This window comes from Anas platyrhynchos, chromosome 1 (assembly GCF_047663525.1).
Source record: "Anas platyrhynchos isolate ZD024472 breed Pekin duck chromosome 1, IASCAAS_PekinDuck_T2T, whole genome shotgun sequence".
NCBI classification, from domain to species: domain Eukaryota; kingdom Metazoa; phylum Chordata; class Aves; order Anseriformes; family Anatidae; genus Anas; species Anas platyrhynchos.
This window is the reverse complement of record NC_092587.1, coordinates 180,569,420-180,857,777: the sequence shown is the minus strand read 5'-3', so window position 1 is coordinate 180,857,777 and position 288,358 is coordinate 180,569,420. Positions and strand designations below refer to the sequence as shown.

The window sequence follows — 288,358 nt, the reverse complement described above, 5'->3', positions numbered from 1 at the left end:
ACACAGATACAATATAAATTAATTTTAATCTGCATATTAGGTATCAGTTTAAATAATCCATTGTTAGTTTCTTATTTCTCCTCCTCAACTTCCTCTTTTGACTGTTGTGCACATCAAAGTTACAATGTTTTCCTCTTTCTTCTTAACATAATTTCAGAAGGCAAATAACCTATGTATGAGAATCTTGCAGCATTATCCATCATGTTATTTTTTTCTCTGACATTCAAATCTCTTATTCTGACCTCAGATCTATCTCATGTCTCTAGGCTATGTTCAAATGCTGCCTGATTTACTGTCTTGAATTTTGAAATTGTACTAACATCATTACTTAGAATGAAAAACTCAGTGGGATGTAAGGTATATATTACATATTTTAAGTTTTACCAGGTTAATTTTTTTACTAAGAATACATTGAGAGTTATAGTCTTATAGGAACTTACAAACAAAATAATTTATAAATTTAATACAATTTCCAGGGTGTATTTTCCACTCTATTTTTGTGGCTTGGGAAAACTAAGTCAGAAACAAGCAAAATTTACTGACAGGAGAGCTAGAGCTGTTTACCTACATTTTCTTTTTTTCTAGGTTCATCCCTTCACTTTCAGTTATCTTCTATATCTCCATGTCTACATTTTGACATTATCAATATTCAGATATTTTTAATTGTTTGTCATGTTCTATTTTTAGTTTTTCCTTAGTCATTCCTATTCTGATTTTTTCTAGTGTTCCACCATAAAATAGTTATTTCTCTCCAGAGTTGATGCCCTTCCCATCAATCTTCAGCTGCTCAGCATCTTTCTAACAATGTGGTATTCAGGAACCAAACCTCATAGCTCTGGGATTTTGTAGTCTTAAGTACACAGTTACTTAGGGCAGTGTATTTTGTCTGCTCTGCTTTGCATGAGACCTTGTAAAGTGCTCAAATGCATGGATTAGAGTTGCAGCCTGTCAGGGAGAAAGCTAAGGGAGCCATCTGCATTCCATTCTCCAGCAGGCACGTGGAGAGAGCTCGTTCAGGCAAGTACGTGTTTACCCTGCATTAGGCACCACACTTGCATGTCAGTTATTAAGGATATCATCAGATAATAATATATGGTGAAGCATGCTTTTTGCAATTATTTCAGAACAAGCATGAAATGATGAGGTCGTGAAATACAATATTGGCTGTGAAGTCACTATTTGGAAACCTTTCAAGAAAAATTGAAGGAGTGTTATTGTCAATTTTAGAGTTAAAAGTCTGAATTTAGTGATATGGTCGAAAAGAAATATTCAGTTCAGCTCTTTATAAAAGGTTTCATGGATTAACTTTTTTTTTTTTTTTTTCAACTGTATTTGTAACTTCCTGAAATCACTTAATCACTTGTCAGCAAAAATGCAGCCCAGTAAAATTACTGGATAGCTTTTGAATTTTTCTTGGATTTCACAAACAGCTTAGGAGTATAATCAGTAAAGAAACAGTTCTATCCTCATTTACAGAACTATGGTAGAGTATCTGAAAAAATATTTTTTCTTTGTGTATGTAAGGTTGTCTCTCTGAAGTGAAATACCAGTGTGCAGCTACCAAAGATAAATGCTGGCTCACATATAGTGGCCAGCATATTTCTTTTCACGGGGAGAAAAAAAAAATAATAGAATCAGCTGAGATTCTGAGATTCTCAAAGTTTTTGTCTGAAAATACCATGATGGATTTTAACAACGTGGTCAACTGTGTGAGAGGTGAGAGGAGTACAGAGGGATACACAGGAAGAAACACATATTCTATTCATTTCTCTGAACTTCAGCAACAGAAATAAGCCAGCTAGTCTAAACTACACATTAAGTCATCCTCTGCAGTTAACATGATTTTGTATCTCTGTAGAACCATTTATCCTATCTTAAGATAAACATCTAAGATTAGTAGGATAACACTTGGAGCTGCTCTGTCTCTGTCTCTGTGTTGACTTTTGTATGATAAGTTTAGACTGAAAACTAGACCTATAGACAACGTTAAGTCATTTGAATAACACCTGTAAATATTTGAGTCTTTTTATTCAGGTATAAAATCTCTTTATTTCTAACATAAAGATCAAAAGCAAAGCCATGTTGGGGACCTTTAAATTCCTGACACTTTAGGAAGTAATTTCATCACATGCACAGTTCCTCAGAAAGGTAGAATTATCTTCTTGGAGTCTGATTAATCAACTTAAATAGATTGACTTTATCAACATTACTGAAATAACTAGGATTTCCAGCTGTGTGCCACAAATTTGTATTGTTCTGACGTACAAAAATAAGAAATAAAAATTAGAAAACAAAATCTGAGACCAAACCAAGAGTTATAGGAAATAAGAAAATAGAATGGTGAATTAGAACTTCAAAAAAAAAAAAAAAAAAAAAAAAAACACACAAAAGAAAAGAAAAAAAAAAAGACTGACTAAGAGATCGATGTTGCCTTCTAAGCACGACATGGTATAATCTATTTTGTACCAGATGCAGAAACAGGCCTATTTTGTTTTCAGTGGTTATACTTTGAAACCACTACTTTTGACAATGAAGGAACCTTTTGCTAGATGTTTCACTTCAGTCCAATGTTTGCAAATGTGATCATTTTATCTTCAAAGTGAAGTGATGGCACCCTATTACAAGACGAACTGGGACGTCAAGAATTGTGGATGGAGGAGAAAGGCTGAAAAATGGATCGTACAGCACACTAATTATTTGGGGTGAAAAAATGAGATGGAGCTTTAAGTGCTAGTCAATTATAACACAGCTGTTGACATACATCCATTTGCTTTCTTCCTAGGCCTTGAAATTCCTTACGCTCAAATTCGAGTATGCTGAGGGAATGGAACATATTTTCTTGTAAAAATGGGACCTTTTCAGCCATTTCAAAGATACCGGGATGAAGCTTATTGGCATCTGAGAAGCATGCAGGCATTTTTTTGTTTTGTATATAAATGCTGGAGTTTAATTCTGCCTTATTGAGCAATGACAAATAGCTGGTGTCATTCAGTAGCTACAAGGCAGTTGTATATCAGCAACCAGGTTTTCAGAGCTGTACAAATTAAATCCCTTATTTTTGGAGAGTCCTCTAGAGAAAACAAACCAAAAATATAGTAATATAAATTTATTTTTTTTTCATCGCATAGACAAATTGACTGGAATAGATTTGATCATGCCTGTTGATCTTTCTCCTGAATGATAAAACCCCTCAAGAAATATTGCAAATCTGTCATTATCTCTCTTGCATGAAAATGAGTATGAGAAGAGTCATTCATCGGCTAGTCACCTATATGCCTGTTCCCTTGAAGCAAACATGTAAAATGAAGCACTTCTTCAAAGGAATTATAGAAAAAGTAACTTTCCCTTTGTAACCCTGACAGTCTTAGGAAAAACATTTTAAAAAAGACTTTTATAATTGCTAGAAAGTTTTAAGTTGGCATATGTGACTTTTTTTTTTTCTTTCTGTTATTCTACCATGACAAACATTCCTTTGGTTAAAGAATGTCATTCATTCATGTATCACCTCAGTTACTGCATGCTTTGGCTATCTAACATTCAATACTTACTGTAAGTACACCTAAAAGGAAACTGCAGATATTTGCACGCTCTGAGATTGCTTATCTGGAGTTCAGGCAAGGTCAAAATATTCATTTTCCACAGGATGCTTTTCCTTGGCAAAAAGGAGGGAGGGAGGTCCATTTCACATGAGCTCCAGAGATGGGTTTTATGATCAAAACAGCACTGTGCTTTCAAACAAGCTCAACAAACAACAAAACAAAACAAGACATGTTTCTAAGTGCCTCTGAAAGATTTCATGGCCATATCAGAGCTTATGCGAGTATCCTGCTTTTCATTACATATAAGGTCAAAGAAACAGTTACTTTGGAAACTAAGGCATTCTTCCACCTGATGATGTGCCAAGGGTATTTCAGAAGCAAAAGAAAAAGCATGGCAAACCAAGTCTTTGCCTACATCTGAACTGAAAGGGGAATGTACAACTCTGCATGATCACAGTACTGGTTCCTTGATTATCCAGACCAAAGACCTGGACAAAACATGTTGTCATCTGCCCAGTGAGACTGTTTTCTTAGGATTTCTATTGGATTTTATGTTTACACAAAGTCTAGTATCTGGATGCTATTTAGATGCAGAATATTTACACTGTTAAATAAATAAACAAAAGCTGTAAAAATTGTTTACGTTCAAAAAGTATATAAAATAATTGCTTCTGTAACCTCTTCAATTTTGATTTTTACAAGGCTGAGAAAAATCATAAATAATCTGCACAAATCCTAAACCGTCTACTACTAAATTTGTTTTCCCCTAGAAATTTGCAGAGGGAATAAAAACTATAAATTCCAGAAATTATGATTAAAGAGTAAATTGACAGTTGTTTTTGTGTGTGTGTGTGTGTGTTTTTGGTTTGTTTGTGGTTTGTTGTTTTTTTTTTGTCCCACAATTATGTGAAATTCTGAACTGATTCACTGACGTAGTAAATGCATCTTAAATTGCACAAGAATGATTTGAGTTTATTTTCAGCACCTTCCTTCTCCAGGCACTCCAGCAAATGTTAGCTGCTGCCATGGTTTACAGACATTACTTGTTCTGCTCTAGGCTATGAAGCTCAGCTGCCACCCTAAAGAAACATGAATCTTTCTAATGATCACAGGCTTTTCCACAGCTCAATGGACTTCTCTATTGCTTGAATGTTTGAGAAACCGGGATGTACAAGACATCCTACCTTCTTCCTACCTCTATGCACAGCACAAGTGGAGTGCAATACAGCCAGACCAGGCATGAGTACTGAACTTTGGTATCTGATGAAAGAGAGCATCTGAATTTGAGTCTATTATTTTATTCAGTTGCTCCACTGAAATCCACAGGTTAAAACCTGCAGATTTAAGATAGCCAAATGCTACTTAATGTTTCCAGTCTGCAGGAAACCCTCAAGAAGTCATGGCAACAAGAATTTAAGTTTACTTAAATACTGTTCCTATTCGTTATCCTCATGAAACATTTAACATGAAATATTGTTTTAAAATCTGAATTAAGAATTAAGGAAGCAAAATCAGAAAAAGAAATAGAAACTGAAATAAAGCAGAGAAAAAGTAGAGTTATTAGAAGTATCATGTTGGCTGTTTAAAAACATCATAATTCAGAGAAAATTAACTTAATGTGCTAAGAATATTTTTGAATAAATTCTGCTTTGATTCTAGGCGATATAAGAAGACAAGCACCTATTCTGAGCACCTTAGTACACTTGCAACCTCACAAAAAAACTAAAGCTGAAACACAAAACACAGCGAAACAATGATGGACTCAAGAAGCACTGATAATAGTTCTGCTTGCAGAAACTTGTTAGTGAAAATGGCACCAACCTTATGGTTTTGTTTTGACAATGTTTGGGGTAGATCAGCAAGGAAATTCTCTGCAAATCCTTTTCTTCTTCCCAGTATGTGGTAACTGTGAGTAGCTCAGATATGGTCTCCGTTTGAGATAATACTTTTATTTTTTATTAACAACCTATTCATTTCCATTTCTGTGATAGCTTCCACCATTGCAAGTTAGGAGTAGCCAGTCACTTATATCAGTAGGCTTGGATGACCCTTTAAGTCGGTGGTGGAAAAAACTTTTCGTGTCACATGAATGCCATGTTCTGTCATATATGTCAGTTCTGAAAGATGTGCTCCCTGTTTGCCTTTCTTTTGCTCTCTGTAATCTTAAATCTGTGACAGGTTTAAATTAGCTAAAGCAGACTAGACCAGAATAAGAAAAAATGAAACTGTTGATTAGCCAGAGTTGGGCTTTTTTCTTCAGTTTTTTAATTAGGAATATTAACACATATTTATATATATTGTTTCTTGTTTCTGTGATTTCTTTTTCTATATATAATTACATAATGCTATTCAATAATTTTACTGCTTCAGACCCTTTGTTTTTACAATTCAAAATCCAAATTAAAAAATAATAGTTACTAAATTTTCTAATGAGGTGGAGAGAAAACCTTGTCAGTGTGAGAGAAGAATACCCTAAAGGCACAATAACCAGTGAGCAGATAATATAAATTTGAATTTTTGTAATAAAAAGCTGATGAGTATTAAATGTGTTTTTCAGTTAAGAGACTCCTGTGCTTTTGACTGCTTAAGGTTGCCAGCATTCAGCTGGCAACTGGATTCAGTTGCTCTTGTGATGGTAACTGATCACTCAACTACTGCAAAAAGGTTAAGACCAGAAATCTAATTTGGGGTTGCAAAATTGCCTGGGTTGGCATCAGATCCGCTATCATCAGAAAGCACAAATCTGTCTCTCTGTGTCTCATGCATTTGCAATTTAGGCAACATAAGGCATTGTTTTGGATTGGCTTCTAGAAATCCCAACAACCAGGGAGGCTAGGCCATGTGTTGTATTCTGTGCTCAAAAGGATGTTAGAGGGAACAAACCCCGGGGAGCAATCAACACAAGGTATATGGTAGGAAAAATTATTTTCTTTTTTTTCTCCTTAGAGTATGGATACTCCTAATCTAGTCCAAGAAGGAAAGTTTCTCTATCCTATGGGCCTTGAGTATGCTGGAAGAGAATTGTGACAGTTGTAGCAGGCTTACATTGGTCATGTGTCTACCCTTTAGTAAAATACCTCCCTTGTGGATAAAGAAACAAGAGATGTTTTACATTGATTTTGTGGCATTCCTATTCCCTTCACAGGCTGGAACAGGTGAGAAAAAGACCATCATGGAAGGAACTAAATGCACTAAGAAGTCAGGCCTAGGTGAAAAGGAGGAAAGCAAAAACAAGAGCAGAAGTTGTTCAGGAAAAAAAAAAAAAAAAGTTCTAGCTTTCTTTGTATACTTTCATCAATGATGCTATAAGCCAAGGATCAGAACCATTGTCTTAAATCAATGGGTTTTCTCTGAAGTCCCAGGAATCTGCATTTTTTTATTTCTCCATTTTTCTTTCTATTTCTGCCTCTATTTCTGTATTCTATGGGAACTGAATGGAAGGTAGGAGAGGATGGGGGCAGGACCTGTGTGAATAATGGGCTCAGATGCTGAAATTATGCTTTCAAAGATTTTCACAAGTCTAAGGAGCTGATATGCAAACCATCTTATGTTTGATTTAGGACTGCCACAAGGGAAAACATGAAAACCAGAGGTGGGCTTGCAGCACACCCAGGCATTCTTCAGTTTACTTTCATTCAGGTTGTACACTAAATTAATGGAAATCTGCAATCACACAAATTTCAACCTGGACAATATTTAAAGTAGTTCAGGAAGCTCTGTTTAAAACATGTACTCTGATAGGTGTCTGGAAAGTAGAAAAGCCAGTTTTCTAAGATTTAATCTTAACATGAGGTATCCAAAAATGGGCCTAATCCACAGTGTGTACAGCCTGCCTCATTTCAGTGCCAGTGTGAAGTGGTAAGCAAAAATAAAATTCTCTCAAAAGCAGAATCATGTGTGCTGCAGAAACTGTGGTGCCTGAATAGTCATAAACAGTTTTGGTGCATAAAGGAAAAAATAAATAAATCCATCCACACTTCTTTTTTTCCTTGAAAAAAAAAATTTATTTGAGGAAAAAACATGCAAAAAAATGTCAAGAAAATAATGAATCTGAGAGTCTGCTTCAAAACATATCTTCTTATTCATTGTCTCCATGTTAAACATGCTCTTTTCTTGGGAAGAGTTTGTTGTGTTTTTTTTTTTTTTTTTTTTTTTTTTTTTCTCCTGGAGATATTAATCTGAAAACAAACACAACCCAGATTCATGAATTGTGTGATTAAAACTACTGATATATTTTGTTTGTGGCCTACCAATGGAAGGTATATATTTTATTGAACAGGGCTAATTGTTGCATTTAGATGCCAGCTCTCCATAATGCAGTGCAAAGCTTTTTCAATGGCAAACTGCAACTGAGTTGCCATAAATAAAAACATTAAAGCGTATAGAATACAGAGGAGGAAAAGTCTTTCCTTTCTCACTTGACACGTGGTGAAGGGCAGTTGTGGAAGTCATTCAGGTCTGCGCATTCATGCATGCATGTTGAGCTCAGGATCCACAACCAGTTCCCATTTCCACCTCCCCCACTGCTGGGGCTGCCTGTTGTGTTTGTGCAGCTCAACAGCAGTTCATAATCCCCATATGCTCTGCTCTGTGCCCCCGGGCTGCAGCCTCAGCTGCTTTGCACTTACCTGGCTTACTCAGCAGCCCTCCTGACACTCTAGTCAAACCTTGTTTCTTACCAACTTAAAAAGACTTATTTTCTCTTTATTTACGGCACACTGTTGCCGCCTCTAGTCAAATGAGAACATATTCCAAAAGTGCCCTGTGTTTTCTGACCCACAACGGTGCCATTCTTCATGTCAGAGAGAAGGAGCCCCCATGTCTCAATCACATGCTCTGATTACTCATCTTATGTGGGAGCCCATAAATGAATTAAAACACATTTTTACTGTCCATACAATCAAAGATAAGCAATTATGGCAAACATTTAAATTAGTTTAAAACATAGGCTCAACGTTTATTTTAGCTCTTAGTGATTTTAAGTAGTTTCCATTGACTTCAAGTCATAACTTTTTTTTTTCCTATAAAAACTCATTTTCATTCCTGTAACTGCAAAGCTCTTCTTCAGAAGCAAATCATGGAACAGAGCAGAAGTGTGCTGTTTGTAAAGAAATCATAAAGACACTGTATTTCCACTCTGAGCTGAGGAAAGTGTTCAGAGATATGCCAGAAGTGCTCAGAGTCAAATGCCCAAATACAGATCAGAAGCTGATGCAGTAGTACCCGTACCCTTACACTGATAAATTTTTGCCTTCTAACAATGCACAGAAGTATCACACACAAATGTCACCACCAATAAACCCTTAGCTTCGGAAAAGATTGAAAACTGCCTGATCATGTTAATTACAGACCACACAGCATGGCTTCATTCTCATTCTAAAGGGAGATTTACTAACACTATGGTCAAATTTCAAAAAACACAGAAAGAAATCCATTTCATGTTTTATGTCCTTTTTTTATGGCTACAGGTCTTGTGGAGCAGGAATTTTTCATCCAGAAGAATAAAGCTGATACAAGATAATTTATCCTTCAGACAGACATCCTCCTTCAACCCTTTCTTAGAAACTTATCTGAGTTGCTGAGGTGATAAACACTTTGGTGTGCCATGGGCCACACTTAGAAACTGAGAATCTCCTTTGTTTGAAGTTAATAGGATTTTTTTTTAATTTATTTATTTTTCTCCCACTAGATGTTTGCTCAGACCATGTTATGGATGACACTGTAGATGACACTGAGTGTCCATGAGGAAAAGTTATTTGAGACTAGAGGAACTTGTCTCACCTTGCTGTTTCTCATTGTCAAAATCAAGGACACCATTCTGTGACCAGGCAAAAATATCTCTAGCTCCCAGACGTGTAGAAAAAGTACAACTTAATAATCTCTGAATTGCACTTGAGCGAATCAGATTCATGTAATGTGACTATGGACAACTGCAAGTCAAAGCCTCTGGGTGGTAGTGAGCTCACAGATCAGTGCCTACAAGAGGTTAGCATGTCCAAGCGTCCCTTGCAGGTAGGGGGAACCTGGTTGTTAATGTCAGTGCATCCTGGAGAGTCATTCAGCTGTGTAGTCACTACTTCAGGAGGAATTTATGTGTTTCTGAGGCTTTAGTGGCTGTATTGACTGGATGGTCCTTGATTATGACTGGAGCTTAAACTCCTTGTACACACGGGAAATTATATATAGACACCAGAATACAGGTGTTTTGGTCCATGAACTTGCCCCAGTCATGGTCTTAAATAGCGTTCTTGACTTCTTCTTTAGTAGATAAAAAGAAGTTCCCTTGGTGTTAACTCAATCTTTCTTAATAAAAGAGGAGTGAATTACCTCTACTGATTATACAGGAAATGTAGGCATGGCTTAGCATTTACACTTGGTTTCTGAAAAGGTACAACTAGGTGAACAGAATCCTAACCCCAAAACTTGTGGAAGATTTGAAAATTGGATAGAGCAGACAAAACTAAGAAAACGATGTCCTAATGACAACAGCCCACTATCTCCAGCATCATTTCCACTGTCAGCTGTCAACTTGTCTGCTCGCTTGAAGTCCAGTTCGCTATGACTCTGTCCCCTACAGTCAGCAGCGCCAGAGGCCAATACAAATGCCTCTGGCACAGATCAGGCTGGTATGCAGGACAGCTGCGGCATCGCCCCATGCCAGAGCCTAGCAAGGCATGTAAAATAGAAAAAATTATTTCCATGTATTATAATGGTGAAACTTTCCACCCTTCTGCTGCCTTCTGTGATTCACAACGCTGCTGTGCTGTGTTATTTCTGGCAGTTTAGGCTAAGACTGTGCAAAGGTATACGTGATCTACAAGGCAAGAAATAACTCCTGGCTTGTATCTGTCTTCATCTGTAAATACTGTATCAAAGATTTTATGTGAATATATAAACAGCATGGTAATTTCTGATAGCAAAGAACTGTTTGGGATTTAATTACTGCCAGCCATTCAGACCTATCTATCAGGTGAATGTTAAGAATGAGAGTCATGCTTGCTCTCAAAGTATTTTTGAGGATCATTAAAAAAAGGAACTGACTTTGAGATCAAGTACAAAAACCATTCCTGAAACTCATCTGCTAGATATCCCTGTCATACCAACACTGTTTGGAACGATAGTGCTCACACTTGCTCCTTCAGAGTGGTGAAGATACTGCTGCAGCTGGATTTTGGCTTGCTAAATTTTGCATCTCTTGCAGAGGTTCTCAGTCTCTTATGAGAATAAAAATTAACTCATATCCTTTGATAATTAGTATTGAAGGTTATCTAATAACAAAGGAAAAAACTTTCTATTTCATAGCATGCTAGGACATTAATAAACTTACTTTTCATAGCTGTATGTGAAAAGACTGACATTGCAGCAATGAAAAGTTAAGGGATAGGGAATTAAAACATTCAAATGTCTCTAAAAATGACTTGTGGAATGCTTCATCTGTTTAAAAGTTAGTCTATTCCCAGCTATCTTAGTTTAATGATTTATCTTTTTTTTTTTTTTTTCCTGAATCATTCATAACTTTTACAAGAGTTATGCCTTGCTTTTTGTATGAATCTTTGTTAAAAGTTGGTAATAGGACAATTTAAAATAAACACACAAATTCATCCTATTCCCACTCTGTGTAGCCAGGGTTTGCTTGGATACACCTGTCTGTTTCTCACTCTTGCTATCACATTTTCCCCTCCGTAACTGATAGTGACAGTAGGACAGCTGTAGGCTGGGCTCCCCCAGAGAAGTCCTATGAGAGAGAGCTTGGTAAAAGTGGCTCCTAATGCCTTGTCTGCGGAAATTATTTCAGTGTTGCTGCTGTCTGTGGAACCTGAACTGCCTTCTCGAGGCACAAGTTCTTATACCAAAACATAGAGTTAGCTAAGCGTGGAAGACCTTGAGACTACCAGAAGTGATGGTCAATTACCACATGTGCAATAGATGTCATACCCCTGCATATCAATACTTACCATGGCATGAAAAAGTAGAAATAAATTGTGGACTGAACTGCCCGTGCTTTTACAATGAAGACTTGCAGGAATCCAGCTGAGTGGTAAACAGAGCTTATCCCTTTTCCTAGAACAGGTTTAGTGTTATGTTCTAATGTCCAGTACTGCAGCTGGAGGATAGGTCTCTAGATTTACCAGTGTATCTTCTGCCCTTCCTGTGATTTGCTTTTTCCACTTCTTCCCCAGTAATAGGAATAAAATGTCCTATAGAAATGGCTTTCTGTGGTGTGTGTGTGTCCACAGACCCCCACCCTTCCTAGGGCTGAAGAATACCCCTTCTCCCCTGGTTCTTCCAAAATCACAAATATGATCCAACCTGTCATACCTTGGATACAGAAAAGCCTGTGAAATGCTACTTGGTTTTGGACTTCCATGGGATGCACTTCAGATGTGAATGAATAACACCTCACTGCTGTGTGAAAAGTAGTCTTCCAGAACTTGCCAGGAATCAGCCTTTTGTCTCCAAGTTTTCATTTACACTTTTCAAGGGCAATGAGCATAAATGCTACTACCCCTCACTAGGCAACTTGCTGCTGACCTAGTGGGGGCAGAAAAACTTCTGTTAAATCTCATATTTTTCTTAAGCTCTTTTAAAGGGGATGAAGGCCTGGAACACAGGGAAAAACAGCTCTGTCTTGCTGATGATAACGATAAGCCATTATGGCTGATGAGCTCAGTGTGGAACTGGAGCGAAAGGACCTGGCTGCTCATCAGACTGAAGGTGCAAGGCATTAGAGGGGATTAAACCTGCACAGTCTCTGCCAGCCTAATCCACTTGGCACCGAGGAGCTGTAGGGAGGCCTGGATGCTTTGTGCTCATGGCATTTAGAAGGAGACTTAAAAGAAAAGAACTAGTCAGTTTAGTTGCTATGGAGGCTTTTGTGGTAATTGACTTTTGTGATCCCTTCCACCCCCCTTCTCTTTTTTTTTTTTGTAATCGTTGATTAGAAACTGTGGTCCACTCCAGTTTAATGACCACAAAACACAAAAAGCCTTTATTTCACAGTGAAAAATCAGAGGGGTTTGTGAGTATGCTATGTATGGTCAGAGCACCGCTTGTGGCATTACCATTTTTCCTAGTCTACCGAGGCAGGTCCAGTTTGTCTGGGCAAGGGACACTGGGACCGGAGCCCCATATGGTTTTCCAGTATCCAAAATGTTGTATACTGTGGCCTCTGGAGTGCAGCTAATGAGTTGTAGTGGTGGCATGTGTCCTACAAGGAGTAGGGCACAGCAAAAGATGTCTTCTTCAACAGATTGGTTGCTTGATGGAGATGGTTTCTGTTCTGAATGTGGCTGATTGACTTCAGCTGGCTCCTAAGCCTGGTCATGCATCCTATCCTGGAGCCCAAAATAAAAGGCTGATTGTGTTTAAAAGGAGAAATAAAACTTTATTCTACATAATCTATGGATAGAGGCAGGGTCCTGCCGGGAAGGTCAGAGGAGAAGCCTAATTTTAGGTGTTCCCCCTTACATGAGGAGAAACTGGATACACCACTGAATATTAAAGAGATGCAGAGAATTTGCATTGAAGTCATCCATAAGGATATATCAAGTAGTTTCTCCAAAAAGAAACATGAAAGCAGATCTTTTTTCCATTTGCAATCATCAGTGAAACATATGTAATGTTCTATCTATTGAATAACAACCGTTTGTGAACAAAATTATTATTTTTTTTTAACACTGAATATTTAGTTTTCATGTTTTTCCTAATTTCTTCACTGCATAAACATGAAGTGTGACATACTTCAGACTAACTCCAGCAAATCTGATGCATGTGCATTTCCTCAATTAGGATGTTGCAATGAACTGAAACTACAGTGTCAGTAGGGACAGGCCTGGAATAATGCAGTATTTGCAGAAAGGTAATTTTTAGGGATTAATGTCACAAAAGCACCTCTTGAATTTTACTTCTGACATTTTCAGTCTGAGCAGAATTTCCTGATTAAGTTTTAAGGGTGTAATACAAAACCAGTACATTACTCCTTTTGAACAGGAAATCTGTTAAAATAAAGCACTGGATATATTTATTGGGTAAGATGAAGAGAAATGAGAAAGACAACATTAAAAAAATAATAATAATAACACGGAGGTAGTGTTTTAGAGGCAATGCCATTTGAAAGGCTTTCATTTTTCTTTGCTTTCTGAGTAACCACTGTGGATGTCAAGATAAGAGATCATTAGACCCACATCAGTATGTGGTATAAGGGCTGCTCTTCTGTAGCACATCAAGCATGCAATAACCCAACCGAAATTCCCACAGAGGTTAAACAATAGCCTCCTGTTTGGGGCTGCCTCCGGTTCATTTAGTAGAAAATGTATAACCCAAGTTTTATCAGATTCAGCTATAAAGACGAGGTGCTCAATATTTCCTGTGCTAAGTGGAGTTCTTTGATCCATTATCCTGCTAATTACCGATGGGGTTGACCTCTTCCTGGATTTAACTGCTCTTGCCCATTTTCTTTTTCTGGCTCCCTGTATTTGCTTAATTAGACACAGCCATGAATGCTCCCACAGTTCAAGCCATCTTGAAGCACTTCGGCTTGTTTGTGCAGATCCTTCACCCTCTGAGCAGAGAGTCAGACTCACTCAAGGACTGGATTCAAAGGCTAGGGAAGTCAAGGGGGGACTTTATGTCAAATGGCCAGGCGCCCGCATGGCAAACAACACCCAGCACAAATCCGCTGGAGCCAGGCCAGTTGTACCTGCTGATAATTTTCCCAAAAGTTTATTTTCTAATCTTCAATTCAAACTAGCATTGTTTGTGTAATGGAAATAAGAAAGGCAGAATCCAGTCTTGTGCCAGCACTGTGTGTGTGACATCTTGAGGAGAAAAGCTTTTCACTGCTTTTGAAAAAGGTTCACTATCTTTGCATGATATATATGTGAAACTTTTAAGAGCACTTATTTTTCACAATGTTTATGGCTGCTTTTTAATTTGTTGACTTGTAGACAGCCGGTCAGGAAGCGACATTGAAAGGTGTTGTAGTCACTCCCACAGCCTCAGGGAAAGTGCAGCTTTTTCTGTGTCTTTTCTGACATATTTCTATGTATTCTGACATTTTCTTACCTTACTCTTAAAAACCATGATAGAGACCTCCTTTCCCTTTAGCAATATATTGCTGTGCTTCCCTGTGCTAACAGCTAGATTTTTTTCTCCACTGCTGTCAGTGTCTCCACAGCTGCAATGTAGTCCCATTAGCTATTATCTTCCCTTTGGATATGGGGAAGGATTTATTCCTTTCTTTTTTTTTTTTTTTATGATATCCTGTTATATGTTTGAAAGTGGTTATCATCCCTTCCTAGGGATGATAACTTTCTTTTCACTTTCTTTTATTCCTAGACTAAACAATCTTCTCAAAGTCATCTTTGTTTCTATCTATCCTGGCAGTGAGAAGGATGAATTTGTAGGATCTTGGTGAGGCAGACTTTGGGACAGACTGAGGCACTTAGGTTAATGTGAAGGTCCTGTCATCTGTGAGAAGCAGAAAGAGCTGCTCCCCAGTGTTGAATCTGTCTGCTAAAACCCGTAGACCATCTGAACCTGCCACAGCCTGGACAGCTGATTTTGCTGACAGCCCATGGAAGAGCCACACGGCTTCCTCCTCCTAGTCTTCATCAGGGCCCTGGACATACTGATGGGTGTAGGAAGGGGGAAACCCTTGTAGAAAGACAGTTTGCAGCCTCTTCAATAACAGACAGTTTGGGGAGTACTGCACAGGGAAGGGCCCTTTCAATGCTCATCGACACTGAAGGACCAGACAGAAGTGGAGTTTGTATCTTTCTCCCATGAGGAGTGCAGCCATGCAGGTCAGTCCTGTGATCAGGAATTGGATGGATTGTGACATGTTTCATTTTAAAGATGGACTATGAGAAATCCTTCCCCAGTTACATTCTGCAAAAAAAAGATCTGAGATTGAGCTGTTACAGCTAAATCTACATTTTACTGGGTGATGGGGCAGATCAGAAGGCAGGGAGTGGAAGAGGAGGGAAGAAAAAAAGCAAAATGCCTCATATTAAATTTTATTTTCTGCATGGTTATGCCCTAGATTCCTTTAAACACATGGAAAATTAGCATTTTCTTTATATGAGTATACAAAGTATCCTTTGTAACCCAATACTTGTTCTGGAACATCTGTTCTTCCTTTCATTAAAGATTACATTTTGTTTTCGTTATCAGGCTTTGTTGGTGCTGGCAAAATAAGGTGTGAGTATTTAATCTGCTTGCAGCTTTGTGTGTGAATTTATGATAGAGAAGAACTTTTCTCCAAGCTTGGGATATATCAAAGGCATTGTTTGAGACAGCCACTTTGCTGAGGGTTAAAAATGAAGTGTTTTAATATCTTCAAAGTACTCCTCTGGTTTATTGTCTCTACAGTATCTCTAAATGGAAGCATGGAAAGTTCACAGTTGGATTCAGTCAGGATTTTTTTTTAATTATTTTTTACACTGACTGAGGTACAGGGATTATTTCAAATGTGTTATTCACTTTATTCATATGTTAGGGAATCCTTGTGATTTGTCACGCCATGTGTTACCTATTTCTTTAGAAAACTACACCTCCCTTTGTGAGATTTCCAGCTTGTGTAAAAAGTTGCTGGAAAACAAAAAGCATATAAGGTTTCACTGTGTGCTTGAAGGACATGGTAAGACATGGGATTCAGGGGACATCTCACTTCCACGAGCAGCTTCTACATACACCCCTCTTTTCATTGTCAGACCCCAGTGCTTACAAGTACAAGATATTCCTTTAGACCTCTCTTGTTTGTTTCTTCTGAATTTTCACTTCAGGAATGGAGTACGTTTCATCATTGTTGGGTTACCAATAGCCAAATATCAGGCACATAAGCAGCACCATAAAGCTCTACAGTGCACATGTGGGTACAGACTCTGTGTTCTCCTGCCTCCAGAAGCCTTCCTGTCCTGGGGAATTTTGATTCTCAGACACTGCCAACCCTCAGAAGATTTCAGAGAGTAGCCTATGCTTATCAGCAAATTTTAATTAAAGTATGCCACGGCTCATGGATCAGCTACAGATACTGCAACTTTGTGGGTCACAGGCACCCCATGAAATCACTGATCCAGACAGCATTTTTATCTGCTAGCCATGGATAGGATGGTGAAAACTTTTATTCCTTTATTAAGCCTTTATTCCTTTTGAGGGGAAGGGAATAGTAGCTATTTTGCACTTTCAAAGCATAGTTCACCAGAGTGTGCCTTTAATGCTTCATCTTTCTTTGGGAAGAGCTGTAATTCTTACTTTTTCATGGATACAGGAACCAATACTGAGAGTTGAGAGACTGTAACTGGATTGAGACTACTGAGACAAATAACGGCGCTACTAAACAGCAGTGAGAGCTTCTGAGAGTGTCTCTTACTTGATAAGCATGCAGCAAAGACTTCCTTCAGTCCAGTCCCTGTGCTGCCTTCCTTGCACAGAACAACCGTTCGTGCCAACACTGGGTCTCTTACAATTTGTAAGTAAAAACACTATATTGCAAGTAAAATCTCCTCCTCCCTGGATAGTTATGTAATATTTATTTTCTGTGTCACCTGTCCAGAACACTTGAGGATCTACCTTCTGAACCATTCTTCTATAGCGCACCTTTATAGCTTGCACATTAACTGCCCGGGCTCTTAGCATCCAAATGGTGGGAGGGACATGCAGTTTCCTTCCTTTCCATAATGTGCTGATGAAATGTTGCATAGTTTGCAGGCAGCCATGCTGTTCTTCACTGTGTAAAATCAGATAATTTTACAAGTAAAGCGCATCTTCCCAGATTAAGCTTTTCTTAAGCTTTGGTTGAAGATACTTAAGTGAAGACACTTAATTTCTGTCACTCAAACAAAGTTAGTGTTAACACACTGGCAAATGTCTGAATGTTTTCATTTCTCAGTTGATAAGAATTTCTTTTGAAAATGATAAATCAGAATTTACTGCTACAGAAATTCATAGAGAATTATAACAATAATCACCCTCAAGACCAACATCCCTGACAGTACTGTCAGCGTCCCTTCCATTTATCTTTTCATTTACTCTAAAATGTAATTCTCAAAATAGCACATGACAAAAGCACTCATCAGCTTCTCTATTTAGCTGAGAGCATTCAGGCAGCTGGCTCACTTTTTCTTTCCCAGATAGCATCTTTACTCTTCTGCAGAGTTCAGTGGGTGTGTAATGTGAAAACATATCCGTGGTATGAGTTGGCATGCAGATGAAGAATTTAAATATAGGTCTAGCTATTCCTGCCTTAAGCAAGCAAATGCCTTGGAACTAACTATATTCAGATACTTTAAAGTGCTGTACTTAGAAAATCTCATTGCTTTATTAAAGGTATAGAAGCAGAAAAAGTTGATTGTGTCTGTGTGCTTGCAGGTCTCCACTGAGGAAGGAGCACTGTCATTGTGCTATACCAGTAGCTAAGAGCACAGAATCTAGCCAAGATTCAGAATAAAATTTTCTTTTTTTTTTCTTTTTTTTTTTTTTCAGAAGTTATAATGTAAATTGCTCATACTGGAAAAGCTACTACATACATGTAAATCCAAATAAAAATAAAAGTAAAAAAGTGATTAAAATGTGGGGACAGAGGTAGCCAATCATGTGAATTGAAAATTACCTTTTTCAATGCAAGGACAACTGAGGATTAAATTAACCCTAATGTTCAAAGCCCACAGTTTTTACAAACCACAAATGTCCGTAGTCCCACCTGGTACATGCAAGACAGACAGGAGAACAACTCATTTTTTATTGTTGTGATTGTTATTTTGTTTAATTGTTTGTTTGTTTACCATTTGTCTGTTATAGGATTGTGATGGGCTTCAAGCTGAAAGGAAATGTCTGAAGGTCCCTATGCTGCTAATATTACAACATCCATGGCATTTTCAAAATGCGGAGATGACAGTCTCCTAATTGCTGTATTCCTACAGCTGAAAAGGGCAAACACTGAGACAGAACTCTTCATGACAGACAGGGAGGCACTGAGCTAACAGTCAGTCAACAAAAGTGAGCATTGCTCAATGATTTTTAGCTATAAAAACAATAAAGCCACAGTGATTAATAGTACTTGAGAAGCTAAGAATGATCATGAGTTGAATGATGAGGTGTACGGGAGGAAGAAAAAAAAAAAAAAAACACTTTGAAAATATTAACATTTTAATTGATATTCTAAAAACAACATTTGGGAAAGCAAGCAAAAGACAAACTTTTTTTTTTTTTTTTTTTTTCTTCCCCCAGGGGTGAGGGGGTGAGGGGTAGAGGGAAAGCCCAATAGCTAGCCTCAGGGAGAAAATGGAAACATGGAACTTACTTAAGAAAGAGAAGTCAAAACTTATAAAAATGGGGGAAAAAGAGAAAGTTGACAGGCTATGAACCTAGTAATTGTGGGAACCTGCCAAGAGAAGCAAATCCAGGTGAGTATAAAGAGCTTGGAAATGTAGATATGAACAATAAGAAGGCTTTGAATTACTTCTCTGTAATATCTAGAATAAAAGGAACCCTAATAGTAGGGTTGCTTTTTTTCTGCAGTAGAAAGGGTAAAATTATTGGTAAGACAGAAACAGCAGTTGTATTCAGGGTAAGTATGCTTACGTTGTCTAAATAAAGCAAGCTTTCTTAGAGCTTTCCTTGGCCCTGAGAAAACAGAGTATTAAAACTGATAGATTCTACTTCATCTATTATGAAGTAATAGATGTTAAAAAGTGATGTTTCAGCCATATGAATTATTCTACATGATAAACCACCTTATCTACATTTGTATGATCAAAGTATTTAAGGACAGCAGTAAGATTGATGAAAAGTTACTGCTTGCATTTGCATTCATGAAATTCTTTTATGGAAACAAAGAAAGCAGATTTAATTTGAATAGATAAGAAAGAAAGGGTGAAAAAAAAAAAGTGAAAGAAGAAAAAAGGAGCAGCTCAAAATGATTGGTACAGAACTCACACACACAAAATCACAATATTATTTATTTATTTATTTTTAATACTGCAGTCAATAGACTTTTCCAGCTTTGATGGTTAAAGACTGAGCATTTAAGAGGTAGGAAATAAAGGTGATAACACAATGCTGCAAGTCCAAGCCAGACAGGAAGAAAAAACTTTGTTCCCTAACTCTTTCAGTAGGACTGCAGAGCTACATTATTCAGTCTGTCATTGGCATTCCCCTTGCAGTTCAGACTTGTTTAAAGTGTTGCTAGAAAAAGACTTGGCACCTCGGTATGATGCCAACTAGACTCAGTAGCACATGTGGAACATCTTTCTGTGAGGTAGCTGCACCTGATCTTCTGTCCGTTCCAGAATTTGTGGTTGTAAAATCAGCTGTATATGCCACGTTCAAATGAGAAGAGCTGAAAGTTGCATTTGATCTGACAATTTCAGTCACAGCAGATATCAAAATAAAATTAATTCTGATATTTAGTATTTTATTTTAGGAAGGGATCTTATCTTGCAGAATGAAGCAGCATTCTTTTGAAAAGGTGGCAAAACCACAGTATTGATTACCTAGGAAGTTTTAGGCTTATCATTTTTACCTGTTACTTGTAATGTTAATTTTTTTGCTGAGAGTGAATAGAAGGACTAGCAGACACATTTCACTGTTTAAAGAAGAATTTAACTAAAGCATTGCTCTGTCTTGTAAACATGTTTGTTCAAATGTCAACCATGAAATGACAGTAGTATGCCTCCACTTTGGCTGAGAATGCCAACAGAGCTGCCATTACAGCCCAGAGCTCAGATGACTGAATCCATCCTTCTTTTTCACCTCCTACTTCTCAGGCTCTGCTCGCCAAAGCTGTATCTACACTGAGAGCATCAGCTCTGGGGAGTGATCGCTGGGTGCAAGGTGAGCAGTGCATGTGGCTCATGTCTGCTCCTATTAGGGTTTGCCCCCTTTACATCAAATTAGCCTGGGACAAGTTACGCAGGCCTTCACCACCATTTTCCCCCAGTTTCATCCTCCAAGCTGTACTATAGGAGGTTCAGACTAGAAAAATTTCTTTACCATGAAGACACTGGAACAGGCTTCCTAGTGATGTGGTTGATGCCCTGAACAGGTTGACGATATTTGTAGGTCCTTTCCAGCTTTAACTATTCCATTCAGTACTTTTATATTAAAATGAACAAGATCATTGTTACTTTTACTCTTCAAAATGTCTGCAATAATAGTGCACCTCCCCTCAAATGTTATTGGATAAGTTTTGCATACTCTGTAGTGTGACAGATGTCATGCAAAGGTGTTTACTGGAAGGGTTCCTGATGTTGAACTACCTCCAAAATCAGGCTATGTCTTGGAGACAACTATTCTAAATTGCTCAGCACAGATCCAGAGAGCCAACAGCTCTGCAGAAGATGAGGCACAATGCCATGCAAGCTCATGGGCCCTTTTATTTTACTTAGAAGCATGAACTTTAACAAGACCAGTTAGTTTCAAATCACCTCAAGTCTCTTGCACCACCTTGCAGCATCTAACATGACTGGTCCCTGCCTTTCAGCATTAAGTGCTGGTTTACATCCTTTCACTTTTGGCTGGCTGACTGACAGCTAGCAGGAGCCTTCTCTACGCAAGTCAGTAATGTTGGAGTTCACTAGTATCCCTGCCCAATATTTCACCTACAGACCAAGGACTTACTGAACATTAAGGATGAGCTTCTCCATTTTCCTAAAGATTTCTTCTACATCTTCCACATCAGCACAAAATATAGGACCAGGTAGACTGTCCTGTTCCTGATGCACCCATTGAGAGAGCAAAATTAGATCTTCAGAGATAAAATGTTTTTTCATCTTTCTCTGATTATAGAAAACATATAATATTTTCCCACAGAGTTATCTTATTTTACCCTTTGATTCTTTGATTTTATTTTTAAAGGTTGTGCAGGAGTTGTTTTTTTTTTTTCTTCTTTTTTTTTTTCATTATTATTATTTATTTATTTATGGCATTACCCTGTGGGACCTAGAACAGGCTCTGTGTGTGTGTGGTGCAAACAGCAAGGCAGCTGAGAAAATGTTTGCTAATCATATCATGTTATGAACTTCTGGAGGGTTCCAAAGTATGTAAGGGCTGTGTTAAGGCTGGGCAGTAATATCATATGCCCCTCCAGTCTAAATAAAGCAATAATGAAAGATCAAAATAAGGCCTTTCAGAATATTGCATTTTACATTTGCTTATCTCTACATCTTGGGAACACAGTCTTTTGTTTCCACTTAAGGGCCTTCCGTTCTTATGCAACCATTTACTGGAAGAGTTCCCATCCCACCACTGAGTTAAATTTCACTCTCACTTGCACACATACAACATTTGTTGTAGTGTACATATTCTTTCTGTCTCCAAAATCATGCTAAAATTAAACAGCAGTGGATATTATTTATAAAACTGCATTCCCATAGATTTTTTTTTCTCTCTCTCAGAATGATTTACAGCGAAATTCAGACATTTATATATGAAGAGTAGTATTTGAGAACATGATTGCAAGCAAAGAACAATTGAACAAAGGAAGAAATCTTAAGAGGGGATTTCAAAGACTGTTGATGTACTGTGAATGAAAGCTGTATAGACTGCATTGGGGACCAGAACTGTCATAAAACATCTATAGGAAGTGCACAGATTTTGACTTTAAAATACCATCGCATGCAAGTAAGTGATAGAACAGCATTTCTGGTTGGGGTACATCCCATATAATGTTGATCATCAAGGAGTTGTATGTGCAATCTAGGCAGGTTGTCTAGATTCAGCTTATCTTATCTTAAAGAGGAAAGAATATTACCCACTGTGAGAATCTCTTTCCACTGAGGGAAGCAAGCGTTTAATACTGTCTAGGTGGTAATTTCTAGATAGATAAAAATGGGCCTGATGTATCCTGCCTTTTGGAATGGGTTACACCTAAACACAGTGGGAAGCTTCCATCTTTCTCTTCCATGTATATGTTTGCATATCCATAAAGAAATGTCTTCCGAGAAAGATAAAACATTGGAATACAATTGTTTATGTAAGACAATGTCTTAAAGGTAGCATGCGTGGGATCCATCCAAGTGATCATGGTTACCTGTATCTAATACATTTAAGTTCCTAATGTAGCCAGTAAAGATCTAACCACTGAAACAAGGTTCATCTACCCAAACGTAGGCATCTATTTTAGGAGACATGAATCCCACTCTCAGTTTTATTAACTGGCTTAATTTCCTTTGACCATCTAACAAACTGGTTTGGATGTGCTTATTTGCACTGCAGAGATCTGCATTTGAACAGGACAGATCTTAATGTTTTAATGTTTTAATGAATTTACCTTTGCTACTTATACTAACAGACACAACACAGAGGAAAATTTGATACAACATAAAATGCACTTTTTTTCCTAGCATCAATTAACTGTTTCCAGCTTCCAAATTCGATAATTTGTTAGTGACACTAGGGAAAAACTGGGAATAGCTGATTTCATTTTGGGATTAAAATGAGAAAGGCCACAATAGTGGCCAGTAAAAATGTTTCCAATTTATATTGAAAGATAAAGATCCAGTCCTTCAAAGTGTTAATTCCCAGCTCTCAGAGGCTCAGCACTTCCCACTGTCTCTTCAGTGAGGATTGTATGTGTTGAATCTTTCCCAGAAGAGATTAAACTTAATTGCTCCAAGGACCTTGGAGTCAGACTAAAAGCATCAAACTGCCCACAGGCCAGTTATAGAGCCTAAATACTAAACTACTAAATCAAATTTGCTTCAGTGACTTGGAAATTCTCGATAGGAGTAACATCCTTTTACCCAGGAAATTAGGCCTCCCAATTTATGACTTTGTTAAATATTTAGTCATGAATTAACAACACATAATACCACACTAAAACATTCAATTTGAGATCAGAGACTAGAAAGTATATTTGAGCCTGCAATCCTGTTTGACAAGATTTGTAGCATGCATTTACAAAGCCAGTAGGTGTATTCCCAATGGTACAAAAATGTTCCCCATTGAACATGGATATGCACACCATCCATCTTATGACACATTTTAATTCTGCTTTTTTCGGAATTTTGTAACTTGATGCCAAAACATGTTTAACATGACCTAGTAGGAAACTAGACATCAAAAAAGCAAAAAAAAAAAAAAAAAAAAAAAAATGAGGTTTTGTCTACCATCACTTTCAGAAAGTTACTTTGGGGAATTTGATCAGTATATTTCAAGTTTTGAAACACATCCATCAAAGAGCATGGCAGCAACTTTTTTGTAGTTATTTGGATTCATCCAAGGATACTTCTGAGGCAAATGGAAGGAAGAAGAGCTGAAACAAAGAGATCACTTGGGCTGTAGACAATTTAGTTATTTATTTCCCATTATTATCTTGAATGAATCTGCGATTGCCCTGTATACGAGGATGTTCTGTTGCAGTAAGTGCAGACTTCCATATCACTTAAGGGCTTTGGTGCAGCTGTTCCCCACTGGTTAGGGGAACAAGCAAGCTATCTGCCTTTAAGTACGTGGGCATGTGGCAAGATCAGCAGAGGTTTCTTCTCCTCGCCTACAAAAGCAATATTCATCTTGGCATTTACTTACTTATGAATGTTTGACTTTGCAGATTTATTTGTCTATTAATCTAGCAAGAGAAGGAGTAGAAGTATCAGAGAGAGGAAAGAGGGAATGTTAATGGAAAATCTTTGGTTTTTGAAAAAGGAAACTAACCTCCTCCAGCAAATCTATTATGTAGCATTATAGCGACCCATACAGTTCATCACCAAAGTTTAGATCTTTGTGTCCTTTTTAGTTAGTAGCACATTTGTCAATTTTTGCATAAATCAAGAGAAAGGAGCAGAGACATATTTGCCAGCAGTAATTAAAGCTGACAATAGACCAGTCTCAGAAATCCTGAATCATCCCACACTCTATTTGTTATAGACCCTTCTGACCACATCCACATTTTGCTCCTCTTCCTCCTTGTCCAGACAGGACAAAAATCTCTATTTCAACACTATTATTTTCTTCTGGTCACCTTCAGGCCACATTTTTCTCCTCTCAGTCCTCACCACTATTTGTATTAGTCATTTTGCTGCTTCATATTAGCTAAGAGCAAAAGAGACTGTCTTCTCATGGCTCTGGTGCCACAAAGGCCCTTATCAACCAGGTGACAACTTGCAGAAGAAACCTAGCTTGCTTTTTTGTCTTTAAGAAGAAATATTCCCTCACCCATCGTCACCCTGTCTCCTCGTATACGACAATGGAAGTTCAATGCTTCTTCAGCCAATCTTCAGAAAAGTTATGCCAGCTTTTGTTGGGGGCCAGAGGGCACCATAACATCCAGCCTCACCCGCATCCCTGCCCATTGCCTTAGGAGCTCCACTGAAACTCAGGTCTGAGCCCCCACCTTGCCTGAGCCATGCTGTAGGTGTGCCTGTCACTGGTCTTGTCTCATAGATGAATCTGGCACCTGTGCTCTACGTACTTTGTCTCTGGTTGAAGACCTCCTATATGTTGTAGATTGACTCCAGCCCTGTCTTGATGTGGCACTTAGGGACATGGTTTAGCGGGTGACATTGGTGATAGGGGGATGGTTGGACCAGATGATCTTGAAGGTCTTTTCCAACCTTAATGATTCTATGATTCCATGACTCCTTGTGCATGACTGTTCTTCCTCAATGGGACTTGGCCCTGGTTCATAACATGCCATGTGGGGAGATGCTGATGGACCCTGTGAGCAGCCTGCTGATGGACCCTGTGAGCTCTGTCTGCTGTGCTCAGCCCCATGGGACTGTGCCACAAGAGCAGCACACAACCCCCCACATACCAAGTATGTGTTTAATGTGGGGTAATGAACCTTTTAATCAGGGTAATGAGCTCAGATGTTATAATTTCTGTTTCCTCTTCTAGAATTTGCCATATATTTTTTAACAAATGAGGAGTGAAACCATCATACCAGAGTCAAAGGTATAACAACCTGCATATATTATTACTGCTGGTGGAGCTGAGAAGAAAGGCTTTATCTGAAGCGGGATACAGCATAAAACACAGGACACAGGTCCTTGACTTAGAGCTGTGGATTGTATTAATCCATCTTAATTTGAGGGCCTTAAAACAACCACCTACATTAAGAGAATAAACTTAATTTGTGTCTCTCCATAAGCAATTACAAGAAGCAGGCATTTCCAAAGACCAAATCAATGCAGTTAAGACTAATTACAGTTAATTGCTTTGTGAAACACAATTGTTCCTCTCCAACTCAGAAGACGCTGACTCCCTGAATAGACAAGGAGAGAAATCATTCCAATGGTGAAGACAGATAACTGTCTTAGCTTACTTGCAGGAGCTTGTCTGAAAATAACCTGAATTATTTTTTTAATCAAAATTTAACATTGTAAAAACTTAGATGTTTAGTCTAGACTAGCTTTGCAGGCTTTTGTATAGTTAATAGAGAAAAATACACACTTTTGAAAGCCCTAATTAAACCCTAAAATTAGTATTATAAACAAGTGGGATGAATTGTCCTCTCAAAGTACCAATCCCCTTTCATTAAGCTGAAAGAATTGAGGATGATTACATTCTTAATATAATCACCTAAAATAAATTGCTAAATTTCAGTGGAATAATCCTGACCAGAGCATGCTGATGTATAGCAGAGTACCCCTGGACATACTAGCTCAGATCTGCAAGCGTGATTACTGCTTTACTGTGGCAAGGCAAAACAAAGTCTGCTATCCAGCTGAGAGAATTACCTGTGCTTAATGACAGAAAGGACAGTGCCCATGAGGATTCTTTCATGCTCTATCAGCTCTTCAGCTTGTTTTGTTGGAACTACAGAAGTAGCTCCTTATAGTTTACTGCTGCATGCTGTAGATCTATATCTAGAGCTGTGACACTCTCCTGACTCCTTTGTGGTGCCAGGAGTGTGATAAACTGAAGCATTGCTGCTCTTGACAGTATGTGCAATGCTTGGGCAATGGTGCCTGACATCAGAAAACATCTGCCAGTTCCCTGCCTTCTCAGTGTGCCCAGGGTAAAGGAAGGAAGCTTTTGTACAGATGTGTTCCACCAGGTATGATACGGTGAATTGGCTCTCCGTGGTCCTCTGTGGTGCTGGTCCACTGCAGACAAAATTTCCTTCACAGTAAATGAAATATATGAAATAGTGCTTAACAGTAACAAATTAAACAAACAAGCAAACAAATTAAAATATACATAAATTACAAGTTATCTTATTCAGAAACACTCTAACACGAGACGACTTGGCAAACTACACAAGATGAATATATTTGTCCAGGAAAATAAGCTTCTGAAGTACTGAAGGTATATTTCATGAGAATATTAAAGGAAATATTTTAGATATGATAAAAAGGACTGTAATGACTGTATGATCATAATCAGACAGACTTCTGAAGGCTATCTCTTCCGTCCATGAAATGAAAGAATAACTCTGAAAGTCTATCTCATTTGCTGTTGTTATTGACACTGCATGTTTGTGTGTGTGTATATGAAATGGTCAACATACTTAAGGCTGGCCACAAGCCAGCACGTGTGTGTACATGAGAAAAAACAGAGCTTCACTCTACAGTAAAGGCACTGGCAAGGTTATCAGCCCTTCCATTTGTTCTTGTGCCTATAAATAGACGGTAACTTTTAGTTACTGTAGAATCCCAACTATTACACAACCTTTGAAGGGGAAACTCAGGAGTAATAGCCTGGGCAGTAACAGCTAAACTATTTTGCCAAATTAGTTTAAAGCACTAAAACACCGTGTCTAGAATTATTAATTCTCAGTCTCTCAGGTAAATGTAAAAAGAAAGCTTTGCTCTCTTTGCTTGGCTTACAAATGTAAGAGAAAATGCAAGCCTCTTTGTAGTCACCCTTGGATTTTTAAAAATAAAATAAGCAGAAACGGGGAATTACTTTTCATTGTAACTGCTATTTCTGAGCCCTCTGCTGGCAAGGATCTTTCTAAAATAGATATTTTCAATTTAACACAAAAAGTGTGGAAGAAACAAATTACTCATACACAAATGATCACTAATGATTCACGTCAAAATCTCACGCTGTCTATGCTGCAATTCCTTTTCCAGGAAAAAGCTATCTTCTTTTAGTTTCCTAAGACACTGTTTGTTTTGTTTTGCTTTTCCTCCCTCCACCCCCAATTTAAAGAACTCTCAACATTTCATAGACAAAAAGAAACCATTGTCTGTTAACACCTCGGGTGCCCAACCCTTACTTCAATTCTACCCTCCCACCTGCCCTGATCCACAGATCCTTCAGATCTATATTTAACAGTCTTTGTTTTGCAGCCTTCAGAAGCCCTCATGCATCTCCACAGAGCATGAATCTGTGTGGTTTATCAAAGGACCACGATCCAGTCAAATCTGAATGCATTATTTCAATTCTTTCCAGCTGTTTCTCATAAAGTGTCAGGAATCCTTATTCATTGCTGGCATTACCAAATCCCAGATCCTACTGAAATTACATGGAATATTTTACTACTTCTCCAATCTTCATCAGGCCCAAGCAGGCTTATCCTTAACATGCAGAGCAAATTAGTGATATATCCCTGGGACAGCTTCCTGAGCAAGAAGGGCTCCTTTGTCCTTTTTCCTTCAGAGCTCAGGTGTCTGACCTCAAGGATCAGGCTTGAGCTGGACTGAGCGCAGAAATGGCTGTACTGCTCATTTCCATGCCTCCTCCAGTTGGTAATGTTTACAGCTCCTGTCTGGATGGACTAGAGGCATAGCAGAGTAGCTGAAGCCAACGGTGGTGTGAGTGAAGAACATGAAGGAAGAATAAGATGATGAGAGCAACAAGTGCTTGCTGCAGGTCAGACACCAGATGAACGAGAGTCACTGGGCAAACTGGCAGCTGAGCTATGGGTTGAGGGTTTTTTGTGTGCTTTCTTGTCTGTTTGTTTGTTTGTTTTTCTTTAACATTGAAGGAGAAGACCTTAGATGGTTGGTTTTGTTTGTTTGTTTATTCCTAGTAGGCTAAGGCAGGAAGGGTCAGAGGATCTTGTTGACTGCTGAATCTGATAGTAGTGAAGAAGAGCTGAGTCCCTGGCCTGAGCTTTTCCTTTGCCAAGAAGGCTGGCTGTGTGTCTTTGGCGGGTGGCTCTATTAGTTGATTTACATTGAACACAGGAAAGGAGGATCTGAGACAATATGAAGGGTGGGATTCTGATGCCTAAACATGCCCAGTGACATTTTTCTTAGATGCCTTTGTGTATTCTGTCTTGCCTTTGCTGCTCTGGAAGGTGGTGTGTACTATTCAATAGGCCCTGTGTCATATTTACTAGCCCAGTATGATGTCTCAAATACCAGAGGCACCTAAGATAGTGCTAGACACTTTTGCTTAGGCGCTTGAATCACTCTCAGGGTCTCTAACAAACAAGTCTGGGGGAGAGGGAACATGGAATCAAGATATAAAATGCTAAATAATTGATTTTACAGCATTTTTACTTTATTTATTTTTAAAGTAAATGAGTTTTTCTATCAACATTTCCCAAGAGACCATACTACCAGCATGACATGCTACATAAGTACTGCCGAAGTCTAACAAATGGACAGACCAACCCTTGAGAGATAACTGAGGGTGGTCTGATCAGCCTCAGATCATTCACTCTGACTGCTTGTTAGGGCAGAAATTTATTGCTCGAAGTAAAAGCAGATCAAATTGGGAGAGTGGGGATGTTTATATGTGTGTGCCCTTGGGAGGAAGGGAAGTGAGTAAAGTTCAATCAGTTCTCTCATGAGCCCTACAGTCTACCGCTCATGTTGGCTCTGGTTTATGATATTCTTCTAGCAACTGTATGCCCTTTTGCTCAAAGTCAAGGTAAAAGGAGGATTTGACGAGCAAATCAGGGTTCATCAAACAAAATACAATATCTCAGCCATCACCCCTTTCCTGAACATAATCTTTCTCAGCTGTGGAGACAAATAGAACTTCCTTAGCAGTCCTCTTTTCTGAGGGCACCAAAATAATCAGACTTGTCACATGAGAATGCTCACATTGGGGCTGGTAGGCAACCAGGCAGAAAAAAAAAAAAAAAAAAAAAAAAAAAAAAGATTATGTATTTTGGCCATATATTGGCAACATTTTGGATGCTTTACAGAAAATTCAGTCAGTACAGTCCTGGAATTACTCCAGGACAGTCTGTGTGACCCCTCCAGGCAAAAAGCAGGATGCCATTGTTTAGTTGGCACATTGGCACATAAGGCAAGAGTTTAGCAAGGATTGCTAAGATATGCATCTAAGAACCTTAAACAGCACTTCTGCAATACAGCTCAAACTGCATATTTGCACTGAAGCTCAGGAAGATTAGGAAACATTTATTTACTCTCCTTCTCTATTTTTTTTTTCAGTGGGAAACACTGATACAGGAAAATGTATTTAGAATGTAAAGGAAAAATTAACAAAACCCTACTATTTAATGAATCTAACTCTGCGTAGTGGGTCCTGTACATTTACTGCTTATAACAAGGAATGTTTCACATAAAGCTGACTTCACTTATTATGTATATGCACATGCATATGTATATGTATATTATTGTATATACTTACATATATATATGTATATTATATGTATATATGTAAATGTATATTACTATGTATTTTGTTTCTTTTGAATCTTCAGATCATGTATTTTGTGGCATTGTCTATTTTCTGTGCAGAAGCCTCTTATTAATACAAGACACCTCCTTAAAAGCCTTTTATTAATACAAGACACCTCTTTAAAAACAGCCAAGGAGCATAGTTCTGATATTTATCATGAGGACAGAAAGCCATATTGCTAATTATCCAGTCAGACAGTCCTGTTTGGAAAGAAATGGGAGTGGATATGAGATACAGCACATAAATAATAAAACAAAAACTTAAAAATGCAATAGCCAAAATCTAGGCAAAAAAAAATACCCACTGATAACACAGTTGTATTATGATTTCTGCAAAGTCCAATTAGGGGCAACATCAATCCTTCATGCAAGAGTAAGCAAGAATATTATAGAAGGAGCCACTCTTGAGTGGCTACAATTTTGATGATGAAGCCACTATTTTAAAAGTAAATGATGGACAAGAACATTCTTTTTGACATGGCCTTGTTTCTTATATAAAGAAATATCCTTTAAAAGTTTATGATATAAATACATTTTAGCATAGGCATCCTTCTTTATCACTGCAGTTTCTCCTGGGCCAAGTCAGGTGGATCTGTTCCCATCAAAGAGAGTTTAACTGACATCTCAGCCTTTAGACTGTATCATTAAGGATATGGGATTTAGCATGTCCCTCCTAGAGGGCACCATGTGTGCATGGTTGCTTAGAGGCAGAGTAGAGGTTTTGATCTGCACTGTCTCTATTTATGATTGACTAGCAGAGATTGCACAGCCTCCCCAGGCAATCCCCTTTGTTGCATTAGACAAATAGGTATTTGGTCTAGGTTGAGTTAATCCCACCCTGGGGCAGGGAGGTGGACTACCTGACCACCTGACATCCTTTTTAGTCCTATTTTTTCCTACAATTTTGTGATTCTTTCCTGATAAGAAGGCTGGTGGGCTCTTCAAAGGGTTAGGCACTGGAAAGAGATGAGGACGAAAGACTGAAGCTGTAATTGTGTTTGGAAGCTTAAACTTCTATTTCTTTGGAAGATAAGTTCTTAAATAGTTCTGTGGAACAAAGACCAAACCCAAATTTGAGTATTACTTTATCTTGAGTAATGTAAGGGAGACAAAAAAAAGACAAAAGGAAGATGTCAGGATCCCTTAACTCTCCTAAAATTTCTGCATGATCCTCTTTCTAAAGGTCTCCATCCTTTGCCAATTTCATTTACTGTTTTATTTCCTATCTGATCCATCAATATGTAGTCTCTATGTCATGACTGATTCAGCTTTTCCCAAATGAAGAAATCCAGTTATTACTAATGTATTCATGCTGCCTAAGTCACACAAACTACCCACTTTAGAAGCCCACCTTAGCCATCACTACCACATCTCCTGTCTGGGTGGCCCTAAACAGTGGGTAGGCCAAGTCACACATCCCTTTCTTAAGCTTATTAATGCTTGCAATAAATAACTGTATCTTGTCTAATTATAGCTATAAATTCATCCCCTACTATTTATTTATTTTCTTCACTTTCTGCAAATTTAAAATCTTATCCTTTAACTAGCCCAAGCAGTGGCCACCAAAACCTACAATTTGGTAGATTACTTCACGGGAAATATGTCATATTTAGGATCTTTCCCTCTATGTTTTAAACTATATTTGTATTTTGTTAATTAAGCCTTTTTTTTTTTCTGTTGTTGTTTTCCTGACAGTTTCCACTCCTCATTGAGTGGAAAAATCCCATACTCCCAATAGCTGTCAACCTATCGTAGTTTTCTCTTTTAGTACTTTTTTTTTCCTATAAACAATTTCATATATCTTATAATTCTATCTGTCACTATTAGAATTCCCTTTATTTTGTCATTGTCCTCGTGGTAAAATGATGTCATAACTTAAAGAAGGATGCAAAAAAAAAAAAAAAAAATTAAAACAAAAATTACCTGAGGTATGGTAAGACCACAAATTGTGCAGAGATAGATACTCTTACCTGTATAGTTCTTGCAGGCTTAAACCTCTGACTATTACAACTGCAGTTTAATTTATGCATTATAATCTACAATGCTGAGTTATGTCTGTCAGCAAGTTACCTGACTAATCATATTTCTATAGAATACTATTAAAGTAGTTACAACTCACTAGGTTTCTTCTGGTGTTGATTCAGAAATAGAAAAAGGTTTCTGAAGGACTTATTTCAGATTTAACACCATTATTATTATAATATAAATTACCATACTTTGGACTGTTACCAATCCTTGAAACTGGGTCCCTCTAAGGTCAGTTCATATTCACAGTTGCCTGGCATATCAAGAGACTTACATAAAAGGTTTTAAGCTTTTATGATCTCTAAAAAAATACTTATCAAGGAAGCTATAATATAAATAAAGCAAAATGCTTCTAATATGAAGATCTGACCATTACAGCATTCATGTAAACGCTTTTTATAGTATTTCAACTATTGTAATTCATAGTCAGAAACTATTTCAAGTATTCAGAGAAGTTATAACGCAATTTTATTGTACATTTACAAATCACTTTTAAATAATTTAGGAGTGTCCAGGGCTGTCTCACATTGAGATCTTTGAGCCACAATTTCTAAGCAATTTCTCCTGATAAATATTCATGTGAAATACATGCATGGAATTCCACTTTTTTATTCAAAGTATATGCTTACAGCTCATATTTAATCTTATCTGTAGGAGTGCAAAGCAGACATATTTCCAACACAATCACTGGTATCAGAGTTAATTTCACAACAATTTTAACATCATTTACAGTGAAGTAAGAAATGGGGGTTACACTGAATTGTCTATGTTTATGGTGAACGTACCCACCTTCCTAAATTTTCATTAATTTATGAAGAAAATATATATATATTTATATATATACCTATTTTAAATTCAATTTCAGGCTCAAATTAAGTGAATTCTAGGAACATTTATTGCATTGACTCTAAAGAGAACCCAGTGTAACTCTCTCTAATGCAGAAACCTACATTCAGTTAGATCAATTTTGTTCCTCAATTCACATTCTCAATTAGAGAAAATTATCATGACATCCAGATGCAAGAGACTGAATAAAATCCAGAAGAGCAGAAAAAGGGCATTCTTGAACTTAGTAACAGAGAGGCTACAGCATGCTGGCACCTTATGGATAAAAAATGTGTCGAATCAGCACAGTTCGTAAGCCTGGGTTCAAGAACTGATCAACCAAGAAGGAAAAAGTTTGCTTTGGCATGGCATAACAAGTTTAGTATGTGATAGTACATCCCCACATGTTATTTTGACTGTATATCTTGATGTCCTTCCCCTTTGGCAGACGGAAGCTGTGTGGTTTCATGTAAAAAGACCTGGTTTCAAGTTACCCAGCATTAGAGAACGCTGATTCAATCAGATGATTATATTACCAGGAGTGAATCTCTGCCAGGAAAATTTTCAAAAACTACCTTTCACAAACTGTCATCATATTTGTTAGGCCAATGTCACATGAATCAAAGCATTTTAGTATTGTTATTTCCAAATAAATTTTATATAATTTTTATACAATATTCAGATATTACTTTTCTACAGCATTGATAGTAAAAAGTGTATTTATTTCAAGTGAAATATTGAGATGTGGCTAGCAGTTAGGAAGGTTGTTTTTAAACTCATCTGTTTACAAATCTGTGGAGTTAGTTGATTATGATCTAGATGTACAGCCTCGCAATAACAGTTGTCTTCATTTTGACTACATTACAACTAGGGTATTAAATTAAACTTAAGATGTTCCTTTCTGAATTAGCAGCATCACTTTTCCAGACTCTTCCTAAGATTTGTCCAATAATAGCAAAATAATGGCTGGACCATTGGTTTTACTGAACCTACCCCTACAGCATTTGTAAATTAATCTAAGATGTGATGTATCTTACAGCATTCATGAAAAGTTTGCTTTTGTACAGTTTGTTAGATTGTATTTCAACATGGTGTTAATCTAACAGAGATGCTATTTCATCCTGAGATTCTGCTTCTTTCCCAAAAGTCGAGTAGATTTGTTAAACTAGAAGGCTATGTAACACCATATGACTGTGTAAATCAGGCAACGCAGGCAGCCTGCACCACTTCCATACAGCTAACCCATTTGGGTAAGCACTAATAAAATTGTATATGTACGTATATACCTATATACACATTTATGCATATGTATATTGATGTCATAAAAGATCACTCTTGGTAGGGCAGGCAGACTGTTCCATTCCATATTCAGCATAGTCTACCGGTGGTCATGCTTTTGTGGTGTGTAATGTGCAAAATTTCAGATATGGTTGCACCCAATATTGAACACAGTAGAAAAGCAAGAACAATATGAAATGTACTGTGTTTCACTGTATTTCACAAGTTACCTTCCAGAACCATTTGTTTCTCTTAAGAAATATTTGTTTTGACTACTGTAATTTCAGGGCACTTCAGAGACTCTGAAATAGTCTCCTGTGTAGAGATTGTGCCATTTCCATCATATAACAAAAAAAAAAAAAAAAGATTAACTGCAAAAATGTAAAAATTAGTCATGTATTATAAATGTTTTTTTTTCAGGCTCCCCACTATATACAGCTAAGCACTGCTAGAGGGTGATTCAGTCCTCTCGTCTTTGATAATCTCATCTTTAGAATCATAGAATATCCCGAGTTGGAAGGGACCCATACGGATCATCAAGTCCAATTCCTGGCACCACACAGGTCTGCCCAAAATTTTAGACCATGTGACTAAGTGCACAGTCCAATTGCTTTTTAAATTCAGACAGGCTTGGTGCAGTGACTACTTCACTGGGGAGCCTGTTCCAGTGTTCAACCGCACTTTCGGTGAAGAACCTCTTCCTGATGTCCAGCCTAAACTAAACTTCCCCTGCCTCAGCTTAACACTGTTCCTGCAGGTCCAATGACTGGTGTTTACAGAAAATAGATCACCTGCCTCTCCACTCCCTCTCACGAGGATGTTGTAGACCACGATGAGGTCTCCCCTCAGCCTCTTCTTCTCCAGGCTGAACAGGCCCAGTGCCCTCAGCCACTCCTCGTAGGTCTTCCCCTCTAGGCCCTTCACCATCTTCATCGCCCTCTTCTGGACACTCTCCAACAGTTTAATGTCCCTGTACCATGGTGCCCAGAACTGCACACAGTACTCGAGGTGAGGCCACACCAGCGCAGAGTGGACAATCACCTCCCTCAACCAACTAGCAATGCTGTGCTTGATGCATCCCAGGATACAGTTGACCCTCCTGACTGCCAGGGCACACTGCTGGCTCATATTCAACTTGCTGTCAACCACAACCCCCAGATCCCTCTCTGCGCGGCTGCTCTCCAGCTTCTCATCACCCAGTCTGTACATATAGCAGGGGTTGCCCCATCCCAGGTGCAGAGCCCGGCACTTGCTCTTGTTAAACTTCATGCGGTTGGTGACTGCCCAGCTCTCCAATCTGTCCAGGTCTCTCTGCAAAACCTTTTCACCCTCATCTGAGTCCACAACTCCTCAAAGTGGAGTGGGAAAAGCTCCTCAAAGTTAGGGTGGAAAGAATCATCTTTTAGGCGTTTCTGCCTAATTTCATCCCTATGGTTCTTCTGCCCTACTCACCCAGGCTTTTCTTGTAGTAAATGGAGATAGAGAGGTTTCCAGAGCATTAATCACTTTTTTATAAAGTAGATATCTAGGGTAGGTCTTTCTTTTCTTTCCATTGATCAAAACAGGAGTTTTGAGCCTGGAGTGACGGGCACAGAAGTATCTTTACTGTAGTTATTAGAAGCTAGGTGTAATGAGATGTTTCCATTCAGGCCTACCCTGTGGGAGTTTACTCATTTGAAAGGGTTTGATATTTTTGTGGACAGCAATAAAAGCTCCTAGGAGTATTTCCTTTCTCCTTCCCATAACTTGTCTAATTTGCAGGGCTGAGATCAAGGCAGCTGAGTCTCCAGTCATTAGATTGGAAGATAATGGGTTCCTCCTTTTGAGCTTTTATTCTTGCATAGAAGGCCCTTTGCTAGTCTAGCTTTACTGGGAAGGACAGAAGGTGTCCCCAAACTGTTCTGTAGCCTGGCAGTTCAGATAAAAGGGAGAAACAGCTTAAATCCCGTTTGACTGCTAAAGGCATAAAATCCACCTCTTGTGGCTCCTCACTGGGGGCTCTACTCCTACATATTAACCTTATCACTTCTTCCTTAAAACAGATAAAAAAGACTTATGGCCTTTATCACTGAGTATCTGTTCCTGGCACCTTCATATAAAAACAGTAGCAACAATGAAGTCACACTGGACAACATTCTGGACTCGCTGACTTCAGACTGGAGAACAAAGCAAGCAGGTTTTATTCTCAGCTTAAAATTTCACAGCTGAAGCTAAGTCCTAATGTGTTCATGGAAAAACAGATATATGAGCAAATTCTGTACTTCCGACAGCTACAGATTTAAGAAAAACGAGGTGTTCAAGTAAGAGAATAAATTTAACTTTTACAAATCCAAAATATTTTATGAGATGAAACATTGTAAAATTTCTGGGACATTTAAACATGTTCTCAACTAAGATTGACCACTCAGGACAACACTGTGTTGTGATCATTACTGGCCTCTTACCAATACATAGTAAGGGGGAAAAAAGCAAACCTAAACTAAAATATGTAATGATAAGAAACACATTAAAGAGATTAAGTTTATCTTATAAAATAATGGCCTGGAATACTGCATGCAGAAACAGTGACTTACTTTGTAAAGATTTTGCTTGGATTCAAATGATTTTGTAGATGAAAGACACTAAGGCAGGAGAATTCTCCTGTGGATACATATGATGTCTTTGCTGCTTATTTGGACCTTCAGTATGGGATTTAATGTAATGTGAACTGACCAAAATAAAATAAAACAAAATAAAATAAAATGTTGTTTACTAGGGCATAAGAATTCATACAGAATACCAAAGGTTTAAACAGTAGTGGGAAAATCTGCCATGTTTGGAAATGCTGCAAAAATACTTGCAAAGTGCAAAGGTGCTTGTCTGGGTACAGGATAATCACAGGCTCTTTCAAACAGCCACCTGTTTTAAGGGTCCCAACATTGTTTATAGAAATTTAGTGACTGTAGAAGCCCTGATAGCAAAGCAGCTCAAAAATCTGTGCGCTATGAATCAAGCATGTACATCAACCATGCATACCTCTCCTTTGAGCTGAGATTCTTTCAGATAAAGCTGCCAATTTTACTTCCCTGAAATATACTATTGGAAATACCACGGATACTGCAAACATGGAGGTTATCTGACTGCAAATACTTATTTAGCTATATAAGGCAATTGGCAAGATCTCTCTAGGCCCTGTTGTGTAGTACCTGTTGGAGATCTTGATTTACCTGCTTAACCACAAATTTAGGTGTTGTAGCAATACTAATCTTTATAGTGGTTCAGGTACTGGTGGCCTCTGCCCCCTCCCTCATTTGTTAAGTGCATGTTTGCTAATTGAGCTGTTAACGGCCATAGCTCTTTTGTTTTTTAAGGAAATGAAGTTTTATAGCCAACATCTTTTAAGAATGGGAAAGGTAGATGCATGCATTGTGAATTCTGTCATTAAGTGGATCCAGAAAGAGACACTCACTGCCAAATACTGTTCGCTTTCTGTAGAGCCTCTTTGGCCATCCATATTCAATTTAACTTCAATGGACTTGGGTCATGAATTTGGCTTTTCCACATCACATAGTACAGGGACATCCCAAGGGTAGGCAATGTTTTGAAAATGATAATTAACTATTTCTACTTGCGGGTAAACAAGCCACTCAGAAATCTCAAGGGTCACATCACCAACTGTGGAGTATGCTGCAACACCTGGGCTTTGGATTCCATTTAGTATCAGCACTGATGAGAGCTGCCATACATGTAAGCCTGAGGGTGCTTAAAAAGAGATTTAGCTTTTTCAGGAATATGTGTATACATGAAATGGCAGAACTTGTGGAAAGAACTCTAAGAATAATGACAAAAAATAAAAATAGAAGCTCTAAAGTCAATAGGTTTAAGGTTTTAAATCTCTGATAATCTGGAGTGGTGTTTATCACACCTTATTTTTTAAGTCTAGGAGTTAAAAACTGAGTCTAAGCCAAGAATTTAAACTTCCGCATAGGAGGGATGGAAGAAGATGAGCACTTCTCAAACATGTTTCAAAGAATGAGATGAATCTAACTCCCACCTCCTTTCATTGATTATAGGAGGAGTCACTCTATGGCATGACATTGTTGAAATTTCTTTATTTCTAATATCACAAGAGAAGTGATTCAAATCTCCTCCTACCAGGTCTGATACATCCAGGTTTAACATACTGTCAGTGGAGGAAGTGAGGCACAAGGACTAAATCAGAGGCACAAAATAAATGGTCTGAATTTTGTGACACAGAACAGTGGTATCACATACGTTCATTGAATATATTTTTGAAAAACTGTCTTTTTAGTGAAATGCCATTAACTCACCTTATTCCAAAACTTAGGTTAAAAGAGGGGATGGACCAAAGGGTCTTTAAGCTTTGGCAGTCATATTCTGTCCCTCTACTATTACATGTTGTGATGGGAAATCTGAAACTGCTTTGCCAAACTTTTCGTGTCCTAACTACATGGTGCACCTTTTTCTCAGAGATGCTTGTGCCTTCACAAATCTTCCCTCTAAAATAAGCTGTAACCTGAAATTATTACTTGTTAACTGTTGGGTTTTGTCAGTGATTAATACCTTCTGCATAACTTGTAATGTACAATAAATTTGATCCAGAGGTTTTATAGCTGTTGCTTAAGAATAGCTCCTATTTTGTGGTGTACGTTGACATTAATTGATGACTTATTTGAATGTGACTACAAGTCTGGAGAACTGGTTTGAAAAAAATTTACAAAAGTGCCTGGAGTTCAACTTGAAACATTACAAATGAATAATTGTAATAGGTAGACAAGCGAAACAGATACCTATATCCATATGACTTGCACATTAATAAAATCTTCATCTGCAATATTTTAAGCTGCCTGTGTTCTTATCTTGGCAGAACTCCTTGAACACAGTATGAACTTTGAGTGGAAGTCTCAGTATCAGATTCAAAAAGTTAAGACCCCTCTGTATTCACCCGTTTTGTGCTTAATCACAGAATCACTGAGCGGCTGAGGCTGGCAGGAACCTCTGGAAGCCCTCTGGTCCACCCTCCCTTCTCAAGCAGGGCCACCTACAGCAGGTTGGCCAGGACCATGTCCATGTGGATTGGACTCAATGCTTAACTCCTAGACTTACTGAATTAGGTGTGATAATGCTTATCCAAGTTATCAGAGATTTAGAACTCTGGTAATATGAGTAAAGTTGATGATGGCTCATTTAGGAAAGTCACTGTGGAGAAAAGAAACATAGTAAGTGGTTGACATCACTACCTGGCTATGGAATTAGAGGGGTTCTTGTCCTCTTTTCAGTCTTAAGACTCAGCTCTCATTCCCTTTCCACCCTGTGGCTGTCTAACATAAAGGCCAGTAGTTTATACTCACAGAAAAAATGTGTGTGTATTTGGCAGCCGTGCTGTTTGAATTACAATACAATGAAACTGCCTGTGTGGGATGGTTTTGTTATGACAAGTGAAGCTACAGAGATTAGGTAAAATTTCTCATATAAAGCAAGAGAGAGAAAATTACAGTGAAGCGTATCATAAGCACTTAAAGCAACAGTTTCTTCAGACTTTGATATGCAATTTTAATAGTTATCTGAGGTCAACATAGAGACAGCAGGATCATCCTTCAGAAGAATTTGTTTCATTTTTTGACACATGCCACAGTGTGTGAATCCTTAAAAGCAGTCAGTTTGGGGATACCTGACAGCTTGTTTGTCTGAAGTTCTGGACCTAGTTTAACAATCTTTGTCATGGAACATGACTGTATACTATATAAAATGCATAGTGTGTTATGTTTATAGTATGGGTGTGTGCAAAAAAAATTTAGTTGATAGAAAATCAACATCTTGTCTCAGATAAATTCAAATAATTCTAAATATTTTAACTAAACGTAACTCTCTGTCAGCTGCAGAATTACTGCATTATTATCAACAATTCAACTTACTCACCCACTGACAAACTACTTCCTTCTTTGGATGGCCTGACCAGCTGCCATCCAAAACAGAACAGAAAGATAGTACTATACATCTAGATATTGCTGCAGTTGTTTTGAGAAGAACATGCTCGTGCTGTTATAGCCTCTCAGTTGCTGAGATCTGTCCTCTAGAAAAAATGGATGGGCTGTTTGAATGAGCTACTTTAAGACAATGTACATACTTAGCGCAATACAATCTCTCCCCAACACTGATCATTCATCTAAACATGAAACACATTCAGAAAGTCATTAACAACTGTAACTCACACTGGAAGAAGACCACCCTCTGAATGAAATTTCAGGATGCATGGCTTCATTCTAGGGGAACGGGCCAACTTTTCTCTCTAATTGATTTCTATCATAAGAAAGTTAAGTTTGGGCAAGTATTCTCAATTTGCTGTTTCTATGACAGGCCAAGAGATAAGACGTCACAGGCTTTTCTACTTTTTTTCCAGTAATTTTCTATTAAAACTGTTAGAATATGTTACTATTATATAAAAGTCTTCCTCTGCTTATTTAAGGAGGTAACACCTAAATAAAAACAGACAAATCTCCCCACTACCAGTCAAAGATGCTAAACTGTAGTCAGTGGACTACTCTAAAGTTTCGCCTCTGCCACCTTTAAGATCTGTTCTAGAATTAAATTAATTTGAATTTTTACTTCTTCTGTTTGCAGTCCACCTAAGGTGGACTTATAATTAGCCCTTCCATGAAAATTAGCATTTAATTCCCTCACACTTTCTGTCCAGTTGAGAATAAACTTAATTCCAGCACTGATCAAGTAATTTTATAACAATGGGCATATATTTACAGATTTAAAAATAGAAGAATACCACCACCAAATATCCCTTAGAAGAAAAGAAGTCTCTGTACCAGTTTAAGAGTGAAGATTGTGATTTAAACTGTGTGAAAGCTAATGCAGAGTCAGTGTTTGAACGTGTTGAGGCTGACCCCAACTTGTTAATTTCTGACCTATCTAAAGCATATTTTTCATAGCATCTGATAGGTAGAAGTGAAAAAAAAAGTTAAGTTTTAGCTGCAAACAATCCTTTTTCAGCAATAAACATGTTTCAATATTTTTTGACAACCAAACATCTAATAAAACAAAATTTTATAAGGGTTTGTTCATTATGAATTTAAGACAAGTGATAAGACAACAGAGGATTTCTGCTATAGCAGTATTTTTTTTTTTTCATTAACACTTCTTTATGATTAGTGTGACATTTACATCACAATGCTGTATGTATCCTAACTAGAAAATACGTATTTGTAGGACATTTGTGAGACAGAAAATGTTAAATTACTTAGCCTGGATATGATCTTGTATCCATTAAATGGACTGTTTCCCTACTGTTCCACCAGGTATTGTGTACCTGTAAGTAATATGTGTCTTACACGTAATGCCTTGTTGATTCACCGATTTTAGTAATGTCTATAACTGGCACAAATATAGCACAATACATATGCATGCCGATACTACTACTACCCAGTCCAGATTACATACTGAGATGAGTTTGTCATTGGTGACAGCATTTAGGCAGTTCCTACCAAGAACATTTCCAACTACTCATCGATTTCGTCCAGAGGAAATCTGACACAGGACTCAAAAAGTCTAGGTCTCTAAATATTTATTTATTTATTTATTTATTAAGTTTTGTTGCCTACTGTATCTTTACTGTTGTATTCGTTATACATCAAAGAATATGCATATAAGTGCACATTTAAAAGTAATGTTATAATAAGTTCCATAACCACAGTAAAAAAAACTTCAAAGAGTCCAAACACAAGACGTAAACCATAGGTAAGGAAGCTCAATGGAACTACTTATTTACTTTAGCAAATTACCAAGTCTTTTCTTATTGTTAATAGGAGATCAAGAAGTTGTATTTTGGCTTTGAAACAAAAAGAGTAAGAGTGATCAAAAGGCAGAGGAGAAATAATGTAAAGGAAAACTTATTGCTTGTGAGGAGATCTGAAGTGGGAAAGAGCTTGAAGGAGGTTGACTTGAAAAGTAGGCTTTCAAAGAGTCAAGGTTGAAGTAAAAATAGTGCTGGGGACATCAAGTGTGGGCAAAAAGCCAGTGCGAGGCAGGTGAAAACAATTACTGGGGCCACAGTGGGAGAAACATCATCAGGTACAAAAGCCTACAAAGAGCTTCAGAAACATGGAGGGTGATTTTGGATGTGGTTTTTAAGTAATTGTAGGCTGGTATATACATGAAGATGTAATAACCAGCATTATATTCATCCCAGCATCAACAGAATACAATTCTGAGAACTGACTGGAAAAGAGTTTCACTAGATAAGGAATGAAAGCTAATCCAGATAGAAGACAGTGAAGTTTCTTCACACTATTGGGGAAAAAAATTACTTGTGGCAGAGAGAAATAAAGCTCTGGATGCAAGATTTAGTGGTGTTAGACCTTTCAGGAACACCTACTTGGATTGCAGCAGAAGTCGTGAAAGAAATGGACAACAGGTTCAAGACAAAAAGTGATAGTAAAGAAGAAATGTCAGAAGGAGGAGAGAAGACTCTTGAGTCAACAATCTGACTCAGATACCTGGCAGAAAATGGATGAGTGAACATCAGGGCTTAGCAATACTCTTGCACATATCCAGGCAGAGGACTATACCCAACGATATACTAAGCAGCCACATATATCATAATTTATTATTGAAATAAGAAAAGAAGAAGGAGTATGGAAGCAACCAGAAGGCTGTGGTTAAGTACAACTATACATAAGGAACTGAGGTGTTCCCTCATCTAGGTGATACAACATTTTCAATTTTTCACTTTGTTATAGCAGACTATTCACTTTGTTATAGCAGACTATAGCATTGATTGGTCTCAAGTCTTTGTACACCAAATCACCTGCCAAGCTGTGGATGATTAATTTTTTTTCTGTGCCACAGTAGGTACTGTAAGCTCCTTTATACCTAGCTTTTACATATGAAGCAAGTAAGCATGAGTTCATGCAGCTTCTCAGAGAAGAGGAACAAGACAGGAGTACAAGGAGTGGCCTTTCAGAGTTTAATTGTAATGCTAAAATTACTTATAACCATAACTATGTGCCTAAATGCTTCTATAAATCTCATTTGCTGTTTCTATCCTCTTCCCTCACTCTCCCAGTTTCCTTGGCTACATAGTTTATATACAGTGTTTGAGAGATAATAAATCTTTTTGTACTTGTAGGTTATGAAACACTGATGCTATCTACTTGGAAACTGTTTAAAAAAAAAAAAAAAAAAAAAGACATTTGGATGTTAAATTTAGTCCCTTTTATTCCCCTTTCCCAGAATTGTCACCAACAATTTTTTGAATTATTTATTTTAAGAGCATCTCTAGAATTAATTCTATAACTAAGAACCAAACCCTCATGAAAGTACTTTAATAATGAAAATCAGACTTGGCCACAGTTAAGATGTTAAGATTGTATCATATCAACAGAGGGCAGGCTTTGATAACGATAAATTTTATGTAGACAGTGAACACTGTTTCTCTTACATGGGAACACAGGAGTTGTCAGTTTCAATACAAAGTATAAATTTATGATTCAGCATCAAAACCAGAAGCCAGTTGCCTTCAGAAAGGGTTGCATTTAAAATAGGGATTGATTTGCATTTGTTTTATAGAAAGCATATATCTTGTATAATAGAGGACTCACTGATTTATCTTGCTGAAATTTTGCAGGTAATTTATTTAAAAAGAAATGTCCATGACTAGATTTCTGTAAGCACACTTTATGATTAATATTCTGTTAAAAGAACAGGTCTTCTTTGTCTTAAAGCTTTCTGTTTCTGTGTACACTCAGAAATACAGCATAGTTGTGCAGTAGAGCTGCAAGCATTCTGAGAGGGTATGCTGACTCTTTTTTTTTCCCAGGCCAAATACCAGTCACTGTATTCACCAGAAATATATTTTAAAAGATTGATGGTCTTGTTATTGGACCTAATTCTGATTTGTTACACCGACTTCCGTGACAACTGGTAGGAAACCACCTTGGATTTACAACTGCATAATTAGATCAGAATTTAGCCAAGATTAATTTCTTTCAAGTATGATTTGAACACAAGTGTTGGCACAAGACAACCAGTTAGCAAGCCAAGGACAATCCCTTCAAAATTCTTATCAACTCCCTGATTCAGAGCACTTTTCATTTCATGTTGTGATTTGAATAATAATATTAATAATAATAATAATAATAACAATAAAACCTATCTAGCACTTTTTAGTTGGACTGAGAAGCAAGAGCTCATTGATTTGTTTGACAAGACAGCTACCACTAAAAATAAAGACAACTTCTGCTTTTGGTACTCAGAGATTTACTTATTGATGATGGAGTTAATAGAGATCAAAGAACTTGAACCTGTATCCACTGAAATTCTGGTAGTGTACAGTAAAGTAGAGCACAGCAAAGTAGAGCAAAGCAGAATAGTTCAGTTGAAAACCTGCAAAGTGCACTTCTCATCACATGCTTTTTTCTTCTGATAGGACAAATAAAAAAGCAGGACACTAATTTCTTACCCTTTTCACTTTCTAATTCAATACATACACACACATGCACATATATACACGTACACATAGAGTTTCAAAGTCTGCAAAAGGAAGTTTATTTTGAAAAGAAAGAAAGTCTTTCTCCCTTGAAATCAATAAATAAGATTCCTACTGGATATTGGTTCTGGATAATATAATGTTATCATAGATAACTTAATGTTGACATTTTAACCTGCTTTGGCAGGGGGGTTGGAGAAAATGATCTCTTGTGGTCCCTTCTAACCCCTACAATTCTGTGATTCTGTGATAGTCTAAATTCGTCATGAAATAAAGATAGTACACACTCCTTTAAAAAGTTAACATATTCTTGTTGTTGAAAACAGACACTCCTTTAAATCACACCAGTCCTCTCAAGTCACTGTGCTGTTTTGTTTGTGTATGTGTGTGCTTGTTTGTTTTAAAACAGACCACCCAGACTTGATCATTACATCAGGGCAATTCCAATCTCTCCATCCCGAGCACTGTCATCTATGACAAGGACAGAGCATGGCTGTGAAATTATGAAATATCTTTGATCCTGAGACCCGTTTTTTTTTTCTATTGAATTATATTAATTTGAGGCTTGGAAAGGAGACATTAACCTGCTGAAATCCAGGTTCATCCTAAGAATAAGGAATGGAGTTACTGTTGCTTAAAGTTACTGGCTAACAAATTACTATTTTCTGCAGCAGCACCCCAAGCAGTCCATGCTTCAGTATAGGCTTGTTGAACAAATTAGCTTTCTGCATGTATGTCAAAATACAGAAATATCTCACAAATTGCTGTAATTCCAGTGTTGCAGGACAGATTTCCACTGCTACCTCCTTGCCCCAAACCAAGCTGAATTGCCTGCTGGAATCGACATTTAGGTGTAGATGTGACTGACCCTGCCTACATCTGAATTTCTAAATTCAAATTTTCAGTGAGAGGAGATGAATAATAAAAACTCATAGCCTGCCATCAGGAATTTGAGAAGGCAGAAACTTCTTCCAGCTCAGCCCCTTTTTAATACGCTTTTAACTGCAGACACAAGAGGGCAGAAATACTTTTATTCCCCCCTTTTGCAGCGACCAGTCGCCTCGGAGGAGTGACAGCGGGGGCGAACCGAGGCGCTGCGCCCCGGGGACATTGATCCGGGGTGTAGCTGAGGCGAAGAAAGGCCGGGGTCGCCCCGAATTTCCTCGGGCACCTTCTTCGGATCCCGTCCCCCCTTCTCTTGGCTCTGGGGCGGCGCTCACCTGAGGGGAGGGGGAGGGAAACCCCACCGCCTACTCAAGGGTTTTTTGGGGAGGGGGGGGGGCTGTCCCCGCCGCGGCTTGCGAGATTGGCACCCATTTTTGCCCAATCCCGCCAACCCGCCTCGCCCCCCGCGGGTGCCTATTGGCTGTCCCGGGGCAGGGGGCGGGGGCCGGGGCGGCTGGCGGGGGTCCCCCGCGGAGCGGGGCGCGCCGGGCTCAGAGCGCGGTGCGGAGCCGAGCGGGGCGCATCGCGGAGGCTGCTGCCGGGGGGTGCCGCCGCTTCCCTCCGCCGGCAGGGACCATGCGGGCTGTGTCCGGCTTGCTGCTGCTGCTGCTGGCCGGCTGCGCCTGGCTCGGGGCTGCGGAGCCACCGCCAGGCAGCGCCGCGGTCCCCTCGCCCTGGGTGTCGGAGCCGTCCCCCGGCGTGGTGGTGGTGGCCAACCGCGGTCTGCGGGTGCCCCTGGGGCGCTCCGCCTGGCTGGATCCCGCCCGCGACCTGGTGCTGCGGGTGCAGCCGGGCGACCGCTGCCACCTGGCCGTGCTGGACGAGGACCCGCTGTGGCAGCGCCCCGGCCGGCTGAGCCCCCGGCGCTTCCCCTGCGACTTCGGTCCCCGCGACGTGCGGTACTCCCACCTGGGCGGCCGCAGCCCCGCCAGGGACCGGGTCCGCCTGCAGCTGCGCTACGACTCGCCCAGCAGCGCCCTGGTGCTGCCCCTGGTGCTGGAGGTGGAGGTGCTCTTCACCCAGCTGGAGATCGTCACCCGCAACCTGCCCCTGGTCGTCGAGCGCCTCCGAGGCACCAGCAACCCGCTGGACGCCCGCAGCTTGGAGTTCACCTTCGAGCCGGGGCGGCAGCGCTGCAGGGTGGGCTTGTTGCCGTCGTTGACCGGGCTGCCCCGCTACGGAGAGATCCTCAACTACCCCTCGGCCTTGGTGGCCAGCGGGGAGGCGGTGGATGGTGGCCCGCTGCCCGCCTCGATGTGGGACTGCGAGGAGTTCCTGCGCCTGGGGCTGCGCTACCGGCACACGGCAGCCGGCAGCTCGCCCAACCGTGACCTGGTGCCGCTGGTGGCCGAGCTGTGGGAGGCAACGGGTGGTGGGGCGCCGCTGAAGCGCGAGTACTTCCAGGTGCTGGTGCGGATCCGGGCGGGGACGGAGAACGTGGCTCCCAAACCCAGCTTCTTGGCTATGCTCATGATGGAGGTGGACCAGTTTGTCCTCACCGCCCTCACGCCTGACATGCTGGCGGCTGAGGATGCCGAGTCACCCCCGGACCTGTTGATCTTCAACATCACCTCGCCCTTTGGTCCCGGCCAAGGGCACATGGTCAGCACAGATGACCGGAGCTTGCCTGTCTCCTCCTTCAGCCAGCGCGACGTGAGGGAGCTGCGCATTGCCTACCAGCCACCCGTGGAGGACTCAGATCGGGAGCGTCTCTTTGAGCTCGAGCTGGAGGTGTTGGACCCCGAGGGTGCTGCCTCAGAGCCCTTCGCCTTCGTGATTGTGGTGAAACCCATGAACACCCTAGCGCCAGTGGTGACCCGCAACACTGGCCTTGTGCTCTATGAGGGGCAGTCACGGCCTCTCTCGGGCCCTGGTCCCAGCCCCAACCTGGTGATCAGTGATGAGGATGACCTTGAGCAGGTGCGGGTGAGTGTCGTGGCAGGGCTGAGGCATGGCCACCTCACTCTGCTGGAGGACACCCCGGCATCTGCTGCTCCTCGCAAACACTTCACAGTGGCTGAGCTGGCAGCGGGCCGGGTCATTTACCAGCATGATGGCAGTGAGTCTCCACTCAGTGACAACCTGGTGCTGCGGCTGGAAGATGGTGGCTCCCGCCACCGTGTTGAGTTCCTTTTCCCCATTACCCTGGTGCCCATTGATGACCAGCCACCCCTACTCAATGCTAACACAGGGTTGGCGATAGCTGAGGGTGAAACAGTGCCCATTACCACCCGCGCTCTTAGTGCTACTGACATTGACTCGCAGGATGCCATCCTGCTCTTCACAGTGGAGGCTGGCCCCACTGCTGGCCAGCTCCTCCTCCGTCAAGCACAGCCACCTCCTGGCTGGGAAGAGGAGGAAGAAGATGAGGGCTTTTCTTGGAGGAGGGTGTCGGGTGTAGCGGGGAGCTCCGTAATCTATGAAAAGCCAGTGAGAGAGTGGCTGCAGCAGGACATTGTGGAAGGGCGTCTCTACTACCACCACTTTGGGCCTCATAGACCTGGCCCTGGGGTTGTGTTGGACCAGTTTGTCTTTAGGGTCCAAGATGACAATGACCCACCCAACCGCTCTGGGCCACAGACATTTGTGATCCGGGTGCATCCTGTGGACAGATTAGCCCCGGAGCTGCACAGCGGCAGCAGCCTGCACTTAATAGTTGCAGAACAGCAGGTGACCCCCTTGCGGAGGAAGCACTTGTGTTACACAGACCAGGATTCAGGAGACCGTGAGCTCCGCTACACAGTAACCCAGCCCCCCACTGACACCGACACTAACCACCCTCCAGATGAGCACGGAGCCCGTCTTGGATCCCTTGTGCTAACTGAGGATCACTCCGTGGAGGTTACCCACTTCACCCAAGCCCAGATCAATCATCACAAGATCTCCTACCGTCCCCCACAGGAAGAATTGGGAGTGGCTCCCCATTTGATTCAGTTTCAGTATCAGGTGGAAGATGCAGCCGGCAATGCAGCCGAAGGAACTTTCACCATCTACCTGCAGCCTGTGGATAACCAGCCTCCTGAAATCACTAATACTGGCTTTACTTTGCCTGAGGGAGGCAGCCATGTCCTTAGCCCAACTGAGCTGGATGCCAGTGATACAGACACTGAGCTAGCTCATCTCCGATTTATCCTGACCCAGGCCCCTCAGTACGGCCAGCTGCAGCTTTCTGGGTACAGTTTGATCCTGGGAGGTGCCTTTGGTTTGGAGGATATCAGGCAAGGGAGGGTGGTGTATGTACACAGTGGAGCTGAGACCAACAGTGATACGTGTAGGCTCGATGTGAGTGATGGGGTTCATGTTGTGCCCATCATGTTAAAAATGAATGTGCACCCAGTTGATGATGAGGTTCCTACCCTACGGTTGCCCCCAGGCACTGTTGGTTCCTACCTGGATGTGCTGGAGAACGGTGCTGCTGAAATCACTGCTAATGTGATTCAGGGCACTGATGAGGATACAGATGACTTAATGTTGACCTTCATTGTAGAGGATCCTCCTCAACATGGGAACATCCTTGTCCAAGGGGTGCCTGCAGAGAGATTTTCCCAAAGGGATCTGCTAGATGGTGCTGTGGTGTATGCTCATACTGGGGGTGAAATAGGCCTTCTGCCCAAAGAAGATACATTCAACCTTACATTGTCTGACCTGTCTGAGGAGTGGAGCATCAGGGGCAATGTTGTTCAAGGAGTTTCAGTCTTAGTGACCATTCTCCCTGTTGACAATCAAGCCCCAGAGATTTTTGTGGGGGAGCAGTTCAGAGTAGTGGAAGGTGACAAGCGCGTCATTACTTCTGCTCACCTAAGGGCTGAAGATGTAGATACTCCTACTGATGATATACTCTGCACCATTGTTGCTCAGCCCACATCTGGGTATGTAGAGAACATCTCTCCAGCCCCAGGATCTGAAAAATCCAGAGCAGGTATAGCTATAAGTGCTTTTACCTTAAAAGACCTCCGTCAAGGGCATATTTTTTATGTCCAAAGTATACATAAGGGTGTAGAGCCTGTTGAAGATAGATTTGCTTTCCGCTGTTCTGATGGCATTAGCTTTTCCCAAAGGTACATCTTCCCCATTGTCATTATGCCAATTAATGATGAAGAGCCTGAAATCTTCATGCGAGAGTTTGTTGTGATGGAGGGTATGAGCCTGGTTATTGATACCCCTATCCTCAACGCAGTTGATGGGGACGTCCCTGCTGATGAGTTAACGTTCACGATCACCAGGCTTCCCAGGCATGGCCACATTGTGAACCAACTGGCCAATGGAACTGTCCTAGTTGAGAGCTTCACCTTGGATCAGATAACAGAGAGCTCCAACATACTCTACGAACACGATGACTCTGAGACGAAGGAGGACAGTTTTGAGGTGAAACTCACAGATGGTAAACATACTGTAGTGAAAACAGTATTCGTCATGGTTGTTCCTGTAGATGATGAGACACCTAGAATGGCTATCAATGATGGCTTGGAGATTGAAATAGGGGAAACTAGAACTATCCATAACAGAATATTGAAGGCTACTGACCTAGACTCTGAAGACAGAACCTTGACATATATTATAAGGTATGGGCCAGGACAAGGCCTCTTACAGAGACTAAAACCTTCAGGTGGAGTTGAAAATATCACCCTGGGGATGAACTTCACCCAAGATGAAGTGGATAGAAACTTAATTCGATATATGCACTTTGGCCGAGAAGGTGTTCGTGATCTTATCAAATTTGATGTGACAGATGGAATAAATCCTCTCATCGATCGCTACTTTTATGTGACAATAGGTAGTATTGACATTGTCTTCCCAGATGTAATTAGCAAAGGAGTTTCTCTGAAGGAAGGAGGAAAGGTAACCCTTACAACCGATTTGCTTAGCACCAGTGACTTGAATAGTCCTGATGAGAACTTAGTTTTCACTATTACCAGAGCACCTGTTCGTGGTCATCTTGAATGCACAGATCAGCCTGGGGTACCCATCTCCACTTTTACTCAGCTCCTATTAGCAGGCAATAAAATCTATTACATTCACACTTCAGAAGATGAGGTGAAAATGGACAGCTTTGAGTTTGAAGTCACTGATGGGTACAACCCTGTATTTCGTACTTTCAGAATTTCTATCACTGATGTGGATAATAAGAAACCTGTTGTCACGATCCATAACCTGGTGGTGAATGAAAATGAATACAAACTGATAACACCATTTGAACTGACTGTAGAAGACAGAGATACACCTGATGCGCTGCTAAAATTTATCATCACTCAAATACCGGTTCACGGTCAGATCATGTTCAATAATTCTAAACCAGTCACCACCTTTACTAAACAAGATCTAAATGAAAATCTAATCAGCTACAGACATGATGGCACAGAATCAGTTGAGGACAGCTTCTCTTTCACTGTTACAGATGGCACTCACACTGATTTCTATGTCTTCCCCAACACTGTATTTGAAACCAGGAAACCTCAGACCATGAAGATTCGGGTGATGGCTGTGGACAACAGTGTACCTCAAATCGTAATTAACAAAGGTGCTCAAACTCTCCGAACTCTGGCCACGGGCCATGTAGGGTTTCTGATTACCAACAAGGTGCTCAAAGTGGAAGACAGGGACAGTTTACATGCTACTCTCAAGATCAGGATCACAGAGGGTCCGCGCCATGGATTCCTGATTCACCTGGGGAAAGGCAACCATAGCATCAGCCAATTCAGCCAAGGTATTACAATACTCCACATGTTCTTTAGTTCACTGGAAACATGATTTTTCTTGTTAAACTCTGTAATAATTGATGGGAGAATCTTTTCTGACAGAAAGTTTATTTTTTAGTGTCAATTATTTTTTAGTTCTGCTTATTTATTGTGTCTGTGATATTTTTAAACAGGAAATTGGGTTTACTGGGTAAGCAATGGATAGAGGAGCATCTTTGCTGTGAAGAGCTTACAGTCCAAATAACCTGGAATAAGTACTTATATTGAGGAGACTTATTTGGAAAACAGTGTTGGCTCCAGATCTTTAGAGGCCAAGTGCCTTCTTTGAGAGTTTTATTTAGAAAATGCTATGGGAGTGGCCAAGCTATTATTAACTAATGGTCATGCCACGACTAGGGTATCGGTTGCTATAAAGCCTGAGTGCACTTAACTGTAGAAGTAAAATCATTTCCAGACATGGAGTGATAATATGAGTGTATTTGTTGCTTTAATTACACAGACCTTAACCACAAAGTGTTTGTGGCAAATTAAAAGGTAATGTAAATGTTTTAAAATTATGTCAGTGGTACTTACTTTTTACAAAGAACTAAAATACTGGGTGGTATAAATAGGATGAAAACCATACGTGCCATATGTACTGAAATAAAGCCTTAACACAAGGCTATGAAGTAACTTTAATTGAAAGGGGAGCATTAACTATTCTCTGAAGAATTTTCCATGTTACTTTGTAATGAGTTAATAACTTGTTAATTAAAAACAAAATGAGTTTTTTGGAGCCTCCTGCAGCTGTGGAGTGTGCAGACTGCCTAACTGCATGCAGACTCAGACTTAAAGTGGCTCAGACAGGCTGGGCTGTGTAGGTGGTAAGGGCAGAGATGAACCTTGATGTATTTGCCAGTATTTAATTTTACAGAGCCTGTACTGGTGTGTATCCCAGGTTACAGTCCTGGCTTTAAGTGATGTTCTTTTCAGATATACCGAACCTTGCAACAGGCCTGATAAACTTTTGAATGGCTCGTATGCCCTGAGTTTTGCTGTGTTAGTATAAAAAAAAAAAAAAAAAAAAAAAAAAAAGATGGGTGGGGGCAGGAGGTAATGAGGGACCAAACATGTCTAAGCTTTGGGAACCAATGCAGCTCCTTAAATAGAAGGTGAAGGTGAATGACAAACAGTATTAAGAGCATCATTGTCAGAGTAAGTGAGAGCCAGAAGAGAAATAAAGTGAACAAATAAACATATTATCAGTTTTTTGATAGGTTTTCTCTTACCGTGGAGAACGTGGAATTACTGAATGGGTGTTCCCTGAAAGCACTCCACTGCATAGCACATTTTTTGGGGGGGCAGTGAGTGATTGAGAGGGTGCCCAAGCTGAGTGAGAAGCCTGCAACCTTAAGGAAAACTGGTTTTAGAGCTGATAAGGATCCCCAGACAGTGTTAAGATTCCACAGGTTCCCTGACAGTACCGGCACAAGATCTTCTAATTTGTATTGAGTTTAAGAGTCTTTTTGAGAAATACATCTTTAATAATTTTCTATTTTGACTCTTTTAAGCAAGTAATACCTGAGCATTTGTATGGCATTTCTGTGGTATTCTCTCTTCTCTACTTTCTCAATGCTTTCTATAAAGGTTTGTATTTTGTGAAGCAAACTCGTTGAAATGTCTTATGAATGCAGGGTCAAGCACTTGACAGTCTGGAAATGCTGCATGAAAGTCAGAAAGCATCAAACTCACACAGGGTAATACATCTGCTGAAGGCAAGGAAAGAGAAGTTACTAGAAGTAACAAAATAACCTGGGAATGAAAGTCACAGATGAAAGAGTGCTGTCTTTTGCTTTCCTTTTTCCTCGGATGCCCTCTTCTCTGTAGCTGTTTTGGATATGGGAGAGGTCGTGAGTGGCAAGGAGACAAAAATTCTTGGCTGGACCTAGAAGGCTGCACTTTTGAGAAGTAATGTGAGATGCTGAGGTCTTTCATTGACCAAGCTCTATCCGCAAAACTCAGTGTGTAACTCAGTTGTCCCTCACCTTGTAGACCTCTGTAATTAGTGTGCAAAGCACTGTCAGATCTGGAATAGTGAATTTATGCATATTTCATACTTATGCTGTAATAATAGACAGATAATAATCTACCATTCAGGGAAAGAGTAAATAAGACTCTGTTCTGTCATAGCCATAATGAGCCTTCCATAAGTGCAGATTTTGTAGCCAGCCACGCACTGTAGTTTTGGCTTTGAGACACTCCTGTACTGACCATTAAATCTGATGTTACTTTATGGTTCTTGATCTTTTCCCTTTTTAGTGATCCCATTTTGCCATGTGGAGGGATCTTTTTCAAACTGCTGAATAGTTCCACATTCATTACATGTGGATCCTGATGGGCTCTGTAAAACATATTTACAATCTTCCAGTATATGTTGGAAGGGGTCTCTGGAAGTCATTTGGTCCAACCCCTACTAAAAACTGTGCCAACTTTGGAGTCAGATCAGGCTGTTAGGGTCATATGCAGTTGAGTTTTGAGAGATGCTTAATGGTGTGCCATCCCTTGGTTTGGGGTCTATCTTTGTGGAACATGCAGACCAACCAATTTGAATGAGGTAACACTGATGAAACAAGATTCCTTGTGCAAGCAGCTTCAGCAGTGCGGTTTATCAGATTGCTTGTAACTGAAAGAGGGGGCAGAGAGATTATTTGTCAAACAGCTTTTTGATTTACCCTTGAGATTGTGTTTCAGTATCTGCCCACAATACTTGAAGTGCTAGAGAGGAAATTAGCCTAGCATTGCAAGGTGAGCTAAAAGCCCCCAGTCAAAATGTAGTTGTGCAGAATGTGGTATGTCCAGATTTGTTCCCTGTTGTGTATATTGTTCAGGAACAATCAGTGTGGGGCTTTCTAATTAGTATACATCAAATATGTCTGTCACAAGTCCAGTAGGTAATCTTTAGCTCATGAGTCTCATTGAGTTAAATGAGATTGCTCAAAAGGGGTATTAGTGCATAGAGGAATTAACTACTTGATAAAAGGTTTCCAAATTCTGCAAATAGTTGCTGCTTGTTATTCTTTTATATTTAATTGTTAAAATAATCTGAATTAGAGAGGCAAGTGATAGTCACAAAATAAAATACTCATAAAATACATTAAGCAGTTCCTAAGTTTATTCAAATTCTATCTATTACTTAAAATTACACCTGAAAGCAAAAATTTTATTTCATTATTATTTCTTTGTGCTTTATATTTACAATTTGGTGATAGTAAATGAAGAGAAAGCTCAAAGACAAACACTTGGCATGTGGTAATTTCTATTTTCTAGTGTCTAGGACAAAAATACATACAAGGAATATTGTGTATGCATAATCACACAGCATTCATCTCTGCAAGTCAGGGCTGGAATCTGTTCATGGAAGATACTCATTAAGATTAGATAATTTGTTTAAAAGTGGGAAAAAATCTGTTAAGAAACTGCCAAGTCTTTCACATTTACAGAAGTTCAGTGGTATATAACAAGTTGTTAGCTGATGCTTGGATAATGTTTTGAATGCACAAACTATGATCCTGAGTGCTGTTTTGGAAGACCCTGGTCCCACGTGGGTAGGTTTGTGAATAAGGGCCAGGCCACATCCCACAGCCCTCCAGGTGTGCTGAGGAGCCAGGAAGACAGGAAAAGGATAGAGGAGAGCAAAACTCTGCCTTGGCAATAATAGAACTTAGTTGATGTCTCAGCACTCCATGTGGCTTCCTGAAGCCAAAGGTACCTACATGGCTGCTCCAGCTGAGTACACAGCACCTTGCAAGCAATGGTTTTACTCAGCATTCATCCCTGATAACGCATTTTATCTTCCTTTTCAGGTAAACGTTTTCAAAAAGATGAGTGAGTTATGTTGTGAAGTACATTTGTTTCTTAAAGATTGTATGTTAACACATGTAGCCTTTAATGACTGTGTCAGCTTTGCAGACTTTTAAATGGAATGACAATTCCCTGATCTAGTGCAGATATTTTTATTTTTCTAAGAGAAAGCTGCTGGATTTCTAGTGAGGGGAGAATTCCAATATCATTTGAATGTTTAGTAGGCAAACCAGTTGCACGGTAATGAATTATGCTTACAATCAGGTCAGCTTTTTTATAGTTAACATAACTTAATCAGCTGTGGAAGAAAAGTATAAAATTACTCAACTGACTTTAAATGTGTACTTAATGAACAGAAAGCCTTTGCAATTCTTTCCACAAAAAAGAGATTTTTTGATGACAAGTGGCTTTTTTGATGAGATGGTCCTGCAAACATTGGCTCAAGTGCTTATCTTTATATATGTTGGAACCATTGATTTTGATAAGGTTACCCGCATAGGCAGAGCTAAGTACTTGTGTAAGTGTTTGCAGGATGAAAGATTTATTTGCTGCACTGGCATAAGAAGGTATTTGTTTGCATCCTCTTTACAGCCCTGTGAATTTTTGATCTTTAACTTTCCTTCAAACATTTATAGAAGAGATTCTTTAGTGACATATCCCTGCTGATAGGGTTCTTAACTTGTTTGCCTTAGAAGATGTCTGGCTGCTTTTGGAACTGAGGACGTTGAGGAGCTCTAATAAAAGTGCTTTTGGCTTGTTTTTACCAACACACTTGGGAATGGAACTTGGATGGTACTTGAGACCTACTTTAATGCTATTAATTTCTAAGACTTTCTCTTAAAAATGAGTGAAATAGAAATTACTCCATGCCATGGTGTGGCCTTTGACTTGGATTTTTACCAACAAGTGACAAAAATTAGTTTGTATATATTGCGTATTTCTTGTCTCTACTTAAGGAGACCAGAAAACATTACATTAATAAATGTTCATTTACCTGTTGCACACTTTTTTTTGAATCGATTAATCACAATTATGCAATTTTTATTTATTTATTTATTTATTTTTGTTACTGAAGTCTTGTCTGTCTACTTAAGTTACATGTCTTTGCTTTCTTAAAACAGGCAATTGCTGTGTTTAAACACTGTTTGTGACAGCAAGTTCATAGAGATTATATGGCATATCATTTGAAAACAGGTGGATAGCAAGAAGAGGGCATTTTGGGGGGACTAAAGAGATTAAGATCTCTGTACTGCAGAATGTGTAGGAATATCTTATCCTAGAGATAGGCTGCATGCCAGAAGTAATCTAGTTCTAGAAGCAGGAGTGGGTTGTGTGAACTGCTTTGTCTTACATCTTGGAATGGAGGGTAGAACTCAGCATAGAAAATAACCTGGGTTTTGTTGCTACTTCAGCCCCAGGTTTCCCGTGACCTGTGATGTGTTATTTAGAGTAGAACACTTTGTACCTCCTTTCAAACATCTGTATGGTTGACAGCTGAATTTGAAGCCAGTGCTTGAACATCTTCCCTAATTATCAGAAATGGCTGAAACAGGAACAAAACCCAGTATATTTTCTCCATTAGAGCAGGCTGCAGTACTGCTCAGGATGAAGAACAGTGACAGAATCAATATCTTGGTGGAGATGCACCTCTCTTTAAGAAAATGCACCACAAAAAATATGAAATAATTCTGATTGTTGAGCCTATATTCTTACACTTCCTTTTGGTTCTGTTTGTACATACATGTCAAATGAAAGAGAGGACTGGGAAAAGGAAAGTAAAAGGAGAGGAAATGATTGATATCTGTTAAAACTTCACCTCTGTTAATACTGAAATTCCTGAGCCCTACTGGAAAGCCTTGATCTTTTTCTGATGAAGCTAAACTATTAAATGCGTGTCATGTTTTTCTACAAAAAAAAAAAGTTTCCGATCTTCAGCATTTAAAATAAAATGTATTTTTCTGACTTTACAGCTGATATTGATGATATGAAGATATGCTACGTTCTACGAGTGGGTGACAATGCCACCAGTGACATTTTTCATTTCATGGTTGAAGACGGTGGTGAGTACTCTAAGATGTGTTTTTGTTGTTCACAAAAGAGAAGGAGTTTAAGTATACTTTAGAAGCTTAAGAACATTGAATTTCACTGAAGGAAGTCTATGTTGTCTCCTGGAATTTTTATTATTATTTTTTAACTTTCCTGTATTTTGGACTACTGATGGTGACTACAAAGAGAGGTTTAGTAGAAGTGGTAATTGCATCTAATGAAAAAATAATCAAGCTATTGAGGAGAGTGAAATTCTCTAAGTCTACTCAGATATCTGAGCTTTCTGTAGTTTTACATTTGTGTTTCCTGTCCAGGCTCTTTATGCATAAATTGTGATAAACCTTTTATCTTGAGAGGCTACAGATTTTGGGTTATTTTTATGATTGCCTACCTCTTTAAAGGTTCTAATTACAAGCCACCATTCCTCTATTCATATGGGCAGATTGATATACATTTTGCTTTCAAGCTTTTGAGTTCAAGTTCTGCCTCAACTTCCTTAGCATAATAGAATCCTTAGTGTCTTGTCACCAATCTTCATCAGGTGATGAATTTTAATGACTGATGATACCTTGCAAGATTTTGGAATATGCAATAGGAAAGGATGAAAACAACTGGAGAATACTGGCACACACTCACTTAAGGAAACAAACATTTAAGGTTTGTTTTGGGGTTTTAAAGAACAAAGAAGGAGCTGTTTGAGGGTAAAAAAAAAACACATCAACAGGCAATTTATTAACATCAAGTGTTTCCAGATATTCATAAATGAATATATTCCTGTGGATGGTAACAGATGACTAGTTTATGTTGCTTTAATACATTTTTATCATATGTGATACATAACTCTATGAATAATGGGCAATAAATGTTATAGCTGATTTCATAATATACTTAGAAAAAAATTCTTCAATCTAGCTTGTTTTCGGCTCATGTGTACTTAGCTCGTGCTTTCTTCACAAGCACAACTAGTATTAAGATCAGTGAACAGGGATCTGTTCTGTCTGTAACAGATCAGTTTGCCACCATTCACCATGGCTGGGAGTGGGCTGTTAAATCATGTTATCCTTTCCATTGTGTTGGACATTACAGAAGAGACATTACCTCTAAAGACTTTTGGAAACGTGCTTGTTACCACAGAGAATAAGTATTGACATAAGAGTTTGTAACAGTTAGCTTATTTTCGTTAAATATTTTATTTTTACTGAAGCATAGGATAGAAAAATTGAAAGCTAAGAAAAGAGAACTGAAGACAGGGCGATATATTTTGTTTTTAATGCCATCATTTTCTTATGTCAGGTGTCACTGTATGGTGATGTTGCTTATGATTTTCAAGTTCTTGTAGTAGGTGAACAAATACTCAGACTTCAGATGTTTCAAGGTTTCATGTGAAGGGAGCAATTAAAGCTAAGAAAGTTTGCTGTCTCAATGAACTGTCCGATTAACATCCTTTCTTAAAACTGAGATGCTCCTTGTTAATCCAACATCTGTGAGACTTCTCTTCATGCTATTTGTACGCTTTCTAGTGGCAAATCTGTGGTTAAAAAAAATTCCACTCCGTATATTCCAACTCTATACCAAGAATTTTTTCTCATATCTGAAAACTGTCCTGCCACATCTGCTTCCACTTGGAAGAGTTGTAACAGCATGTCAATTTTAACACCATGTTATTTTTCATCGTACAAAGATTCATTATGATAACAAGGTGCTTGCTGATTTTTAGGGCCTTTAGAACGTGTGACATTGTCATTTTGCAGACTACTTATCTGGATGGTCCTTGCTTTCCTGAGTCTATTTGTTGACACAGTGAAAAATGAGCTGTGTTGCATTTCAGAGTATTTTTGAATTTCTGCTTGCCTTAAGATGATAAAACTATATTTAAAAGGGATGAAGTTGTGATCAAAACATTAATATTTGTCTATCTGAAACAACTCAAATTTAGTAGCAGTTTCTTTCGAATCTGTAACAGGTGAAAAAGCCAGCAATTTATCTAGTTCTGTTTCCACCCTCTTCAGAAAGACATCAAAGGAAGTGTTTTGCAGCTCAGGTAACTTCTGGCAGAATTTCAGTGGTACTAAGATTATTGTTTTAGTGTTTTTGATTTTAAGCCAGATCATTCTAAGAGACTACACACAAGAGCTGAGTGAAAGCCTCAGCACAGTCTACCAACATCCTCAGCAGAATGGCGTCCTTCAGACTTCCAGCTCCTGTATCAGGAATTTTACTGTAGTAACAAGTTTGTGATAGCTACCACACAGCACTTAATGTTGTGAATGAAATAAGTGGTACTTCACTTAAGATGAATTCTGCCATGCTCCATAAGTGATCTTGTGACCCAAGGATTTTATATCTTCCAGTCCTATTGTGCCTTAGCAAGGGGAAGCTACAACACCAGTCCCTGCTCTCTTTGAACAGTATGAGTTATAAAGTTGATTTTGCCCCAGACTAGTGTCACCTGTAAAACAGAGTTCTGTGTGTCTTGGAATATTTGTTCACGGTCTGCAACTGAGAATAGGACAAAAAGAGCATGTCTTTCCCTATCTTTATTTGATGGTTGATCCTCCCCACTCATTGCGCAGTGACTGATGAGGACAAATCCAGAAGCAGTTTAGTCAGTCTCTTAAATGATCACCTGACTGGGGCTCTGTTACCTCAGGCAATTGCATGGAGGCACAGCAACTACAAGGAGACATCAAACTGCTCCGATGTGAATTTTGTTGTAGATCTGGAATTTTGTTTATCCTCTAAATGTGACCAGCAATTGTGGTAAGCAAGTTAGGGCAGCGGCAGAACAGGTGTGTAAGGGAGTGGAAAAGAGCCAAGTCAGTGCTCTGCCAGCTCTTGCCTGTTAAGTTGCTCACAACAGGAGTGAGGTGACGTGAGTGCCACACTGTGTTACCAAATCATGACCCAAGATCTGAAAAGATGAAATACAGTGCTGGGGGTACTTGTTTACTTTACTGGCCAAGGGAAAAAACTCCAGGCTATATAAATGGACAATAGCTAAAAGAATTATGATTGTTCAATGATGACTTTCTATGAGTAACTAAAGAGTAACTAAATGGGCTCAATATGAAAAGAAAGGAAAGACTAAAGGAAAGAAAGCGCTTAGGACTGTAGTTTACAAGTGAGAGCATAGGCCTGCTGTATTCAAGTCAAAAGAGGTTTCACCAGAAAGAACTGGTTGATATATTAAGTCCTGAAAGACTCTTATTGTCACCATCAGTTACCTACATACGTACAGCTGTACTGCCTTTCTGACTTTACGTAGCTTGTTTCATAAAGATAATTAAAAAGCAAAATTAAAAAAGCGTCCAGCTATTTATCAGCACTAGTATTTTTTTAAAGGTAGAATTAGTTCTAGTTCTTCATGTTTAGGGATTGAGCCTCAAGATGATCAATAAAGTGGATTTACTGCACTTTTGTTTTACTTAGAACAAGATGATGATGTAGTGTAACCCTGCTACTGCAGGGTTAGCTCTATGAGATACTGAAAAAAACTACTGTAGCTGATATTAATGATTTGCTTTCTCATTTGTGTTGAATTTAGATTTTAAAATGACCATGTGGAGACCTGTTGATACTGAAATGTGAGAGTCCATTTTAGAAAAACTTTGCTGAAAGTATGGATTTTTGTTTTTCACAGCAGTTGCAAAATAGTCTCTGTTGAATGTCTTTTCTCAGAAATGGTTTCCACATTCCATTAATGAGGTGAAGAAAAAACACTTCATAGCAAGTGCAAGCATGTGGCAATAGTGAACGCTGATGTTTAAATTATGAAATAATTTAAAGGATAAATAAAGGAACCAATGCTACCAGAAGGCGGGGAAATATATATATATATTTTTTCCTAGTGGAGAGGTAAGAAGAAACCCAGTTGAACTGGACAGTTGAATTCCTGGATGTCTTTGTGAAATGTGAAGTTGCACACTAGTGAGAGAGTTGTGCTATATTTCAAATAATGTGAAATTCGCTGAAGTGGTTTAAGGCAAATTGTTGTCCAGATTCTGCTGATGTTATATAACAAAATAAATATACTCCAAAGTTGGCACTAGACTCAAACACCAGCTCAGACACTGTACTTCAGACATCAGCTTTCCAAATTTGGCAGTGTCAGGGGCAAATACATTCCCTTGCACAAGTACAGCTAGCCAGCAATGGGTATTACAGCCGTGGCACCAGTACTATGGCAGCATGCTGCATGCCAGCTACAGAGAAGTGCTTCTCGGTAAGAGATTGTCACAGCTATGTTGTCTTCATTCTTTTTCTTCTCATAAGAAAAAAAATCTTTTATGTAGGTGCTGTAGATAATCCTGAATTGTTCAAATTCAGACCTTCTTGAAGTGAAAAAATACTCATCTATTCTAAATCTATTCTTCTGCACCAAAATATTTTTAAAATATGACCCACTCTTGCTTAGTTGGTGCTGTGTTTTCTGTTCGGTCTTAATTTGAACTGTAATTTGTCCCTCCATTACCCAATGCCCTTCTTTGCTCAGTGATAGTGGAGCCCTCCAAACACAAAAAGTCCCCCACAAAACTGCTTCTTTAGGACTGCTAAGCAGTGTCTTATGGTAGTGCCTCAAGGGTAGTACAGTGGTTTCAAAGGGGAAGTAATGACAGATTCTCTTGGCTGGCTTAGGAATGTGAGGATCACTAGGGAAGGAAACAAACAAGAATTTTTTGATTTCAGGCTCCCTGGAGCAGCTTTTCTGACTTTTAAGCCAAAACATTGCAAAGCAAAGGCTCACTGAAACTGGTGATTTACATGATTAGCTACATCTCATTTAAACTTTTCATTACAGATCCCTAAATGCCTTAACACAACACTGCATCTTCCTGTACTAACATGTGGTTAAATCTCCATTGAAGCAAGAATCTTTCAAAAACAATTCCTTTAAGTTAGTCTTTAAATCTAATTTCTGGGAAAACTTTGTAGACCTTTCCCAGATACATTCATGCAAAAAAAATACTATCAATTAAAGAAGCATTATTCTACCACTTAGAGAAAACATACATTGTTTGCGAAATTAAATTATTTTATATGTCTTCCTTAATTTCACTAAATAAAAACACATTTTTAGAAATTTCACTGTTCTGGTATGCTTTATTCATTTGCAAGGGAATGATTGATACTCCTGAATATAATTACAAAAATTAAACCATTGTCAGTGCTGCTTTTAAAGCCATACCACTGAAGTGTTTTCCAGGGTGATCTATAATAACAGTGTAGGAACGTACATTTTGTATTCAGTATCTGACAGTTTGTAAAGAAGTAGACTGGTAAAATATCATTGGGAATTGCTTGCAGCAACCTTACTTGACCTCCCATGTGGCATTTGAGCATATTCATCTTGGCAGGAACCATCAACAACGTTTATCTTTGGCTTAAAAATGGGGGCATGGCATGTTGGAGGGATATTCAGTCATTTGCCAAGTACTGTATTGGATCCTGGTCTGTTGCCAGGCTTGTTGCTGCTGTTGGATATACTTGAGGTTGGTGCCCAAACAATTTTCCACATGTCACGCTTCTTACTGTAAGTATTGCCTGGGGATTTAAACAGTAGTTTGATACTACCTTAAAAAAAAAAATGACAAACAAGCAAGCATACAAAAAAAGCCCCCACCTTTCTGTAAATAAAAGATTACTTCACTGGGGGTTGTTGTAAATGTGGCTGCACAGTCTCAGCAAAGTGTGTGTCTAAATGGATCCATGAAAGTGGGTAGGAGTGGTGATGTGTTTTGTGTAGAGATGATTACATGGGGCACACATGAAGTCTAATACCAGCCTTACTGAAATCAGTGGGATTTTTTTTTTTTCTGTGCCATTTTTATTGGTTTCTTTATCCTGGCATTTTAGACAGTTAGAAAGAATTGCTTGTTCTAGCTTGAAAATCACCTTATGCCCTAAATGTGCATGTAGAAAACTGCTTGTAGATTTCTGTCTGTTTTTAATTGTTTGGGTTCAAATGCTAATTTTTGCCAAAATCAAAACTTTCTTCTGCTCCCCGTTCTATTTTTATTTTTTTTTTTAACAAAAGCAAAAAAGTGTAGTTGAAGGGGTGAATTGAGGTCCTGCTCTTCATTAGGAAAGGAGGGGCAATTGTACTGTGAATTACATTTTTTTTGCAGAGGTTAGAGCAATTTGTCCAAACATGGAAGACTTGTATCAAGTTCCTTCCTTCATTTCAGAGTATTTGAACCCATCTTCCCCATAGTGTGCTCTAACACTATACCCCCACTTATATTCTGGCCTGTTTTGTGTTCATTCTTTGTTTGCCTCCCATGTATATGAATTTTTAAATAGTGTTTCAAACATAGCTTATACTCAGATATTCCAATTTCCAGCTAAGTAATGCTACAGTAGGGCCAACACATTCCATCTAATTTTTCTCCCCTTTCTTCCTCTGTTTTTCTTTTTTCTGCTAATAAATGCTGTGTTCCACAAAATAGGAAGTCTTAAACATGCCAATTAGGAGCAGTACATCCCAGTATAACCTCTAGGCTGTTGGTTTAGATCAAGGTTTTAGGGCAAGGAGTTTTTCGGTTCCAGTTCTCTTTGAGTCAGGGCCAATAGCCTTGTCTTCCACGTAGAATGAGCATCACAGCTGTTGGGTTGCTTGGATAAAAGGGAAGTCTCCCCACACCATCATCTGGTAGACTTTTTTTAATAATTTTTAGCTGAGATTATGTGCTGCATAACCAGACTTTTAATGAATAATGATCATTCATTGGCTCTGCTCTTGGAAAATCCCACTTGCCTTACAGAGCTGAATAATGCCATTGATTTCTTTGGCCTGTTCAGGTGAGAGGCAAGGGAGATGATGCTCAAGATTAGCATTATACATACTTAGCAGGCTTTTTACTTAAAAACAATCCATAATTTAGGTTTTAGGTTATTATGATATATAATAAGGCCCTGCTAGCAGCAAAAGAAGCATGCCAAGGAACAGCAAAATTAGGCCCAAATGTGAGAATTAAAGGGATTAAGGAGACACATTAGGCTTAAGTGGAAGAAATGAGAACTATCAAGAATAACAGTGATTGCTAGTGACATGAGAACCTGCAGAAAGACACTAATTCCTAAAGTGATTTGTAATAAGCCTGTGAAATACTATTGGTTGTTAGCTGCAAATGGTTTTGATTGGGACAGACCAAAGAGATCTAGAGAAGAATGAAACAAGAGAAGGGACACCAACTTGATGAGTTCATAGCAGCTCAGCTTGTTTGATTTCATGAACTGTTTCATTGAGGGATTCTAGTTATCATTGAGGATGAGTTAACTATCACTTCACTTGTCAATTAACAGTGTGGAGTCCCTAGAGTTTCCATAAAGATTCATCTGATCAGCAGGTAAAATGTGTGGGGGAAGTTTCTTGATTTCTTGAAAAAGTAGATTACTATTTATACGAGGGGGATAAACACATCTGAGGCAAACTGCTTATATATGTGACAAGCAGTTTTCCACCAAGAAATGGTGGCTCTTAAGTTAGTGACTCTTAACCTTTGGAGATACACTAAGAATGAAGACAAATTAAAAATGGATAAAATGTAATGAAGACACATTTTGTCATTAAAGTTTTGGAAGTTGTACATCTTGATTTAAGACATTTTTGCTATTGTAAGAAACAGGATAACAATGTATCAGCAAATGCATGTTGGATTTTATTGCCTGTTCAGGATGTTGAATCAAAAGCTTATTTGTATTACATTATGTAATTAACTTACATCTGCCAAATCTTCACTGTGGGCTGGCGGGCACTGAGAATGTGCCGAAACTGAAACTTTATATAATCATTGAATGATGAGGGATTAAAAACCTGCTTGAAGAAAAGGGCACTAGTCTGTGTATGTGACCTTCCCAGTACCGAACAGATAGGATGAAGAGCAAAGAGTTCAGATGTGCTAGTTTAGCATTAACTCAGCAGCAAAGTGGAGCTGGTTGAAGACAGAGAACTTTCTTCAGAGTTTTCCTATGGAAGTTAGCAGTCTTCTGACCTGGTCTTGCAAAACGTAACAAGTGTAAAATGGTGCAGGGTGATTAGTGAGTCTGCTGGGAATCAGGAATATTCATTTATTCTTTTTGCTTTGCTAAATCTTACAGTATATGGAACATTCTTTCCTCACAAACCTCTTTGTGTACTTACTGGAAAAAGGAAGACATTAATTTTATTTCATAAACCCAAACTGTGTTTGGATGCTGTTCAAATTTACCCAGAAATTATACAACCTGTTCTTATAATTGGCATTGAAGAATTTAAAAAGAGGAAGTTAAGAGCCAGAAATAATACAAGGAGAGTGAAAATCCTGTTAGAGTAAATTAATGACTTAATTTGACCTGTGTTGATTTTTGTTTGGGTTCAGCCTAGATGAGAATTTCTTAAGTCAGTTTATTGTGGCTTTTTTTTTTTTCCCTTGGGTTTTCTTCAGTTAATCTTTCTTTTACAGATTTAACTAATTAGTTTTTGGTTTTAGGAGTCGAAAGAATTTCATTTAGCAGTAGGCCTTTAGGAAGCTCTTTGAAAAGACAGATTTTTTTTCTCTTTCTGAAGAAGGATTTCAGCTTGTTTAAGTTCAAGTCATTAGTAAAACATTAATGCATTCAACTTGATACAGCATTTCCCTGAATGTTTGCCAGGATTCCAATCTCACTAACTTTTAACTGAAGTACCGGCATAGCACTTCTGTCACTCTGCTGTATAATGTGCATTTTCTTCAAGTCTGTAGGAATGCTGTTACCACACACCTTGCTGCCTCTTTAAAGCTTTGTAGTTAGGGTGGAACATAATAATTATAGAGGGAATCATAAGGATGCCTTTAAAGAAGCATTTGAAGGCCTGATTCAAAGCCCAGTGCCCCCAGTGAGGCCTTTCTGCCTAGAGGTTTGTGGTTTTGCATTAGTGAAATCAGTGAGATTTTATTTTATTTTTTTCACTTACTACTATGATGTTCAAGGGCAGGTCACAGAAGATAAGATTCTTGTAACCAATAGCAAGCTATTATTCGCTACCCCTAAAAATATTTTGCATGTAAAGGATTTTATTTTAGGGCCCTCAAAGTATTGGATTTCTTATTCCAATGACCCATCTTTAGTCAGATCTTGTAAGCTCAGCAGCCTAAGACACAGTAATTGGTTAAAAATAAATAAATAAAAAATCACTGGAGTGCTCTGTATTATTTTGAGAATTATCTGAGTTTTGTGCTGAATTCATTCACCATCTGCACTTTTTAATCTCAGTAGTGGCCTTTAGGCTTGCTTATAATTACAGGAGGCATACCTCCTGAGAGGACTGTACCGAGAGCCTTTTGGATAGAGATGGAAGTTCCTAACAAAGAGGAAACTAGTCACTAGCTGTTTGTTTTTTTTTTTTTTTTTGTTTTTGTTTTTGTTTTTTTCTGAAAGATGCATGATAAACTAAAAAGTGAAGTGTTCTCAGCTTTCTTCCTCAGGGATAGGTGATGCAGCATTGCACATTTAAGATTAAAATGTCAGTGTTTCTCCAGTGGGCACGTTGAGTAGGGTTATGTCCTGGATTCATAGTAATTGAATGTAGATCTGTGAAGTGCTATAGCCACAGTAAATTTAGGTTTCCTCCATAACCAGTTACAAAATGAAACACCTTCAGAGTGTTATTAGATTTAGATGTTGCACAGGAGCAATTGCTCTGCATTCTAATCCAATTTTACCCATATTGCCCTTTTCATGTATATTCAGAATTGCATAAATCATGTGAGTATTAATCAGGGCAGCTTTCAACACCACCAAGATGTATAGGTTAGTTGGTGAAAGGGACATTTTTCAAGCATGTTGACTGAATTGGGCTTTATGCTAAACATACAAAAGGACATGAGATTGCCAGTGTCCCACTTTCACTTAATAAGTCACTGCTTACTGCGTTCGTTGCTGATATTGGAGAACTGTGCTCAGTTTTCTGTTGCCTGAGGAAGATTAAATAGGAATTTCATACACAACTGCTTTAGCCTTTAGGCTATAGGAAATGTAAAGTGAATCTCTCTCATTGGAGCTGTCTCAGTTTGTGTGGAATGATTTAGTGTTTGCCATCAAGCACAGCTCGGGTTTCCTGTCCAAGCTCAACAAAATCAGGCCGTTTTGGGTTGCTGCTCAGCTCTCCTGTGAAAATCTAGCTCCCTATTTTCTCTGGCTCCTAGGAGTTTATCCACTTACCACAGAGTCACAGAATGAGTGGGGTTGGAAGGGACCTCTGAAGAACATCTAGTCCAACCCCCATGCCAAGCAGGATCACCTAGAACACATTGTGCAGGATGGCATCCAGGTGGGGTTTGAATGTCTCCAGAGAAGGAGACTCCATAACCTCTCTCAGCAAGCTGTCTCGGTGTTCTCTTACACTCACGGTAAAGTACCCCCTTATATTCAGCAGGAACCTCCTGTGCTTCAGTTTGTGCTCATTGCCTCGTCCTCTCTCCGGGGACAACTGAAAAGAGACCATCTCCATCCTCTTGACACCCTCCCCTCAGATATTTATATACATTAATGAGGTCTCTTCTCAGTCTTCTCTTTTCCAGGCTAAAATTTAATTTCATTGTCTTCCTGTTTGATGACTCCAGAATGAGTGTCGCTATGGCAGGATTGAATATTTCATTCTAAAGATAATTGCAGAGAGATAATATAATTATTTATTTATTTATTTATTTTTCATAGCATTTAATGTAGCAACACAGGACAAAACTCATATTCAACATTTAGCTAGTACTGAATTTCATAAAAAGTCTGGACAGCTTAAATGTTTCATTGAAAGGATCGTAGATCTTGTCAACTTCCACAAAAGCTGGGAAGTGTAATTTCATTGTTTCATGAAATGGCAATAATGGTAATTTTGCTAAACAAAGATTCTAAGCTGCTCTGGTCTGTTGGCAGCTTTTGAATGCTTGGTTTCTATATTTCACTTATGGTAGGAAGTGCAAGACGGGAAAAGATCTTTTAAGGATTTATCCACTGCACTTAGCAGAATCTCAAGACAAGTGATGAATTCTTCTCCTACTGTCTTAGAGGACAGGTATCTTAGGGAAAAACAAATAAAAACTTGTCAAGCTGCATGCAACACAAAATTACTGGATGGACTTTTATATTTTTAAATACAGAAGGTCAGTCTAAATGATGATAAACACTTTGGGCTTTGAAATCTATGGGGAAATTTACAGAAACTGTCAACTATTACTGATTTTGCATGCAAGTAGAGTCAGCAGCAAAGCTCACCTGGAACTCAGTGAGGATAAACTAGAAAGAGAATATATCACTTGCACGACAATACTGTCAGTGCCATTCTTCCAAATTGCATATTTTAGAAATGATCCTTATTCCTCCCCTGCTCCCCTTCAAGATCTTTAAGGAAATAAAGAAGTGCTCTCGCAAGACTGGTAGAAGAACCTTTAAATCACATAATTGAATTTAGAATATGAAGAAGATTAAGTGAAAGCTGAATGATGCAGCCCTTAAAATCTGTGTATTGTTATGCATTTTCATATAGTTTCTATTAACATAATTTGCTTAGTGTTTCAACATAGTCCTCTCCTTCTCCCACCCACACACATTCTTGCAAAGTATATCTTGTTAATCTCAATGTTATCTTAACAGTTTTTGCCCCAGGGAAGTTTTAACAACAACAACAACAAAAAATTAAAAGTGAGCTGCACATAAATTTTTTTAGTTTGTATTTTAAATTTTTGTATTGTTTTATTTTAAATCCAGTCTTGCTAAATTAAAAGTAAAAATGCAATTTATAATTAAAAAAAAATCATTTGTCCATTTTTATTTTTGATGTTTGAAACTACATCACACACCAACTTCTTCAAAATATTGTTATATATAGGTTTAGCATATATAGTATATCTGCAGTATTTTTCAGAACCATATATAGTATAGCTGCAATATTTTTCAGAATCTCATTGTTTGTTCTGTTCTCTTTAGCACTAGTTTGTTCTTTTTTGTTTATTCTACATAATTCAGCAAAATACCTCCATATTTACACAAATGAAAGTAGAACAAGACTAGCCAGCTTTTTATTTATTTTTTAACCCCCTCTACGAAGTGTTTCCAATGGGGTTTATCCAACATGTGTCCTGCCTGATGAGAATATTGCTCAACTTCAGCAGATTAGAATGAGATGTCACCTTCATCGCACTGCAGGCTTCTCTGTGGGCATGCTCTCACATGGTACAAAGCATGATGGCTTTCTGCTGTGATTAGATGGCTACTGTACCCTGTGCAGTTACTTCACTTTTGCTTAACTGTGCTGACTTGAACTGATGTTCTGTAAGGTAAATGTTTTATAATCAGACAACAACTCCTTTGAGCTAGCTAGAATCTTTGAATATGTATAGCAAGTACATATTCTGATGGGGTATCTTTTTTTTTCTGCTTCACTCCTGTTTTTTCTCATATTAGGCTGAGGTTGCTTTGGTAAGTAGCATGGTTCACAGTTAAGTCTTGAACTTTGAATTCTTGACATGCCTCAACTGGCTTTCTACCTGAAGAAAAGCAAGTATTCCTCTGTCAGTGCTTAGCTGTGCATAAACAGGTCTTTACCCTGACCTTTGCTTATAGATATTGTTATCCAGTCAGCTAGCTGCACTGGAACAAGACAGAGCATACTGTTTCAAGCTGCAGTCAGTTTTAAGATGCATAAAAAATGTGTGTTTCTTCTGCATAGGAAAGACTCCAATTTTAGTGAATTTGGAGGGGGGCCGAGGGAGGGTAAGATGGCCAGAAGATATTTTCGCACTTCCGCACAATAGTTTTTAGATCAACTTTGAGCTCTCATATTCACAAAACTGCAGCTTTCAGGCCCAACCCACCTCTCCACTGTAGAATTGATAAGAGATCATCAAGAAGCTGATAAACACAAGCTTGAGGTTAAGAGTAAAATGAAATATTTGGGTGGGCTTTTAGTGCAAAGTGGTGTCAATGAGTAAATTCAGGCTTTTTTTCTTTAAGTAACTCTCTCTGGGCTTTTGAAATCCTTCAATTACTTACTCTGCAGTTTACTAGTCATTCATTATTCTAGCTAAGACAAAAAAAAAAAAAAAAAAAAAAAAAAAACTCTTTCCCCTCTATACATGAAGTCCTTCTAAGAATTCCCCCTTTGGCAGTGTTGTTCAACTCCATTCCAAAACAGAGGGCTGTGTGCTAAATGATGTTGAATAGAATACACGGGAGGAGCAAAGGATAATTAATTGTATGTTCTAACATATTTGTTTTATTTCAAACTAGCCTCATGTCTTACAGTAATAGCAGAAGTCACAACATGACTTCTAGCATGTTAATCTGAGGACAAACTCTCTAGAGGTTCTTGATGTACATGCTAAAAAAATAACTAGTATTGCTAAAATCCACATTACAGTCGCTTTACTGCTGATGTTTGGGTTCTAACTAGTTCAAGCTACCACAAATACAGTAGCATGTACTTACACACATATCTTAATTTTGCTCTGTAGACTTGTCTTCTATTTAATAATATTTGGCCAAGTTTGGAGGGGATTTGCAGCATGCTTGCATAGGCGGCTTTGCAGGTATTGTTTTGTTTTCTTTAGTTTTGTTTTAATGGAAGGAGCAATATCGTTTAGTAGTCTACCCATTTATGACATCGTAAAAAAGAATGATTCTTCTCAATGTACAGACAAATTCTGCTTTCAGATTCAGGGAGAATATAAAAATGATGGGAGTCATCTTTTTTAACATAGATGTCCAAAATATGTGCTTCCAAGTCTAATGGTAATTTGGGGATCCTTTTTTAGTTAATGGAGTTGTAATCTGATTAAGCAAGTGTGATTCATCTCAGTCTAAGTTCTAATAGATTAGTTGAATTTCTTTCCTACGGTGCTCATGTCTCCATTTACAGTAAGGCAGGAAGGATACAACTAGAAAAAAAATTAGACATCTGAAGATGGCGAAGATGAATCGCATTGCTCATCAGTTTTATTAATGGGTAAAGGTCATTAAAATAACATTTAAAAATAATTTCTGAAGTATCATCTGAATTTGGATCAAAATATAAAAGGAGAAGCTATTTAACTATGTTTAACTATGAAGTATATATAGTTAGAGCCATCTGGTTTTAAATATTTGAAGCACTTGCTGAAATTTCTCTTGGTGTATATTAGGATCTCTGTAGTACTTTTCCTTTACCAAATATCTGTGTCTGTTCATTTTATTTTAAATAAGTATCTGTTTACATTAATATCAATGTGACCTTATTCCTTACAAGAATATCCTAGCTATCACAGCAGTATTTGCTATCTTACCTACACATTAATGGTAATTTCTAATTTGGTTTTAGGATTGGTCAGTGCTCTTGGTCCTGGGCATTGTGAAAAACTTACTTTATAATTCTGTAGTCTGGGTCTATAAAGGTGTATCTTTGATGATTTCTAGTTTGTGTCATTTCATTGAACCTTTCAGGAAATAACTCATCAGGTCTTTAGCTTGCCTTAAATTAGGATCTCTTTCCTGGTATTTGTTTATTAAAAACATGACTAAATGACTCAAATCCTTTCTCCTCCCCAAGTTTTTATTTCCTGTGGTGCAACATTGTGTAGTTCTTAAAAGCATGCACATTTGTGATTAAACAGTTCATTCAAGTGTTTTTTTTCCCCAACTCAAATACACTGACGTGCTAAAGCAGCTTTAGATTTTTGGCAATGTAGATGCTAACCTTCAGTTAAATTCTTACTTAGAGTGAGAAACTCTGAAGCATCAAAAAATAGATGCAGAAGGCAAAGATGGAAGGGAAACATGTTTTAGGTGATCTTTACTCAGATTAAATAAAGGAAATGTCACACTATCAAAAATTAACCCATCACAAGAAAAGTACCGAAGAAAAGATCACTGAAGCAGCAAGTTCCATTAATAAACCAAAATTGTAATAAAATAATTTAAAATAAATTAAAATAAAGTAAAATAAAACAAAATTGGAAATTAAAAAAAAGAGCAGGTGGCTGAGCTTCCCTCCAGTGTAGGCATTTACTTTAATTAGCAGAAAACAACCAAGAAGCTGTTAAATGTTAAAACTATCCTTTGACTGGAGGAAAGCATATTGCTGTTCTTTATGTTCTCTGGAGACAAGGACCAGTAAAGCTTACTGCAGCAGGTACTGTAGTTGAACCATTCATTAAAATAGAACATTTTAGACATCGAATCTTTGTATATTGTGTTCATGTAAAGCATCAGTGATTCCTTAATCCACCAGGATACTCATGATATTAGAAAAGATATTGAATTAGAGTCCAAATCAGGTATATCAAAACCTACCTTCCTCAAAGCCCTTTCCAAGTAGTTGCAGTAGCAGCTAAACAGCTACTGGACATCACTGAGATCAGATGATGTTCTTTGGAAGTGGATTAGGAAAAGGCATATTCTATTGAATATTCTTTATATTTGATATAAAGAATAGTATAGATTAACATTTAATTAACTGTTGTTAACAGGATTTTAGTTTCTTTCATGAGGAATTTGTAATAACGTTTAAGCATGAATGTGCAGCACGGAGGCACCGTCACAGATGACAACACACAGAGTTATTAGGATTAGAGAAAACTAAGGAACTGCAGAGAAACCAAAAAAAAAGACCACACCAGAATGAACATCCATGATAGCTGGTATCATTCATTTACAATCTGCCAGGTACCTTGTGCATGTATTCTTACACCATGAGTGTCAGACCTTGTTGAGCATCATAGCAAGTAACCTGCAGATATTGGGGTGGAAGGGAAATGCAGCTTCCTGTGAATGTGTCCTTGGTCAAGGACAGAGGAGGACTGAAACATCACAGTGGCCCTCATGGAATAAGTCTACAGGCTGCCTAAATGTGTTAGGAGTTATTCAACTGAATTCCATAGTTCCTGAAAATTATATAGCTCCTGAATATCTCTGTGAGCACTGTAATTGAGCCATTTGTTTTATGAGAGAGGAAAAGAAAGAATGTGGTATCTGTAAAGAAGTCATTGCTGTTGAGGTTTACTAGAGATCCTTGCATACCAACTCTTGTTTATCAAATACAAATAAATTTAAAAATATATATATTTTTAAATTGTGTAAGCAGTGCTGCTTTACATAGTTTACAGTGAGGTCATTAAATGTGTTTAGAAGTCTGGAATTTATAAGGTAGTTAATCTAAAAGTAACTCTCTAGAATACTTCTTTTCTTGTTTATAAATATAGTGTAAAGATAGGATCCCTTCATGTTGTCCTTGTAAATCTCAGTTGCTGGTGGAAGTTAGAAAAAAAATGTTTCTATGTGCACTATGTCATATCTCCCACATAGACCTTCATTTGCTGAAAGTAACATTATGGGGAAACGTGAATCACATTTAAAAAAAAAAAAAAAAAAAGGATTGGGCCCAATAATTCAATAATTGAAATTTATTTCATTTGTTGAAGTTTATGTTCCTATTTAGAAAGGGGAATAAAATACAATGGAGCTAAAAGTAGATGTGCAGGCTAAGTTGCACAGGATAAATTAGAATTGGACGTGCCAGGGCTCCTGTAAAATTCCGTAACTAAGAAAGCTATGCAACAGTTTTCACCTTCATAGTATTTTATCATGGTATTCTAGAATTTCAGAGCATAAGAACTATTTACTGAAGTTTGTCAGATATTCAGGACTTTGCAATTAATCTGTTTTCTAAATCACTCATGACTAATCTGTTTAGACAGTAATTTCAGTGCATTTATTTACAGTTTAAATGTATGTTATTCATAAAAACAAAAGTTCAGGTTTTGTTTTTCAACTTTCCTGGGGTCTAGACATGGACATGGTTTCACTTTATTTATCTATAAAGTTAATTACTGCAGTATATGCAGTAGATACTGAAAAAAGTTTTAATGAGCTGCTGGATTTAATAAAGATGAGATTGTGTTATCTGCTTCTGCACTGTAAATTTGACAAACCACTTTCATTTGCAGTGGCCATTCCTTTTATCTAAACAGTTGAGAAAGAATACAGAGATAATAGTTGGTGGAGTGGAATACCAAGAAGTTGTTATTCAGATAAAATAAAATGCTTAGAGATCCAAGTAAAATTTTTATCTACTATATATAATCCTTTAATACACCAAGTGATTAGAGAAAATAGGGAGGTGAGCACAGAAGATTACAAAAATGAAACCGAAATACTGCAAACACCTCTTTTAAAATATTTAGCTACATTTTTCTAAATACCGGTGTGAGGATGGAGTAATGATAATGTATGTTTATGCACATGTATGTACAAGCAGTGGAATGAAATTAATAGCTCGGAAGTTAAGTAAACAAAGACATGTTTATATTTAATATTCACAGCTTTTAGGTATTAATAAATAATAGAATTAGAAAACAATATGGTACCTCCCCCCCCCTTTTTTTTTGTCTCTAAGTGGAGAAAGGATGGTTTTGAAATGAAGGTTTTAAAATGTATTTTTCCACTTTTTAAATGTGATTGCATGCAGATCATACATAGAATTCTTGTGGTTTGAAGGGACCTCTGGAGACTGTATAGTCCAATACCCTTGCTCCCTTACAGTAAAAAAAGCTGTATGTTTGTGTTTAAATACATCTTGTAATTCAATTTGTCTCCAGTATTTCTTGTCCTGGGAACTTCTACAATGAGTCCAGCTACCTCTTCATTGCATCCTCTCTTCAGGTATTTCTATGCATTGATACGTTTCCCACCTGCACCCCTCTTCTCCAAGCTGAAGAGTCACAGCTCTCTCAGCCTCTCCCAACATCAGATATTTTAATTGTCTTTGTGGCCCTTCACTGGACTTTCATGTCCATGTCTCTCCTGTACTGGGGAGCCCTGAACTGGTCCCAGTACTCCACATACATCTCACCAGTGCTGAGCAGAAGGGAAGAATCACCTACTTTGACCTGCTGGCAGCAGTCTTCCTAATGCAGCCCAGGATGCTGTTGACATTCACGCCATCATAAATCAGTCTAGATAAAACCAAGCTCTGCATCGTGGCAACACAAAAAACTCAGTTTCCAGTTAGATCATTCAGCTGTAAAGAAGCTCATACTTCAGGTATATAAACTGTCATGGATGTGAGTTGCTTAGAATATTTGTAAGAATCATTTCCAAATTAGCATGAATCACTGACACCTGAGTTGTGGCTAGCGACTGGTTCCCTTACTCAACATGATAATGGAGCATGGTTAGTAAACACCAGTTCTAAGAAGTACATCTCATAGTGGGATTGGGGGGAAATCACATAAAAGACTGTTTCAGCAACTCATGATTTATTACCACTTAGTACCATGGCTCTTAGAGAAGCAGCTGCAAGCTGTCTTTTTCTCTCTCCCTTCTTTGTATGAGTATCAAATGCTCGAGCACAGGCATTCCTATCCACAGTGGTTAGACAATTAGAAGAATTAGAGTTGGGAGTTGGGAGGGAAACTTGGAAGTGTTAATTTTTCTTTCAGTTTAACTATCTAAGCTTTGTAGACATCAAAATAATCACATAAGGAGTATGAAAGGATATTCTGAAAGTGTTTGAATGATGATAAAACTGTACTGCTTTATAGCTGGAATGAATTCCATCCCTAACTTTTAATTTAGATTAATGATTCAGATTCTGTTTGGCTGGGGGGAGTGGGAGAAGAGGGAATTCACGATCCATGCCACCTAGCTCCTAACACTTTTAAGTGATGCCCCAAGAGCTTTATTGTTTTGGGAAATGTAGGTCCTCCAGAAGGCATTTCAGATCTTATGCAGGCCAAGTGGCCCACTGGGGTTACTTGATTCTCTCTATCATCTGTTTATGGGGTTTAAAGTAATGGGGTTCCTCCCTTAAAATGTGATTCAATGACAAGCAAATTGAGTTGGTGACTTGCTGCTGCCATAAGAAAGTTCCTCTTCTCCTTTCATCCTTTCTGATCTTGTCTTACACCAGTTTATAGCATGGTAGACTGATTCAACTAACTGTCCTGCCAGGAAGCTAGTAACCTTTTAGGCTGAAGTGAGTATTCAGGAGTTGAATGTATTTACCAGGCAGGCAGAGATGAGCAGCAGAGAGACCACACAGCTAGGAATGGTGAGACCGGAGCTGGTGAGAGAGAAGAGGGATTTCCCGATTCCAGGGCTTCGAGCTGTTAGATTGGTTCGTCTCAATTGTCTTGTCTACGTTGCTTCACAGACTGCTCGAGGCAACCTAAAACTGCACTGCCTACCAAAGGGAAAGTCCCACCCCCTGGTTGGCCTGGCTGTGCTTGTCTTTGTGCTGGCACGGGTGGTGATGCAGCCACACACACAATGGGACAGACTCCTCCTATCCGCAGCATGCCATAATTAATCAGTTTAAGACAATCTTGCAACCACACTCTTGGACTCCTCAGGCTAAGAAGATTTCATAGTTAAGGGAAACAGCTATAAAATGTTCTGAATTCATTTAGCTTGGAGAGTGATATTCCAGTGATTACCACTAGACCAGAAGTGAATTAAACATCTTAAATATATTACACAAGGTGGTGATTTGTATGCTGTAGGAAGCATGCAGTTTGATTATTCAGGTGATGGATCACACACCTAACTGAACGGGTGTATTAGTTCATATATCACTGTATTTCCTTGTATTATTGTAGCCTAGTTAGATCCATTAGTCTCATTTGTTCTCCAACCTTGATTTCTCACCATGTCCAGACACTCAGAATGATATATCATCAAGTCTCTGGAAGTGTGATATAACTCAGCTATTTTAATCTATTTATTAAAATTAGAAGTGATTTTTTTCAGATACTTCAGTTTGTTTGTTTGTTTTTCTTAAGAGAGGGAAATTAAGGTATATGTTATCAAATTTATACCGTATGTATCAAATATATAGAATTTAGTGTGAAAATCAACCATTTCCTTTCAGGTTAGTTTTAATTAGTGAGCTTTGCATTGTTTACTTCGTATTAGCAGTTTGCTTGGTGTTTTTATATGTTTAGGCATTATTATGCTTTAGAGCTTGTGCAATAGAAAGATCCAGCTAACTTTGTCTTGTATTCCACCATGCTAAATGTCATCCCTTGCATCAGCCATTTGCTTGACAGGTTGAATGGGGCACTCATGCATTGAATAGATCATTGAAACAGTATCTTCTTTTGAGACAAGAAATGGTGAACCAAGGTAGTCAGGCAACTGATTCAGTGTTTGATCGAGCAAAGGCTAGTGGAGAACTAGAACATCACCAGCTTTTTCAAAAGTTGATTCTTTTGTTTTTGCTTCTTCTTTTAAAAATAAAAAATGGTGCATATTCTTCATTTTAAGAGAAAAGGTCTTGTGGATTCTGGAATTCTTACATGGTCTCACTAAAACATGCTTTGATAACAGTGGTATTGTGTGTGTGTCCAGACAAAGGAGCCTCCCGTGCAGCACTGAGTCGGTGGTATTCTGCTGCTGAGACCGCAGTTAGAAGTCCTCTCTGGTCAGCTTGTGCCCAGGAAAGGGCTTCAAGGGAAGGTAGGGAGAGGAGACACTAAACCAAGGCACCTGAGCTTCACTGCCAGGGTTGGGCTGTGAAAATAACCCCACAGAGTGGGGGGTTACTCTTGTCCCAGAGATCCAGGTCAACAGAATTACGGGAATCAATGCTACTTAGATTATCAAAATACTTTTTTTTTTTTTTTTTTTCTCTTAAAGGATTCAGTTAGCACAGAAAACAGTTGATATAGAAGATGGAACTGTTGTTCTCATGTGACCTCCTTTTCAATTAGTAACTGTATGTTGCCATCTCTGACGCTACATGAAAAATCTAGAGTTGTTGCTATAATAAAACAAGAAATTGCAGCATGTTTGTTCAGACATGCAGTGTCTGTAGAGATGCCAGCTTACTCTGACATTTTACTATCCCTTTTGCGTAAGAAACAAAATGTTGCCTCCGGAGATTTTCTGAAGACACCTCTGTTTAGAGACAGCGCATGCAGGTGCATGCCTGATTTCCTGTTTGTGTTTGTGCCTTGTGTTGCTCTTGTTTTAATCTAACAAAATCTCATGCTGCACAGTAAGTCAATGTAGTTTACATTTTAATATGCAGCAGTGATGAGGTGTTTTTTATATCCCAGATAGTGTAGTAATGATATATTTTATGGCCTGATGATTTTGATGAAAATATTTGGAAATATTACATCACTGTTGCAGTTAACCAGGTTATTTTATCTTGGAATTATTATTTTTTTCTACCTTTAGACAAGATTACTGGACATTATTTGGTTAGATTAGCTGCTTCTCTGGTTAAAAGCTGATGTTTTTGCCTTTTAATCAAAATATCTAAGCTTGCTGACTCTAGTTGTCACAAGTTTTGCCCCTAAGCCCTTCTTGAAGACAGTGGGAGGATTGCTGGAGTAATGACCACATTTAGAAAAGAAAAACACATTTTGACTGTCATTTACTGAAGAAGCAGGTGTGGTGGTTTAATATGTTACTAATTCCCCTCTGCCAGAGGTAGCTGCCTTTTTACAGAGTCAGCAGAGTGGTATGCATATGTTAGCACTCAGTGTTAGTCCAGCTCTGTGGCAGGTTAAGCTCAGATGCTGCACTGTGAATGGGGCTGTAGAGGCAGGAACATGTCCCCTCCTTCACTAACTCTGCTAGAGGGTAGTGTCTTAAAGCTGCTTCAAGATTTTGTGGAGCTTCCCTGTCAGATACAGTTGTGCACTCAAGATTTGTATCAGAGTTTGCAGTATGATGCAACGCATTAATAACCTTTATTTACTGCTCATTTGAAGTATATGTCAGTGTGTCTGGCATGCCCAAGTTAGTAGATGTTGCCTAGAAAGCGATCGTGATTGCACATATTTAAAACACCACATTGACAGTCTAATTGTCATTGAAACCACCCCCCTCTTAATTGCCCTGTTTCTGCATTTTTCATTGCAATTATGGGAGTTTGCATGTTGGTACAACACAGATCATGAATAACATGTTATGAAAAGCATTTCTGTGATTTAATAGACATACATAGAGAAATTCATTTTTCAACCTGATTTTAAAAACATCTATGGTAGTGACAAACTAAAATGGGTTTAGGTTCACCTCCAAATGTATCAGTCTCAAGTCTGCTTCCTTTAGTCCCTGGGCTTGATGTAGATGCAGGTAGACTTCAGTATTTTAAAGAAATAGAGCTTTAAAGGTTATGATAGCATAAGCGTTAGAGCACTAGCAGTTCTTTTTATTGTAGAAGTATTTGTATTAGATCTGTGTTATTAAATAAACATACTAAAGCATATTTATATCTCATATGCTAACATGTGAGCAATCACAGAATGCTTTGTTAAAAGAGAATTAAAATTTGCACATATTAATTGTCAGGAAAAATTATGAAGATGAAGTACAATGAGAAGTAACATGCAGCATAAAATAAAGTAGTTGCAAGGCAGACATTTGGAGAAAAAGGGAAGATGTATCAATGTAGGGGTAATTGTACAGGTGAAAAAGCGCAACTTTCAATTTTGGACAGTTGTATAGAAAATGCAAAGACAAAGAGGGATATTAAAATAGAAATAAAAAGAGACTTAAAGGAATGTACCATACATCCAGAGGCCACTTGGAAAAATATTATTTTAAGACTGTTATGAAATTAATTGAAGGAATTATCCCTGGAGCAACATGAAATTGCAGAGCTTTCTGTGGCCCTGCAGGAAAAAGGGTGATGATTAGGAAGTCTACAAAATTACAGTAATCAAAATGGGAAGTGAATCTGATGGAAGGATTTCTATATAATTTGCCTTTCTGTGCTGTTCTTTCTTTGTCAGTTGGAGCGGTAAGGTATATACAGATATCTTCTCCGTAACTTGTGTAAATTGTGTGCTAAAATGGGCATTCCTTTTTATTTAAACATAGAGACTTAGTTTGAAATCTTGGGGTGAAATGTCATTCTTTATGATTTGGTTAGTTTTTATACATTTCTTTTGTTTCTTCTTGTGTGTTTTAATGAGAGATCTCTGAGCTTGGGCAGAAACATGTTCCTGACAGTTTCGCTTTAAAAGGAAAAGTGTCTTTCCATGGGGTCTTGGAAGCAAATCTGTCTAGTACACAGAAAAGGATATTCTCTAGCTGAGAGTATCCTTTGCCTCCTGCTTTCATCATCAGAAGTATGTCACACACTAGGCAGCCCTGAATACCTTCTGTTTTGTGGTTGCTTGGTGTATCAGAAGTCCTTCATTAAATGAAGCTACCAGGGCTTCCAATAAGTCAATTGGAAAATTTGCCAAATCAGAGACTAGCCATTAAAAATCTATGAAATATATTACTGTTCCAGCTGTGAACCAGGGGTCAAAGGCCTGAGCTCAGCATGCAAGTAGGTCCAGGTCTGCTGGTGGGGTTCATGTTGTAGGGCTACAGCCAACTCATCATGCAGCTTTTCACGCTAAAGCTGCCCAAGCTGGGTTTGCAGTGGCATTTCAGAAGCTCAGATGTGTGTTCATATGGATCCTCTGAACTAAGCTGCTCAGGGATGAGATTTTTTACCAATGTTATGAGAGACTCCAAACAAACTTCTGTTGCAGTGGTGTTCTTGGCTTACACAGGAGCATGCTGGTGTCTGTGCATTCCTGCTGTGCCAGCATCCAGCACAGTTCGATGGCTCCTCTCTGCTTTTGGCCATCCTGATACCTGAGAAAGACGTAGCAGTTAGTGGTACAGGATCCTGAGAAGACGAAGTATTTTTTAGCAAGATAACACATAGTTTGGGTATATATACAACACAGTGGAGACAGGTATTGCATGAAGCAATGACTGCAGGTTTCCTAGATGTGGACCTGAGCTTCTAATATAAATGACAGTACTGATATTTCTGACCAGTCTCATATTGCCCCTATTCTTGACTGTTCCAGTACAGCCACATACCTCTTCCTGAAGAGATTAAGGTTTGTATGTGTTCAGGTGGATGGCTACTTTGCCACATCAGTTCCCAGAACTGTCCTTTTGTTCGTGCTCTACCAAATGATTATTATAGTATTAGGCATCCCTGGAACAAATAAACTATAAATTGTGCATGAGGAAGGAGATCTAACTGGAGCTTTTTGAGATTATGCCATGAATACTGGTTTACATTAGCTTTCTAAAAGCTGTCGCTGATCAGATTGTTATCACCAAGACTGTTATCACCATGTTTTATATAGGTGAAAACCCCCTATGCACATAGTGGGGATGGGAGATGTTTGCTCTTTTTGATGCTGTGTTGTTTGTCATGTGCTGCAGTCACTGAGTGTGAGCCCTAGAGCTTTTACTATGCACTTGCAAGGGTACTGTTGATTTCTATGGCTATTAAAGAGCATTAGGGAAGTACTGCTGTCATCAGTTAAGCTACTTCCAAGCAAGCAAGGAAAAAAAATGAATGTTTTGTGCCTCCACATCTCAGCAAGGCAGGAGGAACAAAAGGTGCTGAGATGCAGCTGTATGATGCTGCTAAATGCCTGATCATTTAGATGTTACTGTTTTTACAGGATTAGAAGAAACTGTGATAATTCATGAAAACTTAGAATAAAATCCTCTTGTTTCTTTTCTTATATCACATCCATATAAAAAGCAACTCAAGAAAAAAAAAAAAAAAAGCCCAAGAAGTTTTGCTAGAAAAAAAAAAAAAAAGAAGAAGATGAAAAGTGCTATGCAGAAGTTATGCAATCAATTTGTAAAGGGAAAGTAAATGTAAGAGTTGAAGTAAAACCTGGGAATAGTGTATCCCTTCACAAGACAAATGAGAGTTTTTCATTGTCCCAGAGAGATACAATATTCTTCTTTCATTTTCGCGCCACCTGAGTTCTGTCACTGAAACACTCATCTCTGCTGGGTTTGTCACCTCTGTGCCTCATAAAGCAGAACTGATGCAACCTACAGTCTGGTGAACTGGAGATATCTGTACATTTCTCGTGGTCAATGTGCACTGCAGGTGCATGTGAAGTATCACCAAAAAGCTGTAGCTGCTGAGTCATTTAGATGCTTTTGAAAATATTATCTGGCAAGAGAGAACTTCAGAGAAGAATTCAGGATTAATTATATAAGCAAACCAAGTTATTTGCGGGGTTTGTCACCTCTGTGCCTCATAAAGCAGAACTGATGCAACCTACAGTCTGGTGAACTGGAGATATCTGTACATTTCTCGTGGTCAATGTGCACTGCAGGTGCATGTGAAGTATCACCAAAAAGCTGTAGCTGCTGAGTCATTTAGATGCTTTTGAAAATATTATCTGGCAAGAGAGAACTTCAGAGAAGAATTCAGGATTAATTATATAAGCAAACCAAGTTATTTGCGGGCCGAACTAATTGCTTCCACCCTGTGATAAATTTGACCTGATGCCCTACAGAGTTGCTTGCCTACCTCCACATCATCCTCCCCAGTAATCCTCCCTCCTCTTGCAATTCCCTTGTTGTTATTTTTCCGTTTTCTGAGGTTTCCCAGGCCCTTAACCTTCACCCTGGATAACACAGGGTTAAGTGTAATTCTATATTGCTAGAACAGCACTTTGAAATTTACAAGACAGAATATAATGCTGGTTATATCCAGTCTTAACTCTTAAAACTTTATGCCATCTGATTTTTATCCTAGTGAGAGAAATGTCAGCTGACTGGTCTTTTGTCACGGGAGTGTATACAGTTACACAGATGTCTAATAGTTCCTTTGTCATAGGATAGGATTTTTTCGGTGACCCCATTAAGGATGTATTTTAAAATATTTTTTTCATTTTAATTGAAAACTGATCCTAATTTAAAAAATAGGAATCAAAATAACTTATCCTGAGTATTTCTTTTCAAGTCCCTTAAATGTAGTCACAGAGACACAAATAGAAATATTTTGTTGTAAGCCTCTCTTCTCATCTCCCTCTGCCTTCACTTCAGAAGATCTTTATCTACTGTGCTTGAGGAGAAAATCAGGTTGGAGTAAGGCATTAGACCAGGCTGAGATTGAAATCTCTTCAGTTTTTCAGTCATATCTCAGATGGCTGATAATGTTGGGTATACCCCATAGACTCTTTGTCTCAATTCACATTGGTAGAAATAATTCTCTATGTCATTTTCATTGTCCTTATGTAGCATACAATATCTTTATACTGTATTTTAAGGAGGGAATTTATTTAATCTAACTTAAAACTTATATTTGTTTTAGTTATCTATTTGTGATGAGATGTATCCTACCTTTCTCTCTGCTGACTAAAGAGTGAGCTTTAAGGAACTGAAGCGTGATGCTTATACTGCAGATTTCTGCCTTTGTTCTCACCCTTAATATTTCCTGGAACATCCTGACATATCAAAGAATAAAATGACTTGGGTTTTAGAGTATGGCTAATAAATACATCAGAAATAAAGGCTGATAGCATGTATGTAAACAATATTCACATGAATAAAAGATGAGTTATTATTTTATTGGACTTGCTGAGTGTGTGGCATTAAAGAAATCCAATGGGGAAACAGAGGTGAAGCCCCAAAATAGTGACTGTAAAATTTAGTACAGTATTTTTCAGTACTCAGGCTACGATGCCTTACATTCTGACTAGACTGCTGTTCCATGTCTTCAGTGTCTTTAGGAATATTACAACTTTAGGAAATTGTCTTTTTGTTTGTTTTATTGAGATTTAGGATTATCAGTACGTCCTGCAGGGAAAATGGGCGGCTGTGCCAAACAGGTGAGCTGCACAGAAGCGTTCAGAGATGACCAAAATGGAGTGAGCTCTGTGCAGGAGACCTGCAGACCAGGGCTCTACTGAATCCAGAGGGGAGTAAACGTGGCACTGAGCCAGGGAAACCTCACCTTTGTACTCCTGCGGGACTGCCTTGAGGAGCTGCGTTGGGAATACGTGCTTGATTTGCTGAGTGGAACTCTTAAGGGCTGCGGTGAACACATTTGTGCCATTTATTACTGGCAGGCCTCGCAAAGGAATTCTCATGTTATTTGGAATCCAGGAGTGGTTGGGGGAACTGGCAGAGGGTTAATACCTGCAAGGCTCGGAGGCATGCTGAGCGCTCACGGTGCACACTCACAGCCTAACAGGCTGTTTGCCGGCAGGCCCCATCGTGTCACCTGATGGGACATGCCAAATCCCACAATAAAAGCCAGGTTGTGACAGTGAGCTCTTGGTGGAGAAAATACATATTATCAGGGCTCCCCTGGAGGTTGTATCCCCGTGACTACATAACATAGCAGTCTCTTGCTTTGACAAATTCAGCCCTTGGGTGCAGCTCACCTCTGGGGCTTGAAGCTAAAGAGAGTCCGGGCATGGCACTGCAGGTGTTCAAGGACCAGGCTCAGTCATGGGGATCATGGAATGGGTTGTACGTGTATTTGTTTTCTTGTTACTTGACAAGCCTGCACCCACAAGAAACCATTGCCTTCCCAGATAGCTAGGAAGCTCCCAATGGCATCCTAAAGTGATGTCACACTATAAGAGACTGTGTTATTATTGCAGCATATTTAGTACAATATTGATATGCTTATGTACTGTCTCTTCCTGTCCCCATATTTTGTTTTATTTGGTGTATTATGTCTGTGGCCACCAGAAAAGGGAACTCAAAGGACACGCCACTGTGCTGTGTTCAGTCTAGTATGGGATTTTTATTGTCCTTGGGAAAAATTGTAGGCAAGTTGGTAAAATGAAGGATAATCACCCGGCTTTTAAAAACCTGAGGACTGAGACTTTTTTTTTTTTCCCCTCAGAGTCAGAAATGTAGAGTGTATCTTGTAAAGTGCTGAAACGGAAATTACATGAAAGCTTTCGGACTTTGTAATATATATTATACAGAAAAATCCTCATAGAAGCTACATTGCCACACTTTTTCCTAGGTGATGACAGTAACATAAGCCTCAAAATATTTGTTAGCAATCTGACAGATATGTTGTGATTACCATCATTTCACACATTCATTGTGATGAACATAAGTTAATCATACAAGAAGCAGTAATTTTAATTTGCCTTTTTTTTTTTTTTTTCCACTGCCCTTTCTGGCATGAAGTACATAAACCTTGAAAGATAATTTTTAACCTAGGAGTTACCCATTCATTAGCAAAGCTGAAAGCAGGATGCATTAAGTAGTTATTTCCTGACCTCAGAGAGGACTGCCTCTGTGCCTTCAGATCTGTGTCCAATAATTGGTTCTACCTAGGGGGAAAAAAGAAGAATGAAACCACACAAACAGACTGAATGACCGCTGAAGGGTGCTTCCAGAGTAATGGTTGGCTTCTGGCAATGCTCCTGTTCATGTGACAATTTGAAATAGCTTTTGTGTCACCCAGGAACGTCTCCTACCTTCAGCCTTAAATAGGTCATTACTGAAAAGCAGCAATATTGCTTCATTAGTGGGCTGAATCTTAAATCTTGGTGTTTAATGTTGCTGCCAAAAAGTGTTAAAGGACTGCCCATGTATGAAAATGGGGGGGGGAGCTGTCAATTTTCTGAACTTTTGTATCTACAGGTATACCTGCCTAAAAATAGCAATCTTTGCCTTTTAGTTAAAGGAAAATTACTTAAATACTTTTTTTTTCTTTTCTTTTTTTTTTTTTTCCTGCAAGTTAGGACTCCAGAGTAGTCTTTAGTCTGAGTCTTGACTGAGTACAAAATCTGCTAAATCCAACAGGTTGGTGCATTTACCTTGAGCAGGCTGCCTTGGCAGAGGAGTGCATTCCAGCTCCGTTGAGTGCAGCTCATCAGCTACTGACACAATGCCTTTGTCCTTCTGGAACTCCTTTGTTTTTGTCCATTTTCACTTAGCCTAAACTGACTTGAATGGAGTGAACTCAATTACAATGTGAATGGTATATCAAGGGAGAAAATAATCATACAACTATAAGGAAGGATGGTTTTGAAAGGTTTAATATGTGTGTTTTTTGATCACTTCTCTGAAGTTAATAAACTCCAAAATAAGAAGAAATTAGAGCATTTGAAAAATCATAGCTATTTTTCCTTTATGTAAATTGTTTGTATTTTATTCCTCACAAAGCTTGATGAGCAAAATGCAAAAACAGATTTATATATATATATATATATATATATATATATGCCTCTCATGTATGTAGCCTTTTTTCACTTCCTTACTGTCCTTGATGCTATTGTTTCCAAATTCCCTCTGCTGTAGTGAAAAGGCTAGGATAAAAGCCATGAACATCTTTAGTTAATGCAACACAGAAAAAGCCCAGAGAATTTTTACCCCACTTCCTCTGCAGCATGTTACACCTGCTGAATCGACACAGAACTGGAATCAAGAGGGGCTGAAATCTTAAGTTCCAGTACAGAACTGTCTTTCTGCATCCTCATACAGAAGAAACTGAACTGAGCCAGGGCTTGCACCATTGTCTGCACCAAGACTGAGAGCAGGCTGTGCTCTTCCAGCATGGCACTGGTAAGGGAGGGGACAGCAACTTCACTGCAAGGGGCAAAGCTGCAAGAAATAGTTTCCCTTTTTGTTCCAGAGTCGTGTTGGGTATTGAATCAGCTTCATAATGCTTTTAGCTGACAGGACAGGTAGGAGGAGGCTGTTGCAAAACACATGCCGGGAGCTAAGATGAAAAGTCTGGGAGTGACTTGAGGGAAGGAGTGGCTAGACTGTGGAGGGATGTGTAAATAGTTCAGCAGATGAGGACTTGGATGAAAAAGAAACATGTAAGTGTACTTTTCTATCAACTCAGATAAGAGAAAGAGAGCTTGTCTCATATGCATTTGGCAGGTTAGAGAGGGAAGTTAATATGTAAGCATTCACGGAGAAGGGCAGCAACAGACGCTTTAGAAGGGGGCCATGCGTACACAACATAGGACGGAAAAAATGCAAATCTGGAAGACCACTACAGTAGGGAAATCTTTACCTGCAATGCCTTCCAATTACTGTTTATCAAATGCATCTATTTTGCACTGCTGTTCTGTGGGAGAAGACAAGAGGCATTGTCTCAATGAGCATCAGATGCAGAAGGACGAGAGGAGCTGTCTCAACGGGCTGTTATTTTCTTTGCTGTCATAACTTCTACTTTTTGAGTTTGGATGCATCATGAACATAAAATGTTCAGGAATGGAAAACACTGGACTGAGCCTCCCTCAAAGTGGATTAGTGCCTTTCTGGTTAGCCAGCAGATGTCATCACAACACTGAGCCTCCTTGTCCAGGAGCTCTGTAGCACCCTTCCCTAATCCTTCACGCCTTTGCCAGCTCATGACTGGCAGAAACTACACTGCAGCACTTGAGCTTGTTTTTTCTGGCTGGCAGCATATGTAGGCTAACAAAGTAGTTCAAAGTGTAAGTCACTGTTGTGTGGGAAGTGCCACTTGCTGAGGCACCTTTATTCTGCTTGGGATCTGCTGCCAGAAGAATGTGAGAGTGTTTTCAACAGAGGAGGGTAACAATGATGCATGTGCAAATTAGGAAATAGTAATGACAATATACTTAGTAATGTAAGGGATCACTAGTGTCTTATAGGCAAGGCTCCAGATATTCCAAGCATTCACAGCTGCGGAATCCAGTCTGTATGTTGTGCTCCATATGGAAGGGTACGATCTGAAAAAGCATCCAGTGTTAACCTAATTCTGTCCTGGCTGAATGGCAATAGTAAGTTTACTGCTGATCTAAACAGAAAAAAAAAAAAAAAAAAAAAAAAAAAAAAAAACTTTCCTGATTTTTTAATTCAAAAATAAATAAATAAATAAAAACTTTCCCTATCCTTAAATGGAAAAACAAAAAATGTTATAGCCCAAGAGCAGAAATGTGTGGAAGCCTTCAGGCCTCTAGCTGCCACTTCAGACCAATGCAGATGTTCTGCAGGTTCTGCCTGCCAGTCTACGCTCATGTCTGGTTTCCATAGTCATCTTACATTGCACTAGATGCCGGTGTTTATGCATCTGAATCCCACCAGTATTATTCTTTCTTCTTTCAGACTCTGAAAGCATGGTAAAGCAGTTAGCATATGTATGTCCTGCACAATGTGTGCATCTCAGTAAATTAACACCGAGGCCCTCTCAGACAATCATTGCAGAAGCAGCTGTACTGGTTTAAGATATTATTGTCCTTCAGCTGTTCATTACTAAACCTCTGATAAAGGCTGCAGAAGAGAGAGACAACAGAACATTTTGCCTTTCTCTGCTTCAGATTTATGCCATCTGAGCTACCTTAACTTGCTGATGAAAGGGTTTTGAACTAACCTGGCTAATTTGTGCTGGCACAAATGAGAGGTGCTCACAAGATCTATTCATGAAAAATGATAGCCTCCAGCAGATGGGCAGAAATATTAGCTTTTAATACCATCTCATTCATTTCCCTAGTGGATGTCTGGCTGCAAACTAAAACTAAAAATAACAGTTTCAATAGCTACAATGATACAGCTAATCTCCTTTGTATGCTCACTCCGGTATTTTACATTATTCCCCCTATCCAAGACTAGACACAAAAATATCTAGCTTACCTCTCAGCATTCCCAGCTTCCTCTGTATGATAAATACAAGTATACTGGAGCATTACTTCAGTCCCCCGAAGCCAAAAATGTGGAGGCAACATTAAATACTCTGCAGTTTGCATCATAGCCTTATAAAGCAGGAATTTATTGATTCCCACTAGAGTTTACTTGAACTCATGAACCCCTTCCGATTTCTTATGCATAGTTGCACCTGCTATAGAAGTCCACCTGTCTGTAGTAATTTGGGAGTTGCCTACAGCATCTAAATTCAGTTCCCTTTGGAGTGTGCAGCCTTTTGCTCACTGACATTTGTCCATTGTAAGTCCAATGCAAAGCAGAATGGCCCATGGAGAGCTGCCAGAGAGATTCTGGCTTAAGAGAGAAAACCCCTCCTATAGCTTCCTGGCACGAATGCTCATCTGGCCAGTTTTGCCAGCACTGGGGAGGGTAGGCAGTAGTGAGATGACTGCTTGTGTACTGCTTTTGTGGTTTTAGGCAACCTGGGAATGGGCTAAGACCTGTGTCGCACTAAGGACAATCTAGCAAGAGGAGGGAAAGTATCCTGGTAACAGGAAAATATGATCTCCAAAAGGGAATCCTTTATACCAGTAGAGAGCACAGCTTGTATAAATGCTACTATAAACCACAGACTTATAGGTTACTTACAGTAAATTGTTCTCATGGTGTTCTTTCTCCCAGACCTTTTGAGCTGCTTGATAAAAACCTGCAGGTGATAATTCTTTCTCATATGTAAGTTTTGTGTCACATTACCTCTTTTTTTTTCCTTTTTTTTTTTTTTTTTTTAATTTTCTGGGATTTCAGTTTTATTACTCGGGACCAATTCTGACATCATAACAACAGTTTGCATAGACTGGTAAAAGACTTCAGAATTTGGTTCTACATGTACAAACAGCAACAAATATCTTTAAAGTATAGCTTATTGCTGTTGAAACTGTCACTTTGAGAAATGTGAAAAGATTACAAGGTCAATCATGACAGTATGCTTTGCTAGGAGAAAACATAGGTGACACAATAAAGCATCCAGCATAAAGTTTTATTGTCACTTTATTCAGTGTGTAAAACTGCTTCATGACCATTTTGCAGGGCACACAGTGTTTGCACACTCTTCAGATTTCACTCATTGATCAAATCAAGTCAACTGGTCTCTTTTTTCCCTTATTTTATGCCCACAGTTAGATAAGGAGTACACAGATGTTGCTTGTGATAAAAACCATGCATCTGTCAGCACAAGGCAACTTAGAATGAAGAATGCATTTCAGGATCAGTTTTCTGGCTGAGGATTAATCCTGTAATCTACTATTTAATAGGAATGGGTATCTCAAAGTTTTACATATTATATGAATTTGAAAACCCATCAGGAGCTTTAAAAAGATTTATGTCTGAGCAGATGTTCAATATGATATTCAGCCAACTTGAAATAAGAATGGAGGAATTGAAAACTCAACAGAATTGTATTCTGGACAAGGAAATATACCTTGAAAATCATAGATGCCTAATAGCAAGTGCATGCAGAAATTTGTGGAACTTCATGTTTAAGTTTATCCATAGGGTATGGATGAACTGATAATGCTGACAGTATTATTTCACAATCAGATTTATTGTTTATTGCAAATCAAAGTTAATATTTGCAAAATTTATTGTAGTGTTGTTAAGTTTAGGAAGCTGGTTGATGGATAAACTGTCAGCTTCATTTCCCTAAGATATGAGCTTATGGAGGTGGCAAAGAAAATGTGTTCCTGCTAAAGCACAGAGCAGTGCATTGTGGCAGGGAAGCAGTCCTATGGAGCGTGTTGGAACATGAGTGTTGGTGAGGCTATTCTCTGTGTTGGTTCTTACTGCACTTCCCCCACCCTGCTCCTTTAGTATCCAAACACCTTTCAATAGTACATGAACAAACATGATTAGCTGCTGTCACAAAATGTTCTTTCTTTCATCCTTTCCTCAGGGCAGAATTGTGTGTGCAGTGTAGCCTAGCGTGTTTTTGGTGTTTTGTTTCTTTTTTTTTTTTTTTTTTTTTAAATGTATGTTATGCATTTGTTAAAGACAAATCAAAAGCATATACTCTGACTCAAATGGGAAGATTTGTGATGGTTCTTAATTCCTGGGGAAATTCATTTCACATACTCAGACCAGCTCCCAAGCAAGTTGTATTTCCTGCACAGACAGGCTTTACCTTCAGGAGGAAAAAATCTATTGTGCCTGGAGTGTTGAACAGCTAGTTGAACTGAAGCTTTAAAAAGTGTTTTAAATATGTTTGGTCCAGAATAATGAGCTCCTTGAAGGTAAGAAACTTTTTTTTGTTTTGAACTTAAGTCAGAGTTCAATGGGAAGTCATCAACAACAGCGGCTAACAGAAAGAAGACTGCCTGGATCCATGAAATTCTATGTTGGTCAGATGAATGGGAGTTTTCAGGATCATTTGGCATTTCCTCTGGGCTGAAGGCCTCATGGTAAAGATGAATCACATCACTGTGACCATGAGAGAAATGCCAAAAACAAGTATAACGGTTTCTCCTGTAATTACTGATTGATAAACGCCTCGCTCCATGGCATAATACTTCCTTCTGCCTTCAAACATAAAACAATCTAAGCTGTTTCCGAATAAACCTATTCTTGATACATCAGTTCAAGCCAACCGCTACCCAACTAGCCTTCTGTACCTAAGTTATCATCATCAAAATCAGTGTTCATTTTTTAAAGCTAGTATCTTAGACATGATGCAATGTAGGTTCAGTTCTGGCCAAACAAAAAAGCTGGTTTAAATCTTGCAGTCACACCATGGTTTCTGTGGCTGAAGAACCTGCCCACAACTGTTCACTACAATATGGACTTCCTTCCATTTTCTTTAGAGATGTCACCTCTCTCGCAGTATCTACAAACAATGCTTCCTGCCACTTTCTTTCTCTCAAGATTTCTCTGCCACCTATTTAGTTAGCATGACAAACTATCAACTGAGTATAAAATGAAGGTTTAAGGCAGGTAGGTTGTATCACATATTAGATAGGTCTATCTTTTTCTGCTGACAGTGGAGAGAAGGTGGATTAATGTAGATATTTTAACTGATCTAAGTGAGGAGATTCCCAGTCATGATTTCGTAGTCATAAGGTAATCTGTTGTTTACCACTGCAAAGGGCTCAATTTTAGGTCTTGACTGTGGATGTTTGTCAAGTAAAATCCATAAAATTAAAAAGGATGAAATTAAATGACTTCATACTCACAGAGTATGCAAGGACAGCTATTTTGTACATGATGCCTATTCCCATAAAGCAGACATTCAGGAACACAAACCTGATCGGGTAGTGTACTCAAAAGTATTTCAAGTACAAAACTTTTCATTTCTGTTATCTATTTGCAATTTTGACAGAAGTTTGTTGTATTTTGCAGAGGTTACGCTTGCTTTCATTGTAGATGGACCATTTCAGTAAAAACCGCAAGAATAAATATATTTTTTCTTTTCTGATGATATTTAGTTGCAAAAGGGATGTCATCAGAGAGAAGACACATTTTATAAGGGTGTAAGAACAAAAGTTTTGGCTAGCTGATTGCCCTACTTGTTCCATTTTTCCAGGAACTGACATGTTTGCCTCCAGTGCTGTAACATCTTCATGTTTCTTACCCATTAGTCAGTGGTTAAAAAAATTATTAGAGATGGTTTGCATTGATTACCAGACTGAATTATGAAAGTTGTAAATATTCCTTCTCCCCTCATTTATCTTGTTACCAATGTCTGGAAATACAAAATTGTTAATACTTTGCTCCACACTGACACAGCAAGTGTACCTTACCTTCTAAGTGTTCAGAACAGGAGCCAATAGAGACATTTCCTTCATTCACATTAAGATTGAAATAAAGACAGGGCAGTAATTCTGTTTCTTAATGAAAACTAAAACTAATATGTGTTTTCAAAAACTAGTATGTGTTTTCAATCTCTACTGTCTCTACTATCTCTCTGCAATCTAAGTTCTTTGTTGAAATTATTCTTAGTACAAATGTATAGGTCAAAAAGTTAGTGTCTAGGTAAACTTTTACTTAAAACTCCACTTACTGGAAAAGGAAGCATGTTTTTATTTTTTATTGTTTTTGTTTGATTGTTTGTTTGTGTGTTTTCTTTTGTTTTCCATAGTATTGTGTTTGTTTGAGAAAAAGGTTGACTAGAAATTGTGAACTTTGCATGTACGCCTGAAATTTTTTTGACTTTAATTGTACTTCAGAGGCATTTAATTTTTTACAATAAAGCACTCCATATGTCTAGATACTCTTATCAGTATCTACCTATATATTTTTCACTTCATGAAAGAAGCATTCCTAGAGCCTGCATCTAGCCTTTAAGAAGTCAAGTTTAATCAGTGTATGTTTGCTGTATGTTTGATATACATGCAAATATAAGATACCTTTGGTTTTCCCTATTAAGTTAACTTCAAAAAAATCATCATATTTCCAGCAAATATTAGAGATCTTATGTTTGCATATCTGGCAGAGAGTCCAGGTTAACCTCATTCAATTTAGTCACTCAAAATTAGTTATCTCATCTACACTAACCACCTAAACTTCCTCAGAGAGTATCTCAAGAGTGTTCAAGAGGAGGAAGGGCAAGCTAGTCTTGGATATTCTATTTTCTCTTTTGACTGCAGAAGGATTATTTTAGTTTAAAGATCTAGCTTTTGGGTAGCCAAACTTCTGAGACATTAATTACACCCACACTTTTTTCATTTGGTATTCTTTTATGTATATATAAAAAAGCTCTGTGTGTTAGGCAACCTTTATTCTTTTGATTTCCTCATTGATAACTTTTGTAGCAGTAGGGATATCAGATCTCTCTTCCCTTGACCTGTTACTCTAGTCATTTCCACTACATTCAACAATGTGACATTAAAATGTTTTACAAGATTAAATTCTCATAAATAATTAGATTGAAGATAATAACTTCCCTCCTTTTTGTGGATTTCAAAGGTCTGATTCATTAAAGTTAGATTAAGTGAGTAAGTAGCTGTAAGTATATGACTTTAATAATCGGTAATTTATTTTGGTGCCATCTTTAGTCATGAAAGGAAGACTTCTGGTCCTAGGTTTTTAGTGTTTTTCTAGTATATAGAACATTTTTAAGGAGCTTACAGAAGGTCCCTGCATCTTCTGTTAGAATTGAATTTTCACTGTGTCCACTGTAAACTATTATGATTGCTGTTTGCAATCTTTCTTTCTTTGATAAGTCAAATTTGTTTTACTTCTATAAATGGGGAAAAATCTATTTTTTTTCCTTCATATTGGAAACACTATTATATTGCTTTCCTAAAAAGAGGAATGCTTTCTAAGATTTTACATCTGCTGAGTGAAACTAATGTGCTGCTTGTCTTCTTGGTGGCCTGTGATTTGTGGAACAGTAGTGGCAAAAAAATTTCAACCTCATAACCACCAGCTTTGAAACTCACAAGGACATGTACCAGCCTTAGGTCTCTGTGGTGTGTACACTGACACGATGTGCAGGTTTAAAGTATTATTGCCTTGTTGTTTGCTCAGATCCAGGCTTTCTGAGGAGTCCTTGATTTCTAGTCTAGCCAGTTCATCACATCCCCTGATTCCCAGGTCGGCTCACTTCTAAGAAGCCTGAAATTGCAACTGGTTTAGGGTTATAAATGTCCTGGAGTTCACATCCCCATGACTACTTATAGACTTGTGATGCTGAAAGTCATGGCAACACACTGGTTTGCAACAACACTTGTTTAACCTCATGTGCTGAAAGATTATATTTCCAGGGAATCAATTTTGACTAATCTTAATTTTCTTAAAAAAAAAAAAAAAGTGTTGTGTTCAGTTGGAAAATTTGTGAGGTCATCTTTTTTGTGTTTTTGGTGCATGTTGCGATTTCTTTTTCCTGGGGTTTGAAAAGATTCAAGGACTCTGCATATCAACACATTTACCTGAAAAAACAACTTTACTATATATGATAAGAATCCTGAACTTCACCTGACCTGGTGGTCATTATTTCATGGCCAAAAATGCACTGGTCTGACAGCAATTATGTCAGCAGGCCCTCCTTAGCATGAGCTTGTCAAATGGTTTTTAGATTAATATGGTACTGAACTGGAGAACAGTTTGAACATTTCTTTGCAAAGTAACATGAAAAGCAGTCATGTTTCTAGAAAGGGGCTTTCTCCCTAATCCCACAGAAGATAAAGGGATTGTGTACAATTGTTCCAGATACCATTCTCTGTCAATTTAGCAACTTAAAGTTTCTCATGTGATGCTTGACCACAAAATGAACAAAAAAAAAAGTAAGCTTCTTTTTTTCTTCTTCTTTTTTTTTCTTTTCCTTTTTTTATTGGGGCTATTAAAGGCTTGTGCTGAGATAAGTTACAAAAGATTCTGACATTCACGTGCAGTTATAAGTACTTCTAAACAATCAGTACTTCATGAGAATGTAAATTTATCGTAACTTATTCTTTGTCTTCTGTAAAATTTTAGAGTGAAAGATAGGTTAGCAACATTGGCTTCATGCACCTGTAGAACAGGTAATTCTTTATCATTTCTAGCCTTACTTGTTCAGTCTTTCCCACTTCTGCAGTTTCAGGATGCATTTGTCAGATTTCACTTTGAAAATGTTCCCTTTGTGTTAAGAATCTTACATACATAAATATCATATAAGAAAAAAGTCCTACAAAAAAATCAGATTCTTTTGTGTTTTGCATTGATCTTTAACCACAATTTTTTATTTACCTTTTTTTATTCATTATCTTTTCATCAGGTTTGTTTTACCAAGAAAATCCAAAATATAAAGAAATAGGTAGTTCTAAAATGACCTTATAGTTACAGGCTAGCAAAAGATGTGGGTGATTTTTAATACCTGCTGCTTAAAAATAGTCCTTCCTACTCAGTCATACTTCATACAAATACCTGGATGCATGGCACGTCTCAGCGGAAGCTGGTACTTCATACTAGGCTAGGAGTTATTAGTAATGTAGCTGTTCTATCTATGAGAAAACATTTTTTTTTTTTTCAGAGTATATCCAGATCTGCTGTTTTGTATGCCTAGAAACGTGTTGCATGTTTCAATAAATTTTTAATTAGTTATTTTTGGTCTAGCCTTGCTTAAATCTTTAAACCAGTACACATATACAACAATGCCACAGTGCAAATTTTAGCAAAATGAAACTTGCTGCTCAACTAATGTTAGTCAAGCAAGATTGTTACTCATTTAGCATCAACAGGAATACCAAAAGAAACACTTTTTTTTTTTTTTTTTTCCCCGGCAAATGTTTTATTCCTACCTATTTTGTAGTGGTTAAATGCTTTCACATTTAATAGTAGCATTTTGTCCTTTGCATTGCAAAGATGGCTTCGTGTCTTTTTAAATTTCTGTTTCATGGGAGTAAGATTAATTTCAAGAAATACTCTGATTAAAGAACTAACTAGCATAAAGTTCATGCTAGCTAATAACCTCCCTTAAAAGAGCTCTGCAGTACTGTGCTATTCATATACAAAATACAGACTGGGAAGCTAAAAAATGTATTATATTGTTTTATCAACTGTGAAATACTAGAACATTTTATCATAGTAGTACATAAAATAATGTTTCTTTCTCTGCTCAGATGTGTTTCTGTGAACATCATATATTGAAACCACTGACATCTCAGCTACTATAGCTTGTAATGTGATTGTAGTATGGAAGACTTAAATTATATACCTACACCATATCTAATGAATAAGAAGAAACAGACCATTTGGACATGAGGAATTAGTTGTCCTCTTCCTGTTCAGTGACTGGTTTGGCTGTAGTTAGCTGGGGAAAGCTGATCCTCACATGCTGTGCTGTGCTTGTTAATAATGGCTGTTGCATCATCCATGCTTGATTCATTTCCTTGAACTTTGTGCATCTAAAAACTAGACATTCAGTATCTAAATAAAGATGAGCAAGATGATTTTTCTCTGGATGTTCCTTTATCACCTTAAAAGTTAGAAAATGATCTGCTATTAGTACTACTACTAGAAAATTCTCCATTTAAAGAAGAGAGGAAATAAACAGAAGCATTTTCAAGGTCGTTGGCCCTGGTAGATAATTGTATTTTATGTTAAATATGTGGATTTTTAAATATAAAACTGAAAAAAAAAATCACAGGATTTCTTATATTTAAAATACAAGCTTGTTAATTTTAGTGCATATGGAAGAAGCCAAAAAACTAAAAATGGTACTGAAGCTACTTTGCCAGACTTCATAAAATTACTCCATAATTAGTGAATAGATAAACTGATAAATTTCTGATAAAGTTATTGCAACTAAAACAACCAGTGAGATAATATAATAATAAAGTCTGAAATCTAGGTGTTAATTATTATATCTCTTATAGAGAATGCACTGAAATGTCATGCTGGGACTTCATACATAGTGCATGCATAAATCTGCTTCAGTTTTTATTGCTCTTTTTTTTTCATTTACAGACCTATTTTTCTATGTATCTGGGATGGTTACCATCACCTTTTGCACACAGATTAAGCATGCTTTAAAGATGTATTTGTATGTGCTCCTACTGTTACTGTGTAACCAGGAAGCAAGACTTTAGTTTATTGTAGGCTCAGATTAATGTAAAAAAAACAGTGAAATTGAGTCAGGTCTGAGGTTCTCTCTATACACCCTGTGACCTTCCTGCAAGAGAGTATGGCGATTCTTTTGCATGCACTATCATGTGCTATTAAAACATTGCTACATTTAAAGTGAACTTGAACAAACATGAAATGCTGAGATAGTTTAATTGGTGCCAGAGGTTAATGTGAAGTTTATTTTGTGTGTATGTGTGTTACTTACATTTACTGTAATGTGAACAAGAGGAACAAAGAAAACTAAAGAACTTGTTCAAATTCATCTTACTCAGAGAATGCAGTTTCTTCACTGCTTTCACCATGAAGTCTGTCACAGTCATACAGATCTGTTTATTCTCTGATGTGTAGGTAAACAATGGAAGGCTCATGATGCTGAATTGTTTAGTAAATAATAAATAAATAAATAATATATATATATACATAAATAATAAATAAAACAGTTAGAGAAGCATTCAGAAGTGACTCCTTTAACATATTTCACAAGCTATTGAGGTCTACAAAAACAAAGTATATTTTTTATTTTGTAATATTTTTTGAGATTTTGGTATTTAGCACATTGCTTCAAGTGCACAATTAATCAAAGAGAAATTCCTTTGTGTCCCTTGGTTAGACCCTACATCAGGTATAATACTGGGAGGTGAGCTTGTTTCTTTACAGAAATAATATGGAAACCCCACTTTATGGAATAATAAGCAGATTTACACTCTAACACACTGACCAGCAAGGAATGACTACCTAAGGGATTACTTGTAGCATCAAGAACCAGCGTTGTTGCCATACACACCAGTCCTGCTCTCTCTTTACTCCTCATACTTGCCACTGTGTTGCTGCCTCCCTTACGTTGGCACAAGCATACTTTCTGCTATGTCATGATCTCTGGGTCAGGGGAATTACCCAAACTAAAATAAAACAATTTCTTTCTCCATTTATTTCTACTACAGCTCCTTTCCCTAAAGCAGTTACATAGATGGCCATACAAGTACTTGTACCAGTTTGAGGGACAGGACAGTGCAAAGGCTGGGACTGAGAGCCCATGGGGAAAGAGGGGATGCCTGATTTCATAGGCAGTGTTTAGTCTATGCTTGCTAAATGCATATATGAAGCTATGGCTCAAGGCTGTAGTTTGACAGTCAGTTTGAGCCAATCTCAGGCTGGCACTGGATGGATGCTCCCTCCTTCCCTTCCCTGCCCTGAACAATACGTTCTTCCCCTACCCTGTTTCCATTTTGTTTAAGGCTTCCTGTTTGGTGCAGGCAAACATCCACACATTCATCTCAAAGATATAGCACCAAGAGGCAGGGCTTGCAAATCTCTCTTTTAGCAGTAAAGTCAGCTGCCATGTAACATGAGATTTGTTTTTCAAACTGCATACTCTTCCTACCAGGAAAAAAAAAAAAAAAAAAAAAAAAAAAAAAAAAAAAAAGTTTAAATATATTGTGTGGTAGTTTATGCTAAAATGAAGAAAACCAAAGTTAGATGTCTAAATGCAGGTTTCTGAACATGTCCCAGCATAAGCACTGAGTGCAGTTTGAGGAGCTCCAGGCAACCTGCCTGACCTCTGTCCAACCCTGCAGAAGGGCATGGATTTCTTGTCGATCCTGTGTTACATTTGCCAGTCCTGTGCAGATGGCCCGGATACCTTAAAGCATCTCAAGTGGCCCTGAATACCTATCTTTAGGCAACAGAATCCTAATCCAGTGACTAGACCTTTACTGACTATAATGGATGCTTAGGATAACTATCTTAGGGTACAGATATCTACAGTGTCCAAAGTTAGGCGAAACAAATCCCCACAAATGCTTTTCAAAAGCATGAGTGTAATTCAATGCAGTAATGTCTTCTTACATAGGGAGTCCTGGAGAGAAAGTGGAAGAAAGCTTCCAGCTGCTGCTGGCAAGAACAGAAGAGAAGCTGCAGTTACTGAAACCAGCAGGTCTACAACCTGGATAATTTCTAACAGGGCAGTGATTTGGACTGAGGTTACAAGAGTGAGCTATATGGTTGGTGGAGAGAAAGGGTGAAGGAATTCCATAGATACCCAAAAGAGGTTCCTGTTTGTGGTATTATTCACCTAATAGCCATCACATTTTTAGCAGAACATTGCTCTTCACAATCTCCCTAATGATTCTAGCAAGTGGGTCAAGCCATATGAAACCAGCAAGGGCTAAATTCCTTCCAGACCAAAGGCTTAACATTCTCCAAGTGAAAGTGGGAGTAAAGGGAGATGACACTGATAACAGCTATGTGTGCTATACCAACCTAAACCGCATTACTGAAGGTAGGGGAGATTGTCTGACACTACTCTGTTGGGAAGGGACCAGTAGAGATTTTTCTGTGCTTCATAAAGTCAAATATTTTTATTACCCATATTATTATCCATAATAATATTATAGTATTCATCAGGAGTTTCCACAATGTAGATTGGCTGTTTCTGTAGTGTAGTGGTTATCACGTTCGCCTAACACGCGAAAGGTCCCTGGTTCGAAACCAGGCAGAAACACCATCTTAGGTTGATAGTTTGCTGCATATGAGCCAGCATTTTGAGTGCTGTGTTCAGTTTTGGGCTCCTCTCTAGAAGAAGGACATTGAGGTGCTAGAGTGAGTCCAGAGAAGGGCAACCAAGCTGGTGAGGGGTCTAGAGAACAAGTCTTAGGAGGAGTGGCTGAGGGAGTATGGAAAAGAGGAGGCTCAGGGGCAACTTTATTGCACTCTACAGGTACCTTAAAGGAAGCTGTAGCGAGGTTTGTCTATTCTCCCATATGCCTGGTGACAGGGCGAGGGGGAATGGGCTAAAGTTGCACCAGAGGAGGTTTAGGTTGGATGTTAGGAAGAACTTCTTTACCGAGAGGGTTGTTAGGCATTAGAATGAGCTGCACGGGGAAGTGGTTGAGTCGCCATTCCTGGAAGTCTTTAAAAGACATTTAGATGTAGAGCTCAGTGATATGGTTTAGTGGAGGACTTGTTAGTTTTAGGTCAGAGGTTGGACTCAATGATCTTGGAGGTCTCTTCCAACCTAGATGATTCTGTGATTCTGTATTTTGTTCATCACAGGACACATGGTCACTGACAATACAACTATTATCATTATTATTGGTTAATTTCTGACAGCAAAACAGAATTAATCCTCAGCCTGTTACATAAACTCCACCAGTTCTGAATAAAATCTTGATTTCTTGATTTTTTTCTATGATGAAAAATAAATTCTTATTCATAATGTGAACACCAAAAAAAAAAGTTTCTGCAGGTATGGTACTGTGCACAGATTTGTGCATCTTATTGGAAAGCATCTGACATAGATATCCTTTCTTTTTTTTTGTGGTGGCAGAGGCAGAACAGCACAAAAATATGGACCAGATCTTCATCTTTATGAATAGTCATTTATCCATTTGTTTCAGCTAAGCTGTGATAATATACACAAAATTAGATTGATTTTGACTATGGAGTGAATACACTGTACTTAATCAACTGTTTAACCTAAGCATTCAGGCATGTCCATTCCTATCTAAGTCTCTGCATGTATATAGGGAGTTAAATATACATATATAATTCTTGTTTTGAAGATATATACATATATATATAGAGAGAGAGAGAGAGAGAACCATTCTGTGATACTCTCTCTATGTGTATGTTTAAACAGGGAGACAGTGAGAGAAAGGAACTTGCAGTGTAGGAACATATTTATGCCTCATGTCTGTTGGATCTTGTATTAAAGAGTATTCAGTGAAAGTAAGGTATCTCAATTTTCTTTATAAATTTTACAGTGTACAAAGAAAGCTGTCCTAAGTTTATCAGGTGAAACGCATGTGTCTTGTTAAAAATACAGAATACATAGATGTTGGGAAGAAATCCACATTTTTCCCAAGCTGACATGGGTAATGTAAGTCTGAGTTGTCAAAAATTTTCATGTCAATCGTTTGTACATATCAGGTGTAATGTTCTTTAGCACTAATAATATTCTTTGTGTTCAATAAAGGTCATCCTTCATCCACCAGTGTTAACATTAGTAGTCATATTGTTTACTGGTAATTGCACTTTACACGGCCTGTTGGGCAGATTCAAACCATAGAAATGAAAGCTGAACCCGAGTTCATGGCTGGTGTTTGAAATATTATGCTGAAGCCCTAAGTATGGAAGGAGCTGTAGAAATTATATTCACTAAGACCATAAATGCTTATAATTTTTCATCTCTTGTTATTAATAATACACTGGCAAAGGTTAAAGCATATAAATATTATGCTTACTACAGTAAGAATATTTCTATCTTGTTTGGCATATCTCTGAAAAACTTCTAAGCTGTTTGCTTGACAGACTATTTCGATTTCTTAGGGAGATAATGAAAGTTTTCACATACTGTTCTCTTATTGATTCCAATACTCTGCTTGACTCTAAAAGGTCAAAATTTGTTTTGTATTGACTCACATAAAACTTTCCTAAACATGCCTGAGCTCAAAATCTACAGCAACAGGAAACATAGTCAAAATAATCCCCTGGCAATTGATTTCCCGCTGCCTCTCAACAATGTTGTGTTTTTATGGTGTTTGGTGGAAAGAGGGATTGAATGTTTGGCACAGCTCTTAAGAGATAGAACAGGGCACATAATATTTTTTGCATTCTGAGAAGTTGGTCGTTTTGAATTCAATGTATTTAATACACAATACTTGCTATTTAGACTTTAAATTTCATACAGTGTTTCACTGAAAAAATGTTATGAGTACTTGAAGCTATAAAACTGAGTTATATAGCCTTTTAGATGTATCATCGAATCATAGAATTGTTAAGGTTGGAAAAGATCTCCAAGATCATCTGGTCCAACCGTCCCCCTATCATCAATGTCACCCACTAAACTGTGTCCCTAAGCACCACGTCCAACCTTTCTTTGAACATCCCCAGGGACGGTGATGCCAACGCTTCCCTGGACAACCCATCCCAACGCCTGACCACTCTTTCTGAGAAGAAATGTCTCCTCATTTCCAACCTAAACCTCACCTGGTGCAACTTGAGGCCATTCCCTCTAGTCCTATCACTAGTTACCTGTGAGAAGAGGCCAAGCCCAGCTCCCTACAACTTGTGTTTTTTCACTGATACATGATGCTTACTTAAATATCCACATTTTTTTTAACTTTTGTTTTGGTTATCTTACACTGTTTGGGGAAAGCTGATAACATAATATTCTTTTTTTTTTTTTTTTTCTATTAAGTTTGACATCAGAAATACTTTAGGACTGTGTACATACATTATGAAAATATCTTTAGATGATTTTCATGGTACAGCATTCAAAACATCATTGAAGTGTGTTTCTTGTTATCTAGCCATCATATCAGACTTAGTTCTCTTTCCATCATGCTACATTGTGATTCTTTCTTGTTTCTTTACAACATTTCCACAGGATGCTTGGTTACTGATCACTTAATAGATGGTTATAAGTGTTGATTTGTATTCCAACCATAGACAAAAAATTCTTGCCCAATATAATAAATATGAAATGTTAGAGAACATTCTAGACTTCTCATGAATAGAAGATCACAGTAAGTTTTGCACGACTTGTATTAATACCAGTTGTTTTTTTACACTATAAACAGTGTGTTTGCTAGCACACTAGGTGAAAGAACATGTCCTACCATCAAACTTGATTTAGTGTAAACAAATTGGGATTTGGCAAAAAATATTTTAATTACTCTTTCTTTTTTTCTTTTGATACTGAGCTGATACTGGAAACCTCTAGGTTAATTCCTGTTTGAACATATTCTTTTTTTTTTCTTTTTTTTTTTTTTTTCTCCCCTTGCAACCCTTGTGCTACATTTTATTGTAATTTACTGCTCTGAAAAAATGATCTTCTGGCATCATGTTGAAAGCTACTGAGGAGGCTGCATTTTAAATCAAGTCTAAATCAGTTCCATCAGATTGACACTAAGACACAGAATTATGGAGCAAAGTAAAATTCACATTCACTCTGAAGGACAGTGAAATATATGAGGTAAAAAAGTGGGTTTTTCACACCCTGTAGCATGAAAAATGGCAATGAATTTTGTCTGACATATTTCTAGCACCCCTCCTTGTCTGTAGGTGTTGAACAGTGTTAAAGGAAACCTTCAGTTAGATTTCCCACATAGATAAACAGTGGAATAGAGATTCCAGATCATTGCTGGGGTGAAACTTGCTGGAGAAGATTATGAGTTTGGACTAGAGAAGCTTAAAAACAAGGTGAGATGCAGTGTGGTTTCTTTACTTATATTCCCTTCTCTTCTGATATGAAAGATACCTAAAGAATAACTGGAATAATTAAGAGAGAAATGGTTATACAAGAATAGGTGGAACTATTTCTGTCAATAACCTGAACTGATAGGCAGCTGATACAACTGCACTTACTAGTTCAGGGAAGGAAGCAGGACAGAGTTACAGTTTAAAGATAATGGCCAGATTTTATCTATTCAGATTTGATATCATTTTTATTAGGTAGACTTTACAAAGAAATTTAGTATTATTTTTCCTTCTTTGAAAAGGCAGGAGGCTGAGACCGAGGCAGACAAATGGTTTTCTTAAGCGACTAGCTTGATAGGCACTTCTTCAGAAAGCTTAGGGATAGGATGCAGCCTTCCACATGGCAAGATGAGACTGACCAGTAGGCCATTTTGCTTCTTTGAAAGGGCTAAAGCAGGAAAGTTTTCCTAGCACAGAAAAGCCGTTGACAGGTAGCAACTTGAGGATGTAATTTAGCAAGGGTATGGGCATTAATATGACTAAAGTTGCATGTGCAAATATTAGAATGATCAAAACATTATTATGTACAACATAACTTTTCAGATTTATCTCTGAACAGATAAGGAATCACTGCCATGTCTTCCTTTAGTATGTGTCCATTTATGTGGAGTCCATTTCTATTTTGCACAGGGGGATCAGCAGTGAGTTGCTTTCAGCCTGACCAACTGGTCACACACTTTTCATAGGCAAGCTCAGATGTACAACTTCCCAGAGGTGTCAAAGAGTGCCAACAATCAATGCCATTTTATATATTGTATAATTACCTCTGCAAAGATGAATACTTCTGCCGTCTCATCTTCTATTAAATCAATTGACAACCATGCCTGTTCAGTGCTGTAGAAAAGAGTAAGAAATCCACTCAATAAAATTTATCATCTAACTTATGCTCTTTCATGAATCAGTCCTCCTAAGTCCTTAATTTTCCTCTATATTCAAGAGAAGAAGAGAGAAAAGTAACCTTGCAAGACATCAGGGGAGGGCCCATCTGCCTAAACAATGAGGCTTTCATGGGTAGCTCCAAGCAATTACAAGTTAGAAGGATTTCAGTAGCCATCTATAATTATCTGGCAGGAGGGCTGCCCAGGCTGATTCAGTCGGGGATGTCTTTTAATCTCACTGAGCAACTGGTGAGCTTTGTCATCTCGTCACCTCTGCCTTGTCTTTGTTGCACCCTCTGTTCTTCACAGCCTTACCCATCCTGGGACTTCCTGGCATAGTGAGCCTCCCTGTGCACGTCCAGTCCCCTGCATGTTACAGCTAATGGGGATCCTACTAGGTCACTAGGGCACTGTGTATTTCCTGGGGGAAAGAAAATAAAATTTTGAATGGCCATGAAATCATTTAGCAATAGCAAGTTTAACGCCCTCAGCCAAAAGGAGGATGGAGGTGATGATAGCTCAGCACTGCCTCATCAACATACTTTGAATTGCTGCTGCCTCTGTTTCTGCAGCTGAGGCTAGAGGATTTTTCCCAGTGACATTGCAAGTGCCCCCAGCAGTGCTCCAGCCTGGGGAACTGCTCTGGTTCACATGTCAGCGATGTTGTCACCCATACCGGTGACACACGGGAGCCGGAGGTCATATGCTGACAGGTAAGTGCTGTGCAGATCCTTTTCAAGAAAAGGTGAGAAGCATCATCTTCAAATCTGAGAAACATTTCTGCTAGTTGCCATGTTAAAACCACTGTGGTCACCCCTCCCCACACCTCAGTATAAAATCTAAGTCAAAAAAATGTAAACTTGATCCCAGAGGTACTCATGTCTGTGTGCGATAGCCAGCAGTTTCAGTGGGATGTGGACTTGGAATTGACAAAAACGTTTCCTCCCTTGCCTTTGGAGAAAAGCTGAAGGATTTTAATTTCTGAATACATGAGAGAGAATGGTCATGGAAATCTTGATCAAGGATTTTCCAAAAGGCTGAGTGATGCCAAATATATTTCAACTTGGCACATAAAAAAAACATGCCTTGGTATTTGAAGGTCAGCATGTGATTTTGTAAAACAAGCTTACAAAACCTCCTATAAATAGGATTTTTTAAGTAAATTTATCAAGACATTTCAGTATTCTAGTAGTATATTAAGAAAGAGAATAATATCTAAATCTATCATCTGTTTTTAAGCTGAGTAAAAGAACAATATATGAATCAGTTGCTAAAACTGTACTGAAAACAAAACTATTTTAGTAACACCATAAATTAAATATTATTTTTAAGATACAGTTTTCTACAGATCATTTTAATTTAATTTAACTACTTACCTTAAAACATGAGTAAAGATAACATTCATATGCAGGGAAAAACAGAGAGAAAGCGTGTGTTGGAAGCATGTCCTATCAAGGTTGAGTTGTCATCATTACACAGTCACTTCTGTGCCCTGCCCCTCTGCTGTGTTTCAGCTGAGTCTGGGCTGCTCCCTTGGGAGACTCAGAGAGGTTCTACTGTTCTGGAGTTTTGATTCTGCTTTTCAGTTCTGAAGTAATTTCCCTCCTGTACTTAATGTTGATATTTAAACAGATTTCTTACATCTTCGCTTGAATCTTCTTTGAAGGAATTTTTGGTTTCTCCCATATTTTCTTTTTTTCTCATCTTGTCATACTCACTGTGACTGCAGCATTAGGACCATTTGATATAAAGTAAAAATATAGGAATATAATCACTGCCTTAGGAATATGCTGCCCTGTTTTGTAGTATATTCCTCTAGTAACACTGAAAAACCCATCATAATATAAATATTTATATTAATGCAAACATATTTCCTTCCTCAGTAGCACTAATATCTTTGAACACCTCTTTACAAGACTTGTCTAAAGGCAAAGTTACAATACTTTTTTGTCTTTGTCTGTATCAACAATGGTTGGTTTTTATTTTGTATGTTTTCAGTTTTTTACTCTGCTGTTCCTGAGCAGGACTAAATCACCTGCCAAAGGATATAGGGTTGGCACAGCTTAAAAAGGATCAAAGGTACCACAAAGGAGTTTCTCTGGTCAAATAATATTAAAAGTATTTGAGATTGCCTGGTGCAATGACTCTGAAATGAATTAAAAGTGAATGAACCCACCTGACATTTGTTCTCCTCCAGTCAGTCGGGCATTTTATTTGTTGCCCTGCCAGAACAGAAAAGGAAACAAAATTCAAATCTGTGAAAGTGAAGTCTTAATTACAGAAAAAAAAAAAAAAAAAGAAAAAACAAAACAAAACAAAACAAAACAAACAAACAAAAAACAAACAAACAAACAAACAAAAAAAAAAAACAGTTCAATCACTTGGACCGGGACTTTTCCTATAGCTGCTCAGTCAGTTACAGAAGAAAAACCCAGCTGATAAAACAGAAAAGCTGTTGCATTTTATTTAGAGTAGGTTTTGCAAATAACAACAACTTTAATCCCTCTTGTATACATTTCTCTCTTAGGACTGTAAAATTTGAGATTATCAGATTGTATTTTCATCCAAAATGGAGAGGAAATCTCTGCAAAGACAGCATTCATTGGAGTTAAAAAGTTAAACTACTTCTTCAAGAGAAATTTGACAGTTAATTTGACACACATACCAATTTCAAAGTCGTTATGACAAATTAAAGGCCTCAGTTTCAGATGGCACCCAGTCACCTACCCTAGCTTTAAGCAAGGGAATGACTTCACAAGCACTGAAGTATTAGGCACATGTAAAGGACTTTGCAGTAGTGGGGTTTAAATTAAATTATGTTTTAAAGAAAGGGAAATTGGTAGAGTCTTTTTCTATAAATACAGGAAATTCTTAAAATAATGTTATTATCTAATATTTTTTCTTAAGTATAAGTCTTACAGGACACTTTGCTGATATTAATTAGTTTCAAGTCTGAGGCTGAGGATACCCTGTGACTCTTGAATTTAACACTTGCTCTGATTAGACTTCTAATGGCAATAGTTCTCCTATGAGCTAATGTGTGTGTGGCATTGCTTTAAAGGTACAAACATGAAGTCCTATACGGGACATTAAATAAGCAAGTGGAGCTAAACCCGTTACAATGTGATACAATGAAGTGAACCTTGCTTCAGTTCAGCTGGAGTCTGCTTTTTGGGAGAAGTTGTCTGGCGCCACAAAAGGAATTAGTGAGCAGAGACCTGAAGAGTATTAAGTTTATTTTAAGAATGTGTTGCCAGAAATCTAATAAATTTACTTATTGCTGCAGGCCATGCGTGCATGAAACTTTACTAATCCAGGTGGTGTGTTTTTGCAAGGTGGGGATCCTTAGGAAAAAAAAGATATTCTGCTTTAGGTAATGTGGACATTGTTTAATGATAGACATGACAGCTTCAGTGGTATGTTTGTATTTTTTTCTGTTACTAGTCACAAGGAAGTTTAAATTCTTTTCCTGATGTGATTTTGTTTACGACTATACAAAATGCTAATTAGTTTAATGAAAACACAGGAATAATTGTTTAGTAAGAGAGTACTTCTTTTAACCAAATAGATTTTGGGGAGTTGTTATTTTTAAATAATCCAAAGTTGAATTTCAAAGTGTTTGAATTTTCAAGTTTACTGATTAATTACAATTAATTATTATTATTATATCAAGTTTACTTATTAATTACAATTATAATTCAGGAATAGTTGTATCCTGACCTTTTTTAGAACTCCTCTTCATTCACCTATGAAAATCACATCATCAGACATCAGGCATCTAAAAGTTAGCCAGCTAGGCTGATTGGTTGAATATTCTCTCTTTATTTTCAGTGGAGTGGGTCAGCTCTTTCCAGATCATAATCCATCTGATTGCATCAGATGTACCTGCTGTTCCCGAGGATGCAATTCTTTCCTTTTTTTTTTTTTTTTTTTTTCCCCCTGTTCGTCATCCTAGAAATGTTGACAGGGCAAAATAAGACTTTTCTTCTGTTTCACTTTCTGCTGTGTGATAAGTACAGTATAATATGAGTTTTGGCATGAGCCTGCAACACCCGGTGTTTTTTAAAGGTCTTCCTTCCAAACACCGGCCTGTCAGGAACTGCTTGATGTCAAATATTGGCCAAGATCAGGTGCATGCAGCATAGCTTCAGGTTATTTTTGTAGTGTACCTTAATCCCATAGCTTGTTCATGTTCACCGTTTTTAGATACCCTATGCAGTTTGCTTTGCTTTGCTTTGTTTTGTTTTGTTTTGTTTTTTCAGTGCAGGCTGTGGGGATTTTTGCATGCAGGCTGAGAGGTTAGGGCCTGATTACAAGTCGTGTTGAGAAGATTCTGTGATGAATGCCTCTACAATGAAAACATTGGGAATTCTGATTTGTGTTGAGAACAGTCTTGTATTAATTAGTGAATATACTTTATGTGGAATTGATACTTCTGGTACTTCAGCTGCTAAAGCAATCTTTACATAAGAACTGTATGATGATCTTTCAATTTTATCAATGGGATTTAGATCAGACCTTTTGGCCTTTGTCATCCTAGTAACCTGTCTGGCTGCACTGTGAATGCTGCTATATCTTAAAGTTTTTTTATTGCACGTATATACATAGATCTAGTATTACATATACATTCTTTTGTGAATACTAAGTGCTTTCTTAGAGTAAAATCTAGTCTGCATGTGATATATTTTGAATGTCTACTTTAAAATGAGATAAATCAAATTCTAGACTGTGACTTGTGGGAGAAAGTATTAGCTAAAGTGATTCTGTGAATCCTACTCTGTATCTCCAGCAATAAAAAACTCATGAGTTGCTAAGACTTTGACTAGAGTGATAAGAAATGTTCGTATCCTGTGAAAATGTTTCAAGATATTTTATAGAATCGTAGAATGGTTTGGGTTAGAAGGGACCTTAAAGATCATCTGGTTTCAAACCCCCTGCAATGGGCAAGGACACCTTCCTCTAGACCAGGCCACCCACAGCCTCATGCAACTTGCCTTGAACACTTTCAGGATGGGGCATCCACAGCTTCCCTGGCAGTCTGTTCCAGCACCTCACCACCCTCAGAGTAAAAATATTCTTCCTAATGCCTAATCTAAATCTACCCTTTGTTAGTGTAAAACCATTACTCCTTGTCCTATTACTGGAGACCATCTCCAGCTTTCTTGTAAGCCCCCTTTGGTTACTGGAAGGCCACTATACGGTCTTACCCTGGAACCTTCTCTTCTCCAGGTTGAATAACCCCATATCTCTCAGCCTATCTTCATAGGAGAAATCTATGAGATGGCCTCCAACCCTTTGACCATCCTCATGGCCCTCCTCTGGACTTGCTAAAGTCTGAGTGTTTCTTGTGCTGGGGTCCCCAGGACTGAATGCAGGACTCCAGTTGGGATCTCATGAGAGTAGAGGGAGAGAATCACCTCCCTTGACCTGCTGGCCTTGCTACTTTTGATTCAACCCAGGATACAGTTGGCTTTCTGGTCTGCAAGCGCACATTGACAGCTCATGTTGAGCTTCTTGTCAACCAATACCCTCCAAGTCCTTCCCCTCAGAGCTGCTCTCAAGCCACCCAGCCTGTGGGTGCACTGAACTATATACCTTAAAGACTTAAGGTAGACTGTAGAAAAAGACAAAAATTCAACATTCATTCTCTACCAATATTTTCAGTAAAGAGATTAATGAAAAGTCATCTTTTTGTGAAAAAACTTTGATTTTGATGGATTTGTATTTTCAGGGAGAAGAGGAATAATTTGAATATTTTTTTCTCCAGTTGTACTTTGTTCAGTCTTTCTAAGAACTTTTAGGGTAACTTGAACTTTTTAGGGTAAAAGGTGTCACCTATCACTTCTGTTGAGGACAAAGATTTAGCAGTGCATATGGTTATGTGATTAAATATTTCAAATAGAAGCATTTTGGTTGTACACTGAATTCATGAATTTACACAATTGGAACCATAGAAAAGGGAAGCAGTCAGCATTTCACAGAGTTAGTCTCCTATTTACAGCACAAAATCCCAAACCAAAAAGTGGATCTTTTGAATTCCCTGGAATTCAGTTACAAAGCTAACCACCTAATATCCTTAAAGCCTTTCAACTGCATGTGATGCTCCTGTATCTGTCTTTGATGATTCAAACTGGGCTTCTCTTAATCTGATTTGTTCTTGCCTTCTTCAAAATTTCACAGCCTCTCGGTATAGCCAATAGAGTTAAAGTTTTCCTGGCTTTTAGTGAACTAATTTATATAGACCTGATTTAAACTGAAATTAATTTAAAGCTATGAAGACCCAGTACACATTTGCTTCTACAGTTTCTCTAAAAGAAAATCTGATTAATCTCTTAATCAGAATCTGGTCAATCTGCTGCAGAAGAACTGTGCATAGCTTTGAACTGGGAATTCCTTAAATTAACCCGGCATGAATCTCAGACTGTGCTTGGAGACGTCCTTAGTTACGCTTAGTTGAATTTTACTAGGGTCAAAATTTAATATGCACTAGCTAGCTTTCACATTCAGGTCTCTTCTATGGCCTCCCCTTCCCTTTTTTTTTTTTTTTTTTAACAAAGTCACTGTACAGTATCCTTCAAATATTTTTTTTCTGAAACGTGACTTCAAGCATTTTCTTAGTCTGAGCCGTGACAAATGCACCCATTCCAACTCGTTACTTGGGGGTAGACATAAAACAGAAGCAAAAAAAAAGAGTTACAGAAGCTACTGAAAGACGTAAACTGTCTGCAGCTCATTGGATACCAGCAATTACACTCCAGGCAAGCCAAGTCCATAATGCTGGGAAGTGTGTGTTTTCTCATGGGAAGTCAGAGAAAGCATTGTTTTAGTCCCTAATCACTCGGGGCTAGTTTTGGGGGGTTGGTTTTGGTTGTTCTGCAAATATATTCAGTTACAGTGGCAGACAGAGTGCAGAAGGGTGCAGAGTTCAGCATTTTTTTTAGTGATTGGAGTCAGTTGTATTACATTTGAGAAAGACTTATAAATTTGGAGCATTTCAATGGGTTTGTAATAGGATACAATCATTAGATTAGCTTATATATTGTTGAATTCAATTCAAAACATTCTAATGATGTGTTTTAAGCGCTGGGTGTACTTATATGTTTCACTTCTGTAAATATTTTTTCTATATGAAATTAAGGCAGTTTTACAGGATATTTACAGATGATCCTTCATAGCAGAGAAAATAGCATATGATGTGCTGCCCTGATAGATTGAACAAAGAACATTTATTAGCTATTTTTAATTGTTCTTTTTGAAGCTTGGCAGACAAGAGGTTTACTTGAGACCTCTGCCTTCTTAACCTGGAGCTGTAATGTACTGGGACTATAACTCAATGTGGCAAATCAGAGTTGTTGAAACAACATGTCTTGATCTGAGCATTCATATCTTCTCAATCTTTTTTCTGAGTATATTAGTCAGGAGTAGAATCACCTAAGATACCTAAGATTATATGTTCCTTCTGTAGTCTGGAGAGAAAAAAAAAAAAGTTTATACAAACCATGAATCATGCATACCAAATAGTGTGGGGATAAAAAATCCTGGGAAGTGCTAAGGTTGGAGACAGGGAACTTCATGGATAAACAGGGAATCGTGATGTTGGAGACAAAGATTTCTGTGTTTCACATCAGATTTTCCTTCTAATAAAACTGTTGAAGTAACTTTATCCTGGTATATATTAAATAAGTTGACTTGGCACAGAAGAAAGAGGCTCTCTCTTGGCACAGAAGAAAGGTTTTTTTATCAGAGGATAAAAAAAAATGGAACAGATGTCTAAAGATGGAAGATTATGTTTTCTTTCCTTTGCCTCTATGGCTTTGTTTTCCCTACAGGTTGAACTTGAGTTCATTGGTGGTTTTCTTTTTTCTGATTTTTTTTTTTTTTTTACCTGCTGCAATGAGGAGATCCATAGGACGGAGAAGGGATAGCATAGTGCCAAATTCAGTAACCCTGTCTGAATGGGACACCCAGCAGAGTCAAATGTTTTGAACCAAGGAAGAAGGACTGCAGCTCTTGCAGGCATGGAAACAAATCACCAAACAGTAGCAGGAACTGGAGAGACCTGGACGGAGAGGGAGGAAACATGATTTGTTAAAATGTCTTACTGTTGTTCTAGTTATGCCATACAATGATTCCTGAACTGTAGGCAGGCTGTTAATGTTTCACTGCTGGTCTGGTTCTCCTTTATTAACCTCCTATTGCGGTCTGTTCAGGAAGATAGATAAGAAGAGAAACAAGGAAAGACCAAGAGTTAAAAATTTTAAAGGTACACTCCTTTCTTGGTGCTTGCTTTACTAGTCAGATTGTGAAGATAATGATGACTATTTTATAATTTATTGCTCTTTCTATGTTTTCTGACTGATTTTCTTCGTTTTGTCTTTTTCTTCCTGTCTTTCTTGTGATTGATTCATGTTCTGTGCCCTGGAAGAATTTATAGAAGTTTGGTTTTTTTTTTTTTCCTCAATAAACAACCTCCCCTAATGACTAAAGAGAGTAGATATGTTGTACCATAAAGCTCTACAAGTACAAGTCAGCTGTGTTTGTTCAGACTCCTATCTTGTGGACACAGTGAGTCTGTGTGGCTACACTTACACGGGTCAGGCACTCTTTAGTTGATTCATCTATGCCTGATTACACCATGGCTACAATGAAGGGAAGCCAGTATCTATATCAAGATACGTCAATTTCTATTTGTGTCAATAAGCGAAACCTGTGGTGTAGCTGTATGCTTTTGTTGCTGGATTATGGCTCTGGGGTAGCTCCTAGGGAGAGCAAAGCCACAATCAGGCCTTCGTTATGGAATGCCCCATCAGGCCACCAGTGCTGAAGAGATAGGATTTAATGCAGATTTTTGGGGGTTTTTTTTTTGTTTTTTTTTTTTTGATACTGTTTTCATGGAGCCCAGTGGTCTGCGGAGAGAACTGGAAGTGATTCTTTCCTTCTCAGAGCTCTCTGCATCATGATGGAAGGTTCTGACAATTTAATTTGTATTTCACATAGAGGTTTTATATCTTTTTAAAGATATCTCAACAGAACAGGTGGAAAGGTAAATGCTTAAATGTAAATATTCATTTTAATATTTTTCCCTTTAACCAATTGTCTGACCAAGCTCTCTTCCCCCTCCTTTTTTATTCATGGTCAGTAACAGAAATTGAAGATCCAGATGACTTGATCTTTCTAGAAATTTATGGTTTGATGACCTTTGCAAAAATAATGTAACACTGTTTTCTGACAGCTGACCAATTTGGTGACAAGACTCCTATAAAGACCCATTCTAGGTTGCATCCTTCTTTGACGTGTCATATTCAGGCACAGCTTTTCAGAGGAAGGTGTTCCTCATCAGCCTCAGTCAGTCATGAAGTCACTGTGTGGCCTACCTTGCTCAAGATACGTAGCTTTACCTCCTTACAAAGCTTTGATTGTGTCTCAACTCCTGCCACCTCCATTCCCATGAATGCCTCCCTGCACCACATCCTATCTATGCAAGTTAGCATCTTCTCTTTTAGCACTGCTGTGCTCTGATCCCCAGCAAAATTCAATAAATTGGCTTTCGTGCATCACTATAGCAACATTCTGCCAACACATCTCACTGATACAAAGCAAAGTTACTTTCAATTCATCTCATCTCACTGTAACTTGGCCCTCATTCCTTTTGTTTAGTTTTAAAAGTGCTCTGGTAATGGCTTTCCTCTCCAAATTTCTGATGTATTTGTAGTACAAGCACTTACCTGGAAGAAGAACAAAACCAAAGCTGTCACTGATGCATACTACCTTAATTATTTGCCTAGCAGATAAGCATTTGATTGAGCCTAAGGAAAGTGCTAGTGAGCAACGCAAAATTCATTTGCTTATAGAAATATTATGGTTAAAAGTAGGATAGATTTAATTTGATTTAATAGGGAACCAAATAAAATGGCATATGCAATCTGATATCTTATAATTTCTGAAAGCTATATACTCTTAGTGTAATTATTTACAGGTCATCTGTTTGACTGGTGCTTGCTACCATGTAGAAAAGCCCATAATTTTGAGGCAAATCTTCTAAACTCAAAAAGTACAAGCTGAAGAAGGGGATATTTAAAATATTTGTATTCTTTTTGTAAATCTCTAAACCTGACAACTAATACTGCACATTCAAAGAGGCAAACAATAGATATTTCAGGGGCAGAAGTAGGCCTATAGAAGTGGAGGCCCTAGAAAGAATGGTGGTGCTTATTGTTTGTTTGTTTCTTTCTTTCTTTCTTTTGTTTTTGGTTTGATTTGGTTTTTACTCGAAGAAAAAAATAGAAAAAATGCTGAAAACAATAAGTAGATGGAAATAAGATGGTATTAAATCCTTCATGTTGTCTTTCTTCTGCTTTCTGCTTCCTACGTTTCATGGTCTCATTAAGTTCTTGGCTCACTATATTTCAGTGTTTTCCATAGCATTGATGACAGGAATGAGCTGGTTTGGTATCTGGCTGCTGCAATTTCTCCACATGGCTGTTCCTTCTTAGCAGCAGGGACTTTTTCTCTTGTTGAATAAATTTGACAAGTTCAGTAATTATGTATAAATATAGATTAGATTAAAGTTTGACCTATTTAAGACACTAAAGATGAAATATAAGAGACCTGTGTATAAGCTCACTGTAGATTGCCTGTGCCTGTGCCCACAAGATATTTGAATCATTATCAGTAGACCAAGTGATGCCAGATTTCCTATTGCTTTCTGTCTCCTAGTTCGAATATCTTCCACCTAAAATGATGCAAAACCTCACATCAAACCCTTTTCTCGGGGGTTTATGCAGTCTAACTTTTGCATTGCTAATAAGAAAGGAGCTCATGCAGCAACGTTTTTTCTCAGCAATGATGCCTATAGTACTGTTTCATTTCTTTTGTATCTTGGAAGTTTTTATGCCTATGTCAAATTATGTTTAAATTGGCCAGAGTGTTCAAAGGTGGCACACTTAGGCAGTTTTTCTCACAAAACATATTCTCTTCAATTTGTCCCAATAAATTAATGGGAAGACACTTTCTGTGTTTAGCTAACTCTATAGTTACTGGATTTATAATGATGCTCATTACAGTTCTTGGTTACTTATTGCAGTTTTTGGTATGTGCATTTGTGGCTTTCCCTTTGTAACAGCTGAGATGAAAAAACTGGAAGGGCAAGGAGTCACTTTCATGACCAGTTCCCTCCTTTCATTTATGTAGTACCATTGTTTTTATGTTAGAGAGGTAACATGGTTAGCTGTGTTGTATTTCATTGTGTCGTGTTGTGGTTTGTTTTCTAGCAGACAGGTCACTAAAGAAATATGGAAGCATAGCTTTGAAGTAGAGTGGAAGCAAATGAAGGGTTGCCTGTTTGCTCAAAGGAACGGGCTGGAAGAAACTGGAAGGGGAGAACCAGCCTCTGGCTCTTCCTCCAATAGTTAAGCCATGAGTGAACTGAAATACATAGATATGTGTCTCTGCTGTTCAGAGGAAGATATTTTATTTCCTGGCTTTTGCACAGAAGTGTTTAATTCTAAAGGGATTTCTTTGAACGCTTGAGACTGATGTTACCTGAGCTAATCTTGTTCTGTAGCAGCACCTTGTGGGAAGGAGATCAGACTACAGCCTCTCACACCAGCCAACATTCTCAGAAGATAGTTGCTGCGTGAGCATCTGTCTTCACTGAGCTCAACAGGTTGCTTTAGTCTTGCAGTGGAAGTTACAGGATTCCCCTGAGTAATTGCAAACATATCCTATAGGATGATATACGGAACTTGATTTGTCCTGCTTTTTAATCTGTGACACCCAGAATCCCTGCGCTGACAATAAATGCCTTTTTACTGTGGAAAATTAGTGAACAGATGGAGGTAAACTGTACATGACAAAGTAAAGCTACGCTGTATTTTATCAGAAATGTGTTAATCTATTTTGATATATTCAGTCTGTTGCACAAATGCTTAGTTTACAGACAGTGAAATAGCTGCTAGTTCTTTTCAGCTCTTATCTTTCCAGCTGAAAAGAAATGCAGCATTTTCAGCTGGGCTTTAAAGTGCCATTTGTGTACAGTTGTTTCTTCTGGATTGTTTTTTTAGACTAACATAAGCCTCATATAGTCTGCCATTTCAGTGACCACTTCCTATTGGGTTCACAGTTGTGCAAATCCTTTTAATTGTAGACACATCAGCTTAGTTTTTGCTGGAAATGAGAAATCAGGCTGAGACATGCTCATATTGCAGGCTGGTGCTTAGTGTTTTGCAGCTGGAGTTAAATGGCTTTGAAATCATCCCCTCTAAAACTCTGAGTGATGTTCTTGAATTCTGGTATTGCTTTGGCTTCAAAAATAGAGCCTACTTTTGCTGATCTGGCCATTTTTGTTAGAGGAGGACTGTGAAAGATCTTTATATTATTGTAAGAGAAGTATGGTCTTTAGCTTAAAGATGATGCCATGGACACCAACAAGTACCACCCAGAGATGCTGACTTGGTCTGCAGTAGCCATTTAGGTCCCCTAGCTGAATGTTCTCCTTACTATACAGGGCTTTCAATTCTCAGTGTCTGAGTGCACAGAAACTCAGACACTCTATCCATGTTCAGCATGATCTCAGGGAAGCTGTTGTGTGATTGCTATGTTAGAGGCCTTGGAAGGGATCTCGGGTCTTCTTTCTTTCCTGGAGTGTGGTACTGCTGCTTTGCCTGCGTGAAAGCTGGTGAGGACATCTTTTGGTCTATTGAAAGCTTATCTCTCAAAACACATTTCAGCAGCTTACACAGTTTGGGGTACTCATGGTACCTCTAAGGTAGCTCATTACAAAATAGTTTAAAAGAATGCCAATAAGCATTTATGTCTCCCTAAATCTCCTTAGGTGACACAGGCAATCATACTGGTATGTTTAACTCAACAGTTACAAGCTTGTAAGCTGAGGAGAGCATCAGTATAGCTATAAACTGTGGCATGTATCAGAGATACTTAATTTTATTGAAACCATTTCTTAGTGAGGTGTGAAAGCTGTTCCTAAATCACACAGTGCTCATACATATGTTATAAACCAGGAAAACCAAAAATTGTTAGATTTAGTGAATAAAGTCCTGAATTTGGAAAGCAGGCTATATGGGTAAAGGCAGGCAGATGGTAGGTGCAGTTTCTAGTCTCTCAGGATAACAAGGACCTTCTGGCAGTCCTATCATATCAAGGAAGTTCCATGCAATGTCCGTTGAGTTTGTCATTTGGAAATGCAAATATGGTTCTGCAGAAGCTTGTATCATCCACAGTTTTTGTACTTTATGAAAAAGGTATTCTAAATACAATTTAATTAATTCTTTTTTTCATTTCCCTTGGGGGAAAAAATAGCATACCTTGGAATGAATGGGACTAGGTTGTATACATTTAAGGTAAATGTATTCTACATGCACCAAATGTATCACAATTGAGTTGTTTATTTGTTATTTCTTTGCTTCAAACCTATGCTGGAATGTTAACGTTCAGCTAAGATTTTACCCAGGATACAGGTTGCATTAAGCTCAAAAGACAAAGTACTCTTTAGCAAATAGGAAAATGAATAAGTATGTCTTTTATTTTGCAGGAGGCAATAAGCTGAGGAATCAACATTTTCGTCTAAACTGGGCATGGATCTCCTTAGAAAAGGCGTATTATTTGGTAAATGAAGATTCCAAATATCTTGATGTTGTTCTTAAACGGAGAGGATACCTGGGAGAAACCTCTTTTATAAGTAAGTCCAGTTTTAGTCTTCTCAATTAGTTATGAACTAAAAAACCAAGACCTAGTCCTTCCTTCTTTGATTTGAAACATGAAAATTTATGTTGGCTTCAATATCAGAAGAGGATCATGTAAGCAAGACTGGTTAATCAATATGAAACTGAAGCTGACCACAGCATGTTATTCTAATTAGTTCTTCAGAGTGCTTCTTCCCTGGAAATAATTTTGGTTTTTTTGGATTGAATTTTTGAAAGTATTTTAGTAATTTAGATTTTAAGTATTTAGTTGATTATAAATATAAAAATGTAAAGTTTAAATCATAAAACATATAATGAAATAAGAACAATACAACAAGTTATTCTTTTATTAATTTAGAAGTGTTTAGAAATATGTGTTTTTATGATACAGACATATCTTCACATCTCATACTTTAGTCTGTGTTTGTAAAAAACTTCTTTCTCTAGCAGAACAAGTTTGTGACTTCAGGTAATGAAATGTTTGTCTGTGGACCCAATTTGGAGGACACAAAAGGCTCTGTTACTCAGGAGGACATCATTAAAACAGAAAAGAGTAAAATGTAGTCTTGCTTTATGCCTTCTCAATGTGCAGTATTTCGAAATGCTGGCAATATTGTATATATCCCAAATTAGCATGAAATTATATCAGAACAAAGAAGTGATTGTCCTATATAAAAATTTAAGTCAGCGTTCCTCTAGCTGATTTACCTCCATGCAGTGGAAAACAGCAAGCACTGAAGAAAGTCAGCAGCCTGTGGAACGCATTTTATTAATTGGAAGAAAATGAAAATATTTACAATTAAAAATAGTTTATGAGAAAACGCATAAAAAATATCACAGAACTGGACAGGTTTCTCAGTGTGGAATCTTTACTCCCTTCCCTCCCTTCCCTTTTTTTTTTTTTTTTTTTGGTCAGATGAATTCAGAAATTCTTCATGAACTAGATCTCTTAAAGGATTGCATTTGACACTACAGAATATTGCCATTTTTATTGTCCAAACCCAATATTAAAAATACTGGAATTATAAAGATTTTAAGGTATATTTTTAAAGAAGCAAATACATCTATAATCCTAATTTCCAAAGTACTTTTGTATCTTCTGAAATCTCATTAGCTTCACAGCCTAAAGGGTCTCCTATAAATAGGAGAAGACAAGGCCAGTATTTTCCCACAAACTAACATAAAAAGGCTGAGATTTTGATGTCTGCTTCTTGGCAAGAGATATTCTAAAAGGACTGAACATCCTTTCATGCCACCTTTCATACACTTGTGTATGCATTTATGTGTATACATATATGTATGTCATCTATAAACAGCGATTAACCTGTAGCACACAGGTTAATTAGAAGACTTGTACAGATTTTAACTAATCCATGAGTAAAGTGGTAAGTTTTAATGAATGGCAATATTTACTCATCACGTGTACAATCAAGGATTATTTTATGATCAGATATCTAAGGTTGATACTGCTGTTGTATTTTTTTTCATAGACTACAGTTCCCATCCAGATTTTATTTTCCCTGTAATGGCTGTAGCAACCAAAAAGGCTGCAATAAACATACATCATTTTCAGGGCATTGTGAACTGGTCTGATTAGCAGCTATAAGCAGTAGGCTCATTTTCTTCAGTTAATGTTGGCAGTCAGTTCAGGCTGATACAAGAGGTGTTGAAAGCTGTTTGCAGTGTCTGGGGAGTGAAAAGGTGAAAAAAGATTGCATTATCACATTTGATAGATATTTTTTTAAGAGAAAGTAAAAGAATGAGAGAGATGAATGAAACGCAAAGCTAAGGATGTGTGGTTTGAATTAACTACTGTTAGTGGTTAACAGATACTGGATAGACTTCTGCCTTTTAAAGAGTTTCTACATAATTTTCTACCTACGGATTCAAATTAAGTTTCTGAACTGAACTGACTCAGAGCAAAAGATCTGACAAGAAAGTTTAAATAATTTGCCTCTGGTTGACTACCTTAATCCTGCAAAATGGAATTACTGAGCAGAAAGAATATAAAAGGCTGTCAGACAGCCTTAAACTGGGAGGGAAACACCAACAAAAAGCCATTTCAGAGCAGCCTGGATCCTCAGGCTGTAAGGTCTTGGTGGAAGGAACTGTACTGGATTTTACCCTGTGGCTTTGAATTTTCAACTTGACTTGAGTTGAAAAGTTTGTGTTTAATGATCATCATTATGCAAACACTGAAAATTCATAAATATTATAACTACACTGGATAATTATAATTTAATTCAAATGGATAATCATTTAAAAAAAATAATATATATTTTTTTAAAAGTGCTTACTGTAGTGGAAATGACCATTATCACAATGGCTCAGATTTTCATCTATCATCTGTGTTCCCTGTGTTTTACCTCTTTGTGTCTTTGTGTTTTCCTTAGCTTTCCCCTTGAAGGCTGGACTTCCCAGGTGTGTTTTATTTTTTGTAAGAGAAATAAATATTATCATGGGTTTCAGGTAACATGTTATTTAGATGATATGGAACAGAAGAGAACCCAAAACGTTATAGGGGGAAACAAAATCTCTTGGTCTTTTTGGGCATGCATAGGTGAATTACAGAGAAATGGAAACTTGACAATCTGCTCAGAGAATTTAGCTTTTCTAGGAGTTAGTTTTGGTTTGGCTAACTCTGTCTTCACAATATTAATTGAGGCTTTTTTGCTTTGCTTTTTTTTTTTTTTTTTTTTTTTTTTTAAGATGCTGTAATGAGAGAAAAATACAAGTGGTGTTTTTAATGACCTGAATCTTTAATTTGGGCAGGTATTAGCACCAGAGATGGTACTGCCAAGAAAGATAAAGACTTCAGAGGAAAAGCACAGAAGCAGGTGCAGTTTAATCCTGGCCAAACCTTAGCTACATGGCGAGTACGGATTTTGAGTGATGGTGAACATGAACAGTCTGAGTCTTTTCAAATTGTTCTTTCTGAGCCTGTCATGGCAGTTCTGGAATTTCCAGATGTATCCACGGTGGAGATTATTGATCCAGGAGATGGTAAGAACTGTTCCAGAGCTGTATTGGCAATATGTTCATATGCCAAAAGATTAACTGGAGGGGAAATGCTATGAATAGCAGTGGATTTCAAAGCTTATACTAAAATGCTTCTAGCTATTTCACAGGTGACTTTCTGAGGCCATAAATCTACATAAATAAATGTGTCCGTCCTTTGCAGAATCAACCGTTTTTATTCCTCAGTCCACATATACTATTGAAGAAGATGTTGGTGAGTTATTTATTCCAGTCAGAAGAAGTGGAGATGTGAGCCAGGAACTGATGGTTATCTGTTACACCCAACAAGGTAACAGAATCTACAACAGAAAAAGAAGTGAAAGTGGAAAACAGACAGAAAAGCAAAAAGAATTGGTCCATCTATTGCATAATGAAATTATGTTAATGACTTCATCTTCAGTCTCAATTGGAAATGTATTCATCTTTGCAATCTGTCTCACAGTTTTATTAAATATAGACAAAAAGTGATCATGTTCCAAATACCTGCCTGTTATTATGAGGTTAAAGAGATCTGGTTTTTTTATCTTTTTGCAAGATTTTTATATGTGATTTCTAATATCTTAAAGTGTTGAGAATTAAAAGCACTGCAGTGGGTGTCCATAATAGCCCTTACTTGCTTGAAAAAATGGGTATAAAGTAATATTGCTCAGCTAACGTTTTTCTCCTTCCTCTATATACCAATATCCTATTAATTAACCAATACAGAGTACAGTTTCATTTGTTTTCATCAAATTGCATCTAGATATAGTTAATTTCTAATACACTGACATCTTCTACTTAACAAACTAAATGATTTAATTTCTAGACCTCACAGAGTCTCCTTGGTCAGTCTTTTATCTTTTGTGATAAACTACAATATTCCTTCTTACTGAAAAACTGCAAATGAATTTGAGGGTCCATAGGCATACATTGTATGATATAGTAGAAGTAGTGTGTCCAGGGATCTCAGAAATGTAGCCTGCTTAGACATTTCTACCCATACTATCACCTAAAACTAAACAGAAATAAAAAGATAATTAAAATAAAATTCAGCCTCTGTGAGGGGATTATAATAGCCAGGGTTTGTGTAGTGACTGTTTTCCTTTTATGCCACAGGAACAGCATCTGGCACTGCTCCAACCTCTGTACTTTCATATTCCGACTACATATCCAGGCCTGAGGATCACAACAGCGTTCTACGTTTTGACAAAGATGAACAAGAAAAAATGTGTCGGGTAGTCATCATAGATGATTCCTTGTATGAAGAGGCTGAGACCTTTGATGTTTTGCTGAGCATGCCAATGGGTGGAAGAATTGGTACAGAATTTGCAAGCACTCGAATTACCATTGTACCTGACAAGGATGATGGTAAGACATAATGTCGTAAAGTGATATTTATTCCCATTCCAGGACAAGACCTAAAATTAGGTTCACACTCAAACCATCATGTAGAAGTTGCAGTCACTCCTGGTGGTTAAAACACATGCTGCTTCCATCAAGATATGTGAAAATAGTATTAGAGAGCTAGGGTTGGTTGTTGTTTTGTTGTGTTTTTTTGTTTGTTTGTTTGTTTTTTGTATTATTTAGTACTGAATTTTTATTATTTAAAAAAAATCATGAGCAAACTGGGAGTGAGGAGATGTGCCTTTTCATTCTATCATAGTAACAGGTGTAACCCAAAATATCATGTGGCATGGGCACCCTTATACATGTGATTCTGAGATTGTATACACAAAGTCTGTTGATTGTCATGTTCTAAAGGGCCAGATTAGAAGTGCTGAACCAGAAACCACGTAGCAGCTGATAAGAGGCAGGTTATATTCCTTTGTGTTTGATTCTGTGTTCATATTCTGCCTAGAGGTATCCATGTATGCTTCTTATGTCTTTGAAAAAAATAATCAAAAGACAGTAGTGTTGCTTTGAAAGAGACATTTCTCATGGTGAATTAGAGTTCTGTGACTAAGGAAGAATAAAATCAGCACACTGCTGATTCATCAACTTCTTTGGAAAACATGCATAAATATTATTACAGCCTTAAGCCTGTCCTTCAGTGTCTCCAGCATTGGTGTGGCAGCTCTAGGAGTGGTAGCAAAAATCTTTCCTGTGACAGTTGGCCTTATTTATGCTTGGAGGTCAGATGGTGACATCTCAACTGCAATTTCTGTGAAAGGAAAACCAAGGATCTGTTTTAGTCCTCTCTTTGAGGCCATAAATCTATTGTTAAGCTGTCATATTTCCTGAAGACTGATGTGAGAAATTACGTACTACAGTACTCTCTGGAAAGTGTAGTGCCAAATGAGACTGTTATTATCAGCACAGTGATTTCTCCCTTGTTAAGGATATAAAAGGTAGCTCTTAAAGGCAGGAAGTTGACACCCATCTAATTGCATCATACTCAGTCTACCTGAAACTTCTCACATGTAATCCTCTGTTATAACAGAGGTGACTTTGTTTTCTCTGTAGGCTTTTTGAGTAATCAGATAACATTAATGAATACAACAGTTCGAAGTACCAGTTCATGTAAAGTAACAGATCACGTACCAAATACAAACTTACTTTAGAAAAAGTGTAAGATAGAGGTGAACAAAAGCTATAGAACATACAGTATGCCTATAATCTGTAGTAATGTTATTATTATAACATTATAACTAATGAATTCTGTAGTCCACTTTAGTCTTTTTAATTCACATCTGCTGATATATTATTGTTTATTTAAATTAATTTTCTAATTAACAAAGTTTCTTTGGACAAATGTGACAGCATATTATTAAGTTGTGATTTCTTCAAATGCTTACACTTAGACTTGTTGAACCTCATTGGGTCCACTTCTCAAGCTTGTCCAAGTCCCAAGTAAGACTGTTAAAGGATTAAGTTAACGGAGTACACAACAAAGTAAGTTATCAGACACAAAGTTACATGTGTTGCTACAGGTTAAGCACTAAAAAATAAAACCAGATCTGTTGCAGTCAGATTATGAGGCACTGAAAGAAAAACACAGAGGGGGAAGACCAATGTAAATCATCCACTTCTGGGGTGGATAGTAAGCTCATTTGATGTTAGCTATCTATCTATCCATTAAGACATCTCACGCAAGCAGGTTATGTCAGTTTCCTTCTATGGTTAATGAAAAGAGATCTGTACTCCCAGGAACAATCTCATCCTGGGAGAAGTATACCAGCTTTTGAGATCAATCACCTCAGGTACATGGTGCATCTGAGTACAAGAATATCTGACAGTAGATATAAACCTAACTTTAAAAATCTAATTTTCCATTCATAACAATGTCATAAATGGTGATGGGTATAAAAGCAGTTTGTTTTTTTTTCTACTTTTTTCTTAAAACAGCTTCTACTACGAAATACCATTAAACAAAAGAGATGCACCATTATTTGTGATTCATAAAATAATTCTGATTTTAAAAATAATCCACTATTGAAATGAAATCTCTTAAATAGAGAGCAACACTGAGAGTGTTACTGTATAATGTGCAACTACTGTGATGCAAAATGCCTTAGCCCCTGCAGAAAGGCTTGTCATCAGAACTTCTTCTGTCTCCTAGTCAAATGTTTGATTTCTGGGTTGCTGGTTTGGACTTCTTCTTACTTACTTTTTTTTTTTTTTTTTTTGATTGTGTACAAATTTTAAACTTTTGGTTTGTAATCACATTTTGAAACAAGAAAAGGTGCAACGAATGCAGAGCTGTTTTCAACTAAGAGGAGAATACTTGAGGAATATTTTGTTTGTTTCAAGTTTTTTATCAATTTTTTTGTCTTCCCAAGTGATTTTAATTCCATGCTACTGTATTTAGTGTTGCCATGAGAGCACACAGTCTTATTGCCGGGCTGAGAAACAGCCTTCTTTCCTTAGTGGAATTGTTGAAGCCTCATGCTGTTCACAGCAGGAAGTACATTAAATACATTTGTTCCACTTCATTCACATTAGATGGGCAAGCAGCCATTCATATTTCTTCTTGACATTTCTACATCAAGGCTGGGAAGGCAAAGGACTCAGATTTATGTCAGAGATTTGCTTTCCACTTTCTTTATACCTACTCGGCTGAAGTGATCATTTATACCATCCATGTGATAGAGGATAGCACTATGTGGGAACATTTTATAGCTGAGTAAACTGGATGATGATATGACCCAGTCATGACAATGCAGAAGGCCAATGTTAGAAGGTCAAACAGAACAGATACATTCTTTAGTTTTCTGGGAATTTCCTTCTTGCTGTCACGCCCCCTACAGATAAATGACCATTGGAAATCCTTACACCACATTGTGGAGATCGGTGTTGTACACCATGTCATGGAAATCAATAGCCACTAGCACTTGTCCAACTTGCCAGACAGTAAAGGTCACGTTAATATTTACTGCCAAGAGCCTAAAAAGAGGCAAAAAGTCAGCAGTGTAATGCTACATTATAAATCTATGTTTTGTATTAAGTGTCCTGGTAGGCAAACAGTGTAAGCTATTTTTCTGTGTGTGCACTGAGCCAAATTTCAAACTGATGATAATTAAATATTCTATTATTAACATGTTTTTTTCAGAGGGACATCCTTGTCTCACAAGACTATCTAGAATCTCCTTAATTCCACTGGCCCCCAAGGCAAACATTCAAGTGTGTCTTTTTCTCATTGACCATAGGTATGCCATAACCTTAAATTGAACAAATGGCTGGATGATCTTCACAACTGATATCTCTCAGTCTATTTGTCCAATTTAATTACAATCCAAAAACTATTGGCAGAGCATGCCTAATCTTATTTTATGGACTAGAGTCACGATTTGGCCAAGTATCCTTCACCTGTTTCCAAAGATGACTAAAATTACAAGTTAGTTATTATTTGTGCTCTGTACAGCCATTTTTGACTACTTCCTTTTCTATTTTTACAGTGCCCCTGGGTCTGATGCTTCTGGCACTTCTGAGCAGCTTTCAATTTCTTTTGTCCTCTCATTAGGTAAAATCTCTATGTGACTCCTCCTCTTTCCTCAATCTATGGAAAATGGCCAAATTGGCAACTAATCAAGGGGAAGAGTGGAAGACATCCAATTTATGACACGTTATACTCCCATTTTTCTCTACTTCTAGTTTTTTATTATTACCAGTTCAACAGAGTAAAAAATGTTTAATTTACAGTGACAGCCTTAAAATTTTAGTCTCTGTTTGCTCTCTATCACAGAAATAAATTAATTTCATATCTTAGAGTAGAACATTTTAAAGAGGGAATGAGGCACATTGATATTTTTCTATCATCATCTCTTGCTGACAGTTTATTCTATGTGTGTATGCAGGCACACAGTCATGTATTATACATCTATGAACTACAGATGTTGAATTAATATCATCTTCACTTAGCTGCTTAACAGCTATGTATGTATTCTAACCTTAATATTTAGGTTCCCTTGATAGGTAAGGAGGATAAATTGTGACCTTGTCATATCTTCAGATGTCACAGCCGCAAAGATGATCAGAGGGATGGAGCACGTCTCACATGAAGTAAGGCTGAGGGAGTTAGGGTTGTTCAGCCTGGAGAAAAGAAGGCTCCAGGGAGACCTTATAGCAGCCTTCCAGTACCTAAAGGGGCCTACAGGAGAGAAAGGGACGGACTCTTTGTCAGGGGGTCGAGTGATAGGACAAGTAGTAACGGCTTTAAACTAAAAGAGGGTAGATTTGTACTAGATATAGGGAAGAAAGTCTTTACTCTGAAGATGCTGAGGCACTGGCAGAGGTTTCCCAGAGAAGCTATGGATGCCCCATCCCTGGTGGTGTTCAAGGCCAGGCTGGATGGGGCTTTGGGCAACCTGGTGTGGTGGGAGGTGTACCTGCCCATAGAGGGGGGGGTTGAAATTTGGTGATCTTTAAGGTCCCTTCCAACCCATATGATTCTATGATCTATTTCAGATGGCTCCTTTAGGACAGAGGACTCAGATGCTAGCAGACATTTAAGCCTTCACTGCTGTAGGTTCTTAATGATTAACTACATTACTACAGTTTTATGTGAAATACAGTATTTTTTTCTAGGAGAGTATTGAAATAGAGGACTGCTTTTAAGTTTTGTACTGAAAGCACATAAAATAATTAATAAGCTGAAAGTTAAAAATTATATGAACTATAGAAAATTATACTTTATGTTAAATCTAGAATGAGTTAAATGAGCTGATGTTCTTACACATGCTGTTGTTTTCCAGGGAGACTAATGGATTGTTGTGTTATAACAGTTCACTCAGGAGTACTTTGAAAATGTCCTTCTGTCTTCATGCAGCATATTTCCTTGTTATGGCTTTGGTCTTCCTATTACAGATCTTTTATTTACTATGGACTGTTTGAAAATGTATTGAATGCCTAGAAAATCATTCTAAGCTAAGCATTTTTTATTGGTTGCTTGCAATTGTAAGGAGTGAATTTAGTGTCCTGGTAAGTGCTTAGTGTTGTTTAAGATTTGAGTAATAGAGTTGTGTAGAATATCTTGATGCATTCAGTTTTCCTAAGGTTTCTTCAGATCATCTTGCTTTCTCTGACATTTCTTGTATTGAGACTGCCATTTTACTCATCAGTCTTTGAAGACCCAAAGGATGCTGAATAACACAGTAGCCAGTTCTCCTTTCGAATGTGTAAATTCTCAAGGGACTAACTCAAGTTATCTCAGAATACTGTCCATCAGGCCACTCTTTTCTCCTCTCTCCCATGTATACAGGGTCAGAAGTCCAAAGGAGAGAATTTAAGAACTTTTAACAGGAGGGTCCATTTTTTGTCATTACAACTCTGCTTTTGTGGTCTGTTAAGTCTGGCTGTTGTTTTATTTTAATTTCTGTTATATATTCTCTGCTGAGTCCCATCCTTAGTGTTAGCTCCAATACACAGAGCATAGAAGGTCTCTGTTACGTTTTTTTTCTCGGACCTCATTGGGCCAGCTGTGTTTTCATTATATTCAGGCAGAAAACCCTGGAAAGAATTATTTCTGCCAGTTAAGCAAGCTAGTATTGAGATTGAATGATAAAGGTGCAATTGCGACCATCTTTATTAGACAATCTTCTAATATGGTAAAGCTGTCTCCAGTCCAGAAAAACCTGTGTATATGTATAGGCAGAAGAACAAATATAATAACTATCCCCAAGAATGGAGAGAATTATAACTTTCTTTTTAAAATGTGGTACAAGCTGTGCCTGAAATGACAAACAAATAACAACAGCCACCTGGTAAGCAATGTCTTTTACGTTTCTTGGTTATGCTATTCCTCTTCACCAATTGTAATAAAAGTAGTCCTAATAATAATACCTCCCTTCTTCATTTGTTCGTCAATGAAACCATGTACATGTGCTACTTCAATAAGATTCATGTTTTTAATTCATTTGGTTAAAAAAAAAAAATGCACAATCTGACTATATTTTGGTATTAAGGATATTGATATATTCTTTTTCACAAAGGTTAATTGTTTTCGTTGCGTAGGACCTCACCCATTTTCAGCATGCAATTACTTTTAAAAGTCCAGAAATTCTGTCTTTGCTATTGAATGGCAAAAGTTTCCTTGCCATTCTCTTATCAGCTTTCATTACTAAGCAACAAAATGCAGGTATATCATTCAAAAGCTAGAATATTACTACTTGCTAGCCAGTGGAAATCTCAGCTAGGGATAAAACAATTGTCGTTGCTATGGTTTTGAGCTTTAAAATAATGATCATGATTTAAGTGGATGATGTTACAAGATATTATAAAGAAAGCATTTATAGAATAAGCTATTGCAATTTTGTGGTTATGTTTCTTGATATGAGTGTAGGTGTGGGAACATGCCTGTGAAGAAAAAAATTCAAAACATTCTTCTTGTAACACCTCTGTTTTTGTAAATATACTTGTTACACTCAAACCCTTTTTACAGCTTGTTTTTTCTGCAAGACCCAGAAGTAAACTAATTACTCGATTAAAATATGAAAAACTTATTTAGAAATTGCTACGTACTGTATCTCTCTAAGTTGATTTCTAAAGTGCTGCTTGACTTCCCCTTCCATTTGTGTTTGTAGGAGTCCTTATTTGTTATCTCACATAAGAATCGCAGACTCTGAGCTCCTTCTCGCTTGGCCTACCTGCAAGGTACCTTGTGTGTGGCATATTTAAATGCTACTGCCAAGCCTTCCCATCTTCCTGTCTTTGTTGCATCAGTTTGCTGAGAATTTGTTAGTGATACCATTTCCCAGACCTCTTATACAAAAATAATCTCTCTTTTGGAAAATATAACATGTAGAAGAATCTTAATTGGTTTTGTGCTCTGTAGGAGGTCTAACAGTAGAAAAAAATGTGTGTAAAAGTCAGATGGTGGCCGCAGTCAATACAATCACTTTTGGGTGTGTCCCCAAAGTCCTGATATCAAGCCCGGTAGGTGACGTATGCAATGATCGTAACAATATTTCTACTACTATTAAATTTTTCACATACATATGAATTCAGTATTTTGGAAAGGTAAGTGTTTCTCAGCAAACCAACCAAGGTAAATGAATTGCTTCCAAGAGAAGGACACTTGCAATAGTAAGCCTTTCTCCTGGAATGCCAGTTATAGCTAAGAGACAACTTGAGACTGTTTATTTATCTTGTACAAAACAGTTAAATAATTATTGAAATTTTCATCTTCAGGTTAAAGGTACACATGTTGAAGGAGTTGAGCTGTGGTATGTCTTAACAGTCTCAGATGAACTTATTGTTCCCGATTCAGGTATACTCTAGCTCATCTAATTGTTATAGAACCATTACAATTGCAACTTGACATCAAGGAAAATCAGAATTAGCTCAGTTCTTCCAGCTGCAAAGTATGCTAAATGATGTCCTTGCAGCCCATGTGGGTCTGCCAAGAAAAGTAAAGAGTATGTGACCAGAGATGGCATATTGCTATAGACACCTTTCTTCAGCCCTTAGTCCTGCAGCTATACCTGTAGTCTACTTCCTCTGCTATGTTCCTGTGCTAACACTTGTTTTTAACTCATTCATGTGGCAGGGGGATTACACGTGGATTCCACACCTCCTAAGGCAGTAAGGCAGTCTTGTGATGGTACTGTGTATAGAAAAACTGAAACCTGGGTACAGAAAGAGAAAGTTCATGTTTGCTACAATGAAGTATCATATAAATTAATTAAAAATGAATCATATACAATGTTTTTCATAGCAGCTATTGAACTTGATACACACTTTGCTGGAATTACTGGATTAAGTTGCATAAAATGAGAGTAATTCGTGAATGAAACAGTACAGTCAATGTATGGCATTACCTTTATCTTTATGGATTAAAAAATTCCACGTGTTTTTCTTGGAAAATAGACTGGATCTGGTAAAGTTTGCCTTCTTTAATGTTTTTCATTTTAGACATTATAATGTTTTCAGTATCCTTTAAAAATATTCTAAGGTGCTGGGCAGAAATGTTCTGTAGAAACAAATGGAAATGCAGACATTATTTCCTTGAGATAATGTTTGTGGCAATTTGTCTGTGACTGGTAATTTTGATTCTGAGGTGAGTTTACTTTTTGATTACAATAGTTATGACAACAGTGCTAAGAGGATGAAAGCTGTTAAGATTACAACATCTGAGTTTGAAAAATAATCTGTTTTGACCACATCAAATAAAAAGCTATTGGCATTTGCACAGTAGGTACCTGATCTAGAATTGAGCTTTGACTGTAATCTTGACCCCTGCTTCTACAGCATTCCACAAAAATAAATGACTTGGCAAATTAAATTCATTGTGCTAAATGCAAGCTCAGTTGCTTGCATAGCTTCAAGTATATGTAAATAGCTTTAGAGTGGTGCTACCAAGTTTCAGATGTTGAAGTCCTCTTTCATAATATAATAATATAAACTATTTAAAATGAACAGTTCTTCTAAGCTTTTATTTTCCTGCCATTAGCATGAATATATGGGAGAGACTACACAGGTTAATCTTTACTTCTATTAAACAGTAAGTGGACATTTCTTCTGTAAGCTAATAGAGCTCTTGTTCTTAACTAATCTATCTGCAGCTCACCTACTTCACATTCTGAAGGGTGGAGTCTCCCATGTTAAATACAGACTAACCCCAGCTCCATCAATTAATGCTAACTGTGATACTGAAATGCAAGTTTACATTGTCTAGCGGCATGTGGATTATCTGGTGTTGAACCAGATCAAGTCCAGAGGAAATGTGGCCCTGTTTGTCTGTTGTTAGGTCTAAGCTAATTATCTGTGTCAGCAAACAGGGCTCATTCCTTTGAACTCACTAGCATGTCTAGACTGCACAAGAACAAGCTGGTTAGCTTACAAGGCATTGTTTTGCAGCTTCAGGACTACCACTATAGATTTCTAATAGCTCTGGCAACTCATAACGTTTATGTTGCTGTGTTTGTACTGGGCATGGAAACCAAGAAGGAAAAAGTTTAACACCACCAGAAAAGATGAAGCATGTGTTCAGCTTTGACAACTGCTTCTCCTAGCTTCGATATCTATGTGGCAGAGTCACAAGTCCTGGTTTTTGTTTTGTTTTGTTTTGCTTTGTTTTCTGTTGCTTCTGTTCTCCTGGGAATATATGTATCCCTCACTGAAAATACTGATCACTGAAAATCACTTCAATATTGAGGCTTATGCTGGTGTCAGTACAAAAGAGTGTCCTTTTCTATGTTTTTTTTTTTTTTTTTTTTTTTCCACATACCCTGTCGTCCATATTATTTGCATTGGCAACCCAAACAGATTGTGGCACTTTGCATATCTTGCAAACACTATACTCTTCTACCATGTTGATCTAAAGTAGTTTGTAAAGATATCATTTTAAAAACAAAAGCTCCCTTGGAAATAAACATTTTCATGCTATCTCATTGGTTTTCTGATAGACCCATTTCTAACAGCATGAGAGTGTGTTTGTTTAAAACCTGTTTGATTACTGCCTAGTGCCATAGTTGATATACACTCCTGACTGTATAAATGCAAAGGCAAGACAAAGATTTCATTTCTGTGCAAGAAACCTGGGATTAAAGCTCCTAACCTTTCTCCTCTGATTATTGTAACTTCATGCCATTGAAATCTGTGGTCTGAACAAAAAAACTCTTTAAAAAACTCCTCTTATTTCCGAAAGAGGAACCATTAAATTTGCAGTGGTCTCTCTCCAGAGTGATTACCAGATTAAAGATCTGCTGTAAGTGAGCCCCAGTCATTGAGCAGAGTGTTTTCCAGCCATGACCTGAGAAATACAATGCTTTCCCTGTTAGTAGCTTGGCTTTGCTACTTCCCCTGGGGAGCTACTAACACAGCTTACAGGAAATGAGCTTTCAAAACATTTGTAAGGATTTGTTTCCTAGGATGAGTAACCATACAGAATGTGTCTTTCATTGAAGATACATGCCTCAAAAAGTGTGAAAAACAGACTGGAATACAAGGCTACCTGATTTAGGATTTAGGCATTTTTATGTTTGTTACTACATGAATAAACAGTGCACGAGGATTCTTTTTCAGCAGCAGTAAAAAATAAATAAATAAATAAATAAATAAATAAATAAATAAATAAATAAATCATTAGGATAACATTAAAATAAACCAAAATCATTTTCTTTTACATCTTCCATCTGGTTTGAGTTTGGTCATGTAGGCTTCCTGAATAATCAGTGAGTAGAAGGGAATGCTTCTAGATCTCAGGTTGTACTCACTGTGGTGGGTGTTCCATTCCACATCTCCTCCTGCATGTTTATTATGCTGGCAAACCTTCTGGAATTGCCTGTCTTTGTCCCTGAAAACTGAGAGCAAGAAGGCTGTGAACGTGAGTACCTCTCACTTAGGTGATTAAAATAAGATGGGACAGAGGCTAGATCAATTCTGGAACTACCAGGACATCATCATAGAAAGAAGAGGATTATTAGACTCAAGTGTACTAATCTTTAAAAATATCTGTGTAAGACATGACATGTATTAGATGTGATGATATTTTAAGTACTTTTTCTAACTGTTAGCATATTCATAACTGTTTGATCTTAGTAGGTGTTCTGTGTTTTTAAATGTCTAGAGGTTGGTTGAGTCTTTCCATCTTGAAAAATACAGAAATTCAGTGTATGTCTGAAATATCCCTGTAAACATAACTCTTGTCAAAGTTAGTAACAGTTACAGAGGAAGATCCAGAGAGTGTATTCTATTCACCTGAGTCTTCAAAATGTTTCAGATGAGAGCTTCACAGTCCCAAATATAAATGCAATCACTGACAACCCAATCTCTATAGGCAAATAACATAAGATGGATGTGTGTGTGTCTATGTGTACAAACACACACACAGTTAAATACACATCATGCTGAATAAAAAGTTTGAAGTGGAAATGAAAGCCTTTTCATCTGCCAAAACTACACATTTGTCAGGTTTGTCTTTCATCCTGCAAAGGTTGATGACCTTGATAATGCTCAAGCAAGTCCATGAATCTGCACTATCATTCAGTAAATACATTCAGTTCCATCAATTTTTTGCGACCCATGGTTCTAGTTTTCCCAGATAAGTAGAGAGGCAGCTGCCTTTGTTTCCACTAATGTGGACTATTAAAGGTTTTGTTTGTTTGCTTGGTTTCTAATCATTTATTTTGTTGATTATGAAATACAGGAAAAATCCTGCAATCAGAAGTAAAAATATTTTTCTCAAAATTTCTAATTTAATTCTTGCATGCAATTACAAAATACTTAGGAACTGTTGCCTTTTCAGACGAAGCTCTGGCTTATTAACAACTTAGTAACTGCTTTATATTATGTCTGCTTAGTTTTAATTAAAATCCCATCCTACATTGTTCAGTTTTTGATAAAAAGAAATAAGCAATCTATCACAGAGGAAATTGTTGTCATATTCTGTGTAGTCAGTCAGATTATCCTCAAGCACTTCAGGAAAACTTAGGTATTTTTTCTCTCTGATTATCTGATAGGCCTCTCCATAACTTTCATGACAAAATGTATTCACAATATATTTTATTGAGCTCAGTTGTAGGCAGAAGCAGCTTCCTCATTTCCAAAGTATTTGTTCTGCTGTAGTAGAAGGTTTTGCAACATGCTTATAATAGGGGAATTTGACTGAGTCAAGGAAGTGATGGGCCAAATTTTCCCTTACCGTTAATAAGATTTTGTATAACCTTTGGGTAACCTGTACCTTTTCTGTATGCTCAGCATAGCTCTGTAGATCCATAAACTTTTCCTGTCATTTCCTTTGAATTTGTCCTGTTTTTCTATGCCTGATGAAGGGGATGATTTCATAGTGCCACTGACAGAGCACTGGTTAAATCACTATGATCTCTGTCAACTCAAATCTAGTTGGCCATGTGCTGTATGGTGTTTTCCAGCTTATTTGTGGTATTGTAACCTCATGTTTGTAACAAATTCCCACTAAGCAGGATAACAAAATTATGATGAGATAGAAGGAGAATTTGTGTAGGTCTTCAAACCACATCCCAACCACTGGGGAAGGTGGGTATGATTTCTGCTGTGCAACAGAAAATCTGAGGCACCGTCTCTGTGTGACATTACTTTTATATGTTTGAAATAGAAATGGAGAGGCTAGCAAAGGGGAGCTACATCTAGGATGCAGTTGGTCTATGTTTTCAATCCTGTTTACTTTGTAAAATTGCTGTGGGTGGAAAAGTTGAAGAAGGGAGGAAAAATGAAGATAAAAAAATATGTCTGTTAAGTGGGATAAAGCTTAATCTCCTTTGCTTTTTGCTCTTCTTTCTTTATAAACTCTGGAACTTAAATATTAAGATAAAAGACTATTCACATTCCAGTCTACATGGAATAAGATTGATTTTGTTTTAAATGTTAGATGTGGGGGAACTAAAATTAAGCATTGCCCCTTTGGTTAGCTGGAAAACATTTCCAAAAGCAGCTCCAGTTATATATCATGTTTTAGTCTGGTTTTAACAACAGGAATCTGTGAGAACATTCTAGTTAAGCTTTCATTATCTATATTCACCTTTGTCTGTTTGCACCAAAGTGAAAAATGCAAGGAATTTTCTGGCTTGTGCACAGGACCCAGATCAAGTAAGTTTAATGAGATAATGCATTTGTTTTTGCACACAAATTCCTACCTTCTGCCACACAAAATTGGAAGTGTAGGAGGCAAGAAAAAGAGCACAATGCTGATATAACAATTGCCACCCTAAAATGGGCAAAGAAATACTTTAAATTAAGCTTAAAGTACATGAGAATAAGTCTAAAGCTTAAAACAAAGTTTTTTTTTTTTCTTCTTCTTCTTCTTCTTCTTCTTCTTCTTCTTCTTCTTTTTTTTTTTTTTTTTTTTTTCCAGTTACTAAAGAGTGAAAGTCTCTCTATTCTCTGTTATGCTCCTTTGTTTCCTTCAAGATAAGGTAAAGCAACACTGATAGATATAATTCTTTTTTCACCAGAACCAGCATTCTACTTTGGAAATGATGAATACTATGTTGACGAGAGTGCTGGTTATGTTGAGGTACGTGTCTGGAGGACTGGAACCGATCTGTCTAAAGCTGCCTCTGTTACAGTAAGGTCTCGCAAATCTGAACCAATGACTGCAGAAGGTAAGTCATTGTTTTGGTCTAGTTTCATAATATATCTCAACAACAAGTGCTAGTACATTTGGTCTTACCTGATATAGATTCAGCTACATAAGCTGAAATTTATATGTCTTTCTCTTTGATCTTTCTTCTTAGAACAAATTAGGTACTTACAGAGTTTGCTCTGCAAGAAACTGAAACAGGAGGAACCATGAAGACCAGCACTGACAGAAATCTCTTCAAATATTCATATAAAACACTGTCCCACAAAGGCAGTTGATTGTTGCCAATACAGCATACTCTGGGCACAGACTTTTAACCCCTGGCAGCACACAGACTTTGCTCTTCTTACTGTAGACAGTGAGAAATTATCTAGTATCCTGTACAGCAAGAGGATTGCTACAGCTGTGTGGCTCAATGATGATTTGACAAAACCTTTGCAGAATCAGATGTTAGAGTACATAAAAATACAAATGTTAAGAGTATTTTCACAAACCACGGTGTTTCAAACTAAGACGGTTATACAAAGGCATCACAAAAAGACCGGTAATCTTGCTTATATGCTTATCCCAAGTGTAAGTAGACAGTAGAGTTCATCTATTCAACTAATTTTCAGTGAGGTAAAGTTGTATAAACTTTACTGTTACTTGAGCAATGTGGAAAACACAAACATTCACCTGTAGAAAATCTTTCCGCATGCTTTCTCATGAAAAAGGAAATGATGAAGTCTAAGAATACATGATTACTTCATTTATGAACTTGTTTTATATGATCTTCTGTCTTTGTTTAACCCTGACTATTGAAGCTATTTCCAGAGAAGGAGGGGAAATACTGCCTTATAGTAAGAATCTTAATTCATTGTGCCAGGATTTTAGCCTGACTCTGCAGCATGTAAACAAACCTGAAAACTGAGGCTGTCACAGCCCTCAGGTTCTTTAGTCTGTTGATGACAGCCTAAAAGATCTGACATAGTTGAAAACCTGTTAAGCCATGAACTGGGTCCTTGATCTTGACACAGCACAGCAGTGTCAAGCAGTGGATCTAATGCACTGAGTGACCAGTCCTGGCATCCTGGCAGCCTTAGGCCTGGCTAGAGCATCAAGGACCCTAGGCAAGTGTCCATCTGATGATGACCTTTGATCTCACCAAATTTTGTCAATTCACCTAATTCCAAACCCCTTTTTAATATCAATGAAAGTGTCTCCCTCAAATCCTTGAGTCAACAGCTCTTCTGCCATTTAGTCACCCTAAAAAGGAATGTTAAAACTCAGTCTGTTACTAAAGCCCTAGACACCGTTAATGCTTTTATATACAGTGACATATTTTAGTCAGGATCTTTTTTTGTTCCATTCCTTCTCATTGTTTTGTTATGGGTCTGCTTGCTTTGCTTCGAACAAAACAATGGTTGGTTGGTGTTCTTGGAGGTCTTTTCCAACCTCAACAATTCTATGATTCTATGCAAACAAAACAAAACAAAACATAAAAGCAAGCCAAACCTGTCTTTAACTGTAGAAGGTGCCAAACACCACCTGACATGGGCTGGGCAGAATTTGATTCTTTTGGTTTCTATTCATTTTTGTTTTGAACAGCACATTGTCCTTTGAATAACACTTCTTCCTTGCATTTAGCTCACTGACCTTTTTCCTTCCTTGTTTATGTTAGTCTCAAAACTACCAACTTCATTATAGAATAATACAAAATTTCTTTCCAAAAGGCTGCTTCATCTCCAGAGTCCTTCTCAAATCTTTATGCTTACTTTCAGTTCTTACTTCCAACAAACTTGATTGATTTTATTGGAATAACTTTTAGTTTACAAAATAATAGATTCAATCCTGATTGTATCAGGAGTATCACACTTGTATCACACTTGTATCACTAAACAAAAAGTGACTCAATATCCACCCATTAAATTGTGTAGTCCAACTTAGATGGTCAAGAGATATTTTTGCTCTATGTCACTTTCAATGTTTGGCAAATATTAAAATTACATTTAAATAAAAAATATATTTACCTAAATTTAACTGCCTGAAGTTAGATATGTTAGATATTTTTATTTTATTAATGATATTTATGTATTTGATATTTTTTAATTCCTTTCCTACTGGTAGCTGGAGTAGATTATGTAGGCATCAGTCGTAATTTGGATTTTGCCCCTGGAGTCAGTATGCAGACGTTTCGTGTGGTAATTCTGGATGACCTTGGACAGCCGGTGTTAGAAGGAACTGAGAAGTTTGAGCTTGTGCTAAGGATGCCTATGAATGCTGCCCTTGGAGAACCCAGCAAGGCAACTATCTTCATTAATGACTCAGTGTCTGATTGTGAGTTGATTTCTTGTCCTTTTCACATTTTTACAAGAGATGGATGACTGCAATGCACAAATAACACTTGTCCTTTTGTATCACACCAAAGCCAATGAATCTATACCTTTGAGTTTGTTATGTCAGTTGCTGGCTAGCTGCTTATGCAATAGCTGCTGGTGCAATATAGCACAACAAAATTTGTAGTGGGGGCAAAGATGTGTTAACTTCTCCAATTATAATTTACCTGTGCTTTTTATGCTTTTCTGCCTAGTGCCCAAGATGCAGTTTAAAGAATCTTTATATGTAGGCAATGAAAATGATGGACAGATTTCTGCCATGATATACAGAAGTGGGGATATCCAATACACATCCACTGTGAGATGCTATACAAGGCAAGGTTCAGCTCAGGTAATGATTGACTTTGAGGAGCGTCCTAATACTGACAGTTCAATCGTCACCTTCCTTCCTGGTAAGCTCTTGATCATATTTTAGAAGCCTCTAGTCTACTGTTTTGTGTTACTTTATTTTCTTTTGTTTTATTTAATTTTAAGTGTCTTATAATGTAATGCCAAAAAGGCTACTCTGGAAAACCAAAATCTTTCCATACACAGTGTGTAGAGTGCACACAGATGATGTTAATAGTCTCTTTTTGTGTCAGTTCTGATCTAGAGGGATCAACAATAGAGATCAAAGTGACATAACTATATATAGATCAAGTATGAGGGTCTTTTTGATCCACTGTAGCAAAAGCAGGTTCAGAGTAACACAGTGACAAAAGCACAGACCTGCTGTCCTACAGGAAACTTCCGAAGTTCTGCTATTTATTAGACAGATTTCTGGAAAATACACTTAACTTGCACTGAAATTAGTAGTAGATCCTTTAACAGGGATACAACTCTAATTTGTGTTTGAGATTTTTTGTTGCTTTGTTGTTTTTGTTGTTGTTGTTTTGTTTTTTTGTTTGTTTGTTTTTTGTTATTGTTATTGTTTGGTTGATTGGGTTGGTTTTTTTGTTTGTTTGTTTTTCAGAGAAGCTTTCCTAAGCTAGTTTGTCAGCATCAAATGTTTAATGTCTCACATCAGATACGAAACACAGATAAATCAGGTGTTACTACCTTGAAAGAATACTGCCCGATTCCCTCTATTTGTGCAGAAGACAGTTTAGTCTTCCAGTCTTCTAAGTCTACACACACATATTTTTTACAAGCTCTAAACAAGTTCTGTCAGCAGTATGAAATCCTCTGTATGCCCTTATCACAGGAACAACAAGCTTCATATTTCATGTATCTTAGCTTTTCAGAAAAGTGAGTTGTTTAGTCATTCATTTAGAACGGACCTCGGCTGTTAGTGCTGGCATGTACTCCATGCCTTTGCCATTGCTTCTGTGAAACCAGGAAAGAGTCCAACTTGTTAAGATTGATGGATTCAGGCCCCCCAGGAAGTGAGTTTTACCTTTTCTTTTGAGTGTCACCCTAGTATTTCTCAATTAAGAGAGGTAGCAAAGAGGTCAGGTAACATCGTATCTTGTTTCCATAAGCTCCTTAGGCCTGTTTACAATGCATCAGTTTCAGTACAGTATTTATTCATGCTTGCCTTGAAACAAAGAGCCGGATGAATATTTTGTATTTCCTTTTTTCTCTGAATGAATAATTTGTTTTCTGTAGGGGTAAAAGCACCTCAGTAAATGAAGGCAGTCAGCATCCTAATCTGTTCTTTCATCTTGAAGAACCTTGATAACTTTTTCATGCAATTTATAAAATTACTGCAAATTGGCCTCGTCTCTCTCACATCCTGTGCTGTTCCTTTTGTCAGGGATGTAGAAATCATTCTCCTCATGATGAACCCACTGAGTCTGATGCTGGGAGACAGATAGCCTGCATACCAATTACAACTCTTGGTGTTCTTGTAGAAGGCTTAAAACAAAGCCTTATTCCCAGAGTCTCAGAACATCTAGTAAGGTTAGACACATGGATTTGTGAGTACTCAAATTGAGCATTTTACAATTCCAGAAAATTTTTAAGTAGATATTCATTGTCATTTGGAACAGTGGGAGTTTTAAAGATGTTAAAATGGAATAATAAAAGTGAAGGTGCACAAGATTGGAGACTATCTCAGAAATGTCAGTAATTTTGGAAATTCAAAAACTCCAGGACAAAATTACCATTATTATTACTGAAAGTTTCGATTACTGTGTTTCCTTGTGCAAGTATTTAATTCTGAAATATGCACTGTGTATTTCACACAGTGTGGAGGTCACTGAAAAGTAGCATGAAGATAAAACAAAAAGAACAATACATGTGAAGTGGATGTACCAAATATAAACTTAGAGAAATCTCAAAATAGAGGATTCCATTTAAATAGGAAGCTTCCATAGACACGTAATGAATACTCATTCTGCTTTCTCTATTATTGTTGTCATTCATTAACTTGTATAGTGCCAAGATAGTGAGGTGGATGCCTTTGCCAGCAGAAGCATCCCATCGTGCTGTAATAGAAGAAAAGTGCTGTAGTAGAGCAAAGAACACCTAAGTTCTGCATGATATTACCTTCAGAATGATTACAGGTGAGACTGAGAAGCCTTGCACACTGGTGCTTATGGATGATACTTACCATGAAGAAGATGAAGAACTACGCCTGGTTCTTGGCACTCCAAGAAGTGATTCTTCCTTTGGTGCCTCTGTTGGTGAACAAAATGAGACCCTGATAAAGATTCAGGATGATGCAGACAGTAAGAAATTATTTTGTTATTGTTGCATTTTGGAAGACCATTAGTGTGCTCTAAACATATTTTCCTCTAATTACAGAAGCTATTATTAAGTTTGGTGAGACCAAATTTAGTGTGAGTGAACCAAAGGACACAAGACAAGTAGCAGTTGTAAAAATCCCAGTGCTTCGTCTGGGAGATAATTCCAAGGTTTCTGTTGTGAGAGTTCATACAAAGGATGGATCTGCTACTTCTGGAGAAGACTATCACCCTATATCAGAAGGTAGGGTCACTCAGATACATCCTACTATTTGTAGGATTGTTATTTCTATGATTCTTTGATTATTAGTTACTATTATCAACATTATTGTATAATGCTTGAAGGGTGAAATAACTTCATGAAAAGGATACTATTCATCATTCAATATCGATGTGATCCCGTGTGGTAAGCAAGTATCAGATTGCTCTTGGGAAGCTAGATATCCATGAAGATATTTACAAAATAATTGCCACTCCTTTGAAAACATCTGTAGCTGAGTAAATGTGGGAGAAGAGTGAGAGCCATTTTAGGAATATTTGCAAAGTGTATTACCATTACTCTGCAGAAGCATCTATTATAGGATATGACTGTGGAGTTGTTTCAAGCAACTCAATAAGTTAATGGCTTATTGCTCTATCTAGGAATTAATATTTATTTCTGTTTATTGTTCAACTTTCATAATAATTAAACTTTCTTCCTATACCTCTGCAATTCACTGCCCACTGCTCCTCAGTAGTGATGAATGAGGAGAAAAGCTGTGAAAGAGAATGAGAAATTTCTTAGCTGATTAACTTCTTTCTGTTAGTAGCCCACCTACGTGTTTTGGTGAATGATTAATAGAGTTTGTAGCACTACAGATTTTTTGTCTTTTAAAGTTTGTGATAATACATGATGCTAATCTGTGTTTTAAGACCAATCTTTCATTCTGGAGTGTTTTCACAGTCTTGGATAAGTTATTTTGTTGTCCAACCCGGCTGAAGGATAGGACTTATTTCTGAACATCCAGCAACATTGGGCTATCTCCAAATTCCACAGGAGAGGCGTTTCCTACTACTGATATATGCAGAGAAAAGTCATGAGCAATTAGAAAATTATCAGCCTGGATATTGATAACTCTAGTCACTTTGTCTCCATCATTTCAGTGTCTTGCTCTTTCCTCCTGAAAGCCACGGGAATTTTTAATGTCATAAAATGGTTTGGATTGGAAGGGACCTCAAAGATCATGTAATTCCAACCCCCTGACATGGGCAGGGACACCTCCCACTGGACCAGGTTGCTCAAAGCTCCATCCAACCTGGCCTTAAACACTTCCAAGGATGGAGTATCTGCTATTTCTCTGGGCAACCTGTGCCAGTGCCTCACCATCCTCAGAGTAAAGTATTTCTTCCTAATATCTAATCTAAGTCTACCTTTTTTTAGTTTAAAGCCATTACTCCTTGTTCTATCACCACACTCCCTGACAAAGAGTCTCTCCCCAACTGTCTTGTAGGTAACCCTTGGTTACTGGAAGGTCTCCCTGGAACCTTTTCTTCTCCAGGCTGAAAAACTCCCTCAGCCTCTTTTTAGGAGAGATGCTCCAGCCCTTTGATTGTCCCCTCTCTGTGCAGTGCACCAACAGTGCATGGGAGCAAAGATTTTAAGGGAAATGTGCTACTGCAGAACAAAAGGATCTGTGTCTCTGCCCAAAAGCCTTTGAGAAAGATCTATGATCTGCAGGGTTTCTACATAGGTCTGGGGACATCTGTGGGTTTAAGAGAACTTAAACATCTTTAATTTTAAAAGTGGATATTAACTGCTGTCTCTCATGGCTGGATCTAAAATTAGGTTGTTATGAACATCAGATTTATTTTTAGGTGTCTCATTATGTTTTTAGAAATTGAGTTTAAGGAGGGTGAAACACAGCACTTTGTGGAAATTGAAGTTCTCTATGATGGAGTTAGGGAGATGAGAGAAGCCTTCACTGTTCACCTGAAGCCTGATGAGAACATGGTTGCTGAAATACAGGTAACAAACTGATGCAAAGTCCTCAACAGCAAAATCTGGTAAAAAGACCTTGCTTTCTGCCTTATAGCTTTATTCTTATTTTAATATTTATGCATGCCATCTTGGCTTGTAGTTTAGAAGACAAAGAGGATCACTCTGGGTGACATTGTAGCACCTACCCAAAACATTTTTTTGCTATGTCAATATGGTTCATGGGAATATAGAGACAGTAGCCTATATGGAACAGAAGTCTTCAAGACATCTTTCCAGATAGATTCTCTTCTTCAGATTAGCCTGAATGAAACCTGATGTCCTCTAGGAAACACTAGCTGGCAATAATAGATCCCCTATGCTGTAAAAAGAGCAGTCAGGTGAAATACAGTTTCTGCTGTCAAAGCTATGTTGTTGCTATGTGAAATGAAGTAGCCACACATTCTTGTTAGTTAGCATTCTATCATACATGCTTTTAATATAAACAGCATATCCCTCTGATTCTCCAAAAAGTGTTCTTCTAACTCTTTAGTCCCTTCATCTGTATCACATATATAGTCTGACTCCAGGCAGCCAGACAGCAGAGATTACTGTCAACAGACACCTTTGCTGATGTCAAACACCATGTTTTTACCAGGCAGTTGAAGAACAACAGTGTACATCAGAGTTCTATCAGAATACTGAAGTGCTTCAAGAAAGCTGCAACACAAGAGGTTAAATGGTCTGCTACCCTCAGTGTTGTGGAAAATGAAAAAAATATATATATATAAATCATTTTAGCTCTTGGTTTTGTAGTCTGCAATATACTTTGCAGTGCCTTGACCCTTCCGCAATAACTCATCCAGCTAAGGTTTTAGAACTTACCTTGAGAGTGTTTCAAAAGCTAGGAATAATCTTTTTTTCTTCTCAAGGTCCAGCCTGAATTCTCTTATTTGCTTAAAAGTTCACAGAGAACTTTTTCTGCCTTTTCATTATCAGGCAGTGAAGGCCATTGTTTATATTGAAGAAATGAACAGCATGGCAGATGTCACCTTTCCCTCTGTCCCTCAAGTTGCCTCCCTTTTGATATATGATGATACTTCTAGAGCCAAAGACAGAACAAGTCCTGTAGCTGGCTATCCTGTCATCTGTATTACAGTAAGTATCTCTGCGGAAAGATGGATCAAAATAAGTATATGGATTTTGTTTAAAGGATCAGTTGAATTTTAGACAGTAATTATCAATCACTTTGTTGTGAGTCACACATGAGTTTAAGCTAGGACAGTCCTAAAATATAATATAATTTGTCTGGATAGCAAATCAATTTTTAGGGGGACAAAAAGCATAGAAAGATGTTTCATTTGTTTCTCACTAAGAACAAATTTCATACTTGCACAATGTCTACGATTGTATCATCTTACTTTCCTATTTACCTTAAAATAAAATAAATTAAATTAAAACCTTAATTTGTAAGGTTAAAATCACTCGAGATAACCAATGGGCCATTGTTTTCAGTAACTGTTACAAACTGAAAAATGAATACTGTTTGCTGGAATACTACAAGCTTCTTTCATCACAATTTTGCAATCGAATGCTGTCTTGAATATTCATATGCATTGAGGAAGTTTTTGGTCTATCTGTATTTGCAGAATTAGATCAAAGGGTGACATTCAAGTTAAAGCAGCAGATGGAAGTGTAGGTTGAGCTTTCATAACTGTGTTAATTTTTCACCCATAAACTGTAATTTAAAATAATAGTCTTTTATTTCAATAAGCATAGTTAGACTTGCCTTTTAATCTACCTTAACAGTGCTGAAAGCATCACTGTCGAAATAAGTTAATTACTCAAGAGATTTACTGAGGTTATCAGTTCCTCGTTGTTGAGTTTTGTGACTCTTGATAAATTAAAATTCCTTTTCCATGAAGCAAATAAATTGTTACATATCTGCCCTGTTCTGCAGGCTTGCAATCCTAAATATGAAGACTTTGATAAGACTGGTTCAATATGTGCCAGTGAGAACATCAATAACACCTTGACACAATACCGGTGGCTTGTGAGTGCACCCACTGGTCCTGATGGTGTGACTAGTCCTATGAAGGAGGTCGACTTTGATACCTTCTTCACTTCGTCCAAGATGATCACACTCGACTCCATTTACTTTCAAGCTGGCTCTCGTGTCCAGTGTGCTGCTCGTGCTGTGAATTCAGATGGAAATGAGGGTCTTGAACTTATGAGCCCTATTGTAACTATAAGCACATCAGAAGGTAAGATATCATCACCTATTGCAAAATCCCTAGGACACTTTTGGATCCCAAATTCCATTCTAACAAAATCAAATTGCATGATAGGTGTTTTAACACTACAGCCTCACCTTTTCTTTTGTTGTTCGTAGAAGCAGTGCAAAAGGTATCTTAGCATGGCAAAAAAAGTTCATAGAAGGAAATGGTTTTCATCTTTGCTAGTAACCTTTAAATATTTATTCACTTAATGAATTTTTATATTCTCAAGAACAGTATATACCAGGCATTGGAATTCATGAAACCTGGGTTTTGTTGTCTTTTGAATTCAACTGTAATAATCTTGCAGTACATCTCATTTCCTATTAGACATTGGAGAATCCACATGGGAACACTACTTTGAATGCCTAGCCAGAAGAAAAGCTTCATTTGGCATTCAAACTTCACTGGACACCTGAGAATGAGTTTATTCCTTGACTAAGGACTAAAACAACTGGTGTCCAATAACAGGACCTGTGGTTGATATATTCATAATATTCAACCTTCTTTCTCTAATGCTGTCTTTGTCTCTCTCTATCTGATTCTCTGATACCTAATAAATATTGAATTAATGCTGCATCCTCTCAGCCAGCAGAGGTACTGTAATCTACCTCCTTTGCCCAGCCAGCACTTTCCATGAAACTTGTACAGAATAAGATTGTGAAGCAGAGGTGTGGAATTGATAAGGATATGAGTACAGTCTGATAGCATATGCTGTTTTGTCATAGAAATCTCAGAGACTTTTTCTTTTTTACTGTATAATCTGGTGAATGCTTAATTGTCCATAATCAAGGTGAATTACAAAACACTGTATATTATTACCTCTCTGCAGGCCCTTCGTATTATTTGTGTCATCTCTTCTGGCTTTGTAGCTGTGTTAAGTCCACTCTTTCCTGTAGGATCTTACAGTAGATAATAAATTATGTGATTGTTCATTTGTAATATCATTTTAATTTCCCTGGCATTTCCAATTAAATATTTTAGTTAAAACATTTAGTTTTATCCTAAATTAGGGCTTTAGGGATCTTAATGAGTGGAATTGCTATTTACCTCCTTCCTTTATTTCACTTTTTGGCTGTAAATTAAAGTCACCTTTGTTTGCATTATCAGGAAACCTACACACTAAAATGGACTCTGTCTAAGTAAGGGTATTGTCTACAAGATGCAGTGTAGTGATTTTAAAGACAGACAGCCTTGTGCTGGGTGAGCTAGTTTGGTTATGTAAAACAGCCTGGCTACATTAGCCTTATAATGCATGACTTGGATTACACACAACAATCTAGCAGAGCTAATTAGCACGGACTCAACAGTGAACTGTCATGCATATATTACTTCAAGTATCTTAGCTAACTTATGATGTGAAAGTCAACAATTCTGAGGATTGTGTACAACGTGATCTGGAAGTTTCATTTATCTCTGATCATACATTTGCAACCTTAATCTGTTGGTCCTACAAACCAGGACTAATCCTGGAACAGGTTAAACTAAGCTTTGAATGACAAAAGTTACAGATTCTACAGTATTGGAGAAATTCAAAACCTACTGGACTAGGCCCTGAGCAACCTGATCTGGCTTTGAAGCTGGCCCCATTCTGAACACAGTATTTCTAGATAATATTTCTAACCAAAATTAGTTTATGACACTATTATTCTAACTATTCTGACACTATTTTTGGTCAGTTATGGAACAGGAGGCTTATAGAGTCCTTACAGAGTCCTATGAAATCATGAATATGCCAAAAGCAGTTGAATACTGATCAGGTATCATCCATAAAACTTTGTTTTGGGGAAGAAAGGAATATGAATATGCCTCTGAGCACCTTTGTATGGTACCTGACACTTACTCTGCATGTATAGTTGCAATATGTAACTGAAAATTTTCAGGTGCAGAGTCATCACCGGGTTCTGGAAATGTGATCCAGTTGATCATGAATGATTTATGTTTTAATTCTTTTACATAAATTCCTGTTCAAATCTCTGATAAATGCTGCCCAAAACATTTACTTGTCATTCCAGAAAATTCTCCTTGTTTTAGAAACATGTATGTTTGGAAAAAAAAATGGTTTAAAATTAATGCAAGGGAAAGTATGGATTATTTCCTCTAGACTTAAAGTAAAGTTACTTTCTCTTTTTTTTTCATTAGGTCTTTGTCAACCTCGTATGTCAGGAGTAGTCGGAGCAGAACCATTCTCTGCCAAATTGCGCTATACTGGCCCAGAGGATCCAGCTTATGCCAATCTCATCAAACTGACAGTCACGATGCCACATATTGATGGTATGATAAAATCAGCTGTGGAGTTGAGAGGAGTCATACAATGTGCTGTTATTTGAGCTAATCTATCAGTCATATTATTTTTGATACATAAAATCATGATATAATCTTTTAACACATGGAACAGAGAAAAGTGTCATGAATGTACAAGTATAGTTTGCAACAAGGTGTATAAAATACCGTATTGATTCATAGTCTTTGATGCGAAGATTAAGTTTTTTCATATTAATTTCATAGTTTACATAAATTGGGCTAGACCTACATTTAGTAAAATTCCTTCAAAGCCCATACTTATACCCCCCAAAAAAATAAGAATTATTAAAAAAAAAACAACATATAAAGCCACTTAATTACTGCATGCTTCCGTAAAATTCAGTCAAAAATCTGAATGAGAAATATATTGGAGACTTAGAAATATTATATTTGGTATTTCATATACAAAGGTATAATATTCTCATACACAGTATATCATCTTTCTTTGAATTCTGAATTACGTTTATTACCGTGAGTTCCGAATACAGAAGTACTTTGTAAGATCTTTGGCTTTTAAGAGTTTGGGGCTAGATTAATGAACTCTGACCACTGAAATATAGTGATAGTTCTATAAATTAATGTTTTTTAGGCATGCTGCCTGTTATTTCTACAAGAGAGCTCTCCAATTTTGAGCTGACGCTTAGCCCTGATGGAACTAGAGTTGGAAACCATAAGTGCTCCAACTTGTTGGATTACACAGAAGTGAAGACCCACCATGGGTTCCTGACTGACGCTACCAAAAATCCAGATGTGATTGGAGATACCATTCCCTACCAGTACAGCCCAACAATTAGAGGCTTCAATACCTTACGCTTCTACCGAAATTTGAATCTAGAAGCCTGTTTATGGGAGTTTGTTAGCTACTATGACATGTCCGAGCTCCTCACAGATTGTGGAGGCACCATTGGAACGGATGGACAGGTACCAACCTATAACTTGATTTTGTACTGTATTCTTAAAATGGAAGACTTCCCTTTGAAAGTATCTATAAGATAATATATTGATTTAATTATTTGTATGTAGTTTAAAAAGAAGAGTTCTTACTTTTTTTTTCTTAACAAGATAAAGACTTCACCTAATACCAGCTTATCTCTTAAAGCTATCAGTGTCCATTAAACACTGTGTGTTATAAATGAAATCCTTGTACAATTAAGAGAAAGACTTAGATTGAATTAAATTTGCAATGTTTTTCACACAATGTAGTTTTGAAATATTTTAGGACCAACCTATCACACTTTTACTGTACAGTGAGCCACTTCAGTCTTTTCTTAGAATGAGAGTCTTCTTGAGAATTGCTTTTAGCACATTGATAGTGCTGGACTATTTAGTATCAGTCATTGTGTACCCTAAAATAGAGTTTACAAAAATTGTGAAGAGTCGTCCTGCTGATAACAATTGACTGCAGTGTCCTATCAGGTGCTTGGCACTGCCAATCTCTTGCTCACTGTAACAAGACCCACCAGTGCAGACAGCACAGTGGTTTTGCGTTACCCAGCAGAAAATTCTGTGGTCACTAAGCAGAGAAGCTGTCAGTGTGGCTGAACAACAGAGCTGTGAAAGTAGTTTGGGGGTTATAAACAAGAGAATTGGAGACATCTTCAGGTGTTCTTTGGCAAATGATTTCTAGATATCCATAGTAATGTGGAAATAAAAGGGTGTAGCATTTTTTTCTGGCACAGTGACAGCAAAGGATAATCCCTAGGTCTTCCTTATGCAATTACTGCACAAGCCTGTCTGATTCCACTCAGGCTCTGGAGTACAAAAGCGGAAGCTATGAAGATCAATTCTTTATGACATGGAAATGTTCCTTTGGGGAATTAGGCTGGTAGAAGGGCTATAGGCTGGTAGAAGGGCTGGAAACACAGTACCTCGTTTCATTCTAAACACAATAGTTGTGTGGTACAGCCAGCTCACTTACTGGGCTCACTAGCATCACTTGTTGAGCCACTGTGAAAAGGATGAAGCCACTGTGTGCCATAACTGCTCTGTTTTTTTAGCAGGTGTACAATTTGACTAGGAACCTCAGTAGACTTACAAGCACAAATTCTTTCTTTGACAATCCCAAACAGCATGAGTAGTGCTTACAGATGAGAAAAGTGTGCAGTTGCCCAAAGAAACCTACAGGCATGTGTAGCAAAACTTTTTTTACTACTAAAAGCATAGGTGCTAATGGACATGTAAATATCTAATCAGACAAGCTGAATTTTCTCCCTTTTTTAAAAAATTTACATTCTTAAAGTGCACCTTACTCTGTGAGTGATCATACGGTCAATATGCAGGACAAGAAATTACACCCAATTCTCCCTAGCCCTTGGTCAACATCCTAAAATCCTGCTCCTTTTAACTAGATATTATGTACTCAATAAAATATAATACCGGAAGAAAATGGAGCTTCTCGCCTTTTCTTAGATATGAAGACCCTGATGGTTATGGCATCTCAGTGCTCTGTTGTCTCTCCTGGTTCCTTGTCTGTTACAGAGACCAGTTCAAGGTATCTGCCTTGATGCTGCAAGTTCCCTGTTGGTGCATCTGCTTGGGGTTGCCCCTCTGCTACAAGCAGATCCTCCTACAGGTGCATTCCACTATAACCATGAACCTGTCAGAGGGGAGAGGAAGGCATGCGAGTGTGGGATGTAAACCTTTCACATTCCCACAAGATAAAAATGACAGCACTCTTCACTGTTCTTAGAATGATTTCATTGCTTCAACTCATCATTCCTTTCACTATCTCTTTATGCCCGTGAAGACCTACAATATACAGCCATATATTCTTATTTCCCACACAACACAATCATAAGCACACAGGCTCACAGAGCTGCCACACAGCTGTCAGTCGATCCTGCCACCTACGCAAGCCATTGCTCCCACAGTGAAAGGGAAGACCTGATTTGAATCTTTTCTAATACTCTGTCCTACAAAGAAAAGGCTGAGCACTTGATTTAGACAAATGTGTGTCTAAATAAAACCTATGTATGTTCATATGGGTATAAGCAGAGGAGGAAATAAGAAGCATCCCTGTATTTTGGTAAATATAAAGAACCTCTATGTTTGGTTGTGGAGGATATACATAAATGATAATATATCTTAGGAAGAGAGATGTACTTGCTTTAAGCTCTGGATACATTATGTACTTTAGGTTAGATCCCTCATTTCAAGGCAGAGAGGGATGAACATGAGCTATAGAGCCATGAAACTGCAGCTGAAGTCAGCCTGTAGTGCTCCATAGGGTGTGGCTAAAAGGTTAGAGTGGTAAGTGAAATATCAAGCTGAATTACTTCTAGCAGTGAAGCATTGCCCCACAGCCAGTATGCGCTTCACTGCCCTCCCTGTTTCCCCCACCTCCATTTAATTCTTCTCCAAGTTTGGTCTTTATCTTCACATGACCCCCTCCAGCTGAGAGGGGAGGCAGTCAGTGCCCTATCTCCGTGGTTGTTACCATTGTTGGTTTTTTCTCCTTCAGTGAACAATTAATAATCCTCCTCTGTGAGAGGGAAGCTGGCAGCTATGGTTTTCACCATGTTTTCTTAGCACACAAAGGAAGCTTAATTTCCATTATACAGACAGAACAGATAAAGAAATATTAAATTCTCCTACCACATCCTGCTGCCACTACAAATTTACTAGCTTGAGTTTACCAGATATTTGGCTACATCTTTAAATTCAAAATTCTGCTTTTCAGTTCTAGCTCTCCTGTGTCTATATGGTCAAAGACAGCACTCGTGGTTCAGACAAAGATAATTCACAAAAGCAACTGGCAATATCTTGTGTGATGTGGACCTTCACTTTATGGGAATTCCTCCAATAGGAGGGGAAGAAGATGAGCTTTTGTCAACAAAAAGTGAGGTGGGAGACCTGCAGCTGGCGTAGTTCTTCTGGCAGTGCTCCTGGTGTTTGCCACAGAGTGCAGCTGTCTTAGCCAGTTCCCATGAACTCATGAACTGTCATAATACATACAGGGAAGGTTTCAGTTTCTTTTCTTTCTTCCTTTTTTTTTTTTTTTTTTTTTTTTTTTGTCTTTGAGGCCTTTTGCTTGTGACCCACTCTCTTTCGCAATTACTCTGTGCATGAGCAAACCTTGTGTGAGTTAGATGCAGCACTTCTTTCAGAATACAGCTTGCTGCTTTGTTCCTGGGTTCTGCCCATATTTACCACATCTGAAAAATTAAGCATCTATATATCTATATATGGATTTACTTTTTTTTATTTTTTTTTATTTTTTTTTTATTGATGGTACTTATATTTAGAAACAAAGACTCTTTAAATTGAACTAATACATTTGGATAATAGCTCTGTTCTGGTTAAAGTTAAGGTTGCTTAACTTTAGCAACAGCTGTCTTTTGGACAACCTGCAGTCACAACTTGAAATTCAGGGTCTATATTTGGGTACGTTGGGGCTGTAAATAGGTGGAGTTCACCTATATGAGTGTAATCTGCCTATCTGCCTGTATCTTCAGGTAATTAATAGAGATTGGACCTTATTTCATGGGGACATTGTAAGAGACAAGCATTACACTTGTCTGATTCTCAGGGCACAGGTGCTAGAATAATGCCAGATATCCTTGAAAGGAAATTAAAAATGAAATAGTAAAAACCAAGCAAGTGACTATTGTTTAATATTTTTTAATGAAGTACATGTTGAAGGGTAGGCCTAGTCTTATTCAATAGAGTGTGAAGTATCATTTGATCTAATTTCCTGCCTTTGCAACTATTTGCTGTAACCAGACAGTTTGGCATTGAAAGGCTTCTGTGTGTTTCTGGCCAAGTATTTACATGTGGATGTTGCTTTCCCTGGTGGAAATTACAATTCAGATTTTATTAACAACTAATTAAGCAAGTCGAAACACAAAGATGAAAAACATGCACTAAAATATTTGAACATACAGACTAATACCTTGAAGCTACTGTAATTGAGTATAGCTGAATAGTCTGTTTTGGTGTCTGACAAAAGCAGTTATTTCTGGACAAAACTGAAAATGTTTCTCTTCCAATATGTTCAGTTCATATTTATGGTACACATGCTATATTGGTACTGAGGTGTTTGGAAATCCCGTCTGAAAACAGATTTTAAAATTACTAATATATTGCCTCTACTTATATGAGGCAGCTTGCAGACAGAGTATTTTATTGCACGGAAACAGTCTATTTCCAACTTTACCAAAAGAGTATTTTAAGGGGAAAGGCCAGGTTTTCTGAAATTCTCAACTAGATGCTGTAAAATGCAGATGGACAGAAGTGTGTATTTTCAGATTTTTATGCTCAGACAAGCCACCAAGATCAAGTTTTAGAAAACCCTGCAGTTTGTATTCCCTTGACATGGAAGCTCACTTACATTCAATCTGTTTTTCTTCCCCAGCTGCAAACACATGCATTCAGTAAGTGCTGTGAAGAAAAAACACTATTACAAAGTTAACACACCAGCTGTGTAACAAAGCCAGAGGTTAAACATTTCAAGGAGCTGGCATTTCGATGCTGGATTGCATTCTCCTCTCCATTCAGACTTCTTTAAACAAACCTGCTTTGCATTTCACCTGTGACCTACCTGGCTATCTTCCATCTTGGGGCCAAATCTTAGCTTTGCCATATTGTTATTGTGTAAACAGCTAGCTGATAACATTGTTAAGCTTGTGTGACTCAGATTTGCAGACAGCAAGTAAATGCAAGAGAAAATCAGGTTTAGAGTAATTTGAAGGAAAAACATGGTTCTCATTAAAAGTTTGTTTCATTAGAACATTAAATATAAAATGTGAAACTGTGTTATTTCTAGTTTCTAATTCTGATCTTATGAGCACTAACAGAGCATGTGCACACACATACACACACATAGTCTCCTACTGCTACTAATCACATCCCAAAGCTATAAAATCATTTTCCTCAGCCAAGTTCTGCGCTCTAGAAGTGTAAGCCAGATAAATAAATATCTGTATAAATGTAAGACAGAGTCTATGCCCCCAAACCTGACTGTGTTTTTGTTTTGAATATTCTTGTTACATAACAGATGCTCAAACTAATTATGTTTTTGTTTTTTACTTAATGAAGTTTGACAGCTTGCATCAGAAAGAGGAACAAAAGAAGAACACCTATAGAAACACCATTCATATTTTCTAGGTCTTGAATGGGAATTGTCAATGTTCCAAAATAGATTTTGTGGTTTGTGATAATTTATCTTGTAAAGAACATGTATGCATGTCTACTTCTTATATTGATATCCAGTATAAATCATGTTCTTCCCTCACACAAACAAATTTTGAGATAATCTATTTGAATGACTTTCAATCTACTTTTTTTTTTTTTTTTTTTTTTTTTTTTTTCCAGATAGTAATTGTAAGAGTCTGTTCCATGCTTGGAACACTTTTTGTCTTCTGTCTTCTCAGGTTCTCCAGACCTGGCATTGCCACAGAATATGAGACACAATTTTCCCAATCTAGGTCAGGTGTGGCTGTAATCACTATTTCTCTCCTAGTATCACAAGGTTAAAAGTTACACACATTTGGATAAAACTAATATTAATAAATAAAAGTTTGTCAATGCAATTTCTAAAATCTTCTGTGCATTGAATGCATAGATATACAGTGCACCTGTTCTGTCTCTTCACAGCAGTTAAGCTTTTCCTACACTTAAACAGTGCTAAGTGCCGTTTTGGTTTCATCAGTGTCACATTGAGATAAAATATGAACAGCTGGCTACTCTCAATAGGCTTTGCAGGCAGTGCTGGAAAATAAAGATAACTCAATGGAAAGAATGTTTTCTCGTGTTCGCCTAAACAGCATTATTAAGAGGGTTAGAGAAGCAAGGCTTCTCCATCTGCATGACACATTCCATTGATTCACTTGTTGGGGGCTTCTTCTCACTGACTCTGACAGATTTCCTCTGCAGTTAATTTCCTTATTTTTTTATTTTTATTATATGAAGAAGGTTCTTTGTGTTTCATGTAGCCTATTGAGATATTTTTTTCTGTTCTGCCCACTGAAGAGTAATTTTCCCCTTGTGGCATTTTGCTTTTCAGCAAAAAAATGAGATGGCCTTGTAAGCTTTAAGTTACTGTTAATATTACTAAACTTTTTATTCAATAACTGTTTGGCTATCAGTATACAGGTTTTCCTCCACACCTATAAATCCATGAATGCCTCAAGAAGGGCCGGAGTGCATGAAAACACAATCAGCTGGTTTAACAAGAGCTCCTTCCTCTCCCTATGTGCCATGAATGACACTTAAAGGCAGCCATGCTGATGGAAGCATATAGACATGCTATCCTTATGAGTAAATTCCTTGGTTGGGGCAAGCAACTCCGCTTCCCAGACATCTCATATGAGTTTTGCTAAAATAAAAATAAAAAATATAAAAAAATAAGAAATAAAAAAAAATTAGTCTTCTAAATTCTATGGTCAATTTTTTAGCACTATAATTTCGGGTTTTTCTGAAGAGCAGTGGTAACGTATGGCAAAGGAGCAGTGTTTCAGGCAGATTTTCTCCAGAAGGTATCTTACTACTAGATTTTCACCAGTACACATGAGCTGAGCTTCCTAACAGTGCGCTTACATTGAATGGAGGCAAAACAAGTCTAAATTGTGGCTTACAACCCCATTAATGGATTTCTTCATGTACAGAGTACACGAACAGTAATACCTCATACTGGATAATCAAGAACAGCTTTGAAAGAAGGTTTTTTTTTACTCAAGGTGGCATAAGATACTGAACTAGAAGAGGTTTTGTGGGTCACATTGTTCAGGTCACTACTGTCGGAGGCCTTAACTCTTTATATAAATGAGGTCCCAAACTGGTAAACTTAATCTAAAAACTAGTAGGATTTCGTGGCTTCACTATTCTTGTTGAGTACCACCACAATGAGGGTTAGAAATTCGTCTGATTTCTAAGCTGTATTTGTCGTGGCCACCTTATGCCCATGTCAGCACCATTTCTCATCATCAGAAACCCTTTGCCATTCATTTCCTGACATGTATATAGACAGACTTCTTAGTCCCTCTTAACCTCTGTTGTACTACGCTAAACAAGCCGGCTATTTTAGTCTCTCCTCATAAAATAGTTTTTCCATTCCTGTGATTATGTTGATTCTTTTTCTACAGTCTACAATGCAAATTAGGCTTTTTCAAGCATGGATGATCAAAGCTGTACCAGATAAGCTCTCACTAGTACTCTGAATAATGGCATGCATGCTTCTAATTTCCACTCCATTCTTCATTTTATCTTAGGATCATATCACTTGGGCAGGGTAGGAAGATCATAGTTATGATGTGATCAACTCACATACCAAATTTTTTTCTCTTCTTTTCTTTCTAACCAATGTCTTTCATTTCAGCCAGAAATCTTTGTCACTAGTTTCTATTACCGTATACTTCATACTATAAAATTTAATCTCAGTTCTACTATTTTAGTCCTCAAGGTCATTACATTCTCTCTGGGTGATATTCCAGTCCTCCTCTACATTATCACTAAGCATTATGTATGCTTCTTTTCAAGAGGATCATACATTAACTCTTCTTCCATGTATCTTTGCCTCATCCTTGTAAGCAAACTGAATTTCAGATCTTTGGCTTTAATTTCTAATTCTTCCTGTACAACATACAGATGTGAAGCAAATGCACAGAGAAGAGGTAATATATTTTTCTGGGATGACTTTTCAATAGCGATACATTTCTTATGCAAGCAACTGTATTTAGCTCTTGATACCATTCTAGGAAACAACAAATGTTCAAGGTTGCTCCTGAATCAAGGACAAACCAAGGTGCACTGTAGATTTGCATCATAGCTGCATTTTTCTTGATAGAAATGAGCATTCTATGTTGTTATTTGGAATAATTTAGCAAATTCATATCTGAAATAATTGTTTGGATATCCACATACGTTCCCAAAGATAAAGTTGCCCCTGTCTGTGCAATTTAAATAGGACTGAAGGATAATATTTTCTAACTTCAATTTGTCTTTCATACAAATATAGAAAACTCTTTTAATATAGAAATTCGAAATAGTTCCAAATAGAAAGTCTTGATTGTGTTTGTGTAAAACCAACAAAGAAGAATTAATATAAAATCATCTACAACTGCAATGTCTCATATTACCTGCCAGGCTGTTTTTCTGCATGGCATTGTGTATTTCCAGACTGCTTAGTGTCTAAATGCTAACACATCTTATGGAATGATGCAAATATTGTAAGCAGATAGCGTTCTGGTAGCATAGTACGTAAATCAAAAAAATGTCATGCGTAAAAATGTAGGCTGTTGAAACTATGAACATTTGCTATAATGATCTCCTGTATTAGTTCAGAGTAGTTAGTTTGTTCAGGCAGTAAATTTGTCATTCCATGGTATTATTAAAAGTTTTGCCCAGCATTTGTAAAACATTTGTAAGGTAATGGACATTCAGCCCCCTAATGTGCCACTGGGTGAGCCCAAAAACAGTTTGTTTTTTATATAGCTTGTAAAGATCTTTGATTTTTTTTTTTTTTAATTAATAGTGCAAAAACACTCTTTAAAAACTTGTAAGGTAATCACTCTGGGGAAATGTTCAGATTTCAAATGTCAGATACGTACACAGTTTCTACTGGAAGTAAATGGGAGTTTAACACCACTTGTGCTTTTGAAATTCTCCCTTTGGGAGGTGATCTCAATGCTTTCCCTTCTTTCTCTTTGTAAGACAATCCAGAGTGTTCTAAAAGAATCTGTATTGCACATTTTCAATTAGATGTGAATAGAAAAATATTTGTAAGTTGCTTCAAAAATGGATGGATTCATATATCATATAAGAGCTGTCTTAAGAGTTGACAGTTTACTGACACTGTTCTTGTTTTGTTTTGATCAGAATATGCTCTATAGAGAGATTTTTTGATTCTCTGATAATAATTAATTGATAATCAATGCTACTGTTTTGTACAACATATGCATAGAAGGTCTACTTATAAATCTGTGTTAAATTGCACATCATTTTTAGTTCCTCCGGATAGTGATAAACAAATTTCTGCATTTGCATGCAGTATGCTCACTGCTGTCCATGCACAAAGGAAGAAATAGTTCCAGAGCTGTGTAAGTACAGTCCAAGGACTGTCTTGCAATGACCTCTGAGCAAATTCAGGGTCTTCCAGTAGAGCTTATTACGGAAGGGTAACAAAAGACTGTAAGCAAAAGAGTTAGTTATGGGGGAAGGATAGAGCAAATGCAAAAGAATATTTTAAAAATTTCTGAAGAGTTAAGTTGTAGTCATGTTATTTATGTACTTACAAAAATAAAAACGAAGAGTCAGAATTTAGGGGTTTATGTATCAGAATTCATACTCAGTTTGAAATACAAAAAGGGAACTTCAAAGGCTCTAAGCTCAGATGAAACCTATTGAAATATAATTCATCCACAACATTTATTTCTATTTATGTCTTCTATTTTTCTTGCATTAGAATTACCTGTATAATACTGCCTTTCCTCACCTCTAACCTAAAGAAATCATTTTTCTTTTCGTAGGTTCTCAACCTAGTACAGTCCTATGTCACATTGAGAGTCCCCTTGTATGTCTCGTATGTTTTCCACTCTCCGGTGGGTGTAGGAGGCTGGCAGCATTTCGATCTGCAGTCTGAGCTCAGGCTCACTTTTGTGTATGATACTGCCATCCTGTGGAAGGACGGGATTGGGAGCCCACCTGAAGCAGAGCTCCAAGGTGGGTGTCAAATTATTTTTAATCAGACTCATTCTGTTACTGAGAATGTAATTTAATAAATAAATAAATAAATAAATAAATAATAATAAAAAAGAATCTTTAATCTTTTAAAAATTGCTTTTATTGTCAGTTGCAAACAGTCAGTTGTTGCCCAGCACTCTGAATTCTCAGTTGGGTTGTTTATAAAATCCATGTTAAGTTGATATCAATTTTTTTATTACAAGGGAAAATAACTGCTTTGTTGTGTCTCAAGTACACAAAATTAACTTTTTCGTTTTGATATTTTAAAAGCATTTATTGTGAAACATTCAAAAGAAACAGAAATGCATAATGGGTATAATAATCTGTCCTATGCTTTAGAGTAGTAAACTGTATAAGTAAAACATTCTTTAAATTGAATAGAAACTGATGATAAATGATGTGACTATAGTTAGATAACATGTCAAATCTATCATTAGAGAATTTATCTTTGAAGAAAGTTGATTTATTTTTTTAAATGACATACAGATATCTGTGAAATTTTAACGTGTAGTGGCATGTATGTGCTGCTTTGCTCTTCATATACAAATTTACATGACAGTGCCCAGAATTACGCTTCTGTTTTTCTATATCTGTCCCTACCTTAGGTAGAATACAGGTGAAACCAGCTATAGTTATGTATGTACACTTACACAATCTCAGGACCCTTGTTTGAACATCAAACGTTTTTATTTCTGCAAACTCTGTGTCTAAACTGCAGAAGTCATTGCTTCTCAATTTCTGTCCTCATGGTAAGAGCAAAAAATGCAGTGACAAAGGCAATCTGCAGTGCATGAAGAATGAATGCAACTGAGGAATGAACCAGGCCATGCCTAAAAAATAAGCCACATGCCACAAATCTTACCAGTCACCAGATAAGAGCCAGATCTAATCCTGTCTCAGCAGTTATGTGGTTCATATATGCCACTATTTTCCCACCTTTGATGCTTTAATTTTTTATTTGTCTGTTTAAGAAGCTGGTGGCCCCGTCTGTGGAGATACTGAACATCAGCAGCTGTCTTTGAAAACAAGAAGTACAAAACACATAATAAACACACTGAGGTAGTGGAGGGCAGATGCCCAACATTTACCAGTCCCATTTGGGCAGGATTACTGAGAGTTACTACAGTGACAGAAATCTCCAGTAATACAAAGCCCATCAGAATGAGTTTCACAGATGCAGGTACCTATAAGCAGACTACCATGGAAGCCACAACTACTGCTACTGCCACAATGCTGGTGGGTGCTGCCTTGGGACAATAGGCAGGGAGGCACTGATAAAGAACATCCTTGACACAGCTTTTATTGGTAGAAATCAGCTTGAATCTCTGGTGAAAACAGAAGTATTTTCCCTTCTACTGAATCTCATGGCATGCTATTCCTAAATACACATGCCATCTATCCTGTGGACTTTCCTCAGACTACAAGAGCATCAGTGTCATGATGCTCTAGTAATGATAGCATAACATGCTCTAACAGTGATAACATATGTAAAACCACGGCTTTGCAGGGAAGTATGTACTTTGGAAAACTGAAGCATTGTGAAAACTCTAGGCCCCACAAAATTCTTGTTTAAGACTCTTAAGTGAGCTCAAAAGATACAAACAGCTCCCAAACAGCTGATAAGACAAAAGAAAAGGAAAAGACTGGAGCCGGTGTTTTGTAGAAGTGTGATTTTATTTGTCATCTGCAAATGAAATGATCTTTACTGATTGGCTTCTGCTGCCAGGTTCTCTGTACCCAACCAGCATGCGTATTAGTGAAGAGGGGCGCTTGGTTGTCAACTTCAAGACTGAAGCCCGGTTTCATGGTCTGTTTGTGATGTCCCATCTGGGTAAGCTTAATCTACAGATTAGCAGTGCTGTAAAAAAAAAGACAGACACCTCTCCAAAATTTGGTATCTTACATTTTTGTTTTTCCTGCTGCTGAAATCTGAATTTTTAACGCACTGTGCCTCTCCAGCTAAGGATTCATTCTTTGCTTGGAACGTGTTATGTGTCATTGATGACTGTATTCAGACTTTCAAATTTAATGAAATATATCTGAATTTGATAGGAAGCAAGTAGTTCCACTTCACCTTTCATAAATCAGCCTTTTCATAAGTTCTGTCCACTAGGGATCTATGAATAGATGCTTTTAATCCAAAAGCTAAGATTAACTATCTATGTATGTTGCCCTAGGGATTTAGGATTAAAATTTATTTTCCAATTCACAACCTTTCTATGTTATTTAGACCTTTTTGCAAAGAGTAAGAAAAGGTCTTGTAAAAGTGTTGTATCACTCTGTTAATAAAACATTCCCACTGCCATTCAATTAGTTATTACTGAGGACCTGATCCTGCAATTTAATCTGTTTAAACCCCACTGCCTTTATTCCGAATAATCACAGGTGTAAGCCTCTCTGTACAGACATAAGTCTGAGCATGAATGCTGGCAATGGAAAAGATTATCTAACTAAATTAAATCTGCCAAACAATAATGGGAAGGAAAAAATCATTTTAAGAAATCTCTGTTAGTTTAACTCAGTTTTATTAACCTGTATAACTCCTTCATAGTGATTCTGCTTTTTCTCAACTGTCCTCTAGAGTTTTAGCTTTTGTGCTAAAAATGGTAGAGCTGAAAGAGTTACACTGCTAAGAGAAATTATGTTTTGTTCCCTGGGCTGACATTCCAAGTTAAAAACAGTAGGGATTATAGATCCTTGTCATTCCACTCTCACTGTTTTGCCTTTCTGTTAGATTTAATCTTTATACAGTTCTGGTTGTGTAGCCCAAAAGCAACTGCTGAATAGACACTGGAACAAGAGTCAAGGGGGCCTAGCTGTGTTGACTGTAATTGATTTTGTTACTTTTTGTTAATAAAACTCAGTACCCTGTAAAAGAATTAACATCAACCACGGCATTATATTTTATAATTATTGGGAATGTTTGTCAGTCTCTGAGAGTCTACAGTGAAACATTAAAGGTGACAAATCTGTCTCTTGGCATGTTTCTAGCTTCATCGCTAACTTCCATGGTTATGTCAGCTGATCACCCAGGCCTGACATTCAGCCTCAGCCTCATCCGAAGTGAGCCAACCTACAACCAGCCAGTACAGCAGTGGAGCTTTGTTTCAGATTTTGCGGTAAAACCTTATCCTTTGCTGTGTCTTCTCCTGCCCCAGCCTATTGGTTAGGATGTTGGTGCAACACCTCTCTCTCTTTCCCCCCCTAAGGTTCGAGACTATTCTGGAACGTACACTGTGAAGCTGATAGCTTGTACCACTGCTCCACATCAGGAGTTCAGCCTACCAGTGATCTGTAATCCTAGAGAGCCGATCACATTTGATCTGGATATCCGATTCCAACAGGTAGCTTCCCAGTGATGCCTTCTTCATGTTTCCTTTTTATTTTAATTCTTAAATTGTGATGGTGCTAGAAATTGAATTTACTTGTTTACCAACAAACCTCTTCCTAAACTAGTGGGACAGTACATACCCTCTCCTGCTATCTAACTAATCTTATGGAACTTGGAAAAGCTAATTTAGGAGCACAAATGTATTTTTGACCCCAATGCAGTGATAACCTTTGGCCATTCCTCTGTAATAGCCAGTAGAAAGTTCATTGACATTGATTTGGGTGATACTGTAATATCAGCTAACCTATGGGATTTCTTTACTTATGTGTTGACTTTTGCTGTGAAATAATTTTACCAGATAATTAAGAACATATCAGAAAATTTTCACCTGGCACAAAGATCAGAGATAGGTTTCTAGTATTGCAAGTGGAACCTTCAGAGGAAGATTCATCCAATCCTAAGGAAGGTCTTCCTTCACTGACTGTGCAGGAGGTGTAAATAACCTGCAGTGGTAAATGCTTAGCTTTAAGACTCAGGCATGAAAACAAGTGAGAAAAATCCCACCCATGGCAATATGGGTCTCATGGTAACCTATGGACAGGCACGCAGCATATATTTCACATTTCTCTAATAACGTATAGAGAAATGGACACTGCTGTGGAAAGCAGTGACTGAAAAACATCTGGGGGTCATGCTGGATAGTTAGCAGAACATAAACTACCATTTACAGTGTTATCAAAAGGGTAAGCATGACCTTGGGACATGTAAGGAGGAAGTCTTGTCACTTCTGTGTTTGGAGCCAATAAAACCAATACTGGAACAACGTGGCTGTGGTTTCGTGCTCATTAATAGTATAGATGTATGCTATTGGATCATCTTACAGTATAAATACAACCCAGATTAGTCAGGGATACACAATCACTTTCCTGTTGAATTAGCCAGAGTACACAAGAGAATGTATGCAGTCTTTATGCTTTTATTTGACATTATGCCAGCTATGGGAGAACAGATGATTACTGATATGGCATTAAATCCTGGTGAAACAGAGAGACGATACATGATCTGACATGAAACCTGCCTTTTTAGAATTAAAGCAGCAAAGCATTTTGGAAAGAAAAAAAAAAAAAAAAAAAAAAAAAGAATGGCTGGGGTGGGGTCGAGGAGAAGGGTTTTATATTAGTTCATCACTTTGGCTTTCGTCTGGCATTTCTAATGTGCTTCAAGGAGCTCTAAAGCTATTCACAGCAGTGCTGAACCATATCTTGTGTCTGGTCCTCATAAAAACAGGAAAGATGTTGATAATGTTAAGAAAATTTGAAAGAACAAAAAATAATTGCAAAAATAATTGGCAAAATAGCTTAGGGAGAGACCTAATTCTATCTAAAGTACAGATAGGGCTGGAAACCTATCTTATTTAAAAGAAGCCTAAGGAACAAATTTCTCAAGTTGTGAGAACTGCCTTGGGAAAATAAAATGGCTACTATAGGGTTTATGATATCAAATAAAGCTTTAATAAAAGCTTTAATAAAAAAAAAAAAAAAAGACTGTATGCAAGTTTCATGTACGTAAATTAAAATTAGGTGCAAAATTGCAACAGAATCATAAATGCCAGGGAACTGTGACCAGTTAGTCCCCATCACCAGTAATTTTCATCAAGACCAACTCTTTTATTTTAGATGCTCACAGTAAAAGGAATTCAGGAAATTTTGCTGCCCTTCATATTGTTCCCTTTGATCACAGATTGAAAGAATACGTGGACTTAAAGCACATTCCAATAAGATTTTTAGGCATTCTGCATAAATGAATAAGCATTAGTATCCATGTTTTAGAAATAAGAAACATCAGACAGAGAAGTGAGCATGGAAGTTCACACTGTGATGCTGGTTCTTAGACTAGAAGGCACATGCTACCTTGCACAGGCCCACTGAAGTCAGTGAGTGCAAGTCTCAAAACCAGATCAAAATTATTTTGACTGTAAAATCAAATGATGAAATCACAGAATCATTTAGATTGGAAAAGACCTCTATGATCATCTGGCCCAACATTTAACCTAGTACTACCAAGTCCACCATTAAACTGTGTCCCTAAGTGCAACATCTACACATTTTTTGAAGACCTCCAGGGATGGTGACTCAACTACTTCCTTGGGCAGCCTGTTCCGATCCTTCACAATGCTTTCAGGGAATAAATTTTTCCTAATATCCAAATTAAACCTCCTCTGGAGTTGTTTCTCCCAGTTCTCATTCTTGTGCCCCAGTTGCTCTACTGAATTATCTTCTTGGTACTTGTAATATGAAACTTTCCATCTTCTTGGAATCTTTGTAATCTAATTTCTTTCACTATTGCTTTTCACTGTTCATGAGGCCATTTTAAGAAGCAAACATAAAGTAGAAAAGATATATTGGTGTTCTGCCTCTGAAGATTTTAGTTCAAAATTTCCTTCTTTATCACGTATCTGCCCATTTCCTTTTTTCTTCTTTCTGTGGCCCCTGAAGAGGGAAGAAAGTATCCCATAACACTGAGTATTGCATTATCACTATCTCACTCTGGGATGTCCTGTACATGAAAAGCATCCAACCTGCATTTCTAATGAAAATAATAGCATTTAAACTACTGCTATAAATTGCAGCTGTGGATCTGCCACTGGCAGCACTGAGACTTACATGTGAAGCTGAACCAAAAATGGTGACTTTAAAAAGGGTGCCTAAGGGATGTATTTGCAGCCACATGCGTAATATTTACCCAGGCCATTGCTGTTACCATTGTTGTAAAGCATGTGGCTGAAGCCCGGTGCCTTTAGCTGAAAACCTTTTGTTTCCAACTCAGTAGACATTTATTCTGCCAAGGAAGATCTTGGTGAGGCCATGCTTGACTTTTTTTTCAGATCCACAGCTGGAAAACAGCTGTCAGTCAGGTATTTGAAGCCGTGGAATTGCAACCCAATAGCCTGAATCCAGGCATTCAGAAGACTCATTCCAAAGAAATAGGAAATTATTTTTTAATTATTATTATTTCTGTGAAAAGGCTATTGGGGTAGGGTTCATCTTTATAAACAGTGGCAGTGAGTTTATAAAAATGTTTCAGCTGTATATTCTTCTTGCCAAATCCTGCTGCTTTGACAGTTTTGGGACTATATTGTGGGAAAGGGATTTGAAGAAGAATAAGCACACATAACTTGTGGCAGTAGTTTGTATTGATATTATTACTTCTCATTCCATCAACACTTCGTACAAGGGCTGGCAAGAATATTTTCATTAGTGTTTTCCTTCCTTCCTTTCCACATTTATAAGCATATATCTGTGAGCATTTTTGAGCGTTTTTCTTATTTGTTTGGTGGACTCGTTCTTTTTGTTTAATGGACTCTTGTTCTTTTATCTTTTTTTTTTTTTCCATCTTTTTGAACTGTGCTCCCCAGTGCTTCTGTTCATTATGTTCTTTACTTTTTATTATGGATTTTCTCTGTATAGGTTACCTTCTAATTTATGTTTATGAATTATATGGCCCAATAAGAACCTGCTTCTGATAGTGTTGTTTTATTGTTTTCTTGTAGTGTAATCAAGAAAAATCATAGATAACTGTGTTGAATATATGAAGACAAAAGTTATCATAAAAGATGCTTAAATGATTTTCACATATATGATCTGAGATAAATATACTGATACCCTATGGTGCATCAGAAGAACTAAAACTTTCAAATAACTGGTAGAGAATCAGAGGTGGGACTTGAATATTAGAATGAAAATGGGATACAGAAAAGATGCTTAATTAAACGGAGACTAGATATTGAGGGAAATATTTTCCTTGTGTTACCCACACACAGAAATTACCCTGGGCACCTTCTTGTCTGGGATTTAGAAAAATGTGGTGGGAAGAAATTAACCTAGAATCCTACATCACAGAGATGTATAACCCAAAGAATATATGTGTGTAAAATATATAGCAATATATTTCTAGTGCAAAGAAAACTTTATGGTTAAACTCTTTCCTTTTATGTAGATATGCAGAGCTGATGAACAATGTACGCTGTGAGAAGATTGGGTTGTGTTTTAAAAGTGATTAAGGAATGCTTGTTGAATAGATTTATGCTGTTGTGTTTTAGGTTAGTGACCCAGTGGCTGCTGAGTTCAGCTTGAATACCCAGATGTTCCTCCTCTCCAAAAAGACACTATGGCTATCTGATGGCTCAATGGGCTTTGGGCAAGAAAGTGATGTTGCTTTCTCAGAAGGTAAAATTGTGCACAGTTCATAGACCTCTAATATGTAATCCACATTATCAGGATCCTGTTTCAGTCAAAACAAGCTAGGAGTAAAGGTTTAACTTGCCACTTGTGTTCTTTTTCATTCGCCTTTCCCACCTGACACTTTACATAAGAGCTATTGGCCAATCTGCACTGAAACTGTTATGTCTAAGGGTAACAGTACTGATGCCATTTCTCATATACTGAGCTCTTTATAAACATTGGCTAATATTAAGAACATTCCTACTTGATAAGTAAATGTTACACAATCTTTTTGTTGTGGGTTAACATACTGGGTCTGGCTGAGATGGAGCTGACTTTCTTCAAAGCACCCCATATGGTGCTGTACTTTGCATTTGTGCCTAAAATATTGTTGATAACACTCAAATGTTTTGTCTATTGCTAGCACAGTTTCAATGCTTTCTCCCTCCCCCCTGCCCTCCATCAAGTAGGCCAGGGATTGTAAGGGGATGGATCATGACATAGCTGGGACAACTGACCCAAACTGACCAAAGTGATATCTTATACCATATAATGTGATGCTGAGCAGTAAAAGCTCAGGGAAAGGAGGAGCAGGCTAGGGGGACATTCATGTTTATGGTGTTTTTCTTCCCAAAGTAACCGTTACACATGCTGAGTCCCTGCTTTCCAGGAAATGGTTAAACATCTGATGATGAATGGATTCTTCTTATTGTTTTGCCTGTCTGTGCAGCTTTTATTCTCCCTATTAGGCTGTCATTAGCTCAATTCATGAGTTTTCTCACTTTCCATCTATTTTCTACGTGTCCTGTGGGAAAGGTATGCTGAGGGGGTGTTGGCCAGGGTCCACCCAGTGCAGTGCGGCTGATAACAGAACAGAAATCAAAGTCAAAGCTAAGATGAACACTCAGAATTCCTGCTTGCCTAGTACTGTGTCCAGACCCTCTAGAAGAGAGAGTTTTTGAAAAACCTTGTGTGAAACATAAGACCAAAACTGGGCTTCACTCAGTACATCTATTGGTGAATTTTCTATGACCTAGGCAGTCACTCCATTTTTCTCCTCTTTTTCCGTGTCTCTTTTGCTGATTGATCAGAATGCCAACATCTTGACTCCAAGACTGTCTTTTCTGATAAGTTTGCACAGTCTCTTGAACAGCAGGTATCTGTCCTCTCTCAAAGTCTACAGTTACTACAAATTGTGTTAAAAAAAATTCACCACTTCTCCTTTCCTTCTCCAAATTCTCATCCTTCCTAATCACTTTCTGTCACGTGTACTGACCACTGTACATAATACACTTTTCTTGCCTGCATAGTAATGGCTCAGGTTATTTGTATGGGCCTTGCAAATATGTTTTATCTTAAATCTTATCAGACAGCTGAAATGCAATTACACAGTAAGGAGCCTAGTCTCCAAACATGCCTCTGTTACTTTTCATAATGTTCATGTCACTTGTACAGTACGCTGCCAGTCTGACCAAGTATAAATAAACTCTTATCCAGCCTGAACAGAATTCTGCTGACATAATAAAAAAACATCTCTTCAACAAGTTGCATTGCTGGGAGACCAAAACCTCCATACCAGTTTGCTGTAGAGTAGTACACGTTTCTTTAAGTCATTGTTTGAATGAAGACCTGAATATAGTCCAGTATTTAAAGTAGCCTTTGAACTGGTTCAAGTTACAGCAACAACAAATGATCACCTACTGCTGTTTTATGGCCCAGAGTGTGAGGAAGAGTGTGTGTTCTGATCATAACCTTTGACAACACCCTGTGGTGGAAGCTGGGTAGCAAGTTGTCTCAAATAGACTCTGGGTATAGCTGTAGGCAGACTGGGAATCTTCAGCTTGGACCTTTGAGGTGACCAAAAACTGCAGTCAGATTACCCTGCGCTAAGCTTCTTGACTAGGCTTTTTTATTTAGCCTCAGTATTATGCTAAATGTTCCAGTGTAATAGGATGTGAACCACTTGCACTCCTTACAGGTGATATCATTTATGGTCGGGTGATGGTGGATCCAGTGCAGAACCTGGGTGATTCCTTCTACTGCAGCATTGAGAAGGTTTTCCTGTGCACAGGAGCGGATGGATATGTACCCAAGTATAATCCATCCAACACTGAATATGGGTGCCTTGCTGATTCTCCATCCCTTCTGTACAGATTTAAGATTGTGGTAAGTGTTCTAATTCTGGGAGAATGCATTTATTTATCACTTCTGTTTTATGTAAAAACAACTCAGAAGAAATAAATCTGTTTTTTACAAATGTGTGTTTTTGTTTTTTTCCTGTATGACCATGTAGGACAAAGCTCAACCAGAGACACAAGCCACAAGCTTTGGAAATGTGCTTTTTAATGCAAAACTTGCCATAGATGATCCTGAAGCAATTTCTTTAGTAAAACAACCAGGCTCTGATGGATTTAAAGTGGACTCAACTCCCCTGTTTCAGGTATGTTTTCTGTACCTTAGTAACAAGAGCACTGAACCAAAAAAAGAAACGCTTGCAAAAGAAGTGTTTTTAAGTGTAAGTCATGTTGAAGTCAACAGAAAGATTTATTGTGATTTCAGTACAGTTAAACAGGATTATAAATGCTTACAAATTTCTAGATGAAAAATCTGGATTACTTATTAAAAGATTCCTATAGGGATAATATGCTTTTTTTCTGTTTAATTCTGTAGTCTACCAAGAAATTATACCAATGATAGTTAAACATTTCCTCTAAAAGCATAACTTTCTTGTTATACAGCATTGTTTTATTCCTGCACATCACTTGTCAAAAAAAAAAAATAAAATAAAACATAAACATTTATAGTGAACTTCATCAAAATCTGATTGATGTTCAGCACTTTCTGTGCAAGTCATCCTCACAAACATGCACACTGCAAAATACCTAAGCACCAAAAATCATGAAATTGAAAACTAAAGGGTACACCTATTTCTTAGTTCCATATAATTGTTCAGTTTTTTGCTTTCATCCTTTAGATCTATATGATCCAGCCAGCAGTTATCTCTTTAGTATTTATCTTCTCCTTAGTATTTCAAAACTACATGCAAAAAAAAAAAGTATGTTACAAAAGTATGTTACAAAAAATGCTTAGGAGATTTTAATCCTAATCCTGGCCCTTCAGTCTTGAGTCCCATTGTAAACAGTGGAATATAACAGAACAGTCTTCTTAATAACATAAAAAGGTTTTCATAAACTGTCCCTATGAAACTGTTGCCTCATTTTTTATTTAAAGAATCCATTTCCAATAATGCACTAATTTTTTGCCCTCATTCTGTCAAAAGAGTGATAATATAAAGAAACAACGGTGTGTCCTGACAAACATCTGGAGAAATTAATAAAATAGAAAATATGTTACTTTTTTTTTCACAATAACAGAACCTGGGAACAACCACTGGTAGCCATAGAGTCTAGCTATGGAGAAGAATGGACACTGTCCCCTCTACACCCTCTTAAAATTTTGGCAGAAAACGTGGCTTGTCTGGGGCTGGTTGGCACATAGTGGTTTTTATCCGTGCATGTTTTTGAGAGTACTGTCCAGACAATCAATATAAAACGGTGATTTATTTCCTCTGTTTATAGCAATGTCCAGATTATGCATGTTTGTGTTTAAAAACAAAATACATGTCTTTCTAGGTGTCTTTGGGTAGGGAGTGGTATGTCCATACAATCTACACTGTACGTTCAAAAGAGAATGCTAACCGTGGAATAGGCAAAAGAAGCGTAGAGCATCAGTACCACTCGCTCTTTAGTGGAGGAGGCCAAGGAGCATCCACACAGAGACGTCAGAAGAGAGGAGCTGCGGGAGCTCCAGAGCTTGCAAAAGACATTGGAGTAGAAAACAACCGAGGAACAAACATACAGCACATAGCACTAGATCGCACCAGCAAGAAACAGGTCCCTCAAAGGGAGGTTGTGGTCAATGGTGTACTTCCCAGAGAACTGAATAACCAGAGTTCAGGGGTCAACATAGTCACAATTGTTGGTGGAGCTGCTGCCATTTTCCTTGCCATCTGCTTAATTGTAATCATCATTTTGCTGCTAAAACGGAGACAAAATTCTGAGAAGAAGGAAGCGGCAAAGAAGTCAGGCAGCAATGAACCAATGATGCTACCAGACAATTATACCAGCGATAGCTCTGAGGTTTGATCCCAAGACCACAGGATTCAAGCCAAAGTCTCCATCCAGGGTGCCTCAAAACAAAATTGAACTGCACTTTGTTAGCAGCAGATCATGGTGACTCATAAAAGGTGCTTCTAGGTGTACTTGAAATTTTTTATCCTGAACTCTTGCTGCCTTTATCAACGATAGAAGAATCTATACTGACTCTCCCACTTTGCACGAAAGGTTATCATGACGTTCTTATATCATGCACTAATCTTTAGCAGGAATTCAAGGAGCTGCATCGTAAGGGAGAGATTTGTTTTGGTTTTGTATCTGCTGACATTTCAAAAAAGTAGAAGAAACTATCCAAAGGTGCTATAGATCCTGTCTGTAATAAGAGAGGAAACCTGTTTCTTTAGAAACACAGAATACTTGAGAGGTAGAATCCTTACACTCTTCAGTTAATTTTGTACTGTTTTTCACAAAGAACTCAATGTCTACAGCTAGGCTGAAAGGTGATAAAATGCTTCAGGCATGAATCCTCCCTCCTGTAAGCCTTTTACTTCATTTAAGCTATACTGGTGATTATTTTTTTCCTTGTGTTTAAATGAACTTTTTCAAAAGACAGCTAGATTAGACAGCATAACATTATAATCAGTTGCATGTCACAGAAAGCAATACATACTCTTTTCTGCAAATTCTTATTCAGCTATTTAATCTGATCTTTTTTTTTCCCTCATGTTTTCCTTATTTATGTTTATATAAAGCCAAAGAATACAACAAATTGAGAAGGAATTTTGTTTTTCACAAGAACTGGACACTTAAGTCTTCTTAAGTTTATAACGGATCATGGAAGTTTTGTAAGGTAAATTATATTTTCTAGTGCATATCCACTGCTGGGAAATGCAAGCATTAGTATTTCAGTACCTAGAGAAGATGGTAGTGTTAGATTCAAAATGCAGAGGACAAGGTTCTGCCTGAACTGAGCCTAGGAATCATGGTACTGAATCCAGTGTGTGATTGTCAGTTGCTATATTAAATGGCAACAAAGTGAAGAAAAAAAAAATAACATGATTGAATCAAGTAGTATTTATTACTGTATAATCATAACACATCTTGACAAACATGCTGGGTCATTGTTGGGCTGTTTTTTTTAACAAATGACTGCTTTCAAAAGAGTCATTCTAATTTTTTTCTCAGTCTTCCTGATTTAGATCATTTGATAGCTTGATGTCTCACAAAAGTTTGGATCAGCAGTGTCCCATCCAAGCAAGACCTTTTCTTCCCCAAAGATATCCTGCCTAATGCTTGGCCATGGAAGTTATATAACCTACAAGATAGGTCATCCCATTTGTCCCACTAGCATTTAATATGAGTAAATCCTTTCCAGTCAGTGGAGTTCAACTATATGAACTATATAAAACCAGAAGCAGGCTATTGAGATTGTTGCTGAAAAACCTGCTCTTTTCCACTGTCTGTGCTGCTGAGTGCAGGCAGCCACCAGTCTTCAAGCCTCAGTACCTCCGGAATTTGGCATTCTGGGGACCATGTTGTAGAGATCTGAGTTGCCAGGATCCAGCTTGCAAGCAGCCTGGCAGCCAGCACATAATGCTGCCACTGAGCTAAAAAGCTGTCCGAAAGGCTTCCTAGCCTGGCTGCAGTGCTCTGCAAGCACAGTTAGACCTGACCTCTGAGCCATAAGGCTCAGAAATGTGGAGGTCAGCTCTCCCGGGAAGGTCTGGGTCATGGTTCGTGGTATGGTGTGAATATGCCCACAGAGCGACTCACACTTATATTTCTTGCTTTGGATTTATATTATTAGGACTTCACTCATTTCACATGTTTCCATCATTTTTTTCAGCAAGTGAATCAGGGCAGAATCTATATTATTTTTTTCTGTGTTTTTTTTTTTTTCTTTTTCTGAAGACTGTTATTCAGACTGCTTAATTGAAAGATGTTTTCAGCAACCTAAGGGTCAAACTACATTATTAAAGTCATGCAGTCATCTTTTATTTTAATTAATCTGAGTTCTAGCCTGAAACAATTATCCATAAGACATGCCCAGTGCATTAGACCTTTCCCCTAGTCACCTGACATTAATTTGGTCTTCTAATGCAGTTCCTGGTTTTGTGAGCCATGTATTATGTGTGCAAGATTGATCAAAGACTTAACCCACGGATATGTTTTATATGTAAAGCTTAGAACTAAGTCGTGATTGTAACCTTAGGATCAAATTTGCCTTTGTGCGTGTATATGAAACCACTACAATAATAAGAAATGCAGAATTTGTCTCCTAGAACCTATGTGTTTGGATAGTAGCAGTCAATGATTCTACAGTAAAATGGGACACATGTAAATAATAGAACATTTTAATATTTATAAAATGCCTGTTTTGTGTAAGCAGAGAAGATCTTTTAAAATATATATATAATAAATACAGAAATTAGGTGTTTATCAGTAGAGCTATTTTTCTGCTTTTGAATTTTAACAGACAGAAATATTAAAATTTCTTGCAGGCAAAATCTTTTTTTTTTTTTTAATTATTATTATTTCTTTTAATTAAACCATATCAAAAAAGCATGTGTTCTACGAGCCAAGTATTGAGCCTGGTAGACAACTTGATCATTGCTTTGAATAGTATCTTATTACAGCTCTGCAAACCATTCAGACTGACAGGGATTATCAGACAAACATTTTTCAAACAATATATAAAAAATTGTGCAAACTGCTGATAACAAAGAAAAACACAAGGCCAGCTGAAAAGCTGGATACGAATGAGTGAGAGTCTTGAATCAGATATCAAAGTCCTCTGCCTGGGAAAAAAAAATCCCAATGTTTTCAGTAAGGCCTGCCGGATTTGTCCCATTCTTAAGAAATTGGATTTCTTACAATTCAGTGAACTATAAGTACATCTGTAACAGCATGCCTTTGTTATTATGGCTTCAAGGTTTTGGATTTCAGCAAGATGTTTTGGAGGCTTATTAACATTTTTCTTTCTACTTAACAAGTGGCCTTGTTTATACTAACCTGAATAAGTGCCTCGTTCCAAGTTACGTGCACAAATATGTTAATATTTATCTATCCATGCAATAAACTGAACATATTATATATATATATATTTAATCTATTTCCAGATTATGTATTCAATCTTCTTTTCCCTGAAGATACATATTCTGCTAGCAGTAATACCATTTGTTAAACCCTTTATACAATATCTACTGTGTTTAAATTTGTTATCAAGTTGTCAGAAATCTTTCCACGCATATTTATTTGGAACAATTTCTTATGCATGTCTATGGCTGTGATATTTGGCATTTGTATCAGGAAACAAATAAAACTACTTCTGTTTTGGTTACTAATCTAAAATCTGTGTGAAAATGTCACATAGTGGAGACTGGTCAGTAATGCAGTATTCAGAAAAATTAATTTCTTACACCGACAGAGGGACATAAACTTACTGTTGTGTTTATAATAAATCTCACTGCTTTGTTCCTGAAGCATTTGCTTTCTGGTCATGAAGTGCTCAGCACAGAAGTTGCTTTTTAATCACTGGGGTTGTGTGCTCATGGCTCAGAGAGGGATTTTTCTTCCAATTACAGAACATCAGAAATTTCTAGACACGTAGATATCAACAGTGAGGCTGCAAGTCTTGAATGTCATGTTCCTGTGCATTACCATGTCTGTCCTCTTCTGCTATCTAGACTTGTTCATGTGGATTTTGTGCTTATATATGCACCCAGTTCCTTAGACTGAGCTGGACCGTGCAGTGTAACGTCTGTGAGCTCTGTGTTGTGATTTCTGCCACTGCAAATCAGACCGAATGTGTTTTTGTCCTGCTTCAATGCAAACAGCTACAGATGATGTAAATCAGTGAAGAATCTGGTCACAAGACTATAGCACTGTCAATAGATCAAAGGGCATTAATTTCCCACTCAGCGATTGTCCATGGCAGTTAAGTCATGTCCACGTTCATTCCAGCACTTAGTGCAGTTATAATACTACTATGGTGTCCGAGCATGCTCCAGAAAGTCCAGGATGGCTTTCCCTTCACAACCCAAGCATGAGTGCATTATTCCAGCATTTGTAGGAGTTGTTTTTGTTGTTGTTGTTTTTTGTTTTTTGTTTTGTTTTGTTTTGTTTTTTCATGCATCCTCACTCTCTTTTGAAATAATGACTTTCCAAATTCATCTCCTACCACTGAATGCCTTAATTTTTGAAAGCTCTTCAGAAAATTACTCCAAAGCAATTGGCTCTTTGATTTTTCTTTTTCCCACTTTTTATCTTGAGAGATGATCCATTCAGAACTTACCTTGCACTACTGTTGCTTTGGTGAGTATCCGTTGACTTCCAGTAAAAATGAAGGGAACAGCTAGAAGATCCTGATAGAAAGCATCTTGTTTTATTTAATGGCCAACGTTCAAACATGCATTGAATTCCTGCCATCTCCTATTACTTGAATTTCATGATACAAGTTTTCCTGAGTGTAAGTTTACATGTAAAGCAAAAGGAGCAAGTGTAATGATTCTCATCTCTAGTGGGTTTTGACCATTTTTTGTAGCAAAAGCCCTAAATCGGTTACCATGGAAGTCAAGGGGAGGTTTTCTGGCTAAGTGGGCTCATCACAGAAGGAATGTCTTCTCCATGAGAAGAGATTAAATGGATAAGACTCCCTTCTACCCTTCAGCCTAGAAAAAAAAAGTTTAAGGGAGAATATTACAGAGGTGCATTAAATCCTGAAGGTTACAGAGACAGTGAACAGTGAATTACTATTTCTTGCTATTTTAGAAAGGTTCAACCTAATAAAATTTGCTGTGTACAAGAATGAAATGAAGCAGGCAATACCTTGGCTTGACAAAAAATAAAAATTGCAAGGTTTTTTACTGCAGGATGAAGTGTAAGCCAAACTGAAAGGGGAGTGAAACCCATGGAAGAAAGGTCCATTAAAATCATCTGTGTGTTTCAGCAGCCAGTTAAGTAAGGCCCAGCTAGAAAAAGCTGGGAGAATTCAAGAGAAGGATCAGGCTGTTCATCTTCTTTCCTTTCTCTTCCCTGCAACTCCCCTCCTTGGCATGGGGGCACATCACCCCAACCAGAAAAGCCACTCTCATGCCTTAACAAATGGACAGAGTCCTCGGTCCCAGGTTTGGGACTGACAATAGAAAGTACAAAAAAAACAGTTTTTCTTCTTGGGATGAGAGGGAATGAAGATTTTCATTTGTCAACAACCTATGGTCTCTAACAGATGACTTACCTGACTTACCTGCACCTCATGTCTACCTAGATCTCCTGCTGAGAACTGTTTGAAACAGATTTATGAGTCAATAGCTTTTTCCTGGTGCATATCCTATGAAGGCATGAGATCTGGACAGAATGAGATAAAGTACCTATGGATAGAGAGGTGGGAGCACCACTTGAAGGTGCTGCTGAAGATTGTATTTGCCTTATAAATATGCTCCTTATATGATCCTGGCAAGAAAGAAACATAAATACCCAATTTTGTAAAAGAAGGGTCTCATGGAGTTGTGGCTGGGCTTTTCTTCCATTTCTTGGTAAGAGACTTGGATTTCCATACAACAAGCTATTCTGTGGCCTATGGGGACTGCTCCCCGGTATTGTCACACCCATGAAACAGATGCTGGAGCAGCATCTGTCTGATTGTTCACAGCAACACGAGGCTCTGTCCTTGGGGACGAAATGATGGTGATACATCAGGAGTTTGGCTTCATAGGATGTGTTCTACCATCACCTCGTAGCATCACTGAGCAGCACCACAGACCACAGCATCAGTGGCACACCTTGCACAGTCTTGTCAGGATCTTGAGACACTCTGCAAATTTAGCATAGGTGACATTTGTCCTGATGAACAGGAACGGGCCTTCCCCATAAGAGTAAGGGAAAGATCCACCCTCAAAGGGATCGCCTGGAGAGAAACATAAGGCTGACCACTAGCTCACCCTGCTGCTCAGAGGATGTGCTCAGTTATGTCATGTCTTAAAAGACTCCAGAGGCTGAAGCCATACCAGACCATGTTCACATCACCTAAACACTGCTCAGTTGCTAACACGGATGAACTTGAACAACTACATCCAAAAACACCCACCCACCACATTAATGCACTGTGTCATAATAGGCACAAACCATTAGAAGCTGCCTAACAGAAGATGTGCAAGAGAGGAGTGCAATTCTCACTGCAGATTATGGGTCTCCATGCTGAGATTGGTATTGAGACAAGCTTGGTTCATCACTAGTGGTTCCTGCCAAGGTGCAGGATGTGCTCTATGACCTAAACCAGCCCAAGAGTGGTGTGTGACCACCACTGTCTCTGCTAATTTAAATGGTTTTTACCAGACTAGCTTTTCCAAAAAGATGAGTTTCAGAGGCCAAACCTGCCTTTTGCTTTTCTGTAGCCAGGCTAAATGCGGGCAATCCAATAGCTGCTTTCTCTTAATGTCAGGATTTTTCTATACTAGTGTCTCACAGAGCTTGCCCAGGAAATTCAGATTCTGTTATCACACATTAACCTGAAGAAGTTCACGTGAGCACCTCCTGCAACTTGGTTCATTACTATGTCCTCGGTTGTGGTGGTTTCCCTACCCAGCACCACTGCAGTCAGAGAACAGGGCCACCACTTCTGTCTGAGCTCCCTTGGCTTGGTGCACTGCAGCTTGGATTTTTCCTGTCCAGTTTCGCTCTCAGAATGAAGCTTAGGGAAAGGTATTTCTCCCCCAGAAAATTTCAGTTTCCTCAGGAAAGGCATTGGACATCTGTAACATTACAACTGCCAAGGGTGATGCCAATAATTCAAAAAAACTCTTGCAGCCTTAGGCATCTCCTGTAGTTCCCATCTGGAGCTGTCAGCTGTGGTAATGTGCCTTACCCTCATCTCCTCATGAAGCAGCTGAGAATTTATATTCTCCAGCAAAATGATTAGCTTCAAAACATGACTGTAAAAGCACATATACACACAAAGAACATGCTTTTATTACTATATAAATGTTATATAGATTTTGTTATGTAATATGTATTAAAATTTATGTATAGGCATATTTAGTATATTGTGTATTTTATATAGTATATAATAAATATTTATATATGTCTGTATATAGTAAAAAATATTATTGGTCATATTTTTACATTAGATAATGCACATTTTTATTTCATGTAATTTCTCAAGACAGTATCAGGAGGGTGAAGTGCTATAATCTGGGAAGCAGAAATAAAGGCGTGTTTGCCTGGAAGGGATCCCAGGGACCCAAGGCAAAAACCTGAGAATACACATGCCAGTGCTTGGGGTCAGGAGGGCTGATTTGCTATGCTCTGCTGAAGCCAAAAAATAATCACACTGGTGGCACCAGGACCATCCTCCAGATGCTGCCTTCAGTGGTCGCAGCTCTGGGACTGGCAGCTGCAGGGTCTGCTTCCAGCTTGTGCTCCTCAGTCATGGTCTGCTGCAGGATGTTCAGGAGGGGCACAGCCCTTCCCCCAAATGCCTCATGCCTGGACAGATGTGGTAAATGGCAAGTGAATGCACTGAGAACAGGAGAAGTTGAGTGACAGAAGTTCTCCAAACCATGTGTCAGTGCCTCTTCTATCCACCTTCCATCAAGATGCTGCAGCAGCAGGATTTCCCTATCCAGAGTGCTTACAGCCCGGGGGTAGGAAAACATTACCCATGGCAACTTTGTCCTTGAGACCTCCTCCTGGGCTGCCGCTCTCTTGGCTCCCCTTCTGTGACTGCTGCGAGCTGTTTGTGGTCGCTCAGTAGCCTGGAAATGACCCTGAGCACAGAGAAAGGCTCAATCAGTGTGCACAGGCCTCCAAGGGCCAGGGACAGCATGATGCTGCCAGCGTCTGGGCCACGTGAGTCCTTTCTGCCAGGTCCCCAGACATTTTAAGCTTCCTTCATTTGGTGAAGGTAAAAAACTAAAATCCAGTCAGGGAATGAGGAAAGCTGGCCACTCAGCCTGCTGTGGGATGTGGTCCAAGGTGCCTCAAAGGGGCAGCAGAGGAGCAGCTTTACTACCGAGTGCCCACGGGCTGGGACTTGGTGGTTCCCGGCACCCCTAGCTGGGAAGGAAAGGGTCTCTTTGGTCCAGCTGAGCCCTCACTGTCCCCCTGCTGCCGTCAGACCTAACCTTCAGCCTGTCCCTCACCAAACAGGCTGGGCATCTGCTCCTGAAACAAACGGGTGAGCCTGAGACGCCAGGGACAGGACATCCCGCCTGGTGAGTAAGGGGGCTTCTGTGGCAAATAGGTTTTTCATGCCTCTGTCACACAGCCTTGGGCAAATCTGTTGGTTATAATAGATTGATGGCTAAGAAAAGAGATAAATATGTGCTTTCAAGAGAAGTATGCAGCCAAGAGGATGCTGGCAGGTTAAAAGCCACTTGACTGCAGGAACAGTTTCACAAAGGCAGGCTGACTATTCAGAAAGACCTTAATCTGATGATGTGAGAACAAATAGTTCTGTCATCATCTCTAACTTATTTCTTTGTTTATTTACTTTATTTACTTCTTTTCTCGCAAAAATAAATTCATTTTCCTGTGTGCCTGTAGCCATCTCTCAAATGGCTGTGCTTTAAAGGAAAGCTATCAGGGACGGGAAAGGAAAGGAAAGGAAAGGAAAGGAAAGGAAAGGAAAGGAAAGGAAAGGAAAGGAAAGGAAAGGAAAGGAAAGGAAAGGAAAGGAAAGGAAAGGAAAGGAAAGGAAAGGAAAGGAAAGGAAAGGAAAGGAAAGGAAAGGAAAGGAAAGGAAAGGAAAGGAAAGGAAAGGAAAGGAAAGGAAAGGAAAGGAAAGGAAAGGAAAGGAAAGGAAAGGAAAGGAAAGGAAAGGAAATCACATTTTAATTTTACAATTTTAGTAAGATGTTTAAGTACTGGAAATGAAATGCACCACAGCTGACTGTGCTTTTGTTCAGTCTAGCAAACAGCTCTTTTGGCATCAATGTGTTTCATTACACTGATGGGCAAAAATAGCCTTCACTGCTAAAGCAATTGTTAACAGCAGAAACATATAGAATTGGTATGGTTTGGGCTTGGCTGCTTCATTCTGTATTCCTTTACTTATTTTCTTCCTCTTTTTCTCCTCCTTTAGCTCCTTCCTGTATTTCTTTTACTGCACTTTTGCCATGTGAAAATGCAGAAAACATGCCACCTTCTGTTCTTTTCAGCAATTGCACAGTCCCTGAAGAGCTGACCCCCAGAAATCTCCCAAAAATGAGCACATGTGCACACACAGGTACATGCGGGCACATGCACACGAGTGTAAGCCTACATAGGCATGCATCTCCTAAATCCCTCTGAGCTATCAAGTTCCTCTCATGCACAGGTCTTTCTTTGGTTGCAGGCCAGGACGACAAATGTGCTGATGGCAGGGTGTCCAAGGAAACCAGAAGTAGGGCACCTCTGACCACTGCTGCTCCAAGTGGAGGGGGATGTGGGGCGATGCTGGATCCAGTCCTCCTCTCCTCTCCTCTCCTCTCCTCTCCTCTCCTCTCCTCTCCTCTCCTCTCCTCTCCTCTCCTCTCCTCTCCTCTCCTCTCCTCTCCTCTCCTCTCCTCTCCTCTCCTCTCCTCTCCTCTCCTCTCCTCTCCTCTCCTCTCCTCTCCTCTCCTCTCCTCTCCTCTCCTCTCCTCTCCTCTCCTCTCCTCTCTACTCCCTGATGCAAAGCTGCTGAAGGGCTCCTGCCAGCGCATCCCCACTTGCACCCTACTGCAGAAAGCAGTGGGGTGAGGAGATCTAAGAACAGGTCTGGTCCCAGATTTTACCCTGTCTGTCTCATGACTTTCCACCAGAGTTTTTGTATTGTGAGTGATCCCTTCTCCTCAAAAAAAAAAAAAAAAAAAAAAAAAAAAAAAAAAAAAGTAAACATTTTTAAGGAGCATTAAAAATCATAATGGGCATTTGTTACACCAGCACCCCTCCACCAGATTATGCCAGTAGCTCAGTCTTCAGTTATCCCAAATAAAGCACATTATGTATACGAGCAGACTGGTCTGCATATATTGACCATGTCTGTATTTTCTCTACTGCATAACTGCAGATAAACTTGGACCTCAGCAAGGCCTGCCTGGCTCCCTAAACCCCAAGGCATGGGAAATATTTTCTTTTCTTTTCTCTGACCATGAATAAGTTTTGTGCTTCTTTCTAAGAAGCTGGGGCTGGGTGCAGGAGTTTTAGCTTCTTTTAACTGAGGGCTTTGTGGTGGAAAATGATTTGGCAGGAGGCATTTCTGCTTTTGGTGGTAGGGGCAAAAAGTAGCACAGGAGGGATGGAAGGGGGCTTATACAGCTGTAGGAATGGTGCTTGGGGGTTGCCTTTGCAGGCAGACGGGGAGATGCTCAAAGCACATCTCTCAAATGCATCAACATCTGCAGTAAAGGGGAGGATGCCTTATTCCTTACCTGCATTTGCATGAGGAGTATTCTGCTAAGTTGAGAGATGCATTTTTCTTCACCTTATCCACATTATCTTCTATGTGATCTCACCCTGCTCTATGTAGAGCATCCTGCCTGTCTGGCTCCTTAGAGAGGTCACTTTCAGGTATTTGAGTTGTAGACCTGGTTATTTATTCTTTAAGAGCACTGTAAATACAATTAAGCCAGTCTTTATTTCTACTATAACCCCTGTGGCAGAAAGGCTAGCTTCAGACTGTAAAGATGAATAAGTAATGAAAGTAAGATAAATATCCTCTAGTAGGTGTATTTTCCTTTCTGTTCTTCTAACCTCGGTGATATTTGTTATGGCAGAGGAGCCAGGACCTTCTCTGCCTATTGCTGTGTGCCAGAAAGGTGTTAGCATTCCTAAATAGGCGGCCTTATATCACAATGCCTTAATGTGCTTTAACGTCTGTGTCTGTAAAACTAGCCCTCTGCCTACCATGAAATATAGGGAGCTTAACGATGATTTAAAGTAATCCCCCCACGTCCCCCATAAGTGGAATTTTGCTGGAACAGAGAACAGGGGCCCCACATTTTCAAGGCATCTGTTTTCCCAGATAAGCTCTTGACTCACAAGGAGTGGGAAGAGACGAGCATGTTGCAGTAAATCAGAAAGTCCATAAGGTATGGAGTGGGGTCAGGATCCTGACTGCAATCACACTTCTGAAAGGATGCAAATGAGATAAGCCCTATTCTTGGCATTGAATGTAGTGGCCAGCACAGAGCATTTCATCATGCCTTATGGGGTCTAATGCCATGAGGTAGATACGGCTGGGAAGGGCGTGTTGTTTCTGACCAGCTCTGAGCTGTTCTGCCAACTAAGGACATGCTGATTTTATTTAAAAATAAATAAATAAATAAATAAAAATAAAAAATCCTGAACACCATAGCTTCTGCTGTTGCATTTTCTCTCAAAGTGACAGACAGGGCAGGAGGTCAAAAAGCTGGCCAGAAACTTGGATTTGTGTCCAAACAAGACGGTTTTGGAGGCAGTCAAGTAAAGTCTGTGGAAATGTGATGTCAAGTGGTGAGCTGATCTCAGCATCCCAAAACAAATCCCATCAGGGATGTCTCAGAAGATGACATGTTTGATGCTCAACTGCCAGAGGGCCACCCGTGCGTGTCTGTGTTGCAGGAAGCACGGCCAAAAGCACGACAGACACCAGTATGGTCATGCTACATTTTTTTTAACATTTTTAGATCATGCTACATTTTATTGCCCGAATAGCCTAACTTTTATAGTGAACTTAACAGAGGTGGACAGTGTTTCTCACAAGATTATTGGTCAAAAGCACTCAGACAAACAACTACAAGAAAACAACCCCACCTGCAAAAAACAACCCCCTTGTGATTAGCGGTCATGTAGACCTTGTCCTTGAAGCCAGCTGCTGGTAACAATATTTTTCTAAATTCCTCAATTGGGCAATGTGGGAACACTGTCATGGGAACTTCTCATAGTTGCCCTGGTAGCTTGGTTTGCTCTGCTGCAGCAAGCCATGGGATCTTTGCTGTTTCAAAAAATCCCTCGACATCTCTGGAAGGGGAGTTAGTCTTTTTTGTTCTTCTTTTGTGCATGCAGGAGTTTCGCCCTTCTTTCCTCAGATGAAGAGAAATGATCCTTAACAACCTGCACTGAGTGCCATGGAGCTCAGGCACAAAGCTCACACATCCCTGCACCCACCAACCCAGAGCTGAACCCTGCCACCCCTAGTGCCTGGCTTGGGATAAAAGGGGGTCTCTGAAAGCAGGGATGGCATCTTCACAGCTCTTCAGGAAAACTTACTTCCATGGTGGGCAGCACATCTGCCCACTGGATGGCACCAGGGCTCTGTATGCACACACAGACATTCCTCCAGCATGTTGGCTCTGCTCCATCAGCAGACCAAGTAGTGCTTTGCAAATGGACACAGCAAGGCCCTGGGAGCAAAAAAAAACAGAAATTTCAGATGTTAATGCTGTCACTGAAGATGCACAATGCTGTCACAGATAATATTGTTTACAGGGGGACATGATCTTTTATACACACACTGTGGCATGTTACAGAGATGGGAATATTCTGCAGAGCAGTTGTGTTTCCTTTCCATGCAGGCTTCAGTTACACTTCAAGTCCAGCTCCTGGCTCCACATAGGACCATCCAGCGCAGGGTTCCCAGGGCCCCATCCAGGTGCCTTGTGCCGCTCTCCCAGGAGGAGCCCCCACAGCCTCTCTGGGCAGCCTGGGCCAGTGCTCAGCCGCCCGCCCAGCACAGAAGTGCTGCCTGGTGCTCAGAGGGAGCCTCCTGCCTGCCCCTTGGAGCCCAAAATACGTAGCAGGACACTTCCTCACATATTATCAAGGGCAGATCCAGGTTCCCTCCAAGATATGTTAACAAAATAAATGCAAACATCATTTGTGTTCACAGTTTGTCACAGTTACATCTTTTATCTCTAGGTGCAATGTGCAACCCACATAATCTGGGCAGGGTGTTACTGACCCAGTTGTTAACAGCAGGGCTTTGGGGATTTCCAACCAGTCCCCTTCTGAAGACATCAGTATTCCCAGATGCACCTAAGCCAGCTTTCAGTGTCTTTTTCTGTATCATTTTGTGGGAGGCATTTTTCTGCAAAATTGTGTTGGCAAGAGGGAAGATTTCTGCTATGATGGCTGTGCCCAGACAAGCAATACCCATCTGACAATACCAGGAGGCAGGTCCAAATATCTGCAAAGGATCAGATCTGCATGGGTAAATCTCTGCAAAAAGAAGAGATCAGCATGCATCACCTGAGCAACTGCCCCCCTGAGCTCCTACAGAAGTCATTCTGATTTTCCGTTTCAGCAAGACAGGAGATGCTCTGCCCACTCCCTGGGGAGGCACCAGAACTCCTGGCCCTGAAACGTGTGATAACTGAGCAGATTCTAATTGACAATAACAGCACAACTCTCCCAACACTGGTATCCTGTTCCCATTCCCCCTTTCTCTTTGAATTTCATCTCTGAACTTTAAAACCAAGGGATCGAAATAAGCAGGATAACTTCTGATCCATGCGTGGAGTTGGCCTGAGCTGACTTGGGTGAGATGGAGATTGAAGCAGAGCCTTTTCCCAGGCTTAGGAGAGAAGCTCTTGTTCCTCGTGTTTCTCAGGGTTACTGCGTGAAGTGAATGTTTTAGATTTAATTAGCAGATTTGAGCAAATGAAAGGAAACTGCCTGTGACAGGCAGGCACCCAATGAGATGTAGTTGAGGATGTTATGTGCTGGTTTTTTTTTCCTCCTTTTGTTTTGAAACATTTTTGAATATAACAGTAGGTCAGGAAACACAAGGAATGAAGGTCAGTGGTGTTTTAAAATTAGTTCTCTAAATTCTGCCTTTAAAAATGTCTGGCTTTCCTTGGTTTCATGGTATGCTCCCAAATCTGCAGATCAGGATGTGTAAGCTGGTTGTTTAACCTCCTCAAAATCCAGGGTCCTTAGTGAGAACAGCAAAATCTAGGGTACATTGGTTTTCCTCTTTACAGAGACTTTATATATATATATACATATATGGTTATTTATATATATGATATATATATATATATGAAACACCTCCTGGGTTTGTCTACTGCATTATATATATACAGTGCAGTAGACACAAGTAGGAGGGCTAAATGCAGAGCATTTAAAGGAAATATAGGCAAAAAGGCCAATTTTTCATGGCAATAGCAACTAGAGCCTATATTCACTTTTTAATTCATGACAGATTAGGTAAATTAAAAAAGAATAATTTCCATTCACATTGGTGCTAGGGAGAAATTACCCTTGCAGTTAAGAGGAGCTTTTCAAATTAGATGCACACTTCATGGTCTGCTGTTGAAAAAGGATTTGAAAATCTAATTTTCTGTAATGTCAGGAGTGAAATATTGCCTTTTGTGTTTGTCACAGTTCTCTGTAGTGCAGCAAAGAGGGCATCACTGTAGCACTGGTTTGTGAAGTGTGCTCTGTGAAGTTGTCCTTTGCACCTTCCTGCCAGACAGAGCAGAAACTGAAAGAAGAGTTTGGTCTTGTTAACATTTAGGCAGATTAAGGGGGGGAAAGGATTTTTGGAAGAACTTCAAGCCAAAGAACAAAAACTACTGCTGGTGCTCACAACATGGTGAACACCTATAGATGAAGGTATTCCAGGTGAAGCCACTGAAAGGACAGAGAGCATACATTCAAAATCAAGTCTATCTCACCCAGTTAAGGTTGGCTAGTTCCTTCTAGCACATATCTCAACCCCAGACTGCTGAACTGAACTCCGGGTCAGCAGAAGAATCAATAGCATACCTGATGAGTAAATATGAAAGGACTTTGCCTTTAGACAAAGGGCAGGCAGAATAATTATTTTAGGGTGAGTTTTCTGTGGTCTCTCTTTATAAGATGTGTTAGAGGCTTTCAAATGAGAGTTTAATTTTATCTTACTATGTTATATTTTAGCATGACTTTGGACTGGACTGTTTTGTGTTACAATAGAAATTACAGTCCCAGTCAGTCTGAAGAATTTGTGGTACAAGAGAAGCAGTGAAATGATCGTTTAAACTAACCCCATGAAGGACAAATAAAGCAGAAAGAATTTTAAGACTAGTTGTATAAATAATTATGGGACTGTATACACTTGCTTTTCTATGTTTATGAGAGAGAGTGAGAAAATCCTTATTTAATTATAGTAGTTTATAATTTATACATATATAGTTTATATTTTGGACCAAACAAATTACAAATTTCAAATAAATTATGTTAAGAGTCATACCTCACAGAGAAACAAAATTGTGCAAATCCAATTAAAAAAAAAAAAAAAAAAAAAAAGTGAAAGCAAAATAAATAGCTTTTGCAAGGTTCCCTTTAAAAATTGATCCATGAAAGTGTTTCAGTGTGAGTTCATATGTGGTAGAGCGTAACAACTGCCAATCCAAAGAGCTATTTGTATAGCTGTATAAACAGACCTCGGTCCCCTGACAAACAAGCCAGACCAGACAAAGGAAACCTCCCAGATAAAGACAGGCACAATAGCGAGATTTTGGTGTGACCCAGAGTTTCTTTTCCTTTGACTTCATGTTGCAGGCATCTGCAAAGTGGTGTCTTTTCAACTGGGAGACATCCTTAATGTGTTTCTCAAGGAAAGGCCACTAAGCTTGAGGATGTTGTGTTTTTTTTTGTTTTGTTTTGTGTTTTTTTTAATAATAATAATATTATTATTATTATTATTATTATTTTATTATATTATTATTATATTATTATAATATTATATGTTATTATTATTATTATTATTATTATTATTATTATTATTAATGTCTGACCATGGGTGGCAGCCATGTAGACCGAGTGGTGGAACTGTCCCTGAAAATGGCCTTGCCATACTCTACATCTACTGCTGCTCTAAGATAACCTCCCTCCTTATTTTCCCTTTGGTCATGCAGTAATGAGAAGTACTTATTTTGCAGTTAACAAGCCTCTTCCGCTCCCCAGGGAGAACAGAAACCATATTCCCTAGAGATCTTCTTCCACAAAACCTCTGCCTTTTCTTGAGCACAGACTGTCTTTGTGGTGGAAATCTCTGCTCTTCTTTACCAGTCTGTTTGTGTTTGGGAGGCCAGAGGCCCTGAGAAAGTTGTGATATTTGGCTTACAACTGAATCAGTGTGGTCGTGCATAACTGCAGTGGGAATGAGAGGGAGGGGAGGGAGAGTAAAGTGAAAATAACTTTTGTTTAACAGTTCCTGTTTCTGATGTCCTGAACATCTCCCATAGAGCACAAATATGGACCCAGGGGACACTCGAGTACCTTCCCTCACCTTCTCCCTCCTGGCTGACAGCTAAAAGGAGTGGAAGTAGAAGCCAGTAGAGGAGGATGAAGGCTACTGGAGAACTCACTTTGAAGGCACAGGAAACAATTACAATTTCCTCTAATTTCTTCAGGATTGCTGACTCTGATGGCAGTCCCTCATCGGTGCTCACCTTAATCAATGTTTTCTGTCTTTATTATTATAATAATCTGGGACATAAATTTTATTTTTCCATTGCAGGATAGCTCAATTAAGCCTACTGAATTTATCAATGCCATAAGTGTATCACTTGTTGGCCTGGTTGAATTTTCTCCTATATTAAATACTGGGAGAGTATTCAGCTGATCCAACCAAATATTATTGCAATGGGGCTAGTAAGGCATCATTTTGCTAGAAAGAAACCGAAAGAAATGTGGAACAAACATTTAGATTGGTTTCTGTCCAACGGTCTTTACAGTGTCACAGAACATCAGTGAACATCACAGCCTTATAAAGCAAATATTTCCACATTTCTTAATTTTATACTGAGAACAATCCAAGGCTGCAGCCCATTCCTGTGGCTCAGTTCAGATATCACTTCTATGCTACTGAAATTTGGCTGTCCCAGCTAAAGCCCCGTGTACAATTGGCGCATTGTATCTCCCTGCCAACAAGAGTCAAGCAGAGGCTCCTAGAAAATGGTCAGAAAGTCTGAGATAACTGGTAACATTTCTAACATAGCAGTATTTTATGTATAAATTGATTGGCATGGTAACGAGAAGCAAGGCCCTCTGGAGCAGTCAGCTGAGTGAATTAAAAAGTCTCCTTTATTCCTCATCACAGCTCTCACACAGCCTTAGGTCTCCGTGATGACAGAGTCCTATATTTGCCTTGCTGTGTTTATTAGCTGTTGAATTACTGCATGTTCTGTTCTTCAAGAATAAGTCTTATGGAGATCATCTGACTCCTTTTTGCTGCAGCTCTTTGGGACACTAGTGATCAGAGAAGCCTAGATGGGCTTGGTCAGAAGACCTTCCTGAATCAACAGTTTATAATTAGGTTAAACCTCTGAAAGTAACAAAACAGCCATAATAAAAATATGATCATTCACATTTCCACAAGCTAAATTCTTTTTTTTGTTTGTTTGTTTCATAATATTTTACACATTTATTTTTGATGGGCATAACAATTCTCGCTCCTCTGAACTACAGGACGATTCCTACCACCTGCTAATATAATTTCAATTCTCATTGTGCTCTTGCATGAACTTCATAATTTGTCTCAAGAACTACAGCATTAATCAAAAGTGGAATAATTTTACCTGTTAGTAGATACTTACCATAAGTAGATACCTGTTACGCTAAATTGTCTATGTCCTAAGTTGTCTTTTGTTGTTGTTGTTTGTTTTGTTTTGTTTTCAAGTCAGTCCTTGCATGGGATAAATTTCAGTGTCTTGGCATAGCTTTTGATGATCTGAGTTTGAAGCCAGAAATATTTTTGTTGCTACTGCCACTGGTACTTTCCATGACCACCACACTTGCCATCCATCCGTGTATGTCGCAGAGGGACCTATCATGTTTGTGGCACAATCAGGGTAAAATACTGAACTGCCTTGTTGATGCCTTACAGCTTCTTCTCTTCCCCTGCCTCCTTCTCTTGTAAAATCTCTTGCTGGAAAATGCAGAATTGAGGAGCTGCTTATGTCAGCAAGGCAAGGGGTGTCTCCTAGGCGAGGGATGGGGTGAGGTGGGGGTCCTTTCACCCTGACAGCACAACACATTCAGACCTTGCTGTGAGGGTGAGGTCCTCTTACAAATAACAGTATGCTGCCTTAAGGTTTCAGTTGCTAATAGTTAAAGACACCAGCTTAAATGAGGTAGACTAAAGTGCAGTTTAACCCCAGACCTTGAGGGCAGCCACATGACCATTTCTGGGATGTGAGCTGCCTGAAGATCAGATGGGCATTTTTCCATTTTCAAGAATCAACAAAATGATGTTTGGGAGACAACAATCCAAGGCTTGCAAAAATGAGACACAAAGTGAGTTGCAGTTTGTTCTTTCATTTAGCTTTGATCAAAACTGGTTCTTGCACAAGCAGTTACATTTCAGACATATTTTTTCCTCTTTTTGAGTATTCTGCATTTAAGGCATTGCATGTCTATTTTTTGAAGATGGAATGCCTTCCACTGATGTGTCATCTTACATGTTTATGCTAAGAGGAGTATAACGACCCTCTGGGAAAGCCCTTGGTCTTGACCGTGAAGGAAAACTGTACTAACTAGCTCAGAGACATCCATTTTAATCCCACTAAAGTTAAAACAGATGATTTCCCTTTAAGCACTACAGATGGGATTGAGTTGTACAGGCAGATGTCCACCACAATTCCTTTTGTGCTATCTAAGCCAGAAGGAGCTTTCTCTCACCTTTGCTGGACTATAGAGATGCCTGGAGTTAAGTAATAACATAGAGAAGGGATCTGCCTCATGCAGTTGTCCCCATTTTTGATTGCTTTAAAACCTCTCTTTTAGCCATGGTGACTTGTTTGATTTTGGGATTGACTTGGTAGTATTTGTGGGAATGCTGCACATGATTGTTAGTTACTGGAAGGTGACCATACTGAAGCTGGGAAGAGAATGAATGAATAACCAAATGTAAAATTCTGGCTAATCCAGAATGTCTCTCTCCCAAGCTATTAATTTGTGCATTATTAACATGTCTGTCATTATTGGTTGTACAGCTTTGCAGGTTATTAATAAATAACCAAGATAGGTAATGCTCTTACGTGCAGTGTGCCATCAGCCATTTCTTTCTAAGTGTACACAAAGGACACATTGACAGTGGATTTTTGGTATCTCCGTTTTTTCAGATGTTATAAAGTTTTCCAATGGAAAGGCTGGTGTTTTTGACAAGCTTTTGTTTGCTGTTAGCCAATACACAGCAAGCACCATCGTAAGTACATTTTATTATTAACTTTTTCACTCCTAAGAAATCCCTTGAAACAGACAATAGGATATGCTCATGATCTTGGCAGAGAATTAAAAAGCCTGTTCCTTGGAACACTGAAAATTTATGTAACCTTAAATAGAGAACCTGTAACTGCAAAAGGAGGAAACTTGATAGTGCTTTTGTTTTCCAACAGGAAAGATGTGCTCCCAGTAAAAAATAATTTAAGATGTCTTATTGAAGTATGATGTTCATAATGCTATTGCTGCTTGTTTAGCTTCTGTCATTTACAGGATCTGCAAATCTTGGGAAAAAAAAAAAAAAAAAGAAGAAGAAAAAAAGTCACTCCTTTCTATAATCGATTTAATACATTACAGAAATCAAAGGTTTCATATCTGGGAGAGCTTCAGGGCTTTTCTGTACTTATTCTTTATAAGTAAAGATATTAAAAATACTTTTTAAAGTAGATTTGCATATGTTGATACTGGTTCTTCTAGTTCTGGGGAAATAGATATAACTCTTTGAGAAAACCTATACAGCATGTTAAGGGTCCTTCAAACTGGTCCATAGGTCAGAGAGACAGAAGTCACTGTGTTCCCACCAGGATCAAGTAGATTCTGTCACTTGCTATAGCTAGAGGAGAGTTCTGATGATATATCTGGGGCAGATGGGACAAGCCCTCCTCCCCTTCCATGCCAGACCACACTTGAAGTAATCTCCTGCCCCACGTGCTTCTCTTTCTGCATGGCTTTATCAAGGAGCAGATTTCTGCCTTCTAGAGATGCATCTGGATGCGTGCTTCATCTTCAGTAAAGCGTAGGCATTGTCTTCTGTAAAAAAAATCTTAGTGGAAATGGGGACTAAGGTATTTTTTTCCAAGGTAATTGGGTATGGGACAAACAAGGTGTTGAGTGGTCTAGGTATATTAAAATGAACATCATGCCAGAAAATATCATCATGATGCTTTGAGACCAGAGCTGGCTTTTCTCTGGCTAGCTGAGATTGTGGGCAGTGTAGGCTAGTAGCCATATCGCTCTGAGCTATCACATAACTTTTAAATAACTAACTGGGCTATTGCAGTGAGCAAATGTTGCATTCTCTTTTCTCTGTGTGAAGACATGTTGTGTATAAGTTCACTCCCCTTTTGCTAGAGCCAACAGACTCTAAGTGGGTGGCGTAGTGGCACTTTCAGAACAAATCCCCCTCAGTCTGCGAGAAATGACAATGAACACAGCTGAAAGTGAAAAATTTCCCCTCATCATTCAAGCATTTGAATGGACAGAGATGTCTTGCCTGACTAATGAATTAGAGAAAACAAATGAAAACAATAAAGATTGGGATCAAGTGTTGCATAAGGATAGATGTAACTGAACGACAAGTGTCATTAGTCATTGTAAACTAGAAATACTAGAAAGTAGTTTCATGAATGTACACGTAAAAATGACAAAACCTTTTAATGTTTATTGAAGTTTGCTCTGTGTTTTTCTTTCTCAAATTTCCTATGTTTATGTGAAGATTTACATTATGTAATACATTTCATTAATCATATGGAAGCAATTTTAGTTTCTATTGAAAAAATCATATCACCTTTAATCCCTCCTTGCTATATACTTTCATTTTATAAACTTAAGAAAGAAGAAATGTCAATTTTAAAAGGTAAATATATATATATATATATATATATATATATATATATAAATGCAGAAAAAAAGAAAGAAGGAAAGTTCAGTCAAGCTATTCTGATAATGGTGCAATCATTTACTTTTTACCTCTTTAGAAAACTTCTGCAAAATAATTGTCAAAAAATAGCTTTCTGAGCCCAGAACTGTTCTTCATGTATGTGCTATTAATGCCATTAATACATAGCTCTTCCCATAGTTGTCCAACTTTTGTGGGTAAAGGGTACTTGAAAAAAGAGGTCAAGAGTCATGATCTACGTTTTAAAGGTCATGAAAATAATTACTAAGTAATACCATGGAGATAAGAAAAAGGGAAATAATAGAGAGAAAACTGAATCTCAACCTGTTCCATAGTCTTGTTAAGGTTGTGGTCTTACTTTCCATGGTCTTGCATTACTAGCCTTTCATAAATGATATCATCTAAGGGAAGATCAGCTGCTTGAAATTCCATACATACAGTTACATATGAAATTGATACCTTCTGACATATTAAAGCATAACCTGGCATAATGTAGCTACTAGTACATCAAGATATGTGAATTCATAGTATCAAGTATGTACTTACAAATATCTATTCATATGCATTGGCTCTTAATCCATAGCTGTTTTTTTTTTTTTTTTTTTTTTTTGTCTTTAGAAAGTTGAGTCTGTAGAATTTTCCCCAAAGGTTCTAGGAGGCTATGAATAACATAGGCAGTCCCTGGCACATACGAATGTGTTTTTGTTGTTTTTGTGGTTGTTTTGTTCTTTTTTTCACCTGTCTATAGGGTTGATCTTTTGTAGGGCTTAAAAGTGATGATTCAGAAATTGGGGTTCAGTCAGGGAGAAAATGCCTTCTTTTAACATATACTGTAACTAGCAAGTGCGGTGGGCTAGGTCATCTCCACAAGGCCCTTCCAACCTCAGCCATTTTGTGACAGTGGAACTGACAAGTCCACTTATTTTTTTTTATTATTTTTTTTTCTATAAAATTCACATTGTCTGGACTTTGTATTATGCAGAATCATTTTGGTTAATGTACTTCTATGTTGTTTTAGATTTCTCATCACTGCCCCAAATGTGGTGCATGTGGGCACAGAGGAGACAATAACCATTCAAGTTCATGGAGCAAAAAGCCCCCTGCAAGTTACCGCATACTTCAAAGATGAGATGAGAAATCGGCTTCTATCAGAGAGAATCATCTTTAACCTTAACCAAGAGAATAACTACCAAGAGATTAAAAAACTGATGGCAAGTCTACCATCATAATGATGTTTTAACCACCTGGTGATATAAATTGCTTAATCATAAAATACATTAAACATATTGCTATTTGGAACAGATTTTGGAAGAGTGCCTTTTCATCACTGTAGATCAGTAATGAAATTTAATTTTAAAACATTTAATTGTTCTGTAATTCTTTTATGGATATATTTTTTGTTTATCTGTTTGTGCATGTAGCAGTTTAATTCCTGGGACTATATTCTTGGCCTTATTTTCTTGGCCATCCTACAAGAGAGGGGAAAGCTTGAAAAACTTGTAAGTTGTTTAATGTAACTTTACACCCACTTTACATCATTTGCTGCTGACATGATTCTGTGAAGTCCAGCTGCATTTGATTCAGGAGTACTAGTTTGGGATATTTGGTTGGAAAACAGCACACAGCAAGACTTGGTTTAGATCTGATAATTAACAAAGCTAAAAGCTGAGGTGTCAAATCAGGTTCCTCTTCAATAAGATGTTTAGAAATCTGCATGAATTAAAGTTCTGATCTCATGGACAAGATTTTAGCAAAGAAGGATTAGGGGATGCAGCTACCAAATGGTGTGGTAACTGAAATTTGACATGCATGTAGACTGAAGAAAAGTCACTGAGATTGAGTTATTGACACTGAACAATAAAAATTGTTATTTCTATGGCATAGAATGGAAGAATAACATTTCTATTTAAAAACAAGATGTCAAAGAAAGACTTGAGTATCTTCCATTGAATGGTGCTAATTAAATGGTTTAAGCCTTTTGGGTAGTTTTGGCCCCCAGCTGTGTGGCTCTGAAGTTACCAAGTTCATGTCTGATTCTATGTGGTTCTTCTTTTTGTTATCTTCAGGTCAAGCCAGAATTTCTGCAGCAGGATGTGTTCAAGAAGAGTAAAAGGCCGTATATTCTGCTTGTCACCGAAAGCAGGGACCTTTATAAGGAGGCTGTTGAAAACATCCGCATCCTCCTGTCGTCCAAGAAAGGCTACATTTTCATTCAGACAGACAAGCCTATATACACACCAGATTCCAAAGGTTAAGATGCAGCACTTTAGATGCTGAATATAAATGTTATAAGGGCATGATTTTAAAAAGTAAAAATGACTTGATTCTAGTTAATGTAAATCTTGTTTTTAACCCCAGCTCTCTCTGTGCATAGCACACCACCACGCTAGAAATGAAATAAAAAGGGAGTGGGGGTGGGGGTGGGGGGGAAGGAGGTAGAGTGGTGAAGTTCCCTGCATATTTTTCAGAAGTTGCTTTAAAGAGATACTTGTTCAATTATATAACGTGTAAGAATATGGAAGAACGCAATCTTTAAAAACAAACAAACAAAACAATAATTTATCTTATTGAAAATAGTTTTATGTTAAACTTGGGACTCATGTAAGAGCTAATAATAATTGTTATCTAGAAAAAACAGAAACAAATATGTGAACACTTTCTTTTTTTTTCCTTCTGCTAAACAGTAAAATACAGGATCTTCATTTTGGACAATGCTATGAGGCCAGCAGAAGACACAGTTACAATTACTGTGCTAGTGAGTATACAAAAAAAAACCACTACTTTTAATAAATGCTTAGTCAGAACAGGTACTATGAAGGGCTTCCACAAAAGGTACAAGAGTAAAGCTGTATATATATAAAAATATATTTTCTCTCATCTCATCTCATCTCATCTCATCTCATCTCATCAATACATATATATCGTGGGGTATAGCTACTAATTTTTGGCCAAAGTCAGGTGCATGGAGGGAGGTGTAAAGCATGAAAATTAAGGTAAAGAACTAAATAGAGCATGTCATCCTTAGGACCAGTATAGGAACTTGAGCTTCTTTCTTGGCACCTGTTTTATGTTTGCTTGTTTCCTCTCTCTCTCTACAGAATTCAAAAGGAATGGTGGTTAAAAAGTCAGAACGGAAAATAAAAACAACGTTTAGTGAAAATTTTGAAATACCTGACATTGCCGAGTACGTTACTATGCCTTGTTCATTAAAACAGTTCACACGTCCAAATGTCTCTTTCTACAGGCTTCCTTTAGGCACCTCATCTTGGCTTTAATGTTAATACACTATGGTTAACAACCTTTATCCTGCTAAGGAACAATTTGTCAAACTGCTTAACTGTCTGCACTACTGTATAACTACACTCATGATAACACTTCTGTAAAGGCTTAGCTTGTGAAGTGTAATACCTCTGATTTGAAACAGGCTTAAGCTTTTACTTAATATTCAACGTGTTTTTGCATGCTGGCCTGATTTTGACATCACAATGAAGAGAAGCTATAGGGAATACATAGTGAGATCTCTATTTCTGTGGGATTTTCAGAGCCATGTTACATGCAGTTAGCAAATATGTTGCCTTCCAGTTCCTCAGGATGTCTTCTGGAGTGCTCCTTAGGACTTTTGGCAGTACATTGCTGGCTCCTTAAAAAAAAAAAAAAAAGTTAATAAATTGGTTTGGGAACAGATAAAAGAAAGGAAAAAAGAAAGGAAAATAGTAATATTTAGCAATAATTTAGATATGTTAAAATCATAAAATATCTGAGGAATCTTAACTATTTTCTGCTGAATCTCAACTTTAGGCCTGGAAGCTGGAAAATCAAAGCCTGGTTTAATAGTTATGAAATGTCCAATGCTTCAGTGGAATTTGAAGTTAAAAAATATGGTAAGAGAATATTTAATTTGGATAATATATATGAGGCCATTGCTCTTAGTTACAAGATATACTGCAGTGATAAAACCTGACTGTAGTTAGGTACTAAGGACATGATTCACAATGTGTTCAGTTCCTCATGGCTATGTCTGATTTATGGAAGGAGAATTTTTGTGTGTCTTACACATACATTTGGAATAACAAGCAACCAACAACAACAAAAACACATTTCATTTTTATACAAACTCAGCAACATTTGTCACAAATCATCCTTTCTCAGAGATGAGCTATTAAAACCATTCAAATGCTGGTTAAGATCTTCATTAAAGACTAGAATGGAAAAAAAAATAAAATCTAGCCATTTTCTCACAGTGAAATGCAGTTTAGAGGATGATTTGAGTTGTCCCCACATTCAAAAAATCTTTCTGTAAGGAAATACATGTACATAGTGTAAAAGAATAAAATCGTAGAAATACAAAAATTTGAAGGAATAAATGACTTGATATGTGTGCTGAAATTATGCTTTCTTGAAAATTTTAGTATGTTTTGTTCCTTTAAAACAAACAAAGAGAAACAAACCCCTGGACTTTATGAAAATGTCATTTTAACAAATCTATGTGTTTTTTTTTTTAGCTAGTAGGTAACTAGTAACAGAGCAGTGGATCCTACTGCATCCCCTGTAAATACCTATGTCGAGGATCACATAATAAAATCAGAAAATTAGGATTTTCTGGATTACCATCATGGGATAAATCCATTTTTTGTGCTTCAAGACTGCTTCATTAGGTGAACCAAATAAGAGTAAGGGAAAGTGATCAGGAGATTTTTTTCAGAATGCTGATCCAAACTAAAAGGTAGTTCCATCCTCTAAGGGGGTGTTGTAACATGCCAGGAGTTTATGATATGTTTAAAGACACATGCCATGACATTTTGTTGTCTTTTTTTTTCTTTTTTTTTTTTTTTCATGCAGAGCTTCCATCTTTTGAAGTCAAGCTCATCCCACTCCAGCCATACTACTCCATCTGGAATGAGAACTTTATATTTGATATTGAGGCAAAGTAAGTGTGTTTAAATAGATGTTATTTTAAGATGCTAATAAGTAGGTAATGAACTTTGCTGCTTCCTCCTCTCCTCATCATTAACAGTTAACCATGTTCAGGCTTTCCTTGAATCTGACTTTAGTCTTGCATAATCTCTGTTTCCTCTCCACTGACATTTGAGGCATCAGTGTAAAACACTACATGGGTCCAGGTGGTGGTGACCTAAAATGGAAAAAGATTTTCTGAATGCTTTATACTTTTAGAAATAGGATGGTGGTTTAGGATTCTCCTCTGTGTTGCTATAAAAGATTACAGACAAACTGATAGGCTGTTTTCCTTTATACTTTTTGGTTTAAAAATTTAGAAACAATCTAAAGCCTCAGATGTTGCTATTTAATGCAATTCAAACAGAGATGGATAAGTTTGGATGTGAAAATTTGGGGGTATGAAATCTCCACAAAGCCCAGTGAAGTTTGGAAGTAATAAACTAGTGTTTATTTGAGAATTTTGAATTAATGTCTTGCTGTCTCTGTGGTGATTAAGTTAGGACCTGGTACAGGTGTTTTTTATTTTGGAAGAGAAATAAATTGTGTGAGAGGAGCACAGGCAGCTGGTTTTCTTTCATAGCTGGGAGGAATCTTTTCAGTTTCAAAGAAACAAGGACCATTTTACTGCTTCTGTTCACCTTTTTATTTTCTTTGGTTTTGAGGATATGTATATATATCCTGTAATATATATCCTGAAATAAGGTACTCTGCATTATCTTAGTAACAATGATATAATTATCCTGCTTATTTCTCCCTATTTAGACAAAAGCTCAGACATATTTTAGGACAATTTTAATGCGTGAGAAGAGAGTTGAATGCACACTATCAGCTAGTAACGCTAGGCCTTCACTAAAAACACCTCCTTAAAAATGTCAGCACCTCCTGGCTTTTTCAGATTAACCATGTTCCTTAACATTCTTTAAAGATAAAATAAAAAAGGGATCACAACAAGTTATTGTAGTTTATATTGTTAAATTGTTGCTAGTGTTAAAGATTGGGTAAGTTTTATGCACATAAATAGTACCCAAGATACAGGAAGGTGAACAGTATAAAATGTATTAAATACTCATTACTTATTTTTTGAGCCATTTAAAAAAAAAAAAAAAAAACTTACTGTACCTATTTACTTTTAATATTTTGATTATTAACGGTGTGCAATTTTTTGTTGCATAATACTAAAATAACTGCATAATTGTTGCATAATACAAAAAAAAAATACAGGAATAACTACTTGTTTATACTACTCATATCCTCACAATTAATGGTAGGATATGTTATGACAGAGAGTTTAAGTTCTGGTAATTTACTAATACAGAACAATTTTTTTTCATTATATCAAGGTATTTAATTAAGCTTATTAGTCAAAGCCCCCTGGAGTAGTGTTTTTTTGCAAATATACATATAACTGAATAGTATAACAATATGTTCCTGATTACTCACTGTTGGGCAGTAATTTGCATCATCTCAGTATTTGATGGGATGGGTAAGGAGGAGATAGTCAATACAGAAGGGAGGAAAGATCCAGGTATTAAAATTGCTAATATAGTATGCAGATTACAGTAAAAAAGCCTCATCTGCAGTTTACTCAATATATTTTTCAGGATGTGAAATCAGTGCTTTGTACATGGATATCTTACAAAAGTCTTCCTTATCAGTGGGTGGGACTATTTTTCATTTACAAGCTATTAGTTACAGTCAGAATACCCACAAATATCCCTATTTTATTGCAGCATAAAATTAATAGTCTGATTTATGCTCACTTTTATAAATTTACTGATTAATCTCCCTTCTTTTCTTCTTTCCAAAGGCACTCTTATGGAAAAGGGATTCAAGGAGCTGCATACGTGCGATTTGGAATAATAGATGAAACTGAGAATAAAGTCTTTCTTCCAGGCCTGGAACAACAACTATCAGTAAGTACTGGAGTTCAGTGGAATTATTGATATTTACCCCAGGTGAGCTGAATATTGTAAGAAGTCATCAAAAGATAGATCCATGTATTACCACAGTCATGCTATGAGCAACAAATTTGTGCTAATCACAATAAACCAGCAAGGGCTGTCACTATTTTTTTTTCCACTTCTGTTTTAGATTCAAAATGGAAAAGGAAGAGTTACTTTAAATACATCACGTTTGGAAGAAAAACTAAGTAGGAGTATTTCTACTCTAGAAGGGTTTCATTTATACGTTGCTGTTACTGCTGTAGAAACTGCAAGTGAGTATACAGTGCCTTAGCTGATGCAGCCTGTAATATTTATGTTGATCTTCTTCTGGGATGATCCTTCATGTGAGAGAACTTGGCCCATATTAAGCAGCCCTGTGAGGATATCTAAGATATTCTAGACTATCTGAAGCAGCATCAGTCACCTCTTTGGAAGCAACTAAATTGCTTCCCTTGAGATCTTGTTTGAGCACTTGCTTCAGCCAGGCCTACTCCTTACCTACAAAGTTACTAGCTGGGCTCTGTGCCTTAACTTGCTTTGCTCCTCAGCTTGTTGAGCTATTGGTGTAAAGGTGAGACATATACCACAGCCACAGTGTGATGTAGAAAAGGATGTAGCCCTTATGACTCCTGCTAGTCCTCTTATGCCTTCCCACATTTTTATCAGACTGTATTTTATTGCCATCTTTCCACACCTAGTGCTGCAGTAAGCCATCTACAGAAACATTCTGGTATTAGATTATTAGTTGACCATTTCAACAGTCCCCCTAGATTCCTATTGAAAATATGATGCCTAGGAGATCATCTTCCCAACATACCAGCTGGCCAACAACTGGCAGCAAACCCTAGCTCCCTCTTCTGGGAGCCACTTAAATCAGACCTAAAACTGAAGAACCCCATTCCCACCTCATTATAGCCTCCCATGAGGTAACTGTAGAGCGATGGAGCTGACCCTTCAAACTTAGACAATATTTGTCCTATTGTTGTTTAAGACGGGATTGGTCTGTTTTATTTTAGTAGTCTGGAGTAAAATATCTGGTCAGAGCTAGATACTGAGACACTTGTATATTCAGTAGGCAGGATGGATGGGATAAACAGTACTCTAGGGGTGTTGGTTCCCGCTGACTGTAAAAATAGTTTAGTTACTCAGCTTAGAATTACTAGAATCCTAAAAAATATCCTAAAAATCCTGAATATTTATTAGGATTCCTTAGAATCTTAAAATTATGTCAAATGCATTCCAGCTGTGCACTTCCTCTCCTCTCCACACACAGGTTGTCTCCACACTTGCAGACTTGCTGGCTTTAGCGTTACTTATATGCATGACAGGGCAAGACCAGTGGACTCTACTGGCGCCTTTGAAGCTCAGAGCATAAAAAGTAAAAAATAAGGACTTTGAATGTAAGCTCTTTTTTTTTTTTTTTTTTTTTTTTTTAAGTCATGTTTTTAGAAGTAGCTGGAGGAAGTGCTTTAACTAGAAATTAGCATCTTAGATGAGAAACAGATGCCAGTACCAGTAGCCAAAACTGAAATAAATAAATAGATAAATAAACAAAAACTTTCAGAAAATTAGAGATTTAAGTCCCTCTACTGATTCTGAACGACTTTTTCATGAGATTTTACACAACCTTCTCCCAGCAACAAAGCCCAAGCTGGTCAGAGAGGCAGGACCACAGCCTCAGCACCAACAGTTGTATCCATGCATTCCGTGTCTGCAAACGCCTTGTACCAACTGATGTGTTAGAGGTGAATTTTTGTGCTGTGAGGAAAACAGCCCTTTGCAGCTCTCCATTTCCAAGCTGTGGAGAGCAGGCAGCTGCCAGTGCCATCCTGCTAGAGCAGCAGACACTTGGAGCTGCCCTTGCACTGACCCTGCCCTGGTTGGTCCGTATCCATCTCTTCGTCTTCTCAGGACTGAAGATCTTTGGGGAGAGTTCATATTTTAATTTGCTTTATATGCACTGCTTAAAATGGGATGAATCATAAAAATGGAAAACCATAATAAGCAAGTAGATAGTTACTGCTCTCACAGCAACATATACTGTTTGGTATTAACAGGCGGTGAGATGAGGGAAGAGGAACTCAACAACGTGAAGTTTGTGAAATCTCCTTATGTGGTTGATCTGTCTAACACCAAAAAGTACTTTGTGCCTGGAGCCCCCTTCTCTGTTGTGGTATGTAGTATTTAGCTATCTGTTCTTCCATAGCAAGGGATTTATATCTGTTATGTTTATAAAATTCTTATCTGATCCAGTGGGAGTTCTGTAGGAGAGACCTTCAGGAACAGGACCAACAAGGAGCTACTGTTGGTGTTTCTGGTTTGTCTTCAGCTTGAACAGGGAAATCAAAGCCAGAAACTTCTGTGTTTCTGTTCTGGAAGTCATCTGTGTACTGTTGTACTGCAATGGTTTATAAAACATGTAACAGTCTCTTCCTCTTTCATTATGGAAATGTTAAAAGAATCACATTTCATTAGATCAATCCTATATCAAATTAAAGTTCTGAAAAATGAAATACAGGGTGTTTACTTTTTTCAAAGTGCATTTAACTTTTTTTTTTTGAATTTTTAAACTTCACACCTTCAGGTTTTCCTACAACATTTTCTATAAGTAATTAAGGCTAGCAATTTATCTAAAAGTAGATAAAGTAAACTATCTCTGGGATCTGATGAGATCTGTAACAGATGCTACATGAAAATATGGAGCAGCTGTTAATCTGTGTTCATTGATTTTTAACTTAGAAGGAGTCCAGACTTAGTCAATCACTACCCTTCCTTCAAATAATGGAAAAAGACTTTTTTTTTTTTTTTTTAAATAGGCCTCTGTCACTTTGGTTGATGGCTCTCCTACTGCCTCTCTGTCTGTCACTGCTACTGTCACCTCACCTGGAAAGTCCTCCATGAAGAAGACTGCACCTTCTAATAAAGAGGGCCTAGTCCAATTTACATTTGACATCCCTGCAGATGCCCAAACACTTCAGATAATGGTAAAGAAAACCCAAACATTCAGGTTTAAAAACATGCTGTTGAGAAGAGCTCAAAAGACTGTTGCAAATGACTGTGAAGAAGTTCAGTTTTCATTGTTAGCACGGAGAAGGGAACATGATTTCTCACACCATAGCTTTGCATAACGTTGTCAAGGTTGTATAAGATATTATATAGACCAGAGCCCTGAGGGATGCCTCACTGAAGTTAATGACATTCTTGTACATCAGACCTTTGGGAATATGTGTATAGATCATGGCACAACTTTGTGTGGTTCAGATGTGCATTTTCTTGGCATGGGGGAAGGGAATGGAACTGTAAACAACAACACCATGAGAAGTAACACCAAATGATGAGAAGAGGCTGTAGGAAAAGTTCATGTCCAATACAGACTCTAGTCTACATTTGGACTATATCAGAGGGTTCAATTATGTGCACAATATAGAAAGAGAAAAAAAGCTGTTGAAGTACCACTCTGTGATCTTAAACCATAGATTCTGATTCAGAAAAAGACAAACCTGAAAACTATCAAGCACAAATATGACAAAAGACCAAATAGCATCAGGTAATAAGTAGTGAAAATCACATGTTTTTACAGATGCCAGGTTCTGCTAATGAATCTTAGTAAAGACTCATTTCATTTCCCAGCATTGTCTAAATAACCCAGCAAGATATGAATTAAGACTGACATTATGGTCTCTTAAGGGACACTTTGTCCTTTTTCTCCCATGACAGGTAAAGGCTGAAGAAGGAAAAGAAAAATTAGAATCACCAGAAGCCAGTATCAGAGCTGAAAGATACCAGTCTACTAACCACAACTACCTCAGCATCAGCATCCCACATACTGTCCTGGCACCCGGAGATACCTTACGTGTTACTTTGAACGACATTCATCAGTCTGGCAGTGGAAAGATTGACTATTTCTATTATATGGTAAATGGAATAGCGGCATATAAATAATTTATTTTGGAAATTATATTCTCTAGAATATCTGTTTATTTACTAATATATAGGAAGCCAGAGGGGGTCCAATGAAGCCAAGATGATACTTATCAAGAGGTTGAGCCAACTGGGCTTCTTAGGTGTGGGGAAGAAGAGGCTAAGAGAGAGTTACTAATAACCTGAAATTACTTGAAGAGAAATTACAGACATAACATAGACACACTTTCCTAGGCAGTACCATGCAATATGGCCATGCCATCCAATATGGACAGGCACTAAATTGAGCCGGGGGCAATACTACAGCTTGAAAGGCTCATTTTGGAAAAGTCTTTTCACTGATGATGAATATAATACTGAAATAATTTCCACAGAGATTTTAGGGAATTGCCACCCTCTGAAGCATTCAACACTCACTTAGAAAAAAAAAACATATCTGATCTACTTACACTGACCAATCTTTGAGCAGACAGTTAGACCAGAGACTGCCACCAGTCCCTTTGTGATATATATATTTACATATATTTTTGGATTCATAATATTTTTTTTTATTATTTTTTTTCTGGAGAAGGAGACATGACCATGAATTTTGTTCTGTAGTTTCTAATAGTGTAGAGCAACTAGGTCAATATGCATAATATTTACATAATTATGTGGGTATACACATTTATTAAAAATACCAAGTTGACAGCCTCCCACTCCTTCCAATCTGAATTCTTTCTTTTTAAAAGTCAGTATTAAATATTATTTTTATTATATGATTCTTATAAATACCTTTTCTTCAGCTATTACAAAATTGCCTACCTTGTTGTGAGCAAATCATATGTATAGCTATATGATTCTCTCCCCACAAATAGAAAACCTAGTCATATTCTAAAAGATCTTGAATATCTCAGAAAATGCCTGTTGTAGTTAACTACTGCTTATTTCATGAATAATACATGCTTCTTAAATTGCCGAGGATCCATATTACTTCCATCTGATATCAGTTAACAGGCAAGTCACTGTCATCTCCAACAGAATATGTCATGAAGGGCCATTGAAGGCTTTGGCTATTAGGGTCTTAGATAGAATCCTGAAATTAGACCCAAAGATAGTTCTGTAAATGCAAAAGCCAGGATACAATTGTGCTCAGCCAGGACCAGGCATGTGAGGTTATTTAATGTGCTGAAGGAGACAAATGTATTCATGGATACATTCCAGGAGCAAATCTGTTGAATGTCAAATGTGTTTAATTCCCTTTCTCTCTCTTTTCCTCATAATTTCCCTTGGCAGCTAAAATTTCCCAGGCTAATAAGCATCATGAGCAACAGTTCCCATTTATTTTTAATAGGACTTTGATACTTTGGAATAATTGCATCCTGAGGAGTTATGTTTAGGTTTGCAGGGGCTGTTTTAATTAGGGGGCTCGGCATAGGGTTGGAGTTGCTGCTTCTGGGCATTGGTAAGGTACATTTCTGGGCATTGGTAAGGCACTGGGCAGGCAGGGTGATGAGGACACTGTTGGAACTTGGTGGTGAGACTCTCTCCCAGATTTTGGTCCTCTAAATGAAGTCTGTGAGGATTTCATCAGATGGCCCCAGATAATTATATCCATTATATATATATATACACACACATATATATATATAATGCAAGGTACTGCCCAATCTATTTTGTTATCACTATGTTCATTCACTCTCTTATGTTTGTTTCCACTTTGCAGGTGGTGGCAAAGGGACAAGCTGAGCTTTTGGGAAGGGTCCCCTCCTCAAACAAAGCTATAAACCTCAAAATAACTGAGAAGATGGTTCCCAACTTTCGCTTCTTAGCTTACTACTTCGTTGAAAACCAGGGCCGTCAAGAGATTGTTGCTGATTCTGTATGGGTAGACGTTATGGACGTCTGTGAAGGAAAGGTACTTTCAAAGCAAATAACTTCTGATTCTGTATTCCAAAATGATAATAAAAATCACCAGAGAGAGTGCAGACCTGAGGCTGAAAAGTGAAAGACATGATGGACATTTTCATTTTTTCTTGAAAAAGACAATCATCAGGATTCTTGCTAAAAGGTAGAGATGGGGAAAGACTCCCAGGGATGCTATCAGAGGCAATCTTCTTCTATAGGACAGGCTGTGCCTCAAAAAGATGAAAAATATGGTTTCATAGAGGTAAATCCCTCTATGTATGTGCATAGATAATAGAAATCCACAGGGAAATACCAGCAGGACTCCTGAGAGATAGAATCCCTTGAGAGCTTTGTTTTTCTGCAGTATGATTCATCAAATGAAGGAAAGTGAACTTATAAGGAAAAAAAAAAAAAAAAAAAAGAATTTTCAGTAATTTTGAATTTTTTTTTGTATTCTTTTCTGAAACTTTGTAGCACTTCAAAAGCACTTCTTAACAATTATTTCTAGTAGAAAAAAGAAATGTGGACAAAACAGGAGTCCTTCTATGCTTTCCTTTCACCTTCCTCCTCCTTCTGGTATTATAAAATAATAATTTAAAAAAAAATAATTAATTTAAAAAAAAAAAAGAATATTTTTCACTAGAGCATGAAACTCAACTGCTGAAAACTGTCAGCCATCCAAAATTACTTTTGTTTCCAATGGAAAGCAATGAAGAGTTTTTTCAAAGCTATATTGAAAGCCCTGGTTCAGCAAAGCCCTTACACATACTTTTAATTCACATTGGTGCTTATGTCCCATTGAAAGGTAATGTCCAATATCATGCACATACAACTTTAAAACTTCCTCTTTGTCCACCAGTGGGAGGTATCTTTCAGAAGACAGGATCCCAAGCAGAAACACTGCATAATGGAAATGTATCCCAGCCTCATGCTGGTGACAGACACAGCTGATAGTATTCCTTGCCCAGAGTGTTTGCGCTTTATTAACAAATGTGACATTTTTGTTTCAATATTTTCTGTTTAGATTAAAGTGAGAACAGAACATCAGATGTATGAACCAACAGACAGCATCGATTTATTGATTGAAACGGATCATGCAGGAACAATTGCCTTAGCTGTGGTTGATAAAGCAGTTTTTATTCTGAACAAGAAAAATAAACTTACAGCCAAAAAAGTAAGAAAACTTTAAGATGAAAGTATCATATCTACTAGTCAAGAAAAATTTTCCATGACTAATGAGAAGATTAAATGAAACTAGTGGCTATTAAATCCTTAATCAAATTTTTGTTAAACTTGAAAAGGTTTTTCTCTTGCAATTTTAGATTTAAAATGAGCAGTCAGAATTTCCATGCTACATCAGATGAGACTATAAATTAAAAAAAAAAAAAGCATTAATTGAAATTATGTGCCAACTAAAACATTCCTCAGCTTTAATCTCACTTTCCAAGTGTAGTTCATCCCACCAGTTTGTTTTGCTTCTACAAGTCAAAAGTAGTAAGAATTTTATAATATAAATAATAATAATAATACCCTTGCAAATGTGTGCAATTCATCTATGCTATTTTATTTGGCAGGTATTTAATGCAATGAATTCGTATGATCTTGGATGTTCTGCAGGTGGTGGTAGAGACAGTGCTCAAGTTTTTACTGATGTTGGTCTAGCCTTTTTATCAGATACAATTAAATCCAAGGTTCGGGAAGGTAAGTGAAATCTGTCTTTTGCTTTAGTTGTTTGTACAAATCACTGCACATCTGGGGAGGCTGATAGCTTGAAAATCAAATCATTTTATCATGTTGTTGTTGTAAGAACCACCTTCCCTCTGGATTTTTCTTTTCCTTTTCTTCCACTGGGTGATGGGAGCTCAGACAGCCCAGATGTTGGCTGATGGTCCTTTGGCACCCAGCTCATCTGGGATCAGCCAAAGCTGGCTGGGGTTGTAAGGTGCCTCTGCAAAAGGCAGGTCTTCTGTGAATGAGGTGGGTCCTACCACAAGTGACCTGAATGGTCAGGCTATTATTGCCATAGCGTCATTAAAAAGCTCTTCTCTTCTGCTTTCTCAGGGTACATGTGCCTCCGAGCTACCGGAAGACAGAAGAGATCTTTGGATTTCCGGCAGAAAATTTCAGGAATTGGTATGTTCATTCAGCTAGGTTTCCTGAAAGGCTATTGGGAGAGGGGATCTGCTGGGACAATAAGTAAAGGACACCAAGATAGTCATAGTCCCAGTTGTTGTGTTATGTGATTTAACCTAGAACATGTGTGTATATTATGCCTTGTGACATGATGCATCATCTATCAAAACAAACCAAAAAACAAAGGCAAAGATCAGTCTGGATAGGCATGAAAACTAGTTCACCATCTTATAATAAACCCAGATGTGAAGTACTTCAACTAGATATCATGTTATGGAATCAGTTTTGGCCTTACATTTTTTCAAACTTATTTTTATAGACAGGAGTTGTTTTATTGCCTCTCCCTCATTTTTTTTTCCTTGACATTCTGCTTCAAAGTTGTGTCAGCTTTGGTACTTGTGTTCCAAGTAAGAGAATTGCCAGCACAATATTGGACCTAAATTTAAAAAATATGCAATAAATGATTTCTTTTTTAAATGTTCCTTTAGACCAATTTCCAACAGGTGATTTTTGGTATTTCCTTGACAGAAGACACAAGGGCTTGAAACACACAGCTTTGACTATTTCTATCATGACTTCTAATTCTAACATATCAAGGGGACATTTTTAATTCACAGTCTCAATTTGAAGTGAAGCATACACTAGAATACTTGAGACAGTGTAGGAACTATGCTTTGCTCCTGTGTTTGTGGACTGATTTTAGAATGGAAAGTAGGTCCCTGGATGCAGGTAGACTGTTGCAATATTAATAAACTTAATATTAACTGCTAGTAATGACAGGAATGAACACAATGAACACTTCCTGCTGCTTCCACAGCACTAATTCTGGGCTTTATTTACATTGCAGTCAGCAAATATCAAGACCCTGGTCTACGAAAATGCTGTGAAGATGGAATGAAATTAAATCCCATGAGGTTTTCTTGTCTGCAAAGACTATCAAAGGTTGCTGGCTCCCCTGGATGCAAAGAGGCTTTCAAGACCTGTTGTGAAAATGCCACAGCCCTCAGGAAGGAGGCAGCAAAGAAGAAAGTCAGAGTGGGCTTGGCACGATGTAAAGAATGGTGATATGCAACTGTCTAAAAAAATGACCCTTCACTGGGGGGGCAAGGGAGGGCTAAGGGTTGTCTACACTGCTACTGTCACCAAAAAAAAACCTTCACATTGAGAATGACCACATTCAGAGTGATCTCTGCTATCATGTTTCTCATTCGCTGTCACAAATATGTGATGGTGGGAACATCTTTGCCACTTATTAGTTAAGGGGAGTAGGTGACTATTTTCTTGTTTGGCAGCATGCAATTATTGAACTTAGAAATAATTATTTTTTTTTCTTTTTTCCAATTAAAATCTTTAGTCATTGGTGGTTTTTTTTTTTTTTTGGTTTTGTTTCATTTTGTTTTGTTTTTGTTTTGTTTTGTTTAATGTACAGGATTAAATCTGTATGAAGTCTTTTCATTCTGAGTGCTTTTCACACTACCTTCTCTCTGTCAGATGCCCTGCTAGACAGTGTAAGGTCATCAGCCAAAACCCTCAGAAGAGAATCCCCACCTTTGTTTTTCAGACTTCGATGAAGAAGAAGAAGTATTTGATGAAATGTCTCTCAACTTACGCAGTTATTTTCCTGAGAGCTGGTGGTGGAATTTTAAAGAAGTGAAAAATCCTGGAAATCATAGGTACTGTGTTACCTGACTAGATGAATACACCTAAGTTTGTACAGTAAAATGTATATAAATATCAGTTGCATATGTTATCTGATACAGAGGAATTTAGAATATTTGCAAGTGTGTTGTCTCAACAACTGAGGGATTTTTTTCCCCTTAAAATATTCAAAGTTTTGCAAATAGCAATGTTTACACATATACACTTTTCTTAATACATTTTTTTTGTGTGTGTGTTTCTTAGTGTAACAAACATTGCTCCTGACTCTATAACTACCTGGGAAGTCCAGGCAGTAAGCATATCTCCCGAGAAAGGTACGCTATTGCTATTCTATTGGGTTACTCTGTGCGGATGAATAGAGAATGTGTAATTTTCAAAACAGATGTCAAGTTGACAGGGTATGACAGTCTATACTGAAAAGCTACTAGGGGTTTTTACCACGATGTTTACTTCTCTCCTCTTTCATATCATATTAAAGCTGGAATTTAAAGGATAGATGTATATTTACAAAAACAGGATGAAATGAGCTACAAAGGAAGATGTACCGAACACTCAGAAGAGTCTTCTTTTCTTTCAAACCTCTAAACCTTCTAGTTTATTTTCCACACAGCTGTTATCTTACACAAGAAAGGCAGTGGTGATAACACTGCTTTGTATTTTAATTTTTGAGGGAGTGAGTTCTGACCAAGGGTTCAGTGATGGTCATGGAGTTTATTTACAGAGCATGAAGAAAGGTCATTATGTTTTAAAGTCAGCTTTTGCAGGAAGGCTGGGTCACTTTTCATTCACAGAAGCTACTGACATCACTGCCAATTTTTACCTGTTAAGAACCATGTCCATAGTTCCAGGCACTTTTATTTGACTTATGTTAAATGTGTAATTCACAAGTATGCTTTTTTTTTTTTCTATCCCAGGATTTTGCATAGCTGACCCCCACACCTTTGATGTTTTCAAAGACCTTTTTGTGTCCTTGAGATTACCATACTCAGTTAAACGACATGAACAGCTGGAAATAAAAGCAGTGATTTACAACTATCTGCCTGAAGATCTCCAGGTAATATTAGCATCGACTAGTGTGATATAGATAGATGATTAGATAGATAGATAGATAGATAGATAGATAGATAGATAGATCTCGGAGACAGACTCAGTATAGGGTGATTCATGTATATTGCCTATTGCTAACAGATTAGAGCAATGAGAAACTAAAAGTAAACTAAAGACACCTTCCCCCCATCCACCCTCTTCCACCTCCTCTCCCCAAGCAGCACAGGAGAACAGGGAATGGGGGCTGTGATCAGTCCCTGATGCTTCATCTCCAATGCCCCTTCACGGTCCCTCTCTGCCCCTGCTCCCCATGGGGTCCCTCCCACGGGATGCCGTCCTTCCCAAACTGAGCCTGTGGGCGCTGCCCACAGGCAGCAGCTCTTCAAGAACTGCTCCCACACGGCTCCATACCACAGGGTCCATCCATCCCCCAGGAGCAAACTGCTCCAGCACAGGTCCCCCACAGGTGGGCGGCAGCTCCCCCCAGCCCCCTGCTCCTGCGTGGGCTCCTCTCCATGGGCTGCAGCTCCGGCCCAGGGCCTGCTCCTGTGGGGCCTCTCCATGGGCCCCAGCCTCCTCCAGGCCACATTAATTCTGCTCTCCCAGAGGCACAACCAACATCACTCACTGGCTCAGCTCTGGCCAGCAGTGTGTCCCTTTGGAGCTGGCTGGAGCTGGCTTTTATCTGACATGGGGCACCCTCTGGACTGCTCTTACAAAGGCCACCTCTGCAGCCCCTCTGCTGCCAAAAGTGCCATGTAAGGCCAATACAAGCACAGGAAATTCAGGGGAGCTGATTGGAAATCACTTTCGCTCTTGCAAAATGTCTGTATTGCTGTTTCCTTTTTAAGCAAAAGCAAAAGTCCTGTGTTATATCTGTTTCTCATTTCCCTCTCTTATCTCGACGTGGTGGAGCTGAGCATTTCCCCATGCGGTGATGTGCCAGCCCTGACTGCAGGCCTTGCCTTGTCCCCGCAGGTCACAGTGACGATGGATGCAGTGAAGGGGCTATGCACTGCAGAGGCCACAGAGAAGGCAGTGCAGCTGAAACTGCTGGTTAAGGGGAACTCTGCAACACCAGCCTATTTCTCAGTTGTTCCTCTGATTGTGGGAGAAATTCCAATTACTATTTCTGCTTTTGACCAAACTTCAGGGTACGGTGATAGTATTAGGAAGAACCTCAAAGTTGTGGTAAGTAGAGCCAGTTGAGGGTGGACACTTCATGAATATATATTGCTCCTCAAATACAACATTCTCTATGTGTGGAGCTCTTGTGGAGGGAGTGATATCCAAGAAACATAAGGCTGGAAGCAATCTCATGAAACCTGTTTCTCAGCAAGGACTGAGCTACAACAGGGGGAAGAAAAAAAAAAATGGAGGAAGAAAATCTGTGGTGAGCTTGTAAGTAGTATACATGGAAAGACAAAAAGGCATCCTTCTACCAGTAGCATTGCAACAACATCCTTTGCAGTCAGTGTACATTTCTTAATCTTTAACTTCTACCTGTTTAATCAACATTTGCAAACAGTCTTTCTTTTATGAAGCCAAGATTGAAAATATTCATCTAGGAATACTTTGAGAAGCAGCTTCTGCTAAACATAAAGTTTAATACTATTATTGTATATGTAGTTAATGGATCTCCAAGCTTATCGATTGCAGAGGTAAAACACATGCAGGCAAACAAAGACATTGTATTGATTATTTGATATATTGGTTCTTTTCTTTTTTTTTCACTTTGAAAATTGAACTTTAGTCTTCTCTTCTAAGCCTTTTAAAAAAATAAATTACTTTTCAAAAGTCAGCACTGATCTGCACAGACTCATTACAGAATTGAAGTAGGACACTGAGAGCCCTTTTCAATCCACACAAAAAGTGCAGAATATGAATCTCTGCAGCATTAGTGCCAAGGTGAGACCTTGTGGGCAAAGATAATGCATGGGATGCTGGGGACTTGCTGTTGTTACAGACCATAACTGTTCTGGAGCACAGAGTTTAGTGGTACAACATAACTATCTGTAGAAAAAGCTTTATTAAAATACAGGCTTTTTAATGATGAATGTGTGGAAATCAGAAGGGAAAAATTTTTGAGTTTTACCAACAAGATAAACTCAGAACTCAGTGGATTTCATAGAAGAAAGGTTTATATAAGTAAGTGCACCTGTGAAAATGACTTGTATAGTCACAAAGCTGAGAATAGACTTTAAAGTTTCATTTTTCTGGTTTATCTTTGGTTTCATCAAGGGAAATGTGTTGGTAATAACAAAAAATCAGTATAATTCATTAGTGTCTCAACTGGGAAAGTGAAATTCTGATTTCAAGCTTCATTTTTACCTGGAAAGAAATTTTACTTCAAAATGACCTATTTCTGCCATCTGCTGGTATAATGAAAAGGTAGAGATATGGTTGTCTTGCAGCTTAATCTCAGGTGTGAGTGGTGGCAAAAGTTTTGACTTTTCTTTCTTCATTTACACAGGCTGAAGGTGTATTAGAGAGAGAAGAACAGACCTTTTGCATTAATAGTGACGGTAAGTTACACTTAGGGGTTAGATACATACCAGGTCTGGGATAGGAATAGGGGTTGTAAAGCCTGATGTGAATATCTGACAGCTGTGATGAAGCATTTCATAAGGTAAAAACACTCTTCATCCAAAACATAGTAAAAAACAAAACAAACAAACAAAAAACAAACAAACAAACAAAAAAAAAAAAAAACTTAGGAAAGTGTCGTGGTTTAACCCAGCCGGCAGCTAAACACCATGCAGCCGTTCGCTCACCCTCCCCCCTCCCTCTCTGGGACGGGGGAGAGAAATGGAAAGTGAAGTCTGTGAGTTGAGATAAAGACAGTTTAATAAGACATGAAAATAATAATAGCAATAATAACAATAACATTAATAATAATAATAATAATAATAATAATAATAATAATAATAATAATAATAATAATAATAATAATAATAATACAATGGTGATAATAGTACTACTAATAATAATACTAATAATGTGTACAAACAAGTGATGCACAATGCAATTGCTCACCACCCGCTGACCGATGCCCAGCCTAACCCCAAGCAGTCCGCCTCTCCCCCGGCTAGCCACCCCTATATATTGTTTAGCATGACGTCAGATGGTATGGAATACCCCTTTGGCTAGTTTGGGTCACCTGTCCTGGGTCTGTCCCCTCCCAGCTCTTACTGCACCCCCAGCCTGCCTGTTGGCAGGACAGAGCAAAAGGCTGAGATGTCCTTGGCTTAGTATAAGCACTGCTCTGCAACAATTAAAGCATCGGGGTGTTATCAGCACTCTTCTCATCCCAAGCCAAAACACAGCATTCCACCAGCTACTAGGAAGAAAATTCTGTTCTAACTGAAACCAGGACAGAAAGAAAAATAATTTTATTCTCAATGTCTGGAATTGATTTGTGTTACATCTGTGTTTATACATAGCATTTTTAAAATATTAAGTAGGCCTCTATTTTATTCAGTAATGGAACTTAACATAGATTTAAAAGAATCAAATAAGGAATTGAAATTAAAATCTTCCTTTAAAGCAAAAAATACTGTTGATTAAAAAATAAAATTAAGAAAGATAAGCATCTTCTTTCATAATTTTCATTTAATATTTCTGATAACAATTCTGTTGTAAATTTCATCAGCTGTAAGACATTTAATTAAAAGTATGTTTTAAAATTGTACTGTACTTTTTTATGCTTAAAGAGTTTTGATGTGGATCTCTATTTATTATTTATTTGTAGTTAAGTCCCATACACTGGATCTGAACAGACCATCTAATATGGTACCAGGTTCTGACAGTCGTGTATTTGTTAACCTGAAAGGTAAATGTTATTTTCCATCAATAAATTTCTGTGGGTGAGAAGAGACACACACCTTGTGCTGTTCATTTCGGAACACCAAGTCTTCATTCCTTCCTATTTTTTTTTACCATGATCAAAATGGTCTCCCTTACATGCCAGAGTCACAAAAGAAAACAGCCCCTAGTTTAATCCAGTAGTTCACCGCTTTCTAATTACTCCTTCTCTCTTGTATTGGATATAATACTTTTATGCAGTCCATCCTGCCTCACTGCACTGAGGCTAACTTTCTGGGAAGGCCAGAGAAGAAAGGAAGAGTTCACTTTCTTTGGTAACTCCACACTGCATGACCCCTGTAGAAATTTTCTTTATTCTTCAGAAATAAGGATGCCAGACTCTGATGTATAAATTCTGGAAAGATCTGTTTTTCTGAAGAGAAGAATCATATATTAATTTAATCAAATAATCTTATACATACATATGCTCATGCATACATATTTTAAAAACATCTAATATTCTTATTAAATATAAAAATTATTTTTCTCAGGAACTGAGAAAATAAAACAATAATGCATCCTTGATGCAAAGACTATTCCATTTCAAATCCTTGTTCTAAAGTATGGGCATACTTAAACTCATTAAATGAGAAAACTGTAGAGGGAAAAAAAAAAAAAATGCCCCAGAAGCTTGACATGATTAAGGCATGATTTTTATTGTTTTTTTCCCATCTGTGGGAGGATCAAGTCTGGTTTGACAAGACCTTTCTAGTCTGAACCTGAGGCACCAGTCTTTCCCCTGCTCCTTGCTTGCCTCCCTCTAACAGCCTCAGGACTCTTTCTCTTCCATCCTCCTTCATTGTCTCCAGCTTTCCCAAGGGGTGGGAGCTCACCCTTGTTCTTCTCCAACCATATAGACATAAGTGGCTGCAAACTGTTTAATAATGAGATACAGGCAACTGTGTAATCAGGGCGTGCTCGGGTGTCACTCTGTGGTTAGTATTGCATTTATTCATGTTATACCAGTCAGTTTGAAATATAGAATGTCTTATGTCTTTTACAACAGGAGATCCCATGGGTGATTCTGTTGAAAACTGTCTTAGTCTCGATGGAATTGAGAAACTTATTAAGGTGCCCACGGGTTGTGCCGAGCAAACAATGGTGAAGATGGCCCCCACAGTCTATGCTATTGAGTACTTGGATGCCAGTGATCAGTGGAAGAACTTTAATCCTGAACGTAAGGTTGAAGCCATCAAGATGATTGAAAAAGGTACACAGGAAAAACACAGACACCAACTGATACTGGCTTTGTTATCTCCTTGCCTTGCACATTAACCACTGCTGCTCTCAAAAGGAGTGAGCCTTGTCTTAACACAGTCAAGCAGAAATGCCACTGACAACCTGCAGATGGACATGAGAAACAAAATCAGTGAGGAGGATTTAGGTGGTTGTCTGCTTGCATCTGACATTGCAGAGTGTTGGCATTCACAGTCCACCCTCTCTCTTGCTTAATTTAGAAGTGGAAAGTAAAATATGAGCTGATCAACAGTAACTCTTCTCAGATCAAATAGACATAAATGGGCAGTTGCAGAGCAAGAGTCATTTCAGACTAATGCAGATGTGCACAAGAGACCAAGATGAATCATGTTCTAAAAATATTATTTTCTATCCCCCTGGGTCACAGATATTGACTAAGATGACCAGCTCAAATTTAGGCATCTCTGCTACAGATGTCTGTTTTTGGCAAAAGCTTTATCACTAAAGAAACTCCCAATGGTAATCATACTATTACCATTCTCTCTTGCACACTTGGATATTCACTACATGAGCTAGAAAAACTCCAACAGCCTTGAGCAGAGCAATGGAAGAAGTTTACTTTGGGAGAGGACAGCTGAAGGGCTGCTTCTTCAAAAGTCCATTGCAAGACGTGGTCCCAAGATGATGTTAAATGCACACCAAAGCCAGGGCCACAGCATCTGGAAGTGGAGATGTCTCAGCTCACAGGCACTAACACTGGGCTTGAATGCTATCAGTATTGTACCAAGTATCATGGATCTTTTTAATTGTAGTGGTGTGCACATGGCATAAAGCCTACTGAAGAAGAAAGGTAAAAATAGAGATTAAAAAAATACATGCTAATAGTTGCTGAATGGAAGTCGTTGCCTGTTTACCTAAGATTGTCCGAAGTGACATGATGTCTTGCTACTTTTATAACTCGCTATTTGTTATAACATATGTATAATGATATAAACACCAACATTTAGTCTTTAGATTATGTTTTTACTGATTCTTATTGAAGAACATCACTGGGGTAGAAAATGAGTTGTGTAGAACAGAGGCAACAACTCATGATTTTAAAGCATTCATCTGATATGGGTAGATATTTTCTATGCTTTTTGATTCCATGCACCATAAAGTCAACAGCTTGGCAAATTGGGGAATGGGGAATAATAATGGGGAATAAGCCTCACAAGATTCACCATGCAGAAAGTGCCTTGGTAGCCATGTATCTATAGAAATCTGCAGTTGTCAGGTTGTTCTCATTGCTCTGTTAAATCAGACAAAACAAAATAATGTTTAAATCTTGCGTTTTTTCTGTGTAAAAGTCTGCTGACACAGGTATTTCATCTTTGCTGTACTGGTGAACATCTCCATGCACACATCCACTAGTCAATGATGAACACATCCATGTTAATACAAGTGCTGTAAATATGGCCAAGAAATATGTGTATCTTCTGAGCAATTATATGGTGTCTTGTTCCCACAGGTTATACTAGACTGCTTGAATTTCAGAAAAATGATGGTTCCTATGGAGCGTTTAAATCAACCCCCAGTAGTGTATGGTAAGCATATTTTTCATAATCAGCTTTTTTTTTTTTTTTTTTTTCTCCATAATACCACTGCTGTCATTTAATGCATAATTATTGGGGGTGGTGGTCAAAATTTGGTGATTGTGGTGTTGCATATGTACTTTTGTCAATGGATAGTGAGTCTTATAAGTCTCTGTGAGTGTTTAGACCTTGATGAAAAAGAATTATACTGAGCCCCAGATTATTTTCCATTTGCCACAGTGTTCACACTATCATTGTGAGTACATTGTATTGAATGTGAGTCTACATACAGATTGAGAATGTTTTTTTTCCCATTAATATACTCATCTATAAATATATGTCAGCACAACTTTGGAACGTTTTCTTTTGTGCAGGTTAACTGCTTTCATTGTTAAAGTACTCACAAGGTGCAAAGAATACATTACTGTTGAAGACAATCATATACGCAATTCGATTACCTACTTGCTTACTCAGCAGCAGGAAGATGGTTCATTCCACGACCATCATCCAGTATTGGACAGGACTATGCAGGTAAGTCATTAGTATTAAAAAGATTCTGTTACATCTTTAAGGTTGCTAGAGATCACAAGGAATATTCTGAAATGTTGAGTAACAATACATGTTTTTAAAAGAAAAAAAAAAAAAACAACACTGCAATGTAAGTACAAATTCTGAAAATCTGTGATGTAAAATGAGTCTGTTAACAGATCCATCAGAGAAACATGGCTAGGATGTCACCACCTTTGTCTTTTAATCCCATCTTGGATGATTTTACAGCTGACCTGTACCTCTAGAGGATGTAGAAAACTAGCTCTGAAATATTTTTGCTTGGTAAAAATCATGCTTTTTATTGACAAAAGCTATAAATTCAAACAATCATAACTTACATTTGAAGGGACCTCTGGAGGTCATCTAGTCCAGATTTCATTATTTAATGACTCTCATGAAAAGCAAAAATCTTAATATTTAATCAAAATTTCCAAGAGTATATGCTAGCCTACACATCTCCTATAAGTATCCAGAAAAACTAAATTGTTACTCTCTATGCATCTAGGGTATAAAAACAATATAAACCTTCCAGAAACCATTGAAAATGAAGATATCTTCACATTGACCTTACAAAGAAAAAAAAAATATATATATATATATTGATTATATAACTAAAATCAATAGTGTGGATTTTACCCTCATGCCAGTTCCACAGCTTATATAATGATGTTAAAAACCATCTCAGGAACTGGCTAAAAAGCTTTTTAACCTTTGTTTATGCTAGCATACTTATCTTCTATTTCACATTTGCTTCAGGAAGTGCTCATAATATTTTTGTACAGAGACATGAGTCTCTCCAAAGAAACAATCTGTCCTTCTCCAAAGGGTAAACATTTGGGGCTGAGTGAAACAGAAGGGTAATAATGATCCTATTGTCAAAGAAAAGCATGAGCAAAATAATCAGAAAGAAGAAAAGAAATAAAAATGCACGTCTTCAGGCGGAAAAAAAAAAAAAAAAAAAGGAAAAAAAAAAGCTACAGGGGGCACTGTGTTTACTGTGTTTAGCTTATCAAGAAGAGTGGGAAATGATCTCGTAATGGTGAATAAATGCTTTTACAAGGGAAAGGTTCTTCGTTTTAAAGTGCTTTTGAATATATAGGGAGTAGCAGACAAGAAAAAAACAGTTGAAGCCAGGACCAGTCCAAACAAAAACTGCAAATCTTTAGTATTGAGATAATTACATTTTTTATCACCAGATGAAGGATGTGGTGGGTTCTCAATCTCTTAACATTGCCATAGTAGAAGATATGCTATTAGACGGACACAAGTTGTTGAACAAAATTGAAGGGTGAAACTGCATGTTTTGTGGTTAGATGTTTTCACAAGATCCTCATCTTCATTAAAAGTAATTTTGTACACTTAATCATAAGCAAGAACATGTACGTTTTACTTTTCCTTTTCATGTTTCATCTTCTAGGGTGGCATTGGGACAGCAGAAGAGAATTTGGCACTGACAGCTTTTGTAACCATAGCATTGCAACATACTCTACAGATTTACAAAGAGTCACCTGATGTGGTAGGAAACCTATCTATAACCTTGAAGGCGTTTTCACAATGGCATGTCCACCCCACTGTCTTAAAGTACTGTGGATGGCAAGGTCTGTTTAATACATCTGCGGACAGGAAAAAGTGCAGTTGCCAAATGTACAGCAAGGTGTTTTGAGCTACACACTCCATCACTGATGGCTTTAATCACAAAGCAAAAATTATTAAAACTGTGTTAAAAATGACTGTACTAGTACTCACTAACTGTTAGTAGTCTTGATGAGCTTTTCAGAGGGATCCTATTGTTTCCACAGGTACAAGCTGTTAGAAGAGCTGTAGCTTACATGAAAATGCAACTTCCAAGGAACACTAACTGCTATTCTACAGCCATCACTGCTTATGCTCTGACGCTTGTTCAGTCTGATGGTGGTGAAGCCCAGTCGGTGAAAGAAAAATTAAGGAGCTGTTCTGTTTTTAATCCAGGTACTAGTAACTATTCTTGAAAATTCAGCTAAAATCACTCCTCATAATTAAAGTGCTTTGAGCACTCTGGTACAACAATAAAGCAAAATCAAGTAAGTGAAGGGCATTTAATTTTATAAAAATGTGTATGCATATGTGCAATATACTTAAGTATTTTAATTACATAACCATATATATAATTTGTGTAATCGATATCACTACAAAGTAACAGTTTAACACTGTGTATTTTGCTTGTGATCTTATCTGTTACTGGAGATGGAACAAAACCATAGTAAATAGACAATCATCTTTTCTGCTTCCCTTGCTGTTTACAAAGTTTCTACACCACTAAAGTACATCTTTTTTTCTGACCCTGTCCTCCTCCCTCCCTTCCCCCTCCCCCCCCCCCATGCACACAAAAATAAATGTAAGCCAGTAAGCAGAAACTTTTGGTGGGTTGTGGGAATGAGTAGCTAGAGTAGCTACATATGCAAAAAGTCTAGAATTTGTGAGGAAGAGGAAAGATGCCTTTGCCATCTTCAGAGCTCTCCTTGAGTTCTATGTGCTTTGTTTCAGCTCCACATGGACATCACATCTTCCCCTTCATTTTATGTCTGGGATCAATGCTGAGTCAGTTGGTTGTATGGCTGCACTGCCCAGCTATTAGTTTCTCAATTTTTGAGAAATAAATTACGGTTTAATAGACACAGCTTAAGTGTAGGGACTTACAGAGATAATTAATATGTTTGTCACTGGGTTACCACTGAACACAGTGCTACCACTCCACCGCATGGACATCACTGTACAACGGGGTCATTAGACTGTGATGATTACAAAAGCCAAAACTGAAAATGGCATGTTTTTCTTTTCCATTATTTCTGCTTCCCTATTAATACATTGGTCTCATGACAGCAACTGTGTCTTGTGGTTCCTTAGTGCTATGACATGCAATATCAATTGTGTAGACTTTTACCAAGGGGATTCAAGACTGAGTTATTCTTGCAGAAAAGCAGCAGCGTTACTGGGGAAATGGCAACGATGCAGTCTCGGTGGAAACCACTGCATATGCATTGCTTCAAGCATTGCTCCTGAGAGACCTGGAGTATGCAACACCTATTGCTACGTGGCTGATGGAAAGGAAGAACTACGGTGGCGGATACTGCTCTACACAGGTGCTTCACCATCAGCCCAAATGGTGTTTTGGGATGTGGGAGGAAAATAGTAGATCCCTGATGACTTTATTATTTAGGTTTGAAAGCATCATAGCAATTAATCCTAAACTTCTGCAAACTTTGGTTTATGAAACAACAAAGATTTTGGCCCCTTAATAGACAGTATTATGAGCCAGCAAAGATTTGTAATTGTCAAGGATCAGACCTGCAGTGTTTTGGGGATTTTAATGACAAAAGAAGAAGATGGGTAGTGAAAAAAATAGTCTGTGCAGATGGGGACAGACAGATAGAGGAGAACTTCAAATCAGCAAAAAGGCTAGAACTGAAGAATAGCTTCAGGTAACTAAGCATGTACTGTTGAAATAACCTGTTATGATTTTTAGTTTTATTTTTATTTCTGTCTCATCTAGGACACAGTGGTGGCCCTGGAAGCAATGTCAGCATACAGCATACAGACACTAGATACTGGTTCTACCAATCTAACTGTAAAACTGGGAACACCTGGAAGACAAAATGACTACACTATTGTTTTGACTGGTAGTGATGATGGAATTCAGAAGGAGCTAGAGGTACACAACCATTCATTGTTCCAAGATTTTTTTTTCCTCAAACAGGAGAAACATTGGGCTACTTGGCGCAGTTTTTCTCATGTTAAGCAATTGTGATAGATGAGTCATGGTGGTTTTCAACAATTTAATCTGTAAAACAACCACATAATATTTTTAGAGAGAGAAAAAAAAATCAACAGCTGTTTAACAGGAAAATTTAGAGGCCCTGCACTGCTCCTTCAAGAACTTTGGTGATGTGAACATTCCCCAACAGTGGCAAGGAGCCAGGATCCCATTCAAAATCTTGCTAAGGAGTGAGGAAGGGAGCAGGGAAATATTCTGCTATTCAGTGCGATGGGACCTGTGGACATGTCAAATCCTGGCTACCAAAAGGGAAGTGAAGTCAGGAAAAATTTGTCTCCTGGGCCCCAGAATAGCAGAATAAGACGCTCCAGCCCAGCACATTAAAAATCACATTAGACTTGGGGTCTCACAACCCCTTCCATAGCAATATATTTCCCACGTCTCAATTTTGAGGGGAAAAGCCATAGAAGACTGTTAAGATCACAGGAAAGTAATACATCAGATGCTGAGCACACACTAAATCTCTACTTTTTGCTTTTGCTTGCAGTTTGATCTCGGAAGAAAACTTCAAGTGTCTGTACAAGGCAGAGGAAACGGGACAATGAGTGTAAGCCGTAAATCAGAAATTAAAAGTCCAACTGGACTTCTTTAATTCCTGTTTTGAAAACCAAGTGAAAAATTACTTCCCATGGCTTCATCCTTTCTGCTCCTACCACCAAACTTCTAAAATTCATGGCCTACCATCTGCACTGATAAACGTTTACTGTTGCCTATATTTAACACCATGAAATACATGAAAAGTTAATTAGAAAATACCACAAATAGAGGTGGCTGGAGTTTCAAAGAATGTTTTGTGGTGTGGATGGAGAGTTGTCTCAAAGGTCCCTGGCCATTTGGGGTTTGGACATGGACCTCCCCTGTGTCTAGTCTGTGCCTCTGAGACACTCCACACTCCCATGTCTCATCAACATTTGCTGAAGTCCTGGATGAGTAAATCCCTTGTCATTTAAAGATTTTTTAATGGGTTTGATGGTTGTGCTTTTGTCTTAGATCTTGAAAATGTACTGGTCATCTGAGGTGAAAAACAACATATGTAATGACCTGATTTTGACGGTGGAAATGGAAGGGAGGGTTAAGTATGCTGGTGAGTGAAAAGGGGATGTGGTTGAGTATCAAAGGTGATATGTTTGACCAAGTGATAATAATAATGAATGGTTTTCCAGACTCAGAGAGTGAGAATAAATTTGAATAGTATAATAGCTCTCTGAGTGACTGTGGGTGCAGAGGGTACCTAATAGATACATTGGTACTATCAGTAACTCTTCTGTTGCTGGGAGGAGAGGGGGGATAAACTCCCATCATGGTGTTCCTGGCTGCCATGCAGGGAAAGTTCAGCTTAGCTCTCTGGCTAATGGAGACCTACCAAGCAGCCTTAAAATATTCTTTGGGGCAGGTCTGTTTTAGGCATTTTCATATGAGCAAGGCTATATTTTCCTTTCCCTGAAGTGTAGAATCATCCCCTCTGCCTATGTCTGCATTTTTTTTTTTTTCTGTTTGAATAGGTAAACTTTTGAGACAGGGATTGTAGTTTATATATAAATGCATGGCCCAAACTCCATTCTTAGCTAGATCTGCTTGTTCTTACTATAATTATCCCTCATATTTTAACTTTGGACTGATTAGAAATACTGAGATGGTGTACCACAAACTTTTATAAAGCCCATGGAGATGGCATGACTGCCCACTTGTATTTATCATTATACAAAAAGAAATCAAATTAGCAGTTCCTCAGTCAAATATATGCATGGCTGATTGTGTTTATCACCTCCAGATTCTATATACTCTGAGGAATACTATAATTATGAAGACTCTCCTGCTGCAGACGACGGTACATATGATGAGCCCCTGTCTAAAATAGACTGGTTTGATATCCGCAGCAGAACAAAAAGGGATGTGGTCTCTCCCAGTACAGAAGAATCTCTGCAATACAAAGTCTGTGTCAGGTAGGTTTGGAGATCAAGCCTTTGTTAAGAGATATATTAATTTTTATTTGCAGTTTTTCTTGGTTGCCCTCTTCATATTCATGAGCTCAGCATTCCACCTGGCAACCTGGCAGGTACACATGCATGGTGAACCTACATCCTCAATTCCAGTTTCCATACAATGTAGGGTTAGAGAGTTTATGTAGACCTCAAACACCCATTGCAGTTTATGCCTCGACAGACTCATTGATGATGACTCGTTCTCTGGGGAGACTCTGAATTTTCTGGCTACCTAATCATTTGAAAGAAGCCATTTATTATGAGAAGAGAGCCAGGCTCTTTTCAGTGATGCCCAGTGACAGGTCAAGAGGCAATGGGCACAAAATCACAGAATCACAGAATCACAGAATTTCTAGGTTGGAAGAGACCTCCAAGATCATCGAGTCCAACCTCTGACCTAACACTAACAGTCCCCACTAAACCATATCCCTAAGCTCTACATCTAAACGTCTTTTAAAGACTTCCAGGGATGGTGACTCCACCACTTCCCTGGGCAGCCTGTTCCAACGTCTAACAACCCTTTCGGTAAAGAAGTTCTTCCTAGGATCCAACCTAAAACTCCCCTGGCGCAACTTAAGCCCATTCCCCCTCGTCCTGTCACCAGGCACAGTTTCCATCTAAACTTCAAGAAGCATTTCTCTACTGTGTAGGTGATAAAGCACTGGAATAGGTTTTCCAAAGAGGTTGTGGAGTCTCCTTTCTTGGAGGTCTTCAAAAGTCATATGGATATGGTCCTGGGCAACTTGCTATAGATGTCCCTGCTTGAGCAAGGGGGTCAGATGAGATGACTTCTAGTGGTCCCTTCCCACCTCAACCATTCTGTGATTAATAAAGTAGATACAATTGGAAAACAGTAATAATACATTTACAGAGGTTTTTTTGTTGTTGTTGTTGTTGTTGTTTGGTTGGTTGGTTTTTGAGAGAGATGCTATTATTTCCTTCATGGTTGCACTCTTGCCTCATAAAAAAGAAAAGATATCTACTACTATGTGGGGGAGGAGAGAAGGCAGAAGTGGTATCCTGTTGGTATGGAAGTCAAGAGAAGGCAAGGAAAGAAACTCTCCAAACTCAGGAAAGAACTCTTTGGAAAGAAATTCTCCAGTCCAGAGTAACACTGGAACATGCTCCCTCTCACAGTTTGGCAGGGTTTGCAGAAGCCCAGAGTGGTATCTACCCTGAGTTCCCCTTCTAGAGAGGAGCAGAGTGGTGGAACATTTTGTTCACCAGGAGAACTTAGCTTTTTCATTGACTTTTGGCAGAGCCTCAGAAGCAGTGTTTTTTATCCCTCTTCCTAGACAGTGTCAAGAACTTACCCAGACAGGGCAGGACTGGAATTACTCCAATTCCCAAGCTTCTCTCTTCTTGGTTAACCGTGCATTCAGTGAACTGTCTGCTGGTTGAAGCATTATTTTCCCCATTAGTCACTATGAAACATCTGAAACATCTATCAACTATCAAATCCACGGTTCAGAAATAGTTCATGAGTGCTAGGGCAAGGCTTAAAAGAAGATTTTGACTTTGAAGAGTAAGAGCAGTATAAATTTAACTTATAAGAAATTTAACTTTAACAAGCCACTTTCCTAGCTCCTCCTCTCTTTACATAATGAAAAACAGACACTTCACAAGTGCTGTTTACCTTCCCTGTCTTTCTTCAACCATATTTTTATGGTGGGATAAACAGTACTTTGAAGGTGATTGTTTCTGTCTATCAGCTATTAAAAAAAAAAAAAAAAAGCCTAGGTGAGAGACGTGTTTTGTATGACCGTTGGACTAGTTTAGGTGAGTAATTTTGCCTCATGACTCTTAATGAGGCAAAAATAAAAATCAACTTCAGACTGGATTTTTGTCTCACACTTAGCAAACCTGAAGAACTAAACTTTCCAAACAAAGCTGGCAGTTCTGTGCAGATGTTCACTGTTGCTGGTATTCCTTATAAAGGTCCACAGGTTCCAATCCACCAAAGATGTCCCTGGTCGATCTCTCTCTGCTGAGTGGCTTGGAGCCTGACACAAAGGACCTTGAACAGGTGAGAAATGCATTTTTTGTGGAATCCTTTATAGCCTTTTCTATACATATTTTGTCTTCATAAATATTTCCAAAGTCCATGGAATAATCAGAGTAAAACAGATTTTGGATATTCTTGTTTTGAAAATGTGATGAGCATGAAAATGTGATGAGCAGAGTTCAGCCTTTATTTCTGTGGAGTAGAAATTAGGGCATGTCTTTGGATGGCATTTAAATATTTTCCTGTCTTTACACATATTGCTATCCCCACTAGCAATAATCTCATACAGCACATCAGCATGGTGTGCCCTGTGCTTACAGGAGGGATGTTAAAAATATCTTTCAGAAGCAGGGAAATGGAGCATATCTCTCTGTGAAGGCAGCTAGAGGTGGTTTTTTTTGTTTGTTTGTTTGTTTTTTCTGGGACATGCTGGTTTGATGGAGGTTTGTCCAGGTTTCTGCTTTCGGGTACTGTTTCTTTTAGGGTAGAAGAAAGAAGGCAGAAATAAAACAAACACTTGAACAAAGCAAAGAGGATGATAGCAATGGTGCTACTGTTCTGTTAGGTTTTTGTTCTGATATTGTTTCTTTGTTGTTTTCCTGCAGTTGGTAACATCTTCAGACAAATACATTCAGCACTTCGAGTATAAGGAAGGAAAGGTTTTACTCTACTTTGGTGAGGTAAACAAACCCAATGGGTTTCTGTTTCGCTATTTCAGTTTTGTTTTGCTTTGTTTTTAAACCTTAACATAATTGTTTTTCACACTGCATTACCTTCCCGTGACTTTTGCCGTATATTATTATTCAACAGTTCAGTTCAAACAGAGTAGGAAAGGGAAAGATGCACCTTCATCCCCTCCATTTCCATGTTATGGAAGATATAGTCTGTGTTTCAGGTTTGGGCTTCAGTCCCCAAAATTAGAACTCCTCTCTAGCCAGAAGAGTTGCCTTCATCCAAAATTAATGAAGCATTATTTGGTGGTCCTGAAAATTTGACTGGCATGTAAAGTTCAATATTTCTGGATCAAGAGCCATTCAGTAACAAACAGATGTGATCTTCAAACCGCCTAGTTTCTGTGTATACTGCCCTATGTTTTGGACTATGACTCCATCCTACACTCAATGATCCTGGTGGGTTCCTTCCAATTCAGGTTATTGTATGATTGTATGGCAGCCAGGAGGGCCAACCATAACCTGGGGTGCATCAGGCCCAGCACTGCCAGCCGGGCGAGGGAAGGGATTGCCCCACTCTGCTCTGTGCTGGGCGGCCTCACCTCCAGCACTGTGTGCAGCTCTGGGTGCCACGGTGTAAGGAGGGCACAAAGCTATCTGAGAGTGCCCAAAGGAGTGGCTGAGGTCTCTGGGTTTGCTCAGCCCAGAGCAGAGCAGGCTGAGGGGAGGCCTCATGGCGGCCTGCAGCTCCCTCACGAGGGGAGCGGAGGGGCAGGCGCTGAGCTCTGCTCTCTGGGGACAGCGACAGGACCCGAGGGAACGGCATGGAGCTGGGACAGGGGAGGGTCAGGCTGGGGGTTAGGGAAAGGTTCTGCACCAAGAAGGTGGTTGGGCACTGGCTCCCCAGGGCAGTGGTCATGGAAATGAGCCTGCCAGATTCAAGAAGTGTTTGAACAATGCTCTCACACATATGTTTACTTTTTAGGTAGTCCTGTGTTGGATTCAATGGTCCTGGTGGGTTCCTTCCAACTCAGGATATCCCATGATTTTATAATTCATAACATCTCCCAGTAAAATCATGGAAGAAAATGGCTTGATATTGAAGGCAGAGCTATCAGGATTAACTCACCAGTGCTATCAGAAACAAGCATTCAGTTGCTAGTATAGGCATAAATGAATAAGGAACTGACAGCGGATAGTTTACTCATCACAGCTATTATTCTTTTTTTCTCCAGCTCACAACTGGACCAGACCCTGACTGTATAACATTTGGGGCAAAGCAAATTAATCCGATGGGCTTGGTTCAGCCAGCAAATGCAATCCTTTATGATTTTTACAATCCTGGTAAGGACAAAGAAATAGATGTAACTTACCAAAGAGATACTCTCAAGAGCAAACTCCAGTCTATTGAAAAGTATTTTTAATGCCTTTTAGTATTTTAAAAAACGTGAAACCTTCTGACTTTGCTGAGAGTTAAAATAGCCTGTCTGAAATTATTAGTACCACAGTTGAAGATTATCTAAATTGAGATCTTTTAAGGAAGGGTCTGTTGTTGCAAATGGATTGGAAATAGAAACTTTTACACTTACGGATTTTTAAATAAGGTTTCCTGACATCTTGTTTCTCTTGGTATTATTAAGTATGTTACATTCAGTTATCTTTTCACTCAAGCTTTCTATGCATGTAAGATAGGCAGCCTCAGAGGTTTGGCTTATGTACTGTGCTTCCTGGGCAACCAGTCTCATTCCCCATTCAGAGAAGATTAAATGCAAATCATCCCCATTTTCCAGAATCATAAAAACAATATTTGAAAATTAGATCAAACCTCTGCTTTGCCTGAAGCTGAGGAATTCCTGACAGTTTACACTACTTAAAATTTGTTCATGCTGACTTTTTGGTCTGATGACTATAGATATTAGGTTTAACCTATTAACTGGTTTAAAACTGGTAATCTAATCTCCTTCCTCTGATACAGTGCAGTGCTTATTACTGCACTATTGCCAAAAGATGAATTTTTAAGATGGATGTTTTTCAGAGAAAAGAAAAAGAAAGGGGTGTGGGGTGGAGGAGGGTGGGGGGCAAGAGCACAACTTAAAAAACAAAACAAAACAAAAAAAATACAAAACAAAAAAGCAATAAGAACAACAACGGAAACAGCAGCCCAGATTCTTGTCCAGCTGAAAGTCAAGGTGATCCCTCTACCGTAGGTGTTTAGGCTACAGGTCTTTGTGGTACAAGGTACATCTCATCCTTTAGTGTTCTGATTTGTCTGGACCAGGGAAAAGCTGGGCTGCAAATGTACTTTCTACTGCTTAGGCTCTTCCACCTGAGATATATAAGCCAATCCATTTTATTTCCTTTCCACAGACAGAAAGTGCAGTGTCTTCTACAATGCTCCCCAACACAGCGCCATGCTTTCCAAGGTGTGTCAGGCCAATGCTTGCCAGTGTGCAGAAGGTAAGGAATGACTGAATATGCCAATTTAAAAGAAACATTAACATGAGAATTGTTATGCCCAGAAAGGGCCATTACATTTAGCCTAATGCATGACACAGGACACAAAGCGTCCTCTAGTATGGTTGGTACCAAACTGAAAACTTTTGTTTTGAAGATATGATTGTTTTGATAGTTTCATGTGATATATATACCATATGTATATGCACACAAAAACAAAACAAAACAAAAAAACACTCCATCACACTTCTAATAAAGTAATTCTGCTGTTTTATTTTGTTCTCTGTTATAATGTTGAGTGGATGAGTGGTTGTATGCTATATCTATCTAAATATCCATACCTGCAGAGACAGATACATTTATTTTCTTCATTCTAGGTCCCTGCCCAAGACAAAAATCAACTTTCAGTAAAACTGTGACAGAAAACTCACGTTTTAATTTTGTGTGCTACCAGCCCATTGCAGATTATGGTAAGGCATGAAAGACAATTGTTGATGTGTTTTAAAAACAATTAATTTCAAAAAATATGAATAAATTTGAAGCCTTGTAAGCCTAGACCTTTCCTGAAATGAGTAGAGTTTCTGCATCTGGCCTGGGGGCTGAGAAGATGAAGTAAAGCCATCCAGGGGTGAAGGGGAAAAGCAAAGACCTCTGATAGCTGTAGTGGTATGTTGAAGAAGGAAAAGTAGATAACATTGCATTGCAGGGTTTAGAAAAGACCAGTGGTGGGGATATCATTGACCCCATGATCTGTAATGTTACAGAATGGAGATAGAGAGTAGTTTTTACAGACAACATGCCATAGTTTAGCAGCTCCTTTTACAGAGTTAGGTGAATATTTTCTCTTTGGTTAATTTACCTTTCTGGCCTCTTCTTTGAGTGGACAGTTAGAAACGCTACTGAAGGAAAACTGTTTCAGCAGCTTTGGTGACTTAGATATGATCAGAAGGATGGGGAAAAAAAGTGAGAACTGAATCACAAACTATCTTATTCTAAAAAGTATATATGTGAAGGGAATACAAGTCTAGAGGTTGATGACTTGTAGCTGCCTTTCTAAAAGTATAGATACTCAGCATAACTATCTTGTTGTCTTTTATGATCTTATGGTTTGTGAATAGATGATATACTGACCTCCACATTGACATCTGGTGAAAGCATACCTATTTTTCAGTTCTGTATGTAGCTTCACATTTCTACCCAGACTCACAAAGTTGTTGTCTGTTGCAGTGTATGAGGTGGAGCTTCTCAACAGTACACAGAAGAATGTTTTTGATTATTATGAGGTCAAAATTGAGAGAATCCTTAAAGCCTGTAAGTATCAAAATGTTTGGCTCCTTTAGTTCACCTTTAGGAAAATGTTGATTAAATGCTAACCAGCAGTAGTCATACAGGTGTCTTCTCTTGCTGCCAGAAGTACAATCAAATATATTTATACATTATGCCTGAAAGGAGACTGATTTCTTGAAAGAATCCAAGGTTGCTTTGGTTCACATTGTGCAGCAATCCCAGAGCACGTGACTTTCATTCCTTTCAAATGAAACTAATCCAGAAGATACATTACAGCTGCATTCAGTCCCTGGCTCCAAATTGGAGCTAGTCTAAAGTAAACCCTCCAAGAAACATGTGGATATTATGTCCTTTACATCAACTATTTCACTCTGTAGACTGCTGATCCACATTTTTTTCTACTGTAGATGTACCCAATAGCTTCTGTTTTGACATGGGGTGAATGCTTGAAGTACTCAGTTTGTTACTCAGTTGATCACTAAACACTTGCAACCCTCGCAGAACAGGCTAAGACTTGTCCACAGCAACTTGCCAGTGTTGGATGACTTAAAACCAATGAACGCAGGAAAACCTCCAGGACATTGATTTAATAATTGAGATAACAAAAGAAGCAGCCTTTCTATTCATTTCTTAGGTTGCAGTGTAAATATTTACACAGCTCTCAGAAAATGTCCTTTTGGAGACGTGCCTTCCCAGCTGTCTCTGTGTGAATGCTACTTTATCAGCAGCATCAGTGAACACTGATATTCTTCAAAACTATTTCTGGGGAGGCTGTCAGATGATTTCTCAGACTTCATTCCACCAAGCCATCATGTGGTTGTCAGTTTTGAGTTTGGCAGACAGAGACTGTCTTTAAGAACAACTTTAAATGTTTCAAAATCTTCACTGCCTTGAACAGAATTATTATTTCACTTCCTTGATCTTTGCCCAGAGCGTTAGTGATATCATCCAGTACTTTATAGCACACAATGTGATCTGTGCACCACATCCAGTTACTATCAGAAAACCAGGTCCATACTTCATGTGCCCAGAGATAGCACTGGTGATACCCAGGGCTTTACATATGCAGGGAAATCATAATATAATTTAGGGATCAAAACACTGGCTTTGGGAGTTTACAATACCATGATGGAAAATTTCATTAATCCGCCTGCAATTCCTACAGACTCTAAAGCACGTAGAGTTCTGGGTCTCACTGCATTTGTTCTTGCAACTCATGGGCAAGTGCTGGAAAGATTTTCCTTCTTGACACTTGAAAGAGATTTCCTTTGAATCTGAAATTGAACAGAAGAGGTGACTTCTCACATTCCCACTTTTTTCTTTAAAATACTCCTTGGTTTGTGTGGTATGAGGCAGTTTATGAGCATCAGTGGGTTATGAAGATTTTCAGCAGGGCTGGGAAAGACTGGGAAGTGGCATTAAGCCATGATGATGAAGGAAAAGCAAGATGTTGCGTCCAAATCAGCTCATCACTGAACTAGAATTGTTATATTCTGTATTTTCTGTGACTGTTTTGAGTGAGGCTTGTCATTGTTGCCATCATCAAGGGCAGATGAGAATTAGCAGATGAATTCTCATTTTCTGGACTCCAGGCATTATTTCAGTAAGAATCCTTGCAGATAAAAGTTGCTTCAGAAGAGAGATGGAAAAACTTATTTGTGTTTTGGAGTCAGCAAAAGAGAAGGAGCACTCCCTGGATTATTTTGATTATTAAAAGAATAACTGCATGTGTTTTAGATTACTAACGTTTATGCTTTCCTTTGAGTCCTTTATGGGAACAGTATGGCAAATACACAACAGCACAGAATCTTTTTCTTTTTTTTTTTTCTTGTTTACCATTATGCTTTCTAAAGCTTGAAGTAATTTTTCCATACATTCTACTTGGAAAGTTTTTGTTTATTTGTTTTTAAATTGGAGATTGAAAATTGCAAATTACATAACTGTTAAAGTAACAGCACAAAGGCCTACGATCCCCAGAGTCTTATTCTGTCAGGACATTTGTGAAGCATACAAAGTGGGAAGTACCATGGTAATTTAAACACAATGAACCCGAGGCAAAACATTATAATTTTCTCAAGTATTTCTGATCCGTCTTTGCATCCCTTTATGTTCTTTGAACAAAATGAAAATTCAGTACACCATGTAGCACAGGAACAACAGAAAGATCATTATATGAGAAAATCTACAGTACTGAATTATTCTTTGGAAATACGCAAATGTAAAACAGCATACAGTACTGAAAACTGACTTTTCTCTGGCCTATAAGTACCATATGTAAAATTAATGTAAGTTTTAACTAGGAAATTGATACAGTTCTTAGTGCTAGGTTTCACAGTTCAACACTCTATGTCAAATTCTCTGAAATCATTAGTGTTAAAATATTTTTTATTCTTCAGGGTTTTATTCTCTTCCTAGGATTTCATTTTGAATACTAAACTTTTCATACCTGTAATACAATACTTCGGATAGAGGAGGCTGCACATGTTTCTGTTAGCTGATAGATTATAGTGTTTTACCTGCAATCTAATCTGTTTTGTCGTTGGATTGGTCACCACCATTGTGCATGATGCTTTGCATTATGGTTAGAGAGAATGTGAGAAATAGTCAGGCACTGGGACGGGTTGCCCAGGGAGGTGGTGGAGTCACCGTCCCTGGGGGTGTTCAAGGAAAGGTTGCACGTGGTGCTTAGGGACATGGTTTAGTGGGTGACATTGGCAGTAGGGTGATGGTTGGACCAGATGATCTTGAAGACCTCTTCCAACCCTAATGATTCTATGATTCTAAATTAATGTACTGATGTTATCTGCTTCTTTTTGTTTAATTGTTTTGTTTTGTTTTTCAAAAAACTTTGGGAACTTTGTAAGGGCTATGTAAGCTGATATTCTAGCCAAAAAATGCAGTATCCTCATAACCTGTGTTAGCTTGTTGAATAAGTATCTTTCCAGCTCTCGTGTCATTGCACTAATGGGCTGTGCAGCTCTTGAATGAATAATCATCTGGGCCAGAATCCAGACCACAATCTTCTAAGTCATTTTAATGTGGAGATCTCTAAGTACATGTCCTATAGAACAGCTTCAGGAGGAACAGCACAGGGGTTAAATCAGTGAAATTCAGCACATTAAGTAGTGTGAGTTTTTAAAAGTACCTGCTGCATTGTTGAACCACAAGACACTTGAATTTAGTTTGCTAGCTTCTAAGACCACTATAAACCTGAGCAATCTGAAATATAGTATGTTTTCTTTTTTCCTTTGACTTTTTTCAATCTCTAAAGAAACCCAATAAGATTTGAAAGATCTCTATAGCAAAAGCTGCTTCAATAACTATTAAGGAGCTTAAGACATTCAGCAAATAAAAAAATGACTTGCTTTTAGCTGGGTAATGTTACTATGTCTTACTACAGCATGGCCATTTACTCCCAAATGAGATATAATCTTGGCTTAGCAGTGGAGTAAATACTCACAAAGGTTTGTGTCCTGTGGGCTATGGTTCTGCTCTTTATCATGAAAATTTATGGATCTTTCTCTTCTCATGTCACAGCTGCTGATGAAAGCATCCAAGTGGGTGCCCATCGACAGTTCCTAAAACGCTCCACTTGCAAGCTAAACATGGTACCTGGCAAACGATACCTTGTCATGGGGAAAGATGGGCAAACTGTTGATTGCAATGACAAGTAAGTGCATAGCTCCTGAGCCACAGGACTGCTATCACAAATCAAAATGGTACTCAAACTATTAAAATGCCTCCAGAAAGCAAAAGGAGGGACAGATTTCTCAGGGACTGACTCCGCTGCCTTTACTAAAATGTGGTGTACCACTCCATAATCAAAAGGGCAACTGTGAGGAACAGCTGAGCCACCCAAATCTAGAGACTATGTCTAAAAGGAGCCCTCAAAGTTTTCTACGTCATGAGTGCAGCTCATTATTCTCCTTTCTCATCTTCACACTTGAGTGAAGAAAAAGGGAATTTATCTGAGGAGAAATTTAGTCTGCCTCTATTAAGCTTTTAGTGAGGAAGACATCTTAAATGCTTGATTTCCCTGCACAAAAGTGGAGAAAGGTAGTGCCTTTGAAGCTTCTAGGAGGGAGACCACAATCAACCAAATTGTAAGTGCCACTTCCTAAAATCTTAAAAGGTCCCACGAATATGAGTGTTTAAGTTAAGTGTACTTAAGTTAAGTGCACCGCGGTGAAGGGAGGCAACCTCACAGGGTTTATGCTTTCTAGTTGCTCCATGTCAGCAGTGATAACTGACCTCATTTATCCCTCCCTCTTGCACTCAGGATGCAGTACTTCCTTGACTCCCAAGCCTGGGTAGAGAAAATTCCAGACGACAGCGAGTGCCGCACCACCCTGCACCGGCAAGCCTGTGCTCACCTGCAGGAGTTCATGAGCAAGCATGACAGCCTCTGCCTTTTCTGAAAGATTGCTCCGCTCCTCACATCCCACCTGTGTTACTGCAACTCAGCTCCTTCCTATTTTTTTCTTGCAAATCCTGTACCTCAGAGGCACCTTAGACATGGCAGAGCTGCTTCTGTTGCTAGCTGTTCTTCTTCCAGTGGCATACTTGTTGAGTGGGACTTCTTCCTGTAGATGTATGTACGGGGCTAATATAACAAAAATTACAGTTACTCTACTAGTTGTGTTTTTTGTCCCTGACATGGGTGAAGAGAAGGAATTTCTGTCTTCCTGACCCATTACTCAATAGGGCAATTATCCTGCAGGGGATTAAATGAGTCTTTTTTTTTTTTTTTTTTTAAGCAGACAACTGTGCTTGCAAAGATGATTAATTTCCCTAAATGTTGTCACTGGATGATAAAGAGGCCAAAAAAATTTCATGGGTCAAAAAGAAAACTGTGCATTCATGGGTTTACCAAGCACAGCCTGTGATATGATGAAAGAAAAGGGATACTAGTACTCACACTTCAGCACATCAGTTCATTTCTGATATTAATTGTAGGACCACATGTGGGTGAACAAATGACCCCACTTGTACACACAGCAGGATTCCCATACACACTTCTGAAGCAGGAACCGGCTCAGCATCAGGGACGGATGACTGGGCTGGATGTGCCCTGTGCCTGACCCTGGAGTCCTGCATGGACTAGTGAGTAGCTCACCAAGGGCACAGAGTTATTTTCTAATTGCAGTCTGTAGTCACATGTCTTTCAAGCTTTTCCTTTCTACAGTTTAATTAATTTGCATTGCTTTAAAGTAATGATGCAATCTGTGGGTGCATTTCTGTAACACACTGGTGCTTCTGTGGCTATGCAAAGCAGCTCTGTAGTGGAGATGAAACAGTTGTCTGGGAGAGGCAGGGGAATTCTTCTGCCATAGTTATAAAGGTTTCCACAAAAGACAAACTAAATTGAGAATGAAAAATAACACCCAAATTCAAAACATCTCTTTTCTTAGGATAGGAGCCTCTCTGCCAAATGTTAGGAAGAATGATTTGTGAATGCAGGTTTTACATCTTTGCCAACAAAAATGCCATTTGGCAGTCGTGTCTGAAGCAGGGAAGAGAGCTGCAATGAAAAGCTGTGTTTGCTGAGCAGGTCACCATCCTCAGATGCTCACACCACTGCCTTTGTGCCAGCAGTTACTGAGTGCAAAAACTTGTCATCTGGACTGCTTGTGCTGCCTTGCAGCCAAAATGAGATGGGCCTGTATCAACAACAGAATTAGAAAATCCATGCTGTTCTCATGAATTTGGAGTCAAATGACCTTACCATATAGAGGGGCAGCAGTGAGCCTTGTGTGGAAGAGACACTACACAGCAGCATCTACCAAAGTAGCTATACCACAAGAGACTTCAGATTCACGTGCAGACAGCCCATCACTGGGTGGCAGCAATGTGAACAGCCCACAGAATCACAGCCCAGCTGCTTTTGGAGGCTGTAAACTCAGCTAGTATAGCTGAACTCAGATATCAGCCATGTCCCCACTCAGCTGCAAGGAATTGCATGGGTGGAGGGTGGGGAAGGCTCATTTTATGAAAATCTGTGCTACCACTTTATGATATCTGCAAGGCAGAATAAGAAACCTCTTATGGGTGAAAGAGAGACACTTACATTAACATAGGATAATTTGTTTTCCCTGAGGTTTGCATCAGCCTTCAAATTTAGGAAATGTGACTGCAATATGTGGACATATATTCTCTTCCCATTACAAAGCTTAGACAAATGTCAGTGATACAGCAAAATCCCGTTTAGGTCAGTAAAGCAACTGCTAATTTTTAGTCACAGAAGATAAAGAATAGGCTGTTCCACTGATATACCAATGATCCAGTAATTCTGTTGACAGTTATGAAAGAATACTAAGAATACTAAGGTTGGGACCAAATCCTTCTTTCCACTCCACAGGACTTGAGTTATACACCAGTATCTGACCCTTCTGCTGTGTGGAGCAGGTTTGTAACCTCATCAGGAGCCCATAGGTTCTTAATTAGCAGACAGATCACCAACTAATTGCTATGCCCAAGCACTTGCAATACGTGGTGAAAGCATCATTAAAATTTCTTATTAGGTCTCACACGAATTTTACATATTTTCTTCCATTTCACCTGGAGATGAATCTAAGATGAAACTGCTTGGTGCCTAAATTTTGCAACCTTCAGTGCTCAAAGGCAGTCTCCTAGTGTGGGAACTATGTGTGGTTATTAAACTATTTCTACTCTAGCTTTGGTAATCTGGAACCCTTTGCTTGCTGAGAAACCCTTTAAATCTCTCAGCCCAAGCAGCTAGCAAAGAACAGTCTCTATCCCCCTCTATTTTTCTGTCCCAAATTTTCAAACATATTAACAGGGAGAGGGAAGACGATGGTGGAATTGTTCTCTGCTGCCAAAGTTGTTAAAGTTTGCAGGTAGCGCAGCTGAAGACCTGCTGTGGAGTCGGCCAGCACCATGGAGGCCTGCTTGAGGGCTTTAGAAGCATTCCTCTCTCCCTCTGCTGCCACAACCTGCAACATAAGAGAAATGGAAATGGCATTGCAACACTGACAGTAGTGGGGAAAAGCCACTTTTACAATGAGGAGAAAAAGATGCACTTGGACGCCCAGGACAAAGGTGTGGGACGTTGTAGCCTGTGAGTAGACATCTATGGATCTCACCTTAGCTCTTGCCTCTTGTGCAGCTTCTGCTTCAGCTGCCATCGTCCTCTGCATGGCCACGGGAATCCTGATGTCTTTGATCTCCACACGAGCCACTTTGATTCCCCACTGCTCCGTGGCACTGTCGAGGATATCCTTAGAGACAAGCACCAACATGAAGAGCACAGTGGTTGGAGAGAGAACGCAGTGTGATTTACTGCTGCCTTGACAGGAGAGGCAGAGGGCAGACCTGCACAGCAGGAAGATGAAGCCCTTCTGGGGTGCTAGCACCCATGGCGGTGTGAGCATGGCAGGTACCTCTGCATTATGAAACTCCTCCTGATCAACACCTGTGTCTGAGACGGTGCTGGTTGGTACCTGAAGTTTCTCTCCTATGTAGGGCTTTTGTAGGTGCTCCTTCTTGCCTCCTAAGATATGATTCCCTCCCTATCTTTAGGCAGACACTTACCTAACTTCTCTCTTTTACAAAGTAATACAATAGCAACTTCTGAGAGCAATTGTCATTGTACAAACATATTGGTGACTCACACATTACAGCCCTGCAGCACTCAGGATCTGTGTTGAAGCACCATAACCATCAAACGCCTCAGTTCTGTACTTGTAGCCATTACGGCACAAGACCTGACAATTTAAACCTCAATCAAGGGTCTGATAGAGCTTCCCACAAAGAGCTGACATATTTCTCATTGCTTGCAGCGATCTCTGAGCAAAGTCTGCTTATGCTGATTTATTCAACTCACTGGATAATTTCAGCAGCTTCACTGCTTTTTGATGGAAAATAATTCTTCTACAGGAATATGGGGAAATACATTTTCTCTAATTCTTTCTTACTTCAGGCAATGAGAAGTATAACTGAAACAACCATTCAGGAAAATTTTGCTATCACTATTAAGGAAAATAAGGGAGATTGTTTCTAATTTGCTGCTCCCCAGAACAAATCTCCCTGCTTACCAATGAATTCATGAGCCGGATTTACCTGGATACCATGAGCAATCTCTTCTCGACCAGCCAGGAGCTGAGCCAAGCTCTTTGTACCCAGCACATTTCTGAGGGTCGTCTGTGCCAGGAGAAAGGTGGCTGCATGGACATCGGTGACATTGGCAACGGCGCTGACCGCACTGTGGATCCTGTAGTACACCACCCCATCCACTTGGGTGGTAACAGCATCTTTTGTCAGAATCTGCATCGTAGAAACATGCAGAATTACAGAAGGGTCCAGTAACACACCCCTTGACAAGGAAGGGGAATTATTGTTATTCCTTTTCCTTAAGTGATGAAGAGAGCCTGATAATTCAAGGAAATTAAGAATTTATTTTGTTTTATTTGGTTTCTTCCTTTTCAAGAAAATCATTTTGCAACAGAAACCATTTGAACCAGGGCAAAATATTACACATACTATTGAAACAGTACTTTAAAAGCTAGATGAATCTCATCACCTGCATGAATTTCTGCTGCAATAATAAAGAATGCTTACCCTGTCTATTTCTTGCAGAAAGTGCCAGAAGTGATTTTACACATTGCATGTCATTTGGAAGACCAGTGCAATTTTAACCAAGCAATGTATTTGTAAGGAACACACACAAATTAAATCAAAGGTGAAAAGCAAAGTGCAAAAATCAGTGAAAAGAAACTCCAAAAGCTATTTCAGTATTCATAAAGAAGTTTTTTTCATTTTTGCCAGTGCAAGGAGAGGCAAATGCCCTGTGCCTCAGCAGACAGCTGGCCTCAGCAGAGCACTGACGATGCTCCACTGTTTTTTCCCTCCTCAGCACCTTTTCCCACCATTAAGTGCTCCACAGAAACTCTGCCAACAGCTGCATAAACCTTGCCAAAAGCTGCTAAACCTCATACAGCACAAGTACTGCAACCATTTTCCTTCCTGCCTTCTATTTTTGGAGAGCCACCCCTGCAACCTCTCTTCTCTCATCCCATCTATCTTCTATTTGGAGCTCCAACCCCACCTTCTTTATCTTTTATCTCACACATCAGCAAGAGGAGTCTGCTTGGCCTGCAATGATTCACCTGTGGGTTTTCATAAGTAGAAGTTTTGTAAGCTGGAAGTCAGAAGATACAGCAAACAAGCTAAACTGTATATGGCAGATCACAGCTGCAAGACTACAAAACACCCACATTATTTTTGATCGTGCCACAAACCAGCTCCATGTCTCACTTCTCTTTTGGGTGACTGCTAGAGAATAGTTACCTCTTGTGGAGGAATGGTACAAGTAACAGTTCGAAGATCAACCCTGATAAACGTATCTGTACATGGAAGTATGAGGATCAAACCTGAAAAATAAAAATAATTAGATGAAACGCTTTGGAGAGCTAAGTATAGAACCATGTACTGGCACAATGCAAACAGATGGAAATATCCACAGGGTGGGGAATGAGCCAGGGAGCCGTGCAGCACTTTATTACTGCAGCTGTCCTTCTGTTGCAGGAGGTGACAGCAGAGAAGTTCTGCATTTTCAAGCAACAGAGGGGGAATGTGGATATCTGCAAAGATGTGAACTTATCAGGCATTAATGGCTTAGAGCTCTGGGCAGGGAATGGACAGACTTCTATTCTGGTTTCAAATCTGCCATGAGACTTTTGGCAAAAATTTCTTCCAGGCCTTCGCTTATTTTCTTCTCTTTCAATCATAACTCATTTGCAGTACAATGTGTTTGACCCCAGGAAAGACACCTCCCTTCTCCAGAGTCCTCTACCAGCCGTAGAAGCTCACATTAGGAACATTGTCCTCTTATCTGAACTACCCTGTGAAGTGGGAGACTTGACACTATTTTTTTAACCTCTGCACCTTGCTTAGGTGCCCAGAGCTATGCAGAGGAGTTCAGCATCTGCCCTAGCTGTATTTTGGACCACATGGCTATTATTTAGGAGGAAAGACAGCATCTGAAAAGGGCTTTTTCCTTTTATTTCAACTCCCAATTTGCCCAGTTTCACTGCACAAAGGTTGCAATTGTATGTAATTACTTGGTGTTGTTGGTTTTGTGTTGTATTTGCAGTTTGTATCCTGATCCTAGGTGACTGTAACAGACTCTGTGTGGGTGCAGAGTGTGGGAAGGCTCCTGTGCTGAAACATTTACAATTTTCAGAACACAATACAGCTAAAGATCTGGCAACAAAAAGTAACTTTGGAAGTGAGGAATAAGGAGAGTGGCCATGGTCACCCAAAAATATCTGTGGTAGAGCTCAAGGCTACATTTCAACCTCTCTGGTTCTCCACCAGTGCCTGCAGCATGAGCTCAAGCTTCCATCATCCAGTCTACACAACAGCAAAACCTTCTCACCCTCCCTTATGTTGTGAAGGATTTATGGACCTCTGCAGTTCTCTGTGCGGTTACAGTGCATCTTAATAGAATAAAACTGCATGTGTTCACCTGGTCCCTTTGATTTCTTAGGCAGTATACGTCCCAGCCGAAATACAACAGCACGTTCATATTCTCTGACAACCTAGGAAAATATTTTAAAATTAGAATTTTACAACTAATTCTATTCCTCCTTTCTAGTATATATTCTTAAATATATATATATATTTGACATCCATATTACGTGAGAAATACAGCTAATATAGAGACTAACAAAACTGCGAGTCACAAAGCATTTTTATGTTTTCTCACCTCATCCTTTGCTGGAAAAAACTCAGACCTTGGCCCTGTGAATAAGTCATAAAATAGACCAAATATACAAGAAACGCCACTGATTTAACGAGGGTATCCACAACTCTTTCAACATCAGTGCTACACACAGAGGAGCTAGCTGTAGGCAGAATAAAATATCAGATAATATAGTCAACTACATCAGATTGTAGGATGACTCATGTTCTGGGGTTCACAGCAATCACCCTGGTAATTCACCTCTAAAAACAGCTTTAAATTAATCATATTATGCCCACGTCTTGAAGGGACTGTGGGCTTAGGTTGCATAGTCCCTCACTGTTGGGACTTGACTCCTTTTTCTCTCATTACCTATGTTAATGACTATTGCTGGCAGCATCACATGACTTCTTCAAAAACATTTTTAGATTTATTCTCCCAATGTGTTGTAAAGCAAGGAAGACAAGGAAGTTTAACTGATTGTGGAAGCTGACATGGGAAGAAATCAAATGAGTAAGTTGTGGTGCTACAGAAAGTCAGTGGAAGTCCGTGGATCTCTTGGTCCCAGACCACAAGCCCTTATTATTTCCAAAAAGCTAATGTGTGCTTTAATAGATCAATAAATAAATAGATCAAACAATAATGGCAATAGATTGTTCTTTCCGTGCCTCACATCCCACTAGCTTACCTTGATACATGCCCAGATGGAAAAAGGAAAGGTAATAACCACCAACAGGAAAGAAATTGAAACCAGGATCCAGCCACAGACACCAATTCCTTCCCGCCTATCAGCTATAAAAGAATAGGGAAAAAAAAAAGAAATGAATGCAAATCCTGAAAAAAAAGTTATCAAAGAGAAGTAGATCTAACCTACTACAATAATGATGATCTGCAAAATCTACAAAGACTTGGTCTCTTTCTCCTCCCTCTCAACACTCACCAAAAACACCAAACCACAAACATCCTCCTGCATGAAAAACTAAAAGGTTTAGAAACCATGTTTTGCAGCAGGAAAGGAGGCAGAAAAGCGACAGGCATTGTCAAAGCTGGGAGCTTGAAGAAATAAATGATCAGGTAGAATATCCATGGATATGAATCAATGTCAGTGTGCCATGGCTGGGACAAGAGAATTTATATGAAGCAGGTAGTAAGTAAAATGAGGGAAAGTCCTGCTATCTTTAGATGGAAGCTTTGAGGAATACTGATGGACCAGTTCCTCCACTGAAAGATGAGATTCAGAATCAGTGCTCGTCAAAATGCACACCCAGGTACTTTGGGTAGCTCTCTCACTGCGTTTAGCTCTTCCCATCCCAAAATATTAATTTAATTATCTTAGTGCCTGAAGGGAAGGCAGTGGTGAGTTGTTGTTCATGTACTAAAAGTTTGGGAAGGTTGTTGTAGGGGAAAGGGGAACAAAGAGCTACTGGTCTTCAGAGAGATTAGCAGCTGGAGCTGCTGAGGTCTTCACAAAAGAGGCAGAGAAAAGGGTGAGCAGGCCAGTTCTGCTGTAAGGACTGAGTGATGCAGTGTCAACTGAATGTTGCTGAAAGCAGACACGTGTTTGAATTGAAGAGGTGCAAGAAAAGCAGAAGAAGCAGGGATGCCAGCTGGGCATCCATTGAGAAGAGGACTCCTGTAGGCATAACCATCAGCAGAAACAAAGCTGAACTCAGCAGGCTATACTTCAGCCCTTCCCAACACACTTCATCACAGGCAGGAGAGGAGACAAATGCTCAGAGGTCTTCTGAGCATTGGGAATTTTTGATATTAAATAAAATTCATGTAATGACAGAAACTGATAAATAAGGGAAAAAAATAAATAAAGCTTTATTTTATACTTTCAGAGAAAAACTTGTCACCAGTAAGACAGCATGAGGTTACCAGATCCCCAGGGCACAAGTTAACAGAGCAGTGGAGCTGGACTGACAGGTTTGTCAGAAAACCCCTGGTGATCCTGCAGGAGACACACACCACTCCTCCCGCAATGCTGGCCTCTGGTAGGAAACTCCACACAGAGCTCCTTACAGGCTCTGGCAAGGAAGCCACACTAACTGCACACCTGGATGTTACAACTGAGCACTTTGCTTCTTGCAGGTTTTCCTTTCCCACCTGGGGTTTAATCACTCATAACTAAGTTTGGGACTGATAGGGCCCAGTTTGAGGCCTCTCTCTGAATGCTGGCCATGAGAGCTGGGCACAGAACTGCTGCACTGGGAGCCTGGCTTTCCTCCTCACCCTTTCTGACAAATAATAATCTGAAAACCTTGGTTGGGGCATCATCAGCTATTCTGTAATCACTGATAGGGATGGTTTGAGAAGCTCCTCTGAGTAAATTATCATGCAGACCCCAAGGCGATGTGTTTGAAGACAGGACTTGTAAAATTTTATGTGAAAAGCTTTAACACTTTCACTGGTACTTGTTTACCACACGGCATTCTTCACATTACAGCAATGGTGCACAGGCTACAAAAGGTACCTGCAGTACCAGCAGTCAAGTGTCTTCTAATCAGTGGAGAGAAGGTCAAAGGAACTCATGGAGTGGGCATTGTTTCTTAATGAAAAGTTTGAGGAAATTAATCACAAAGGGTTGTTCACGTCTGATCATGAGCATACAACGCTCCGCTTTCTCCCTCTCCATTGCACCTAAATGATTAGCATAGAGAGATGCCTGAAAATCCTTTTCTCCAGTGCCAAGTTTGGCCATGAAGAATGGCCCTCAAAAGCTAATGTCAGATTGTAGCATCATCTGCCACCACCCACCTGAGACCACTGTGAAGATAGATGGGTATGACACAGTCCTAATAGGACTAACACAACACACAGACAGGGGGGAGGGGGTTGGCAGAGAACAAATGCCTCTATGGATAGATATGTAAGTGTCTGAGAAGGGGAAGGACAAGGTATCACCACTATGGGTAAGAAGCACACATCTAAACCTTGACAAAGTTCTACTGACTCCTTCGTGATACCTGTCCTGGAGATCCTGATGGGAGCTAAAAGTGCGGATTCCAACGGGAAAAGCAGTGTATGAAAATACACCTGCTTAACAATGAATCCAGACCTAATCTCCAAAGACCATTACAAATATACTCTGATTACACCAAAATTTCAAACCATTTAGCCACAAGACAAATGAAGATTTCTAGAAAAAGACAATTGTGAAGAATAACAACTACCCAACATATGACTGACTTGATTTTGCCATCCCCGTATATTGACTACAGTAGTCACAACCAGCAAAAACCTCCCTCAGGTATACAGGCCATAGCAAAGTAAAAGGTGCAATACACTGCAAAATGTGGCAGCTCATTGAGCAGCACTGATGTTATTGTTAGGCCATTCCATCATCTTTGAAAGGTCATGGAGAGCAGGAGAGGTGCCTGAGGACTGGAAGAAAGCCAATGTCATGCAAGAAGAAGAACCCAGGCAACTACAGGCCAGTCAGCCTCATTTCTATCCCTGGAAAGGCTGTGGAGCAGCTCATCCTGAAGGTCATCTCCAAGCATTTGGATGATAAGAAGGTGATCTAGAGTAGTCAACATGGATTCACGAAGAGGAAGTCATGCTTAACCAATCTGATAACCTTCTATGAGGGGATGACTAGCTGGATAGATGAGGGGAAAGTGGTGGATGTTGTCCACCTTGACTCCAACAAAGATTTTGACGCTGCCTACCATAATATTCTCATAGACAAGCTCTGGAAGTGTGGCCTGGATGACTGTGGACTGCGGACAGTGAGTTGGATTGAGAACAGGCTGGATAGCAGAGCTCAGAGGGTTGTGCTCAGTAGTGTGCAGTCTAGTTGGAGGCCTGTAGCTAACAGTGTCCCCCAGGGGTCAGTACTGTGTCCAGTGCTATTCAATTTACTCAACAACCTGGATGATGGAACTGCGTGCAAGTTTGATGATGACACAAATCTCAGAGGAATGGCTGATACCCCAGAGGGCTGTGCTGCCATTCAGAGGGACCTCGACAGGCTGGAGGGTTGGGTTGAGAGGAACCTCATGAAGTTCAACAAAGGGCAAGTGCGGGGTCCTGCCCCTAGGAATAATCCCAAGCACCAGTACAGGCTGGGGAAATAGCCGCTGGAGAGCAGCTCTGCAGAGAGAGACCTGGCAGTTCTGGTGGACAGCAGGCTGACCATGAGCCAGCAATGTGCCCTTGTGGCCAAGAAGGCCAATGGTATCCTGAGCTGCATTCAAAAGAGTGTTGCCAGCAGGTCAAGAGAGGCGATTCTCCCCCTCTACTCAGTCCTGGTGAGGCCACACCTGGAGCATCCCTTCCTTCTGTTGTATCAACTGCACCACTCAGCTTGGTGTCATCTGCAAACTTGCAGGGGTTGCATTCAATCCTGCTATCTATGCCATTGTTAAAGATATTAAAAAGTGTTGGTCCAAGACAGACCCCTGAGGGACACCACTCATCAACAGCCTCCACATGGACGTGGAGCTGTTGACCACCCTTCTCTGGGTTTGGCCTTCAAGCCAATTCCTTATCCACTGAATGGCCCACCCATCAAACACATCTCTCCAATTTGAAGACCAGGACGTCACGTAGGACTGTGTCAAAGCCTTGCAGAAGTCCAGGTAGATGACATTGGTCGGTCTTCCCTTGTCAACTGATGCAGCCATAGAAAACCACCAGAATGGTCAGTCACGATTTGCCCTTGGTGAAGCCGTGCTGGCTGTCCTGGATCACCTCCTTGTCTTGCATGTGCCTTGACATTGCTTCCAGGAGGATCGTTTCCATGATCTTGCCAGGCACAGAGGTGAGGCTCACTGGTCTGTAGTTCCCTGGGTCCTCCTTTCAACCATTTCTAAAAATGGGAGTGATGTTTACCTTTTTCCAGTCACCAGGGACTTCACCTGACTGCCAGGACTTTTCAGGTATGAGAAAGAAAGGCTTGGCAGCTCCATCAGACAGTTCCTTCAGGACCCTGGGATGCACAGCATCAGGCCCCATAGACTTGTACCTGTTCACTTCCATCAGGTGGTCTTGAACCTGCTTTTTGCTTACGGTAGGAGGGACTTTGCTCCCCCAACCCTCATCTATGGGCTCAGGGAAATGGAAGACTTGGGAAGCCTGACTGGCAGTGAAGACTGAGGCAAAGAAATTGCTGAGTACCTCAGCCTTCTCCATGTCTGTCGTTATCAGTTTGCCCTTCTCATCCAACAGAGGGGGTAGGTAGGCTCTCCTTGGCCTTTCTTTTCTGCCAATGTACCTAGAGACTCCCGTCTTGTCATTCTTTGCATCCCTTGCCAAGATCAGCTGTATCCATGCCTTGGCTTTCCTGCCCCCATCCCTGCACACCCGGACAGCATCCCCGTGCTCTTCCTAGACCATGTATCCCTGCTTCCCCTGCCTGTGCATTTCCTTCTTGCACCCATCTGACCAGCAGGTCCTTGCCCAGCCATACCAGTTGGTATCAGCTCCCTTGCTTGGAAGGAGTACCAGGTGTTCATTACACAATCCCAACCACATTAAGTGTCCTTTTTGGGCTGAAAAATTACTCTGCCTTTCCTCACTTACACCTATTTTTCCCTTTCTACCCTGTCCCTATGCGTACAGGTGTATCAATCGCTGACTTGGCCATGTTAGTCCCTGAGGTCATTATCCTGGAAGGTAAATGCTGAAGCATTCTGGCAGGGCAGTATGAGGTAATTTGTCATGTCACTTACAGCAGCAGATTCTGGATTTTCATCTCCAACCTATAAGGGAGACCTGCAATGAATGCCTGGATTCAAATGTACTTTTGGATTATTACTGAGAAAAACACAAACGCACACAAAAAAATGAGGCTTACCAATTAGATGCTCTGTGTTGTTTTTCTTGGGTGTCTCTCTCTTGGGATCCATCTCATTCTAGGGAAGTTCTGATCCCCTCACAAAGACAGCAGCATACCTTGAAACACCAGAGCACTCATACAAAGCACAGAAAAGGGAAGCTCTGTGAGGGAAGGAGAAATCCCCACTTGCATGAGAGCCCTCTGGGAGTCAGTAACCCTGGTGAGGATGGCATGGTTACAAAAACAAAGTCTTGCAGGTCACTGTTGCCTCTGATGTAACTTCACGGTCTTCTGTGGCAGGTTTTTGGCTAGGGATACACATGGCCCAGCCAGTTTTACACCCTACAGTATCCAAGCTGGAAATTATTTCTGTGGGTCACAGTAATATCTGCCACCAAAGATAAAAACAAAAAGCAAGACAAAACAGAAAGAAAAGATAAAGCTAGTGGGTGTAGACTGAGTATTGCTCACTTCTTAGTAGGTGAAGTCCCCCTGCCGTGTGGAATATCTCTTCAAACATTTCTTGATACTTTGCAGCACAGTGTGTTGAACCCTCTTGTGCTAGATAGCCAATAAAATAAAAACCCAGTAGAAGCATTTCAGCCCCCCAAGTGTTAAAATTTTCTCCCGAATAAGAGTAATCTTCTAAAACACCTTCCTTCCAATACTGGCATCAAACCAAGTATAATTGGTCTCTCAGCAGAGAGCAGACTTCTCAAAGGACACAAAACCACTGCATGTAATGAGAAAAAATGAGGGGTGGTTTTTCATATTTAATTTACAAATTTTAACTTATAGTTGCATTAATTCAATGGTTGTTTTCTGTGGGCATCCATCATCTAGAGTACCTTGGAAGAGCTGGCTCCAGCTTCATGTAACATAAGTCTTCATCAGTGTCAGTCATCACATTGGTCCCAGATGGGTCATTCAAAGCTGATTGCTCCCCGGAGAACCCTTACAGCTTCACAAAGACAGGAACCTAACCCCACTGAATGGGCATTTTAAATCACTGTGCAAGCTATAAGCACAGCTTGCAAAACAGGGATTCACATGCTTATCGTAATGCCCTCCCTAACATATCACAGTATCTGTATGAAGTCATTTGTTGCATTTTCCTAATTATTTGGCCTGTCATGCTTAGGCTGCAAGATCAAACCTGTCCATGACAAAAATCCTACTAATAGGGCAGCATGGGTGAAGAGTTAGAAAAACTGTGTGCTTTTAATTATTTCACAAAGGAAAAATCTAACATGCAAAACTACCCCCCCCCACCTTTTTTTTTTTTTTAAATCAACTGTTTTATGGAAAATAGCTTGTAATAAATGAAGTTATCTGAATGCTACAATCTACACAGCGGCTTACACTGTCAGATAGATGAGCAAAACATTAAAATCTAACAGAAATAATTGCTCCCTGCTGTTTTCTGGGAATACCCCGAGGTGCTTGTAAAAATATCCCTTGAAATGTGGCTCAAACAGATGGTATTTTTCTTTGATGTTGAGGAACATCACTGTACTACTTTGTGTTAACTTCCGCTGCACTTTTATTCTTTCATTTTCAAAAATTTGAAGTCAAAGGCAGGGCAATCATAATCCTTTTTCCTTGGGGCTATGCTGGCGATGTGGCTAACAGTCACTAGCTCTCATGTCTTCAAGTGCAAAATACACGAGCATTGAAGCAGTCTGCAAGCTGGAATTTCACTAGCGCTGAACAACCTGGTACAGATCTGCAGTACTGAGCAATATCACAAAGAAAAACAGCTCAAGTCCAAAGCCACTTTAGCAAGGCTTATTGACTTAGATGTAGCATCAGGTGAATGTTAGGTGGCCATTGAGGGATTTCTGCAGTGTTCTGATGTAGCTAACACAACTTCTAGTCCTAAAACAGCACAAAGGCACGATGATTTGGTGCTTACCTGTAAACAGTCCATTCTCCAACATTTCCCTGCACCAATAGCTCCATTTGCAAAATGTGACCCCGGTCCTTTACAGTTCAAAGTTTCCATCTGCTCGTGCTACCCATTGATATATTTGCATATCATAAGATTTGCATACAACATAGTTACTTTGTCTATGATCTTTTTAGGCCCATATTACTCTTTCCCTCACACGGATCCGTGGCTTTAGCCATCCCCTAAAGATTTCTCAGCCTCTTCCTCTTCCGGCCCTGAACAGACACTAGCCTATTTGCTTCAGGCTTCTCATTCATCTCCCTCAGATAAAAATTTAGAAGGGGAAGGACATTGCGAAGAATAACATCTCAATACTTGTAGGAACATCCGCACATTACTCCTTCTCCTTTAACGTGAAAAAGACATCAGCTTTCAAGAGCAGAAAATGTGGAGATGACAAGGAGAGACCCCTTTGGCTACACTTCACTACAACATAAATAAATATGAGAGAGAGTCAATCAAAGGGGTCCCTTACCTCTCAGCCTAGAAATGCAGACAATCTGCAAGAAAGTAAGAATGCTCGTATCATAAGTTTCTTAAGCTGCAATTAAAGTACCTGTAACAAATAGCAAAACCTGTAGTTGCAAACATAGTCCCAATACGTTCTCATGTTCTGAATGAAGGTTTTATTTCAACGAATGTTTCACTGCACCTTTGTAGTCTCTCAGCATAGCTGAAATACAGCAGTAAGAAGCAACCAAACAATCAAATCACAATTAGTCCAGACTTAAGTCACACAGCAACAGTCCTTTCCCAACATAATCTCAGTGTAAGATCTGGCACGGTTTGCCTCAGGAGTAGGCTTTTCCCTGGCTTTTTAAAATGGGGCTCAAGTAAGCATGAAAGAACTCAGGACAAATCACCCCCTTCAGAAATTCCAATGTTGGGTCACAGGAGCTTGCTTCAAGCTGCAGTGCAGAACACTGACTTTATTCCTGAGGAGAAAAAATTAATAAAAGACAATTTTACATCAGGAAAGACTTTTAAAAAACTGAAACTTACCTTAATCCTAACCACTTGACAGTTCAATTTACAATATCCTGTTCAACATGGTTCAGTAAGAATCAGAGAGCCCATTCTAGAGAAAACACTGTCGATAGTTTAATGCTTCTTAACCAATTTATTCACTTGTCTGACATTGATGACAAGCTTCTCTCTATCATGACACCAGCTGTGCAAGAAATTCTCTTTTCTTGGTAAAGGACATTTCCCAGCAGGTAGGCACCACTTACGAAGTACATTGTTTCGGGATAACATTTAATACAGTGGATAGTAACTACTTCTCACCTGATTGCATTTGGAGAAACAAGATCTCACCATCTCCTACATATCTTTGAGATGTCTAAGGTTCAGACAGAAAAAATCTACCACAAAAACACAACCCATGACCATTCAATATATGTTTTCAGAAACAGACATGCAAAGCGCTTACATTTGATAAAGCAGGGCATGAAAGCTGATGTTTGGTATTTGTTTTAGAGAACAAGGTAAAGTGAGTTAAAGTTTTTTTTGATTGCTTAGTCGGGAAACTAGGACTCAAAGCAGTGATCAAACTCAGCACCTTGGTAAGGTTACAAAGTAAACACTAATATTTTTATTTTCTCCTTCTCCAATTGATCTACAAATCTACAAAGAACAGCCTGTAAAAGGAATGAAGACCAGAGTACTGAAAGATGGTTGAATTTTTTTCTGCAGATTTCTTGAATCAAGAGGTAAGGCACTAACTTTAAAAGCAGTTCAAAGTGGAGAATCATTAGAAAGCAACAGCTTTCATGAAATAAAAAGTTGTGAAAATGCAACATGTTTCTAAGTTTAAAATAATATGTTATTTTGATTATAAAAATGCAAGACTACCTCAATTGCTGACAAAGTATGTAGGACACTATTAAGTTTTCTATCTAAACACTTCATGGGGTATCTCTGTTACCACTCTTTAGGAAACCTATTTTATAATTCAGTATCTAATTCTCCATCATAAAAACCAGCATAAGTAAGATCAAACATGAGGAAGTGTCTTAGCAAAAACAAATTTATTCATCTATTTTTTAAGCAAATAGGTAAATGGTCAGCAAAGCCTTTTTGCCATGACTGTAAACTTTTTATTTTAAAAAATTGTGTTAAAAACCAGTACAGGAATTTCCATTAATGTTCTAAAAAAGTTTGTTCACATCTTGAAAGAAAATACATTAGCAACATCTCCCAGCAGAATTCATCTTTAAAAAAGTAAAACTCTAGGTGCAGAGCTTTTCTACATTATAGTATCTTCTACATTTTAATTTAACCACAAGATTGAATATCATTCATCTCTATTATCTCTAAAACATGATCAGGAGTTTACCTTACATAGATGATATTCAATGATATTCAATGATGTGTTACACATTGCCACAGGTACTAGCATTATTAAAAGAGTGCACAACTGAATTTCACTAACAAAGCAAGACTTTTCTATATACTGCATCATTACCCTTCCTAACCAATACAGTTAATTTAGCTCTATGCCTTTAAAATCATGTACATTTTCCAAGGAAAAATACTAAAAAACCCATGGTCCAAATTCTGCTCCCACTTACATTCACAGGATAACTCATAAGCACCATCAAGTTGTGGTTTATAGCCAAAAAGGTAAAAGAGAACCAGTGGGTTTGTGAATATAAGGGAGAAAAGAACTTGACACATGTCTGTAAACATTCACAAAAGTCTGCAGTCAAAAGTGCCGGATAGGCAGCCTATCCGCAGTACAATTATTTCATTCACAGAGAGGGGTGGGGGTGGGGAAAATGTTATGAAACATTATTTTAGATGCAAATAAAAAAGGCTTTTTATGGACTTTGGAAAGACATATTTCCAGCTAGCTAAACCATACTCCAGTAAAACATAATCCACTTCTATCCAAATACAATACAACACCACCTCCTAGATCTCCTGCTCAGATTCTGACAGAGTACTCAATTCAGCAGCAAGCCCATGACAATATCTCAAAGCATAAGAACACCCCCAAGCCCCTCTGATCTAGTCTCCCCTTAACATACTACTGATGCTAACAGGAGATCCTCACACATACAAATAAAAGATCTGAAGAACCATACACTGATCTTGATCTATGCACGCACGAGAGGCGTGCAGCTAGACTAAAGATCATCTACAGCTTTAAGTATCTAATTTCAGTCTAGATCTCATTCTATATTAACCACATATACCATACAAAACGTAACAGAAGAATAGGTGCTTATACACGCTATTATGTATACTTGTTCTCCCCATTCAGTTTGAAAGCCAATTGCTCTATTTACACATGCCTGTTTGAACGTTCTTGATCCTGTAAGAAACCAAACATTCAATTTCTAAGATACAAGTAGAGTCAGGGATGCTCAGCAATTCACAGGATCAGACCCTGAATCAGTTAAATGCAATCACAAATTAGGTTTGACATCTGACGCAGTTGCCTGGAATCATTTTATCCTCACGTTTACCCCTTTTTCCCCAATTCAGACCACAATCCCACTCAAGCAGAGTGCTCCCACTAAAGTGGAGTCAGCCTTCAAAGTGAATAGGATCAGGCTCTGCCAAGCAACCACTGCAGTCTTTAAAAATGTCTGGTATTTATTGCCATCCACTCTGGGGCAGACTTGTCTGCAGTGAAAATGGTGTTCCTGGTGTTGATGGATAGTTAGCAAAACCTTCAGGCTGAGCTGTATAGTTCTCCAGAGCAGAAGCAGAGTGTGCCTTCAAGGAAGAGAAGAAGTTAGGAAACAGCACAGATAAAAACAAACAAAAACCTAAATCAAGCAAATTTTCAGGCACAATACCGGTCATACTCAAGCCAAAACAAAAAATACTTAAAGTTTAATCTGAAATATGCAAAGAGTGAAGATGAGCAATGCAGCTATATGCATGTGTTAAACTGCAGTGCAATTATTGCTCTGAAATACCAGAGTGAGAAAAGCAGTTGGATTAAGAGGAAATATGAAGAAGCATTATTGGCATTTATTTTTCAGTGTAGGAAGCTGCAGCTGATCTGGAAGGCATAGCTTAATTAGAAGCTGTAGTATTTCACTGACTCTGAGCCTTCTTTATCTACATTGCTCAAGTGTTCACTTCAATGATTTTAACTTGTAAACAAGAAAAACATTTCCTCAATGCAATCTGCATACGTAGATCTACACAGAATAATTTCCTGAGCTGGAAAAGCAACATGGCTGAGATGAAGTCATTTGCTTCTTTTGATCTATTTCCTCTGATATTCAAGAGGTATCTGACAGTATTCTGCATATTGAACAGTATTAGACACGTGCTCCATCTCAAAAATTGATGTGCCACAGAACAGAGAAATCATCAATTTGAGGCACTTAACTGTCTGTTCTAGTATTTTGTATGGAAGGACAAAAATTCTACCAGAATCCTTATTCTGTACAGAAGCCTTTTTAAAAAACAGATAAATTAAATGTCTAAATTATCTAATACAAATGATGATAGCTTCAATTAACCTCTGTAGGCTGCTGACTGCAATGAGTTGTTTCAAGGACAAGAGAGATGATGAAACTACACATTACCTAAAGCCACCTCAAGCTTATATTATGAGGACTGTATTTGTGGGAACTGTCAAGACAAAGGCACTACAACAGCAAACACAAATTCAATAAAATCTGACTGTGGATGTAGAGAGGTGCATAAGTAAAGACAAAGCGGTTTTCCAAAGTATTAAAATGTCAGACTGGAACTGAGCTCAGATTTTGCAACGACATGGTCAACTCACTAGATTTAACATAAATCTATATAAAATTTTTACTCTCTTGCCTTTTATTTTTTTTTCTTTCACACCTCATTTCACAAAGTTTTTTTTGTTGTTCTTTTTGTTTTTCTGAAAGAGTTTAATTACATTTATAACCTCCAGAAGCACTGTATATTGATTGCTTCCCCCAGACGTTCAGTAAAAACATTTATCTGAGTCATTCTTTTTCATCATCCTTGTAACTGGTTCTCACACAGGTTAGAGGTTTTAAACCATTTACGTATTTAAACTAATCCCACAAAGTTGACACTGAAATACATGTTCAAACAGTTACTGGAAGGAGAATAGTATCAACAAATAGGCACATTACCTGTAGTAGTGCCGACTGTGCAGCCGCACTATGCTGCAATTCCTGTAAGGAAGATTGTGTGGCACTTTGGGGAAAGCCAGGGATACCAGGGAGAGACAAAAGACCAGGAAAAACTGCATTTCCCGGTGTCTGTAGTCCAGAAGTCAAACTGAAAGAAATCAAGATGTGGCTGTTACTAGGAGTATCTGCATGACATTTTATCCTATCTTTCTCTCTGTATAAGTTTATGCCTATATTAATTTCTAAACCACATAAAGGCCAGAATTTCAAAACAGAAGCCCACTCTTTACCCGCCTACAAATTATTCATGCACACACAAATCAAGACCATCTGGAGCACAATGTGCCTAAGAAGGGAACTCAGAAATTTTTGTACCTTGTCTGGGCCTACTATTCATATACAAAAAACTTCCTAGACAGAAGTTAATGCTAAATACTTCCTTAAAATATAGGAACATCTAGTAACATCGTCTGCTATATTACCTGGACATGCCAATGGATGCCAGCATGGACTCCACTCATGTAAAGGCCTAGGAGGTGCCAAGTATCCTCATCTGGGACATAAGACTACTCAGCACCTCACTGGGTTAGACTGTGGTAACCAGAATAACCAAGAGCAACCTATTTAGTAGCTACTTTATTAGTTTCTAAAGACAGCTGGCAATGTACTGGTGAACTAAGTTTACAAATTAACTGTAATTACTAACTGTGACTGAAAATAATGTCTATGCATAAAGTAAAACCACAGTTTTGCTCAAGATAAAAATAAATGGTTCTGACCTCCTTCAGAAACAAAACATACCCAGCCTGTGCAACAAGTGCAGAGTTGAAGTTTGAGCTAAAGGCCGAGGCAAACCCTGGCAGGACCGGAGCCGGAGATGGGGCTGTGGCAGCTGCTGGCAACGGTGCAACTGCTGCTACTGCAGAAGATGCCTGGAGGCCAGGGAAAGAAGGGAGAGCAGGAGTGACAGAGGGTGTGTTAGAGACAGGAAAACCAGGGAAGGATGGGTTTGATGATCCCAGAGGTCCCTGGGCAACAGAAAAAAGGGAAGGGACAGCACTGGACAAGTTAAGCGAAAAGGGTGGAGCGGAGACTGTTGCTGAGGCGGCGAGTCCTGAGAGTACGGCGGCTGTGGAGCTCACATGAGGGGCAGACACAGCTGAAGCAGTTGTAGACGGAGTAGCTAACAAAGACCCTGGGAGAGTGACGGGTGGTGTAAGTGCTGGATTACCAGTAAAAGCAAAGTTACTGGTTAGAGACGTGAAAGGAGGAAGTCCATTAAATACGGGGGCAATGGGAGCAGTGGAGCCATGGGGGGCGAGGGAAATGGAAGCCAGAGAACTGGAGTTGTTTAGAGGAGCACTCAAGGAGGAGAGACCTGACAGCGCTGGATTCAGGGAACTGGGTAAACTGACTGGCACTGAAGCTGCTGAGGTGTAGGCACGCCCAAGCGCTGACAGTCCTATAGTGCCATGAGAAGGGCCAGCTGAGTGAGAAGGACCTTTGAAGGCTGAGAGGGTAGGACTCATGGGTTCTGTTTTGACTAGAACCTGTGGAATACTTGTGGTAGCTGGGGCTGATGAGAGCTGCTGGTCAGGATTAGTAGGGCTCGTGCCATGCAAGAGGGAGGCTGATGAGCCACAGTTGACTGGCATAATCGATGGTGAAGTGGTCAAAGGTGACTGTGCAGGCAATGTTGGAGGAGTGGAACTAGAATTGGTCACAGATGGGGATGGAAGACCTGGAAAAATGGCCAGCCCGGGTGTGGAGGAACGCTGTGGGGTGGGGGTGGCTGATGGAGTATAACATTTGTTGACAGAGGAAGTGGGAGGGTCAGAGCTTTGATTAGCTAGAGCAGATAGAGAAGCAAGCTCACTCGTCATAGCAGAAGGTAAAGCAGATGAATTGATTAATGAAGTGTCATTTGATGTCAGAAATCCTTTTAAGACAGACAAAATTGGGTTAGGCAAGCTAAGTGAACCAGGAATGGTGGTGGCAGGAGAATTAGCAACCGTAGAGGGAACAGGACTAGAAATCCCTTGGACATTGGGTGGCAAGGACAAAGGGAGACCAGCAAAAACTGATGACAATGGAGTGGGATTGTTAGCTGAAGCAACTGAAGAGGTTGCAGAGAAAGGGAGGCCAGCAAATGGTGCAGTAGCAGATGCAAAAGCTTCATTAGGTGCAGGCGTGGCACATGGTGTGGAAGAACCTTGTGGAGCTGGTGTAGCAGTGGGTATAGAAGCCAGCCCAGAGAAAACTGCAGGGATGGGTGTAGAGGTAGCACTGTGAACAGAGGTGACAGGAACACCAGGCAATGACAGGGATTTGATGACAGTCGGGGTTGGAGTGGATGGCTGAGATGTATGGATGGAAGAGGAGACCTGTCCTGGGAAAACAGGAAGGACAGGGGTAGACATGTTCATCCCAGAGATGAGTGGAGTTGCAGGTGCTAATGGATGGCTTATTGCCTTGACAGGTGATGGGGTAGGGACTGGAGTAGCAGCAGGTGTTGAAGGATTAGAACCATGAGGAGTAAAGAGCTGATTCGCTTGTGCAGAAAAAGCTGCAAAGAAACAAAACTGGTAAGAATACTTGAAACTGTCAGAAATGTTTGAAATCAACACAAAACACATTTTATACAGCATTTCAAATTATGATACACAGGCAATAGCTAACATACAACATCTATATATAAAAAAATCCACACTGGAAACGAAACGGTATGTACAAACACATCACACAAGCTGTACATGACGTATGCTACCACTTCTCTTTAGAGCACTTTGTGACATTCACCACTTCTTCATCATCTCATGCAAGACAGTTGAGATATTCACGTATACTCCATAAGAACAGTTAAGTGATACAGGTAAACACCCTCCCTCTGATTCCTAAAATCTAGCGTTACCCAAACCACATCTAACATTCCACTGGCGTCAGATCACCTGGGCTCCTCTGCATTCACTCTCACTGAAGGTCACAATTTCCTTCAGAACCACTTAATTCAATGTATCATGATTTCAGAGAAGTTTAGTCAACATCTGAAGAAAGCTGATTTCAGGTGCTGGTATTTTTCTTTCTTTCAAACCAGGTCATTCTCTTCACTGTGTTTCCTTCATACTTTGACTCTAAGAAGGTATGCTTTTAAATTCATGTATCACACTACAGTATTAAACTAACATTGGCACTTGACCTTATCAACAAGTATTTCTGGAAGTCTGAAGCCAGGCGTATATAATTGAGGCAAGCACCTGACACTAGGAGTATGGACTTAAATCAACCCTACAAAGCAAGTAAAAGAGACATCAGTCAAGCTGAAGGAAAACAGGGAGGCACACGGCTAACAGGGCTGTGGAGGTTTGGCAGAAAAAAATGCCTTTATGAACACTGGCACATCAAGAACCTGATATCTCTACATCTAGATCCTTGTGGAATATAAACGTGTTGATTAATCTCAAATAACCCTCATATTTTATTTTACTTTTAAAATGGTCTAGCTTGCCAATGGTCTGCAAGCAGATCATTGATACAACCAGCCAAACTCAACACCCCTAAGTTTAAAATAGGCTAGATTTCTCTCCCATATAAATTCTATGAATACACAAAACTAAAAATTGAATATTTAAAATCCTGGACCTAAGTTGATACAACAAATTTTGTTATTTTGTTACGTATTTTATTTTTTATTTTATATTCTATTTTATTATGTATCTTGAAACTCTAAAATGAGTGAGCTTGCAAACAAACCACTTCCTTGTATATAGTCTTTTCCAAAAACCTAGACCTAGATTGCTCTGATCTGGATTCTGTCTGTTCCTTCAAGTTTCCAAGTTGAATATTCTCCTAATGATCACAGTTTGTAATGCAGTCAGCAAAGATAATCACCAAAGAAACACAGCAGGAATAGAACTGTTACTGAATTTATTTTCCTACGAGACTCTTTTAGTCCTTACACTGTACTGATTTACCTGCATAAACTACCTTGTAAATTCATGCACACTCAAAAGGTATACATTAATAAAGTGATTCTTTGAAATAGCAGCCTTCCTGTAGAACCATCCTTGAGCATAGAGGAGAAAAGACGAAATGTAACTTTTTTTTCCCTCCAGAAATATTTACAGGAGCTAAATTTATCATGGTCATGCTATCTATTTTGAGTATTTGCTAATATGTCTGACTCAACATGTAGCAGATTCTTAGTTTATATTTGTCAAGGTTAACAAAGTTTTTACCAAACACTTTGTATAAGTAGCTCAACTTCCAATTTATTATTATTATTTGTATTATATCACCTTAACCCCCAATCTCCAGTACACTAAGTACCACATAAATACAGACCAAAAAAACGCACAATTCTCTTCTGAAAAAAGAATTGGAATTTAAAGTGTAAGACGAAATTGCAGGAGACATACTTGGATTTAACAGTTAAGACATTCTACATATGGATTTCAACAAACAAAGAACAAAGAATCTCTCTTCTGTATTCCTAGTCTTCCATTGCAACTAATATATGAAATTAAAAAGTGTATAGATTTTCAAATAGACGTCTGAGGTTTTTAACAACTGTAAAAAATATTAATGAAGTGTTTCAGTGCACTACGTTGCAAAGCATATCTTGATTTAACTTTTTGTATTTCTTACATACATATATAGATACATAAGAATATAAAACTTAATGAGCTAACACAAAAGGCCAGATTTTAACTTTTTAATACTTTTAAGTGTAAAATGCCTGAAACAAATTTTTATCAGTTTTCAAGAGATTCTCTTGCAACAGCAATTAAATACATAAATTGTTATGGAAATCCTACTAAACAAATAAGTTATTTACATTTTCAGAATAATTAGTGGAGTTACAAACAACACAATAAGCCCCCTGCAGATTTGCAATTTACCTTGATTTTGGGAAGGTTTTGCCTGGCTGGAAAGGTCCTCATTTTCTAAACAGAGAACAACAGCTAATTATTTAAAAGCAAATGGAACTCGAGCAGTGAATGATCCAGTCAGAACAAGGAAGGAGGAGAAAATATCATGAACATTTTTAGAACTATTCATGCTTTACCTGCTACCACTTGATTAGCAGTGTATGGTGGAGGAGCTGGTAAGCCTGGAGCTATGACATTAGCCATTGGAACTAAGCCAGCATTGTTGTAAGCACCTAAAAGAAGAAACGCAACATACACCTTAATTGCCAGAAGAACACGTATACGAATGACCTAGGAAATGTCTTCCCTTGGAAAGAACATTTTCAAGATTATAAGACATTACTTCACCAAAAAGCCAGTTGTTAATCATTCAGGCTGCTGCCAATGTCTGCCTGAGTGACATGCACTGTGATCCAAATTTTACTAAGGGCAGTTCTTTCGTCATTTTTTACAACAGAACCAAGCAGAAATAGAAATTAAAATTTTGCACCTTGAAAGAGCCTGAAAAAGACAGGTTTCAATTGCTTTCACTTCCATGTTACCTGAAAAACTTAAAGGGCAGTAAAGAATCAGAGTGTCTGCAGCATCATTTGTTCTTTTTCTATTCCTAACTTAAAGGCTGCTGCAGCTCTTCTTTTGATATTGAAGCCTTTACAAACAAAAGAGCCAAACATACCAATGATCACGCTCAGCTCTCCATCACTAGTGAGAAAATTCAGAGAATGATGTCACATCTCTGTGCAAATAAAATTCTTAATCAACCACTCTTCAATATTTATTTAAATGTGAAGAAATCAAAATGGGATAGCAGATGATTTTTATATAAAATGCTCATTGTACTTAACATGTCAATAAAAACTTTCTTCCCCTCCTTATTCTTTGGAGCAACTTGAACTGCTGTTTGATAGCTATAGCATACAGTTCTGATGAAGAGTATAAGAATTTAACTCACAGTAATATAAATACAATTCACAATGGTCCTGAATGACTATTTTAAGAGTAGATAAACTTATGCTTCATTCGAAAAGGCACCACTTGAAAAATACTCCAAGTGCGGTAATTTAACATAAAAAAAACCTTTCTGATTTCATAGTTTCATAGAGGTTGTTCTTAATGTTATGATTTCTTGCAGGACAACTCATGATCCAAAATCAGAGAAGTAACTAACAATCACTGTGTCACGGAGGAAGCAGATATTATACCATAACATGTAAGAGGCAGAAAATAAAACATCATTCCAACTTTTCTACCCATTGCTTGAATCAGATTCAATAATTTCAGGTCAGTAACTGCAATCTCATTAAAAACAATTTTATATACAGGTATGTATCATTAGCCGTCAGTTCCTTTGTCACAAGGGCTTTCTAAAATTATGCTGCAGTTTAATAAGGCCCTGAAGCCATAAAAAACTATTCTATATACTAAAATGTACTAGTATTTATGTCCAGTCACAGGCCAAATTTTGTGCCCTAACTGATTTTGCATAGGATTTATTTAATATAAATTTGAACTGGTCTGCAAGTTTACAAGTACACTTTTTGGAGAGCAAGCCATTTCTAAAGTCAGACTTTAGCTGCCAGTACTGCCCATTTTTCTGGACTGATATAAAGAGATTAGTAGACATTAAGTTGATTAGATGACTCACTTTTCAATATCCTTGCCAAATGGTCTATCACACTTTCTCATCAACTGCCTTAAAAACTCCCTGAAATTCCTAACACCAGTGAAAAGCAAGCTTGCAAACCAGAGCACTCTTCACTTTGTAGTACAGTATGTCAAGATCAGGAAAAGTTTTCAGCTGCTGCACAAAAAGACTTCTGCCTGCCTATGTAAGTACTCCAACCTCCTATTCCAAAGAAATGTCAGTTTTATAGTACTGCAAGCAAAGTCTGTGTCACTTATTTGTGTCACTTGCTAGGAAGAGCACTTCGGCAGATTGAGTCCAGTTGCAGCTGAGACAAGTGCTACCAAGTGCCTTGCTACCACCACAAATGTCTTGAATTGAACAACTGATGCATCAGAACACAGAGAGGAACTTACAAAGAAAGGCTCTATCTTGCCTGAGGCACAAGGATAGGAACAGTCAGGCAAAATGTAAAGTAGCAAGGGCAACTGTTATGTCCCTTCTGAGACTGAAATCTACATACCTAAAATTTTCTTTTAGGAAACTATGTTCCATTGTGACAGGCAGCAAAGTGCTTTTACTGAAGCTAACTGAGAAACAAATTACAGCAAGTTGCTACATCTTTCCACCCAACTCAGTGCTGTGCATGACCATATCCTAAGTTTGGCACGACAGCAACAAGTCAACAGACTTGCCAAGCCAAAATTCAAACCTCGGTCAAACATTAAAACAAAGACACAGCCCTAGTCTTGTCCAACACACATGCCTCCAAAAATGAATTACTCTGGCATCAAACAAGATTGGTATTCTTTCGTATGATGTTGGTGTTCAAAAAAGAATTAAATATATATTCCTCTTTTTGTCAACTCTGTATTCTTGACAAAGAGATAGAAACCAGTACCCAGAGCATGCTTAGGGAGCACAAACCAATTTCAGAAATGGTCAGAAAACTGACACTTAATTACTTAAAAGGCAAATGTATGAAACAATAGTATCAACCTAAAACATATAGAAGCCTTACTTGGTGCAATAGTTGCATGTGGCCGACATGGTGGGATGGGGTATGGAACAGGTTTGTGTGGATTGTAGGTTGATGGAGCCTACACAAACAAAAAACAAACAGAAGAAGCAATAATGAATGCATTACCTGTTGTTTCACAGAAACCTAACATTAGATACTATTACAGGCAGCTGTTCTTCACAGTAAATATGTTTATGATATCAAATTCCTTTGCAATATCCACAATGACTGCAAATATTTCATTATTTCTAAAGAGAATGAAACAAACATCACTTTAGATTTTAATGTAAAACTGAGCACAGGTGGGAAAGGAAACTCCTTCCTGTAGTCTTCACACTGCAGTCTTGGAACGATTTCCCATTTTAAAGATAAAGCAGATCTAAAACTAATGAATGTTGCCTTTAAAATAATACAGTTCAGTGGGAAATATTTTGTAATAAAATTGTAAATAAAACATCAGAACAATACTTCCAAATAGCATTAGCTTCTTTGAAAGTTTGTCCTACATGCTTAAAAACACTGAAATATAGATCAGAAAAAAGAACCTTCCCCTAAAGCACTGCCATAATTCACACTTCCAAGATGCATTTTTATGTTCATGTAGCAAAACCCTAGAGACTGTAATATAAAATTGTATATATTTGTGCCTAAAGCTTCTAGTAGCTCATGACAGACTACTAAAATTGCTTTTAGTTTTCTCTTCTGCTACTGTAGTTTAAATTCTGCCTTTGAATGCATGCATACTGTATCCACTAGAGAATCCTATTCTCTGAAGAAATAATATAGAGTTTGATTATTTTAAAGTTAAATACAAAAATTTTAGGTCATATTATCTTTATTATAAAAGCCCAACTTTGTTTAAATTGCTACTCTTCTTGAAACATTAACAGTATTGAAGATAAAAGCCTTATTAAATCCACAGTCAGATTTTTTTTTTCTTAAAAGTTTCATTAATTCATTCATTTGTTACACATACTGGTTTGGATGGTCCAAGTATACGGGCTGCTATTCCCTTTCCTTCATTAGTACACTCTTCTGTGTCCTTTTTGATAGGAGTTCCCTGAAACAAAAGAAAATTATCTATTAGGTATTAATTTAGAAATAAATCTTGCTACAGAATTTCTGACATATTTGCCTTATTTCTAAACCAAATTGAGCTTTTGAATATTCTGAAAGTGACACTTAATAAGGTCTGTTAGAAAAAATGAACTGTGTTCTAGGCTTGTTAAATGTGAAGTTAGAGCATTCCTATAGCTTGGCATGTAATATTTGGCTTTTCTTCTAAAGAGATGCATGGTAAACCAGTCCACGTTTCTGACATAATTAGAATTCTGAGTACCTGTGTACATGATAACTTACATTTCCATTTCTTGAAATGTTCACAGAAAATATTCGATTTGGCTGTTCAAGAACTACACTAAGATTATCAGTAGTAATGTAGTGACCGTATTAGGCCATCTTACTTACCTACCAGGAAGGCTCCTTATATCTCTTCTGATTTTGCCATATATTCCTATAGTTTATTTACAATGTTTTTCTTTTTAAGAACATCACCTTATTTATGCAGTAATCTTTATACAAAGCAGCACAGGAAGAATGCACTAGTAAAAATAATGCAAATACACTGTGAAAGTGTTATGGGGTACTATAATAAAAAACATTGCTTTCAATTCCACTTCTCCTTACATCTATACAAATCCTAGTTTGGTTATACTATAATGAATCCTAAATCAAGAATGCTGTAAAAAGCAAAGGTATAAGATTTTGCTTACTGGAAAAATTCCATTTATACGGCTTGGTTTGCCCTTGGGATAAGGGTTGCCAGGAATCATGCCACACGATGATATCATAGCATGGGGAGCCTTACAACCTGTTTTTGAAGCCTGCAAAACAATCAAGAAAGGTCATTATTTGCTATCAAGTTCAATGCTTTAAAGAAACATATTAATATTTCACGACATTTAGACTGGATAAATCAATCTACAGGGAACAACTCAAAGCTTTGTCTCTATCTGTCAGATCTTACCAAATAGTCCTTGTGAGGTTCTGCCAAAGTCCGCTTTGCTTTGAGTAACTCTACTCATCCCACCTCTGCTTGTACTGAACTTAGGGTTAAACACTTGGTCTTCTCTAAAACAAACTCAGACTGTTTCCTTAAGTATTGATTGTCTCTGAACCTATTTTCCATATTATTCTGATGTCTGACAAAAACTTCCCTTTTTTTAAGCACGTATTTTGCAGCTTCTTCTTTTAGCCTGCTTTCCACCAGTTGTTCCCAGCAGTCCTCATGGGAAGTCTTCACCCCGCAATGACCATAAGGATGCAAACAATACCATATTTGACAGAATCAAGGAAACTAGAGTATCTTGACTACCTGCTCAAGAATTCTTCTGCACCTTTTCTTCTCTGACATATTAATTCTGAACAGATCTTCAATAAGGCGGTAATTCTGAGCATCAACAATGTTGCTACAAATAAAAATGATGACAAACGATTACTACCATTCCATATGCTTATCACAAATAATGTACTACTGAAAAGCCAGTATCCAACAATACATTAAAAAGCATAATTAGTTCAGGTCATAAAGTTACTATTATTATTAAAGCAAAAAACTCAGGCTTAAGTATGGACTTTGTACCTCTAAGTGAAACACGGTATCAAAATTGCTGATGAATGTGGAACAATGGACAACAATGGCTGGACTTCATGGTAAAAATAGCTATGCTGACAAAATGGATTTTGCATCACAGCATTTTGTCAGAAAAATTTAATTACTACTAGCATACAATTCCCAGCACAGCAGAAAACCACCAGCTAATGAGTTCATCACTGTTTCTTACTACACTGGTAGGCAAACAAATTTTCATCCTATTTATTCCACAATGAAAAAGATGAAACCCCTGGCAATTCTATCCACATTCTGCAGAGCTTGTGAAAGTCCTCAGATACCTCCAAAAACTACCCTTCCTTTCTTCTTGTTCCTCTCCCAAAAATAACACTAGACACACCAAAGAGAACAACAAAATCTGCAAGTACAGAAAGCCTGATGTCTGATTCCACCTGCCTTTTTCAAAACCCTGACCACAGCACCTTTTCTGCTGTCAAATATCACACCCCCACCAAGCTACTGGAAACATAAAACAGCTGCTTAAAGGACAAATTATCAAAGGAGAAAAATATTAGAATAAACGGAATCAGCAGAATGTTGAAGAAAGCCAAGAAAAAAACCTTAAAGATGGTATTAAAATGTGAATGATCACATCAGTTGAAGTGTAACAACAAAAGAGCCTACGAGCTCCAATTCCATTTCATGAAGCAGAACAGGTTAGTTTATTATGCCATCCTTTAGGATGCCCTGTTTTGCTTTCATCTGAAGAGACTAGGAGCATTCATACAGATTCTCACAGCTCAACTCCAAAAATAAGGTCATGCCTATATCCTCAATCTTATTTGTTGTATGGGTATCTATATCACAAATCTGTATCCCCTCAAACGTTCAAGCCAGCACAGCATTCATATGCAAGGCAAACATACCAAATGCAAAAAAAAAAAACCACCACCACTACCAAAAAACAAACAGAAAAATTCTAATATAAACACGTGTAAAAGCTAGATCCTTTGAAGCTGCTACACATAGTAAAAAAACAGCAACAACAAAAAAAAACACTTTCTGTACAAGCATACATTTAGAATATCTGTACATCTTTTACAAACATTGGATCAATAAACCAAGTATGTCAACTTAAGAGAAGTATTTACTTAACTCATTTTTACATATGTAATACTTCAAATGCAAAAGGATAAATGCTCAGAACACTCTAGTCTCAAGCCTTTTACATTTCAGTGAGCAGAAATAGGCTTAAGGCCCTCTTCATTCTCAAAAATACTTAAAGACCACTGTAAAAATATTGGCAAAGCAACACTTTTCTAGCAAACAGAAGAGGCATGCACAAGACTCAGATGGAATTCTGCACAATGTCTGCTTCTATTTTTTCCTTTACAGCCCCATCAATAATGGATATGTGCTTTCCCTTACCTGGCCACAGTTCTTCATTCTAGAAGTATATTAAGTTTTACATACTCAAACGTTAGCAAAATACAATAAATACATCATAAGGAAATAACGTATGAGAGGTACTTACGAAGCTAAGATTTCAAGGGCGATAAGTTTATCTTTACTGAATGTGAAGCAGTTGAGAATATTAACCATTTTTGATGCGGGAACTGCCACTATTTTCTGACAAGCAAACAAGAAAAAAAAAGTAAATATAAAACAAGGCACTACAATTACTTTAAACTAAAAATGACACTCAGTAACAGCTTCGTATCGTGTATTTCAGCAAACAAATATTTATTTAATTTCTGAGAAGGAGATTCTATGTGCTAAATCCTGGACAAGGAACCCTACAAAGCATTTGTCAAAAGCAGAGATATTAGGAAGGTTAACATTAGTTAGAGAGCTACATCTATTGCGTGTTACACAGGAAAGTCAAAGATACTTTAGTGAGAAAAAAATACCCTGGTTAAATGTATGAGATTTCATTAAAAAAAAAAAAAAAAAAGGAAACAGAAACACTGAAGATTAAAGGGTAGACCCATCAGTTGCAAAAGAACACATCATAAATTTAAAATGAGATTAAAAGAGCAAACATGTTCCACAAAATGATTCCACTAGAACTTACATGTTGTAAAGCCTTTATTGCCTTGAGCTGTGGTTCAGCCCAAGAAAAGTATCTCAGTAATTCAACAACCTGCAACAGAAAAGCCATCAATTAATCTTTTATGTATATTCAAAAATGATGCTAATAGCATCAATATCATCTTTCCATTCTTGGAATACAGTGGTATACAGCTAAAAACACAAACTTATCTGTAATATTTGAGTACCTCAGTGCCTGTCAGTATCTAATGTTCTTTTTATGTCCACATAGTCTCCTAAATAAACATCCTATGTCACGAGATGATATGGAAGTATTTAAAGTAGATACTTATTCCTCTTTATGTATTTCTATATACCCACAATTGCCACAGTATGAGAACAAAAAAAATAAGTCGTTTGTAAAAAGCTTATTAACATACACTATCTCAAACAGCATATTTACTAAACATGGATAAAAATCAAAGAATCAAAAATAAATAAATAAATAGATAGATAGGACCAAAATAACAGTTGGGTACTTATTGTAATACACCAGTTTAGAAAATATATGCAACATAATCCCAAATTCCATGATTAATTTCCCCAATTTTCCTCACACAAGATAAGCTAAAATGCAATGGTTTTGCTAACATCAAATAACTTAGAATTACTTTTAGCAGATTAATGTTGATATAATAATCAGAAAATGTATCTCCCTAGTTAATAAATAAAAAAGTGAGTATGATCAGCCTCAGTATGACCAGAGATGCAGTCTTTCTATACTACTGAACACACAAAACCAACAGCTCCCATTAAAACCATGACAGTGTTGACTTTTACCTGTTCACTAGAGAAGTATCCATGAACATATTCAATAGCTTTTAATTTGTACTCAGTCAATACAGCCTAGAAGATACAGGGGGGAAAAAAAGACAAAACACATCAGTAGCCCCTCAAAATTAAAATTATAGCACAATCATCTGTTAGATCAAACTATTAATCTAAAAAACATACTCGACCTTACAAAATGACCTTTGCATCAATTAACCGCAGTATTCCTAAGTGACACTATATTCCTCATTGAATTAAAGGAACAATGAAAAGCAGAGAGACACCGTTTAATTTTTCTGTTTTAAAAAATACTTGTTTGGGTTTAATTCATTTCACACTGCGTTTTAGTTTAAAGCTGAACTGAAAGAACCTCACATGCATTCTTCCTTTTGCCACTATGGTTTACATCAACATTATGCTAAATACAGTTCATTATTCACTCAATCCCCTTGTACGTTTCTATAACATAATTAGCAGAGTGTCTTACTGCAGCGAATTTATGCAGAGACTGGGTAACAAGACTGGATGGACAGAATTGAGTACGCCAGAAATGTGACGTTGTCTTATCATTACCTTACCACAGTTCAAAATTGAACATGCAACCATTAAAACGAAGGAAGCAAGGCAGTTTAATGCAGTACTGGCCTCCACTTCTGACCTGGTGGTAAGACAGTTTTGCTGACAATCACACAGGCCAGCAGCTGGGGTTGCTTCCCTCTCCTTGTGCTCAGCTCACTGGTACTCATGCAGCATGGGAAGACAGGACACCCTCTTCTCCAGTTTCCAAGCCCCCCATCTATCTCTAGCTCTCATGCTAAATATCCTGGTCATCTTCAGCTTCATCCACCCCCATTTCTCCCTTCCTCTACTGCATAGCATAGCCCTAAAACCGCCCCCCTACTCTTTCTGATTTTTGCCCCTTGCTCCTCCACACAGACAGAAATGAAGATCTCCATCACTGCAATCTGTCTGTAGGAGCACAGCTGTTCAGAAACACACTTGCACACTGATTGAGGCAAACCCCTCTACCTCATTAAGAGACCAAGACTACCAGAAACACTGAAGCCACAGGGGATTCACAGCCACTTCTACATCATCATTTTTAATTCTCTCCCATCCTTCTCTTCCCATATAAAGGGAAAAAAAAGAAAATTAGCACGTCATGGAACAGTTTCTTTACAAAAAGAAATGTCAGTCCTTAAATCAACAACAGAATAACATCACAAAAATAACAGAAAGAGAAAGCAGTGCTGTGAAAAGGATATTTTGTTAATAATCCTAAATATGTATGGGGAAAGATGGCACTAAGCTGCACATTAAGACATTTAAATAATTCTTTCCTGCTAATTGTGGGGTGAAAATGAAATGTACCCACACTAATTACTTGTAAGCCAGATAATAAATAAGGTTCTACTCCAGAGCTAGACTAAGTTTAAACAAAGAGCTACCAACAAAGATACAAATAGATGTCACATGTGATACAGCACAGCTAGTCTTAACAGCGCAGTGCTGATCCTTAGATGAACTGTAAATTTGGTTTACAGGAATACAGGCAGAGAGCATACAGGAAATATAATTGCCTGCAATCACATGTCAAAACCCCTTTTGTCTGAAGTATTTAGTAATCACAGAGCGTATTCTGAAGGGCTGCAATGCAGACATGATGTTTGAAACATTACTCATTCCCACCACCGATTCTCAGAAAAAGTACTTCACATGCAAGTTGCTCCTTGATTTTTTCCCCAAATTTTCCATAAAATATCTTAGAGTAGGATGGAAACCCACACCCTGAAACCTCTCAATCTGTCATTTTTAGATGGTTACACAGCATACGTATACATACCCCTACACCCATCTGTTTTATTAAGGGGTGTTTGAGGCCCTACACAAAAAGCAAGTGAGTGCTGTGGTGCTAAGGAAGACCATCACTGGGGCTCTGTGCAGGAGTGGTTTGTACCTTGGTGCACCCCAAAAGGTGACTACTCCCACTGCAGTCACTGTGGCTCCGAGCACTGGCTGGACCAAACCTGTTCTCTGTAGCACCCCACTGTCTGCAGGCAAACACCCCCCCCCCAAAACAGCTCATGATAACAAACTCCCAGGACAAGCCCTTCCTTTCCTCACCACCACAGCTTTACCAGCACACTAGTGACATACATCACCCCTGATTTAATGTTTCAGCTACAGCAAAATGCCTCACCCCAGGTTTGCACTTCCCACACAAGGCAGGAATTATCCTTTTATTTGTCTCTCAGTTCCTGAAGGGTCCAGACATTTTTTTCTACCTCCTTGTCCACTTCCAGCAGTTGGGGAATTGCCCTAAACACTGACCTCTAGCTCCTCTGTTAAAAGCAAGCCTCTGTGCAGAAAGAAGTGAGAGCACCTGTCAGATAACGGGAAGCCTAGGTTCCACAGAATCACAGAACCATCTAGGTTGGAAGAGACCTCCAAGATCACTGAGTCCAACCTCTGACCTAACACTAAGTCCTCCACTAAACCGTATCCCTAAGCTCTACATCTAAACGTCTTTTAAAGACCTCCAGGGATGGTGACTCCACCACTTCCCTGGGCAGCCCATTCCAATGCCTAACAAGGCTTTGTTTGTGTCTCTGCTTCCCACATCAAGCAAATATTTTGCTCAGGGCATTTTTAACAGGTGATGTGCAAAGAGAGCCCATGAAGGGGACCAAAATCCAGGACTCCACAACCTGGAGGAAGGCATGCACGTGTTCCTGAGCAGGGGGAGATCACAGAATGCATCTTGGTCATCAGCTCTCTTATGTGTTTAATCTCCTAAATATATACAAAATATATCTCACATTATAAACCCACTTCTCCAGATGAACTAAGCAAATGTCCTCCCCTCAATTAAGAACTATTAGGCTAATTTGGCTTTTCATCCTCCTCTACCTTGACAGAGAAGAAGTCATGATAACTTATTCCAATGTTTATTTCAGACGAGCATTTTTTCAAGTACATCTGGTCCATGCTTTCAGCAGTGAACTAACATCACATCACTTTTCTCAGAGAATAGAAGTATCTCAAACAGAGCAAGCACATCACAACAGCCTTACGCTATTATATTTGATATACAATGACTAGGATATAGCAATAACACAGGATTATAGTTTTTCAAACTGAAGTGCAATTTAGTCTTTATTGGAGCCTCGAGTGATTATTAAAGAACACAAATGAACGCGGTGTGTTCATCATATTCTAGATGAAATGGTTAATCTGGCATGCAAAACGAAAAGTTACCTTTCTAATTTCATCCAGCACGGTCTCAAACGATTTCTTATCCATCTTTATTAGTTCATTCAATGCAGATACACGAAAAGGGTAGGGGAAAAAAAAAAAAAAACTCCAGGCCAAAGATTTCAACGAGAGGATATATAAAAATATATATAATTAGCTAAGATATATAGATTAGTTAAAAATTTATAGATTAGTTAAAAAAAACACCGAGCAGGACAGGCGGCCCGGGCTCTCCCCAGCCCCTGAGGCTAGCGCTGACGGCTCTGCACGGCGGCTGGCCGCGGGACAGACGGACAGGGACAGACGGGCAGCAGCGGGGCCATCCCGCTCGCCATGGCCCAGCAGCGAGCTGAGGCGAGGCGATGAGAAGCTCCGCTGCCCCGGTCCTGCCGCTCTGCTGGGCGCGCCGCTGTGACGCCAAATGTGGGCACCGCTCGCCTTCCGCGCTGCCTGAGGAGAAGCAGCACCCCCGAGGCGGCCTCGCAGCTCTCCCGGCTCCTCAGAAACGCCGCACGCAGCGCGGAGCCTTACCCCCGTGCGCCTCCTCCTCCTCCTCCTCTCCTCAACCCCGCCAGGCCGGCGCCATTTTGGGCACCCCGCCGCCATTTTGTGGGCGGGCGCTGCCCGGGGCCCAAGCCGCTGTCACGGGGCTGCCATGGCAACGCCGCCCGCCCGGCACGGCCCGGCCTCGCCTCCATGAGGGGGAAGCGGGCGCTGGGGCCGTGGCTGGTGATGGCGGGCGCCCTGCTGGTGCTGCTCGGCCTCATCGGGGGCTCGCAGGTGGGCGGGGGGGCGCCGGCATGGCCCCGGGGGGAGTCCGGTGTGTGTGGGGAGGGTGTCGGGGTGTGTGTGGGGAGGGGGGCGCCGTGGCAGTTTGTGGCGTTCTGGATTCCGATCCACGGAGCCCTACCTCCAGCGGACAGCAACATTAAAAGGTTTTTAGTCACCAGCGATTCCCCGTTTTGTGAGTGCTCAGCTCCAGCCGGATCCCTCAGCGCTGAGGTCCCCGCCCGGTGCTTGCAGGAGAGCAGCTGTGCTCCCTTCCCTTCCTCGGCTCTGCCAGCACAGCCAAAAAGCTGCAGCTGCTTTCCTTCCATCGCATTTTAAAGTGCTGAAGCTGTGCTGTTCCTACTTACGCTTCCTCATTTCTATGGTGTAGCTTTCCTCCTTGATCTGTGCTGTCCTATTTTTCCGATTTCATTGTTTTTTTGAAGTAGTTATTGATTCTGTTGCATTTGAAACCTTCTCTCCTGTTTTCCTCTTTGGTGTGGGTCCATTGACAGGTAGCAACAGCAACTTCGATACAAGGAGTTTCAGGGTGTGTTTTTTGCCTTCAAGTTCCAGAGCTTCCCCAATCCAACCGGCTTTGTTACTTAATTTTCAGTTTGTTAAAGTTTTCTCAATTATAGTCCAAAATGATAACTAAAAACCTGTTTCTGTTTACCTTTATAACCTGAATAAATCCATTTACTTACTACTGTAAGTACAGTTACTTTCTATTGCCGGTTCTGATCCTCACATTTATTAAAACTGGATGTAAACAAACATCCCACCGTTGTATAATCTAACTGCTAATGGATATGTATTTTTGTATTGTCAGGTGTTGAAAGCATTTGATTACTTCTATCCTTCGAAGGGACAGCAACAGATGTACAAGCTGGACATAAGCTGGCCTAAAATTCCAGAGTATTTCACTGGCCAAACGTTTTGTGTTGCTGTTGATTCTCTTCATGGTTTGGTCTACGTGGGACAAGTGAGTGAGAGTACTAAATTTCTATTCTTGTTAATCCAATGTATTTGTGCCTTTAAAATGTCTGCTTTAAGTGTATTTATATTTACAGATACATGTAATTCCATATGTGTATGTATTTACATGTTTGTGTGTAAACTATAATACCTATATAATAATTTTATAATGTATATGTATAAATACTTTTAAATTTTATATTTTATATAATATAAATATCAGGAAATATATACTTCCTACCAATTTCTATATAATAACAACGTTTAAAGTATAGAAAGTAATTGCTGTATCAAAATTAGTGAAAATATAAGTATAGATCTTTCTGCCTTACCTATTTTAAAAGAAGTTCTGGGGGATCATACTTTTTTGTCCTTTTTTAAAAAATAATTAAATTTCTGTGATATTAACACATGATCTAAATTAACTGAGTTATAGTAGCCTCTTTTCTAACTGTAAGTTCCAGTGTGTTTCTGGGGCATCTTGGCTAGTCCCCTTCCTCTCATCCAGCCTTTGTCCCATGGAATCAAAGCCCCACAGTTAAAATAATTGGGGTTCAGTTACTTGCATTACCTATGAATTGTATTTTTAGATCATGGATAAGGTGATCTCTCTGTAGAAACTGGTGGGGTTTAATTACAAAGCACAGCATGAGTACTTTCGTACCATGTAGCTAACAAGTACAGTTAGTTTTTTTGTACCTGTGTTGTGCTTGATGTATTTTTCATCAAGAGTATATAAATACGAATCAAAATGAAAATCAAGATAATGCAGGAGCTTGGCTGTTCTGAAAATTGGACTCTATGTGATTCAGGTTGAAGGCCAGAATGAGTGGAGGGTTTTGCATGTTAAATTTGGACCCTTCTCTCTCTTTCCTGTTTCAACTGGAAAAAATGAGAACTACCAGTTTCAAGAGAATTCCATGATTCGTGAAGCATTGAAAAAAAAAAACTTATGAGGAGGAATTTTCCAAAGTTTGGTTACTTGGTTAATATGTTTTCGTAATAGATCTTTTTTTTTTGCTTTTTCAGAGGGGAGATGATGTACCAAAGGTACTTGTATTCTCAGTGGAAGGCTATTTTCTTTACTCCTGGAATGATACAGTTGAAATGCCTCATGGTATCTTTGTATTAAACACCGCAACTGATAGTTCAGTATGGATCACAGATGTTGGAGCAGGTATGCAAGGTGGAGATGTGAAAAGTATTAGGCAGGGAAGAAAATGCAAATTGCGCAGATATTACTTTAAATGGCTTATTTATTTAAATAAGGCTTTCAAATAATTCTGAAACAGATTTGTGCTTTTTTCGCCAGGAACAAACTGCTCAGGTGCTGCCTAAAATAGTCTGAAGGTTCACGAGTAGTTCTATGTGTTTGTTTATAGTGTCTAAATTTAGTAAAGACATTTTTTGTTTTACTTTTTTGTCCAGGAGAAGGATAAGAAAAAATACCTTGTGGCTGTGAGACTTCTCTTCTGCCCTAGATTACACAGATACAACAGCTAAATACTGCTGTAGCCTATGGATTTGCTAACCCACAGTCATGGTCTCATGGTGTAATTTTGTTTTGATTCATTGATCTCACTTGCTAGTGTCAGGAGTTTTTCCTTTTAATCTCTGTAATCAATGGTAGTACTTACTGTTTTGTTTTGTTAAGACATTTTTGCACTTTTTTAATCTTACTTCAGGAAAGTACGGGCACACCGTGAAACAGTACAGCCCTTCTGGTAAACTTCTGCAAATCTTGGGCACGCCAGGGAATGCAGGTTCAAGTTTGAATCCAATACAATTTGATCAACCAGCAGAGATTTTTGTAGAGGAAAGTGGAGATATGTATGTTGTGGATGGAGATGGAGGAATGAATAACAGACTGCTCAAACTGTCCACAGGTATGGAAAAATAAACTTCTGCAGCAGGTGGCAATTGCAACTCGAATTTTAAATATTAACTTGAGAATACTGTTAAGTGGGGACTAGGTTGCACGGCTACTTTTAAAATTAGCTTGAAGACTTTGTTGGATCAGATCCTGTTTTACTGCTTGTCACGTAGTAGAAATCTATCTGTTTATGACAAGAAGGTGAGAGAGTGAATTTGTTCAGTCTTGAGGATAAAAGACTAAGGTAGTTTCTTATCACTGTCTTCAAGTTGCTGATAGGAGGGTATAGAGAAGACAGAGCCATAGATTTCTGGGATGTGTGTGATGGAAGAACAAGGCATGAACAGAAGTTGCAAGGAAGAGGGAATTCCAGTTTGATCCTGAGGAGGGATTCCCTGAAGGGCGATCAGGCAGTGGGTAGTTTTCCCAGAGAGGCTGGGCAGTCGCTGCCCTTGTAGGTGCTCAAAACTTGATATGAGCACCCTGATTTAACTTCAGGTTTTGATTTGTTATTAACACCAGCCCTACTTTGACAGACAGGTTGTGCCAGGTGGTGTCTGGGGATCCTTTTATTTTGATACTGATTAGTTTGTTCATATTCCCCAGTATTGTGTTGGTTAGTGCAGTGAGTGAGGAGTCTGTGCATGGCTGCAGCTGGGGAAAGGGGGAGGTGTGGCAGTTTCTCATTTGCACTATTCACTTCATAAAACAGTCAGCTAACATTTAGTTTGCAAAAAGATAAATTCTTAAAACTCAAAACTGACATAATGAAAAACATCAGTTTTCTAAACAAATGGGTATCATACTCTTTCAGTTGTTTTTATTATTATTGTTATTTTTTTTCAATATAATGCTTAGCAAAGCCTTGAACTGTGGCTGCATTTCTGTAACCATAATCATGAAACCACTAATAACAATCCAGTAGTCACTGTAGTAGTTCCAGTATTTCCAGTATCAGAAGTACTGTGTTTAAAATTCCAGGTTTAGAAACACCATATTTTAAAAGTGACTGAAAATAACTTTGCAAGGGAATGACTTAAAGCTAAAGTTATTTTATTTTATTTTATTTTATTTTTTCTTACTTCATTTTCCCTCTTATTTTACATGGTGCTTACTGCTTAGATTACAAAGAGATCTGGCTGAGTGGAGAAAATGGGACCGGCATTGGCCAGTTCAAGATTCCTCACAGCGTGACAGTGGATTGTTATGGAAGGGTAAAGATTTAAAGAACTTTTTTTTTTTTTTTTTAATTTTTTTTTAGATGTAAACAAGCCTGTTGGGAGATTAATTTTAAAAATACAAGTTGTGTTTCTTGTTCCTTGACCTGTTGTGAACTGGGTTATTGTATGTGGCTTACACTTTTCAGTGTGAAAGCAGTCGTGAGCTGAAGTTTCACACCGAAGATTCTGCTGAAGTAGCTGTCTCCGAGGTTGACACAAGGGTCCTGCCAGTTACTATCTGTTGTTGCATGGATATTGGCAATGTTCCTCTTACAGTATCTCACAGGTTGCCATGGTGAGAGTAGAGCAGAATTTTGTTCTGTAACAAATATCTACCCAAGCACTTAAGTTTATTCAACTTCATATTTGGAAATTCCAGATAAGCTTAAGATGGTAAGGCACTGGCTACATTGTGGGCATCTGTCCTCATCCACATGCAGCTCAAAGCATTCAAGATTCTACTTCTTCCAGATGTTAATTGCAATCTGACTTCTGCCCTGCTGTTCTTAATATTTTGCTCCCTAATACTCTTCAGGAAAAAGACGATCACTTGGCTAAAACATCTTAAATAGCCGTATCAGCTAATTCTGATGATGCTGTCTGAACCAGAATAAGAAGTGTTTATAGAAATCACTTCTCTGCCAAAACTGGCAGGGTGGGAGGGAGAAAAGATATGGCAAATTGGTGTGGAAAGGGAACCGTGAGTATACGCATTCAAAGACAGCAATTGTGATGGGCCTTGAAATTATTGCCAAGGTGGCATTGATCATCAGCCCAGGTCATTCATTGGCAATTCCTAAGAAATCTGAGAGAGTGCTGTAGTGGTGTTTCACTTAAAAATAGCGATGAAGGATCTCAGGTCAACTTCTTTATTGCTCCCTTTTGGGTGATATCCCAGAAAAGTGATGAGGCTTACTTTTCTGACTGACAGGTTGTCAACAGCTGAAATTTCAGTGATGGTAGTAAATGAGATGTTTTCCTTGGAACTATCTAGTGGTATTGCTAGCTTATCATGTTTGTTAACACAGGGTGGAACTGAGACAAGCTTCACAAAACTACTTAAACAAAGCATGCTGAAAATGTCCTTAGTGTTGAAGTTGCTCAATATTTGTAGTAGTTTTAAACATATCCATGTCTACAGATGAAGTCATCAGAGGTTTGGATCATGAGACTACTGTTAAAAAACAAATTGTTAATGGGTGACAGACCAGTACCTCTAGAATTAAAAAGGTGTGCGTATGTTCTCACTGGGGGATATGGATATATTCCCATTGAGTATATTTGTATCACAGCCACAGAAATGAAGAGAGGGCATTGATTTCTCTGCTAAATTAATGTAAAAGTAATTTTGCTTGGCAGTTTGTTTTAAATCTGGAAGTCATATGTACTTAGCTTTGAATGTGAAGGTGTGTTCCTCTTAGGTGTACTTTTTTACTTCAGGATACTTTGCTTATGTAAGAAGCTGATGTGTTTAATTTGTTCTATTTGTGAATAGCCATAATTTTTGTTCATTGTAGGTATGGGTTGCAGACAGAGACAACAAAAGAATCCAGGTTTTTGATAAAGTGACAGGGGAATGGCTGGGGGCGTGGAGTAGCTGTTTCTCAGAAGACGGACCCTATTCTGTCAGGTATTGCTGAACAATTCTTTTAGAAACATGCAATTACATAAATAAAAGATACACTCTTATTGGTGAGCTATAATGTTGATATCTAATGCCTGATGACAAGGAGTTAACCAGTTTTATTAACGGGGAGCTGGGTCCTGATCACATGCAGAGATCTACACAGTTGTATGTTGACATGGCAGAGGAATCCTGGTTTTACAACAGACCATGTGGATTCAAGTGCTGAATTGGGAATTTTGTTTTGTTTTGTTATATTTTGTTGGCCTTGCTGTTGCAGCTTTTACAGGAAGAGAGATTGTCTTGAATGAATTTTCTGTAACATAATCTGTCTCAAGGAGTAGCAACATACAGAGCAAAGTTTACAAGTTAATTCTCAGTGTTTCGCTGCATTTAGTCTATTGTACCCTTCAAAAACTTGAATATTAAGGAAGGAGTGTTTTTTGTTTGATTGGTTGTTTTTTTTTTAAGCATATCATTATGTTTCCATGGGATGTCACATGGAGTGCATGATTCAAAAACACGTTTCTCTCTTTCACAGATTTACTTCCGATTACAAGTATCTGATTGTAGCTCAGATGAATATCAACCGTTTGGCAATCTTGGCAGCACCACCAGTTGGCATTATTGGGGACTGTGCTATAGTCAACGCAATCCAGCTGGCAGATGAAACCAAGCCACACCTTGTAGATATAGACATGAAGAGTGGAGCAATCTATATTGCAGAGATTGGAGCCCAGCAAGTACAAAAATACGTACCCATAAGCTGATGGCTTCCCACAACAACCATGGCACAAGCTCTATGACATGTGAGACCTATGACCGCATTTTCCTGATTTTTTTTTTGTGGCTTGTGTTTCTTTAGACAAGCACAGAACATTGTGCTCCCAAAAGTCTAGGGCTAAGAATCTGCCCTAGCTGCAGTTCTGGAGAAGTACTTGGTCTTGATCTGTTAATCATTTTAGCAATGCAATGATGGCTTTTGCTTTTGTTGCTGGGAATTTGAAAATGACTTTGTGTCTTAATTTTATAAAATTTTGTAAACACAGCTGCTGTTCTTCAATGTGTAGGGCGTCATCTTGAGGCTCTTCTAATTCGCCTGTGTGCATTGGTAAGTGAAGGTCAGGTCTTGTCTGAAGGAAGTGTATAAATGATTGATTTCCTGGTAATCAGACACCTCATTTTAATGTTTCTTCAGTTGTTTTTTGGAAGTCTGTGCTGACGCTGCCCAACACTGAATACAGGGATGCATTATGGTGTTGAATAAGACACTGCTGGATACCGTGTCAGTGCTGATGCTGGCATCTCCCTTCAGTGGCTAATGACACTGCAGTGAAATCAAAGTTTCCAGTTTCAGCTAAAGCAGTCAAGTCTGTAACAGGCTACAGTTAACTTGATCTCAGGCATGTCAAACTAAATTAGATGTGCACAGCAGCCAAGTACTGATTCTTAACCATGTCAGTTCTTAACCTGATCTGATTTATATCAGGATGAGTTTCTGTTCATCAGGATTTCATAGTGGAACATATCAAAGTTTAACTAATTTAAGTTCCTCATGGAAAACAAATCTGAATTTCCTAGGAAAAACTCTTAATTGGCATTAGGGGCCTAGGAGACACATGATTTTCTGCCAGTGCTCCATTTCCAGTCTGGAGTCGTTTCATTTTCTTTACAGGTTGCTACAAAATTTTAAGTTCACTTATATAGTATAGAGGGAGTACATGAGTACATGTAACAATAGTTACATGAAAGGGATGGAGAAAATGGCATGGCAGATGACACCAAGGACAGAAATGACACTTAGAGTGAGTAACTGAGTACTTCTCTAAAGCTGTGCACTCGTATTCCATGTTCATCTAGCTTTTCAAAACATTTGGGAGGATTTGTTCTGTTTCCACACAGTAAAACAAGTGTGTGGAATGATTTTAATGGTAATTACTAGCTAAGGGACACTTTTTTTCTTTTTTACTTCCTTAGAAAGGAATACAGGAAATCAAATTATTCTGATGGGGGATATCCACATCAGTGAATGTTAGCAAATGCATCTTTGTCTGGCAGGTTTCAATCTAAGACCCCAAAATTTCTGGGTCAGCAGATGGGAAAACTGTCCAGAAAAGCCAGATTCATATATTTAGTGGAATGTAATTCAGCTGTGAAGCCTGATGCCCTGATTTCAGTGCTCTTTGAGATTAATGCACCAAATATAAATGCTTTGTTGTTGGCTATGGCCACAATAATAAAGGCAGATCTAACCTAACTGCCCTTGTGCCAGCCTCAAAGCCAGGACCTCGAGGTTATACATGTACACTAGCAAATACGACCCATGATTCACATGGTGTCGAATGGAAGCTAATAAGCAATATTTGTTAGCTGAAAAGGCAGCAGTACTTCCTCTAGACCTAGGCAGATAGGTCCACATAACTTTGGAGTGTGTAGTGTGGACTTTTTAACTAGGTCACCACTAGCTCAGGGATCTCTGTGCTTTGTGCAATTTAGCTATTTGTCACCTTCAGAAGGTGGATTTCTTTGTAAAAATGTTACCAAAATATCTTTATATATATGAACATATCTTGGTGGCTTAAGGGATTCAGGCACATTGATTATTCCTCGTCACATCTCATCCTTATTTATTTTGTCTTTGTCACATCCATTTGAAAGAGAACTAGAAACTCTCTGGGAACATGTTTCTGTTTTCTCTGAAGGAGTGGTGCACTTGTGGATGTTGACAAGTAAGTTATACAAGTTTCTGTTTGCTGCAGGGATGTGTTGCCAAGTCTATGTTTATGGGGGCTGTGCAGCCCCTAGAAATGGGGAATATTCATACAGTTTTGTCTGAATTTACTGAAATAGGCCACGGTGCCAAAAAATGCCTTACACTTGGGAATTGGGTATCTGCTAAGAAGGGAAGTATATAGTATGAGATGCTCAGACTCCTTTTCACCTTAGTGTCTGTGGCCAAACTGAGAAAATGATTGATTTGTGCACTAACTTTCTAATTCTGTGAGGCTTTTCTTATGTATCATTCTGAAACTGATCTCTGAAAGATTGTGTAATAGGATAACTTGGTAAAATAAATTGAGAATTTTTCATTATAAAAGGTTTGGGCTCCTTTTTTCTTTATTACTATCAATACATTTTATTACAGTGGATTACTCTTCTGAGTACAGGGTTCCCAGTACTTAAGTGATGGTATTAGAAATTATTAAATACCTTAATAAAATGGGATCTAAAATTCCATATTGTCTTTTTACAATGCTATTTCTGTAGCCCATCTCTTTGTGTATAAAAAAGCACAAATCTTTTCCAGATGTTTTCATCTGAATAATTTGTAAAATAGGACAGTAAATTACATAAGTACAAAACATTAAAAAAAAAAATAGGTTGTATACCCTTTTAATGATAGCTGGGAAATTAAAAACAAATTAGCAAAATACTCCTTAATATAGAATCAGGTTTTATTTCCTGAGAAGACTTATGGAGCAATCTATTTAGTTTTTAGAAGATCAGGAAGGGAATTATCCTTAAGATAGAAATACTTGCACAGGAAGAAAAATAACATACTACAGTGTTAACCAGGCAAAGAATGCATGACTGCTAAAACCCAAGAAATTCTATTTTTACTTGATGTATGCCGTTTTTTAACCGTGAGAATTTATTGCTGGAGCATCAAAATAAATAAAACAAGAACAGACCATATTTTCATGGCTCCAAATTTGGGATTTTTTTTTTTCAGTTGATCCTGGTCTTTGGGTGAGTGCCTGGGTTATTAACTGGATGACATTCCCAGAAAGTAAAACCATGGCTAATAGAATCTTCTCTCTCTTCTAAGTTTCTAAGATCTATCGATACAATTCAGTTTAATTTTTCCCAGTGGTGCTAACCAGACATATCTTTTCTGTTATAGTCAGCAATGGATTTAACCACATCTCCCTGGTGAAAACCAAGAGAAGATAGGTTTGTGCCAAGCGAGATCACTTTAGTGAGGCTGAGCTATCTCAGTTAAGAGCTGCAGGGGAGGGTGCACAGGGATGTACGTGGGTCTGCTTATTATTGTAAGCTCACTGCCTTCAGGTGGTTATTAACCTTTTTGAAGCGTTAAGTGGTTAGTTATCTTAGTTGACACTTCCTTTCTCAACCATTTGTAACCTGAGAAACCTTCACGAGTGATCTATGAGCAAGAAGTGAGCATTTGCTATCGTTGAAGTTGCTTGAATGAACCGTAAGAGGGCACCAAACGCTTGCTGATGCTTGGCAGTGTAACCGTATACTAGCAAAGTAAACATGATAATTTCTGAATATTCGGAGTAAGTCAACAAAGAAAATGAATTGCTGCAGACTTCCTTTCTCTGTTCAAAACAGACTGCTTTAAACACAAGCAAATAATTGTATTACAGTCATTTTGGTGTATTACTCCTGGATTTATGTCCATTTTACATTTATTTCCATTATTTTTCCTAGGAAAAATGAGTAATTCAGTGTCCAGAGACCATTGTGTATGGTGAATTGATTCTTCTATTCCTTATTCCATTGATTTAAATGGAATTACTCCTGATAGGTTGCTTTGGAAACATAATAATTCATAATAGTATAACTGTAGCAGTATAATTATACAAAAGAGCAATGCTGGTGTATTTCCCTACAGAGATGACCCCAAGTGAGATTAGAGCTAAGCTTACTGGAGCTGATTCACCAGTTTCATTCTGCTCCTACTGCCTCTAAAACCCTCCTATGATTTTGTTTTATTATTTTATTCTACTTTTTTTTGTTTGCATCTGCAAAAACTATTTGCCAGCAGTTAGCATAAAAAAGTTTCAACACAGACTTTCCATGAGATAAATGTTTTGAAATATTTTGAGTCTTTCAGACTTCATAGAGCATCAGTCACTCTGCTTATATAAAATTTGAAAGTGGAGGCATGTTAATTTTTGCACGATAATTTGTTACTGAATTAAAGCCCAAGCAACACTAATGCAAATAAGATATGAACTTTGTCATAGGATCATGTTTTGAGACTGAGGAAAATAAGTATGATTATATAACTGGATCTGCAAAACAGAGGTAGATTAACTTTGCCAGTTACATCAGAAACAAGCCTGATAACTATGTTTTACAAACAAATTTAGACCTAAGAATTTTTGGACAACTGAAGTCTGTATCTTTTAATCCTTCCCCATGCACAATAAATAATCATTAAAAAAGGGGAAGGCTTCACATTTAGTTTAGATTTGCTTGGCTTCAACCTCATGTTTTCTATTTTCAGCTATCATAGAAATGTGGCTAATACAGGAATTTTTTTTTACTTATTCCCCATGGAGTCATTTACAATTGATGACTCAGTCATCTTTTGCCTCACTCCCTGTATAAAACTCTACAGATCAGAAAGCTTGCCTTGCAGTGGGAAAACTGGTAAGGCTTTCATTTAAAAATGTTGTCATAATACTTTATTATTATTTTTATTTAAAAATCCAAAAGAATGCTCAGTGCTTGATAGGAAGTCTGGATACTAGATTTCTGAAATGTCTACTTTTGCTCAGAACTGCTTTAGTACCAGTGGAAAAAAAAAAAAAAGCACATGGATAATATTGTTTAAGGAAAAAAACAAACAAACAAACAAACAAAAAACAACAAACCAACACACGTTTGTGAGGATTCTGGAGAGGACCACCAGAACTAACTGGCAGCTCCTTGCCAATTCACAAAAATCATAATGAAAGAATGGATGTACCATGATATGCCAAAAGAAAAAAAAAGTCACTTTTACTTTTGACAGAAGACATATTTTGCAAATCTATTAAAGGTCATTGGAAGAATCTCTGGCTGTATCCTACTATGATGTCTGGTATCATCAGTTTCATCATTTAAGGCATCTCCATGAACATGCTTTCTTCCCTATAGCTGCTGCTCTGAAATAGTTTGGCTTCAGAGCTCTGTGAGGACATGCAGTGTGCCAACATGCAGAGGTGGGGTAGAGTATAAAGATGGGTGAAGAGATGTGGTGTCCATCAGGTGGGTCATGCAGGAGGAAATGCTTGCTTGAAAGGAAGATGAGAGTTTGCGTATATCCTAAGGTTTTAGGGTTGGAGGCAGTTTTTGAACAGAACAAGCAGTTGCAAAGTCAGTTTCTTGGTCTTACTGAAAACTGGGCTGATGAAGAGTCCCTCCTCTTGCAAGCTCTCATACTGAAGCCTCCTAAACAATGTACTTTTAATCAAAAGTGTTGACAAAGCTGATTGGAGCTGCCCTTATTTGAGTCCAGTCCTGTTTTTATGTTCTCCCTGAGGTTCGTGCCCTGGCTGCCGGTAGAACCTGTACACAGTTCCAAACGTGAAAAGCCCTATATTGCTGTGTCAGGTAACAAAATTGCAAAAAACATTTAACATTTTCTGTAAAAGAGCACACCCTTTGTCTGACACAAATGTGAGGTAGCACAAGCCTAGGCTAATTTTTGTTCCAAGATCAGATCTCTTGCAGGGATGGCTTGCCCAGCAGACAGCTTCTGATTTTCACTCTGCCTAATGCCCTTGTTGTAAATTTTCCTTCTCAAAGACAATTGAGTCAGGAGGAAACACAGATCACAGCCAATATTTATTAAACACCTTTTACTAATTAAGCTGTTATTAATAGAATCAAGCTGTTATGATTAATAGCAGATAACTATTTCACATTGTCTTCACCTACCTGCTCCCAGCCTCCGTGCAGACAGCTACTGGGCCAGAGCACCATCTGGGAGGTCCACCTCAGCCTCCCCAGGTGCAGAGGGTCACACAGATACACCAGTGGCTCTGGGAAGTCAATCAGCTAGTCCTTCAGGGGGTCTTTTTCTTGAATAATAGAATATCCTGAGTTGGAAGGGATCATCAAGTCCCATAATCTGAATTTACTGAAAAGGCAGGCTTGCTGGCAGCATTGGAAAGGCCACCTCCAAAGCAGAGCTGGCCACCAGGCTGTGCTAGGGACACTGCCAGCTGTTTTGAAGCCCCTGCAGTCCTATGAAGCACTCATGTGAGGTCTGGGACATCACACCTGCTTCTCCCTGTGTCCTTCCTGCTCTGCATCAGTCCCAAGGGCCCTTCAGTCTTTCTGAGCACCACGTTCATTCTCCAACAGAGGAAGCAATCATGCTGCTGTTGTAAAGCCCACAACAGTCTACAGGCAAGCATGGCAACGTTTGCAAGGGAAAATAATATCTTTCATTAGCCCAGTTGTGGCTGTTAAAAATGGGAGACAAGCTTTTGAATATGCAAATCCTTGTGTATTTTTTTTTTTTACAACTATCTCACTTGATGTAATAAAGTGTATCACCTCCCCCAGCAAATCTTGGCTTGCTCAAGAAATAGAAGTCATGGAAGAAGTTTCAGATTGTATGTATTGCATCTCCTAAACATGCGCACTCACATGTACATAGTTTAGATATATCAGGAGAAGTGTGTGTAGCAGATGCAGTGTATGTAATCTAACTGTCATGTATGTTACTTTTTTATTGAGATAATCTGGGTCACAGGCATACTGGGAGAGAAAAGTGATAGCAGACATTTCTATAATGAAACCGTCTAAGCCACCCAATGTCAGCAGTTCCCTGCTACATTTTTACTGTCCGTTTATATGTATGACAAAGACATGGCCCTTACCCTGGAGGCTATTGCCAAAAAAAGGGACTGGTTTAAGAGAAAAGCAATGTATGATTCAGTAAGAAAAAGAAGCCTGTCTGAAACTCCATACTCTCAAAAGGTCCACTAGATCCCTCAGCTCAGGTGTCCCAAGAAGTACTGTTGCAACTAACCCAGTGAGTTAATTCTAGTTTATGATTTTAATGGATTTTATGGCTCACTGCTCTGCTTGTGTGAAATTTCATCTGGGATAAGAAAGGAATAATATCCTCTTGACCTAAAATCTTTATCAGCAAAGAAACATTTGCAGCTTGATCTACAAAATCTCAAAACCCATTAATTATTTCAAAAGGGAGAAAAAAAAAAAAAAGTGCTTGGCACTACACAGTAGATGAGATGAAAGCATGTGCCCTGCCAAGAACTTGACATAAGCACATTACAGATAATGGAAACAGTGGAAAAATTAAGAGATAGGAAATTCTGAGTGGAAAAATTAAGAGAGAGGAAATTCTGAGTGCCTACTAAAAAGGTGTATTATGAACATGTTTGTTAGCTTGGGGAAGGATTTATTTTTCACTGGGTTGTGGTTAGGGGTGAATCCAAGCAAACAAAGCATTCAACATTTAGGAAAACCACAGTGGCCTTTAATGAACGTATGCCTCCATGAGACAGGCTGGAAACACAGCCTTTTCCTCAGACAAAGCTTTACTCAAGCCTAGTCAAATTAAACGTGATTAACAGTGCACACATCTGAAGAGCAAGGCAGATACTTGCTCCGGGACAGCGGTATCAAGCCGGAGGTGCTGATTAGGCTCCAGACAAGGAGAGGCAAGAGGCTTTGGCCTCCCCTTGGCGTTGTGCTGCCGTCTTATCTGGGGACCTGTGTCAGATCCTAGCCCCTGGTGCCTCGTTCCTCTTCCTTGCAACGCCAGTAAAGAAAATCCTGGGGACTTTGGTGGGCATCCGCTTATGAAAATGTGAGCTGTGGGATTAAGTAAATCCGATCGTGTCACCGAGCTGAAAGTTTTCAAAATTTGCCTTTTTTTAGACACTGCTTTTTTTTGCTTTTGACCTTTGATGTTGAAACATCCAGGTTGAAATCACCCATGCAATGGATTTGCTTTAGCTTCTGCTGAAATCCGTGACTTCTAAGAAAGTATATTGTTTCCTGCTTATTTAGAACTGCAAAACCTGGAGAAGCTCTATCGCTTCCTTACTAAATATGGCTTTAAATTCAGCAAAGGGCACGTCCCCTGCATGAGATAATTTCCACTTGTTATTCCTGTGGAAAATATGCGAATGTTTGGCTGTGCAGGGAGCCTGCAGAGGACCAAGGAATGGGCAGCTGGAGGAGGAGCATCCAGCAGAGGACACTGAATGAGACAGGAGCCCCTGGGGAGAAAATAAATTGGGTGGTGATGTTATCAAAGATTGCAGCCTTGATGCACGTGGGGAAAGGACAGATTTAGGGTAACACGGTTAGCATTAACTCTGACACTTCCTAGGTTTTTGCCTGCTTGCGTTAGCAGAATTAATAAGGTTTTTAATGTGTGTATGTGCATGTAAAACAATGTTTTTTGACAATGCCCCTTTAACCTGGTAATCCTTTTCATAATTTGCAATACCTTGACACACAGTGTTACTCAATGGAAATAGCTGTTTTGCAAAGTGCACCCTGAGACATACCTGAGGAGCACATAAAATTACAATGAAAAGCATGTTTTCGCTGTTATGGCAAAAAATAACCAATGCCAACAGAGGTGCATTTCGTTTCTCCTTTGGATCTTATTTCCTACTTGCAGTTTTCCTTACAGCTGTGTCTGATGGTGTGCTGAAGAGGAGGAGGGAAAACTGTCCACTGGAGTTCTCATGAGCCTGCAGTAAAAGCAACCTGCAGGCTTTTCAGAGTTACTCATTTTTGCTGTTTCGGCAATCAGATCTACATTTTGCTCCTTCTTAAGTTGATTTTTTTTTCCTCTCCCCCCTGCCTCTACACAGATACACATACAGAATAGGCCAGTGTCCCCTCTCCCACATAGCTTTCCATAAAAGATTCTTCCTGTTGTTTGCAAATAGGAATTTGAATCACAAGAAGCATTGGACTAATAATTCCCTGCAGTGAACTACAACAGGTGTTTTCCCCTCTGCACCTCTTCTAATTACTCACTGCTTTTTCTTAATGCTTTTATAGCTTTGATAAGTTTTTACATTTAAGACATTTCTCCAAAATATTTTGCTGATGAGCAGAGTTTGTTTTATGGTTGGTCCTTTCGTCTCCTTAGCATCTTATTATTTTATCTGTTAGGATTTTACGAGTAGTAGTCCTATCTTGCTAAAATTTGCAAATCAAATTCATTTTAATTTAAAGGAGAATGATTTGATGGTAGTGTCTGTTGGGTTCAGTTAAAATAAATCAAAACACACTCCGTGTAGCTGAAATTGTCTTGAAAGCAGAAAGGCAGTTGCAGTGTAAATCTGTGGGGGTGGAGGTGATGAATTATACTGTGAAGGAAAATGAAAACCAGATGGCACTTGCCAAACACCAACACAGCGCAATTATGCACAGTGGAGGCATAACCATGTAGCACGTACGCAAACCTGTTATCTACACCCTCACCAGACTGCTGAGAGGAGTGCAGCTCCAGTTTTACTGAAGTGTCTGGTGACCCTGGAGTTTTGCAAGATGAAGACAAAGCAGCAGCTTGGGCTGAACGAGCCCGGGGTGGAGAAGAGATGAGGCGCAGACACTTTGATGGGAGCTCCACGGCACTGCTGGCTTTGCCCAGTTATGAATCCAGCCTCGATACTGGAGGAATCCAGACCTGATATAGAAGGAAGACCCCAAAGAAAAGAGTAAAATCCCAACTGTACTGCAGTCAGCAATAAAATTGTCACTGACAGCTACAGCAGAAACAGGATTTCCCCCCGTGCAAACAGGCTGCTTTTGTTGTTGCTGTTGACCCCGCTCACGAGGACTGCAGAAAGCACGAGCAGGCACAACCTGGTGACAGGGGACTGGCATCAGGGCTGGGCTGCTTCTGCTGCCCCAGAGCATTCACAGTTTACAAGCTGGGGAGAGGAGCTGTAAGTGAACAGAAGCTTCTGCTCAGCAGCGAGTTACTGCTTATTAAATGCCGTTGCTTGAATTTCTTTGCAACTTTAAAGTAGATTTTCCAATCACCAGATGAGTCATCCCCCTAATCCTCTTTATTTTGCCAACAGACAAGTGAAAAGACCCAACTGATATACAGCTTGGCATGTTGCCATTTTACGATTCAATTTACTATCGTAATTGTTTGTTGTTCTGCTTTGTTCCTGCAAAATTGATGGATTATAATAATTATTTTGCATATTGTATTTCTCTTTCAGTCCTTAGATCTAGAGAAAGGTATTTGGGCCATTTTTTTTTTGCAAGTGAACCACAGCAGGGGCATGCCATTTTTGTTTAGAGGCATCCAGGATAACCTTTATTATCAATATATGCTATTAGCAACATTAAGGAGGAAAATTGATTCCCAGGAAAATCCTTCTGGGCAGTTCCCTATCAGCGGAAAGGTCACGGCACTGCAGAGTTAAAACCTAATCATCTCCACATGACAATTCTTGCTGGGTTTGTTTCAGCTAAAATATCTTGTGAGATGGTCATATGAGTGCTTTATGACTGAATGAAGCAATCTGCAGAAGACACTTCCCCCTTGGCAGGGACTCTGCAGCTGTGATGCAGTGACTGACAGCATGCCTGCTGCAAGGGAAGATGCACATCAAAAAGGGAAAGGCTGACACACCGTGTGGGTACACATTTGTAGGGGTTCTGCCATGCAAGGACTCAAGGGGAAGAAGTTTGGTCCGTTTACATTTCAAAACTGGACTCTACTTCAGCTTGGGTGAATGTTGCATGTCACAACACAGAGAGGCTCTCCGCAGTGAGAACTTCCAGGTGAGACCTCTCATCCACTGCATTGTGCCTGACAGATCTATCAGCTATTTTCTGGCAAGAACCTCCTGGCTAGGAGGCCACCTATGTGTGGCATGAGGCCATATGCCCACGTTGGAGGGGTCACAGCTTTCTGGGGTAGGGTTGAGTTCACCCATGGTGCCTTCTGGAAGCTGTTGCTGGAAAAAAAAAAAACTGTCCCCAGAAGTATGCATGAGCTTTGTCTTGAAACAAAAGCCTGGTGGAGAGCTAGCAAGCAAACAAAAATTTCAGCAGAGTTGGGGTCCAGTACTTAGGCTCACTCCCTGCCCCCCATTTCTCAGCAGTACTGGCATACCAAGACTCATCACCTTATTTTAGCCAGAACAGTGTCACCAAATGAGCAGAAAGGGGGTGACAAAAATCATATCCAACACTGCACATGCCCATGCTCTGCAAGGAAGCAGACATTCCCATCGGGTGCTGTTAGTTTAACCCAGAAAAAAAAAAAAAAATTGTTGGCAGGGAAAGACTCTTCCGTCTCTCAAGTCAAAGTGCCTCTTGGGACTTCTTCCAGGGAACACAGCACATGCCCCACCTCCTGCTCAAGGTCCCATCCAAAATTATGGTTTCATCTTATGCAAAACAGCCTAATTTTTTTGGCAGAAAACTTGAAAATGAATACTGCAGCTTAATCATGGAAATTCTTCTCTTTTTAATAGGATTTTATGCCTGGCTAATAAATAAGTTGTCTTTCAAATGAAATCTGCCCCAACTCTGTTCTCCCACTGGATCCCAGCCCAGCTAGGAGAGGTGGAAACTCTGGAGAAGTTCTGCTTTCTCTGACAATAATCGGTGCTGTTGAGTGACACACAATGGCAATATCTTTATTTATTTATTTATTGAGTTGCTATCATTAATCTCTGTTGTACTACTGCCTGCCCTCTATCCCCATGGCTTTAAAACAAATGTTACAACTTGGGTGATTATTTTTTTTTTTCTTCCCAAGTGCTTTTGCCACCTTGCTTGTTTGCTGTTGCTGTCTCCTGTCTTCCATCCCTGGGGTAGTTCTCTGTTGTCTTCATGTTTTATCTGTCTTAGGGTTAGTTCTTGCTGTCCTTTTCCCCTTGGGATGGGTGAATAGACTGAAAAATGGGGTCAGCAGCGAATGGAAGGAGGATGGCTGCATAACCCAGCAGGGTAAAATGCTGACTTAAGCAGCAAAGATTTTGACAATCAAACTATCTTTCCAGCTACCTTGCTGGTCGTGATCTCCACGGGTCACTGTGGTGCTGGGTGGACACAGGCTCCTCAGAACAACAAAAATGTTTTTATTTATCTGTGAGGCAACCAGCACAGCAGCAGCACTTCTGAATGCAGACAATAATTCACTTCTGGCACTGTCTTGTGCCGTGTTAATATGAAAATGCAATGCTGATTTGGTTTGTTTGTTTTGTGTATGGAGATTGATGCTAAATTTCCCCCTGCAAATCCAACAGGATCGTTGTGGTTTAAGATAATTGCATAGCTTAGCAGAGTTGTAAAACTGCAGTTGATTCTGGCACTGAGAGCCTGCTTTCATGTGCCTCAGGTTCATCGCCTGAAATTGAGTGCCAATTTGTTCAACAATCCACCATTTATTTATTTATTTAAATTTAAAATAATCAAGATAGGTTCCCAAGGCTCTATGGTCCTGCCATAATAAATTATGCAAAAAAATACCATTGAGTGAAACCTCGGCAGTTCAGCCAGCCAGCTATCTACCTCTGCTGTCATCTGGAAAGCATGCTTCTATCTCCTTTGAAAGCCTCTCACATAAATGTCTTTTGCAGTCTTGCTTGGAAAGTCAGCAAATTCGATGTCTTCAAACAGAAAAGAGGAACAATTTCCAGAGCCATAAGACATTGCACTTCACAAGCTCCCCCCTGTGCTTTTCCCAGTTTCTGGGTCCTAGGGCTTCTTAAGGCAGGCTATTTTGGGGCATATGAAGCCCAGACCACAGAGAACTTTACTGTGCACACAGATAGTGAGAGTGTGGGAGGACGGGACACTGCACTGGAAGGTAAAACCACAGATGTACTCTCTCTGCTTTCCCAGGCAAATATCATAAACTCCAAGCAGACTCCAAGGCGCTGAACACAGCCCCTGGGACACCAACATCTTGTATCTTGTATTTAGATACTTTGCCTGGATTTCAGCTTTTGCTCTGCATTTTACTTTAACCATCATACATTTACTTTACTAACCATCATAAGGATCACACTGTCCGTGTCTTTGCCCAAGAGGGAAGTCTGTATGTGCCTAATGAGATACATGTGATGAAAGCTGGCTGGAAAGGATGCTTGCAAAGGAAGAAGAAAATCATAAACAAAGTAGGCTTAAAAATAGTGAACTTATTTTAACTAGGACTTGGTCTCCTGCTTGGTCTTCCTAAAGTTCAATTCAATGATACATTGGCACACTGGCATAAACAGCATACACATATTATAACATGTCCTTACCTCTCCAAAACGCATGCCCACATCCAGTCTGCCTACAGGCACTGACCTTTGACCTGTAATAACTCCTGTGCTCACAAATTGTCTGTGAAAGTGCTTGTAGACCTCCAAGACAAGGTCTGCATGCAGCAGTCCAGCACAATTCAGGCAGTTTCACAAAGCACCTTCTGCAACCAACAGAAAACAACAGGCCATGCCCAGCCAAGGATGCTGCCTACCCAGCAAAGCTCCTGACTCAGGGGTCTTAAGCTTTGTGGCTGAATCTGGGCTTGTTGCCCACCTGCATCTTTTTTCACCTCAGTGGCTGTACCTTGGGATGGACTGTAAAAGCCCCAGTAAACTAGAGACCCAGTACTAGGCAGGAACAAAGTACCCTTCTGAAACCCAGTACGAAAACCCTAAAAATGTAAGGGTAGTGGAAATGTGACTGAGAGAAGACCAGACTTTAGCTAGATCCCTAAGTCCCCTTTTTACAGATGTGACCTTCAGATCTTACAATACCGAGTAGAGCCAAGTACAAACACCTTCCAGCATTAAGGAGTTTTACATTCTTTGAAAATCCTCCTCTGCAGGCTTCAGCCAAGGCCATGTACCAAATGTAACAAAACCGTGGGGCTCTGTCCTTCAGCATTTCTGTGATTCTTCACAGGACTGTTAAACACCCCGGGCCCAAGATTGCTTATTGTTTCATGTTGGAAACTCACTACTTTCAGTAATTTCTGAATGAAAGACTCCTTAGAATGTGGAAAAGGGAAAGACTGTGGCATATTTCTATGTATTCAGGGATTTCAAAATCAGAAGCAGCAGTGAGATTATGTGTTAGACATCCTTTTAACCCTGGCTG

The 288,358-nt window shown here is 38.5% G+C and overlaps 5 protein-coding genes and 1 non-coding gene across 8 annotated transcripts; 4 read left to right on the top strand and 2 right to left on the bottom strand.

Annotated features, from left to right (window-relative positions):
• Nucleotides 1–46,127: 46,127 nt before the first annotated feature.
• FREM2 (FRAS1 related extracellular matrix 2) lies at nt 46,128–176,332 on the top strand. Its single transcript, XM_038174201.2, has 24 exons — nt 46,128–51,357; nt 57,160–57,249; nt 117,872–118,018; nt 120,795–121,025; nt 121,204–121,329; nt 122,136–122,387; nt 135,386–135,535; nt 137,620–137,829; nt 138,083–138,280; nt 140,375–140,539; nt 140,616–140,798; nt 142,429–142,559; nt 143,508–143,666; nt 144,469–144,772; nt 146,927–147,058; nt 147,678–148,009; nt 157,552–157,744; nt 159,492–159,596; nt 160,757–160,884; nt 160,975–161,109; nt 165,196–165,322; nt 167,295–167,482; nt 167,610–167,756; nt 168,949–176,332. The coding sequence occupies exons 1-24, from the start codon at nt 46,230–46,232 to the stop codon at nt 169,459–169,461; spliced, it is 9,474 nt and encodes a 3,157-aa protein (XP_038030129.2). The 5' UTR covers nt 46,128–46,229; the 3' UTR covers nt 169,462–176,332.
• TRNAV-AAC (transfer RNA valine (anticodon AAC)) lies at nt 99,614–99,686 on the top strand. Its single transcript has one exon. It is a non-coding gene; the product is annotated as a tRNA-Val (tRNA).
• Nucleotides 176,333–177,487: 1,155 nt separating the features above from the next.
• Nucleotides 177,488–231,819, top strand: LOC101798073 (complement C4-A). Of its 2 annotated transcripts, XM_005018336.6 has the most exons (42): nt 177,488–177,641; nt 188,478–188,560; nt 191,271–191,463; nt 192,319–192,502; nt 192,937–193,007; nt 193,351–193,436; nt 194,051–194,133; nt 195,092–195,179; nt 197,016–197,121; nt 197,300–197,423; nt 199,209–199,324; nt 199,968–200,135; nt 200,869–201,066; nt 202,778–202,969; nt 203,984–204,133; nt 204,534–204,660; nt 205,021–205,092; nt 205,940–206,143; nt 206,654–206,765; nt 206,995–207,065; nt 207,666–207,805; nt 208,777–208,989; nt 210,272–210,323; nt 211,550–211,630; nt 212,669–212,872; nt 214,370–214,445; nt 214,808–214,964; nt 216,400–216,498; nt 216,782–216,950; nt 217,935–218,101; nt 218,512–218,670; nt 219,281–219,340; nt 219,784–219,877; nt 220,565–220,736; nt 222,714–222,801; nt 223,386–223,460; nt 224,687–224,795; nt 225,819–225,908; nt 226,283–226,375; nt 227,133–227,216; nt 230,730–230,862; nt 231,472–231,819. In XM_005018336.6, the coding sequence occupies exons 2-42, from the start codon at nt 188,496–188,498 to the stop codon at nt 231,608–231,610; spliced, it is 5,064 nt and encodes a 1,687-aa protein (XP_005018393.4). In that variant the 5' UTR covers nt 177,488–177,641; nt 188,478–188,495; the 3' UTR covers nt 231,611–231,819. The 2 variants fall into 2 exon arrangements, with proteins under 2 accessions (XP_005018393.4, XP_027326583.3); XM_027470782.3 differs by lacking the exon at nt 177,488–177,641 and having other exon boundaries at nt 188,401–188,560.
• Nucleotides 231,820–233,323: 1,504 nt separating this feature from the next.
• Nucleotides 233,324–246,100, bottom strand: STOML3 (stomatin like 3). Its single transcript, XM_005018335.6, has 7 exons — nt 243,698–246,100; nt 238,583–238,686; nt 237,679–237,751; nt 236,499–236,581; nt 235,272–235,475; nt 234,296–234,430; nt 233,324–234,145 (listed from the first exon to the last, which is right to left on the bottom strand). Exons 1-7 carry the CDS (start codon nt 243,747–243,749, stop codon nt 233,945–233,947), a joined length of 852 nt encoding a protein of 283 aa, XP_005018392.1. The 5' UTR covers nt 243,750–246,100; the 3' UTR covers nt 233,324–233,944.
• A 133-nt stretch (nt 246,101–246,233) lies between these two features.
• PROSER1 (proline and serine rich 1) lies at nt 246,234–267,435 on the bottom strand. 2 transcript variants are annotated; one of them, XM_072032587.1, is made up of 13 exons: nt 267,037–267,435; nt 263,788–263,853; nt 262,991–263,059; nt 262,451–262,545; nt 260,680–260,773; nt 260,078–260,188; nt 259,282–259,365; nt 258,306–258,384; nt 255,798–255,893; nt 255,631–255,675; nt 251,534–253,298; nt 250,733–250,880; nt 246,234–246,565 (listed from the first exon to the last, which is right to left on the bottom strand). In XM_072032587.1, exons 1-13 carry the CDS (start codon nt 267,079–267,081, stop codon nt 246,560–246,562), a joined length of 2,703 nt encoding a protein of 900 aa, XP_071888688.1. In that variant the 5' UTR covers nt 267,082–267,435; the 3' UTR covers nt 246,234–246,559. The 2 variants fall into 2 exon arrangements, with proteins under 2 accessions (XP_071888688.1, XP_038030113.1); XM_038174185.2 differs by lacking the exon at nt 246,234–246,565 and adding an exon at nt 246,731–249,356.
• Nucleotides 267,400–276,593, top strand: NHLRC3 (NHL repeat containing 3; the record flags this gene model as incomplete). Its single annotated transcript, XM_038178839.2, has 7 exons — nt 267,400–267,813; nt 268,634–268,786; nt 269,809–269,956; nt 270,465–270,665; nt 271,775–271,866; nt 273,390–273,502; nt 274,038–276,593. Coding segments are annotated over 7 exons (1,350 nt in total), but the record flags the coding sequence as incomplete, so codon positions are not given.
• Between the last annotated feature and the right edge of the window lie 11,765 nt (nt 276,594–288,358).

Excerpts from the sequence above, each read along its gene's own strand:
- PROSER1 (XM_038174185.2), bottom strand. The coding sequence starts at position 267,081 with ATGGATAAGAAATCGTTTGAGACCGTGCTGGATGAAATTAGAAAG. Across the intron at positions 263,060-263,787 it reads GATACTTCTCTAGTGAACAG|GTTGTTGAATTACTGAGATA; the intron begins GTAAAAGTCAAC and ends TTTCTGTTGCAG. Across the intron at positions 250,881-251,533 it reads GCACTTGTTGCACAGGCTGG|TTTGACTTCTGGACTACAGA; the intron begins GTATGTTTTGTT and ends GATTTCTTTCAG.
- FREM2 (XM_038174201.2), top strand. The coding sequence starts at position 46,230 with ATGCGGGCTGTGTCCGGCTTGCTGCTGCTGCTGCTGGCCGGCTGCGCC. Across the intron at positions 122,388-135,385 it reads TGTACCTGACAAGGATGATG|AACCAGCATTCTACTTTGGA; the intron begins GTAAGACATAAT and ends TTTTTTCACCAG. Across the intron at positions 161,110-165,195 it reads TGGATATCCGATTCCAACAG|GTTAGTGACCCAGTGGCTGC; the intron begins GTAGCTTCCCAG and ends GTTGTGTTTTAG.
- LOC101798073 (XM_005018336.6), top strand. The coding sequence starts at position 188,496 with ATGGAAAGGCTGGTGTTTTTGACAAGCTTTTGTTTGCTGTTAGCCAAT. Across the intron at positions 200,136-200,868 it reads CCCAAACACTTCAGATAATG|GTAAAGGCTGAAGAAGGAAA; the intron begins GTAAAGAAAACC and ends CTCCCATGACAG. Across the intron at positions 220,737-222,713 it reads CAATACAAAGTCTGTGTCAG|GTCCACAGGTTCCAATCCAC; the intron begins GTAGGTTTGGAG and ends TTCCTTATAAAG.
- STOML3 (XM_005018335.6), bottom strand. The coding sequence starts at position 243,749 with ATGGATCCCAAGAGAGAGACACCCAAGAAAAACAACACAGAGCATCTA. Across the intron at positions 235,476-236,498 it reads GTACCATTCCTCCACAAGAG|ATTCTGACAAAAGATGCTGT; the intron begins GTAACTATTCTC and ends TCTACGATGCAG. Across the intron at positions 234,146-234,295 it reads CACAAGAGGCAAGAGCTAAG|GTTGTGGCAGCAGAGGGAGA; the intron begins GTGAGATCCATA and ends CTTATGTTGCAG.